Source organism: Dermacentor albipictus, chromosome 9 (genome assembly GCF_038994185.2).
Source record: "Dermacentor albipictus isolate Rhodes 1998 colony chromosome 9, USDA_Dalb.pri_finalv2, whole genome shotgun sequence".
NCBI lineage: Eukaryota > Metazoa > Arthropoda > Arachnida > Ixodida > Ixodidae > Dermacentor > Dermacentor albipictus.
This window is the reverse complement of record NC_091829.1, coordinates 16920998-17164790: the sequence shown is the minus strand read 5'-3', so window position 1 is coordinate 17164790 and position 243793 is coordinate 16920998. Positions and strand designations below refer to the sequence as shown.

The window sequence follows — 243793 nt, the reverse complement described above, 5'->3', positions numbered from 1 at the left end:
CAAGCAAAACATTTTCAATCCTCACATACCTATACAGGAACTCCAGATGTAAAGCTTCCTCAAACAGGTCACATTCTAATGGCTTGATATTTCTTATGTTTCTAAGAAATTGTAATTCTTAAAATGGGAGAAACATTTTAAATAAAACACCAAGTTTACAATGCCATATGTAAGCATCAAGGAATGGCACCACAAATGTGCAAGCTGCAAGTCTTCGAGTTTATAACTAAACCACTTTAAACAATGATGCATTAATTACAACTGAATAATTAGTGCCAGTCAGTGCACAAGCCTTCTAATTTGTTGCACTATACAAAAAGCAGGAGAGAAAGAGAACGAGATAAATGCAACTCGGAGTAACTCTATATTGTATCATATTTGAAACTAAACATGGTCATTGTTACTAGCAGTATCAGATATTCACACAATAACTCCATAATTATTGCAAATTCATAAATTGCATACATTAGAATGTTTGATGCAGATAAATTGATTACAGATTGCTCTGAAATATACCAACACTTTGTGAATGGGACAGTATTTCATGTTAACTGCACAACAATTTATATCAGGCTTCTCCATTCTAGGCTAATACTTGCAGCTCACACAGTTGTGGTATCGGTCTTTGTTTGTTGCACACTTGAGTCATAAGCGTAATGCTTCAATTTTTTTTTTCTGGTTTCCACACTTCTTCAGCAAAAACGGTACAACTCCAAAGCAAATAAAAGTTTTAACTGGTTTACGTTCATTTGCATAGCCTAACAAAATTGCAGAAAAATGCCATAAATTTATTTTTACAGAAACTTGACGGTGCTCCCGAGCTGTATCAAAAGACTGAAAGAAAATTCCCCGACGATTAAGATACTCCCCAATACAGAATTTGAGTGCAGCTCTACACGCGTTTTCATTCTGCGATACATTGTGGCATTGCACTGCACAGACTGGCAGAGCAGCGACACTATATATATTGATCAGCTGCACAGTTGCCGCTTCCTGGCAATTGCAGCTTGTGAAACAGTAATCTTCACAGTGAAAGAAACGGTTGCGGTGAACACTATAAGCAAAGGCGAGCTTTCCGAGTTGTTTCTTTCCCCCGCATGGCCGCTGCTGCGGACGTGAGCGCCATCTACAGGTGTTCCAAGGTGGCTTCATCCGCTTTTCTCCTCATACTTTGGCTGTGCCCTCTTCCTCGCTCTTCCCGTCTTTTATCCGCTGCTGCGTTTCGCGTTCGCTCTCAGCGAACACTTTTTTGAGCTCAAGTTCCTTTAAAACGGCGGCAGCACGCTTCCTTTCCCATTGATTCCTCAATGTGCAGGTCCTTTCTGGTCTTGTCCTCCTTCTACCATTCGTTCGCCCCACGGACAATTTTAACCATCATCTTGGTCAGTTGCACAGACCCCGTCGGATTGTTCGAACTGCCTAGGGGCAAAACGCCCGAAAAATCGGCGAGTTGGAAAAAAATGCATGTCATTTACTGCCCTTAGGTGCTCAAACCACCACAGGCACATTCGAAAACTCTAAGGCCTGTAGGTACCCATATTAGGCATATCGGTGCTCGTACTGCGACAGGAAATGCCGGGTGCATGCGTGTATAATTAAGGAATACATACTGTGTCCCGTGGCAATCGGCCCTTCCCATGCTTGTTATGCTTCACTGCAATACTTTTGTGTATGCTTCACCAAGTAACATTTCTGTATCAAGGCAAAGCTGACTTTCGGGAACCGGCATTATGCAATGCACCGTGCTTTCCAAGCTTCTAAACCCATCGCGAGGACCACAAAGAGTCTGTGCCATTGCTGACAGCAGCGAGTTCTTTCAATAAAAAACACGGCACCCAACGGCAAGAAGCTTCATAGCGAACATCGAAGCAGTTAGGCCTAACGTTGCCACAGTAGTGCGGCTGCCAGCGGATCTGTGTGAGAGAGTGCCGGTTCGAGGCGGCGAGGTAATCAAATGGCAGCGGTGGTGGCTTTGATTAATGCCGTTTCGGATCAGCGATCATGGTAAAACGTCCGGAAAATCAGACGACAGAGTCTGCGTCAGAAAATTTCGGACATTCTGATACATTGACTCTATGGGGTATGTGGTGGCGATGCCGTGAAGCCATCCAAATTATCGGGAATCCGGGAAGTCGGTTGTTGACTGTACACTGGAAACTCCTCCAGCCGACGACAGAGCGTCTAAGACGATTCATTACGATGCCTGTCTGTACTCGAGCCAGCATTACCGCGACTTTCGACTCTTTCAATAAAATTACAGCTAATTTCTCCTGATAGAGGCACAAATTCCCAGAGTTTTCCCCGAGTTTATCCAGACTACTTAAAATCCCTGAGAATTCCCGGTTGGTAGACACCCTGCAACTACTAACAAAAATGTTTTCACTACTAACAAGAATGTTTTCCCTTAACTAACATACAGCTACAGCTTTAAGGCCACGAAGCCAGGTTCAGGAAAGTGGGTGAAGAAATGCTATTGCATGTAAAAATTGTCCACGGTAAATGCATGCAAACAGTTAATTTGAACAATGTATTCCGTGCGACCATTGTTACCGAACAGTCGGGTCTAGGGCTATGCCGGCCCCGAAAAAAAAATTCTTCAAATATAATGTATAGCATATGTATTCACTTTTAATGCCAGATTGGGACTTTCAGCTACTGACACCAAAACAATCTAGGTCAAGGCATACTACTATTGCAACTATTACAAGCAATGCAGTTGTAAAGTGCTCAATAAAATCAGGCTGCCCGAGGTTTGCTGGCCAGAAATGCGAATGTTGTGCTCCGAGGAAATTTATTGACTTTTCCATTGCACATATGCACTGCATTGGAAGGCCATTAAAGGAAAGGAGTAAAAAAAAAGAAAGAACAGACATACAAACACTCAGTGTTTATGAAACTAAACAAAAATAATAAAAACTAAGTGTGGAGAGGTGGGGTGTCGGCTGAACATGGTTTAAAAGTCTAGCTTATGTACAGGGGATTACAAACAAAAATAAGCAGTCAGTACATTAAAACATGTGTACAAATATATTACACACAACATAGTTGTGGTCTATCAAGTGGTCAGCAAAAAAAAAAAAAGTACAGCACCAAGCCATGCCTGCCCATTCACTATGTACAGGGTTGAGGGCAGCACTGGTCTTCACAGATGTGGGTGAAATGGCTATTAAAAAAAAAAAAGCTGGCGAGGGAAGTTGGCGGGGCGAGAAAGAAGCAAATAACATTGGTCAGTGCTGTGCGCATTTGGATTCACTTTACAGGCCGCTTGATGTTCATGCTCATTTTTTCCTCCTCGGCCAAGTGCTGTTGGAATCCAGTCACCTTTTCTGTAGGAGAGATGATCGGAACAGTAAGTGATCAGACAAGGCATCGACAAGGAACAGTTCCTGCGCACTACTGTGCCTTAAAGCGATTGTTCCGAGATTCTAGATACTGAGGAAAAAAAGCAATATTTCTCTACAAGAAGTGTTCATCGCTAGATAGAGGATGAATAAAGGAGTACAGTATGCTAATTGATGCGGCATTAATTAAAGAATTCGATGCAGAGAAAATTCTAAACTTTCGTGTCAGTAAATTTTGAGCAGTATGGCTAGTTTTCCAACACAAATGTGGCATCAAGCCATCCGCACAGTTACACGGTATCAGCCAAGCTATGGCTCAAGTTTCATCTATAAAGTGAAAAGGGTTTTAATTAATTTTCCTTAGTTTCTTGACACCAGAAAAATAGGCACCAGTTGCTTTAGATGGAGGAGATGCGACAGGCTTTGAATCTGTAGGGGAACAATTCCAACTGATCCAGCATCAGACTAAGACGCGTGCAGTCCAAACATCAGGCCCCCAACTAAGACAACTCTGCTTGTCATAACATCTACCTCTACTGTCGACAATGTGATGCCCTACCACAATGTTTTCACAGGTTGCCTGCACCCACTACAGACAGCCGTCGGTCCTCACAATGTTATGCATACATTTTTTTGTTCTAGTACAATTTTGCATTGCATCAAATTAAATTATTGGGTTTTACGTGCCAGAGTCACAATTTGATTATGAGGCAACTCTTAGTGGCGGACTCTGGAAATTTGGCCCACCTGGGGTTTTTTAATGTGAACCTAAACCAAAGCACACGGGTGCTTTCGCATTTCGCCTCAATCAAAACGTGGCCGCCGTGGCCGGGATTCTATCCTGTGACCTCGTGCTTAGCAGCCCAACACCATAGCCACTAAGCAACCACGGCGGGTTTTTTCACTGCATCATTGTTATCAAGTTATCGCTAGTTGCAAGATCAAGATAAGCCTACTATATCTATAAGTTCTTGTTGTCAATTCTATAGTGAAAGAAACTTGCCTAATGAGATTGCACATGCAACACAAACATTGTTGCAAGTTCTTGGATGTACACAAGCACCAGTTATTGCTATGGGATGTGCAGCGACGCATGTATAAGTGATGGACATACTTGACAGGAGAGTTTAGAAGCGACGACCAACGGCTGTGCTGGCCGCTATTGCAATACCAAGTGTTGCTCACCTTTCCGAGCACACAAACTCGCCCGATAATAGTTGCAATCTTGACTCACCATTGGCAGAGTCAATTCTTCAACACTACAATGTGACAACATAAGTAGACTGTGCGCCAACCATGCAGCTACAAGGGCCAAAATATTAACAGGCTGCTTTCTGGTGGTGCTGCAACAGTAGTGCAATGGACAGCAGGAAAAGTAGGAACTAACCATTGAACTTTGAGAGGACCTCCATTTTCTCAGCAAGCAAATCCTTCAGCTTCTGCACGTACACTGCATGAAAGGCCGAGAATACATAGCAAGTGATATCAAAGGGTTACCAAAGAACAGACACTGACAGAATTCTTCCCTAGTTAATTTACAAACACCAAGTTATGATCAGATGTGGCTGAAGGTTTCTTTATTTTTTGGTCCTTGAACGTTCTCAACTTCCCGATTCCAAAAAACAATGTGCCTGGAGCATCTATATAATAGTTATCACAACAAAACAAAGGCCAGGAACAAAAGGTTTTCACTGTGCCCGACTGGGCCACTGACCTCATGCACTCTATACATGAAGACAACAGCAACAAGCAGCATATACGAAACATTTTAGCCAATGCATTTGACAGGAACTCAATTCATTTAGTAGCAATAAGATACAAAGTAAAGAATTAATCAAGAACTGATGCTTAACAAGACAAAAGCCATTAGGGCTTAATTTCCGATCACATATCTTAGACAAATTTGCAACACAAATTTACAGTACCTACAACACTTAGCAAACGCCAACACAAAAGAATATTGATCATAGCTTAATTGTGAATCATTAAAGTGCACCAATTTTGGCAATGCAAATGGATTATTTTTGTCGGCACATTAGGATGATTGCCTGATCTGCTGTCATTGACGTCACAATAAGGACAAATAAGGGCAACATTAGATTATGACAAGAGCCAAGGCTCATACAGGCAGTATAAGTTACACAGAAAAATTTGCTCACTAACTGAAAACACTTGGTTTCACATGCCCAAAGAGGAACAGAATACACTCTACCACAAGCACTACTGGTCAGAAAGCTGGCACGACGAGGGACAGCGGCAGCAAGGAATTGTGCTTGTCCCAAAGCGGACATTCTGTTTGGCCTCTTAACAATTTCACTATGCTGTGCCCCCGAAACTCGGCAGGTTACACGATCCGGGCATGCATCACAGCAGACCAAACCACTAACACACACCCCACTTGTAGAAGGCTGATTGCTATCACAGTAATATGCTTTCATACAAAATCTCTTGCAAGAACCCTGCACCACGTTTCTCAACTGCGATGTGCTCATTTTTTCAACACTACCTACTTACTCTGTGCTACTTGCCTATGTAGACATTCAAGCCTGGTGCTTCAACACAAAGCTGGCTTTCAGTTGTGGCATTAAGTTTTATTTAGGGATATACAGCATATAGAGCAGGTAGCTATCGAGAAAACCCCAGAATCATGGCATGCTTACAGTCAAGGTCATAGTCCACTTCATTGGTCATGGTGAGGAGGTCCATGTCCTGGTGCACCCATGCTTGGCTGGCCTGAGAATGGGTAGAAATGCAGCACATTGTTTCAATGCAGAAGAAGCCTTTAAAGGGGGGAGGGGAAGCTGCACTTAAAGGCTGTAAATTGGCCCAAAAATGTTATTTCCAGCTTTGTCATTTCCATAAGGTCAATTTCATAAGATTTCAAGACCCCTCATTTCCATAAAGATGCTTTGAAATGCATAAACAAAGTGAGAAGTATGTCATGTGACAAGCTACATCCGCAGCAGTCGTCGATGTACTATCAAGCCTCTTAGATACATTTTGCATACCACGAAGAGTGCTCTCCGACAATGGAAAATCCTGTATTTCTAGCGAGATAAAGTAGTTCTATGCATCAAATGGCATACAGGCCATAACATCAACAGCGTACCATCCTGCAACAAACTGACAAGGAGAATGCTATGTAGCAGAACTGAGGAGATAACTCATAATGGATACTACTTGGATCATATAGCGAAGACTTGCGACAGTAAAAAAAAAGTTCTTAATTTGGAAAATCTGGTAATTCAATCTTGTCCTCTGGCCCCGGCAGGCATATGCATTATTCAGTGCTATCAAATTCATAAATGCGGATGTATTTGGCGGCACATGAATTATTTTGTACAACTCTCAAAGCTCGGCGAGTGCGGAGTACCACAAAAGAGCAAAAATGACGCTAGTGTCGAATTGAAATGAAGCGGAGTGTGCATCACCATAGTCAGTGGAGATCGTACATGAATGACAGCAACGTCGAAACGCTTCGCACCTATTTGCTCCTTTAAAACCTTTGCATTTACTGCCATGCTAACACCGTATCGGTTGCGTGCCTTCAGAACCGCAAAGTCTGTTCACAATTGCGTCAATAGCAGCTGCGGTTTCCTCCACAGCAGTTGTGGCAAACAGTTTCGTTTTGACTCTGTTCAAATCTGTCGAAGATGAAGAGCACCGGGTACATGATAGACGATTTGTTGATCAGCTCACTGGTGAAAAAATAAAGCATGTTTCACATCAAAGTGCATCACGGCCGTGCTGCAAAAGAAGTTGCGCAGCCTTTGATGCCACGAGAATCAATCAGTCACGAGATGACTGGAATTGCAGCTTCCGCACTGCTTTACTGTACTGTATCGGAATACTTCCGACTTAGTGTACTGTATTTTTCGACAGGGACAGTTATCCAGCAGTTCTTAACAAAGCCAGACTGGATCGAAAGAGAAATATTCCACCACATCGGACCACAATCCCGATTTGTATGCGCCAATGGAAATGCTTGGCATACCCGGAATCACATTAAGAAAAGCCAGGCCAGACAAGCAACACAGGTGCGGACACAGCAGACGACTTCTCAGATACAATGCCCCAAGACGTGCCGACGAGTTCTGCTGTTCCTGTGGTTTCAGATTCATGCGATACGCAAGGCACGACCTCTCAACGGTCAACCTTCACGTTTCAAGCAGAAACCATCGAGCAACTGCTACCACCAGAGGCTACTGTAGTAGGTAGCCTTGAGACCGCTATGGAGACTGTCTAACAAAGGAAGAATTGATGTGCCGTCTTGGAAAACGACAACGAGGAAGTGCACACGCTTATAATGGCGCTTGCACACAAGCCTCGTGCAGCGAACACTAGATAGTGCTCGTTCCAACGCCTGAGCAACTGCCTGCAAATAAGTTCCTTATTCATTGGGTTGAATCAATTGTCGGAAGCCAACGCACAGAGTGTGCTTGAAGCCCAACTTTAGTACAATATCTTTTAAGTAGTCATGTTTCATACATCAAGATGGCATTTCTTTTTCAGGCAATATTGATTGGCTATAACTAGTTCAAACTGACCAAGGCCATTGGTTTGCACCTTAGTGCGCACCTTGGACATTCCAGATTACACCCCGACCACTGTGCACTGTCTTTATCTAAATGCCAATTTTTCTCCAAGCAATAGAATCCATTGTCTCATATCACATAAAGTACTGCTTGTCTTAGGACAGAAATTATTACATATTTTGTATTCGTCAACCCAAATTGCACAAGGCATGCAACCGTGGTCAAGGGCTACTCATAAAGTGGGTCACTTTGGTTTCAGCGTATACTGTACCTTGATTCAAATTTCTTTTTGTGCTGAATGGGTGCACCCTACGGCATAATTTTCAGTGTATTTTTCACCATAGCACCTCTAATAGTCTACTTATTTACCATATTTTAGAGTTTCAGATTTCAATGTACCTTCTCTTTAATCACAGGAATTCAATTTAAATTTTAACAGGCAACAGCAGGAGCCAGCATCATTGTTATCACAAGACGGCAACAGGACTGGTAATGTTGTCCATGTACATGGCTTTCGTTGTGAAAGGTAAATCGAAAAACATTTTACATGCTAAGCTAGTAGCAACAGCATGCAACTTTTCTAGCATTCCATTAACCCTTTGAGGGTCAATGACGTAAATATACGGCGCCGCGAACGACTCCAAAAATGGTCGATGCCGTATATTTACAGGCGCCATATGTACGCTTTAAAAGCGGGCCAATTTCCTAACTTTTTCTTCTCTGTCACGTGCTGCCAATATGTGGGAATACAGGAAATATACTAAATTAATACAGGAATCACGCGCCTCCCTCTCGGTTTTTGTTGCACGGTTTATTTTAGCGCTAGTCTGCTCCCGCGTGTCTATATACTGGAGCGCGCGTGCGGGTGGGCGGTGGCGGTTCGGCTTTTGTTCCGCAGGCGGTTTCGGCTTCTTGCGCTTTTGCAAAACTGATGGCCACCTGGTTACTAATAGCTCAAAGGGCTACCACCTCTTTCTCGCTCGTTTAGTGCTCACAGGGGTGGCACATAGGAAGGATGCCGCCGTGCATGCGTTTCCGTTGCTTTTTTTGTTTTGACACTCCCAAAAACTAATTGCCTCTGGTTGGCGATAAGGTGAAGATTAGCAGAAGTTTGTCACGTGCTTTTTTGACGGGCACACAACCACACAGTTTTCTTGAGTGCACGCACCTACGCAGTTCGATTACGCTATGGATGTACAGGCACCGACAAAAGTGGTATACTCCACGCAGCGGGAGCCGGAGCAACAGCAAACTGCATCGCAACGCCATCTACAGGCAGCATCTGGGATCAAGATAGCCAATGAGTGCCCTTTATCATCTGCAAGCATGTCGCTTGAATCGTGTCAATGTTTCGTGCTTCAGCTCGCCAAAATGCTAAGCGACGCCGCTGCAGTAGCAATCTGCGTGGAGTACACCACTTTTGTCGGCGCCTGTACATAGATACTAGTGTAAGAGCAGGAACATTCGAGTCTTGCGAATTTTTTTCACATGCGCATTTTCAAGGCCTTGAACTACGTGTAAGAATGCATAAATTTTTTAATTCTTTAAGTTTATTTCCTTTTTTTTTTAGTGGTGTTATTCATGAACGAAAAGTACAGAAATATAAAATGCAAAATGTTTTTTCTCACTTTACGGTCACCCTACAAAAATTGCAGTAATTTTTTTCCGAATTAAGTCCCTAAGAAGAATTGAAATCTGCAATAATAATAATAATAAAAAAAATCGACCCTAGGCGGTCGCGTATCGACCGCCCAGGGTCGATACGCGAATCGACCCTCAGAGGGTTAACTGCATTTTAGCGTTGACCAGTGCTGCCTAGCTGAATTTCATTAGGTGCCTTAGCATGATCATATGCGTAGAAGGGCAGCAATTGGCACACACCTCAACAACAGTCTTATGCAGATCCAGAATTTCCTCTTCCATCTCTTGTAGGTGGGAGATGGCCTCGTGGAATGTGTACATGTCTCCAGACATCTCCACGTCCTGCACACAGATAGTGCCAGCTGTTAAAGTGAGGCTAAGAGAGTCGGGTTTATCTGAACAGGTCAATTCTGGTGCCACAAATTATTACGAGTGGCAAAGGCACGACGCTCACATCAGAAGCTCTCAGCAGAGCCAGGTTGTCGTCCTCTTCACTTTCTGGAGCCATCTCTTCATCCTCGTTTGAGGCAGGCTTCAGCTCTGGGCTGTCCTCAACACCGAGCTCCTTCACCCTGAAAGAGCCAGTAAGAAGCGCTGGATTAAGAAACTGACAGAAATAAAAGAGTAACATGCAAATTGCAAGATTTGAAGTGCAAAAGAGGACTAGCGCTAACTTTTAATCAAGACAAGCAATTGTGGAGAACAGTTAACTTCCATTAATTTGATCCTGATGGGACTGAAAAAAATTGTGGCAGAACCCATGTCGTGATGACTGCAGACGGTAATATGTCTGCGTTGTGGCTATATTGATTCAATGCTGTGCCGTCATCGACATGAGATATGTACAAGGCATGTACTGTAGCGCGACTCTTTTGTGCTTCCTTAAGAACACTAGGCGCCGTACAGTGCTGCCACCAATCCAAAGCCTACATGTGGCCTACAAAATGTATGGCACTTGAGAAACAAGCCATGTGGCAATGTCTGTTGTGCTTCTTTATGGACAAGCTGCACCATCTAGTGGCAATGCCACGAAAGCCACGTGCGGCCTCCGAGACAAGAAGCCTGGTGCACCAGTGCCTGTGAATGCCGAGAATTGTTCCCTCGCCTGCTGCACACCGAATGGCACATACTCAGTAACCCAAATAAGCGAGAGGTGCATTCGTGGCGCAGCTTGCTAAAGTGCTGGCACGAAAGGCGTTCATTGAAAAGTGACATGTCCAGTGCATTTGTGCCGCAGCGTGCTAATGCGTCGAGTTGCTGTCCTTAAGGAAGCCTTGCGACAGTTCGATTCAACTCGGCATCAGAGTCTAAGTTCAATGGATTTGTGTTGCCATTGTATAGCGGCCCATTCCCAGTGGCATATACCTAATTACCCAAATAGGCATCAAGGATGTGCATTGAAGAGCAGCACACACATACAGGCCCATGCCCAGTAACAAAAGTTTGCATCAAATACGTTTATTGGAGACTAGCACAAACCGAGTGGTACATGCCCCCGTATTCTAAGTCTGTGTCGGAGTTTCTTCGAGCAGTGGTATCTACCCAGTCCCACATATACAGGGACCCATGTCGGCGTGAAAGGTTTGGTCGCCGAGTATATGGTCGTTTCCCAACAAAGTTGGTCCGATAATGGTTAGATACAAACATAGAACAGATAGAGAGACGGCTCCCCGGAAAGTGTGTGAAGTACCCTAAGAATTCTAACGCATTAAAACTAGTCGCATTATAAGGTGGGTCAAATTGAACAAAATGAAGAAAATCTTCGAAACATGCTGCTGATTCATTTGGCAGTCCAGTGAAATCTTGATATACCGAATTTCAGGGGACCACGAAAAATTTTTATTCTGAAAGCATGTAACATCAACATGAAATGCATGTAACATCAACTATGCACATAACATGAACTAGCCGGTCACATCAACTAGCCCAACTATGAGCTATTCCCGAAAATGTTGCGACTGCCTCTTGACAAACACTTGCTATATTCTAGATTCTAGACAAGGAAAATGAATAATGATTGGTGTTCTGAAGTTTGTAGTACAGAAATATTTGTATAGTGAAACTATAAGCAGCCAGGGGACTTATGAAAAGTTAGTTCATCTGAAAAGTTTGCTAAAGTGCTGGTTGTAGCAATGTTTCACTGTACTGCTTTGAAGGGCTTTGCCGCAATACACCTCTTTTGTGTTGAAGCATACTCGGCAGGGAAAGGTGCCACTGTTATGGACATAGCACATGCTCCTTAATTTACGCACGCACATCCACTGTCTCTGGTCACAGTACGATCACAGAAAAAAAATTATGGGGTCTTACGTGCCAAAACCACTTTCTGATTATGAGGCACACTGTAGTGGAGGGCTCCTGAAATTTCGACTGCCTGGGGTTCTTTAACACGATCACAGAGATGCCTACTAATATGTTTACTAGCAGGTCTTCAGAGTTATATAGATAGATTCAGATTTCTATATAGACATTTTACCACTTACTTTTCCAAAACTTGTGGTCTTTCTTCACTTTACGGTGCACGGCGCATGTGCGCGCACATAATTAAGAAAAGCGTACTAGGCGCCGTTAACGATCTCATATACGAAACCCGTATTGCGGCCGAAACAAAGGCTCAGATCTCCACAGTAACGTCAGAAACAGCTCTGAATGGCTGATGGAATGCTTATTAAGCGTCTAGTTACTCATGCTGCAATTCGAGACAGCTCATAGGTGCTTGTGTAACATGGCTGTATTGCAGCAAAGCTGACCAGTCTACTTTGAATTATCCCACGAAGGCCAATTTTGAGATGAAGATAACGGAAGTCTGGACCCTTCGAAATATATGGGTGGCAGCCGGGCCCTTCGGTCAGGATTGAAATAACCAAAAAACCTAACTTAAGTGTAATCAACGGAGGGCTGCTGTACTAACTAGCCGGATGCACACCTTGCTTAACTACGTTGGGCTGGCTATTAAAATTGCTAAAAATCTGGTGCAGTTGTAGTATAGTCGAACCTCGGTACAATGCACATAAACACAAGTTTTGGGATATAACCAAGATATCTGCATGTAAAAACAAAGTTGAACTGTACAATAAAATTCCAAAGAGTTTTGGCCCAATCAGAGTTACCACCATTGACCAAATTGCTGTACCTTTTTGCATGTGTAGCACACAACGAAAATGGGCTAAGGTAAGACAATGCTATTCCTTTTCGTGCTTCAATGGTCTGAGCGGTGCCCCAACTACATTACCAGGATTGGCCGGTCACAAATGGTGGTTGATAAGGAAGTAACAGAATCAACCCATATTACCCTTGTTACTACCCTTGCTACTACTGCTATGCACGCATTTTCCGCAAAAGGTAAATGTTTTGATGGGTTAAAGGCCGTACCTGTCTGCATAGCGCAACGTGTTGAGGGAATGCTCGCAAGAACTCAGGCCTGGAGAGATCATGGCAATCTGAAAATCAAACTCAAACTCAAACCGCTTGCCTGCAACAATCAAACTTTCTTCCGAGACTACACATAAATGGTAACCATGCATTACAATACAAAAAAAACTGCCTAAAATATTTCCACTGAGAGGTAGCCCATAGAATGAATCTCAATTTAGAGCACTACACTGCACGAGCTGCTTGGATGTGAAACAAGCTGCCAGCCGTTACAAACGGATACAACATATGCAGCTATTACTATTTGCTTCTGCAATACTGAAAGTTGGGAACCTTATGAGAAATACTAGTCACAAAAAACTAACCGACACATGACAATTTATAAACACAAGACTGAACTCAAACAGATGTGCCCACCATGCAGGTCCGAGAGTTCTCGCCGATGAACGAATCCCTGAGGACCTGTGTCAGCTTGCTGGCCCGGAACGGAAGGTGAGCACCACGACGACCCAATGCCCTGATGCATTCCTGCAAGGTAAATAAAGATGAATGAAGCCCCAGTGAAAAAAAATGTTAGGAAAGAAGCAGATGACCACATATTCAGAATGGCGAGAAAAATAAAGGTGAAGGCCAGAAGGGAAAAACCACTCTGAGCATGAACACTTCCTTATGACTGGCACTATCAAAACAATAGCACGAGTTAAAAGAAATTGTAACGCAAGTCCCTTAGTTACAGTCATTCTTCTAGCTCAAACAAGTAAAGGTATGCTTAGACTACATACGTAATGTACACATATTTCACAAGAAGCGCAAGTGCAAACGCTAAAAGTGCAACTAAATTGTTCAGACTGCAGTTGTATGAAGCATTAAAGGGACCCTGAAACGATTTTGGCGATTTTCTACAAACGTATTGAGTCGTTAGAGTAGGTTCTTCTGATCATTAATTGATGCATCTAAGTGCTCTGCGTAAAGCGTGTAATTTATTATAAGGTTTTAAAAATACCCATCGCTGCCGATCGCAGCGCACTGCTCGGCGGAATTTTAAGCCGCCCCTACCCATATGATGCAAATAACCCATATTACGTCACATGGGCGAGCTATCTAATTGGCTGACCAGGGCGCGTGGTCGATAATTTTTCCAACTTTATGGTGAACAAATGATGCTCGTAATAGTTGTAATGTTAGTTACTTTGTTTTTGTAAAAAGAAAATAACTTAAAGAGAATACACAAGAATAGTTTTTTAGTACACTTCAGCACTTCCGGCACACAGCAAGTGTCGTCTGCTTGTGTTACAACGTACTCCATTTTGAAGAGAGCTCCGCGGTCAGAGTCGGTCTCAGTCTTTTCGCGAGCACTATGATTCGACTTTGTTGCCTTGTGGACTGCAAACCTAGCGACCTGCAAACCGCGAGTCCAGTATTAGGGCAAACGCAAGCGCAAGGGGACAGGGTCTGGCCGCTTGACTGTGCCGGGATGGCTACGAGATGAGCAGAAGGGCAAATGTGAACGGTCTGTACGGTGCAGCCACCTGGTGGCACAGAGCTCAACCATACACAGCAGCAGCAACGAAGTGTATTCTTTGCTGCTGGTGTGTATTTTTCGCAGGAGTGTAATCATCAACACGTTGATTTATAAATGTTTAAAATGCTTTACACTTGGTTAGAGCAATATTAGCGCTTTGTTTGACTGGTTAAGCGCTGCGCCAGCAAGTGTCTGGACCGTGCAGACCGATCAGGCTGCTCACGTACGTCTACGCTAAAGTTCCTTCATCAGCTTGAGTTTATGCCTCCAGTCATTTGCCGAAATGATCAGCTTGCCTGTTTTTAGCGGAGTACCGGACACGTTCGGCGCTACGACAGAATGCTCGCAACGCACGCTGCTTCGATAGCTCTCGGTTGACGGCCAAGCGGCTAGCAGAGAGGTCTCGCGCGATGTGACGTCGCATCGTGACGCTGAACCAGTGAAGGCGGAGCTTAGCGCCGCTCGCTCGGCGAGCGATTTGAGGAGGAAAAGCATAGCTAGGGAGGAGGGTAACTTCTAATCGCTTGCAGCTCCATTAATACGTAACGCTTCACTTAAATTGTGGTGCGAATGTTCTACTTAAGCTGTACCCTACGCGCCTACAAAATTTGTCCGAACCGTTTCAGGGGCCCTTTAAGAGCACAACAGTCATCCCACACGCGAGTGCACTTGTTCGTATAGATACGACAGTTACGACGAGGCCAACAAGCCCAGTAGTTTCGGGTGTAAATTTCTGGTGATGCAACTTCCAACAACCCCAGTTACAGCAAGGGAGCAAGAGCCATGACTGCATATCCACTGAGACGCAAGTGGCCAGCTCACGCTTCGATTGGCCGACCTTAAGAAGCGTAACACAGGAAACCGACATTTGAATGACCAGCATTGTTAACCACCTTAAACTGCGATACAGGCTTTACGACAGACGCGCGCTTTGCTAACGTTATGATCGCAGTCTGAACATGCCTTTACACAGATCAACTGTCAGTTCTTAAAGACCAACTGCATGTCGCAAGACTATGCCCCCTAAAATGCTAGACTGCTTTTATAAATTCATTATAGAGTGGCAGACAGGCAGCACCACTTATACTTTGTGGAACTACTACTATTCCTAAAATAGCCTGCTTTGTGGACCTACTCAATGTACAGAAAAACAGCGAGGAAAAACCAACCTACAGAAATTTTGCCAGAAAAAGAATTGCATGCCAATTTAGCTACCAAATTTCTCAAATCGATGATAAAACTAGCAGATTTTGCCAAAAGCACAACTGTCTTCCCCAAAATACAAAGCAATCAAGAAATCACTAATAACTGCTTAGTATGAATTTACTTATTGACAAGGCCAAAAAGAAAGAAACCTACCTAAGTAATGTAGTCAATGGTTAAGGGGGACATGGGTTGTTGAGAAAACTTATTTCTTGATCAAATCTGATCGAACTGCATCTGCTCATTCAGTGTTGTGTTTATTTTAAATATGCAATTATATTGTGCATATACATAGCAGTTGCTGAGATAATTAGGTACCTTTTACTTTCTATAATTTGCTGAAACAATTTAAATTTACCTGCTGAAAGGAAAGTTGCAAACATAGTTGGATACTACAATGCATAAGGATAGCAACACTGGAAGCGGATTCGAAATTGCACAAGTATTTGTCATTTTACAGCCCACTGAAGTTCTGTATTCACAGCATAAGAGCAAATGTGTATTAAATGAAAATTTGAAGCTGCAAATAATATCTGCTCTCAGCGTTGCTTTCTCAATACATTCAGCTTTATGCTGAAAAAAATATTGCTCTAGCTGTTCTAGATCCAAAGATATTGATACAGCAAACAAGCAAGGTGACCAAAAAACATGTTTTGAAAAAAAAAAAATATGAAAGCAAAAAACCTTACTCAGTGGTTGGTATACAGAAAAAGCTATTTGCACATGTACAATCAAAATTGACTAGTAAGCCCTGTAGTAATCTGCTTGCAGCACTTCAAGCTTAATGCATTTGGCTTCATATAAATATATAAAAAAAGAAATTACAGCTGTAGCTGCCCTATTGTTGCCACAAACAAGCAGGCTGAGCAAAAATTTGTTGTGGGAAAAACAACCTGATTTATTCAGGAATACGCCGTATTTACTCGCACAATGATCGCACTTTTTTGTCAAAAAAAAAAATAATAAATTGACGCAAATTTAGGGGTGCAGTCATTACGCGGGTTAACTGTCCAGAGAAAAGAAAACACTTTTTGCCCATCCCGCGTTTGCAGCAGGATGACAACGGGTTAATAGGCGGCTGCCGCTGTAACAGTGCGGGACATCAAAACAAAAATGGCGACCAGCGGAGCAACCAGAATGCGCTGAACGCGACTTTTTTTTTTTTCTTCTCACGAGTACATTACGCGCATTGAAGCAGTTTATTCTGTATAAGTAATGAATAATATTGTTACTATCGGCAAGTTTGTGGCAATAACACAGCCATAACCACTTTGAGGCGACAGAAACAGAGAGGCGCGCTTAGCTGCCAGTGACAGAAACCAATGGCAGACACATTGCAGAAACTGCAGCATTTGTCTGCAGATTGTTTACGAGATGACTATCTCTATGGCGAGACCACAGGAACGTTCACCTTTGCTCGCTGCCGCACCGCAACTTGCTTTTTACACAAGGCGGCAAAGCTTTTATAGAATCGCGGCTTACGATAACGAAGTGCGTCTACATTGCATCCGAGCCAGCCACAGCTGCATCAGCGCGAGGGAGAAAATCAGATTTGCGCTTGTTAGTCGGTCTTGAAGCAAAGTCTTGCAGTTTTTCTTGAGCCTTCTTCGCTTTCTCGGAATGACTGGGCTGCAGTACTTGTGCTGGAAAGCCGCATCTGGAATGCTGCATTTGGAATGCCGCTCGAATGCCAGAACCACTTTTATCTGCCAAGCCTATAAGTCACGGTGCGAAGTTCTGGCGGCGCTCGGCACGGGTAGCAAACTGTTGCCGGCATTTTCCAAAGCTACTGGGCACTATCAAAAGCTGACAATTCCTCATTTCTTCTGTTCATGGAATTTATGGCATGCAGTAAACTGAATTTGACAACCAAAACATTGTCAAATTCAGTTTGCTGCAAGCCATAAATGTTGGTCCAAGATGCAGTTATCTTTCTACAACTTGCCCGTCTCTGAAGACCTGTCCCCCCTTAAAGAATGTTATGGCATTAACAGCGGTGAATAAAGCTTCCATGTGGAAGTCGCAAAATTGCGTTTCTTCATTAAATGAATAGGTGCAAACTAATGATGACACTAGGCCTCAATTCCACAAATATACAACCAATTAAAAATTTTCCTACATGGGCAGAATTTGTAACATGCACCAAATTAAGCGATGCTACAGGCTCTCGTTTTGGCGATAAATTTCAATGAAGAAAGGCATAAAGCTGCGTGCAGGAACTAGAAACCTGCCCGATTTTTTAGCACTAACCAAAAGTGCATGCAGTGAACTGTAGTCACCTTGAGGGCAAGCAGGCTCTTGTTGATCTCTGCACCTTCCATTCTTGTCTGCCGATTGGCGCTCGACGTGTCGGCACCCCGCTCATTCCCAGCCAGATCAATGAGTGAGAACTTCCCGTGGAGGCGGCTGGATTTCCTGCAAGGACAAACCACGGGGGTTAAGACTTGGACACCTCGTCTAACTAGACATCTGCAAGTTGACAGACATATAGTGGGAGTGCAAAGTGCACACTTCACCAATTTAAGTACACGTACAGTGAGCACACAAGTACAGAGCGCGGGAAATTTCCCATCTTGGAAGCATACAATTGCAGGTCTTTGTAGAAGACCTTTGCACACCCGTTGTGTAGTGCACTCACACGGCTTGCATTTGAAGCTGGAGCAGAGAGGACTTGCGTCGAGAGCCACATGTCGGAGTGTCCCCCTTCAACAGTAGACCAAACTGTCATCCTAGCATTTCATCATCATGTTTGATCGTTCAACCATTCTTCAACGAAGCGCTCAGTCTGCCTCAATCTATATATTGATATTTGTAACTGCTGAATAGCTATGCAGTTCTGGACGACTTCATCAATTGTTATTATGAATGCTTGTTGCTCAGAGTCATCAACCAGCTTCAAGTGGCCCTACTCCATGCTCTATGTCTGCACCAACGAGAGCAGTGGTTAAGCAAGTGAAGTGCTAGACTGACTGTTGAAGAAACCCGTGATCGTGCAGTGGGTGGATATTTGGTGCTTGTGTGGACGGTCGTAGTATATTACCTTCTCTCAGTGACAGGAACGCTCGGTGTCGAGCCACGTGAAACGGAGCGATGGTGATCGGTCGAGACTACTACCCCAGGGGCAGCCAAGTGTACGCACGCACTAAGTGTTGACAAGCCACGTGTGACATGAAGTTAGGCATACTTTTAGCAAACCTGATATTTCCGACTCCTCAATATTTGGACTTCTTGGCAGTTTCTGTCACATCCAAATTAGTTGGAGGCTATTTCTACTTTCTGCAATTGCTCTACCTTGCATCGCTATTTTGTAACCATCGCAACCTTTGTTTAGAAATGGTGCATATAGAAACACATGAAACTTCTTTCGCAAAGAGGTACACAGCTGTTTTTCCTACCTTTGCCTCAGGATGATCTGGAATACTGCATGCGACCGCGAAGAGTTCTGGTTGGCTGATGTCTGCCCAGATGTTCTGCAATGTAGAATGGAATAAGACCAGCCAAGTCAACTTTGAGTGAAGGGAGGAAGGGGAAGCATACAAGTATGTATTTAGTAATGTAATACACATATTTATTATGGGTAAAAAAAGGACAGCTTTCTTTGACCTTGCCACACCTAACCTTGGGGATTTATGCATTTGGTTTCTCGTGGCGAGGCACAACCTGTAGCTAAATAACAATCTTGGCAGATGTGTGCCAGTCTGAGCAACTAATACATCAAAGATGGCAAAGCTGCATTAGGAAGTTCTCACCCTTCGTAGCACATACAGTCAAACCTCGTTTTATCACCAAGTTCGTTACATGCAAGGTTTTGAAGCTTCAGCAGTAGAAATCATTTTACAAATTCCCAGAACATTCCTGGTGTACATCATATGGTCAGTAATAAACAAATTACAAGAAAGTCGAGCCTTCATAGCGTGCTTATGAGTGCCAGCGCACATGGTGCAGATAGCAACGTGAGCAATGCATCTTGGGATGCCATGACTGACCTCGCTTAGAGCCCACAACTGTTATCAGAGGGCACCCTCAAATTAAAAAACAAACATTAAGTTTTGCCAGTTTTATTGGTGTCTCGCCCATTGAGGGAAAGATCACTCAACAACTAAAAACACTAACTGTCGCGACATGCTCGCTTTGCACCATGCCTCGGAAACTTGAGATCAAGTGACCGTCAACACTATGTACGCGGGAACAAAATGCACATGATGGCACGAACCATCGCAGCTCCGCCTTTGCCGAAAATTGCCTGAAAGATACAGTGCGTGCCCTATATTTGGACAGCCATGCAGGTAGTGGGACAGAGGGGGAGGGCAGATAGGCACCTGCCCCCTCCTACTTCTAGCAAGTGCTTGTGATCACATTATCTTGTTTAATGGCTTGTGATGACATTGAAATAAATAGTGCATCAATCGTTACATTATATATTGCATTAACTTTGTTCACGCACCTGACACTGTTGCCGTGTTGAATAAGCTTTAGGACTTCTTCAACGGAGTCTACTTCCCTCTCCACGAGGCCAACAACCTGCACCTGCTGCCTGCCATCTTCCAGTACACGGAGTTTCGCCTTGGCGTTGAGCAAGTCGAACACCTGGAAAAAGGGCCACAAGTACTTGCTGCGAGTGAACGCTGCAAGTCCGACAGCAGCTGTGCTAGTAGCAGTGAAGATACTTTTTTTAGGACATCGTAAGAAGCCAACAAACAATGACACCAAGGACAACAGAAGGAAAATTACATGTACTTACTAATTGAAGTAAAATTATAATGGAATTTAAAGTTGATGAAAAAACAACTTGCTGCAGGTGGGGAACGATCCCACGTCTTCGCACTACGCATTCAAGCTCAATTGGTAGAGTAATCTGAAGACATGGGATCGTTCTCCACCTGCGGCAGTTTCTTTTTCATCCACTTTCAATTCCATTATATTCATAATTCCTTTATTTCAATAAGTCAGGACAAGTAATTTCCCATGTTGTCTTGGTGTCTTTGTTGGGTTCTCACGATTCATGCGAGGAATGACTGGTGTAAGGTCATTACAATATTGTCATGCGGCGACATTTCATTCTCTTCAGCAAACTTGTGCCTAGAAAGGCAGGCAAGTCAAACTGTAATTATAGCGGTAGATACTGTCACCAGTTGTCAGATCTGTTCTTATGAATCAAGTGCACCCACTATTTGTTGTCTCACTGCACATTCTAGATGGTGCTTGCTTATATATGGAAATGGAGAACACTCTTTTGTGATGTGCACACATTTTGATAAGACCTTTTTACTGTAAAGTTGGAGACGGTGTTTACTGTAGGCAGGTCTTGTGCCGAGCGACAACTTGATTAGAGCGATAACACTGGCAAAAAAATGGACGCATGGCAATATTTTGCGCGACGTCATAACGAAAATGCAGCCACAAGTTGCATAATATTCGTAGCAGCAGCAGATGAACCTTTCGTAGTGCTATTGAGATTGCTCCCATATTGTCGCACCCCCTTATCACAGCAATATTACAGAAATTGCTTCACCTACAGTAAAAACACGATGAAACGTAGTTTTAACCTGTAATATTAGTTGTAAATTGAAACAGCAAATCCTCTCCAAGACATTTTTCATGGCATAACATGAAAAGTTGCTGTAAATCAGGAAATGCATTTGGCAGACACCAAGATCACTTTAGCTGCATTATGACTGCAAAGATGTCGGCAGAGAAAGTAACAAAAAGGTTTAGTGTTTGTCATGCACGTGCACTTACCTTCCCACTGTAGATTTCGAAAAAACTTGAAGAGACCACTAAATCTTCATTCTTATATTTAAGAGACTTCAGCAGCTTAAACACATCCTTGGCTGAAAAGAAATAATCCAACAGTTGAAGACATTCGAAAACATTCAAACATTTAACAACCAAGCCAAAGGAAAACTGAAGGAAGATGCATACTTGCTAGGGCATAGATGCCTTTCGAACAGTCTTGTGTCTTCCCGGAGAAATCTCCACCCATAGTCTGTGAAAGAATGTCACATCAGCTGCTGTGCACGATAGGCCTAACCACGAGAAATGAAGGCAAAAACATTAAGCTAACAGGAAATGCCTTATTTCTGCGACACTTTCACCTAGCAAATATAGAGCTCACTAGCTACTGCTCCCACTCAAACCTACAATTCCTGCAGCTCAAGCAATCCTGCCGAAGGACGAAACTAAGCTAAATTGCCTAGCAAGATCAATCAGGTAAGAGACCTTCATTTAGTTCTTGCAGCACACCTGATTTGGAGCTGTCCCGAGAGCTCGGGCAATTTACCAAGCTCAGATGCTCAATGGTCATGCACTGACGTATGCACAAGTGAACAGAAGACGAAGCTGTCTGCGCCTGCTGCGAATAACATCCCTTGTCAATAGCAGTGTTGATCACCAGATGGCACTGCTGGCCAAATACTTCTATGTCTATTTACGGTGTCTAAGAAACCTTCAGAGAAGCATCAGGCCTGTGTTTCCCCCATCATAGTGCCCTGAACAATCGAGGTCAAAGTTAAGCTGTCTGCACACACGCAATCAGCGAAGGTTTGGTTAAAATGTTTGTCACTCACATGCGTTTTGCCGCTGCCCGTCTGTCCATAAGCGAAGCATGTCGCCATGCCCCCATCAAATATTGTCTGCACTAGTGGTCGTGCCGTGTACCTAGAACAAGCACAAGGTTGTAGTACAGCAGTCACATAAGGTATCTTTGTACTTTCAGACTTCCAGATGAGAAAAAACATGCACTCTTTATTTAAAGGTGCCTATGCAGAAATAACAGTAAAATCTACTACCCTAAAAGCTTGTTCATTCACCACTCGTTAATTTGAAATTTTTGATAATTCGAAATGGCCACCACAGTCCATTCAACAATAACACTGAAAGCCGTATGTAACACATCCCGCTAATTCATACTGAAATCTGCACCGCCTCCGATAATTTTAACTTCAGGCCATCGTGGATGGGGCAAGTATTAGCGCACAGGAGCACGCTGGCGCCGGTGTGCGGGCAGCACAGCCATGCCAACTGTTGGAGAAGTTGGAGTGTTGTTGGAGAATTGGAGTGTAGACAGAGCGAAGACTTTCTGCACAATGGTCACAACATTCACCAGCGCAGTTATTGGTAGAATAATAATGAATTTAGCACCAAAAACGATCACAGAGGGGAGGAGATGAAGACAGGACGAACACTCTCCTCCTCTATTTACGAGCATGCTTTTGAGACTAAATTCATTACCTGTCATGCACCAACTAGCCAAGCACCAAAGCAACACGTTTTCCCACAATCAACATGCAACCGTGAGGTGTCGGCACAGCAATGACAAGACTGCACGGGACTTACTTGTAGACAAGCTCGTTGTTGGCCGTCTCATCAAAGGCATAGTCAAAGCGAAATGTTGAATTTTCTAGGAACTTTGTGAGGTCCACCTTAAGCTTTGGCTCATGGACCACCATGAGGTCTCTGTTGGGGACAGTGATGACGTCCACTTCCTTGCGATTTACCTCTGCAAACAAATTATTACAAATTTACTTCAACATTACATCAGCAAGCTCCACCTTAACTATGAGAAAAACCACAATGGAAATCTTCAGACAGTACTTTGTGGAACCCCCGGTGCTCAACTTGATTGCAGCCTCCATTTATGGAACCTCTGAATTTGATTCTACCAGAAGAGTTCTTGCTTATAAACTGCACATTGTGCGCTAAGATTTCACGATCGATTTGTCTTGCACACCAAGTAGATACCACATAAAATTCTCAGCAGGCACAATATTGCACATGTTTGGAGGGTAAAGAAAAAAAGCTTAGGAATTTATTTCCAGGCTTGTCTACCTTTGACGATGAACAGAAGACTTGAAACCACTGCTCATGTTGTATATTGACACGTGTACTTGTTTGTCTTTATCTGGCGACATGTTTCACCGCCTAACAAATGTTATCGCACAGCGCAGGTCGCGCCTGCATGTATCTGAAGTTTCTGGAATGTTATCGATTCTTCCATCCGCTGTCTGTGACCGAACCTTGTGTAATCCGATTGCATGTGTGCACGACGCGAATAATGCAGAACTTTGTGGAAGGCGCACGGGTCCTAGCGATTGTTCTGGAACATTAGACGATTGATGTATAAAAGCCAATGCGCTTGACCCACTGATCAGATTTTCGACGATCGCCGACCGTGTTCGCCGCTATCGTTGTGCTACAAGTGTAGCCCGTTTTTGTTGGGCACAGGTTCGCCCAATGAAAGTTAGTTTTGTTTTTCACAGTATTGCTACTGTGTTCTTCAACGTCACCACCACGTGACAATATGCACAGAACACTTTTTTAGAAAAGATTTTATTTCTGAACGAGCTTCAGTATGAGCATACAGATAGCAATACTTCTTAGCAGACTGAAGGGCAACTATGGCAAGAAGCTTGCGTTTGTACCATGTAAAACCTACTCAGCACTCAAATCAAAAGACGAGAATAGATTCCACAACTACCTTTGTAGCTTCATGCTACACATGGGTGGATGTAAATTGTAGGACGCAGCTCTTAATGGCCTGTCCCTACAGCGAGCAGCAGTGTAACCGAGCGAACAAGTACAACAGCGAAATATGAAAGAATGAATGCGGAGTGGCAGATAATAGACGCGAGCCGAGAACGGTGGGGACCGATGAGAGAGGCCCCTTCAGAGACGTGCACACAGAAAACTGGTTTCATGCAGACCCGCTGGACCGCTCTATGTGTACTCGTATCTGCTCTCAGCCAGATCGTTTCGAACTATCATCATCTCACGTCGGCTCTTACTCGCTTGTTTGGTTTGCTCAGTTTGGACTCGTTCGCGCTTGTTTCGATGGCCATGGTTTTGCATTTGTTTTGTAACCCGATTGTCTGCACGACGCGAATTGTGTATAGCAATTTCTGGAAGCTAAGTGGCACCAGCGATTACACTGGAACCTTTGACGAGTCATGGTGAACCTGAAGCAGGTGTTAAGCACTCCAAATACGATGGCCGATCCCGAAGATAGTGCAATTCCAGGCCAACTAGCGGTGGAGGTGCAGTTCGCTATTAAGGTGCCCACATGCAAAGCTTCGCTGGTCATACTTCACAAAGTGGAAGGGCATAGAGTTTTTCAATTTCTAAAACTTTTCTTGCAGAATACCACGCATGTTTCAAATGAGCAAATTGCAAACAAATTCAGCAAGTTTCATCGAAATTTACCCAGAAATATATTTTTGAAGCACAGGGTCTCCCCTTAAGGGAAGCCCTGCTTTTTGGAACCGAAAATTGGCTCAAATATCTAAGCATCCCACTGCTCCAGATTGATGTAGAGTATTTATTCTTATCCCTATATAATCCTTGATTGATTTAGCTTCTCTATAATCAAACAATCATAATCATCATTGTTTTCTCGAAACAGCATTTCTGGCGGTGTCACTGTTTTGGAGTGATGAATTACAGTAGGCATGCAATATAGACCAATATACAGAAATATTAAAGAAAGTAATTTGTCCTGGGTGTAATGTATTGGCCCATAATTTAAACAGTGTGCCATGCTGTAACTTTGGTTCACATCAGTCTAGAGCATTCATTCTTGTACTACTGCGCACTCCGATGAGTTACTCAAGATCTTTTATAGGCCGATATATAGTATAACACCATATATAGTTTAGTAACTAGCCCAGCTCCAAGCAAGTTATGAATTTATTTAATTTCTAGAATGATTCATATTATGCAAGAAGGCTGAATGTATATCTTAAATTAGAACATTGCAATACATAAACCACGCAAACTTCATCGAAATCTACTAAGAAATGAAAGTTTGTAGAGGCAGGGTTTCCCCTTAAGGAACTGCAAAAGCAAGAAAAGCATAGCCGACACATTCCCGGTAGCATTAGCAAATCTCCCACCTTTTTTATTTAGTGGCCTCTTGCGTACAGCCACACAAATCTGGTGCACTTCTGACGGATCATTCATGGAGAGAGGCCTGAAGTCGAGTGTCGACCTGTACTCTCTGCAAGAGAAGAACATAGGTACGGCGTGCGTCTTTAGTGCGACTAACAAAAATTTATGGGGCAATATTTTGACCAATGCTATTGGCTTTCCATTTGCCATTCAACCTACATGCAAACACATGAGCATTCTGGCATTGCTCCCCTGTTGAAATGCTGCCACGGCAGTCGGAATCAGACCTGCAACCTTGAGCTCAGTAGTCACTGGGCTACAGCCAATGGACACTGAGCTACAGTGGCAGCCGATCCGAGACCCCCCATACTTTTTGAAGCTTTTCTTTCTTCTACAGAAGTGCCAGACTACCACAGAACTCGCCTAAATCTTCAAGCAAGCATATTTTTACAAATGCATGAATGTAGTTAGACTCTGCACACATGTGCAATCACAGCAAGCTGTTGCACTTGTAGCGCAATAATTTCCTGAATATTGTCAGGTTGAGTGGCGGTGAAGAAGGAGCAATAAGTGTTAGTCGCAAAACTTTATTGGGCAAACTTGTGCCCAAAAAAACAAGAGACACTCCAAGCACAGTAAGCGGTGAGCATAGTTGGCACTCGTTGAAAACGTCATCTATGACTCTTACACTTCGGCTATTTATCCACGACCCTGCGCAATCGCTGGTGATCACATGCCTTCAGCGTGCCTATCTGCCTTCTAGCACGCTTCCATACGTGGCCGTATCTTGGAGGAAATCTCTCCACGGCAAGTGCAAAGGCCGAGCAAAGACTTGGTGCCTTGATGTGTGCTGGGTTCTCACATGTCTAGCTTTGGCAACTGCATGATCTCAAGTTTGAGAAACGGTACAAAGCGTTCGTTCAGGTTGAGACTGAGTTTGTGGTCATCAAGCGAGATTTGTTATTGCCTGTCTGAGCGTGTGCGACACCGATAAAACTATGAACCTTACTTTGTGTAGTCTCTTTCCTATCGCCAACAATACTCTGCTGTCTGGCAAAACTGACTTTTTTGCTCAGTATAGATATCCATATATTCTTACATTTCTTTCTTTATTTGAGGGCGCCGGTTGCAGGCACTAAGCATGGTGAGCCATGGCATCCAAGATTTACAGTGCCGCGCGATGCAATGCATGCAAATCTCGTATGCCATGAGCCACGTCAATGCATTGCTTTCGGAGCGATCTGCAGCATACATGCTGGCGCTCATAACTGTGCATAATATTATGGCCAGACCTACACGCGATTTGTTTATGAATGCTTAATAACAAAATACTATCTACTAAAGATGCTCTCGAAGCTTTTATGTCTTAACGTTAGAACTTTGAATTAACGAAATTCCCGATTTAACAAAGTTTTTCGCTGCAAGTACGACTTCGTTATATCAAAGTTTGACTGCACTGGGAATCCCCATAGCATGCGCGACAGTTTCGCATTTGGCCAAATGCGGGAGGCGAGAACTGAAACATAATCGAACTTTACCATTAAGTGGTGTATTTTGTGTTACTTTGCCATTATAAATAAGATGTTCACGTCTCTTTTTTCCCCAGCTTAAGCTAACACGGATGAGCTCCCCCGTGTGCGCAGTTCACCTTCAGAGATTTTTTTTTCATTGCCACGGAAAGTGGCAAAGTGTAGAAAACTCAGCTGCATTCAGAATGCTTACCTTATCATGGAAAGGAACTCCCAGTTGGGGTTGCCTGGGTCAACGTTCATTCGCTCCCTCTTCTCCTCAATCTGACTGAGCTGCCTTGCCCTCCGCTCCTCCCGCTGCTTCTTGATGCGGTCCACCTCCTTGACCACATTGGTGCGTCGCCGATTGGCTGCACTCAGGTCGGATGCGCTGCCGCTGGGGGCAACCAGCGCCCGCGGAGGCTGCTGTTGAGACTGCCGCGTTACGACGGAGTTCATTGGCACGTCCTTTTCAGCCACTGCAGTGAGTCCAGGTGCACAAATGTGCAGAGATTGTTTTAGCTTAATGTACATTGCATTTGCAATCAAGAACACAAATATTGAACCTGTAAAAAAATGAGTAACTCTAATGGGCCATAAGTTTCCACAAAACAATTTTCTGGCACCAATGTTCAGTAGGTCTCCAAACTGCGATCGTATGATACGCTTTCAGGCTGCTACATCCCATGTTAACAAGAAAATGAGCAAGGCGCGTAGTGTATAGCTGCCTGCCATGGCAGCTTCACCGCAATACTTGCCTGCCCGTCTCACGTGAAAACGCCAATGCACACTCAGTTAATAATTTCGGTACCAGAAAATCTCTGGGGTCGTCACATGCAGCATTCACAGCTATCACCGCCTATCTGTTTCACAGTGCATGGTGCCATCGGAAGCATAGCGCAAGTTTTCAATAGGCAGTAACCGAAACACGCCGCCGTTCTCTGCTGCAGACTGCGATCGTATATGTTTTCCAGCCGCTAGATCCCATGTGAACAATAAAAGGTGCGAAGCGTGCGTGATAACGATGGCATGCACAGTTTCTTATTCTGGTACCAGCAAGTCTCCGCCCAGTTCATCGCATGCCGTACTCACAGCTATCGCTGCCGCACCTGTTGTGATAAGCATCTTCACCTATCTGTTTTACAGCCTGCAGTGCAACTAGTAGTCTCCTGCATGCATTTAGTAGGCAATAATCCCTACCCACCGCCATTCATTGCCGCAGGTGGCACGATGTGGGCATCACGTTTCGCTTCGGCGGCAACCGGCGTCGCCCACCAGCTCAATTTAGTCTGTTTCCCATCGCCCTCTTAATACACCATGCAACAGGAAAACAACGCACCTTGAGCCGCCAGAGCACTACCAGCTCGACGCGCGTCAGCACCGAGTGCCACGACGATCCATGCAACATTTCGCATTACGTAGATCGCACGTTTCCCCGGTTATTACATTTTACGACTTTTTCTAAAATGTTTGAACAAGGTTATACTTAATGCCATAGGCAAATTACAGCCTACCAATAAACACACATTTTACTAACAATAGGAGAGGGAACTAGCGAGACTTCCACAGGAGTCACCATCAGCCTGCGAGTAAACCATAGAGGTTGCCAAACTCTATATGAATTTATGTGGTTTAATCCAGGTATGGTTACCAGAAGAGGATACAATTGTGCTGTCATTACATAGAATGTCTAAATGGGCGCATCACAAGTTTACATTGTTTACACTTAGAACTACAAACATTACACAAGAAATAAAGGCAAAAGATATCCATTGAAGTCTTTAAATTACTCATAAAAAGAAGGGCATGTAGCTGGACCACAAGAAAAAGAATATACTAGAGTCCTAGGGTATTGACGATGAAAGAAAACTAAGCCATAGAAAAAGCACACCTCAGAAAATTTATCTTCCGAAAACAGAAAAGAAACCATTGTGTTCATTAATAATAATAATAAACAGGTGTTTAATAATAGATAGGTTAATAAACAGATGAAGATGGGTAATAAACAGATGGGTTAATACACAGATGTTTAAACAGATTAATAAACAGGGTTAATAAACATGTTTCAGCAGTGGGCTTGGCATTTTGAGTTTCACTCAATCTAGTCCATTTTTTTCATTTGTGCTGGTGCACAAGTATTTTTCCCATAGTTTCCGGATCTAGAGGCAACTTGTCTTCGAATACAGTAAAACCTCGTTAATATGTAGTTGGTGGGGAACATAGAGCAAGTACGCATTAAGTGATGTACTAATTAACCGACAATGGCAGATGTGCAACTATGGAATTACCGACCAACAACCCGTGTTAATTCTCACTCAGACACACACGCAGGCAAGCTTTATTTATGAGCAGGTATCAAATAATCTGCGATTTTCACTTGCCACCATGGTGGCCTTGCAGTGACGACGCCATTCTCAAACCTCAGCAAGGCCACAAGTAAGTTTCACCATTAGGCCCCACTTTCCTGCGAACGCCCTCATGCCGGTCAACAAAGCACTAGCCACATTGCATACGGAAGGGCCATCATCCTCATCCACGTTGCCATCCATGACAACAAGGTGGAAGTGCTATAGAAGCTATGGGAGCAGGAAACAAGTCATGGCTATCTTGGTTTGACATCACTATAGGTGGCAACTTCAGTCTGGGAAAGGTCCTAGCACCACTATTTCACTATGGTTTAAGTGGATGACCTCTCGCCGATTCCACGCTTGTATGCACAGACAAATGAATGCTACTAAGAACTAACTATTCGGCATGCATTAGGCTACTATGGCTGAAGTGCTTAGCAAATACATTAGGGTCAACGGCAACAGGGCGGGGAGTCATTGCAAAGATATTTAAACCAAGATTATTAATTAAGCTGGTACATATTAATCAGAACTTGCTGTTTGTGCATGTGCGTGCACATGTAATATATATGCTGGAAACTTATGGGACAGTTAAAACAGTGCTAACTCATCTTAATACAAAGGGGTACTGACTGGAGGAGATTATGTTGCTGGACTTGGTCGTAGGAAGTGGTGCGGGTGGGGGCCCCATGGCGCGGTCGTGACCATTCTGCTGGTGCAGCGCTGGCCTTGCGAGGCTACGCCGGTCCTGGATGGTGCCCGACTTGGCTGACGCCAGGGGCACCTGCGTATGCCTCGGGAGCTGCGCAGTTGGAAGCCCAAGACGACGAAATGAGCAGCCGTTCAGACTCGCAGGTTCAATGCACTGATAAAACCAGACACTGAACTACTACACCCGAAATCACCTCAACAAGAAACATGCCAAGGTGATGGCTTGGGAGAGTTGGTGTTTCATGATCGACGTACAGTACACAAAAGACTAGACAGGTGCGAGACAAAATATTTTCTTTAAACACTTGTATGCGCAAGTATTTATATGAAATGCAATGCCAATAAATCAGTTTTGAGACAGCAATGTGGCCAGCCACACATTCTTTCTTTATGTCGCTACATTTGGGTACTGTACATGAAAGAGTCATGCATTAAACATTTAACAAGCCCTGGCAAGCAAATTTTGCATTCCAGCATCACAAGCACTTCTTTTTCCTGTGCTTTTGGCATTACATTCCGAATTGTAAATAAATGTCACTTTCACAAACATGTAGAAATATTTTAAATATACAAGCAAGAAATCGCCCCCAGAACGCATTTTCTGCCCTCTTACGCTCCTATTCAAGCTCTTGACGATTACAAGCTGATAATTACAATGCTACATCACTGGCCTATGAGGTAATGAGCACACCCTGGTAGCAAACCACATTTGACACATGCATACGTTGAAGGCAAATAGCAGCCAAGACAAGACTAACTCTTTCCTCTGGCATGAAACACTGTAGAGCCCTATGTGTCAAAGCAGGACAGGGTGACCAAATTGCAGACATGGGTGAGTATAATGTAAGGATCCTTTTATGAATCGTGACCAGCCAATTGTGGCAATAACATAGGCGTAGTGCCACTCGGAAAACTTATGATGCATGAATGGGAAGACAAGTGGACAAAATCGTTACACTATCCCACCCTTGTTATAGTATGCAGCAACAATTCAATTGCAAAAACGGCAACTATGACAGAATAACACTATGTAATTGATCACACAAGTGACAAAAACATAGAACAGAATAGAAATGAATTCTCAAAATATATAAGAAGGAAGAATAAAATTTCGGTGATTTTGGCGAGTTGGGTGATAGAAAGGGAGATGTTTTTGTTAACTGACCTGAATCCAAGACCGTTCGTGATAACAAGCCTAAAAGCCAATACGCATGAAAAGGGACTCAATACTGTGCCTGTGAAGGAATGCTGTGGTGTCCTTTTCGAAGCGATTGTCAAGTAGACATTTAGCATATGTAGAATGGCACACTTTCAGCTTGGTTGTTTTTCTTTCCACTGAATGTCCACGATTACCTACTTTCAGCCAGGCAGATGAGCAAGTTGCAGCTTTTGTAGCAATTGTACACATAACATATGCGTATTCTGAAATTAGTTTTGTCCTTGTGTGCGTGCAGTTTTATGTTCACCGACACTGAGCCGTGCTCCCTCAAGGGTTGCAGAACATAGCAACAACCTTTGCTCTTCCCCCACAAACCATTTTGATGTGTACGGATGTGATGTGCATCGATTGCTGTAGAACTTCACACAGTTCTTGTACGAGGACAACCCCTGACTGCAGCTTGCATTCTCAAATTGTGCAGCACATTGCATTGCTTTACAACTCTCTTTCTGTGCAGAGAGTTCACCTGAATATGAGAGACGAGACTGATGCTGAATAGGTGCTCCCATGGACGTCGGAGTGAAACCAAAATTTACTTCGGCAAGTACGAAGCGTTTTTTTTTTTCCCATGACGAAGCTGGAGGAACAGCGAGAGCAACACCGCCTGTCAAGCTTACACCCTGCGACACACACACCAACTTGCACCTTATACAGTGTGCAAAAGGTAAAAATTAAAAATTACGGAAGCAAGGAAAATACAATTCACGTCCAGGCAGGACTCTCCTTTGGTCAAATGCAGTACCTCTACCACAGTTGTAGCAAAACACACTCACTTTTAATTTTGTCATCAATATGATGCCTAGTTAAGCACTTCTTTTCCATCAGGATGCAATTGTGCATACTGAAGAACGTAAATCTGCTTCAAACAATATGCTCCCTCCCTTTTACCCATCTCATAAACTGCCAAAGAAGCATTCAGCACTCAATCTGATTTCTAAAGGCAAGCAGTTTCCTAAACTTCCTAAAACTCTAAGCATAACAGTGACTTGAAGTACAAGGACCAGCTTCACGATGACACCAGTCCTTGGCGCTCTACCACCGCACCAGTAATTTTAGCTGAGAGTTGGAGTGGTGCACCTGCTCAACCCTACACCTATTGCAGAATGTTATTCTCACCTAACGACTTTTTGATGCTGAGGGGTAACTGGGTTTGTCATGGCACAAGCCCAACATGCTTCTTACCTTAGCTTCCCTCAGCTCACTAAAAACTGCTACTACTGGCATGCTTTGCAGCAGGAGTGCTGTAGTAAAACTTGCAAAATTTGTCTATTAAGGTAAATGTTCCATGGGCGAATTATGGTTGACTTCCTTGCATACACTGCAGACAAGATCCACAGGCATAGTTGATAACTTAACTTTGAAGTAGTAGTTTGCAATGAGCAAGTTTAATCAGTGGACCTGCTCAGAGACAAGGTACACTGCTAAAAACACAACATAAGAACGGTGCAATATTCCAGAAATCAGATGCTATTGCAGCTGTATGTTTGCAAAAAAAAAAAAAAAAAGTTGTTTGCTTACACGGCTTGGAAGTTCGCGTGGATCACGCATATGCACCTGCTCAGAGACAAGGTGCACTGTAGAGTCGCAATATAAAAATGGCGCAATATTCCAAAAATCAGATTCTATTGCAGTTTTATATTTGCAGAAAAAAGTTTTGTTTGCTTACACGGCTTGGAATTTCGCGTGGATCACGCATACGCACCTGCTCAGAGACAAGGTGCACTGTAGAGTCGCAATATAAATATGGCGCAATATTCCAAAAATCAGATGCTATTGCAGTTTTATATTTGCAAAAAAAAGTTTTGTTTGCTTACACGGCTTGGAATTTCGCGTGGATCACGCATTAGCTGTAATAGAAAGGTAACCCACAAGTTAGGAGCAAAAGATGAACACCATTATAAAACGGTGAAACATTCCAGAAATCAGATGCTATTGCAGTTGTAGATTTGAAAAAAAAAAAAAAGTTGTTTGCTTACACGGCTTGGAAGTTCGTGTGGATCACATATATGCACCTGCTCAGAGACAAGGTGCACTGTAGAGTCGCAATATTCCAAAAATCAAATGCTATTGCAGTTTTATATTTGAATAAAAATAAAAAAAAGGCTAAAATAATTTGTTGCATCTCTGGCAGCTATTTCTTGTTGCGGAAGTGGCAAAAATGTTGCATTGAAACTGACAACGGACAAAAGTTCCAGACAACAACAGAAACTTTTTCCATAGTTTTTCAAGGCGATCGTTTTGTGATGGTACATTGCATTTACACTGGCAAGAAAAGATGCCAAATTAATTTTTTGTAATACAATTTTGTACTTTCTACAAGGTCACTTCCGAGCCACCTTTGAGTTGGGTAGAAAGCAAATGACTGGTGTAGATATTATGCGACTTGGAATAAAACTATACAAGAATGCAAAAAATGGGATAGTTTCGAAAAACTATGCATAGAAAGTTTACAGTTTGTGTAACTGGAGTTCCGCAACTGAAAGTCCTTTCTCTACATTTCACTGCAAATTAAGCATAAAGGAATTCAGGAATGCAACAATGTATTACTTGTAGGGTTCCTTTTAATTAGCGCAATTCACATGTCAATATTTTAATATGTGCCGAGACCACGTATGCACTTCTCTGCAGTAGGCCAAAGGGGCGGTCATTATCAATGTCTCTTGCAACGTGCTTACACTGCAACTCGTGCAGCAATACGTCCAAAGGCCCAGCCTGGCTATGAGGGATGCGATGGTGAGGGAGATCCCCCGATTGAATTGAGAAAATGTGCAACTCTTCAATGGGTAGAGAAATCTATACACATTAGCTTCCCCTGTTGAGCCCCAATGCAATGCTGCCACTGCACCCACAAGTCAAGCCCAGACCCACGTACACATCAGCAGCATGCCGTAGTAACTGAACATCTGTGGCAGCTCCACACCTGTTGTAAAAAGCAGACAGCTCAGCACAGTCTGCCAACATGGCTAGCAGTCGCCTTCTCGACACAGACTTGTGCCTTCCTCGTGCACATTACAAGGTACAATAGAAACACACATCCTCTTTACTTTATATTGTTGTAACTGCCAGAATATGGACCTAAATAAGTTTAGTTTCTTGCTACACTGCTCGCAGAATCTATGCTACCACTAAGCACAGCATCTTTTTACTTGCAGTAACAAGTCGGTGCTTGCACATGCTGGGCGTATGTGCCATCATGCAAAAAAGAGGTTAAAGGTGTGCACCGAAATTTTGGAGGAGGCAGCAGCCATCATTTCCTAAGTGAAGGCCACATGGTACCTGTGCCTTCCTACTGCAAGTTCGTCAACACATACTTGAAGCAGCAGTTAAGCAAGAGCGTGTACATCACAGCACAGTGCGTAAGGACATCAATTTGGTACTTCGAGTTTGATTGTAATTACATGCGAGACGCTCTTTTTTTTTTGTTTTGCACTCAGTGTTGATAAACATCATCAGCCTGGTTACACCCACTGCAGGGCAAAGGCCTCTCCCATACTTCAACAACGCCGGTCATGTACTAATTGTGGCCATGTCATCCCTATAAACTTGCAAACTTCTTAATCTCATGACATAACATAAACATAACAGTTCAAATTCACTCTTATGCGAATCTGAAGGACTTGCCTTTTTAACGGAATTCCGGTTCACGTCCTGGAGACCCGGGTTCAGCGCAAAAACTGTGCTGAACTCGAGCTGAAAGGCAAAAGTGAAAATGCAAATCTGTTGCAAGAAAGAGCAAGACTATTGACACAGGCACCCATGAAAAAAAGATAATGCATTTCTCAACAAGAGTGTCACTATCACTTGCACACTTTTGCAGAGATATAAATTAACAAGCACAAATATGCTGGTATGTAGGCATTTCTTTGTCGCAATCACAGTACGGTTGTGACAGCAGAAAATGAAACATGAATGCTCCAGCAAGATATAACTATACTACAACTATTTCTCTTCACAAACAGGGACCCTGGCAAGCCTGCAGTTTTGATTACAGAAATAGAGCAGGAAAGAGACAATGGCGAGCCACAGTATGATGTGGCGAAAGTGGAGCACAGATTTTCAACACTATGTCAAACAATCGCAACATACAAACCGATTTTGTCATAGGATAAAAAAGTTGTAAATTAGGTTTTTACAGCATACAGACTTATGGAACACAGGATCAAAAGCTTCTTGAGGACCCCAAGCTTACTGCTGCCAAATGCAAAATCATCTATAGAACTTCGGCCATGACAGCAATGTCACGTGAAAGAAGACTTTGTAGCTGTTTGGATACGATATATGCTGAATTAGATTCCCCATATGCAGAGAAGAGGTTGTCAGACAAAGACAGGAATGAAGGAAGTCGCCGATCACTGTCTAAAGAAAAAGGTTTAGAGATCCGCATGGATCTTGAAATTGTATTGCTTCGACTATGGTCAGTGACCAGCTCCATTTCCGACAATGTTACCCTATCGTAGGTCACATACCATCGAACTCTAAGTACTCGAGAGTCATGCAATAGAGTATCCTTGCTGTTGCGACTGTGTTGGTTAAGTTTTTCACTCACCTCCTTGCCCTTGGTCTCCCCCTTCTCGTACCACTCCGCCACTATGACCTGCTTGTCCTGATCCATGCTGACAACTGTGGCCGAGTGAATGCGCCCTGCAAGCACACAAATCAAGGAACCATTAGATTAAGGTTCGGAGCCTAAAAGTGCTCCATAGCTACATGCAGTCGATTCAGACTGCATTGAAGCCTACAGGTTCACCCTTAGAAACATCAACATACAACTTTTGCTACACCAAGTTTGATACCTCTTAAAATTTTTGATTTCAGAGAAGGAAACAATGCAAAGTCTATAGCATCCTTTTTTTTAAATATTGGAGGGAGTGTGCAAATTTTTGTCCCAACATGTTTTTATACAAATGTACTCTGCACAAAGGTGAACAAGTTACTCCAATTTTAAAAACTGCAAGTGAGCAACTGCATTCTTTAGTAAACTATTAAACCGCGGTAGTGGCACAGTTCCCTACTACGGCCATTGTTTATAGATAATTTTCAGGTATACTTTCATGTCTGCACAATGCCCACCTGGCCATGGCCAGTCCAGGCAAGCAACGTGCCCTAGCATATCTCCAGAAGTGGAAAATGAAGATATGGTACATCCCCACTATGAGCCCTCGTGCTCCAGTGTACAGCTGCACAGTGTACCCTGTAGAAATGGTTCGGCTCGTGCAGTCAACTACAAAATTAAATGCTAGTTAAGAGTTTTCAGTGCGACAGTGAAGAGCCTCTGCAAGTTGCAGCACGCGGGAAAACGCGAGATGCCTCCACTACTGGCAGAACAAAGTTGGAGCAAAAAAAGGCACTTGTCCGGCCACCTCGTTATATGTTAAGGAAACGCAAAACTGCCAGCAGGTAGGAGGCGGGTAGGTCATTGAAAACTGGTTCCCGCGTAATGCCAACCACCGCCCCGAACCCGCCCCTCAAACAACCGCCTGCAAGATTCCTTTTCCAAAGAGCCAACTTATGACAGTTGACGAAAAGGGCCTCCCCCGCCTTGAAGGACAACTTTCTATTGTGCGTCCGCCGCCGGAGAACACGCGCTGCTGCGTCACGTCACGCAAACACGGTGGCGTGGGAGGCAAATATACCTGCGCCAAAACGAAAAAGAAAAATAGGAACGAAAAACCACGATAAGAAACTTTGCTCCTGGCGCAACGCCGTCTCGGCGCGTGTCAGACACGCCGCGGTGGACAACGCGTACTCCACCGAGTTGGCGCACCCTCCGCTAATAGAATTTTGCTCCGCATGCGGCGCTGCTGCGCCGGCGTTGAGAGCGCCGCATGCGGAGCAAAATTCTATTAGCCGGTGGTACCCCTCTCCCATCTCTCGTTCGCACCGCCTTGATTGCCTCCTGCACTGCGCGTGTTTGGGCACGTTTCGCGCCGCGCGCGGTGTGTGCGCGTGGACATTTCTTTCGAAGGGCGGTGTACAGTCTCTCTCACATTTAGGGGAAAACTCGAAGCGCATTGCATCGCGATGCGGCGAGCGCTTGAGACAAGCGGCGGCAGCAGCTCGCGCAGATGCTCGAGGGGCGGGATCTTGAACGGCGTCGTCTGCTACGGCGACGCACGCTGGCCGCATTGTCGAGAAACGTTCTACTGTCAGGTGCAGGGCGCTGATCACATGGTTACTGCGTGAAAGGAGCCGGTATTCTTTGCTAAGCGTTGCGCGACGCCCACTGATACGCCTCGAATGTAAGTTCATCGCTGCATGGCAGTCACAGACGACGTACTGATTCCATACATCCTTGACGGCCCGTTTCTGGAAGGCGGCTATATATTCTAACGCGATAGGACGCCGATCCACACTGCTCGTGCTGTGCAAGAACTGCTAGAAGAGCGCGCAGTCACTCTCTTGGAGCGGCCGCCTCAATCCCCGGGCGCCAACATCATTTAAAATGTCTGGGGCTCGTTGAAAGTATCGCTGGCGCAACATCCCCTCTATCAGTCGCCCGAGGATAGGCTTCGATCCACCATCGTCAGTGACTGAGACGTGCAGCGAATGAACACATCCCTGATCAAGTCATTCTACACTTCACTGCCTTCCAGGATGAGCGCTGTCATCGCTGCCGCTGGGGACATGACGAGATACTAACTGAAGTTCCGAGCGTGACGTGTCCAATTCCCCACCGGCGGGCAGGGTCTGTCTGGTGTAGCGAAAGATTATCGAGAAAAATCACTTCCAGCTCATTGTCTGAACCTAAAACGTTCATTTAATCGTGTCCGTTTGTTTCACCGTGTTCGACTCCCATTGTTGAGTGCTTTGTTTTCCTTTCGAGTCAAACAGACTGAGCACGTTGCGCGCACATCTTGGTGCGTTTTGTCGCTGCTCATTACGGTAGCACACACAGTGAAGAAATATACGTGCACACGCTCAGTACTCCGGCCTTTCGAAAGAACAAATGAACCATGTTGTCAAAAGAAGTTTGTGGAACTCCATTATCGCCAATGAAGGATCAGAGTGTGGCGACGCACAACGTTTAGTAAAGAATATCAGCTCAGTTCCCGCAGTACCGATGAAATCGGTGCATTGCCCCTGACAGTACCACGCTTCCCGAAAATGCGGCCAGCGCGCGCCGCCGTAGCAGACGACGCAGATCACGACACTGCCCCTCAAGCGTGTGCGCCTGCTCGAGCTGCTGCCGCCGCACGACTCCATTGCTTGCCGCATCGCGACGCAATACGTTCCGAGTTTTCCCCTTAGTGTGAAACAAACTGCACACGCTATATTTGCCTTTAAGAAGATCGGTACGCTTGACGATTATTTTTATGGCTGCAATGCGGCGAAACGGCAGCGTCTGCTTAACCATGTAATGGACGCTGAGCAGGTAATTGGAAATGACATCGTATGTGCCGCCGGAAAAATCGTCAGCACATACGATGCGGCACATACATACGGCACCTACGAGCTAAAGTCATTTTTGCAGTTTCTCACATTATGTTTGCTACAAATCCGTGTTGTCTCTGATGGCGACAACGGACTTCTATCGACACTGTGCGGAAATAAACAAGATATATCGCTGCATAGCACAAGTACGACATGCGCACACAACTTTAACTAGTACGTCCCCTACAATATGGAATAGAGGCAGCAATGTAGACAGCTTGGTCATTTTTTAACAGTACTCAAGAGACGGAAGTTGAAAGTATTATTAATCATTCCTGCTTCAGCAATGCCGGCGCGACCAAGACGCGGGTGTGTATCGTCCAGTAACCCGATCGATCGGTGCGGTGGTGAAGCGGGAATGAACTCCGGTCATGTTCAATGCATCATGCACATATTCAATTTCTCGGCACGCGTGAACTTCGGCCACTGCTAGCGCATACAACAGACGTGGTTTCCATTCTTAGACAGCGCACACACAAACGAAACACGAGAAAGAAGACAGGACAAGCGCTCGTTTAACTTAAAGTTTTTATATGAATAAAATGATTATGTACCGAGTAATTATTAATTTCACGTGGGTTACATATAGAAACCGTCATACACTCAGGAGTGATCAATAAACGAGCTCGCTTCGTTTGCCAGATGTTTACTTCGCTCGGCGCATAATCATGTCTGTCGTCTGCTTCTTTCGTACCATTTTCTTGTGAATCGGCAGAATTTCACTGGTGGCATCAACCTTTTCATGTTTACATTGCTGTCGTGACAGTTAACAACACAATAATAATTTCCGGTCATCCGAAGAGGCGCCGTCGCAAACATGAGACGTTTCGCGCGCGGCGCGAACTGAACGCGGGCGCGACCGCGAAGGGAAGCGGCGACGGAAACCACCGTTGGAGATGAAATCGTGCCGCCAGGGGAGAAACGAGCGCTGGCGTCTAGGATGAAACTTGGCGTGCGGTCGTCTATTGCCGGGCGGACGCTGCATAGTACGCGCGCGAGAACCGTGCTCACGAGAACCAACGCGCAGCGTAGTGCGACAGCTACGAGGCGGGAACACACAGTCGCCATTGCGCGCGTGGAATTAGTGCACGGTTGCGACGGTGCTCAGCTATTTTTTTACTAGGTTCCACCTGATGGTCCCCGAGTGGGCCTAGCCAGGTGGCGTGGAGTTTGCTTACGTCTATAGTGGACAAAATAAAGTTGTTTCACTCACTCACTCATAAACAGAGACCTCAATACGTGAGGTATGCTGCTTTCTCAGTATAAACAGCGGCAAAAAAGCGTTTCCCTCTGCTCTCACGGCGTCAGTGACATCATAGAGCAGAAGACAACCCTGCGCTTACAACCGTTATTCGGCGCTGTTCGAACCATCGCCGCGTATTTCAAAAGCGAAGCGTTTTTCTTTGCGAACCTCGCCGGGTTTTCGTGACGGTGGGTGCTGCGTGGCTGTTGTCTGGCCGAGCCGAATAGGCCAACCAATCACGGCGGAGGACGCGCCCGACATACCCGCCGCCGAGTTCCTTGGACCAGCATCAGATGGCGCTCGGCTCTGCGCATCCGCGGCATTGTAATAGCCTCTACAATGCCTGAGTAAAACCTTCAGTGTGACTGTGTGGACGTCCAATAAAGACAAACTCGCGCTTCGCGAAGCTTTATGCGAGTTGACGATCTGCTGCCTTTTATTTTTCAATGCCGGTCCATTAACGCCAAAACAGGGGGTCACTCGGAGGGCACCGCTTTCCCAGTAGTTGGTCAGAGTTTATGGGGGCATGGTTTGGGTCATGCCAACACAATTTCTGCTGGCACGCGATCTCCTATCATGCAGAAAAAAGATCGGGCCAATCGGGCACGGAGCGGTAGCAGCGCCCAACTAAAGTTGACCATGCCCTATTAACAAAATTGAATTCTGGGATTTTACGCGCTAAAACGTACACCCAATGCACGGTACACGGGCGTTCTTGCACTTCGCCCGATAAAAACTGGGCCGCCACTGCCGGGATTCGATACCGCGACCTCGTGCTTAGCAGCGTAACAGTTCAAACGGGGATTAAATGAGTGGGGATGCGGTGTCTCCCCTACTCCATTTTATTAGCCTGGTATCACCCGCTCCGTTTAGGTCACACTGTTGAGCACAATTAAAAGGACACTAAATGCAAATGCTAAGTCGGCGTGCACTGTTTAAATACCATTCTAGAAACCTTGCAACGCTTGTTTCGTGCCATGACATAGTTTACGAGAAAATTGCATCTGAAGGGTCCAAATACCTTTCTCGAAATTCAAATCTCCCGCCACCAACCGGGGGAGTGGTGACGTGTACGCCATTACGATCCTTTGCTGCCGTCGGTAAGCAAAACGACGCCCGATAGACAGCGGTACTGCTGCTTTTCGGTCATGTGCCGTAGACTGTTCGGGCATCCCACGACATCACATGGAAGTTTGTCTGCTACTTGCAGTTTCTGCGAGTTTCGCGAGCCAGCAAGACCAGCGCCGCACGAACTGATAACGAAACCGTTCGACCACCCGTGTCATTGTCACGGGTGATTTCAATGAGTTCTTTTTTCATAATAGAATAGAGCTGGACAAGTAGCATTTTATATCATCCTACAACAGAATACGATGATGTGTTTTGCAACGAGTGGTTCTCTACTAGAGACAGAATTTAACCGGGGAGTGCTTTCGTCATTGGGCAAGTACTTGAATGCCCCGGGTAATCGTGTCCTGCAAAAAACTTCAGATTTCTCTATTATTAAGGCTCTGATTGCGATAATAATGACACCGTTGAGGTTCTAGAACACTCCTCCATCAGCTCGACCAACAGCGTCAACCAGCCAGCTTGCGAAACCGCTACAAATGAATCACTGCGAGTAGGCGGTTTACGCTTAAGCAAGACCCCCAAGAAAAAAAAGAAAAGAAACGAAAATCGGCGCCTAATGAACAAGACCCTTACCGCGTCATTCACACGTCATCTACTGGCTATCAACGGGCCCAGGCGCGAACACATTTGCGTGTGACGAAGCAAGCTACAGCTTTCAGAGTACTGCACAGTCTTACTTGGACGCCGTACGTGGGGGGACAGATAGAAGGAATGAATAGAAGGGAGAGTGAGAAGAAAGGGTATTCAGCCGAGTTGCGCTACCCACGTGTACCTCCGCCTCGACGGGACCAGCCAGGTACGCGCTGTCCGTTCCGCCAGACACCGCCGCCATCTCGCTAATGAGCTGGACGCTGCGAGAGGCATTGTTAATGGCGACAGCGCTAATAAGTTACGACTTCCGCCTTCATCCCCTCTGCCGGCGGCATTACGTCCCGAGGGAGGCGACGAAGTCGGTGTTATGGGGCACAAGTGTCGGCGGGGTCAGAAAAACACGAACCCGATTGCAAGGTCGAACGCAGTGCGCTACAGACATTGCAGGAACACGGCCGTGCGACTTTCGACATCCAGCGCCAAGCGTAACAGTAAAGCTTAGAAACGACAGAAAGCTGAGCTAGTTGGTAAGGATTCATTATGTATTACGAGTAGATAGCAGGCGTTCGTGTTGTCTACTTCTCTTGTGACCTGTCTGCACACCTCACCTATTTTTTTCTTTTTTTTTTGCACAGCGTAACAATAAACCTTTGGCTGGCCGCGTTATGTATCCCGTGCACCATATCCCATTAAGTAACGAAGTAGGGAAATGCAAGTTGTCCAGTTGCCAATGAAGCTCACCATGGTGGAGGCCACAAGCCCCGTTTTAGCATGAAGGCTCCCTAAATTTCACCTACTGCACACGCATACCTGCCAACACTCCCGAAACTTTTTTTTTTTTTTCGAAGTATACAAATTCTAGCCGGTGCTACGATTTCACGAATGCTGGATCGAGTTTTACGAAAAAATAGATTCTGTTAGCGAAAAATGCAGAACGGCGCATATTTTGAACAAAACGCATATATTAAATAAGTTCCGCTAGCAATTGTGATGCTCTCTTGTAAGCGCAAGACGGCGTATACGAGAAGAGTTCGTGCATCGGGTAAGCTTATTCAGACAAGTTCCCGAAGCAGTCAAAATCGGCACCAACGGAGTCGCCTACAAAGCGACTGATCTGGAAACAATGTCAGTCCCTGCTGTTCGAAGTTCGCTGCCGCTTTTGTGCTTCGTCTAGAAGTTAATTGCGAATAAATCCAACAGAAAGTGTTCGCTGAGAAACTTACATGCGACAAGTTATCTTTTAGCGCACTTTCATTGGAGTTGATTTTCCCCTACGCTTTCTCCAGCTTCATTGTTTCTTCATATTGTTGAGACAAAAAAAAGTAGAAAAGAAAGCAAGAACCACTAGGTCTCCCCCCCCCCCCCCCTTATTCTTCTCGCTTAAGGCTGTATTTTCGAACTCGTTTCTATGCAAAAAAGTAAGTTCTTACTGGCGGCAGCGAGTGTACTGGATGGAAACGGGGCTGTACCGCTACCCATGTTCTTTAGCGCGGATGGCTCTGGGCCTCGGAACAGGCAATGCGCGTTCGGAGGTGGCGGAACAATTCATCCTCCGTCGCAAGCCCGCGGACGATGACTGACAAGCTGGCGCTGGACCAACGAGAACAAGGCGAGGTGCGCGCGATCGGCGCAGACGAAATCCACCGGCAGGACCTCCCGCACGAGAAGGCCGCATCGGGCAAGGACGTCCGGATCCCGGCGCCGGCTTCGAACCGCGTACGTAATGTGAGCCCTCCGTCAGCTGTCCCACGGCCTCGGGGGGAAAATTCGGGCGCAGGGCAACGCACACCCGCTGCCAGGCACACAATCGGAAGTGCTGGGTCCTGCACTCACGCAGGCATCGCGGACACAATGGACCGCGCCGGTCACGCGTAAATACGGCGAGCGGGTCGGAGAAAGCCATCACGCCGACGGGGCGTGGCGCCGAACGAGTCACGGGGGCCGAGTGCAGCTAGGGGTTGGGCGATACCCCCCGAAAGGGTCCGTCCCACTCACGCGCGGTTCCTTGACCGTCTGATTAGCACGGTTCGAAGAAACACCTGGAGGGGCAGCCGACTTGAGCAGTGACCGCGTGGCCTGGAGGCGAAAGCCCCCGGCGCATTTGAAGCTCCGCGGTTAGTAGCGCGCACGTTGGTAGCACGCATTCATGTGTGCAGTTGGAAACAACGGATCCTTCCAACCTGCCATCTATGCGCTACCTTGTAAATGCAGTGTTAAAAAAAAAAAATTAAACGTGGCGTCCGTGACGCGTTTCCGGCTCCAGCATTCGCTCCGGGCGCACGCAGCCAACAAAAGCATGGCATTCGAGATCCGTTCCTTCAACCCAAAGGGAGCCGTCGCTGGAGTGGATTTGGACACCCCGCAATAGTAAAATACTCTGGTAAGCCAGGAAAAACACGAAAAACAAAATTGAAAGACGAACGGCGACGCCCCTCTGAACTTGGCGCACCGGCTCGACGTGACGTCATGTGTAGTGACGGCGTCCGATAGGGCCTGGCTAAATTGCTAGTAGCAAAGGTAGGGACTACATTGCGTTTTAAAAGAGGGGAAGAGTGAACCTGGAAAGCTTCTGGAACATTAACTGCGCCGCAGAGAGCGACATACGAGAAAAATGAATGACGTCGCAGTGCCGTAACGGCGCTAAAGCTTGAGCGGGAAGTTGCACTTTCGCTGCGCTACGACGACCGAAATACGAGAAACATATACCAGTGCCGGCGCTTGGGCACGAAATTAAACGGGAACTTTTGGTTTGGTTTGTAGAAGAAGAAAAAAAATTAAGCAAGACGTAATGAACGGAAACTGCAGTTTCCCCCCAAAATAAAGGAAACCAGTGAATCAGTTAAGTATGATTGTGTTTCTTGAAGAGACCGCCGCACAACAGGGCCCCATTGCCAATGTGCTGCAATTTCAACGAAGCGAAACGTGGCAACACAAGCGGCTATTCACACTCGCACGCAGGCGATGCGAAGCGAGCCACGCATTAACCACACGCCCAATACGTAGAAAGAAAAAAAGGAAACAAAAAAAAGAGCATACAAGGAATTATGACGCCGAGTTGCACGGTCCTATACAACACTGCGAGGGGACGAGGTCGTCGTACAAAACAAAGGAAAAGAAATTATAGGGTTTTACGTGCCAAAACCACTTTCTCATTATGAGGCACGCCGTAGTGGAGGACTCCGGAAATTTCGACCACCTGGGGTTCTTTAACGTGCACCTAAATCTAAGTACACGGGTGTTTTCGCATTTCGCCCCCATCGAAATGCGGCCGCCGTGGCCGGGATTCGACCCCGCGACCTTGTGCTCAGCAGCCCAACACCATAGCCACTGAGCAACCACGGCGGGTACAAAACAAAGGAAGGTTGCGCCGTCAAGGCCGGCAATTGCGATCGTACAATGCAACGCGCAAAGACGATGAAACAAAAACAAAACAAACCCGTGTTTGGACCCGAACGCAGGAAAAGAGAACTAGAACAGTCCATCTCGCTGAGATGACGGGGGTGGCCCGCGCACAGTGGGAACTCGCGGGTATCCAACAACGGCGCGTTCGCCGACGCGAATTTACGCGTGCAGTCGGGCGTAGCGCGGAGGCTGGCGCTGCGAGAGAGGCGTGGGAAAAAAAAAAAAAAAAGAACGGGAACGGGCGTGCCGAACACGCGAGCATGTGCGCGGCGCACATGTATAGACAAGCAGCGGGCGACCACGGGTACACAAAAGTCCGTTTACTTTGAAAAAACACCAGAATTCAATGGAAGCTACGCCCGCCCGTAAGACGCCACTTTCCACTGCGGTTCGGTGCATTCGCTCTGCACGCATTTTAACACCCTTGTGCGCACAAAAAGGTGCTGGGTTTGTCACGTGATGAACACCCTTAAGGGACAGGACTGAACCCTTGTTTTCCTTTGGGGAGGGGGGGGGGGAAGGGAGGGGAAGGGGCGATCTTTGGGGGCGACCTCGTGTGGATCGGTGACACTTGATATGAAATTCTATATAATCACCTCATGCAGAGACTACCGACTACCGAAAGTATGGAGAAATTGTATGATGCACCAGGTAAATTACGTTCGCTCCTTTCCATGACGTGGCGAAGGATGCGAACATCATTGATCCGAGGTATCGACACACATTCGACGAGTAATACCCGTGTCACACGGGCACATTTGGAAGGCCTTCCAGTCGACGGCCTTCGAAACGCCAGAACTCTATCGACTCAAAGGAGTTGTCGCGCTGCTACACGGCACTTTTGAAAGGCCGTTGAGTGGTTCCCGCGTTTCTCGCCAAATTGCGTGGCGTTGCGTATCTTTATTTTCGTTTTCATGTCACAAAAAGTTAAACGACATTAAAACCACTTAAAAGCACTATAATTTCTTTTATGTTTGTTTATACATTAAAACAATTGTTTATACATTGCCTTACATATATGTTTAGTTTTTAAGTTGCTCAGTAGCGAAACTGCGGCAACGTTTGCGTCGCTGCACGTCGCTGTTGTCGAGAGTGTGTGTAGTTCGCGCATATCAAGTGGCAAAAATACTTTATTGAATAATTGATAACACTCATATATAGTATTTTTAGAGCATTTTGGTTTGATTTGTTCTTTCTAACCGTGAGTTGGAGCACACTGAACGAGAGGGCATGTTCGCGCTGTTTCAGTTTCCGTTGCTCAAAGGCCATCGAGATTTCGATAGAGTTGTAAGGTGCTCCGTTGACTCGATAGACTATTGGCTCGACGGCCGTCGAAACCACCCGTGTAGCAGCTCGAACTTGACCTTTGAGTCAACTGACTATCGGTTGGAAGGCCTTCCAAACGCCCGTGTGACACGGGTATAAGTATTGCGATGTACCCGCCATTCAGGCGCGTATCCAGGATTTTTTTTCGGGGGGGGGGGGGGGGGGCACCACCTCCGCCACCACCACCACCATCATGTTTTATGTCCACTGCAGGACGAAGGCCTCTCCCTACGATCTCCAAATACCCCTGTCCTGCCGCCAACCGATTCCAACTAGCACCCGCGAATTTCCTAATTTCATCGCACCATCTATAGTTTTCTGCCGTCTTCTACTGCGCTACCCTTCTCTTGGTACCCATTCTGTAACCCTAATGGTCCAACGGTTATCTAACCGGCGCATTGCATGACCTGCCCAACTACATTTTTTCCTCTTGATGTCAATTAGAATATTGTCTATACCCGTTCGCTCTCTGATCCAAGCCGCTCTCTCTCTCGTAACATTATGCCTAGCAATCTTCGTTCGATCGCTCTTTGCGCGGTTCTTAACTTGATCTCAAGTCTCTGCCCCATATGTCAGCACTGGCAAAATGCAGTGAGTGCACACCTTACTTTTCAATAATAATAGTAAGCTTCCATTCAGAAGCTGGCAATGTCTGCCGTATGCGATCCAACCTATTTTTATTCTTCTGTGAATTTCCTTCTCATGATCAGGGTCACCTGTGATTAATTGACCTATGCAAACGAACTGCTTCACAGTCGCTAGTGGCCGATTGACGATCCTGATGTCTTGTTCCTTTGCCCGACTATTTATCATTATCTTCACCTTCTGCATATTAATATTCAACCCCACTCTGACACTCCCTCAGTTAAGGTCTTCAATTATTTGTTGTACCTCGTCATCGAGGTACAACAATGTCATCGGCAAACCGAAAGTTGCTGAGATATTTGCCGTCGATCTTTACTCCTAAGCCTTTCCAGTTTAATAGCTTGAATTCTAAGCACGCAGTGAACAGCTTTGGAGAAATTGTGTCTCCCTGTATGACCCCTTTCTCTATAGGTATCTCCCTACTTTTCTTATGTAGAATTAAGGTAGCTGTAGAACCTCTGTAGATATTCTTACGCGAAGGAAAAGTCCGTAAGACGAGAAACTACTTACAGATTATATTTACAACGGTTGCAGCGCGCTGACCGGTTAGATCCACAGCGCGAGCCCAGTTCGTTCTTTCTCCTCTTTTCTGGAGTGATGGCGCCCACGCGCCTCGTTAAAACAAACAAATACCACACGCATGCAGCAATATTTTCCAAGCTTTTTACGTGAGCGTTCTGTACTCCTTGATTACGCAGTGCCTCTATGAGTGCTGGTATCTCTACTGAATCAAATGCCTTTTCGTAATCTATATAAGCCACGTAGAGAGGCTTATTGTACTCTGCGGATTTCAAGATAACCTGAGCGATGATATGGATGTGATCCATTGTAAAGTATCTCTTCCTGAAGCCAGCCTGTTACCTTAGTTGACAAATTCAGCGCTTATTCTATTGGAGTTTATTTTGGTAAATATTTTACATAATACTGGGAGCAAGCTAATGGTCCTATAATTTTTCAATTCTTTAACATCTCCTTTTTTTGGATTAGTATAATGCCTGCATTCTTCCAGTTTTCTGGGACCCTTTCAGTCGATAGACACTTCGTATAAAGAGCCGCCAGTTTTCCAAGCATATATGTCTCCTCCATCTTTGATTAAATCGACTGTTATTCCACCTTCTCCTCCCGCTCTTCATTGTTTCATTTCTTGCAGGGCCCTTCTGACCTCATCGCTAGTTATAGGAGAGCTTCTGTATCCTGTTCATTACTGTTTCTAAGATGTACTGCGCTCACCGCGAAAGGCTAGAAAAAACACCCACATAAGCACAGCAGAGAAGTGGCTACGTGAGGCGGTTCGACCGATAACTGTAGAAGCGTCATTCAAAGCAAGTAATTGTTCTCCACTTCCGGCAGCGTTTTCTCTACTTCCTTTTTAAATAAAAAGATGTTGATCCATAAATATTCTCATAAACAACGGTAAACTTTTTTTTATTATTCGCTTTTCCTTGCAGTTTGGTTGTTGCCTTGGCTCTCTCCCTTAGTAGATCGCTTCATTTCTCAACTCCTTGCAATTTTTGTTTCCAGTTGCCAATTTTGCGCGAAAAGTGTTATACAATTAGGAAAAAACAGACGAGGTGACGGGCGACAGTCACCTCGCTTATGGTTTTAAGGGTTATTGCAGGGTATCATGATGGACGCACTTTCACATTATTTTATTTCCCACCTTATCTAACCCATATCACGTGTATGTGGTTGCGGGCATCTGACAGCCTCACGGCGAGCCGTAACTCAAGGAAATAATGAAGCAAAGGGAAAAGTTAAACGCAATTGGCGTTTTCTCCGGCCGCAACTCGTTCCAAGAGAGTACAGACAGCTCGGTAAAAGCCGCATCCCTTTCCTGGTCCCAGGATCAGCCTAAACAAAGAAGGTTGAACTAACAAAAGCAACAGCTATGCGCGTGACGGTTGAATAGATGGTGACGACTGAACGCATCTCGAGTTAATCGCACGGGTGCGGAATCTATGAGAAAACTGTTCTTCACATTACAAGAGATGCCGATAACTACCGCCATCTAAAAGGAGTGAAAAAGGCAGCATAATGCTGACCGATTAATAGCTACCAAGTCTCAACATTGATCTGGCGGCGCTTTAGGAATGTGTGAGGAGTGGTGGCGTGGGTGGGGGGTATGCCACGTGATTTCGGGGAGGGAGGGGGGCGCCCCCCCCCCTGGGTACGTGCCTGCCGCCATTGCATTCTATGGTTTTAGTCGACTAAAATTTTCAGACCCTGCAAACAGCCACGACGAATCAGGGCGGACGGGAATCAAGCGAAGAGCAAACTGTTAGAGGAAGAGACTCGGCAGCGCGAGGACGCGGGTGCGATGCCCTACTACGATGGCCGCAGCACGGTACTGGCGGAACATTAAAACGCTATGCAGCTAGCGTGGCCTCCGAGATCACACCGGCGCGATCTCGGAGGCCACGCAAGTGGTCGTAGTAATCCAGAACCTCCCGCTACACGGCGTCCCTAGCAGAGCCAGTGCTGATCTGCGGAGTTAAACACCGACCAGGAAAACCGATTATGTAGTGATTTTTTTTTTAACCTTTGTTGAACCACGGGCCATAGAAGGTTGTTTTCTGGAAATTGGGCATAAATGGTACTGGGTTGTTAAGGGGCAGCATCGAATCATTTGAAGGGACAAACTTTTTTTTGCTTTTTCGGGGCGATGTATTGTGGATCAGAGGCACTTGATACGCAATGACATGTAACCACCTAGTCCGTATCCTCTCCCTTCACGTTTCTTTCGAAGGGAAGCTGGATTACGGCACCGAAAGCTGTGCTCCGTAACAAAAAACATAATTAAGAACTCGTCACATCCCAGTAACAAAAAAAAAGAAAGATTATGAAAATGGAAAGGGACAGCTTCGCGAAAGCGAAAGACGGCGTCGAGAACAGAAGCCGCTACTGCAGACGACGAGAGAACAGGTTTTAACGCAGCGAGACGGCAAGAGCAAAAACACACGAGGAAATTCTCCCTGCCACGAAAACAAAGAAAATCGAGACGGAAGCGGGGGAAGGAGACAGCGTTGGGTTAAGTTATGCAAGCGAGACGGAACTGGCCGCCAAGCCACCGGCTGCAACCACCCACACCTACCGCTCCGCCATCGCACACACCCTCACTCTCCACACATTGCGGCATAATGTCCAAGTATACAGCGCCGGTCGGAAGCGAAGGACAGACGACCCAACCCGGTCGACGACTTGCGCGGCAGAAACTGGGCGAGCAGAAAAACCGAGACTGCGGAACACCAAGGTCGCAAACGCAACTATTATCGAATCGCGCAAAGCGAAACTCGTAAGCAAGGCTCGCGCAGCCAACAATAAACGGCAGATTGATTACAACATCCCTGCAGAGCAATGACCACTGAGCGATGTAGCTTGGCACCTGGTTTCTGTGCTGTTACGTACTACGTTATTTGGAAGCTAGTCCGTTGTACGCGCTTTGGCCCTAGTTGCGCTATAATAATTTACCCAATGTTTATATTATTACGATATCATCGAGCGATGCTCAAGAGACGAGCCGCCGCGAGAACGATGACGAAGTTGCTCGGTGCCCTTGGCACGAGCGAGTGTCAGCCTGGCTGCCTGGCTCCAGTGTATATAGAGTGTAAATAGCATCTTTCGCCTGTGCCTTTCCACACGTAACACTCTGGTGGAGGTGCTGGAATTTTTATTTTCTTAATGCATTCATGGTTTTCGCTCTTGTGCATAACAGGTGTGCTACCTCGCAATGTTACAACAGCGCGCCCGAGTATTTTCGCGTACTCGAAGCCCCCTCCCCCACGCTCCGCTTGCGTTACGCAGCACTCGTTTTGCGTTATTAGGCGAGTTCGAGGTGCCTTCCCAAAGTTTGACGGAAGAGTGACGGTTTGACGCACACTTTGACGGAAAAGGCAACTGATAGCGAAGGAGCCAAAAGTACCCACTTTATGTTGACGAGAGGCGTTCGGAAGGAGCCATAAACATTCGCAATGCACCGCGTTTGCAGCACATATGCGGAACGCGGATACGTTGCTTTTAGCATGTAACAGAATGGGTCTTTCACATTCACAGTTGTCCGTGGGGGACGCAACTTTTGATGCCCTTCTGCTAACTATAGTTTGCACTACCTGATGTTACAGCAGTGTTTAGGTTTCAAAGTTACCCTGCATAGCGCTATGTTACACATGGTCACAGCGTACTCAATATATTTTTTTTTTTACCACTATACGCTATACTTTAGTGTGTGTCCTTTCTGCTATAACCACAGGCGAGATCGGCAGCATTGAAGTAGATAAACGTACCAGGAGGTATATTAGGGGAAAATACGCTGTACGCGGATCTCGATAAAACGTTACACGAGTGTTAGTAGAAAGGCCCGAATAGACGGACGAAGAATATGTTGCCGTGCGCAAAAAACAAAACAAAAAAAAAACACCATCGGGCCCCACGTGAACCCGAAAGTCAAGCACCGCAACAGCGAACCGCAACTGCGGCAGTAAACGCGCCTAACCGAAACTATAAACAGGCGGGGAAGGCACGCCGTCCACTTTCTGCTCACAGCGCAAGCCTCGGTGCCGTTTAAGGGAACAAGCCACTTCCCACTCCGCGAAGCCTCGTCAAGAAGGAAGGCACGCCGGGGAGGTGACGAGCAGTCAAGCCAAGAGCGTACACGAAAAAACCGATAAAGCGAGGACGGGAACGAGACGAGAAGCGGGCGCCGATGAGGAAGAGCTCGCGCCTCGGCAAATCGGTGCACCGTTACGGAAGCCGGCGCGCAGAACCGAGCGCAAGCCAGGGGTTGGCGGGCGCTGCGGTATCGCAGAGGGTAGCCGCTGAAGTTGCTCAACGGCATTTCGTCGGTATAGAAAAGCGCGGTGTATATCAAGAGAATAGAACAGCAGATGCACTTGTATTGGAGCAAACGGTTCGAGAGAGGCCCTTTGGGGTTAATTACTCAAGTTTTCAGGCGTTTGATTAGTCATATCATAAGAAGCCAACAAACACCGACACCAGCGACAACGTAGGGGAAATTACTTGTGCTTAATAAATGAAATAAAGAAACGATAAATTAATGGAAATTAAAGTGGATGAAAAAACTTGCCGCAGGTGGGGACCGAACCCTAAACCTTCGCATTTCGCGTGCGTTTGAGTTATTCGTTTCACGGCTGCGATTCCACTTCTTCCACATTTACTAAACATTGTAATTTCCAGCGATTGCGCCTTCTGCTCATGGCTGCTACAACGCTTACCAAGCCAATACTAAAAACATGCACGTAGCAATGAAACAAGTCAGTAGATATAGCGTGCTTTGTTCATCGCTATTAGAATGCGGCGTGCCTACGGGAAGGTGTCTTCCGTTCGCTGAAACAGTGACGCTTGAGGAGTCGATAAGCAATAAAACCGCTGGAGTCCTCGTTTCTCCATTCCGCTGCAAGGTTAATAAGGTGCCTGACAGTCTGGACAACCTTGGGCGGAGGAGCTACATAGAGCGCGCTATTCATAAAACTGTTCGGGAAACAACAAAACAAAACAAAAAACGAGCCAATCTAATATGAAGGTGGATGACCAGCTTAGTGCACGACACAAAGGTGACACAGAATTTCGAACAAAGGTACGAACATATTGTCCTCATTTGTCGTCATCGTAACGATATAGGTACGCACACACATTCGCTTATCACCTCTTATTAAATGCGTCCGTCACCTAAGACAATGAACAGCTGATACCCTCTGTGGCTCATACCCCCTAAACGCGGCCTCCTCATTAAGACGACAGAAAAGTGCAATTCTACGCTAGAATGATGAGCGGCAACGGAGCCAGCGGTGGGAAGACAAGACGACGACGAACGCGCGAGCAGTGACACGAGCGCGTTCGCGCGGTTGGCGCCGAAAAATTTTAACAGTCCTTTTTGAAAAGTTGTATAAAACATTAACAGAAACATCTGGTGTTACCCTTGTGCTTGGGCCCTCTTTGGGTCCCCACGCATGACAAGGGTAGTTAAAGAGCGCGCTACATTTCCCGAGCCAGAGTGGTATGTGCCATTAAGCTTGGACCTTTCCTGCACTGTCACCAGGATCGGCCCACATGACAGTTTCTGCACACAGACGCCATGAAACTTAGGATCTGAGTCATACACAGCTTCGCTGGTTAAAAAAAAAAACGAAAGAAAAAAATTAAAGCCTGCGTATTTGCCGCTGATCCCTATAGGGTCAGTGCTTGCTCCTCACCTCGCAGCTGCTATAAAGTAGTGCACCGTATTGGCGACCGAGGACAGTTACGAGGCCTCAAGAACAAGGCGCAGTGACCGGGCGGTGCCAGGCAGGGAGAAGACGGACGGACCCCCCCCCCCTCCCCCCTCCTTCTGTTCGAAGGGCGCACACAAACCGTGGCGGCGGCGGAGAGCGACGTCTCCAAATAAGGAGACAAGGCGCGCGCTAACGGCGACGACGTGTGGGACGCGCGCTAGCACCCGTGCATTCTATTCTGCAAGGAGCGGGGAGGCAACCCGCGAAACCCTCCTCTCTCCGGCGCAGGCCAGAGTCTGCCCACACGGTGCGCGGCCACCATTGGGCCAACGCTGGGCCAGCCGCTGAGGACAGCTCATGCAGAGAGACAGAGCACCCTTGCGCGCCTTTTGGCTGCCAAACGGAAACACGCGGTCTGTGCATCTGCATCTCCGTCCCCCCGAGACTCGACTCCGAGCCACACTTGTCGAAAGGGGACGCGGGTAAAGTAGCTCCTCGATAGGCATGACGGAAAAAGCAACTCCTTGTGGGGGAGCCAAAATTACCTACTTTATGTCGACGAGAAGCGTCCGGGAGGAGCAGCGACTCGAACGTTCGGAACGGCCGTCCCCCGCCCGCCCCCCCTTCAGAGTAGTCAGAAAATGGAAAGGCAAAAAAGTGGTGACGGCTGACTAACGGTGACGGAACTGAAACTAAGTGCTTCGGTTCCTGGCGGCCGTGGCGCCGTCGCTTCGGGCTCGAAAGCCTCGAAGGCTTCCTCACTCGCGGTCGTGCCACACAGAGGACGACTGCAGCGATTCTTAAAACGGACGACTGCGAACACCACCGTTAGAACTCACCCCAGTCCACACCATAGCGCCAAGCGTAAAGGCGCCCAAACACTTGTAGGTAACCGACGTATTATTCATGCTTTGGTTATTCCGATAGGTAACACCGACCAGACTTCCTGTGCGATTCGCCGGTGGAAATTTAAAAAAAAAAAATTTGCGAAATCATAAAAATCAGCCCGACTGTTGTATATAAATGTGAGCTAATGGTTTATAACGGTGCTCGCGTAGTCGTTTCTGTACACGTGTTCGCGCCTACCGTCGCTTAACGCATAACGGTTAGCGTAGTAAGAGCAGTACGACAAGCCAACGCCGTGTCAATTTGTGCAACAAAATACCTTTGAATGAACATCAAAGTGAGGAGAGCGCTGTAGTCTGCTTAGCAAGGTACCGCATACACATGGCGTCACAAGCCAGTGATACGCCGCAAATAACATCTAGCCGAGCATTATTTGTGCTAAAGCCGCACACTATGTATTAACCTATGGTCTAAGGGGGGCTGCAACCCCCCTCCCCCCCCCCCGACATCCAGGGGGCCCCATGACAAATGTTTCCTTGACGGGCAGTTAATTTTAAAACAGACCCTCAAGCGTCGTCCAGGGCGTTTTCTACCCCGAGAATTCCAGACAAGTACCTCGTAGTAGCCGAAGTAAACGCAAACAATGTGGTGCGACGAGGTGACCGCCTGCGACCTGCCATGACTTTGTTATCGCCTATATAAGAGACGAGGTTACATCTCTTGGTACAAGCACTTTCTTGTATTCGCCCAAATTGTAGGTCACATATGCAGATTAATTTAGACTTTTCATGTATAATTATATATGTTTTCCTTTACAACACTTCTTTTTCCTGAGCGATGGTGCAGTTCGTGGATTTTTTTGTTAACTTCGTTAGATAACGGAAGAACATTTTCTGGAAGCAGAAATGTAAAGATTACACAAAAATGCAAGAAGTCTGCGTACGTTCACAGGCGTGTAACCTCTTATGTGATAAACTTGAAAGCAGCGGGCGAAACTTGGAACAGTAAATATTTCGCATCTTAACCCACCAACGTGATCATGGCCAATGCGGCCCCGAGGAACATTTATCCCTTGGCTACGAAATTTCTTAATCCGGCATTGCCCGCAGTGCGGCTGCATCGAAATGCGGATTATGTAAAACCTAACTAAAGCAGTGGTCGCCTACCATCCACGCACTTTCGAACGGTAAACATTACAGAGCGGGTAAGTTATGAAGAGAGAGAGAGAGAGAGAGAGAGAGAAAGAGAGAGAGAGAGAAAAAAAAGGTAGGTATGTGAAGCACCCGCGTTTAGTATTCATTACTATTCCTGCCGCTCTCGTGACGTCATCCTGGTGATACGCTAGATTCCACACCTTCTGGAGCAGGAACCACGCTGCAAAATGCAATGTGACGGGTTATTACGAGTTGCAGTCAGCAAAAGAAATAAAGCTGACAAATGGTCTGCGAAGTGCGCCGAAATAAGGCACGGAAGTATAATCATGCGCCTGTTTAGATGAGAAAGTCGAAATACTTTTTTCGGGACTCCCGCAGTCGGAGGTGTTTGTCAATATGCGTTATTTACAGAGCCGCGATATCCCAGTCACGTGACGACGTGACGTCACGCGACACAACGCGGGTGATGCCAGGCTAGCTTTTTTTCGTAGCGCAGTGTAATGATACAGTCAACGGGAAGAGCCCCGTTTAACGGGACACGAGATTTGTGAAATGAAGCTTAATTACCGTGGCGAGTGTGCACAGAAACTCGGATTCAGAATTTATGCGCAGTAGCTTTGCGACCTACGCAGTATTTAATTGAATTCAACGGTGACGCCAGGCCTTAACAGGGCAGAGATTCCAATTTGTCGACTGCAGGTATCGTACTACTCGCAGTGTGACGCGAAGTTTTTACAAGGGGCGGCAAAGGAACACGAAACGAGCACAAACTGGCAACCAGTTTTTCTCGTCCCTTAGGTATCGCGCTGGTCATCAGCACGGAATACAAATTCGCCCAACGTTCAGTAATTTAAATTAGTACCTTCGTTACAGCGAACTCCGCTCCCCCCCCCCCCCAACTTATAGTAAGCAACGCTACTAAGGATACTAGATTTGTCCCATTCGCGACCCAAAAATTGTGCGTCACATAAACGACAGATACAGGCATGATTCGTGCAATTCCATGTCACACTAAGCCTCGTACTCCAAACCCATCTCCCCACCGAACGTGCGAAGAAACGAAAGAAGCAAGAATCGAGGTGTCACAGGTGTAACTGGCATGCCACATTCAAACTTTAGAGAGCTTCGGAGATAGAGGTACGCATACGTTTCGACGTCAAAGGGAGGTGGACGACAACTGCTCAACAAAGCCGCGTGGGTCAACTTATCGAATACGAGTCACCGTGTATGCTCTGGTCTGATGACGCCAGCCTTTTATCACAGTGTCGCAACTTCGCACATCGATCCACTTGTGACCGCAAAGTATCATGCAACGGGAGAACGCTTCAGCTCGTGACGGCAGGCGAGCGTGACTTACACGAGACATGGCTGATCAGACGACGTTCAACGAGCCAATTAACGGAGTCCATCGTCGCGCTAGTAGACGATGACGGTGCAATAAGAGTGCCGGCTACTGATGCGCGAAGTCTTTAGCAGCCGGTACAATTAGGAAGCCGTCCTCAGAATGATAGGCAGAGGTGACAGGCCGTTTTGTATTCAGAAACTACCGTGCACTTTTTTTTTTAAGAAATTACCACGCGAAGAAATAATGGTCCTGGCGTCATCGACACGATGACTTAATGACAGCAAAATTTGACGAATTCGCGTAGCAATAAGGCTATAATAGGTACGATAACGCCGCTCATTAAAAGCGCGGTGCGCGATTTTTTGTTATTTTTTTATGCCTCTGTCTTCACTGTATTATTATGCACACTTTACTTTCTGCACTTCGAATCAATCCTATTCGTCAACCACAAGGTAGAGTGTGCACGTAGACCAGCATTGCTAATTGTAGCCACGTGTAACGCGATATTTTGTTGGTCTTGATCTATTCGGAATGTCACATGGCCGTTTGACAGCCAGAAGTTTAGCCAAATCTGTGCACTGACCATCATAGAACCGTCGTGCTTCGCAGCTGCAGTAATTTTTGTGCGCAACTATAAGCCGAACTATGAAGGATGCCACGAGCTCGTTGCTAAGCAAATGCACAGAACGATCGCTAAATGGAAGCTACAATGATGTCCGACGAGAGGGTTACGGATAAAGAGTGCGCTCCTTGCATGCAGTAAAAATATTTGGACAGCAAAAATAAACAGCCTAAGACCGAAAAGGTAAACATTCCCCGTGCTGTGAATAACGAAACTATAGGCTTAAGGCGAAGCGACGACAGCTTCTGAAAAACACTCGGCATCATAAATTCCGTAGACGGGAAACCGGACCAACACGCGTTCCCTTAGCGATGGCATACACTTCTCTTTGCTTCATTGCGCGGTGATGCGCGAAAAGCCGTTGAACTGTGACTAAGCGCGCCAGTGACCTCACCCTCCTTTTTAAAAAGCGGCGCATGCCGCTGTTCCAGCTGCAGCAGAGTTTAAACCGCGCACAGCTTCTCGCAGCTTTATTATTTTATTTTGCCAGCTTTCTATTTTGAACACGCTCAATCTCTTCCGGACGGAGTGCTCTAAACGCCTGTCGCGTCGTCTGCTAGAGGAGATCGCTCGTCTGCCATTAAAACCGCGCAGTGCTGTTAAAGCTGGAGCTGGCGTCAAACTGGGTGGAAACCATTGAAGTTGTTTAACCTAAATTAAGTTTCACAACGTGTAATGAGCCAGCCACGAAGCGAGGACTTCATGGTGGACTTTTTACGTCAGACAGGACGTAAAAACGACATAACGCCATTAGCACGTGACCAGTGGCGTAACCAGGATAGTTTTCGGGGGAGACAACAGGACGAGCGCTGTCGCTGTGTGTTTTCAATTGTTGTCTTCGTCGCGATGCTTCCAAGTTTTACTCAAGATGAATCAACTGGCCCAAATCAAGTTATTGCCACTTTATTCTGTACATAGTCGAATTCCGCCATATTGACAAATTTGTTAATGGCGCTATTTTGAACCGATGTGTACATAGCACCTCGGAAACGGGGGGGGGGGGGGGTCACGTGCCTCGTGTTCAGTTTTCCTGCATAATAAAGCATACACATACGCGGAACATCGCGATGTTCTTTGAACGACGCCAGAGTAACAATACAACGAGTGCCCGCGAACCGCCGTTTGGGTGAGGGGGGGGGAGGGGCACTAAGAACGTGGTGCCATTTGAGCACAGCGTAAAATAAGCACAGAACGGCAACACAGCGAGATACGCGATGCTACAGGGCTGAAGCCTCGACGACGTGTTGCACACGAGACAAGCGTGGTAACCAGGAGACCGAGCGAAGAGACAGCTGAAAATGTCAAGCGGACGAAGGCATTCAGCACTGGAAAGCCGCGACCGAGGTGACAGGCCCTGTCACACAAGCGAACTGGGGAAAGGCTGCGATGAGCGACAAAAAACACAGAAGAAAACGAACGAACAACACGAGCGAGCGAGACGTAGCAACAAACCTGCGGCCCGGCACGACCGCCACCCCGGAAACCGAGTAAACAAAGCGGGACATGCGGATAGCGACCACCGACATCACACACACTCGCAGGTCAGTGGGCGAGCGTAAAACGCAAAAACGCCGGCTAGGAGAGGACTACAAGCGGTTGCGCGCGATGCCCAAATTGCTGTGCGGCCGAGAATCGCGCCTCGCGGAAAACAGACCAACCCGCACCTTTTCTTTTTTTTTTTCAAGTTTTGTTTTCTTTTCTTTTTTTTTGTCAGCGTATTTTCTTTCCCGCGCCAGTTCATTTTATGGCAAGGGGTTAGAAAAGACTCGTTTCTAGTTTCGCACCGGTCCCCGCTAAGTATTTCCTCATGAAGCGGCACCCCTCGTGGCTGGTATACAAGGAGAATATCGCAACGACTCCGGCAGAAGTCGCATCACCTCGACGCAGACACCGACGACGCTGCTCGATGTGACCCAGAGATTAAACACTGAAAAGGAGGCAACCCGGCTTCGCAATACGTGGGCGACAAAACAAAACGCGAGAAAGCAAAAAGAGAACCTGGTCAACAGAAAAAGAAACCAGATCGATGAAACTGGAACTCCTGCAGGGAAGCATTACCAAGCGAAACAGCAGAGAGCGCCGAAACGTAACGTTAAACGGACAGAACTAAACCTCGGTAAAGATAAACGCGCCGCCCCAGAGCAAGCCAGTCAGAGGGACAGCATTTAAACGAGTTAAACGACCGTGAATGTCTATAGGCATGGCATGGCCTTGACGGGTGAGGAGGGGCCGTGGGATCGGAGACGAAGCGGAGAGAGACCACAGCGAAAGCTGACATCCCACACCCCCTAATTGGTTTACGTGCTTGGTCGATTCCCTTTTATTTCTTCCGGTTCTCTGGAACTACGGGATGATGCGACAGCGACGGCGTTCTACGAAAGCAGTGGTGCATGCCTGGGCAGTGGTCGACGGTTGCGCTTTTTGAGGCAGATAACCGCCACGGCATCTTAGCCCGCGCTTTCGACGACACGGTCTTCATTCCGCTACGGTCAGTTACGGTGTCGCTTTCACGGTAGCGCGGACGAAACGACAGCCTGCCTCGTAGCATGCTGCAATGCGCGCGAGCAGTATCTTTTTTTTTTTTTCGTTGTGCAAACAGTCATTGTTTCACCGCATAGCAGCCGACTCATTACGCTTTGAAGCAGTTGCTCGGTGACTTTGCATAGTTGTAGCAAAAACGGTCTCGCGTTAGCTTAGGAATTACGCGAGGCGTGCTGTTTGGTGGTTACTGCCGCTGGCACAAAAACCCGCTCCCTCAAAAAAAGAAAAAAAAATTGGGAGGTCCTGGGCGGCTATCGAGCAAACCGCCAAGCGACAGCCAGCCCTCTCGCATGCAGACGGCGTACACATACACCGCGCCTGCGCTTAATATAACAGTGAAACCCCACGAACTTGCCGAGACCATTCCCCTGTCGTATAAACAGAGTGAGCATCGCTCAGAAAGCGGGTCAGCCTCTTGCGTGTCTTCTTTTTCTTCGCGGCGAGCCCAGTGCTGGCTCGCATCACCTTAGGGTTAGGTTCAATGAAAACGTCCGCCCAAGGCGGAAGCCTCACCGTCGGTGCGTTGAATGTCAACGCTGGCGCCAATCCTTAGCCCTCCCAGTTGTGCAGCCATTTTGGTAGTGGACGCAACAGTCGGGTCGAATCAGGGCACAAATTATTCACGGGCACGCATTGACAGCTATAAAACTAGTATGAACGGACTCCTTCCCGAGACACAGTTTAAATAGGACTTTTACGATTGGCCATTGGTCGTTGGCTGACTTTGCTCGCTCCAGTGTGGCCAGCCGAACCAAGATTGAGCGCTACGTTTAGGAAAGTTCAACCACTGAATAACAACAACAAAACAGCTACACAAACGTTCTTGCTTACTATTGGCCCTGATTTTTTTCTACGCTAATAACTTGTATTTAAAACTAGTAGATGTGGTGTTCACTTTGCCTCAGATCTCCTTGAATCTTTACGGCTGTTTAAAACATGGCTCCTATGACGTATATTTCATCTCTTTATTGTAAAAGCATATCCTCCGAGATCTGTTTTTACTATCTAGCGCGTGGATATGCACGTAGTATCAAGTCTACATAAATGTAGAAAGAATGCTACGTTACACAATAGCTCAAAGGCTGCACTAAATTGATTGTGAAGCTTTTTTTTTCTTGCTTCATAACGCATGAAGCACGCTACGTGCATCAGGACATCCATGGCTTCCGAGGTTTCGGTGTAGCAAGTCGGTCCATTGCCTCCTTTACTAGATGCCTGCGGAACCACCTTCGGCACAACCCTTTGGGTGTGCTTTTTAGAGGTTGGTTGCCTGGCTCTGCAATAGCTGTCGCCTATACTGCATGTAAGCATACGCTGAGCTATGGTTGAGGTAAATGGCCTTCGAGATTGGCGCACATAAATGAAGATCTCGGAAAGTACACGAGGCAATGCTCAGTGGTTACGCCAGCCGCACTGGTTGATGCACTCAGCAGCAGGTATCTTAAAGGTCAGTCGCATCAAAATGTGAAAAGTCGTGTATAAAGAACACTACCATAGCCGCTCCACAGGCGCCGATTCAGAGTACTAGAATATGCTGTAGCGCCGAGAAAGACCAGCGGCGAACATGTTCCAGAAACCAGGCTTTTGTTACTCACATGTCAAATTTACACGTATAAACGTATGCAGCCGATCGCAATTACTGTAAATATTGCTTCGAACAATATTGTGACTGAAAATGGCCACTTCGCGGTTGTGATTATACGATAACGCGCGCCTTATTTGAAATAGTTTCGATATAACGAATCTCGAAGAGGGCGAGAGTGAAGACTGACAGAGAACACTATTCTAAATTCAGATATTACATCGCAGCAATTTAGCCTGAACTATTTGTAGTGATACCAGGAGTGCATTCCTGTCAAACACAAATAAAGGTAGCCAGAACTTTGTGCAGGAATGTTTACAGCCACATCAGTAAGAAAATAAAATGACAAAAGTGAATAGATTTTCCACATCTTTTTGAGAGGATGTGAAAAATCATCCCAAAGACCATTACTAAACGCTTGATGTTAATCTATGTCAGTCCAGCAAGATATCAAACACTGCTAATCCCCCCCCCCCCCCCAAGAAAATATGTTATTTTACTTTTCAAGGTTTCGTCCCTCTCAATTAAAATGTGCAGCAACAAAAACTAACAAGGCATTTTCTAGCATGCAAAGTACAAATATTTGTATTTACACAACTTGTGTTTGACTTTACATTTATTTTTTAATAAATGGCAAAGGTAGCAGAGGTTGAACACCGGTACAATGCCATTAAGCTATTTGTCGTTTCTTTAACACTGCATTTCAATTAATCAGTCAGCGCATATATCAGCGATTTCATAGCTTGAGCCCATTGCTCAGCGTCTTATCATTTCTCAGCTCTCACTCTCCCCAGGCATTGTACAGCCATTTGCAACAAATTTATTTGAGGATGCTGATATGGAAGCATAGAGGAACAGGCTGCTGCAACTGTTTGCTACCACATTCCCAGTATTTGTAGCAGACCTCATAGGAAGCATATTTTATTTAGAAAAGTTTATTTTGAGAAATGCATCTTTCAAGTGCAGCTGCAAGGATCCTTAAGAGCTTCCCAAAATTTAGGGGCCTCATGTACTTGAACATGCTTTTCTATATTCAATGGACGAATGAATTCTAGAGTTTTATGTGCCAAAACCAATTTGATTATGAGGCACGCCGTAATGGGGGACACCGGATTAATTTTGACGACCAGAGGCTCTTTAACGCGGCCCCAATGCACAGGACACGGGCGTTCTCACATTTCGCCCACACCGAAATATGACTGCGGCGCCTGGGATTTGATTCCGTGACCTCGTGCTTGGCAGCGCAACACCACAGCCGCTAAGCCACCACTGTGGGTTCTGATATTTAACAAGCTCGACAAATTGTGCGTGCCTTCTGGCAAGCTACAATTACTCCGACATCAAAGTATTCTCGCGCAAGTCATAAAAGCAAGTGATAATACACAAAAAGTCATGCAGTGCACATCGCTTTATTTAAAAAAAATGAAACAATCTTTTGAATGGGTGTGCGCAATGCACTAGTGAAAATAATATAATCCCACATTATCAGCCATCTTTTCACCACAAGATACAAAGCAGCACAGGTCTAAACTGCCAAAGCTGCTCAGTATACGTTGACTGACATAATATATTATGTGTAAAAAGAGACCGATAGTACATTAAATATGCTCCATCTAGAATAAGAAAAAAGAAAGTAATCACTTATTTCTAACAAACCGTCTCTCACAGTTAAGTACACCATTAACCCCAATAAACAGAAGAAAGTGATAATTCGGTCCAAAGCAAAGGCACACTTTAAATAACCAAATTGACCAAAGAATACAAAAAACAAGAATCAGTATGCAATGGAAGTACATAGCTTATACCTAAACATAATGTACAACATGAAATCATAGCTGCGAGACCATTGGGGAGAAAAAAAAAACGTACTACACCTTTGCATAACACACTGACAAAAATGACATCTGTATGTGTAGAATAAGCAGCTAGGTATAAACAAGGAAAATGGTATCTCAATATAAAAAAGAAGCATTTAGTTAGACGAAAATGTGTGTGTGTGTGCGTGTGTGTATGCATACGCACATACATAGTCATTTAACAAGTGGCAGATGACAGTATTGAACAACAGGAAGAACATGGCGTCTAGCATACCATTTGTGTCTCAAGTTCATCTAAATAACAACGAAACTAAATGTCAGCATTCAATGCTGTCTGAAGCAGATGATACCATGTGGTCACTAAAACTAAAAAACGGGCTCGTATGTTGAAGTCCAATGCTGCAGCTAGCCTGTCATGTGATGAGTCAAGATGTGGAAGAAACTGCAAACACAAGGGCCATGTGTAACAACCCTGTTTAACTCTTCCTTGTTTCTTTCACAAGTTCTCGTAGATGCACTCATGCTAAAAGGCATAGAACTTTCCCTCTCCCCCCCAATGACAACAACTTCCACTATTACTTGAAAAGCATTTTAACGCAAGTAGACACGGACAAGAGGGAGGCACGTCTAACTTCAACGAAACTGAAGTGAACGCCCTATGGTGTCTGCAGACAAGCAAGTGCAGGAGGGTGAAAGCCCCTGCAGTGTGCTAACTTCAATATGGTTGAAGTTAGATATGTACTCATTTTGTCCTTGTCTGCTTGCACTAAAATGCTCTCCAAGTACATTTATCAACATGCTCGACACACAGCCATATTCCCATTAATGTTTTCCAGAGTGTTCAAGGCACATCCACAAGAAGGAACAGAAAACGTGTTGGAACATTGCCCCTACCCCCCACCGGTGAGTTGAAATTTTGATTCTTCTTCCATTCTTTTTCCCTTCACCACTACCGGGAAAGTTAACTTACTTTACTGCCCCCTATATCTCACGCATGAGTAAAAAAAATGTTTTCTTCCTTTGCCTCAGCTTTGTTATTTCGATATAGTTGTCATGTGACTGCAATCAAGCTCCTTGGTTTTTCACATTCATCTTGCTCACTAGTGACTGCAAAAGTATTTCAGCTGTTGCACATGCCACGTTAAGCTTGATCCAGTACTTAGAATAGAGATGAAAGAGACAGCAGCTTCAATGAGAACTTTTACAATGAGCTTTTAAGTTGCAAGAGCAATGTTAAAATGCTCACAAACTTTAGCACAGCACAGCTTTACATAACCCAATTAGCAGACTTGCATTTCTCGTCTGTGCCATTTGAAATCTTTGCCTCAACAGGGGCGGATAATATTCTGGGGTTACTATGTGGCACATAACAAAGCAATCGCACAACCCTAAGAATGCTTGACGATTGACATAAATGAGCTTAGCAGCCTCTACAGCGCTACCTAGGTAAACTTCTTCACCCACAGGTCATTGCAATCTACACAGGTCTAATATTAACACTTCTTAATGCTTAAACATTAGTGCTTAACTTATGAAGGTAGGCTAATGCTGAAAAAAAAAAAGAAGTAAATCTGCTACAGGGCCTAAGCCACGCATTAATCCAGATTGCAAGAGAGCTTTGAATGTCAAGACTAAGCTCAGTAAGTTTGACAGCAATACTTTCCAGTGACCACTGATGCTACCTGTGCAACACCAGTGGTAGGTGAATGAGTAATGAATGAATGAATAAATTCAACAGTAACAACAGGAGAAGTAATGAAACAACAAGGTGTGACAAAACACAGTCACAACGTGAGAAGATAGTCAAAACAAAATCATGTTCGTTGGCAAGCTGCATCATGAAACAGCGCAAGGCTGCAAAGGCCTTAGCATTGAAATGCACGTAACAGCAGTCTCAATATTGAAAAGACTTGGTGAAAACAAGATACATTTACAATGATAGTCATGGCAAAGGCTGGGCGCTTTCAAGTGCAGCACAAGGTGCCACAAGAAGGCACATTCAGTTTACATACCCTTATACATTACACACACATGCATGACACAATCACACTATAAAAACATACTGCTGCCGTCAGACCTAACCCAAACAGTGAAGACATCTATAGCAGCTTAGCTTTAAGAAACACGAGCTGTCAGAGGAAAACATTGAATGCCTTGGAAAGAAGATGCATACACTAGCACATTCAGTGCACCCCACAAGAAATCTCTAGTACCCTCTGTAGGAGAAGCAAAAAGGCCCTTTAAAGCGGGTTAGGGTTACTGGCAACTGTACTTGCTTGCACAAACAACAGGCAATGCAATATACCATAAAGCTGGTCACGGGAACTTCCACAAGAAATAGGCATATTTGGTAGCATACATGCCTCTAGTTGGCTACAAATTAACGGGCTGCACAATGAACACCTTCCCTACTTGGTTGGCTCAACAGTAAACAGCTCAAGCAGCTATAAATGTACAAGGGGTCAATACTACCGGTAATAAAACATCAATACACTGCACGCTATACGGGGCATTAAATATCTCTGCATAAGCTGCACAAGGCACAAACACTATATGCTTAGGTGCTGCGTGGTGAAGCGAACGTGACACCATTGGGAAGCCTGCTGCTTGTAAACAGATCATCAGCACAAACTCTTCTTTAGTCACCATTCTAGTAGCGTGCCACAGAAGGACACTACCAACTTTTGTTCAAAGTGCTCAAGGAACTTACTGGAACCTCTCGATCACATGGCCACATCTAATGCTCGTTAAAGCAACTACTCAGTGAACTTTGCGAATGGCAAACCTCATGGTTTATGAGTACTGCTGAAAAAGGCACTTCTGGCGTTACCTGGCCTCAGGAGGTTTTGCGAAATACACCATAGATTTCATAACTTTTTTTTTATTTGTCTGAAACAGACTGAGGCAAGCTGCAGTAAAGGTCTGCATAATTAATGAGGCCGCCTGATGTTCTTAACTGAACAGTGAGATCTAAGTGCAAACTGCACTTTTGCATTGTCTCCAACAGGATGCAGTTGTTGTAGCTTGGAAGTGAACTGCGATGCATGCTCAGAAGGTATACGGTGTAGCCACCATGGCAAAAGGACAACTATAAATGCAAAGCGAATGAGTAAAACAGCAAAATCTGTACTCATAGTAAGGCTTTGCAATAAACATTTCGCTAAACGCAGATCAGGATTGACTTGCCTATAGAACGGTGTGGGAACACTACAGGTATTCTCGGAACAACTTTAAAGGGACACTAAAGGCAAATAATAAGTCGATGCGGACTGTTTAAATACCATTCTTGAAACCTCGCAATGCTTGTTTAGTGCCAAGAAAGGACTTAGTTTACAAGAAAATTCTAATCTCGCGCCACCTAACTGGGGGCGTGGCGATGCTGCATACGCCATCACCACCCTTTGCTGCCGTCGGTGAGTAAAACGGCGCCCGAGAGACGGCGGCACCAAGTCAAGACAGAGCAGTGGATTCGCCACTGCAGCTGCTTTTTGGTCAAGTGACAGACCGTTGGGGCATCCCGCAACATAACATGGAAGTTGAATTCTCTGCTACTGGCAGTTTGTGAGAGTTTCGCGAGCCAGAAAAACCAGCACAGCGCTACGCAATAACAAAACTGCTGAAACGTGAAAGCGTGGGCGGCTCAGAGTCGAGCGAAGATGAAGCCTTTCGCCGTGCCGCGTCATTGTCGAGGGTAATTAAAATGTGTTCCTTTTTCTAAAAATAAAATAGAACTGGACAAGTACTATTTTATTTCATCTTATAGTACAATACAATTACGTATTTTGCAACAAGTGGTTGAGTACTAGTGACAATTTAAGAGAAAGCTTTTGCTCGGCCCCAACTCCGATGCTGCCTATTCAAATACATATAAAACGCAAAAATGTTTTTCTGAGATACCCCCTGGGCCGATTTTGATGAAATTCGTTGCATTTGAGAAAGTTAAATTCTAGCGACTATTGGAAGCGGAATTTCGATTTAGGGCCTCAATTTTGTTGTAAGAATTTTCAAATATCCGAAAGTTTGAAAAAAATAGAATCACCAAGTTTACAAATTAATAGCTCTGCATCAAGAACAGATGTCGCAGTTCTGTAAATGGCAACCATTAGATCATTGAAAGCGGACACATTCGATGTGTCATTTTACATCTTGCGTGAATTTGTTATGTTGGTTACAAGGGTCTTGCAAAAGCTGTATTTTCATATTACTAAATTTTTGTACAGTCATGTGTAACATATCAATTTTGTTCGCTTAAGATGTACTATCAGGTGCGATTCACAGAATTGTATTATCGTTTTTCGTTGTTGAGTTACAGGGTTGTAAACTTGATAGTTTCATTTTTGAAAATTTTTTATTTTTGCAAATGTTTAATAAAAAATTGACGACCTAACTCAAAAATTTGAAACGAACAGTCACTAGATTTTAAGTTTTTCTTTTAAATGCAAAAAACCTCGTCAAATTTGGTGCAGTGGTTGCCGAGAAAAACGAATTCTGCTTTTACAAGTATTTAGATAGGAGCACCCGAGCTAGAGCTTCCTCTTAACTGAGGAGTGCTTCGTCATCGGGCAAGTACTTGAATGTCCCGTGGGAGTCTCTAATCATCTCCTGCATTTACCTCAACATTTCGATTATTAAGGTTCTGTTCGCAATAATGTTGACGCCTTAGAGATTCTGGAGCACTAATCTAAAACTTTAGCATCACTTAATATTTGCCTTTAGTGTCCCTTTAAGAGGTCGACCTCAGTTAGATCATTAAAGGTTTGGCTTAAACCTAAGTCAAACTCATTTGAGATCGGCACTAGTATGAGCGTAGGAAGTACGTACTAAAACCATGTGGGCTCTTTTAAAAACTTTTGTTACAAATTCCAGACATGTGCGTTCTTACATGGTCCGAGAAGAGTCAACATTTGCACGTGAACGATCTGACACAAACCTGTTAGTTGCAAAAGTTGTAGGAAACATGTAAACACTTCATTTGCTAGCAAAATATACACAACTCTGTCACAGGCACTTCACTTGAGAGAAACAAAGGCCAAACACGTGCAAGTATGCAGGAGTAGACACTAATGAAATATGTTAAACTATGCTAGTAGACTACCTTTCCAAGCTGGTTGCCAGTTGCAAAACGGGTTAATCTTACCGTAAGGAAATGCTTGGTGTTCCATAAAAATAACAGATATGAAAGACGAGCGGCGACGACACATTAGAATTCCAGCACCAGTTCCTTATGATGTCACAGACTTTGGCAGCATCTGGTTAAAGCTGGTTGTATGCTCAATTTAGCTTAAACCTTGAAGTAGGAACTTCTGTGAGCTTTCCCTGCAGAAGAAAAGACTCTTGCATGCATAAATGCAGTGAAATTAATAGTGTCCATATGTTGTTGTCATCGGTGCTATAGTTCGAGCGCAATAACAGCATTTTTTTGTTAAACTTTCATATCCTCTGCCAATAATCGATCTTTCTACCCCAGAGAAGTGCAAGTACAGATTCAGAAGAGTAATCTACCAGTGTAAAACTGTTTCAGACGTTCTCATTAACGTCCATTCTAAACAGAAATGCTTGTCACAGTTAAAAGAATTACCAGCTACAACATGCATTGGAAGAAAAACAATGCTTAATAGCAAAGGCTCTGAAAATTTCACAAAAATGACATGTGGAAGCTTTCAATGGACATAGCTTGACAAATCCTCCCCCCCCCCCCCCCCCCCAAAAAAAAAAGAAGCTAAGGGTATGCCACATAATAAAGAAGGCAGCACGTAGTGCAGGGTACCTTTTTAAAGGAAACACTTAGTATGTGGCTGCCAACTATCGCTGGAATAAGGCATGAAGCCATGTAGACTATTTTTGATGCGTAGATGTCGAACTAATGTGTCATGTGAGCTATCTCTTTCCTGTAACAAAGAAGAGGTGTTCACAAGTTACACTGGCTTCATTTCCAGCTACGGATTACCTTTAACAGTGGACTATACTGTACACAACAGGCAAAATACACCATTTCATAGCTGCATACCACAGCAAACATTGCTTAACCACATTAAATGCAGTGCACAACGTTTCATTTCCTTAATAGTCAAGGACAATAACAAATCTATACTACATTCTGTACAAAAGTTATATATAAGGCACAACGATCCCATTCACTCATTTTGATTAAGCTCCAAAAGTTCTGACACTCATTATAAAAAGAGAAGAGGCAAAAGGTAAATAGTACTTGTTGATTAGCGAAATGCAGTTGCACAAATAATAGAGGCCATCAAAAATGTCTCGGCGGGACTTCTGTCAAAAGGCAGTAAATATAATGCACTTGTACAAGGTAGACATGCCACTTTTGATAGTAATGTTGCACTAACAAAAAAGCAATCCTTAATGCATGATGAATCCATAAAAACATAAGAACAGATGCGAAAGTAATGGCAGGTACTAAGTACTGCACTGAATGGAAATGGATTGAACAGTTTCCTTCAAGAACTCATTTATGAAACTGCGAAGAGCAAAAATGCCAGCCAAAATTGTTCTGTACTGGAAGAATTAATGAAAAACATATACCACTATAGCAGCCCATGTTATACAAGCCACATCTACCATGGCCACCAAAGTAAAAGTAAAAGCTGACCCAAAAAACTTAATCAAATAAAACACTTGTTACCTGGTAAACAAAATTGATTTGAAGCAAGGCGCTGAGCATAACATGTTATGTGGCAATAGGCAAAATTTCACAGATGACTTAATGCTCCTGCACAAGTAAGCTTAACCACAAGTGTAACATGAAGCAAAGTGACAAACTGGATTGTCTGCAATTCCATTCAAGATTATTTTACACAACGATAAGCTAATCTTATCGCCAGATACTTCACAACAATTCATGATGACATATCCCTGTCATCTAAAGACAAACAATACATCGCCATTCTGACACAGCTTACTAAAAAACTGAAGTTCATGGAACGTAGATTAAATCAATCCCGAAAAAGAATTCAGCTGCCAACAAAACGATTAGAACAGCAAATGTACGCTTGGACTCCAATGACGTAGTGGCACCCCTTAAAACGAACACTGCAACAAAACACGTAACCGCGGCCACTCCACGGCCGAGAAGCCAACCTCAATCACTTGACACTTTACAAAATCTGTTAGGAACAACTGCAACGTTTTTTTTCTTTTTTTTTTCGGCACTTGACGGCAAAAATATTACATGCACCCCTCACGAAATGGCTATCATAAGAGGTGTCTTACCACATGGTACAACACCCAACACACCATACGGAAAACATCCAGTTTTCCAGTAGCTGCACACAAATTGCTGTCAGCAACAGTTTTGCATGACACACAGCTACTTACAATATAGCCCCTGCTGACAAAAGGTACTTCGAATGATCTCCTTTGTGGCTGTACATAAGCACTAGTCAACATATTCAGTTTCTTTGCCTAACGACATAGTGTAAAAAATAATAAAATGCAATCGCTAAACCACCATTCGAAACCTGAACAATCAATGTACCAGCAAGGCTCTAACTTTTTATATTAAAGGCACACAGTGACTACTGTATTCTCAGATGCACATCAACTTGACACCTTTACTCCTCCAAAAAGAGGGTGGTGCCATGCATCAACTGAAGCAATTGGTGCACATCAAGACCCTGATCAATCTCTGAACTTCTATTTCATGTTTAGGCACTGAGTGCTTCCTTGAAAAGTCACTGGTATCAAAGGATGTCCCTCAAGCTACTCATCATAATTATCTCCAAAGAGTGTAATGCAAGAATAATGACTACTTCACTTGAGAGCTGACCCCACACTCCCCACATTTATAGTTAGCATGAAGCTGGTCAAGGTGCATATGTGAATTTATAGGAGTGAAGCCAGGTGTTGCTGAATGCACCTCACAAGGCAACCCATTACTCTCTGTTCACATGCTCATACAGTGCAGTGATAAGTCTATTCACACACAACTAGGACCCATGAAAAGCACAGGCCAGTTTGAAGGTTGAAAGGGCTTCGTTTACATCCTTTCAAAGTTTTAGCACAGTTTCATGCAATGTTTCTCGTTAGCTGAAGCATGGCTTTCTATCCATTTGAGCAATAGGCTATGATTAATCGACAATTACATTTCTGTGGTTTCGTTAACTTTAGTAAAAGAAAATGACAACAAAAGCTTAGTAAAACAAGTGGGACAGCTTTAGAGAGTTCATATAACATGCAACTCCCCTCATCTACTGACATATTACGCACTCCAGTAATGGCAGTATGTAATGGGAATGTCATTGCCTCTTCTCAAACACAAAAGACCCCCTGAACAACTGAGCAGTGTCATAAAGTCATGGAAATGCACTTGCCATACCAAATAGGTCACAAAAATGGATGCCTAGAAACCTGAAATATAAATAAATATGCATTTGGGCCCATGCAAAATGGGCTTGACAAGAAAAACAAAGATATAACAATTTACTATAACAACGTTAAGGTTTCATTTGCAATGTATACAGAAAGTACAGTAGAACCTCGTTGATATGATCCAGTTTCGTGTGATTTTTCAACGCTAATGTTCGCGACTGAAGACTCAAGACATGATCCAATAAAGTCACGCTTATCTTAGAGTGGAGCACTTGGGCGCCCATTTCTGCGGCGAGCGTCAGTATTGTCCCTTGTAACCGAGCAAGATGAAGGATGAAAGGAAATGCACGCAGCGGGAAATGAAAGACGGCGATAGTGAAGAGAGCACGAGGAGGAAAACGGAGGAGGAGGGTACGGTGAAAGCGTGACACAAGAAGCGTAGCGCCGCGCAAGACGGACTTTGTGGCGACGGTGGCTCTACAAGATGGCACCAGAGTAGCATGCGTTGTCTGTATGAAAACAAAGCACTGCATGAGCGGAGGTCTGTTCATGGCGGCTGCTATGAATTATGCCCATGCGTCACCCACGCACCGCCTCTCTTGATCTCCCGATTAGCGATGCAGTTGTGGCACACTTTGGTTAATTTGCAACATGTCGCATGAGACAGACCGTCTACACCAGCCAATATATTGCGAAATGAATACACGTTTAGAGCTACACGTATAGAGCTACACTCAACTTTCACATTAGGAAATATCGTAATCGTCGATGAATTTTTTTTCTACCTGTATATACATTCCTGAGAAACACTACCTTTCAGCACCAATGCTCAGTATATCACCAAACTGTTACCGTATGATGCATCTTCTGGCTGCTATATCCAATAAAAACAAGAAAAGGCGCGACATCAAGAACAGTAGCTGCCTGCCACAGCAGCTTTCCCATAGTAGTTGCCCGCACATGTCAATTTGAATACGTCAGTGTCCACTCAGTTTCATATTTAGGTACCAACAAATTTTCTAGTCGGTCGCACCCCACATCCACAGCTATCACGGCCAATCCTATTGCAATAAGCACCTTCACCTGTCTGTGTCCCAGCATGCATGGCATAGTGCCATTAGAAGCATACTGCACACTTTTCGAAGGCTACAAACCAAACATGCTGCATGTTCTTTGCTACAGACTGGACGAAGTGAGCATCATACTCTGACGTCGCTCACTGGCTTAATTTTTGTTAATTTTCATTTCGGTTTCTGGTTGCTACCCAATAAGAAAATGACAATGCGTCAGGCCACACACGCCCCACCCGCTTGATGCCATGTCGACATCTCATGCCACAACGATTCGCGCTGAGTGGGCTAATCAGAACTTCCCGCCAAAATGCTCTGTTCAAAGAAGCTGCTAACCTAGGCCAAATTCTAGAAGTGTGAACATAAGCTAGCCGAAGCCACAAATACAGCAATGCGCATCTCGAGGCACCCTGGCACCACCTGCTTAGTACATGTCGGTGTCTCATGGCACAATGATTTGTGCAACGCTTCCCATTATGTGTCGCTTACAATCGAGTCTGACAAATTTTTTATTGACTTTGGATCATATGTTTACCCAATTATGTTCTTTCTCACTTTTTTTTTTTTCAGATCGTATTGACACATGCATATTGTGTGTTTCTCTACTCAACTAAGCACAAGCCGACTATGTCTTACCATCCACAGACTAATGGTCTCACGGAGCGTCTGAATCACAGCCTAACAGACATGCTTGAAAAGTGTCTCGAAAGCATTTCTCGTCCGACCATACTGATTGGGACCTTGCCCTACCCTATGTCACTTTTGCATACAATTCTTCACGTCAAGACACTGCCGGTTATTCCCCGTTCTTTCTGCTGTTCGGTCGAGAACCCACATTGCCACTGGACGCATCCCTTCCATCCACCGCAGCAGAGACCAGCGAGTATGCACTTGACGCCATCACCAGGGCAGCCCAAGCATGCGAAATTGCTCACGCTTGCCTCCTGACCTCCCAAGAGAAGCAACAGCGTTTGTACGATCCCCAACACAGAGACGTCCACTTTTTGCCTGGATCGCTGGTGCTCCTGTGGTCCCCGACTCATCACGTTAGCCTGTCAGAAAAACTCCCATCTTGGTACCCAGGCCCATATCGAGTGCTGCGGGTCGTGACTTCAGTTACCTACGAAATCACCCCAATCAGTACCAGTGCCTCATCTGCCCTGAATTCCACTGACACTGTGCATGTCACACGCCTCAAACGATACTACTCTCCTGATATTTAGACGCACCGGGACGGTGCTTCTGCCACCGGGGATAATGATACATGCATATTATGTTTCTCGTGGACGATGCACGCGGGCGTCCCGATGAAGAGAACAAACGCTCTCTGGCTGAAGAGCTGTCGGCTGAACTGGCCAGCGCTGTAGTTATTCTGTGTAAATATACTTTGTAAATAGCCTCCAGTTCTTAGTCCTTTGTTCGTGTGACAATATCAACAAGGTTCTACTGTATTCCTTGCTTTTCAATCTGATCTGCAGAAATGATAGACAACGGAATATGGTAAGGTCAACACTTATGATGCGACAGCAATGTTGAATGTGACTGCCTGAAATTAAGATCCCTACGCTTGCTTCATCCCACATGCAGTACAGCAACTCGGCATGGTGCTTTTGCAAATAGCACACTTTTGACCCCTGCCAAAACGAACAGTTGACATTGTTATAAGTTCCACGCTAGATCTTGTGTTTTTCGTTGCGTCAGGTAACAGAGACTTCATTAAAGTATAACCATAGAAGCACTTTATATTCAGTCAACTGTACCCAATAATTCATTAAAATGCAGTCTAGTTATAAAATAACTAAGAAAAAGAAACTGTTGATTGTAACAGTGAACTGTGGGACTTGTTTCAGAAACATCTTATACATGATACAGTAAACGAAAGTCTACCATGATAACTGGTACTCATTACAAGTGGTATCATTATATGAAAACTGCAATGCATACATGTTTTATAATAACAAGGTTTGACTGTGCACAACTTTCTCTACATGCTAAATCAGCCTGAAATACGAACAGCACGCAGTTTTGTCATAACTGTTTAAAAATATTACAACTGTACAGAAAAGAAAGAAACAAGGCATTTCAAACTTAAAACGGGGATCTACAAAAAACACTGTGGTCCTCAAGATGCAGTGGTGTGAATTCCCTTTTTAGCAGCTCTGTTTCATCCTGTCCATGACTTGCTGAACCTGATTGACAGTCTCCATGACGTGGTTCTTCACCACCACTGAGTTGTAACCTGTAAACAACACACGTAAGTTTTAGAATAGCCATCTCCAAAAGCTGTTAAATAAGCACAAGGTGTTGCTGTTGTCCACAAGTGAACCACAAGAAATTAGTTGAGATTCAGTAATGCCAGGATGTCTTGAAGGCAGTATTAAAAAAAAAGAAAAATGTTAACAAATGACTGTGGTGTTTTATAAGATACATACAAAGTCATGGCCACTACAACAGGGGCCCGATTCAGAAAGCTTTTTCACTTGAAAGTATGAAAACCTTAAAGGAACCATAAACCACCCCTCGTGCTTGGTGAAAAGAACATGTTTCGTGGATACTGTACATTGCTGTGAACACATTCGACAAATTTTGCACTTGTGCTCGGTTCATGAGGCTCACAAGCCAAGCGCGGTCACCTTTCTCTCAAATACTCTTTTTTAAAAAGAGGCCTTCTCCTTAGCGTTTCTGGGCTACCGGTGGCTGCCCCTTTACATCAGCGGGCCAATTTCCATAAAGCGCTGCCATTGGCCGATAGTTGACAGCAATCAAGAAGCGTGTTTGGATCGGTGCGCTTGTTTCTGTTATTACTGTGTATATTTATTGACACAGTTTACTAAACAGGCTGAAGTAAGTGAAAATCTGCATTTCAATTTTCTACAAGAATTGCGTACTTCCAGAAGCCGACTGTCATCTGTTCAAGCTTGGCCACGACCACCCATGTAGGAATTATGCTTTGGCCGCCCTGCTTATCGGAGTCTTTGCCGACAGGTCTCGTAAATTTAGATTAGTTTTGAACTTTCAGCTAGCCTCAAACCCTGTTGAACCTAAGGTCACACTACGCGTACGACTGCCAGTGCGCGCACACTCCCGGCAGCTCCTCGTTAAACACCTTAGCAGATATCACTTCGCGGTGAGCTAATATGATAACACTTCCAAATTTGCAATTTGGAATTGGCTACTATTCATCGGTGAAGTCTGTGCAGGACAAAGCCAGTCCACACTACGTAGCACAGCCAAACTGGAGCAGATGTGTGCAAGCGCTTACTACAGCCCTAAATATTATGGGGTTTTACGTGCCAAAACCACTTTCTGATTATGAGGCCCGCCATAGTGGAGGACTCCGAAAATTTCGGCCACCTGGGGTTCTTTAACGTGCACCTAAATCTAAGTAAACGGGTGTTTTCGCATTTCGCCTCCATCGAAATGGGGCCACCGTGGCCGGGATTCGATCCCGTGACCTCGTGCTCAGCAGCCTACCTTACTATGGCCCTGTGTTACACAAAGGTAATATTAGATAAACGCACTTCAGTTAGCCACTACAGTTGCATGTAGCCGCATCTGCTGTGTAGCGTAGATACCGCATCCGCTGCGGGGTGCCACAACAAGCCCACTCGCTGTAGCTCACTGAAGACAACCATGTGCTATGATTGGTCTCTGTGGGTGGTGCGGCTCCAAGCGTGCCGAGCTGGCCTGAGTGCCAACATCCGACTGAAACAGGTCATCTGATTCTCGAGTTGCACACTTTCAAGGTGGTGTGTCGACATCACGGTCGAAGCTCGTAATGTTAGGAATCCTTTCAACAAGACTCCTGAGTGTGGCATCCATCGATAAGCCGATGTGTGCACTGCCGCCATTCTCGCACGAGCGAACAATAAGACGACATTTCGTTTGACCCTCGAAAACTGTGTGATTGTCGTAGAGATAAGTGAAAGGAAATGTGCTACTCATGCCACTCGGTGTGAGGAAACATAGCTGCTTGTAGCTATCTAGTACACAGTGGCACAGAAAAGGGACGAGACACCTGTAGAGATAGGTGTCTTGAATCGAGCCATAAACGGCTGCATTTGTTAGTATGCCTTTTGTCACATTTAGGGCTAATGGAAGAAAAGTGAATGTTTGATGAATTACACTCAAGTAACACACTAACATCACTAAAAATCAACATTGTGGAATATCACCGTTAACTGGACTTCCAGCTGCAGCCAATATGCTTTAATACCAGTAATTGCTACCAAGAGAGAGATAACAAGAGAGAAAGCAAAGATTTGCTTACTAGATTTTATGTAAATATAGTAGGTCAAAGTACATATTCTGACCAACCGCATACATTAACAAAAATATGACAGACAGTGAGAAAAAGAAGGATGTAAAATTTCACATTCTCATGCTATGCAAACAGAAAGTAGTACATAGTTATCTCTAAGAGGCTGAAGAGCAGAGCCATGTCAAAGTTAGCTGGGACTATGTTGATCATGCAATGAAATAAAAGCTGTCATGCTGAATGCTTCACGCTTGTTTGTAAACTACCCCAAAGTCAATGAACTTGCTTGCAAGACCAATGCAGACACCCATGCTTGTGTTAGCTGTTGCTCCAAATTTGCCAATGCTTTTGGCAGACATGAAAAGAGAACCAGCTAGCAAAGAGTACATTCATGCACATGCCATATTGTGTTAATGGCTATTTTATGAGAGAAAACCATGCTTCTTATTACATAGGGTGTGCTTCGTCGATAATCATAACCTTTTATGAGAGATTTTAATGGTAATTCCAAATGCATTCCAAACACTAGAAGGTATTTATAAGCTTTCCAAATTGAGAAATTTGAGTCCGAGTAACAGCCAAGTGCTAGGAACATCATGCAATCTGGCTAACCAGAGGAATAAGTTTCATTTAAAACTGCATTAGTGTACAGGAAACTTGTACAGCATGCCAAAGACATCGAGTAAGACTACAATGTGAAGCAACACACACACCCCAAGCACCGGTGTTTACTTACAATGAACCAAGATTTGCACATTGGTCAATGTTTAACTGAGAGACCCAGATCACCGTTCAGCTATAGAAAACAGGGTGAAGGCAAAAAAAGAACAAGACGAAAACCACTTCTGAGAAATTACACGCATCAATGAGTCCTTAAAGTAATAGAATGTCATATTTTTAAATCCTGAGCACTTCCTCGACATTGAATGACCTTGTCCACATAATTCCTGCCGCTTTCCGAGAAAGATCAGCATTACAAATCTAGAATAACAAACATTAATGTGTGCGAGAAACAATGATCTTAGTACATGGAACAGTTTGTGGGTCATGCCGAATGTGCTTAGAGCATTAAACGTAGCACAAAAAGAAGCGCGAAATAACACAGACAGTGCGTGCATCTGTCTGTGCACCGCTTTGAGATGCAAGTACATTTATGAAGGATGATCATCTGTTTTGTAGAGCTGCACACAAGATAAAAATAGTGAAAATACAAAAGTGCTGTACTGTGAAGTAACCACCACAAGAGCTTCCCTGGTTCTTGTAGGAAAGGCTTTTTTTCCCCCCGATATAACCAGAAATGTTTAACCACTTTGAGTTTCTTCCGATGGTTTTGTTGCTTCAACATTCAATTCTGATGTAAAAATGGACGTCTGAGTATGAAAGAGTTAAGGGCAAGATATAGTCCGGCGTAACGCGCGGCGCGGTTAAGCGACGTCGGTGAAAAGCGCGCACTCTACAGTCCGGCGTCACGGCGTAGCCGGCGTGCCCAGGCGCACTTGGCGAGCACAACGCCGCCGGCGCGGACATAGAGCGTGTTCTATTTCACGCGGCTGCCGCTAGACCAGAATGCACTGCGCGCTGCAGCGGCAGCGAGCAGAAGGCAAAATGGCGGCCTGCGGTGCGCGTACTGACAGTGCGGCTGTGGTTTTTTCAACATCCGTGTGGGATGACAGTGCGAGTGAGGGCGCCTGCTTGAAGTGATTTGCAACCTTCCATGTGTATACGATGTGAAACGCATGGTCTACCGCGACACAGAGCGCAAGAACAACGCGTGGGAAGCTATACGAAAGCAGTGTGGTCTCACCACAGGTAAGCTGCATTTCGCAGCTCCTGTACTAGCTGGTGGTAGTCGCCGAGTTGAGGGCGCTTGTCGAATAGCTTTCGCATGTACATACATGGTCCGCTTCCGTTTTTGACGTAGCCGAAGTACTAGCAATATGAGTGCGATGTTCTGGCTGTCAGGCACGGCGGCCGCATTTCGATGGGGGCGAAATGCGAAAAACACCCGTGTGCTTAGATTTAGGTACACGTTAAAGAAGCCCAGGTCAGAAAGAAAGTGGTTTTCGCACGTAAAACCTTGTTTATTTTTTTTCTGGCTGTCAGGACAAGTTAACGCCATCCCGCAAAAGTTTTCATTTTAGCGCACAAACAGCGCGCGGAACGAGAAGCGCGCGCGCTACCCGAACGACGCGCATGCGCCATGTAAACAGCTGTTCGCTGCGGCGAAGTTGCGCTCCCGGACGCACAGATGGCGCCAGCCTCGAGCTGCACGCGCACGCCGAACTCTAGAGGAAGCAAATTCTTGCACCCCTGGCGTCGCTAGCGCAGCGTATCCGACTTCGCCTGCCGCGGCCTGGCGCGCCGAGAACGCCGGACTATATCTTGGCCTTTAGGTACACCTACGTGACCACCTAGGAATTCAGCACACTCTTTGTAAAGAAGAAGAAGAAGAAGAAGAAAAAAAAAAAAAGAAAGAAACCATGCCGCACCGGCACTCTATGCCTCTGAGCTCCAAAACCTAGTTCCTGTGGAAAGCTAAATATTGAAACAAGTTCACCTGCATTGTGACATGACAGAAAAGAGCAAACATACTTAGGTAGCGAGTCCTGTCAAGTCTGAAATGCTCTTGGCAACAAGCCTATAGTATCATCTAGGGTAGCTGAACGCAGGGAGACTCGAGAGTAACGAAGGAAAAAAAACTGAGCGGGGTACTGTGGGAGAATTGATTAGCGACTATTGATTGTCTGGTTAGTTTCACGATTCGATGAAAACTATTCTAAAGACAACACAAAATAAGCAGGAGGAAATAGACATGGCATGTCTGTGTGCTCCTTGTTTCGTCCCGTCCATAGCACTGTTTTCATCTAATGATGCAAGAGAGTTGAGCATTCCAACAATCTATTGGCTATATTATGGAAGAGTTGAAGTGCTGCCATTTTTGGGTTTTAACATTGCTATCCTACAATAGTATCAGCCAAATGCACGGTGCTACAGTCAATCTGCATGCCTAAAGATACAGATGTGATACAAATGATGAGATACAAATTCTATTTAATTTCGAAAGTGGTGTATTCGCCACTGTATTCTTAGGTTGCTGCCGACTATAGAATTTGCCAGCACTTGAGCCAATGAACTAAGAGACGGGAAATGCCAATGGGAAGCGAACCTTGTTTGGGTTCAGACAGCAGGTCATCCAATTGCCGCAGGATGCTCTCCAGCTCTCCGTCAAGGGGCAGCCCGGGTAGCGCGGCAGGACAGCCATTGCCCATCCCTGTGGTGCTGGCAGGGTCTACCATGAAGGTCGACTGCACCGGTGATGTCAGGTCCCCAAAGGTGCACTCCTTTGCAGAGTCCTGCAGGTTTGACGAGAGCACCGAAACCAAAACTTCATTTCTTTACTTTTCTATGAGCATGAGTGACGACAGAAAAGTTTCAAGCAATTTCAGAAGGTGATGCCCTAGTAGCGCCCTTGCAACAGGCACACAGCTACTTGCCATATTCAGTGGTTTGGTTATTCAGTGGCCTAGTTAGTGGCCTCTCATAATCAGTACCCTGGTGGTAGGGTTGCTGCATCTTGGCGAGTGGTTTCACAGCGTGTGCGGCTGTGTAAGGTAGCATGAACTAGGCATTAAGCAACACACCTGGCACTGCCAATAAGTGCCTATGGACAATCTGGGGAGGATGTTGACGTTTATTTACACCCTTGTGCATTTTTCGGGGCACTCCAACAGCACATGCTCATCAGCAAACAAGGGACGCTGTGGAAGATGGCTCCAAATTAATATCAACCATCAGCAATTAGATAATTGATAAGTGCTCTGGGCAAGCGCTTGTTTGTCGGCGGCAGCAGCCTAACTTATGTCCACTGCAGGAAGAAAGTTTGTCCCAGCAATTTGCAATTACCACAGACTCACGTAAGACAAATGCATCCTACACCTGCAAATTTTCCGATTTCATCACAGCGTCTACTCCTCTGTCATCCTCGATTGTGTTTCCCTATACTGGAGACCCCTTCAATTAGTCTAATAGAACACTGGTTTACCCATTCTGCACAATATGTGACCTGCCTAACTCTACACCATCCTCTTATTCTCAACTAGAAAACCAGCTGGTTGTGTTTGCTCTATAATCAAGATTGCCTGTCCCTTAACATTACACCTATCCCTTCTTTCCTAACATTTGTTGCGTGATCATTAGAGCCTTCCCAAGTTTCCTTGTGTATCAGCTCTGTAGGTTAGTACTGGTAGGACTGATTGCTGTATTTAGTAGAAGTGCGCGAATAATCAAATACAGTCGATAACAGATCATTCGGACTCCACAGGGAATGTAAATAAGTCCGAAATATCGAACGTCCGAAAAAACCAATGTATCCAAAAAAAAATACTTTATTTACGTTTTAAGGTCCCTGTGCAAGGAAGAAGAAGAAGAAGTTCATTTCTGCATGCACTTCCGCTTAAGTGCAACTAAGTCCACCGGTATTTCTGCCAATTTTGTGTTGTCTCTGTATGCTGATGCAAGGACTGCAAAGGATTGAGTCAGATCCGCATGTGTAGGCTCCGGAGCACACAGCATGTCATCAACCGAGTTAAAGTAGCTGTTTGACGGTGGGAGAATTTGCTCAATTGTTTCGTCATCATTCACTTCAGCACACGACAACAACGCCCTGTCGACGTCCGCAAAGTCTTCAAACGTAACGGTGGCAGGCATCTGCACACCGCAGCCTAGCAGGTCATTAATGTTGTCCACATTTGAGCTCGTTATGGTAGGCCGCAGTTCAGGCTCTTCAGTTGCAGAGTCGGGCTTATTTCGAGCTAGGCTGCGAAGGCACCGTTGGTGCCATTTGACACTGTCGATAATGTCACGAGAAAGACTTCTTGGAGCCAGCAGAGCGCAAACAAACAAACAGACAGACAAGTGCAGAATGGTGGAATGCTGTTGGGATGGCAAATTCAACAAACAAGAGAGCGGACCATGCGTGGTAGTGCCGGAATCATGGTGGAAGGAAAGCAGACGAGAGGCCCCGGCCAACACGGATGTATTGGAGAAAGTGTGGCAGAAGAGACATGCTGTTTTTCTAATTCATCATGATCTAATTCATCTAATTCATGATGATGATGATGATGATGATGAAAGCAGAGGAGAGGCCTCTCGGCCAACACGGATGCATTGGAGAAAGCGTGGTGGAAGACACATGCTGTTTTTCGCAAAGGACCACTGGGACTGGTAGCCCAAATGTTAACGTTGCCATAGCACCCATAGCTCCTGAAGCTCTCGCTGCGTCTCTAGGCCTCTGAAAAGTGAGGTAGGTTTTTTTTCGGCCTGTGTCTTTCTCGTAGCAGATTCTGTTCACAAGACAACCTGACTTTGGAGCATGAAGTCTGTAAGCTTGAAAGTTGTGTTTTGGGTCCGTGAGTACGAGTTGTCAGTCAGCAACAGACACACTCAAGTAATCATAGCATGGGTCTTCATAGTCGTCTTCAACGCGCCATGGAAAAGCACAGGGGCGCGTCTACTTCACTAAAACTGTTACAGAAGTTTCGTAGGCTTTGTTCTAACGCGCGTGGGCAACACACACTACCGGCGGCTCGTAGCAATGCAAGTTCAAAGCTCCTGTCTATCTGCTCCAGCGAGCTGATTGGAGGTGCAACAGAAAATGGCAATATGGCTGCATTTCCGGCTTCAACAATGTGACGTCAACGCCTCTCCTATTTTGTTTCTTTCCTCCATGGCCAGAATGAATGTGATGATTGTGATGTTGATGTGACCTCACAATTCAAACCCTCCAAGATTAGCATTTGCAGTTGAATCTCCAAGGCACAGAGCTGCGACCAATGCAGGACCTCAGTCAGGGATTACTGTCTAGCGTGTAATCTCTGAGGTCATACTTCACTTCACAACCTCACTTGCAATTTTTTGAGCTTCAGAAGGAAAAAAGCACCTGAGTGTATTCAGCAGAGGTTCTATCGATAAAAAATATTCGAGACCTTCGAGAGCTTCCTTTAATAAAAGCAAACTGTACTATACACATCTCGCTTCCCAGATCTCTGCCATATTTATTTCAATATAACGCGAGGTTTTTACAGTGAAGCTGTACATGGCTAGGGTACCGTAGAATTTTTGTGTCCGCACACAAAAATTTTCGTCATCAATGGCTCATATCCCGATAAGCACTCATACCCCCGTAAGCAAGCAAAAAATGCAATTGCTCATAGCCCTATAAGGCAGAGGCTACAAGCACTCAGCAAAGTGAACAATGCTTACATTCTTTCTAATCACGCATACAGCATACAGAGCAGCACGGTGAAAATTGTCATCATCAATGGCTCATACCCCCATTGTGATGACACTACCCCTGTCGTCGTCGTCGGTGATTTCAATGTGAATGTGTTGGAACTGAAAAGGGAGTGGTCTACATGTTTCGTGTTGCAGACTTATCACTTGCGAAGCCACACTGATCCTGCCCAACTGATAACCCAGTGGCATATGTGCATCAATTTGACATTATCAAAGAATGTGTCTGCCGTTCTGAGGTATACCGATCAGTGTCAGATATCATAGCGACCACAAAGCCATTGTGCCTGTCGTTACTAGGCGACAATGAGTGATGGAATAAATTCTTTACTACAAGTTTTCTTACCACAATGTTTAGAGCTCCACTGGTCATCTACCTTCGCAGGGCGGAATGGCCTTGAATTTTTTTTTCCCGGAATTCGTTACTCTATATCGTTTTATATGAATGTGCATACCGTTTTTTTTTTTGTTCACCCTACTGCACTCTTGCCTTATAATAGTTTTGCCTTATAATCCAATAAATACGGTAAATTGCTGACAGTTGCCAACATTTCTTATTACATAATGTCAGTAGACTACTGAGCATGTGCAGCACCATGTCTTTTTGCACAAAATTTGTAAGTCTGCAACCTTGTGTTAAATTTTCTGATGTTCAATATTGGACTTTAATTCTTGATGCTATTCTATACTCAATTCAAAATCTATACATCACTAACTTACCAGTGTACCCTTGTTTGCGCAGGCGCTGACAATCTCCGAAGGAGGGGCACAGGCAATTGGCGATGGCGGTTCTGGAAGCGTGGATGAACTTGCAGCCACGTCCCGGCGCAGCTCCCAGACGACACTCGGCGTTGGTGGTGGGGGCGGAGGGGTGGGTGCATTCAGGGGGGCCTCCATGGCTATTGGGAAGATTAAATGCGAAGCTATCGTAACGTCGACGGCACACTGTCATTCTAAAGATGTGGAAGACCTTCCTTTATTAACAAATGTGTCTCAGCTCGACACTTCTCAACTTCACTATAAGCAGAGAGCAGCACGGCCCTTCAGATGACGTAGCAACTTGGCTTCAATAACGCTTATCAGCAATTCCTACACTGTAATTTTGCATTATGAAATTTTCAGCATCTGTTAGAAACCTGGGGAGGTACAGGTGTCTCCCACAGCACTCAATGTTGAAAGAATCACAGGTTCCTTGTAGTCGAAAAGCTTTGCTGCCCCTGAATAGCCAAAGTCAAGAAGGAACTCTAGGCCGACGCATGTTTGTAAAAATGAAGCTAGACTATCATTCAGTATTAGTTATAACCAACGAAACATGAATAATAAAGGCTGAAAGCAAAAATGTTCCTTTGTCTGCACTTAAAAGTCATGTGCAGAGTTCATGCCAACAAAACAAGGCTTTAATGTTTTGTCGCACCTTTGAGACCATTGTGAATCTCCATGAACCGATCCATGCTTTTGCATGGCATCCGCCCGCCGTTGGCCGGCGTGCTCTGGAGCCAGGCGAGGTTGTTCCCCGCTGGAGCCAAGCACGGATGACCACCGCCACCAGGCACCCCATTGGGGACGCACATCATGGGATCCGCACCACCCGTCTCCTCTCTCGATAGCACCTTTCAAAGCAATGGTAAAGAGAATTGTGGCTTAGTCGGGCACTTTGCATTCCTTGCAAATGGGCACACACCTTCCAGTCACAGCCAGACTTGTGCGTAACAAATTACATGTAAATAATTACTTGTAATCACTTAAACATTTTCGTAATTTTGTAATATGACGATTACTTTGTTTACTCACTAACATTCACTGTAATTCAATTACCTTTTTTCAGTAACCAATTACATATAACAACTTACTTTAGTGTCGAGACAAGCTGCAACAAACGACACAGCTTAGACAACCAGAATTTGGCAAAAACTACAGAAGAACACCGGAGACTGTGTCGGTTAGCAGCCTCGCAAATGCTCATATTCAGACAGGAAAACCTGGGGGCTCAGTATTTGTTTCATCTTAATGCTCCACCGGATGCAGGTTGATTAATTGACCAGATGCTGCGGTATGTCTTGATAGTGAAGGCCACTTAGGACGTTATAGCCAGGAAATCACAAAAACTTTTCAGCTTTTCTCTGAACTGGGAGCGTGTTCTCAAATTCCCAGCAACAATGAAGCACTGCTGTTCAGAGGACCCAGATGCTGAGCAGAAATATTTTGTGCGCAAGATCCGTATACGTTGCAACACTACCCTACCGTCCTGAATGCACATCGAGCAAACTGACTAACCTCCTTCTCTTTCCCTCTTTTTCCTCCTCGAAAAAGTTTTCGGAGTTGCTGCTGATGTCTTCACACACACAAAAAAGAAACGATGACCAACGAAATTTTTAAAAAGCAATTGTTATTTAATATAAGCAGTGTATGAAGTGCTGCAGAGGGTGCTCTGAAACTTGCCATACCAGCTCGTTCTCTTTACTGTACCTATGCAGTGTAAATAAACATTTTGAGGAAAGTAATGCAAAAGTAATCAATTACTATTGTGTAATTCCTCAATTACTTTCGTGGGAAAGTATTTGATAGCTGTAACTGATTACATATTTGAATGAAGTAATTAAAATCGGTTACTTTTTTCCTGTAACGTGTGCAAATCTGGTCACAGTGCATATACTATGTGGGGATGCTCGAGCCCTCACGCAACCCCAGATGTTTTCCCCACATGGCTCTCACGTATTCTGTAATCCAGCTTCTCCCCATAGCTGAGCACCGGTGGCAGTCAGTGTGGTTGCAACATATTACGAGAGAGGGCATGAGTGTTGTGCTGCTAACACTACCGAACGGTGGGATTAGTCGGGCGCAACAGGGAGTAGGCTCTTCCGTCTTCAGCTTGGGGCCGGTGAGCGGTGTGGACATTTTGCGTGTGCACCGACCCGCTTCGCAGGACTTTCTTGCAGAAGGACTAGGAGTGGGGCAGCATAATGGACAAACACGATCATTCTAATGCGACATCATTCGTGTGACTGTGCATGTGAACGACTAGGCATTCGTGTCCAGCGTAGGAGTAAACATATTCGCTCGCTATCCAGTCGCAGCGAGTCTGATTTCCATGATTTATCATGCGCCCATCGGCATAGTAATTTGGCCAGCAGGCATTAATGTGTGAAAAATGCAAAAAATGCCCTTGTGACTGTTTGCACTACTGTGTTGTTCCCTTGCTCTAAGATCATGTGTGAGACGTCATACCTACCTATTAGAATCAAAAGCTGATCAAGCATAAAATCTGAGAAATTTCAACAAAGCCTAAGTAAGCACAAACACATCCTTGAAGTTGTAATTGCACACCGATGTGAAGCTCTGCAGCATGGTTGTAACAAGACACAACCAAAGAAAATGCAATCATTCACACATATAAGTCCTTTTTTATTTGCACTTTGTTACAATTATGTAATGCTACTTCGCATCCATAATCAAGAACAAATTATTATTGATAGAGTAATTAAATATAGATCAAGAACCAATTAGCCTTCACACAACATCCAAACAGAACCTTCGAAGAGCAATAATAGTGCACCATCATATTTGTCAACCTATGAACTTCAAAATTTGAAAACATAATGCAAATGCAACACCGAGAGGTGAGGAGAGCAAGATTAGTGTGCATTTAAATAAAGAAAAATTTAAATTTTCTGAAAATTAGGTGCGCTGGCAAGTATGCACCATATTTCTCACCTGAAGAAGACTGCGCATGCGTTTCAGCTGCACCTCCACCTGCGCCAGGTGCTGGTGGAGGTAGCGCTGCCGGAGAGGTGACGAAGGAACCGATGTTGGGCTACCCGTGCCGAGTTCTTTTGCCGCTACCTCACGGGCAAGGTTCCTGTGGGGCACATAGGGACCAGTCAGAAGCAGGGACGACATATATCCAAAAGACCTACAATCGCATGTTATATAATGAAGACGCACCAGACAAGAAAATATATTGCTTATATCCAACATTTGTTAAAAGCATACATTTGTCGCATGCTGACCCAATCAGACTCCTATATAATGAACGAGAATATAACGAATTACCAAATACAGTAGATCCTCATTGATACAATCCCATTATGTATGATTTCTCGGCTCCAACATTCGTGATTGAGAACTCAGAAAATGACCCATTATAGTTTCACTTATTTCTTACCGGTTTATATCTTCTTGGAAAACACTAACTTTCGGCGCCAACACTCAGTGCCTTGCCAGACTGCGGTCAGCTGAGACATTTTCACGACGCTAGATCCCACGAAAATAAAGGTGCAAGGCGCGTGCAATCCAAAACAGCAGTTACCCGCCGCAGCAGCTTCCCCGGAATACCCGCCCACCCATCTCGCGTGAAGACGTCAAGTGCGCACTCAGTCTCCTATTCCGGTACCACCAAATCTCCTCACAGGTCATTGCATGCCGCATTCACAGCTATCATGACCAACCCTATTGCGATAAGCATCTTCAGCTATCTGTTTCACAGCGCTTGGGGCATAGTGCAATCGGAAGCATATCGCATGCGTTTAAGAGGCGATAACCCAAATGCGCCGTCGGACCCCACTGCAGGCGGCGTGAAATTAGTGTAATGTATTGCGCGGAAGCACTGTGTTCTGGCGTTGCCCGCCAATTTGATTTCGTTTAGGTTACCCATCACTGCCTCAAAACACTATGCAATGGCAAAATGACAACGTGCGTCTCAGGTCAGGTCGTTTGAGCCCCACTAGATGGATGCATGTCGATTTTTCATGCCAGTGATTCACGTTTAAAACTTCCTACAGGCCAAATTCGAGAAGTGCAAATGTATGTCTGCCAAAGCCACAAAAATGACAATGCCGTCTCAGGCTCCACCAGCTTGGCACACAGATCATGCTGCAGATATTTGCACAATGCTTCGCATCACATAGACGCCAAGCTGGGTCTGCAAATATTTTAGTTACTTCGGATCGTAGATTTTTTTTTATAAGTATGTTTTTTATGTTCTTTTTTTACAGTTGAATGAAGTTCTACTGCATAACAAAGTAAATTTAAATAGTTTCTCACCAATAAGCGCAAGTAACAAATAGTACAAGCTTCTGGATAAATACCATATACATATACAACAAAGCTATTTGTGTGTCTTATGCAATTGCATTATGACATTTGAATAACAGTTCAACTATAACAAAGCAGCATACCTGCCCGCATACTCTCACACTCTCAAGGACACGACAATGAAGGAAGGGAAAACAGGACGTGGTAGGGGGTCAGAATGCATTTCTTTAGAAGTCTGCCCTAAGCACAGACCTTTTGCATGTTACTTATTCATGTGATTAATTGTAACTTATTTTCTCATGCACCACAAAGGCAGAAGCAAACTTGGAACATCAAGCAAAAACTGACAGACAACAGTTTTTAGATCTCACTTGCTTCAGGAGCTTGTCCACATAAACTACATTGAAGCAAATAGCTCTCTGATGTTCTTTAGCCATCAGAAGACTTCAAAGGGTATGATTAGAGACCAATGAGCGCAGGTCTCTTGGAACAAAATTAACTTTTCGTAAAACTAGGCAATCCGTTTGCATGACTGTAGAATGAGCCCAAATTCATAAACTTCACTGAAAATATGAGAGAGTTGGCAGGTATGGAGCAATGTTTTGGTGCACTAAGAAGATGAGCGAAATGAAGTACTAAACCTCATCTCTGGGGTGAGTGAAAGAAGTTTACCTGTTCTCTCGTTCAAGCCGCTCGATGATGCTCTCCAGCTCCTGCTGGTGGAGGGTGTCCAAGCATGGTGCCATAAGCGCATTATTGTGCTGAAGGTTAAATAAAAATAGCAGAAACATGCATTATTAAACATGATGCACACAACTGTACCAAGTGCAAGGAATGCAGATAGCAAGACAAAAGATTTGAACGTACATGTGCCAACTACCAAGTGTCGACTTTATTGAACACTGGCAAAAGGCACATTAGGCAACCTCAGCCGAGCGAACAGTAGCATCAAGTAATCAGGTTCAGCGAGAGATCCACAAGAAACCTACACAGCCAAGATCATGTATCTCACTAATCCAAGATAACAATAAGTTTTTCTTGGGGGCTGCTTGCTGAACATGACGCAGAAAAAAGGCGCGCTACAGCAGCGCTGTCTTTCTTTCTGCTCTGTCTGTCGCTGTTAATTTTTCCTTTCTGGTATCTCTTCACTCCAATATCATGTCGTCGAAATCAATAACTTCTTTAAGGAAATGCATTGAAAACTGGCTTTTGCAGCTGTGAGTGAATTCCTGATAAGGCATGTTTTCAGTATTTCACTCATGTTCCCCTAATGCTACCAATAAAATATCAGTGAGGCTTCAAAGCAGGAGGTACAATGGTGGAACAACCATATTTGACCTTTCGGAGCAGATTTGGCACAGCATTGCACGTGCATGATCTATGCACAAGACCTCAATATTAACTGAAGAAGTAAATAAATATAGTGGAGCCAGCTTTTTGAATATCAATGCAACAATCGGGATAAAAATTATCAGGCTAGTTTTATTCATCTTGAATAGGATGCCTCTCCCTGTGGTGAGCACCATCCAACGACTACGCTAAAGAATCTGCGACTTATCTTTATCTGAAGCTGTTTATGACCCGAAAGTCTCCTTGAGCAAGCTTCGAGTCACAGGGGTACAAGCAATACATGACCACACCTCAAACGGAACAAACATCAAGACTGCACAGTGCCAAAAAATTGGATCCTGAGAAATTCAATAAAAAAGCAAAAACAGCAAGCTGAGGACCAACGGCATTGGCTATATCCATGGCTACGGCAGCTTGGTTCACCTCTATTGTGACATGATAACAGCACAATTTAGGCGATGGTTTCAGTTTTACTAGTCAGGCAGCTCTAATGCCTTTCCGGTAAAGGTTTGGTGTAATTTTCTGCTAAAGTGCTATTTTTGCATCAGGACGGTTCTTGGGAGTGCTATCACAGCTATTCCACCCAGTAATGGTTGCATAACTAAATAGGAACTTATTTTAATTAATTAGGCCATCTCTGTTCCCTAATAAGTGTTTACTAAAGCAGTGTCGTAACCGGCTAATAAAACAAGCCCTCAGGTGAAAGGTATGTCGTAAGTGACACATGCAGCACTACGTTGCAAATTTTCTTTCCTCTCAAACTTTCCGTCTTTTCAACTACTGCTTGAAAAAAAAAGTCGCCTTTTCGCCACAAAGACAAAGCACTGATTGCGATAGCAATTAGTGGACAGCTATATGAAGTAAGGATAGTAGTTTTATTGGCAGTATAAACTTGTAAACAAAGACATACTATTTAAATTAACAAGCACGGCGTCACATGAACACAAGCCAGCATGAACACATCTCACTCGGTGAGCGTGGAGACTCGCTGTCGAAATGCTGCAGTGCGTAACTGTGGCAGCAGCAACAAGCAAATTGACTTTCCTGCTGCTGCTCACATCAACAGGAACTAAGCTGCGAAAACACAGCGACGATTTTATCATCCTTGGACTTTATACGGGACCTCACGGAAACGCCACCGGCAGGAATGCACCTAAGGTGTCCACATAATTGGTATCACAATAGAAGGACAACATAAAAAACAAATAACCTGATAATTTTCAGTTCTTTACCTCTACTAACTACAAAATAAAAAGAGAGAGAGAACAAAAAGAAACATGAGCACTCTATTTCAGCTCTTGAGAATAGCCAGCAAAGGAAGCCACTCACAGCTGCTGACTTCACACAGTCCACTTCATCCGACGGCGGCACTCGATACGCTTTCGGGCTTTGTGCTGGAGGCCTAAGAAAGAGTCAGTCAAAGATGTATACAAGATAGAATGTAGCATGTGTACAATGTTATGATAATAAAGAGTTCTATACTTTTTGTTTACAATCCATTTCACGCAGACTGGTTTATTCTAATGTGCTCACAGTTGCCCAGCAGTAACACTACTGTGTGTGCACACAATGCTCATTCCAGCAGCAGAAAGCGCAACACTGCTCTCGCTCCATGTCGAGCCGACTGAGCAGAGCACAACGGTGTGTCCGCTTGACTGTTTCGTCATTTTGCAGCCAACCGTACTGTGCATAGTTTACGTCTTTGGGAGAGAGACGCTTGTAAATAATGCAAAACCAATGCAGTTCTCTGCAGTGTCCGAGTGCATGAAGCATGAGCAAAGCGAACCATAAGCGACAGTTAGCTAAAACTGCATAACACCATGCAGCTTAGCCCGGACAAACGAAATGGCAAGTATTTTGCATAGGTGTGCAGCTCAATCAACAAGCAGGAGTGGTAACACCCAAATTCATTTTATAGCAATTTTTGAAGCAGGTAAAGCTTCACTGTGGAGCAGATTGGAGCAGACAAATTCTGATGTTGGAGCAGAATATAATTAAATGGGGTACCAGTTACAAAGCCTTGCATTCAGCAGCATTAAAGTGTTGAGAAGCAGCCTAAAGTCGTTTTTCATACTATTCTTGTACTCAGAGCTGGTGAAGTGACTGGAGGTGTTTTTCAACAGAAGATGTGAAGAAGCTAGGGTTATTTAACACCACAGTGGTCTATTCAAAGACATTTCTAAGTAATTTAACAGCACCAACAAGGTTGAACCAAGATTCTGCATGTCACTGACTTTGCTTTGCCATTCAGTAGACTCACTAGAAGCCCCACATCACGTGGAGTTCACATAGAGTGATTCTGTACAAGCCCCGCGAGTAAGCTAGAAGTCACGACAGTCATACATTCGTCCTCTCCTGGCTTCTCCTTCTCATAGTCGCCTCACCGCATGCGCTTTTAATTGCCACTCGTATCCTCACAAAGCTTTTTTCTGACTGCAGCAATATGAGGACTCGCGATCACTGCAACCGCGGAACTGCACACCACGTGAGTAAAAAAAATAAACAACCCAAGATAAAAAAGACACAGCTGGCAGCGCATGAACGCTCAAGCGCTGGTTTTCGCAGAAACGGTTTAAGCACAACCATGTGACTCCGCTCCTCCAACAGGGAGGCGTGGATAAGCTCCGGACTTCCTCACCTGCCGTCACTCATCGGCTCGGGTGGCAATATAAAGAAATGTCACTACCTTTATTTTTATGTAGAGGCCTGTTTGGGTGTAGAAGGGCTTTAATTGTGTGCGGCTGTTGGCACCCACTGGCGGCCAGAATACAAAAACTACTTTTACAATACCTCCGAGATTAACCTCACAATACCTTTCCTCATGCCGGTATAGTGCCCGCTATCTTTTGCTGATGCCTGGCGGAGCCAAAACTGTTTTGTTGTAGCGGGCTGCAATTTCGGTCATTTTTCCGATTTCGGCCCAATACAATTGGTGCAGTATTGCCACCCCTGAACAAGACACATAATGAGGAACTAAAATTACTTGGGTTCAGGGTTGGCTTGCAGGGGAAGGTAGCTGGGCCTAGGTTCGCGCTTCCAGCGCTGGATCTTCAGGCTGATAGTCTTCAGGACGCCTTTGACTTTTTCCCAGGAAGAAGTCTGCGAGTGTTGCAATGCAGTGAATAGAATGTTCGGCCAACACAACAAAACTTAGTTCAATTCTGGGGATTTACATGCCAAAACCATGATATGATTACGAGGCACACTGTAAAGGAGGACCCCGGTTTACTTTTGACTGCCTGAAGTTCTCTACAAATGTTGCAAACACTTGCAAACACTTTACAAACGAAATTGCTTGAATTATCTGGCGGTTCGAATTGAACAAGATGCAGAAAAGAGACCAATACAAACCACTGATTTATTTGGCAGCATTTGCCTGATTCTAACAGGTTTACAAATCAAACGTGTGCCCACTTTCGATGTGTCAAACGTAGAAAGCTAATGTAGAAATGACATTAAAGCTCCTAAACAAAATAGAAATCTAACGTGCCTCCAATTTTTTAGCAAGGAAAGTTGCTGAGCAATGGCAGCCAGTTTCATAGCTATATTAACGTTATTCAAGCCAGACAGTTGTATTAAAGGTCAGCTTTGCCGCAATACATCCTAGAGATGCAGTAAAACCGATGAACATTGCGAAGACAGTTCTTGTTTCGTGTCCAATTGCACCGTTCGTGCAGGCAATTTTTGGCCCAATGTTCTTCAAAAACAAAACAAAAAAGTATGTGTTAGAGTCGGGTAAATACCATAATCAAACATTTGGAGCTACGGTCACTATTTGAAAATCTTCCCAGGGCAGGCCGAAAATAGATGTTTTTAGAAAGAGATGATGTTTGTTCAACGAAAGCAAATTTTAGAATCGAAATAAAGAAAGTTTGGGGCCATAGAAATGCATGGACGCCTGCCAGGACTTTAGGCCTGCATTGAATTAAACGAAAAAGTCGAATAAAATGGAGTCGAATTAACGGGAGTATACTGTAATTGAATTAGAGAACAAGCTACTGAAGAGTGCTGAACAACAGGAAATAAGCCACAATAGAAAATGCTGACATTACTGAGCGACTCCACACAGTTATATTGTATTACAAATACAGTCGAACCCAGATATATCAGACCTACATACAACAAATTATTGTGTATAACAAACAGCAGTAAAATCCCTTTGAAAATTTTTTGTATAGAACTTTTATTTTACATATCGAATTATCTGCATATCAAACTTTTTTGTGATCCCTTCAGATTCTATATATATCTGGGTTCGACTGTATAGCTACAAAAAGAACAAACACTGCAAGTCAAGGTGTTTTTAACGTGCTATGCAGTTGCTGCACGAGGTTATTTGCAAAAACACTACAAATTCTTCTTCTTTCTTTCTCTTGTGAAGGCCAGAGGCAGCAGTGGCTTAAATGCGTGAAAAATCTGCTATGTAGCATCGCCGCAGGCAGACCCACCTGTTGGCAGTGTTCTTGCATTCGGTGCTTGATGGAATGGTTCTTGCTGACGTTGCCGTGCAAAAAGCAGCTTTGGCACAAGTCGTAGTTGAGGCACTGAAGGCACTGGTACCTGTCGAGAGGCCAGGATACATAATTACGAGTACATTCCACACTGACAACTGCTTGTCCTAATTCGCAGCAGCCAAAAGAGTAGTAGCTCACCTTAGACCAACGATGGGGTACGTCTTGCATGCTCCGCATTTCATTGGGTGTGCAACTGCAAGAGACACAACCGAAATTTATAGACAGCAGTGCGAGTGCTAGAACAGAAGGGATGCAATGAAACGGTTTGCAGGGATCTCATACTTACCGTCAATTCACAGCTACCTTCTAACCAAAACATTTGCTCGTCGCATACTTGCCCATTTCAAAAATGAGGTGGCAATGCCATATGGCCTCGAAATTTAAAGGGACACTAAAGAGAAAAAGAATTCTGCCTACGTTAGTAAATAGCGCTTCCGCAATAAAAAAAAAAATAAAGCCGCTCTTACTATGACAGGAGGCTAAGCCAGAAAAGGTGCAAGAATGAAACACAGGTGGTGTCACTGCTTTGAAGTTCCTGCAGCATCTCGCCATGATCTCAAGAAATTTTGCAATGTCTGCATGAGCCTAGTTATGTTTTTTCTGACCAAAATGGGCTACGCTGTATTATAAAGGAGCCAGAAACAGAATTTGGGAAAGTAAGAGCTTATACTGTAGTACAATGGCCAAAATAAGAAAAATAATTTGAAATACATGATGGCGCACCAGTGCACTGACAGAATTTTTTTTAAAGAATAAAACTGACTAATTTTTTCTATTAACAAAAATAGAGTTTTGAAAGAATAGTTAAATCATATAAACTAAGTGTGTTTCTCTTTAGCGTCCCTTTGAAGAACGTCTACAGTTAGGAAAAGTGTACGCTCAGCAAGGTCAAACAATGCACAGTTCCTCACACAGTGGACAGAAACTGCAATTACAAGCGATATGAGAATGGTGACGTGGCTCCTTACCATTTTCAGTGGACCTCATCCTGTAGAAGGTGGAGATCCAAACTAGGTTTTGTGGTTCCCGGAGCAGCCAGTTGAGGAACATGTCATCAGGAATGGCAGGCAGTGCTGGCGCGAGCTGGAAAAAAAAAAAAAAAAGTCTAGCAATAACATATATCGCACAGCAACACAGGCCAGCATTCCACAGTGCAAATGACAATTACATCTACTAAGCCACTGAACACAAAGTTTGTGCAGCCAATGATCTCATCAGCAGCAAAAGGCAGCAGTGACAGACCAATGCATGTCTGCTTCATTTGTAGCCAGTTTTCAAAGAGCAACCCAGACACCATGCAAACACGTTTAGCACTGTAGCAGTATTCTGTCAACTGGAACCATTTGGGAAATACTATTAATAATGGTTGACTGCTTTTGCAATGACAGTGGCTGTTAATTGACAAAGTAGTCTGGTGACAAACTGCCCTTTTGTAAACAAGATTCGCACTGCACTGCGTAGCATAAAGAAGCACCAAGCTAGATGTGTAAGGCTGTAGGCATAAAGTGGTGATGAATACATTCAATCCCAACTTCTTTACTTTGCGTGGCAGGAAACTGCAATACTGAGTTGCACCTTTACTTTACAAAATCTTGTCCCCATGTAGTAATTCTGTCTTTCAAGAATCCTGAAGCCTGCCAAGATTGTCGTAATTGCACGAATTGTGATGACAGTTTTATAAACCCATCACTCATTGGGTACAGCTGTCTCTTATTGCCTAGGCCAAAACGCACTAGGTAACACACTTAATGACAAACTTTGTATTAGTCCTTGTTATGTTCTGCAGGTTGAGGGTAGTTACATGTGTCAACAGGACGTCTTGGTTGAACAAGCAATTCGACTTAACAAGCAGACAGCCACCTCAAAACCATCCCCAGATACACTCTACGGTTTCACCATAAATAGCTACAAATTAGCAGATTACACACAAACAACCTACTCAAACAAATTGCTTGAGTGAAATTAAAAGGGTACCATTACACTTTAAACATTCTACTAATGCATTCGAGAGGAAGGCTAAATTATTCAGAATATTATTAAAATGGTAGAAAAGAAATACCAAGCATTGTTGGCTATGAAATTCCTCGTTCACAGCGACACCTTCTAGGTTCTCTATGCCTTACGTGGTGAGATCGGTAATGTGGAACACTTCATCTGGTTGTGCCTGCAGTTCCAACGGGAAAAGAAAGCTGTTGCTTCACAGCCTATGGAAGAAAGGCCTTCCACACGCGAGCTTTCAAGACTTAGTATTCCCTGAAGCCCGCACAGTAATCAGGATAGAAGTTCTACGACTGCCGATTGCCTTTCTTTGAGACATGGAACTGAGAAATAATGCACCCTTGATAACAACACGCGAGATCCTCAGGCGGTACAATTGCTGGTCAAACATAACAGGCTAACCTCGCCTGCTGCAACACCACCGACATTTAGGTTTACCTTCTGGTTTCCAATGATTTTCCGTCTTAAGATTTTCGGATAGCATGAAAATTTAATCAAGCCAGATGGCTCATAAGGCAGCAACTCTATAGACATTAGCAAAACTGAAATATAGATTGTATGATACTAACAAAACAATTTGCTTATGTTGTAATTCGGTAGGAAACACCTGTAAAGATTTCAGCTGCTATCTTGCCCATATAGAGCACTTCCAGCATGCTTGAAACACTAACACTAAAGAAAAATACTAAATCAGTTTAGACTAATAGGTATCGTTGCAAAACTCCATTTTCATTCATTCTGTGGGAGGTGGTTGATTACTAGAAGAGAAAATGAATGCCAATCTTCCATTTTTAGCGTTTCGTACCAATGCACCAGCATCATTGCGTTGGTGTGATGTAAGGATTTCAAAGCATATCTTGTATTTGAGCCATTGTGGTGCAATTAAAGTTCTCAAAGCCTGCTAAGTTCAGTCTTAAGCTCCTTTAGAATACACTGTTTCCCATCATTAATAATAAACAATTCGCTATGCCAGAGCAGATGGAGTCAAAATTCATGCCTTCACAAACAACTGTTGCAGGAACTTCCGAGGCATCGCTATCACCTGTTATTTGTTCTTGTATCTTTCCTCGCTTGTCAAGCTTCCCACTTGTGGTAACTGCTGCCTTTTTTGGTATTTAAGAAGCCTAATTTGCAAATTCAGCTAAACCTAATTTTCTCTTTACTGTTCCTTTGAAAGTTGTGTTGTATTCAAGCAAGCAAGCAAAAATAACCTCCACCTCGGAAATCTTTCATAATACGCAATCTGGCAGCATTCACTGCATCGCCCCCTTTCTTCCTTGATTTCTTTATTTATTTTGGTGCTAGGAAAGCTAAACAAAGGAAAGCTGTGAACAAAGAACGTCCTGCCCCAATATTATTGACCTTTTCCTCTTATCTCAGAAGTGGCACGGACCATCTGTCAGGCCAAAGAGGTCGAGGGTTGTATTAAAGTGCTATCTCAGCGCAATGCATAAGCACCTAATCTTATCTGAGGCAAAAAGCTCACGCGCTCTCAAGAGTGCCTGCTGTTTTCCTTTCTAGGAAGCACTTCTCAGTCTAACTTGTGTGGTTCGATGTTCCAGAAAGCCATGCTTAGGGTTATGCAACCTGTCACATAAAAAAAGAAAAATGCTCCTTGGTAATTTCACACAGGATGTTGACTTAATCCGTAATCTTGAAGCACACACACACAAAAAAAGAAAGGGAGCGACAAAAGTGCTAGTGAAGGGTTGTGCATATGAGACAATTAAGGTAGAATTTAGTTAAACAGCGCCTCAAGGTACCGGAGAAATATGTTCCAATTAGCAAAAGTTTCATTTACTGAGAAAGCATTATGAGTTTCGTTAACACAGCTTGCAGAAAATTCGTTTTGGAACAACTACGTACTATGTTTGCTAGTGCTTGCCATCGTTATTGAAGAATGTGTTTTTCATAGAAGACAGGTTCTGAAAGAAAAAAGTTCAGATACTGGTTCTTCTCGAAAAAAATCTCAGCATTTTCACTGCCGATTTTGCATGTTGAAGTGTCGCTATGTCTTGTAGGGTTCTGTTTACACAAAAATTATTGGGTTTTATATGCCAAAACCATAATATGACTATAAGTCATACAGTAGCGGGGGACTCGGGAAATTTGAACTACCTGGGGTTCTTTAATAAGCACCTAAATCTAAGCACACGGGGTTTTTTGCATTTAGCTTCTGTTTACACTGAGATATGGAAATTCTGGTTTTGATAAATGAAAGTTTTCTTCTTTTTTCATTGCCCAGATACAGAACCAACCAACTTAGGGGTTGCTGTTTTGTAAGCTGCAATCGTCTTTAGGCTATTTCTATTTGCTAAGAGTCTACTGTACATGGCAGACTTATCTTGAAACACAATACGGTTGTCCAGCTTGCCAGTTGTGCATTACTTATAAACTAAAAGACTACCCACTTAATCTGCTGCTCAGATAATTTGTCGATCACAAGTGCACCATTCAAGGGATCTTGATTATGCTGTGGCTACCCAATTATCATGCAATATTAAATATGTTGAGCGACTGAACAGCTACATCAGACCTATATGCATACTACTACAGTGAAACGTCTCACAGTGAAGGCAATACACAAAGCTATACCACTTCACCATTATCATTTACTGCCCACTACTACTTAAGGGAAGAGAATAGAAACACTGAGCTGAACGTATTACTTATTAGGGCCTTTACCATTACAACAAGTTGCTACAAATATGTCAGTGTGACACTGACCTCTAACCTATCTTGGAATCTTCATATCGATAATGTTTTCTCAAGTTGAGCTAGATGTGCTCATACATAAACTTAAAACTACTCCTACTAATGTTGAACTCCTCTGCTACACTGCTCTTGTGCAACTAAAACTACAATTTGAGTGCATTACATGGGACCCTTATACTAAACGTAGCATTGGTAGTCTTGAAAGTATTCAGAGAAATGCTGTAAGGTTTATATTCAACAAATTTTTCGCATTAGACTCAACCTCTAATTTAATGCCATCTAATAGCATACCACAACTACAGCCATGAAGGCAAAAATTTAGATTAGGATTTCTTTCCAGTCTTTTTAATAATAAACTACAAACTAGCTCTAGATATATCACAATATTTATCACCCTTAACTAGCAGGCCCACCCGACAACACCAACAAAATGCGCCAATGCCATATTTTGCTCACACTGACCTGTTTAAATTTTCTATTTTCCAAGGACCATATATGATTGGAATTGCATTACTGAGACAAGTGATCACACCGTGAATTCACATTTTTGAGGCTGCATCGGTGTTGTTCTTTTGTATTTGTATTGCTAACCCTGCTTGGACGGACAACCACCTTCACCTCTTTTCTCTTCCGAACCCCACCCCCCCCAACATAGCTATACCAGTTGTCAATCTTCATTTATAGAACTTGTAACTGACCATTTTGTTAAATGATTATTTCTCATGATGTCATTGCTGTTTTATAAAAACCCACCCCTTGTGTAATGCCTCTACGGGAGACTTTCAAGATAATAAACTGGACTAAACCCCAAGTTTACAGTATTGAATAAATAAAAACAAAAATTACTGACAATAATGAGAAGAGTACTGCACTAACATCTTTTATATGAAATTTTGGGCAAAAAGGCACATCATTCAGGTCCGTTTCTACGCAGATGTCTAGCCCAAAGCTAACTGTATCTTCTTGACAACAGCAAGGATCTCAGAAGGCCCTAGGCATATAAAGGCTTTCAAGTCATTTAGTCTGTCAACAGCTGGAAAATTGTGGGAAGGATGAGTATGGTCTTTCTTCTCAGTTTAGACTTCAACATTTTTTTATGCATACCTTTCGGCAGCTCTCCACAGCAGCAGGAACAAAATGCGCACCAAACGAAAGCTTTTCGCCAAGGAACTCCGGAATCTGCCGTCAAAGAAGAAAGAAGGAAAAAGAAAGCGTAGAGCTAGCTTCTTGCTGCAAAAGCTACAAATGTGCTACCAATGGTTGATTTAAAGACTACTGCACACAATATTATCAGGATCCCATACCTTTGAGATATTGTGAAGGAAGCTTTCAAGCTCTTCATAGGAAATGCGATGAGTGCCGTCTTGTAGCTCATTGCAAATGTCTGAAGTGAAAAAACTTTTATGAATGTATTGCACAGTGAAATAAAAAGAAACATTTTGACTCTGAATGGACAGCTATGTCAGAACAAAAGACCGCAGAAATCAGCGGCGGACTCACATTTGAGCTTGTCCAGCAGTCGCCCAGCACAGAAAACAAACAATGCTATCTTCATCTGCAAAACTTGTATAGTCCCTTTACGCTTGCTGTGGATGGACAAAGGAGACAATAACAGAATGTACTGCAATGGCCCAACTGCATTTTACACATTGTGCTGTGTATGCGTACAGTCGCAAGCAAAACTCTGGAGACCACAGATGCCGCTTTTTTTTTTCTTTTTTTTTCAGCCTAGGCATGTGAGCTGAAATCAAGTGGTATGGCCTATGCGGGTTTATTCAAGCATTGATTGCAATGCATTTAGACAATTCTACGTTGCACAGCTGAGAAGTTTAAATTTATTTAAAACACCGTGATCTCTAAACTTTTGCTCCCGATTACACACTCCCAAAAGAAAGAGCCTGAGGGACTTGCAACATTATATTACCTAGTCCCGCTGATGGCATTAGACTTTCACAGCTCTGCTGTGAAAAGGCACCAATTCTGCCTAGTAACATTATGTCGAATCTGGACAAGTTGATAAGTGTTCTCATTCTTTTAGGTATTGGGCATTCAAGGTCCGATACCTTAGACACAAAAATACACACGTACACACAAAAAAAAATTGGGGAAAAAAAAAAGAAGGAAATTGCAACAGTGATGTCCTTATCTTTTCACTGCTTTGAGATAACGGCTGCTGTGGCTATTGTGCTTTGTAACATTTGCCAACTTGCGATTATCTTATATCGAACATTGCCGCAAATGATAAAAAGTGGCCACAGCTCTAACATGTGCAACAGTGCAATTGAGGTGGGTCATCGTTTCTTTAACCTCGATATTACTGCTCATGGCAGAACGCACAAATCATAATACAGAAAGTAAAAATCAACAGTAAGACTGGCAAGAATTGAAGAACACTTTGACAACAGCCTGGCAATTTAACACTCTGCACAACTGTCGGCAAGGTGAATAAAACAGTGCTGAGAAGTACAAGACACGGACCAAAGCCCTTGTTTTATGCAAGCCAGGGGAGCCTGCAACCACTACATAGCACACAAACGCAGTGACTGCAAGCTCACGCATCAAAAAGTTTCTAGAGGTGATAGAGAGTCACTAAACAAGCAGTATAGATGATAAGGAAAGTCCAAGTCTGATGCTAAGGCAAACGCTTAACCCCACTACATATGGGCAGCGCTCGTCCGCTGTACTGTTACTGTACTGTCTTTGTCAGCGTTTTTTTTTTTGCACTGTGTTCTCAGTTAACTATGATTCAACTTGCCCAAATAAAGTCCTGCATCATTTTGGGGCGGTGCCAGAATGTTTCTCTTGGGGGAAGGGCAGAGCCCACTTTTACATTTTCTTTTGGGGTACAGGAGTTCCCTTCATGGTGGTAGGAGAGAGACACTGGGGGGTTGGAGGGGACATTGGGGTGTCACTTGGTGCTAGCTGACAGCTTCTGCAATTGTTGATACTGCACAACTTTGGCTACAACACACTTGCATCAGAATGACTCAGGAAAAATACTTTTCAATGAGGGACAATTTTGGCAGAAATGTGCAGAACAAGGGACATGTTTAAATACAGAAGTCAGGGCAGGTACCATACAAACCGATACCAACTTGCCAGCATCAAAACTATTCTCAACAGTTGCTAGACCAGTGGCGTCAAGCGCAAGTCCAAACTGACGTCATCTGATCCTAGCTCAAAGCCTTCGTATACATGCAGAGCTATTTGACTCCAGTGGTGAAGAAACCAACTCACGCGTCAAAAAGGTTCTGAAGCAGATTCAGGGCGAGCGAAGCAAGAAGAGGAACTTTCTGCTGATGGACCCCGGGAGCACGCTTGTAAAGGTCTTCCAAGATGGCCTCCACCTGCGCGCAGCCGAGCAGCAGCTCATGCTGGGACGCGCCTTCTAGGCCATGCGCCCCAAACACGCTGCCCAGCATGGACACGTGCACGTTGCTGACTGCAAGGTATGAAGAAATGAAAGGACACCCTTGTTTTTCGTGAAATTCTTGTGTTTAACATATTTTGGCCCATACTTGTTATGTTGTGTACAATGCTGCTAAGTGAGCACCAACCTACCCTGCAACAAGACCTTTTGCAAGTACTTTGAAAAGATCTTGCATACAGCTTAAACCTTCTAGAAACCAATGTGACAGCTTTCGTATGCACCCATGTGTGTGCACACAGAATGTAACCCCATTCTCACAGTCAATGTTTTATGCGTAGCATCAATTTTTTTTTTTTTTTCCACGAGCATTCTTTCTGCAGCTTTTTCTTGCACTACTGAAATAAAAGTTAAGCACTTGGTCATCAAGTTACGTACAATGTCACTTCTCTTCATACTTTATCCTCTTTTCGGCACTTGGTCTGATCAACCAATCTGCTCAACTATTCCTAATAATAATTATTCTAGTTGTTCAAGCTGTGCTCCACTACTGTGCCGGCAGATATTGCTATTCTCACTGGCGTTCGCCACATCATATGCTTCAGGAAGATGTACATGTATAACATCTTCTTAACAAATGCAGGTCCCTAAAACCCCGAAGTAATAATTTACATACCAGCTTTGAAAGCGACGGGCCCAACATTTGACCCAAGCAAGTCATGACATGCTATAATTATTCGTAAAACCTCTAGGCATTGCCATCGTAACATACTTCACTAGATACGCATGGAAGTCGCATGATCTTGGATTGTAGCGCGAAGTGACACGGACACAGACTACAAGCAGACAGGACGAGTGCTATTTAGTCTGCTTCTAGTCTGTGTCCATGTCACTTCGCGCTACAATCCAAGATCACGTTACCGTACCCACTCGCCCAACTTTCTATCCTTTTGCAACACATGGAAGTATTTCACATGTCAAACAAAGAACTACAGAGGTAAGCTTTCGCTCACAGTAAGACTTGTTGTGGGGAAGCCAGCTTTGAAGGGGTTTGGTACGCAGGTGCAGACACATTTGATGTCATTTTCGCATAAACTGGCTATCTCCCATGACAAACATCTAGCGTCGTTCCATACACAGAACAATGAATCGCTGGAAGTCAGGCACTTAGTGCCACCATTACCTCGGCTACTGCACTATTATAAAGACTGGCAACCTACTGCAAAATTCAGTAATTTGTTTGTTTGTTGAATCTGAGAATTTGTAATGCAGCGTAACCTCAGTGTTTTGAAGGATTATTATTTTTTTTTTAATAGCACACAATGCATGCTACATGATCCGAGTAGGGTGTTTTCAGTGTCTGCTGCAGTCACTGTATAAAAAAAGCTAACCATACGAGCAAGCGAATGTGACAAAACTGAAAGACACACACAATGTGGCAAAAGGACATACAGTTCCATTGAATTAGTTGTGATGCATGGCACAAGTAGTTCACAGGAACAGTTATCTGGAGGTTGTAGGGAGCTCACAAACACTGTAGGAATTCAATTCTGACAAAATCCCTTATCTACAATGAACATCACAAAGCTGTTGGGAGCAATGTCATCCAGCAACAAGCTCCAAGTCATTATTATTCTATTTTGATTCTCAATGAAGAGTACCTGAAGCTGCTTGCTTAAAGGGGAAGCATGTGCGTGTTTCAAGTGAAATGGCTCAACACGGGTGACTTGCACAAAATTCTGTGGAAGATGAAATAAAGTAATCTTTCTATAAGGAAAATTGAAGCATGCTTTCCAGGCTTACTTACTATAAAACATAATCACAAGTCTTTATGTTTAGATTGCCATGTTAACTCTGAACACAAACCATCTAACATGTCAACTTTGGTAGTCCCGATCAAGTGCACTCCAAGTAAAATGAAAATTTTGCGGTACTAGCATTAAAAAATTGTGAACTAGTATCAGTCATTACAAATGACACCTCAGAAGTTGATATGGCCAGCAACAACACTGCTGCCAAGTAAGACAAGTACATTTTTATAACCTTAGGGCAATATTCTGTAAAGCACTGCAGCTTTTAAAATTCACACTCTTAATTTATCCCTGTTATTACTTTAAAGAGCGGTAACCTTATCATATACCTAAAATTAAGGTCTGCAAAAAATGCTGTGACCGCTTTTTTGTCAGAGCATAAAAACTACAGATAATTCTACCAGAGGTATCAATGCAGAAAGGTCATTTAACACAACAGCAAAGCAATTCTTGCACTGATACGGAATGCAACTGCTATGGCACTTGAACGGCACATGAACACAAAGAAATTTAGTACTCCATAAAATAATAACAATTTTCGATCAATCAAGCCTTTAGGACATCTGTGGTGACCCAATTTCATGCTACAACACATGCAGTCCATTGCGCACTGCATTAATGAAATCTGAATGATACAGCAAATTAACATACACAAAAATAATGAGAAGGACCGTTGCTAAAGCACCGACTACAAAAATGTAGGCTATTACTGCTTCACACAGATATTTCACACAAAAAAAAAAGAGAGAGAGAGAACCACACTCAGAGCTATAACGAAGCATTTCCTTTTTCAAACCAACAGGTGCTGCTTCGTAAAAGTAACAATAGAAAAAAAGAACCTGTCACAGGAAATGATGTGGACTCCATATGCCAGACGCGCATGAAATATCACCCAAAACTGTGTCCGTGAAATGCACTACAGCTACTCATCCCATGCCACTTACATAGAAGTTCTTTTTGAAGGTAGATTAGCTTTGCTCCAGTTCTGTATGCAGCGTACTTTATGTCGTTGAACGACGTTAGCTTCTCAATGATGAGGACCATTTCAGGATGATCCCACTGCGTCTTCTCCTTTCGATGGCTGCAAAAATAATCACAAGCACTTGCAGCATTAGGCTGCACTCGGACTGCCGACATAAAATTCTTATCACACACAACAGCCGCAGTGAAGAGCTCCCATTGGGAAACAAAACGTCTAGCAAAGCCGTTTGACCGTAAAGTCGCAATGCAGTGTGGTGCAGTGCTCAAGTAGGTTTTAAATGAGGAGACGTTACAATTTTAGATGATTACATTACAGTGACCAAGCTCAGACTACATGAAACTTAAAACACATGCTGCAGGATTACAAGCTTCCTCCAAAAATGCGACAATATAGCAATTATGGGCCAGAAATTCTACTTCATTCTTGTTAAATATTGTAGAGAAAAGTATGCAGTCAACTTAGAGGGCTGCAACCGCTCCAGCATGCATCAATACGTTTGGAACAATTAACTGAAGACTGCCTGAATGCACTTTGCAGTAAGTATGATACCTTCAAGCGATCTCAAACAGAATGTGTTCTTTGCCAGGACATTGTAAAGGTTTACTCACTTCACGTAATACGGGATTCCGGTTCCCGTCTCCTGTCTTTCCCACTCGTCCATCTCGTTCTCGTGTTCCTGGCACAAAATACGAGAAGCAGCTTTTTCACGCGACAGGCACAACTATACTCAGATGTAACCGACACGGCCACACAGGTCAGAACGCGAAAGTAAACGCACAGCGGCGGCGATCTCCAACCACCACCAGAAACACCGATTATCCGCCACGGACATGCAACAGGCGAAAGCCAGCCTCTAGATTTAGCGTACTACGGGACTTTACGCGCGCCGATGCCCACGCACTAAGACGACCTTTCGATTAAGTATACCAGCGCGTTCTTGTCAGCGCGGCGGAGGTCTTACCCGGTACACGCGCGACATGCAAAGGCAACGACGCACGTCCGCAAACCGCAGCAGCGCCCAGACGAAGGTGACATCAAGAGCACGCTACAGCGACGGGGCGCCCGAACACGATACTCGCAGCCAGCGCGACACCCAAAGCGCGCAGTTGCCGCTGCGCGCGGCCCGCTCAAGGCGCTCGCTTCCGCGAACTCCAACGTTTCTTTTTTGCTGGCGCGCTCTTGTTTGCACGGGCGGGAGACGCCTACACGTTGTCCTCCAAGCCGATCGGCCGACGGCGAACATACGGCAGCGCGAAATGAGAACCACGCAGCGATCGCTGACCGCCGAAGGGGGGGCTTGAGAAAAACGCGACAATCACAAAAGAAGAAAAGAGCGCTGAGGTCAAAAGCGAACGCCGACACAACTTTCAACTCTTTCTAATCTCCGTGACAACGCACGCGCGCGCGCGCGCCCCCATCTTCCAGTTTCGTTCAAACGGGCGAGGGGTTCGTACGTTCGCACTTCGTAGTGCGTACGGTATGCGTACGACCCCGCAGCAAGCCCAACAACTCGTTCCGGGCGGCTCGCTGGCGAGAGCGAGCTACTAAAAGTGGGACGGGAGGGCGCGGGCGACAGGCACGCGCTGGCAAGAAAAACAAACCGCCCTCGCGGACTCCGGTCACGTTGTCACTTCATTCACGCCATTGGAGCGCCACTTACCGTGGACGCGGTCGCCCGTCGCACCTATCGGTTCATGCCCGGCGTCGTGGTTATCGCGCAACGGAACGAGTTTTGCAAATTAAACGCAGTATTTATCGCACACGCACACCACTTAGGGGAGCCATTTTCAAATCGGAACATTGTTGCTTGGCCTTGGCACGCTGACTGCGATCGCCGTGATAGAAGGAACGAGCCGGCGCGCCGACAAGCGATAACATACAAGCTGACGTTCTTCCGATGATAATTAAGGTTTATGCGCTAACTGTAAAAACCCAATAACTCACCTCGCACCATAAATTAACTGCGAATTTTCCTAACTCGTAGCAGACAAGATCGCCGACGAGTCAATCCCTCAGGGGGCGCCTCGGTAGGAAAAAGAGTTCTGCTTCAAAGAAAAAGCCGCAGTGTTGGTTTGCAAAAATCGTTTAACGAAAATGAAGCTCGTCCGACGTGGCCACGTCGACCCTTGGCCTCTCCCAGAGCGGCGGTCTTGAAAATCACCGCTGACGTTCTCGTAACTTGACCACGCCCGGCGATCAACCTTCGAGTTTCGCTTGTAGACTCCGACCCAGCGCCGGCCCTGCTACAGGCTGCGAAACAAGCTGCCTTCTATTATAACTGTAAAAGTTCGCGCCGCCACTGACCTTTTTATAAACGAAAATGGGTTTCGCATGGAGCCAGCCAGCTCATAACACTTTTCAAGAGCAGCTAGAAATGCAGAATTATCAAGTACGTGTTGTCGATCGAGCGTACTATTTCTTTTTTGTCGAGCAGCAAACTAATTGTCGCCTTTTTATTTTTCTATTCGTACAGCTGGAGAGACAGATATACATGAGACACCTGATGCACCAGCGAATGTTGGCCCTCAAGATCGCCCATGCTCGGGAGCTATTTTATTGGCTCACCGCGTTCTACGTTGCCTCCAGTGCGGCTCTTTTCGTTGGGTATGTTGTGCGTGCGCACGCAATTAGGAGCTACAAAGAGGAAGGACCGTGTCCTTGTCGTAATGTGAACCACGAAATTGCTTGAGGGCTTAATTTGACAGAATTCAGTTATGTCCGAGCCACATCCTATGTACGGCTCTAGTTTAATTACATTGTAATGATAAAACAGCAGATGTTATTAGGAATTACGCATTTGGCTCAAATGACCGAACCTTCTTCTTGCGTGTATTTTTAGCTCCCTCAAATTAATATCCGACAAAGAGTTAACATTACTAAAGTTTTCTTATAATTAAGATGTGGAATTGCATTGGTATTTTTAAGTTGGAAGGAAACTGTTGTCCCGTACTGTGTATTTTAGACACTATCAAATTGCACAGTAATTCATTCAGACAGGGTATGACCACCCTCTAAGGCAATCGGAGGAGTCCAGGTGTTGAATTTATACAATAATGGCAGTTTGTAATTGATCTCAAATAACTCGCAGCCGATACTGATGCCCACACGAGTTATTAAAGAAGACATGCAGCAAAATGCCATCTCTTGCAGCCAAGGATATAGTCACGTCTACATATCGCAAGATCTAGTCAAGATGCTTGATTCTAAACTAGGCAGTCACTGCGTTTATGCTTTTATGGTTATTTCTTTATGGTTTTATGTGCAGTTCAGCCTTGATGCATTCATATATTTACTGCAACTTTCTGGCTCCTCAACTTCAATACAAGTAACCACACGCACAGTTGAAAGTAGTGCGAGGTACAAGCCAAAATGATAAGGATAATGCATTATCAGTTGCATCCAACTGTAAGGTGTTGAGGCATTACCTGGGTTCTGCACATAATGCAATAAATTTACGCTATCTCTTCTTTAGCATTTCCTTTTACCTGACTGTGTTGCTGTATTTCCATGTGCCTGAGATGCAGCTCTTCCTTCATCTTTGAGTTACAAGTGACCAAGAAATTTCATTAAGACACTTGCAGAAAGCCTTCATACGGGATATTGAACATGGAGAATGTGTGCAAGAGCAACAAGAAAACTAATAGTTTGCAAGGTTATTTCTACGAGCGTGCATGATTCAGCAAAGTACGCACTACTTTACTGTGTACGGAAAGTATGTGAAAGGCACGACAACTTCTTACAGGTATCGAAGGACCAAGAAGCCATTGATGTTGGCACCTATTTTACCCATGACATTCATACTGGCTTACCAAGGTGACCTGGCCTATGGGAGCAAGCTTGAGAGGATCAAAGGTACAATGACCCTCTGCCATTCCTCTGGCCCAATAAACAGTTTCCTTTTTTCTCGGTTCACATCCTGTATACGCAAGCATTTCAATAAATACTTTAATAAATCGAATGCAGCAAACATTAAGAGAGATAATATTTTTCGGCAGTACACAATTGTACATAATGCAATTTGGCTGGAACGTTAAATTCATATTGCCCTGAAATTTAGATGAATGAAACAGAAAAATTATGATTTACCTCATAGTAGAACAAGGCTACAAAGGAAACTTATATAGGCTTCTCAGAAGAAAAGCTTCTAAGTTGTAGGGAAGTTCGTTGGAGTCTGGGGATGGAACGTAGGGTCAACACGTTTTTTGGGGTGGTCACTCCACCATATGAGTTAACCAGGATGCTAGCAGCACAATTTAGGATGAATTTTCCGTCTGTGAATCTTTTTTTCTGAAAAACCCATGTGGGTTTCCTTTGCAGTTTCGTGCTACGCTCGGGCGGATGACAATGTTTCCTTTCTATGAAACTTCTTTCACCTTGCTGACTTCTGCAAACTCATCTGTCAAAGTTGGATGCAGTATGATTGTATCATCAAAATTTGAATGTATTTAGCTGAGGTGTGGTCTCTGTTTGTTCCTAGGTGAGGCAGAGAACATCATGTCGTTTGAGAAAGAGCTGCTGGAACTCCCTCACAATGTTCCCACCGTCGGCGGCATTGATGAAGCTCGGGAGAAAGCAAAGGACGAAGGGAGTTTCAACAGAGCGCATGACATCTTTCTGTGAACATACCTGCCTCTTAGCAAGACCCATTGGAGTCTGCGTTTCCCTCTTACAGAACGATTCTGGCCCACTGCACTCGTCGTTATACATACCTGACCCGGTGCTACTAGTACCACCGAGAACTTCTCCTCAGTTTGCATTCTGCAAAGGTTCCCTTTTTCCGCTTCAAGTGAATTTTTTTCTCGCAGTTCTGTGGTATTGTATCAGACATAGAGTTCCTTATTGGTGAGAAGCATTTTGTGAGCCTTAGTATGCGATATTATGCAGGGTTTGTTATTATATTTTTGGCCAAAAAATCGCAATACATTGTAAAGTTAACAGAAGTGTACATGCAAGCACTCTGTTTCTTTTATTTTGTTTTTTCTGAGGTGACACAATACAGAGTCTGTTTTATATCTACATGCTAGCAGTGAATGTTTTATCATTTCTTAAGTTAATTATCGTTCCTACTATTTTATGGTATTGTATCAAATGTAGTGTTGTTTATCAGCAAGTGAAGTTCTGTGGGTCTCAGGATGTGATATTAGTAAGGGTTTGTTTGCTTTGTTCTTGGCAGAAAAGTGCATGACAAGCAGAAGTGTATCAGCACTTCATTTTTTGTTTGTTCTTAGGTGAAACAGTACAGCATATGTTCTCATTAATGTACCTATGTTCTAGCGATGAATGCTTTATCATTATCTTTACGGGTTTTTAGGCTATTTGTTGCAGCCACAAGCTTGCTTATACTTAGTCCCCATCACAAGGCTCTGGTATTTTGATGTCCAGTGGTGCCTTTAGCATTCTGGCATTAAGCACATCATGTCCGCTGCCTCCTGACATGTCGCGCAAGGTATGCAGTCTGTCATTTTTGCAAATGTCCTGACTAAAATAATTGGTAGCAGAGGGAAAAAAGAATGCTACCTGGGGCATCTTTTGCAGAATTCACTTTCTGCAAGACTTTTTAGAACCATGCAGTAGTCCGAGATGCCCATAGTCACATCTGTGACCGTTTTCTTTATGGTTCTCTAACGAGCATCATGGCCTAGTATATACCAATGCACTTGTTAACTTAGTCTTGTTAATCTTACGCTGACTAGTCACATTATACAGTCGTTACCATTTGTCGTCCTATTTTTTTAATGTGCAATTCATTAGATCATTTTGACGTAGCTGAACCAGTGAACATGCTTGTTCACGTGTCTTTCACTACATCAAATATTTATGCATAGCTGCTAACTGTTAGTACTTCATAGTCACTAAGTCATTTGCCAGCATTCTGGTCATACGTTTACCTTGAGCACTTTTGCCGATATTAAACATCAGTTCCTCTGCCAGGATTTCAATCAACGAAGAAGTGTTCAGGGTTTCGGATTTATAGGTTGTGTATTCAAGGCAGTGGACTGTGACTTTTCACTCTCTCTAGTCTATTAAAACAGCAGTAAGAACAAATATATACATATATATAGTGAATGTTCAGTGGATTGTTCTATCTTTAAATGTTGTCACACATTATCTTTCCTGTTTCAGTTCTTTCTAGTCATGTTAATGTGCTTTTCTATGGAAAACATTTTTGTTTACGAGAACTTTTTTTTTTTAGCTTGTTTCAATGACCAGTTATTGTCAGTTCCAGTTCCAGCTATTGTCACACACAGCCTAAATCATGGAGTGTGCACAGCAGCAGTCATTAAAATGTCAAACATTTATATCTACGTACTGTGACACTGTATGCAAGAGTCGTGTGTGAGCTTAGTTTTGCTAAACAGACTGTTAACATAAAAAGTGGATGCAGTGCAGGAGTCACAAAAAAAGTGAGACAGAGATGTACACTGCTTTCACCCCGACATTTGATAATGCCATTTCAATCACTTCTAAACAGAGCTTACTGCTGCCTTAATATATGTGGACATTTGATACACTTTGGCAAGAGAAGAGGAGGGGGTCAACCAAGTGAGACATGAACAAGACTTTGTGATGATTAGTCAGCATGCTTTTTTGTTCTCATAACGCGTGGAAACACATAGTGCTAGTGAAATGGCATCCCTGATGCCAAGGCAGGTGTGTTATACTGTCCTCACCGTACGAGCTTGAGCAGTGGGAGATCACTATTGCTACAACTTACACCCATGTTTCATCTGGTTGACCCTCGTAGGATTACATGCCCACATAAAACTGCAAAATATATCAGCCATATACACAAAAAATATAGCAGCTGCTATAAATGCAGCAGTGTGTGTTAGTGCTTATTACCAGAGTTGTTCAGTCATACGAATTGTCAGATCTCTCTTCGGAATCCAGACATGTTGACTGGACAAAAAGCGTCAGGGTCTTCTGAACTACGCAATGCTTGTGAGAAAAAAAAAATTTACATGCCCAAAAAATGGTGCTGCTTTATAAAGCACCAAGACAAGAAAATGTAGAAGTTCTAAGACAACATTTTTCAGCTAGATCTGTTTCAGATATTTTTTTTCAAGCAGAAAATTGGCCATGATGGCTATTACACACACTAAAGCAAGCTTCATTCTGGTAGTCTCTCTGGTGTCATGTCAAACTAGCCTCTTGGATTGGCAGTCGGGGATACTCAGAGTTTACAGCAGATTCTTTGAATTTGTATGATTGTTTCTCTGCTTATTACAATGCTTTTTGGACAACATGTGTTCTTTCAATACAAGTGATTTCTTGGCATTGAGTGAAGCCATGGTTCTAGAAGCACAAGAAACTGTTTGACAAAGCACAAGAGGTACTTAAAATCAAGTGCACGTGACTATTTACTATTAGAAAAAGTGAGCTTTTCCATTCTATCTGCATATCTTAGGCTAGCAAATTGTGTACTATAGTTGATCTTTTCTATAACAAAGTCATAATTTACAGACAATGCCTTGCAGGAGCCAGATTAGCTATGTATACTCTTTACCAATGCACAGAAATGACATGACAGATTAAAATGTAACCAAAGTTTCATGACCCTCAAGAATCCAGTGTGTACTTGGTTACTCACATATCCTCGAGGAAACGGACATATCTCATATTGCCGATGTCTCAGATTTAATAGAGTACATATTAACATCTTTTTGTCAAAAACTGCTAGCAAAGTGAGGAGAACAGACGCACTAAGTTTTCAAAAAAAAAATTGAAGCCGATAACTGTGCAGGGTCCTTCTTATAACATAACTTTAGAATGTCATTCTATGCAGTTATCTGCATGGCCTAGACGTGATGACTTTTTCTTTTTCCAAAGGTCGTACTAATTCATGACATAGGTTAAGTGTAGGTGTAGGTAATAGGCTGAAAATATGATAGTTCTTTGCCATGGCGTTCTTTTTTTCTTGACATCAGTGTGAAAAAAAATTTTAACAGGCTTTTATAACAAGCAATATAGTAATAAGTAGCTCAAGGACAGCCTTCCATTTTTATTGCTGCCATGTCTGCATGTCTGTGACGTGTTTCTCTTTGCACATAGCTCGCACGAAATAAAACAAGTGGACAAGCCATAAATTGTCATAACAAATATGCATCTAGCAGTACTATTAGAATATTTTTAGCAGTATATATCACTTCTGAGTATGAAAAAAACACTATACTGTCACCTAGTTGTGGTATGTTGCTGCGTATGATGCACCATGCCTATATTCTGGGTGTCTTTTAATCTGCAATCAAAGTTTTGTTCGCTCACAGTGTAACATGCGTGCTTGCTAGGACAAGAAAACTTCAGAGTAAAGTGTCATATGCAGAACTCTTGGGATAATTCAAACTCTATTTAAAATTGTAGTTGACTGTAACATATCTAAAAATTTTATTTGACCCAGTTTTATATTCAGTGCATTTTGAAGCCACTAAATTGAAACAAGGTTTTCGGTTTTTCAAGCTTCTTGACATTCTGGGACAAAAACAACAGCGGATCACAGGACATTGATTGGGCATGAATAATCAGCACCTATGCTTCGTATTCACACTGTTGTGATTAGCATCACTACGAAATGGCCCCACCAACCCAGTCACTGCAAACACAATGGTGCAATACAATGGTATAATAAGTATGGCTGTTTATGCATGCCTACTGAGGTACTATATCTGCCCAAAGGCGCCTGCACATGTGTATGCTATATGTGTGTACAATAATCTGCAATTGTGTTCGGGAGAGTGACTTATTTGGGAAATTCTTGCAATAGCCAAGGCCCGTAAAAGTTTGGATTAACGTGATTCAACTGTATTAAAAATTGCTTTGCTATAATGAAAATGTATTAGCGTGGTGTGTATCTTGGTAACGGTGTCTGCTTATTTCTGAACATGCAATAAAGCTTGTTGAGTTTTAGTAGTCCCTTATTGCAATGTGTGCTGCATTGTCAAGTCAAGCTCCATCACTCCACAACTGTTGCAAGAGCTTTGATGGAGACTGCAGCAACTGCAAACTGAATGTGCTGATTCACTTGATTTTGTCCATTACACAATGCTAAATAACCAGAGCCCTTAACTGAGTTCCTTCTTGTTCAGTGCTCTGGGCTTGGCAAAGAATGCCTACCACACTGTTTCTATCGGAAGGAAAATTTCCAGACATTACTAATCAGTTTTTTTTTATTCCAACATTATACCTGCTGCATAAAGCAAAATTTCCTTATTTAAGTTGTTTTCTCACAGCAATACAACTTCATATTATAATTACACAGCGCTCTGTTGTTCTTAGGCTATGCCTGAAGCAGAATAATGGTGCTTTAACACCACTACAGTGCCATTCATTATATAGGCAAATTTCAGTACAGGAAAATGAATATAATAAATAATCTTGTATAATGAAGCAAATCTAAAATGTTTCTCATATCAGCATGTCACAAATACATGCTTATAGGTCATTTCGAACATAGGATATTTGTGACAGATCGGACATCTTTATGATGCCGCTTGACCACAAAACTAGACATCAGAAATACCTGTTCTCGCCATGAGTCACTGCCACTGGTGAGCCTGCAATGTTGGATCTCGCATACTTCAATGTGACAGATGAGAACAGGGCTACCACAGCACAGGACGAGCCTACTTCATGTAGGCACACAGACCTTTACAGTATTTTCGGTTTAAAAAATGTGCTTTTGATTGAGCCGGTCAGTTTCATTTCCCTCAATCTTGCTGTCAGGATGGCTTAGTCTTGGCGGTGGTGGGGTAGTAGGGTGGCGCTTGGGTGGCAGCAGGCGCCCTCTGGCGGCCCATTGCAGCAGCCCCGAATGGAGTAGTCACAGTGGTCAGCGGATTAAGCGCCCTCTGTGTTGTGGGGTCCGCTGTCTGAGGCTGCAGGAATCGCGGGTCGACCAGTGGGGAATCCCTATGGCAAAGGGAGGTAAGATGGTCAGGACCAGTGATGGGCGAACTCAACTGAGACTTTATTTCCCTTGAAAAGAGGAGAGGGGAGAAAGAGCAGCGAAAATGTCTTTGACCGGGGCGTCGCCCTACCTTGTGACCTGGCAGCAAGGATGCAATGTAGCTCTACATTTGGGGATATGTTACATAAAAAAAAAAAACTACAACATAAGAAAAACATTTACCTAGAAGTGCATTTTAATAAAGTCTAAATAACGGTAGCATTTAATAACTGACAACATTAGTGAACAAGCTTACAGATGAAATATATAGCCTACATAGCCATTCAAGAAATGAAAAGAAAAACAGCACATATGAACATTCAACAACTGACATTGACACTGACACTGACATGGGAAAAGCCTACTTACTCAATGGGCTTGGGAAGAACAGGAGATTCTTGTCTCATTCCAGGGGTCAGGTTGGGAAAAGTTGGCTGCAATACAATGTCGAAGCAATGCTGATTCCTTCTCGGGCAACTATAAAGGGGCGGCTCAATGGGAAAAGGGATGCAGGGAGCAAATATTGAGTTCAAGGACTACCGAGTGAACATTTGCACTCTCCCTGTTATCCTCAACACAGATTGCGTCCTCCACCGACTGCATTACCGTGCAACTGAGTCATTTAGTTTTAAGCAATCATTATGAAAAACAGTGCAAATATTGGACACATAACGTAGATGAGGGCACAGTGCTGGGTCCCAGCTGTCTGATTTATTGTCCTGGCCACAATGTACGTGCAAAAAAAAAAACAGAACAAATACACACAAAGAAAAAAACAAAGAAAATAAATAAAAGGAGAAAAGGGGGTAAATATCACATTTGCAGACATTTTGTGCATGTGAATGCGTGAATGGTATTTCTCCTTTGAGGATCTGATCACTCCTGTCTTGTTCTGCTCTGTGTTCTGTTGTTTTCCAGATCAGCGTGTCACGTCAGCACAATATACATGAGAGCTCATAGTCAATGGAGTAAGGACATAATCCTGGCTACCCTGTAGATTACGGTACACAGAGGTGTTGAAAAATTATTACCATGACTCAGGTTTCGCAACCTTACCTGCAAAGATGCAGCAGTGCCACCTGTCCCGGGAAATGCGAAGTTGCGTGCCGTTGGATACGTAGGGCTTTGGTTTGCTGGGCTTATGAACTGAAACAAAAAAGAAAGAAAGAAAATCCTGATATTAGTGCCAGCCTGCTTCACGATCACGACTGAAAGCTGTACTTGGTGTGGATCCATGCTCAACAACAAAACAGTGCGAACAACACAGGGACAAAGAAAAGTAGACAACAGAAGCACTGAATTGTGCTAAATTGTTCTTAAAGCATGGATCCAATAACCAGTGTTAGACATTCGTGCAATGCAGTGAAGTCACCTGTTTGCTTGAAGACAGACCAACAGGACTACCCCGCTTGTCCTGCTGCAGCTGACATGAGTTGAGCTGCTTGTTCAGCCACTGGATCACTGCAGATGACAAGCACTGAGAATTATCACCAACAAAGACAGCTTTGGGATGCAGTTAAATTATGCAATGTCAATGTAAGATAGTTGCAAACAAACAATATTAGGGGTCAAATGGGCAAATTATTGCTTTGAATTCATCCACAACTGAGGCATTCGGTTTTAAATAGAAAAAAAGAGAATCAAATTAAAACATATTTTATTAGTTCAGAATTATAATGATTAATTAGAATTAGTAATATAATAGAAATATGTATATGGATACTGCTTACATGTGAGCACCAGCAATTACGCGGGAATGTACGATCAGTGATGCCTAAATAGCCGATGCATTTGACCTGTAGATTTAATTTGACAATCGACAACTGTACTCGCCGCTATCGTTGTGCTTTACATGTTTCCGAGCAGTAGTAAAAGGGGTTTACCAATACTATTACTGAAAAGGCAACAACATGCCGAACTATAACTTAAGCATGCCCCTCTCTCCCCCACAGCTTATAAAATTTTCCCTAATAATGCATGTTTCTGAAAACAAGCACAGACATTCTGCTTAACTTTCGGAAGACATTTTCAATGCCCACCGAGTCAATGCATTCCACAGAATGAAATTTAGCGTTTTTCATTCAATCGCTCAAGTAAACACATTTTCCTGACATGCACCTATGAGTGTAAAAGTCTTCAGAGCGGGTGATTTCGTGAAAAAGCAAAATCTCGGTACACACAGCATGCATGCCCCAGAACTGAAAGGCGCTGCATATTACTCCTCTGTGGAACTACAACGCTGTAATCCATATTCAAGGCTAACGGTCATGCAAAGGCAAAATTTACCTTCATTATGACTTGTGTGCCCTGAAAAATTTTGTGGTTTGATGTACCATTAATTATACTTAATGACTCTTAAACATAAGTTTTAAGTATGCAATTTCCTTGAATAACTAAAAGGGGAAGAACTTGGAGAAATTTGAAAATAGAAAAGTTATTTACAATTTTAATGAATCAAGCACTACACAAGACAGAAAAAGAGGGAAGGGATAATTTAGTTGAGAAAAATCAGACAGGCTGGCTTGAGGTAATAGTCCTCCAGCCTTTTACTCTGCTCAGAAAGAAGGGGACAAAAGGAGAGATATGAGGAATGATGATGAGGATAGTAGGATGCGACAAAGCATACGTTCACGTACAGAGGGCCCAATTATAGCCTTCAACTTAAGCCTGTGTTACTAAATAATTATCAGAGAGCCTTGATGGCTCGCTTCATTGATATGATGTCCAGCCCAGTAACACTGTTTTTCTCAATGGCTTATTGTCAATTGACGCTAACAAAGAGTCGTTCACTATTACAATTGGGACAAGCAACAAGTACACGCTCCACTTTTCAAGATAAGTTCTTTATCAGGGAATACTTGCAGCTCCTGGAATGAACTGCTTATTCATCACAAGCTAATGCAAAACTTCGAGGGATGGTGACTCACCATTCTCATTTGTTTTGACTTGCTTCTGACACTCGGCGAGCTTCTGCTCAACCTCTTCCAAGCGTTGTCGCGCCTTTGCAACCTGGAAACAATGATATGCCACTCAACATCTTGGGACTATTTCCTCTATTAAAAAATGAAAACGAAAGACATACTGTATCGGTGCGAGCAATTTAAACACCGAATTCCATGGGTGTATACATGCATAATATAAGAAATTTATTTCAGCGTCACCCGTATTCCACAAAAAAACAATTTGCGTGCGCGCCCACACACACACGAGAAAAAAATTTGTCTCGTAGGACAAGCTCCAGAGACCCACTTTTCACGAGAAAAAGAAAATCCCTTTGCAGAGGTTTTTGAGTAACCTTATCCAACATTACAAAATCATTCTTAGACCACTTGCAACCATGTTTTTTTTTTTGTTTGTTACCTTAAGCAATAAATGACAGTATGGCAACAAACAAACAAAGTTGGCATAAGTTATATAGAAGTATTTGCATTGAGGGCATATATAGCATGCCCTCAATGCACTGATGGATGAACTCAGGAGGAGCAAGTGAGCCAGTAGTATGCACACGAAGACATGCTTACGCAGCAGCATTCCTTTAAATGCATGCCAGACAGAAGTGTCATTATAGCTGTACCCCAATGGTAGGAAGTAATAAACATGTAGCAGCTCCAATTTTTCTTCAATGCCAGCTAAATCCAATCTCCAGCATTATACTGTAGTTTCCGTGAAGAACTTAACAGGTCCTTTTGATGTCTTTTTCTTTTTGGTGTTACATTTTTTGTCTAGCTTTTTTTTTTCCGCATGTGTATGCGTGCATAGCGCAATGACTTGTGTGTCACCATGTCATTCCATGTACCTTACGACAACATGCCATTACCCTTCATCCATTTTTCTAGCATTTTTTTTTTATTTTCTGTTTTACGGAAAGTACTCGTTAAGCACCTTCTGATGACAAAGTCCATACAACACAAAAATACCTTCATACCAAACATACTTCGCAAACACTCATACTTTGTAATTTGCAAATACCGCAAGTGTGGCATTAGTTATCACTTTACTAACACAAATGAGCATTCCTATTGTGTGCTAGCTGCCATGAACAAACAGTGGCAACGGTGAGAGTTAATCACAACGCACTATTAGACTCGCTCATGAGCTTCGAAGCACCAGGGAGTGTTTTGATTGTCTCAAAGTGCCGGTTGCCACGAGCAAAGAGGAGCAGTAATTGGGAATCATTCTAATCTCCCATACATTGCGTTTTCCTTTTTTTTTTTTCTTCTGCCAGATTCTGTCACAGAAGTGTCCCCCTGCTATTCCACAGCATACATTGATGAGCTGGAATGATTTACAGAAGTGCTTTTGGATACTTTTCGAAACACTATTACACATTTAAATTGTCTCAAAGACTTAGGTGCCACGAGTGAGGAGTGATACAGTTGAGAATTGGGCATGCATTAGAAGCCCGTGGCGTAATGGTTAGGGCATCGCATTATTATGCCTGGGAACCCTGGTTTAAAGGTCCACCATCAAACAAGCAATTCATTCTATTGAACGGCAGCCTGTGTTAAACCATCACTCAGCCTACTTGGCAGGAAACTGACCTCAGCTTCTTTGTTCTTGTTGGCCAACTCGAGGTCATCAACCTTGCGCACAAGCCTCTGAACTTGCTGCTCTTTTTCGGTCAGCACGTCCTCCTGCTTTGTGATGACCTCTGACCTGCAGGTGACAGAACATGGTGACTCGTCACAGATGAACGCAGAACACGGCAGCATATGCTCTTTGTTTTTTTTCTCTTTTTGCTTATGCAACATTATTGTGAAAAAAAAATGAAATTTTTGGAACGCAAATGCTTAATGAAGGCTGGGAGGCACGGAACATTCTGTGCTCTTGATGTGCTGCACACATCTTGGACATGCGGCATGACATTGGAGTACAGACACTCCCACCGTTCCCCTAAATCAGGCTCAGCCAACCAATTGGCTGACTTGGGCCACATCCTTCAAAGATCAACAGAAGCCGGCCACTTACATTTGATGCTGTTTGCCACATGCATACAGCAAGTGGGAGATGGCCCTTGCCTGTTGTCACACATTTCACAGTGGAACGTTACAGAAAACTTATGAAAGAAAAAAATGTAATTCACTTGAGATTAGTATGAAGCTATAAACGAAGCCCACACAAGTTTCTCACTCTCAGGTGGACAACAATTTTCTAGGAGTGTTTGAAAAGTAAGATTTTCTAATCAAATAAAATATGAATGTTTGAGAAAAATGACCTATTGACATTTTCTCCATTTCTGAACAAAGTAAATTTTTCAATTATTCTGGTGTCCGTTTTGTAAAAAGAAAGTGAGGGTTTATTGACATTATTTGTTATGTGTATGTAACGCTGTTGACAACTGGACACCCGGTCAACTAAGGAGCTTGTAAATAAGAAACAATTGCTTTCGGTTATCTGGTGCACCTACAGCGCATCACCACATTTCCCGTAAAGTGTTGTGCTTCGTTGGAGGAAAGAATCGTGATACTTTGGCACCGTGCGTTGTTTTAAAGAGATGCAAATATGGTCATACTTGTTCAATAGTAAATAGTTTTGTCTCAATTAAGACAACAGCGTCGTGTGCAGGCTGCCTAAAAAGCAACGTATTCTTCTTGAATGGCTAGAAATTACTGGGCAGAAGTTATCTGCCATGCGCACTTGCTCAGCTACTGTTGCCTTGGTGCGACAACGACATCTCTCTTACAGAGCATCAGCGGGAACAATCCCCACCAGTAACTAATAAGTTTTTTTTATTAGAACAAAAAGGAATATCTGACAGTTAAAATAGTAAATTCTTGGAAGTAAATAATTACGAACTAAAGAGCAAGGACTATTAAATTTGTATTCAAAATATCGAATATTCACACATCCCTACAATATTTCCTTTCTGTAGATTTCCATAGAAATAATTTGCAATTGCATAGACTCCCTTAAGACAAACACGAAGAAATCCTGAAAACCTTTGAACCTCAGAAGCCTGCCTCAATATAAGTGACAATTCCTTTGTGCACACCTGAGCCGCAGCTTGGCATGGTTAGTCCTGAGCTCGCCCTGAAGACGCTTGATGATCTCGTTGCCCTTGAGGATGTCATCCGAGAGAGTCTTGACGGCTGCCTCTCGTCGACTGAGCTGGGCCTGTCGCTGCTCCAAGAGTGCCTCCGCCTGTTGCTGCATGGGTTCATCACCGATACAGTCAAATCGCATTATATAATGAACTTGCATTCTACACAAAAGTACCTTCATTAAATCCAATATTTGTTATAAGTACATATTCTTTACGATGCATTCATACAGTGATATTGGCAAAACCATTTTAGATTTACTTCGTTACATCCAATAATTCCCTACATTTGTATTTTTTATATTGAGATTCATCTGTATGCAATCTCTCTGATCAGTTTCAAGTGTCTCATAGCCAAATCTTTGCTTGCCTTCCTGCTATTGTCTAACTGTTGTGTTTTATCTCTGGTGAGGAAAACATCTTATGTAGGTTAAATGAGGTTGCTGTAACATCAATCTGTGCTAACATGCACTAGCTGCAGGGAAAACTTCTAAAAGGAAAAGGCACCCGCCCCCCTCAAAAAAAAAAAAAAAAATCCTCCTGCCTGCCCTATTGCAGCCCTCCCACAACCAGGGCGTGCCCAGTGATTAAATTACTTCCTGCACCCCCAACAAAAAAATCTTGGCACTGCCCCTGGCTAGCTGACATGCTTTCATTGCAAAAATGGGACAGTGACACGTCAAAACTACATTGCCATTCCTCGTCACTGTCCCATCACACAAACCGCTTCTGAGTTCGCTGACACAGACATCTGCAGTGACAAAGAAAGACAACAATTTCAGAACGCATTCATCGGAGGGATAGTCAAGATTGCAGATGTGGTAGCCCAGGTTTGAGAACAAAAACAGATATTTTAGCTTCCCTGACAAGAAGCGATAGGAGATATATCTTTAATAAACTAAAGAAGGCTGAAGCTTCTTTTTTTATTATTATTATTCAAGTTTGGCCTGCGGCATAGAATAAGTGAAGCATCTTATATGTAGATATACAGTTTGTCTGTTTAATTAAGACTGCAGCTAGCGGCAGAGGATATGGGGTCAGGCAAAGATAAGATAAGGCACTGATCTCGGCAAGGTTGTCGGCGACATCATCATTATCATCATATTTAATGTCCACTGCAGGACGAAGGCCTCTCCCTGCGATCTCCAATTATCCCTGTCCTGCACCCACCGATTCTTACTAGCGCCCACGAATTTCCTAATTTAATCGCCCCACCTAGTGTTCTGCCATCCTTGACTGCTACCGTGCACCCATAGACTGTGACCAACACCTGGGAAAGTGGCACCCTCTAAATAGATCTTTCAGATTCAGCACGGCCGGGCAGGCACAGATGACCACACTTGAGAGGGAATACGTGAGTGAACTGGATGTAAGGCAAGCTGAGGGGTCTGTGATGGTCAAGTGTCTTAAAACAAATGCTATAGAGTGTAGGCGGGCAATACAATGCACTGTTAAACTCCAGTACTCACTTTCTTCTGCTCACAGCTCTCAAGCAGCGCCTTCGTCTCGGCCAGAAGCTGAGACTTCTGCAACAGTTCGGCCTCCAATTTATCAAGCTGGGACCGCAAGGTGCTGGCATCCTTTTCGTTCAGCTGCTTGTCAGCCTCAACGGTGTCTTTCTCCCTGTGATGACAAAAAAAGTATTTTGCAGGCACTACAAAAAAAAAAAAAATGCTTCACCCGCTTCCTGCTCACGCCCCCTTATTTTAAACATTCTTAAACCCTCCCTCTAGGCTTGCAAACTCTCCAGAACCACCCGCAAACAGATTTACCTCTGTTCCAACGTTGAAATTATTAAGGAAATTAGTTACCTTTAGCATATACACGGAAACCAGGTAAGCGCAGTCGTAATGCAGCACATGTCATACAATACAATATGGCACACATGTCAAGCACAGCAAAGGCACGGCAGGCAGCCTCAGGTCACTGTATGCACTTTCTGTGTGTGACAGGCCACAAGTCTGCAACATAAGTTAAAAATGTGGTACTGGCAGCAAAGCTCACCACCAAATTCAATCACTTGATGACAGAAGACAGTTCATCAGAAGACAGCCAGCAACATTGCACTTAGCAAAAGCTGCCTGTGATGTAAAGTATGCAGTGAATGCAAAAATCTGCTTTAAGCTCCTGTGGTCAAAAAAGAGGTAGGGAAAAATGTGGCTACACCACTAAGGCTATAAATGAGAATGCACTTTTTAGAATCATTACTGCCTCACTCTTCTGAGTATAACCACATACCTTGAAAGCACTTCGGCCGTTCGCTGGCACTGTCCCACTGCTGATTCCAACGTTGTCACCTTTAATGACAGCTCCCGACAGACTTGCTCGGACTTGGCCAGTTTTTCCTGTAGGTCCTGAAAGATATAAAAGGCAAGGCAGTCACTTCTGTCGATGCAACATAAAGAAAATGTTAAATTACAATCTTTCAGCTTGCTTCATAAGCCATTTACTATATTACACACAATTACTGACTTCCAATAGTCAATCACATTGCCAAAGAAACAGACGGTATGGTTACACTCAATCTGTGACATCACATAAGCTACCCTGCTTTGCCAGCATGTTATAGGACTAGCATCATATTAAGGTACAAGATTCTAGGCCATTTACTGTATTTTGAGACTGTCAATCGCATCACTACAACTGTATCAATGAAATTGGCATCAAATAATGGTACTGCAGCGACTATATCCATATGCCCCAGATTACCAGAGTTTCAGACAAGTTGTTTTGTCAATAATAATCTTTCGTCTTCCTTTGGCTAATCGCATACGCTCACAAGGATGAGTGATGAAAATAGCAAATTCTTGCATGTGAGCAGATAAGCCATTCGCACTTGATGGTAACCAAGAATCAAAAGGGCCCCCACCTTGTTCAATGTCTCCTTGATAGAGACATCAGCCTCTAGCACTTGGATTTGCTTCCTGAGTCGCTGCTCTGTCTCCCTGTGCTCCAGGTCCAACCGAAACTGCTGTTCCGAACTGGCCTGCAGCAAAACAAGCATCACAGCCTTGAATGACATCAGCACCAGCAGGAGAGATGCTAAGAAAACAAAACGAAACTAAGGGCACAGCAGCCGAGAGGTGTTGCATAAATGCAACAGTGGTGTCTGAAGCAGCTCACTGATCAATACTTGAGTAGAGAACCAGACATAAAACATGCAGGCACCAGAGAAGGGACTTCTCTTTAGTGTTCATCACCTCTCTAGTGCACATTCATTTTTGCGCTGTTTCCTACTTCACGGTGACGTTGTTAATTGTTACTGTTTCATGCCAGTGCAGTAAACGCTCATTACAACACATCGTAATCCAATGAGAATGGTCCATTCTATGCAAAATTAAAGCAATGCAGTGATGGTCCAGTCAGTTTAGTATTTGGAGCGATGTTTGAAGCAGAAAAAATATCATTCTGTAGCAGCTTAAGAGCAGCCACACCAGCATTTTGGGGCAGCTTCAGAGCAGAAAAATTTGTCTTCTTGGAACACTTGGAATAGTGCAGCAGTAATCTTTAGCCATTTGGCAAAGCTTGTTATTACTGTGCAATCAGTAAGTGCTCTTCAACAGTAAGCAAGACACAAAGCCAACAGCAACTAATTCCCACGGATAGTATACCATGCACGCTTTGTTGCGAACATTTTTATTTGGGTAGACAAACTTAATTGTGTAAACAATTAAACAAAATTTTGTAGGCTAACGAAAACGAAGATATGCACCTAAAGCTTATCCAAATAGCCCTAAAGGCAGGCCAGTATACTTATTAGCCATATCAATGCTCGTACTGTGATAGGAGATGGCGATGCACACGTGCATAATTAAGGGAAACATGTCGCGTCTCGTGATAATTGCCCCTTCTCACTTTTGGTACGCTTCATTGCAATACTTTGCGTATGCTTCACCTCGTAGCCATGCTGTATCGAGGCGAAGCTGACTTTCGGGAACTGGTATTATACAACGCGGCGTACTTTCAGAGCTTAAAGAAAAAAAAGAGCTATTGGCGAGGATTACAAAGGCGGAGTCAGCACCACTGCTAACAGCGTCGAATTGTTTCAATGAAAAACAAGGCGCCAAACAGCAAGCTTGGTAGCTAACATCAAAGTAGCTAAGCTTAGCGTTGCCGCGGTGGTGGCTATGGCTGCCACCGGATCTGTCTACGAGAGCGCCGGTTCGAGGCGGCGAGATAATTAATATGGCCGCGGTGGTGGCTGCAATTAATGCCATTTCGGACGTGTGGTCATGGTAAAAAGTCCGGAAAATCAGACGGCGAAGGCTTTTTCTGTCCAAAATTTCAGACGGTCATACATAAGCTCTATTGAATACATGGCGGTGCCACGAATGCGTTCGAATTTCAGTACATGTCCGAAAAATTGGGCGTCTGGAAAATCAGTCGTTGACTGTATTTGAATGTTCACAAACCAATTCGCATTGTGTAGTAGTTGCATAACCCAACTGGAAACATTGCATTAGCGTGAAAATGCAAAAATACCGTACCTTTGCGCAGTTGGCGCATATGACACTTGAGTGGGCGCAGCCAGGAGCAAGCAAGTCGAGTTGTATCAAAATGGGACAAATGGCACAGTTAGACCACCACTGGCAAAGGTATGTTGTGAAAAGCCGGAACTTCGCATAAGCCACTGCCAAGCATTTGATTATTGGAACCCCAAGGTGATCATAGTACCATGAAAAGATCAAGAGCTATAAAAAAAAACATTGAATATATGAATTTATAACAATGGTACAAGCACATTAGTGGCACAGCGTTTTTCAGTCTGGAATTTTCTTGTCATATTTCTACCATTGCAGCCAGCTCCCCGCCATGCTGGGCAGCCCAAGTGCACCACCACCGACAACGACAACATAAATGTCGGCTACAATTTCTTTCCAGCACAACATAATGGTCAGCGGACTGAAGTGATGTCTTAATCTTTTTGTGACAAGCAACTACCACTGTTACACGACTAGCACAAACAGGAGCTGCAACATGTGGCACATTTTAAATTTACTTCGTTGCATCCATGTTTGTTATATTTAGGTATGAATGTACCTTATTCATGCCACATGTGGTAGTATAAGTGAAAGTTCAATGAATGAATGAATTGTGGGGTTTACGTGCCAGGACCATGGTTTGGTTTTGCCCGTAGTAGTGGGGGACTCCGGATTAACTTTGACCACCAGGGGACCTTTAATGTGCATGGGACACAGGCGTCTTTGCATTTCACCCCCACCGAATTGCGGCGACCGCAACCAGGATTTGTTCCCGCGACCTCATGCTTAGTAGTGCAACACTATAGACGCTAAAAGCCATGGTGGGTATAAGCGAAAGTCGTGTTTGTGTTTCTTCCAAGGGGCGACCTGCCAATGTAGCGTGACTCAATTTCTGTTGAACAATCCATTCCACACACTCGAACTGCAAATTGGGCATGAAGCCGCCACTTTCTCACGGACACAGCATCTTCACCTTGCGCACATTCTCCTTCTCCGCAGCCAGCTCGCGCTCATGCTGCTCTCGCAGGGACGCCAGCTGGGAGGCATGAAGGGAGCGGACGCGATCCAGCTCACGTGACCGCTCCGTTGCCATCTCCTGGTACTGCTGCAGGCGGGAATGGAAGTCCGTCTCAGAGCTTCGGAATGCTGCCTCCAGCCGCCTGTTTTCATCCTGCAACATGGCGTGAGCCAACACTTCAATCCCACAATATTGACATCTCATCGGCTGCAAAATCGGTGTCAGAAGCACGCCAAGATACAGGCATTCTATTGTAAAACTACAAATTGTGGATGCAGAAAATGACATGAAGCCTGAAATTTGTCCCTTCGCAGTTTTCCTAACACTGAAATCTGCGTACAAGCACCAATGAGTTGGCAAATAAAGCAGTTCTGACTTTTTTTTTCAATCATAAATTTTACGCTAACTCAAATGGTTTCCTAATAAATTTTGAATGAGGTGAAAAAATGCACACTGCAATCTGAAGTGTGGAACCTTCAAACACTAGTATTATTTCATTATTATAAAGTTCACTATACAGTGAAGCATTTGATGACAGCTCATTTGGCTTGAGATAAATCCTATTCAAAAGTAAAAATGGACAGCAAGCATAAACAACTAAAAATGAAATTTTGGCTTCCTTAGCAAACAAGGCTGTAGTATGAGAGTCAAAACGACCAGCCATTTTTACCTTTGATTAAGGTTTAACGCTCCTGATCATATGGTTTAACCATATGACAAAAAGCCAACCACGTAAGCATACAAGAACTGCCACTGACAAGCATTTTCAAATTTCAGCTCCGTTATATTTGAACCCCACTAGAGAAAAGGAACCAAGATTTCCACAGGGTCTAAATGCAGTTCTCCAAAAATGTTTCCCCATGCATGAAATACAGTCCAACAACTCTACAACGAATGCATTTACAGCAAAATTACCTGTGTAATGAAGGAATATGTATGCCCCAGCCGAATTCATCATCATTTATTATTCCCTTAAAAATTGAAAATAAATTGTGGGGTTTTATGTGCCAAAACCACTTTCTGATTATGAGGCACGCCGTTGTAGAGGACTCTGGAAATTTCGACCACCTGGGGTTCTTTAACGTGCACCTAAATCTAAGTACACGGGTGTTTTCGCATTTTGCCCCCATCGAAATGCGGCCGCCGTGGCCGATTTTCGATCCCGCGACCTCGTGCTCAGCAGCCCAACACCATAGCCAGTGAGCAACCACGGCGGGTATATATTATTCTCTTAAGGGCCCCATGTGGGGTATTAAATAATGGGAGGCAAAACAATAATACAAACATCGAAAGACACTAAACAGAACAGGTTTTTGCATAATTAGTTGCAAATATGGGTGGTTAGTAACTCTCGAAATTTCGAAGGGTTTCGCTCTACAACAATGGATTCCGGGAGCGAGTTGCATTGTTCTATTGCAAAGGGAAGGAAGGATTTGTTGAAAGCATTTGTAGAACCATGAAGTCGTTGGATACATAAAGAATTGAATAGACGATGTTATGAGCGAATGAGTGGAAATAAAAGTGAGGAACAAAGGTCAGGAAAGTTATAGTACAATTTATGGAACAGGCAGAGTTGCGAAATTATGCATCTTGATGCTAAAAGGGACAGACCAATAGATAACTTCAAGTTAGTAACGCTGATAGGGTTATCATAATTCGATAAGATAAAGCGGGAGGCACGATTTTGAGTAGCTTCTAAAGTGTCAATCAAGTACTTTTGATGCGGATTCCAAATTGTAGACGCATATTCTTATTTGGTACAGATGAAAATTTCATATGCTAGTTTCCAAATTGATGGAAGAGACAAAGATAGGGATCTTTTAATATAGTTAAGGGATCTTGAGGCATCGGTTGTTATTTGTTGAATGTGGTTCGACCAAATTAGTTTTTTAGTGATGATAACGCCAAGGTAGCGGTAACTGTCGACCTCAGATAAATTCACAGAGCCTAAAGAGTATAGAAATTTGGATGTAGAGCGTTTACGTGATACATGCATTAACTTGCATTTGGAGACATTTAGTTCCATCATCCAGCGTGAGCAGCACTTGTCAATAGAATGTAGGTAATTTAGCAGAATGGATTGGTCAGTGTTAGTAGTGACATGACGGTACATAACACAGTCGTCGGCGAATAGACGTATTGTGGATGACATGTCTGTTGGGAGGTCGTTAATGTATATTAGAAAAAGGAGTGGGCTGAGGACAGATCCCTGTGGTACACCCGATATTACTTTCGTAGTATCTGAACAGCGACCGCCAACACAGGTGCACTGGAGGCGATCTGTCAGGAAGCAAATGATCCATGATAGGATTAGTGGGTCGAGGTGAAGGCATGAAAGTTTGGACGCTAGTAGGTGATGAGGGACGCGATCGAAAGCCTTTGAAAAATCTAAGTAAATTACGTCAGTCTGAAATAAAGAATCTAAGTTTAGGTGGAGATCTGTGGTGAATTAAAAAAGTTTTGTTTCGCATGATAAGCCCAAAATACCTATCTTTGATATGTATTGTGAACGTCACTACAGCAAACACTACTACAACAAAACTACTTGCACAATAAATAATTTGGGCATGCTCGACAGCTGATTGGTTACGTTACAACAAACACACATAGCATCACTGCCCTCCACAACCGTCACTGAGCTGCGGTGCGCATAGGAAGTGCCAGTCAGCACATGCATGCACACACACACTGATGGTACGCTCAAAATAAGCACTCGATGACGTCATCTAAACCATCCTGGACAGTAAGGAGAAGGCAGCTGTAGCCTTCAAACAAACCAAAGACTCAATTCATAAAGATTTTCATTTGTAAGTGCAGGTAGTCATGGGCTAGCTGGCTTCGGTAATAATAGTATGTCGAATTTATCACCATTGGTTGGCACATGCTTTTACAAATGTTTCAGCATAAGAACTTTTTGTGCATACGGGCCCAAGAATTTTGACAACGTGAGGCAATATAGTATGTAGTAGCATTCGACACTCTGCATCTGTACCTTGCATCGCTCCAAGGTCTCACCACAAAGCAAGCCGTGAAGATCGATGCCATAAGGTCGCCTGCAGCCACAGATTCTTTTGGACAAAGTATGCACAAGAAAATGTGCAACTTCTTAACTAAGTATGTCTCAAATAAGAGTTGTATTTTGTTGAAAGCACTTAGGTTACTCTATTGCAAGCCATACAGTGTTCAACCTGTACAACGAAGTGACCTGCATAATGAAGGATTTTGGAGGCACCGAGCACTTCATTATAAAGGTGTTTGACTGTATACACGTGCTGGCATTATCTTTACTGTGACTCTATATAACACAGCATCAGGCATCATGACTAAATAAATACTGTTCCTTCAACATGCCACTGTTTCTTATCTCGCCTACTGTCACAATATGTGAAGTTTAAAATCTTTCTAAAGTCGATATACACACCTTCAAGAGGCGCATGGCAGAGGTCAGGTGCTTGCGGACGGTGGTATCAGGAGCAGGGGCCAGCTTGAGCGACAGGTGAACTAGGTGCTTGAAAGGGTTGGCCTCTATGACATCCAGAATGGCAGGATCCGAGCCTATCCGACCATGCACCGTGAGTGATAGCACAAACCGGGGGCTGTCCTGTGGTAGATAAGGGTTAAAGAATGCTAAAAATCATCTGAGGATGATTGTCAGAGTCAAGCAATAGCTTCCTGGTTTAACTGCGAAGATATGTTGCCGGGGGCACTTATTGGTTAGCTCTATTGGTTAATGCTGTGAGCCATTTGAGCAAAGTGACGTATGGGCATGGCACAATGCACTCGGCAGGTAGTCTTCAGCCTCATTGTGCAATGAGAGAAAAGACTTGCTGATGTATTCGTTTTCCTTGATCCCATGGTTATACCATCAGATTTACTGAGGCCAGCACATCATGAGGCATGGCCCATGCTGCAAAGTGCTTTCTAGGGAGGCTGCATTCATGCGCCATTGCTCCAGCATAGCGCGTTGTGATTAACAGGCACACTATTTGTGACATATATAGAATGCCAGTTCTACTTTCTTTCACTGCCTTAGTAGGCTGCAGGTAAGTGGGACAGCGCACAAGTACGCATGCACATACGTGCGCGCACGCACACACAAAATCTGGGACATAATAGTGGTGCTGCAAGTGCAGATGGAGTGAAGCAAACTGAACCTTGAGTTCATCCTTGGTGCAGAGCTCAAGCAGATCAACAAACTTCTGCGGAAATGCCAGGAAGTCCACAAGGAGACCCTGCTGTGACTTGAGGCTGCGAGATGCAAACCAAATGAGAAATCAATGGAGACATGTAAACCTGGCATATTTCACTTTGCATCAAAATTAAAGTTATTTACTCCTAATGGGCAGCACAGACTGTACATTAAATTCACATACAGTTGAACCTCAATATAGCAAAGTCATGTTCGGGGGAATAAACTGCTTGTTATATTTGATATTCGTTATAAAGGACCAAACAGAAATTGGCACCAGGAAGTGCATAGCCAGGGCCATGCAAAAGAATTATGAATGTGAACACTAAGACATAAGAAAAATACTCAATTGTAGAACTATTATATCAAAAGCAAAAACACTGATGAAAATAATTTACTTGAAACATATCGCATACATCTTGAAATACCTATGTTTGGACCTGTGCTGGAAGTTTGAATGTGTGTGGTATAGTGTATTAGTAAAACAAGTTGGATGGTAGACTGCTGGTTGTTTGCTGTCAGTGTCAGTATGTCTTCGTGTAGTGTTTCACTTCTTTCATTGTTTTTCACAATGTTTTACATCAGGCATTTCTTGAAGTGGCTAGATATACGTGCTTTGAAAGTATGCTAGGCATAAAATAGTCCATGTTCTCATATCTCACATTCTTCTATAGAGAGTTGTTGCATGAAGTCTACATTGTGTGAACTTGGCAAAACTCATTGAATTAAAAATTTTCAATCCAGCAGTATGCTCTTCATAATTCTGATGATTCAGAAAATGTGGTCAAACTAAATTTTCGACGTGTATAGTAATTAACTGGAGCCAGAAGTGAATATAGAAATGCTTATCCTTACTTACCCAGGCTTGGCACAGGAAACATTGAGTGAAAAACAGGCGATTTGAAATCATACAGACCATCTTTCAGGTTCACAACCAATTCATACCCATTTACTTGAAAAACAAAAATTTTTGTCTGGCAGCTGTTCATTGTCTCCGTTTGCTGTTCACTGATGACACCACTGACCAAAATTTGCATTTTTTTTTTCTAATGGCTAAGAGACACTGGGGGGGCACCTTTAAAAATACTTTTGCGACCATTTTGGCTTATTGATGCTGGCTCACATCCTCTGGTGAGCCGCAAATAAAAAAATATTGTTTGCTATATCTGATAATTCATTATATCAAGTTGTGACTGTACAACACAAGCCATGAAAATGCAAAATAACACAGTTAAAGAAAACTCTGAATCCTCAAGGAATACGTAAGAATAAAAGAGAAATGATGAAAACTTGCCTCTGGAAGTCCTCTTCAGTGAGAGTGAGCGTGTAGAAAAAAAATGGGTCTGCATCATCCGTGAGTTGAATTTGAAGCTCCTAACGACACAAAGAGATTTGTTGGGAAATTAACTTTACAGACCATACATTGCAGTTACCTCAAGAATTGTGCATCTGCCCTTAAACGCCCACTTAGTATCAAAGCAAACATAGAATATTGACCTTCTCATCATGTGCTACTGTCAGATGCAAAATAATTGTCATAGTTATTCTTTACTACACTGTGTCACACTGTGAAGACTCCAGGTAACGATAAACATTGTTGTGGCTGCCGTGGTCTTTTCTTTCACACATTATCTCAGCAGGCAATGTCAACAGGTAAGCAACTACTCACTAATGTTTGCAGCACATCTCTGGTGAAATGATGCCCACGTTTGAAACACATACATACAAACATATATTTTTGATAAAAGTTAAATCAGTAACATTCAATTTGAGCCATATGCACTTAGGCAATCACTTTTAATTCTAACTGTATTGTATGTTTTCATTTACCATAGTGGATATTAAAAAGGCAGGAAGGCAAAAAGTCATAGTCTAATGATTATGACTGGCGCTCACCTTTTGGCCGATTATTGATGACTTGCTCCTTCGTATAGCAAGGCACAGTGATGAAACTCTAAAATATATCAAACAAATGGTAAAAATAAAATGATGAAACTCAAATGAAGGGTACTAACACAAATATTCCAACTTAAAATAACTGGCAGATTCCACTGCTGCAAGCTCATAGGTATAATCTGTAAAGTACCAATAGCAAATATAGCTTAGCACGCATTTTAATTTAACCTTGAAGTTCATGCGAGCGATGAATCAGAAAGCGCAGCACCTACAGACGTAGTCCTCAGCATAGGTTCTATTTCTAAACAAGGTTACGTCATGAGTTTTGGCCATTCATTACAGTGAACTGCCACATCATTGGCTTGTCTCGCCATTTGTAAGATGCTTCAGCACTGTTTGCATTCAGTTTATTGCACTAACTGCAGACGAAGCGTACGCATGTGTGCACATGATGCGTACATGCAAATTTCTCACTGTTTACGGATTGCCAGGTTCCCGGTGCCGTGGCTGGCAGTAGCAAAGCTGGTGTCAACATCTTGGGACAATTTGGCCAACTAAAATGTGTTCGAAATTTTTTGTCGCTTCACTGTTAATGTTAAGGGAATTATCATAAAAGTATGACACATTAAAGGGCCCCTGAAATGGTTCGGACAAATTTTGTAGACGCGTAGCATACAGCTTAAGTAGAACATTCGCACCACAATTTAAGTGAAGTGTTATGTATTAATGGAGCTACAGGCGATTGCAAGTTACCCTCCTCCCTAGCCATGCTTTTCCTCCTCAACTCGTTCATTGAGTGATCGGGGCTAAGCTCTGCCTTCACTGTGTCTGCGTCACAATGCGACGTCACATCGTCCACTTCCGGTTGTTTTGGAGCCCACCCCCACCCGTGAGAAACGTTTTTGCTAGCGGCTTAGCCGTCAACCCCAAGCGAGAGCTATTGAAGCAGCGTGCATTGTGAGCATTCTGTCGTAGCACCGAACGTTTCTGGTATTTCGGTAATCACACACTAGCAGAATGTTTCGACAGAACGGTGAAGGCATAAATTCAAGCTGATGAAGGAACTTTAGCGTAGACGTACGTGAGCTGATTGATTGGTCTCCACGGTCCAGCCACCCATTGGCGCAGAGCTTAACTAGCCAAAGAAAGAGCTAATATTGCTCTAACCAAGTGCAAGACATTACAAAAACAATGTGTTAATGATTACACTCCTGCGAAAAATTTCCACCAGCAGCAAAGAAGAATACACTTCGTTAATGCTACTGTGTCTGGTTGAGCTCTGTGCCACCAGGTGGCTGCACCGTGCAGACCATTCACATTTGCCCATGAAACGACATGCAAGGGGACATGGCCAGGCCCTGTCCCCTTGCGCTTGTGTTTACCCTAATACCGGACTCGCGAAACGCTATTGCGTTAGTAATCTTCCGGTGTAAAATGGCGGTCGCAATCGCACAAATCCTGGCGCCGATCGGATAGCGGCACTCCGATGGGCTGCAGCCAGCCCGCTCGTCTACTGGCTTGCAGAGGGACGCGGTGTCACAGCTTGACATATTGCCAGTCACTATGTTTGCAGTCCACAACGCAACATAGTCGAATCATAGCGCTCGCGAAAAGACAGACTGACACTGACGGCGGAGCTCTCGTCAAAGACGGAGCACGTTGTAACACAAGCAGACGACGCTTGCTGTGTGCCGGAAGTGCTTAAGTGTACTGAAAGATTGTTCTTGTGCATTCCCTTTATGTTACTTTATTTTTATAAAAACAAACTAACTAACACTACAACTATTACGAACATCATTTGTTTACCATAAATTTGGAAAAATTATCGATCACGCGCCCTGGTCAGCCAATCTCATAGCTCACCCCACTGACGCCATATGGGTAAGTTGTGTCATATGGGTAGGGGCGGCTTAAAATTCCACCGTGCAGTGTGCTGCGATCGGCAGCGATGTGCATTTTTGAAACCTTATAATAAATTACACGCTTTACGCGGAACACTTAGAAGCGTCAGTTAATGATCAGAAGTACCTACTCTATTGACTCAGTATGTTTGTAGAAAATCGTCAAAATCGTTTCAGAGTCCCTTTAACAACTGTGCCGCCACCGATGCTTTACACCAGCAGTAAAGTAGAGTATGTAAGTTGCAATACTAGTTTTTGCATGCTCTCTGGTTAGGAAATGCATCAACAGATGTCGCTACCAGTGTTGCTCCACTGTAGATCTCTCCGGTTACTCAGCAAAACGGAAATGGTAAAAGTGTGCAGAAACACTAAACCTCTCTAATGCTCGAAACGGAAATGGTAAAAGTGTGCAGAAACACTAAACCTCTCTAATGCTGGGATCAAACTACATAGTGGACTTCTGCCCAATGAAGTATTACGATGGTGTAGCAATGCACAGGTTTCCCACCAAGCTAGCAGACAAAGCTGGAGCACAGATGGTATGGTATACAGTGCATCAACATGCATCACAGGTCTGCACGCTCGCGTGGTCATCGCTGTTTACAAGCATGCTTCTTACTTGACAGGGCACGAAGTGCTCTTCAAAATTAAACTGCAACCGGTCATCACATACAAGCATATAACTTAGCAACAGTTGTACGGTGGAGCAAAGAAGTTTCTTTGCCATGGTTACTGGGTTAATAGCTACCGATCAAGTGAAAAAAAAAAACAAGCCCACGCAGATTTTTGTCAGTATTCCTCTAAGTTAAATACTCGCTCCATATAAAGAGCATCATGAAATGAGGAATCGTAGTTGGTTTGAAAATTAATTCACGCACTTTTCTGCCATTTGGCATGCAAATGGTGACGCATGATGGAGAATATGTGGTCAAATCAAACTGCGAGATTGAAATAAAGGCTGAGCATGAATGCATGAGCGCTCAATAAGTCTTGAACACTGCCGAAATTGTGAGTGGGGTACCTTCATCGAGAAGCTTTTGACAGGCAGCCCAAACACCATGAGAGCGATATTGTACGTGACATCGACGAGCGACGGCTTCGAGCGACGAAACGGGTCGTCGCGTGAACAGATTGCACGTTCTCGTCACTCGATTTTGAAAATCTAGAATTCGTCGCTCGCCGCCCGTCAAGCCAATAGCGCGAAGCCGTAATAGGATGTACAACAGTGTTACTACCAGTTGTCGCACGAAAACGACCAAGTTTTGATACGTGCAAGGATAAGAAAAACTTACTGCAAGACCTTTAGAAATACTTTATGCTGCTCTGGACAGCAAAACAAGTCAACTTAAATTATAAGAGAATGCGCCACGCCAGTTTCGGCGCGTATTTGCTGCCCTCATACCGGCAACGCCGGGGTAACGTCGCCCAAGGTCGTCGCTCACGTTGGGTTCGACTTGTAGGCGACGAGAGGACGCGACAGCCATCTCCATCGCGTCGCTTGTCGCCGCGATCTTGTTTTCCGTGATATGCATACGTGCACTAGGAACCATCACATGTGGAACGCTACCTTCGCTTCGGGAGAACACACCAACGTTACTAGAACACACCGAGCTTACTCCGGCCTTACTTACACAAACACTTCTGGTCTACTAGGCAGTAACAAGTAACATCGCTACAAATAAGCACAGGGGCACTCGCGCTAAACTCACCGGCGCGCACCGCTGCAGAAGTCATCCTTGAGCTGCACACTCTGTGTCCTACAGTACAGGCTCTCATCCTGGCCGAGTTCGCTCGTGCCTGAGCTGTCCGCTCGCCTGTACTGTGAGTCTAGGATCATTGCGATCTGACGAAAGAAGCAAGAAACGAAAGGAAACACGATAAGACGGCGCCAACATATGATCATACACTGAGACCAAGGGCGTCACTGGGCGGGGCACTAAAGAGCGCTGCTCTCCCGAATTTAACAAGCCCAGGCTATGCATCTAACTGTAGCTCGAAGGGCACGTTTGTCCACTTGATTTCGAGGGCAAGTGCTATCAAAATATGTTAGAACCGTTCGCACCTTGTTGACAACGCCATCGAGCACATTGAAAAATGTCACACTTTTATCTGATTGGTCAACTACTTAGATTAATAGTCGTCTTTTAGTCGGCTAGTGATGACTTGTGTGGTTCGAACAGTCAACTTTTTACAAAACTTCTTACGTTGCCAAACAACAAATCTAAAGTAATAAATTGTGTTTATTTCCCTAAATATTAATTTCAGATTTATTTAATAATTTGTCCTTGAATAAAAACTGACGCTTGCGACACTGCGGCTTGCGCTAATCAGAACAGCCCACTCAAGGCGGGAATTTCAAGCAAGTGCACCGACCACTACCAGCGGATATTATGAAGATTACTTGTAACTTGTCCGCAAACATAATTTATCTCACGAGTAACCAGACCTCCAAAAGTGAATTGCAACCTAGTGGCAGAGTCAACAAGAATGGGTCTGCAGTGTCAAACACAAACGCGTAACTTTCCCGATGCTCCATTTTCCACAGATTATGCAGCTTGCTTTTACAACGGAGCGGGAGAAGCTGTTAATGTGTTTTGAAACCAAGTGCGAAGCTTTCCATGGGACAATGTTCTGCAACGGTTTTCTCGCGGCGTTGAAGGCCGGTGTGCTACGGCGTGGACGCGATATATCAAGTGTAAACGCAACACAACCCAACGTGCGTTGGAGCCCTGAATTTGCTTTGAAGCGTCATAATAAATGGTTATAACACAAAAGTTACCTTGTGTATATCTTATGCGAACAGACAAAATTTATATGCGCGCTTTTCTTTTTTAATCCGTTTTTTTTTTTTACGTCGCGTTTTACAGCCTCCAGTATTGACTCGCTTACAACCCACACCTGTGGACACACACCGTGCACTCATCGTGTCAGAATCGGCCCACCCAGTCACCACCTTTGATTCTGTACACGAGGTCAGGGACCAGCCCAGTTTTGATTACACCATCTACGGGTTCAGTCCAGTTTACTGTCACACCGTCTCCGTGATCAGCTCAGTGAGAAACCTACGTCAAACTTAGAAGCATACAAAAAAATATTTGCTTGAAAAAAAAGAGAAAAAAAAAACGCCTGCAGTTGGCACACGCGTGTATCCCTTCAATATTTCAACATTGATTATTCGTGTTCGATTAATTATTACTCCAATCTCTGTTAAAAATCGTTTCTACTGCTCCGATTTCTCCACGTTTCTTCCTTCTCCTATGCCATCAATCCACCGTAGTGGGTAGTTGCCATTAACAGGGAACAAAACATCGGCGGCGGCGGCGGCGGAGCTGAGCCGATCACCAGCGAGTGGCTCGTCGACTGTCGACGGCAGCTCCGGGAGCGGAGGGCCGACCGGTGCAGCGGCGATGCCACGGCTCTGACACGCGTCCGACGTAATACGCGAACAGCTGCGTGTCTTCTGACCGGCCAGCAAACGGACGGGAACCGGCAGGTAACACACGACATTTGCATGCACTGTCATCGATATAGTAATATATTTACTGTTTATTTGTTTCTCCACGCAGCAAGCTTGAGCTTCGCACACGCTCGGGGAGAGTTCACAGAGCTACACAAGGGGAAAACGCAAACAAGAGTTATAGTACGCATAACAAAGCAAATGTCACTTATGCAATATTTTACCAGCACTTCGTTCCTCGGTCAAATAACGTTTGCGTAATTTGTGAAAGGTCGCGCCTCTTGCCAGGAGCTAATTTCATGTGCATACACCCCCCCCCCCTCCCGGTATACAAAATACAGATATACAAGATAACAGGAAGGTGCTACTCTCTACACAAAGCTGCCAGTCCCTGTACGTTACAGTCGCCGGTGTACCCATCAGCAGCAAGACTGGGAACGGAGACATAGCGGCCTACTGGAGCTCGCACGCTTTTAACGTCGCGAGCCATGGCCCCTGAACTTTTGCAACAGACTGCACACGTAGCTTCGCCATGCTACGCGACTCATATTCTTCTGTATATGCTTCTGTAGCTGATAGCGACGATACAGAAGCATATACAGAAGCATATGAGTCGCGTATGAGTCGCGTATGAGTCGCGTGGGCCACTTAGAAGTATACTTCCAACTGGCCCATGGCAGACGCCAGCTTCCTTTCGTGCACGTCGCAAGCATAATTCATGATCAAGGAGGCATATATAACACAGTTAAACATCGATATAACGAATACGGATACAACTAGCTATCGGATATATAAAAATTAAACCGTTTGTGGTGATACCAGCTTTTAACGAATATACGCTTTGAAAGTATATCGGATATAGCGAAGATATTTTTATAGTCGAGTGCAGCACAAAGTTCGACTGTATAAGAGAAGGCACGATTGCAGCTCAGTCTTTTCAATTCTGACCAGACCCAACAAAGATGGCGCCGTCATGTCACTTGCTGAAGCTTCAGCTCCTTCTGACGGTTGCGAGCGTTCTGTGTCAGCTGCCTGGATGTTGCGGGGCTGGAGCGAGCAACGTTCCAGTGAGTATCCTCTGGCTTTTAGACGCGTCCAGTGGTATGTAGGTTAAGACGACGACACCAGAGATAAATAAGGCAGCGCCCAGACTTGACGAAACCGTATGCGTTGGTGCCAATCTGAATGACACTCCGGATTCCATACATGGCCATGAAACACTTGACGAAGTGTTCAAAGAAAGATGGAGACTTGAAGTGGCCAGACGAGAAAATCTTTAGCCTGTAGCCAACGTTTCAACAAGGCGAGTCGGTGACTCATCTTCGTCAGGGTAGCAACTCAGCCGCAGTCGTTACCCTGGCCAAGACGACGTCGGCTGCAGGAGGATTCTCTTAATTGTTCGGCCGCTGTATGGTCACATGGAGTTCTATCTATAAAAGTGAGTAGCTCTCGATCGCATCTCGACCTGTCCCGAAACGTCTGATGCGGGGGCAGTTCGGTGGGCAGTTCCGTTGTCATACGCGCCGTGGTCAAACATATCTGTACGGCTCGCGACACCGATAACACCTAAAATTTCCGGTGCTGCTCTTGAGAGGTACCGTATACACTTTTGCCCCTGAAACAGTAATTTGTACTAAAACGCGTTGCCGTTTCTGAAGCGAAATAACATTTCAACAAGCGTAGCAAATTGCAGGTTTAGTTGGGGCGACATCTTGTGCAAAGGAGAGCGCTAAAGTGGTGCGGGAAAGAAGCAGAGAGGTGAACAGGACAGGTGCTTACTTGCGACCTTATGGAACACACAAAAGATAATGTCATACTACTACTACTACTGCTACTAATATTATAATAATAGTAGTAGTAGTAGTAGTGGTAGTAGTGGTAGTAGTAGTCGTAGTACAACCGCTGTCAGCGCGAGGGTGTGATCTCGGTGGATTGATTTTTTAATAACCCTCAGTTGCAAGTGAATGTCTTTCTCATGTCCCTGCCCCTTTGTGTACCGCTTTGGCGCTCACCTTTGCACAAATTGGCAACCGGTGCAATAAAACAAAAGGATCTCTAAATGATAGCTGTCGTCACGTCATGAATTTTCTCCGCTAGGGCTATAGGTAACTATTTATTGGTAACGATGGGCCACATTGTATTCTACAATAGCCAAAGACTGCAGTTAGAAAGTTTTGACAACTTTAAGTGAGTCACCACGGTCCAAATAAGAAAAAAAGTACTTCGAAATTTGTGGCGTCACACTGCAGATACCGGCACTGGAATTTCGGCGCGAAATTCAAAATATGGAAGACAGTCCTTAATTTTCTCTTGTACCAAACTATCCTATTGCCGCGAAATTAACTAAATTGTGTTTTGAAAGAACTTTCTAGGTATAAACTTACATAACCATTCTCTTAGCGTCCCCTAATTTACCATGTATGTATGTATATTAATATATTATCGACGGTGTCGGTCTTCTTCCTTCTCAAAAAGCACCACATCTCTAAGAAAGACCTGCACATCGACCTGTCCGTGCCGTCGCTAGGCGTGCTGCTGTCGCAGAGGCTCCAGCGCAAGGCCTCGTCGCAGCAGGAGCTGCCGCAGCGCTCGCAGCGGCGAAGTCAGTACGACGGCGCACCGTCTGACGAGAAGCGGGACGGAGGCGACTCGAGCGCCGACCGGGACGAGAGCACAACCGAGGAACGTACCACCGTCCGGAGGCACAGAGGACGTTTCGGCCAGGACATGACCGCCAAAACTAGCGCGGTCACGCTCCCTGCCGAGCACGACCACGAGTCCATCGCGCCGGTAAATATATACACCTCGCCCCCTAGCGGTTCCATTCTGGACATCGTCGAATTCCGCCATATTGTCGAATTTTGTAATGGCGGCGTTTTGAGCCAATCAGAGGCGCCGTAGCAGCCGTGCGGGCCAATCAGAGCTGAGAAGATGGCCCATTCGACAATATTTGACAATGTTCAGAGCACGGCTGCTTCGAGGAGAGAAATAAATTAAAAACAATTAGCGCGAAGCCCATAGTAGCGTTTTTGATCCGCTGGGTTGTTTTCAGTTGTGGAAAGTTCTGCAAGGAGAATATTATTTAATTAATTACTACACTAACTTTCTTATTCAATTTTCACTTCCATGTCTGAATTTTTTGTTTGTAGACACTCAAATATTCTCGAATTATTCATCTTTCTCTAATTAGTTCACAGAGCTGTTACAGCTTCTTCGATTGGCTAAAAATTCCGCCATTACAGATTATTTTTTTTTGTCCGGATGTATGCTCTCCATGACCAGAAATAAACCTGAACAATTTGTTCTAAATTTCCTTGATACGGAATTATCTTCAAGCTTTGTGGGGATATTGTCTTTGTTTATGCAGCGTGCAATGAGCGGCGGATTATTGCGTGCGTGTTAATCGCTGACTATCCATTTAGGTATCTGAAATCCATCAATTAACTGTTAACATCGTAATAGGATGTATTTACTCCACTTGGTTACAAACAAGACGTGCTCCGTCGGAAGAGGGAACGCAGGTAGTAAAGACGTTAAGAACTTTCGAATGTGGAGTCAACTGCGGCGCACGCAATTATACCCTTGCAAGAGGGAGTAATTGCCACTTGTCCCTTTGTGCGTAGAGGAAGGAAAAATTAGCAGGCAGCATCGCGCAACGCCGTTGAAGCCGAAACGTATCGGCCCGACACGTGATCGTCACGTCAGAGCGCGACACAGGTTTTAATGCTCGCGCTCTGCAAGCAGAGCTGCGGCAGCGCAGCTCAACAAGTGCGCACCGATTTAAAACTACCGGGAACCACGTTCTCGGCCAATACGCTGTGCATACGCTGTGTCTCAGAGGTCACGTGATGGGCTGATACTGTGAGGAAAATGCGAGCAGAATGGCTTTCACGGAGAGTTGGTTTGCCGAGGCTGGCTGCGTGACTTGATGCTCTCTCATACAGTTCAGTTCTTTCCTCCACGCCCTCGTGACAATTTTTAAGGGCAACAGAATTGGACAAGCGGCTGTAGCATGAACAGATGTGCATAGTGCTGCAAGTGCTACTGTGCTGTGCGGTGGCAGTATGCGGCGACAGTGACCGACTGTGATTGTATGTCTGTGCCCCTTTCTTCCTTTATCTCTACTTTGTTATCACTTTATAACCTACCCCTCCCCTCTTTCCCAGCGTAGGGTAGCCAACCGGATTTTCCCCTCTGGTTAACCTCCCTGCCTTTCCCCTTTCCTCTATCTCTCTCTCCACGCATTTGTGCATGTTCCTGCGCAGGAGCAATCCATCGTGCGTCGATGGAAGAACCTCATGGAGCCGCGCGAGCCACTTCCAGCTGATCTCGTCCCGGACTCGACGCGAACCCCGCCAAAGCTGAAGCGGAGTGACGTCGACGACGCGATGACGTCCGCTCGAACCGAGAACCGTCCAGAAGGGTCGAAGCGGTCCGCCACTAGCGATTACGCCATCGCGAACGCCACCGAAAGGGCGTGCAACTGCAGCGAACTGCTGAGCAACGAGACCTTCAGCAGGGTCTTCTACCTCGTGCCGCCTCCCGTCGAGACGAGCGGCCAGAATGGGAGCCTGGTCAAAGAAATCATCCGGGCGTCGCTGTCTAAATCCGTGCTCGTGGAGAGGCTCTACGACAAAGGCTGTCGCTGCTGCTGCAACCACACGTCACTAGCTCCAATTACTGAAAGCCCGAGTGCGGAGACGAGGCCAACTACGGCAGAGACAACAAAAGCGACACCCACTAGTGAGCCGTGTGCAGAATCCGCTAGTACCAGGTTAGTTTCTGACAGCGACAACTGATAAATGTTTACAACGACTACAGTGACTCGTGATGTATAGTTTGTATACATAAGCAAGCTAAGTTCGCTAAGCACAAAACTGATTGAAGACCGGAAATGAACGTGCTCAGTTTCTAGTTATTGACAGAAAGCGAACAGTCATCAGGTAAGGGAACGCACCTTGCGAGTCCACTTCAACGATAAGAAACGGACTCTCTATTAAATCTTGCATATATACCGCTCTAGAAGTTGTCTGATATAGTAGTCAACTCTCGACATGGGTCGAGAGTGGACCCCATATACGCGCACCGTTTACCAAAAGCTTGAAAACAAGAAATTTAGGCGACGGTGCTGCTTGCTTACCTATACGGAAGCAAGCAGCACCCGTCTTCTATAGGCTTGAATATGTTTCTTATAAACTTCTTTTAATGTTTCGGTGCTCATTCCATCCACGAAGTCACCGTTTCTGCATGTTTCGTGTCGTGTCACGTCGAGGCAGCATTTAAATATGTCGGCGCTCTTCGCTTGCAGACCTTGCAGACTACTTCAAGCAATAAAAAAAAAAATCTGAATTCGTTCATTTTGTTGCCGTTTGTTGATTTGATCTTTCGGGCGATTAGACAAACTCTTGCAATCGTCTAAATAATTGAAATCAACTGTATAGGCAAGGGTTCTCACGAGTTAGTATAGATGTGCACACAGTTAAAGGGACACTAAAGAAAAAAATTATTTCTTCTGCGTCAGTAAATTACCTTTCTACGACACTAAAAACACCACTCTTACCACGACAAGACGCTTGGTAAGCCAGAAAAAGCGCAAGAGCGAAAGACGGGTGGCGACGCCTCCTTGAAGTTTTCGCACCTGGTCGCTGTGGAGTCATGGATCTTGATGGCATCTTCTAGGGCTTACTTAACTATATAGCGGTACAGATTGACTTCATTGTGTTCTAAAGGAACCAAATATTGAAGATGGCAAGTTTCGGGAACCTATACTCAGGCAACGCGGCCCAAATGCGAAAACATACTTTGGTATCCCTGACGTCACAGTGACGTACCGGCGTCGGGGTTTCAGCGCGAAATTCAAATACTGATGCTTCGACCTTCATTTTCTCATCTAATAATCAAAGTATTATTTCGAAATGACTGCCTGCAGAGTTCTGAAACAGTGCTTTATTAGTCTAAACTGATTTATTGTTTCGCTTCAGTGTCCCTTTTAAGGTTGTGACACCCTATCGCGCTTTCTTTCCCGCGTATGCAGCACGCGCTCGCAGGAAGACCGTCCGCAGACCCTGTGCGCGACCAGAACCACTGCGAGCAGTTCGCGACGAACCAAGTGTCCCACCCGCGTCTTCGTCAAGTTTCCGGGCGAGGAACTTCCGGCTCGTGCCACGGACTGCCGGAAACTGTGGCTACCGGACAGCGTCTACAAGGGCGAGTCCTTCTGGGAGTGCGAGGACAGAGGGTCGGCCGACTGCGGCGGTGGACGCGTGGCGGCGACGGTGAGTAGCACGGAGCGCACTTTCCTGACGCCGCGGGCGTCCCATCCACCACCTTCTTCCCAGGGCCCGCAAAACGCGGTCTACGCAAGGCCATCGGCATGGTACTCCACCAGGCGAAGAACGGCTCGGCCGACGGCGACTACAAACAGAGCTGAAACTGCAGCTAGTACTAAGACAGTGACGTCCACAGCGAAAAGGACCGTGTCCACGACGCCGTCGGAGTGCGGCAATGCCGAGGACGAAGACGCGTCACCTGGCGCGCCCGAAAAGCAGGCGCACAATCAGGCAGCGTACGCCACGGTCACATCACCGAACGAAACCGCCGGCGGCTGGCATCTGAACCTCATCGTGCCGGTCTATCCTTTCGGCGGCAACAAGACGGGGAACGCGACGCTGCCGTCTACGAGAGCGCCGATGCACGAGAACTTGCGGCACCGACATTACATGACAAGCAGAACGACGGCGAAGAAGACAAGCGCGAGAAGGCTTACGCCAACCTCAATCTCGCAGACGTCCGGGACGACGTCTAGTATCCTCCCTTCTAGCGCTCCCACTGATGCCATACAATCTAGCACTGTAACGTCGACGTTACCCTTGCTGGCGTCGAAGAACGAGACACTGCTCTCCGCGGAGTGGCCACAGAGGTGTCCGAAGAGCGGCGACTTTTCGGCGTTCAACAACTCGCTCGCCTTCATGCTCATGTGCGCGCCGGCGGCCTCGCACGAAGGAGACCGCGGCCAGGCGTCTGGCCCGACGGATTACCGAAGGAGCACGCACTACCATCTGCACGACGACGACGACTTCACGTGGACCCGCGCCGCCACGTCCAGGCCAGCGCAGGCCCAGTCGCTGCCCTACAGGACCTCCAGGAACGGAACTGCCTTTCTGTACCCGTTACGAGGCTCCGACGCCTCGGCGGCGCGAAACAGCAACGCCTTCCGTCCTCGCGGTCGAAACGTCACTGCCACCTCGTCCATGAACGGAAGTCAGCCGAATCGTGATGTTCTGGTCGTCCTGGAAGGAACCGCTACTTCCAAGCGGCCGAAGCCCTATTTTGGTGATGAGACGCGGACAACCAAGCCGACCGCGGACAAGAGGTACGCCGACGTCATTCTCGGGGTGATGGCGGAACGGCCGGCATCGTCGCGTCAGAGACAGCGCTGGGCATACAGAGGCTACTACCGAGAGGTCGCCCGTCAGTTTCCACACACCGACGTCGAGCGGTACGACGCGGTGCGGGACCGGGCCGCCGGACAACGCGCAGCGACTCCCGCAGACAACGGCGAAAACAGGCAAAGAAGTCGATTGCCAGACAAGAGAGCGGCGATCAGTAGCGGACACTCTGTCACCGAAGAAAAATACCGTCGTCCCTTGCCTCCCGCAAAGATGGACTTGCTCAAGTCCATCATCAGCATAAAGGCGCTCGTCGACGAGGCTCGGAGCTCCGGGTGCAAGGACGCCCTCCGATGCAACGCGAACAACGCCAGGAACTCCGACACGTCCGAGAAAGTTGTCGTGCGCCGCGACCAGCCTTATGAGGACGACGAGTACGAGTATTACTACGTCGACGATGATGACACCAGCCAGCGTCCTCTAGACCGGCACCTACGCTCCGTCACTACGACGTCATGAGCCGCCGTGAGGCCGGCGCAGAGTGGCAGTTAGCCAGTGAGGATAGTGCGAAAGTTAGCTGCAATCCAGCGATATTGTCCTGCAATAAAACGAATTATGATTCGTTTGAGTCGCGGCATTCGGGATAATTAACAGAGAGATTTAGCGTAACGGACACGTTCAATTGTCGGAAGCACTTGCGAACACCGAAAAAATTCGTTAAAGCTAGCTTCACTGCAAGCAGTATATTGTTGCAAAGAAGTCAACCTCGGGTCGACAAAAAACCCTGTTTTTTTCTATCTTTCTTACTTTCAAGCAACAATTAACACATGATACGCCGTACAGTGGTGTTCCCGTATTGCAAGATTCAACCACGATGGAGAAGACAGGCAGACAAGGTTCGGCTAAAGTTGTAGAGAGATGCGTACGAACTTGTGCGCAGGTGAAGCGCTATCCTAATGATGTTTCTAACCATTATTTTTTTTCGTTCGTACCGTTCTTTGTGCGTGTCAGCTGTAGCGCTTCAGATAAAGGTCAGTTGCGATAAGCAGCTACTAACTAGCAAATCGCCATCTTGCCGAAATTCTGGCGCACTGTAAAGGCAATTTTGAAGGATTAATAAAACAACTGGTAGGGGTACTCGTCTCGCCTGGACATGGTGATTCGTCAGGCAAATGGCGCACGCCTTTTCCTGATATTTACCCGAACAGACCCTAGCGCGCTATTTGTCCCAGGCGATCAAAAGAAAAAGACAAGCAAAAAATTCAAGACAGGCACTTCAATACACACATTGACATTTCTATTCTAACTCCTTGCGAGTAAAAAAAAAAAAAAAAAACTGCCTCACCATCCCGCTACTGCGAAAGTGGATGTTCAGCGAAGCTGCTGAAAACTACCACTACACCTGCTGAGGGGGGTATGCAATGCTTCATTGCTTTAGAGTGAAGGTAGTAATGGGAGTAATGGTAGTTCTGACAGCACGCCGCCATCCACAGCGGTGCTGCAACAACATTGAAATCATGTTGCTAGGCTGGTTATTTTGTGTACGAAAGGCTAGGGGCGTCACTCCCCACGTCGCAAGCTGCCGTCGCCGCGTCAGCTCGCGTAACAGTAATCTTTACCGGGAAACGTATGCGGGGAGCGCTATACGTACTTCGCATTGGTATCAGGAGCACCTTATCATCAATTATGTGGTACGGATGATTGTTTAGCACTTGTTCTTTAATGAAACGTATGCTGTTCCCTATCCTGTATGAATGCCACTAAAGAATGTACGCACTGTTCGCTTCACTTTGCTAAGCCTCTGCCTTACGGGGGTACGAGCCACTGCTCATGGCCCTGGATTGCCGCCGGGATCGGCCCACAATTTTGCTGACGGACGCGGACATGAAAAATGCCGAACTAGATGCTAACAGCTGTGAAAAGTCGCCAAAGTTACAGGTTGGCTTACAACGGGCAGTTCAAGCAGCCGATGTACAGTATGTTCGGCCATAGTCAGGTATTCGAAGAAATAGAAATTCTCGAATCGAATACTTCGACTCGGAACAGAGCTATTCGATTCGTATTCCGAAATTTAGAATATTCGCGTACCCTATATTATATTTTAGGTTCTAACTTGTTCCCAATTTGCAAGCTGTCTACATAAACGCCCCTCCATGTACCATGGATGCCTATATCGTAGGAAATAAACATCTCCCTCTGTCATTTGTTGCCAATTTTTTTCTCCTTGTTTATCTATATATTTAGAGACAGAAATAAAGAGAGGGAGAGAAAGAGTGCGGTTCTCGATTTGATATTCGAAGCAGGTATTTTTCAAATATGCGTATTCATTTCGCAAATTCATCTGTTCGCGGAAACCTTTAGTGAAATATGAAACAGGCCACAAACGAGCCGGCGAAAAACATTGGGTCTTTAAATTTGTACACGCTACATAACCCCCCCACCTCCTACCTTGATATAAAAATTTATAATAATTGAGGTGTATCTGAAAGCTCTTCGCCCATGACGTGCGACTGAGCCGGTCTGCTCTTCCTACAGACAGGTGGTAATCAGTGGCGTAGCTAGGTCGTCTGGCACCCGGGGCCCATAGGTCTTCTGTCACCTCCCCCCCCCCCCCCCCCATTGGCCCCTTGCACCCGGGGCCCACGGCCCCCCGGCCCCCCCTGTTGCTACGCCACTGGTGGTAATTAATATAATAAATCGAGTGAGGATACAGGAGAGGTAAGGCTGGTGGGATCTAAACGGTGACGATACTTTCCAGGATTTAAAAACAAAAGCCTATCTATAGACTTGCATGACCCCGAACGAACAAAACTTCAAAGAAATAGAATGGTACACTTTAGACGAATGAGACCAGTCTCGAGTCACTCAACACACGATTAGTGCGACTGAAATGCGACTGAAGTACGATTGCATGGCTAATTAGTTTAGTTTAAGCATGAACATTTTTTAATAATTCGTTTTAGGGCTTAAATTGTAACGGAGAAGTTGTAAACCGTGCTCAGAAACACCCAATGAAGTTTTTTCTTTGATGTTATCTTTTACGCGGTTCTCTTATATCGGGGTCTAAGGAAAGCCCGCGATGTAGAGAGGGATATATATGTTATTAAAGGAAAGGCAGAGAGGTCGTCCTGAGCTATCGTGTGCTCTAGCCTGCGACTCGGCACAGGGGATATATGAGGAGGAGGAGGGACAGAATAGACGGGATGAATGATGTAGTGACGACAGGTTAGAGGTCATGCGAAAGCACCCGTGTACTTTGATTTAAGTGCATGTTAAAGAACCACAGGTGGTCCAAATTTACGGAATCCCCTACTACGCGGCGTGCCTGATAATCAGATCGTGGTTTTGGCGCGTAAAACCACAGAATTTTTAAGATCTAGTCCAAAGAGTGTTAACCGGCGCCACATTTCCAACGCAAGAAACCGACAACATTGCTTGCATTACCGATTTTGTTTCCGATTACCGATTTTGCCGGGATTCGATCCCGCGACCTTGTGCTTAGCAGTTCAACACCATATAGCCACTAAGCAGCCGCGGCGGGTTGCAACACTCCAATCTCGAACATATATATATATATATATATATATATATATATATATATATATATATATATATATATATATATATATATATATATATATATATATATATATATACATATATATATATATACGGTAACGCGCCGCCATGCATTTTAGGTTTTCGTAAAAACATGCGCGTAGTGCGTGTACGAATACGGTGCATATGTGCGCGTAATGTGCGTCGACGACATGTGAGAACGACAGCGTTGTACATTCAGCTGCACTGTTCATGTACTTCATATATAAACTCTGCATGAAGCAGCATCTGAGGACACGAAGCTGTCCACTCTGCTAGTGCAGCCATATGACACCCATCACGTCCCAGCTAGCGCCCGGCAACAGAACTTCCCAGGTATCGACGCACTACCTGGGAAAAAATAACGAACACCTTCGCCAGACGCGGCAAGCGTAACTCGAGCGTTGCGCGTGGCTCCGCGCACAAGGGACAAAAAAGAAGAAAAATGCGGCATCCGGCAGTGTTACATTGGTGCCGCAACAACCAACAAAAACAGATCTTAAAACGCGTTGACAACGACAGCATCAAGGGCAAACGGCAGGTTGAATGCGACAGAGTGGGCAAATGTTTAAATCTTTTCGGCTGCGACGCGCGGCTAATTGCTCGGAGGAAGTAAGTTTGAACGGTCACGCTGGTACAATCAGTTAACTAGAGCTCCATTTGCAGACACGCAGTGTCCGCTTCTTAAAAGTGCTTTTCTTTCTTTCTTTTTCAACGCCTTGGGACCTTTTTATGGGAGGTGTGCTCGCTAAGGTCCCTGACTTTAGTGCTCGCCAATGGTGCTCGCCCATCATGGCAGGCTGCGTGCTGCCATTTTCCGCTGTATAAAGACAGGTAGATGCAACGCAATCTGGTAACAATGTGCCCGTTGTTGGAACATGGCGGACGCACGACCACCGTGACTACGGGGACTTTATCGCCAAATTGCGAATTCAAGTGCACCGAAATCGCCACCGCCGAAGAGAGCGCTGACCGCAAGCGAACGACCTCCGTAAGGTTCTTCAAGAAAATCTACGCGTCTCATGTCCGGACGCCCATACTTGCGGCCCGTGAAACGTAGCATCCCCAGCGTAGATAATCTGGGCGCCCCATTTTCCGAGAAACGCAGCTGACTGGACGCTGCGCTATGGTGTTCCTGTGCCACACAGCTCTTCAAAAAGGCTGAGTTTGATGCTGTTGTCTGAACGCTCTAGCCGCATTGTATCGCGTTAATCGACGTCGTTTCGCTGACAGATCACAACGTCGCGCCCCTTTGTCGTGACAGCGGAACCTGTTTTTGAGGAAACTCAGTCCCCCCCGCGAGCTCGGCACGAAGGACCCCCGCGCATTATCTCCCATCCACAGTGTCGCAGATAGCTTTGTTTCATTGCGCGAGATTTCTCAACTAGCAGCTGCATTTGGACGCTGCTGTCCGTAAGCCCGGATGTGGCATAAATAAAAAAAAAGTTCGACCTCTGCCAACATTTAGCAAGCATTATTGTTGAGCAGAATATGTCTCTGTATTTTGGTGGGCGGTGACACGGTCAAATTGTTTGCATGTGTGGCGGTGCACAGCTGATGACCAGAGGACGTGTCAGCAAAGGATGAAGATCCACCTGCACTGACTGTCCTGTGCTGCTGTCGTGGTTGGTGGCGCTACGGTAGAGTACCTTGTTTCTATCACGTGCTTGACGCGTACCGCGCGCGCGTCAGCTGTCACTCACGGGTTCACAGTGTTGGCAATCATAAAGTAGGAGCACATTGGAGGCCCCCTGAATACGTGAAGAGCTCAGATCTGTCGACTATCTCTGCTGTGTTGGTCACCACTTGACGCATAGTGCTGTCATTGCCGGAGTTGAACGGCGTTTTCAATCTTTAAAAGTAAAATCAATGCTTGCATTCACGGAACTATATGGTGGGAGTGAATGCCATTTTTTGCGGCTTTACTTCGTTAGCATGGTCTGGTCCAGTTTAGTAGTGCCAGCTTCCTGCACCATCAGATGCCGTAACATTGTTCTGGATTCAGTGTTCTCATTCTCAAATAGAGTGAAAGCCAGTTTCATTAAAAATCAGTTAGAGTAATATTGACTCCGAAAATACTTCCAGCCCACTCCTCAACATGGCAACCATGTCCGAGCGAGAGATGTGCCTCGAGATTGAACGGGACCTGAACCGCCTCCTGCTGGCCTCCACGAATCGAAATCGGCCGCCAGATGTCACGCAGCATGACGACAGACCACCGCCCACGTTGCCGCCCCAGCCTGCATTGCCCACTCAACCTTTAGCACAACTTCATCCTGTACAGGGCTTGCCATCAGTGAACACATCGTCTGTAGTCCCATTTGCATTCACCGCCTGCAACACTGCTCATGACGAAGTTGATTGCCGACAGAAACTGGCACGGCTCCCACAGAAGTCGGGGAAACGCGAACGACGGAAAAATGCCTCCGCTGGAAAGAGGGACTTCAGGCCTGTCGAAAACGACGTGAATGTGCTGCCACCTGTGGAAGGTGCCGAGGAGGTTCCAGTGTTGACAGGCTTTGCAAATTCGAAGGACTGTAACTTTGTCTCCAAAGGAGGTAGCATCGTACAGGGTGAAATTGGTGCTGGTGCAGGCGCTCCTTTGAAGGTAGAAGTGCGCGTGCAGCACAAGGCCAAGCCTGTCGCAACCGGACGCAAGTCACCTGGCCTGAAGAACAACAGCAGGGGTTCACGGAAAGTCTGCGAAGAAGTACCGTTGACTGCTACTGCTTGGCCTTGTGCAACCGACCCAAAGGCCTTTCTGTTTCTGCAGGACCTTGAGAGGCAGCTTCTTGAGAGCCCGCCTAGGTTGCAAGAGAATCGCCGCCTGAATCCACCCCGAAAGGCCTTAGGTGAGACCTTTTATGGGATTCACAAGCAATGGTCTATAATATATGATATTAAAGAAAGCCTTGTACTGCTGTCATAAACTCTGAAATTTTTCACTGTAAAGACCAGTGTATTGTGTCATGGCACGTTCATAAACAGCAAAATATGGTAGACCAGTGATAACTCAAAATTCCATTATTAATGCCAGATATTTCTAACAAATCTCAAAAGCATTGGTTGTCTGTTTATGTTTTACTGCATTTGGAAGTTACTTAATGAAAACAAGAATTTACGTAACTTCCAGCTTTTTGGCTCCCTAGGGGCTGAGCAACTTGGGTAAAACTGCCAATGGAGAACCTTCAAAAGATGGGAATAATCAAAACACACATAATAAATATTCAGGCGCCAATGTGTACCTTGAAACAGTGTTCTAAGAACAGTCAAATATCAGAGTGCGTGGTTGAAGCAAAATGAGACAATGCAAATGCCTGTTGCACCAGTTTACTTCTTAGGAGTGTAACGTAAATCCTGAGAACGACTGTAAATTCATAGTGAGGCAGGAACAAATGTCGTAATGTTCCCACCTTCTCATTCTGCATAAGCATTCTTGAATATTTGTGTTGTTTTGGGTTTTAACCAAAGGCAAACGTGAACGCTAGTACACAGTTTTTCCAAATTTGCCGGAGGTAATGAAGTGAAATAAGGTTTTGTATTATGCTGAAAATGGCAATAAATTACAGGTCATATCAAATAGCCCTTTTGTTTTGTAGCTGTTGCTGCTTAGCTGTGAATTGTTGTCAGCAAATATATCCATGCTTATTTTTCACAATCAGTAGACGTTGCAGAGTCCGAAAAAGCAGTAATGTTTTTGATGAAAGTTTGTATACTTTTGAAGTGCTTAAAGGCTGCACCGTAAGAGCATTGTTGTAATGAAATTTCCGATGCGTTGTGTGGTGGTAATCGCATGTCCAGCAAACATGCCAGCTATCTAAGTTATTATTTGTTGCCAACATTGGTAAAAAAGGTCAGCCTCAGTGCTGTCTTTAGACCTCTATACAGCCATGCTATATCTATACATCTAACATTTGTCATTGATCACATCATCAACTACATTATGCCATTGATTGGTGGTCTTTGGCCGTCATTTGCCCTTGTACCGTAAAACCCTATACACCGTCATCATTGTCACTCAACTTTGCAGGTCCTGCACCATCACACCGGAATGGTGGCCGTCATGATAGCTACAGTATATGTGAGGACAGGCTGGAGATATTCAAGCAGCACAGGGTTCTGCCTTTGAAGAAGGTAACTGTTGTCATTTAATTTCCTCCTTTCTTTTCTTATTATTTTTTGTTGTTCTGTGTGTCCCATCATCGTATACACTTAAAGGGGAAATAATTAGTCACATTGAATTGTCTTGGTTGCTGTAATCTTTCAAACTCATTTGTTACTGGATTTCTTTGGCAGGAAAATGCCGCAATATTAGTACATGGATGAACGGACAAATTTCCTATTTTAAGTTAGACCCTTCTCTTAATCTGCAGACGTACATTCTTAGTAGCATGTGGTTGTGCTCGAGCATATGTTGCATGTAGTTTAACCATAAGAGCCGCATTTCCCATTTCATAAGTTGCACTAGCTCTGCACATACATGTATGCACCACTATGCAAAGCTACGCCACCATAAGCTTGACATACTGGCTTCTGAAAAAAAAAAAAAAAGCCTGCGTTACAAACTATGAAAAGGGTCCGTTGCCACGACTGTGACAATATTCTCGCACCAGGAGTTACATGGGCACATTCACTGAGGAAGTCGTTGTGTGTTGCTGTTTGGGTGCTATGGTGTCGCCTTATTGCCGACATCAGTCTCGTTTACTGCTTGCACTTTCCAGAAATCCAAGCGTTTCCCAAGGGCGCAGTTTTACTGTCACCTTTGTCATCGACACTTCGACGACATGTGGTATGTCGAAAAGCATTTGGACCAGGAGCAGCACGCTACTAAGAAGCTTGTGAGTATTCTTGCTAGAGGGCCCAGGCCTCTCTCTCTCTTCTGTTTTCCTCGGATTGAGTTTTCATTGAGGAAATTTTGGCCCAGGTAAATGACTTGCGGGTGGCAGTGAAGAACCTTCCCTACCCTGTTGACGTCCAATGTGACGCGATTAGTGCTTTGGTCGAGAAGGTTGTGCAGGAGCACAGTTTGACTGTGGAGGAGGTTGAACTGCGGAAGAGAGTAGCCAATGACCTGGAAACATTTGTCAAGGCAGCGTTACCAGGTGAGAGGGAAATTTATTCTCTCTTAAACATGCAGATTTATGTTATGCAAGCCTAATTATAAGATGTTCGAATACAAAAGTTCGTGTTGGTAAAAGTTGGCACAGGAGTTGTTGGTATTTAAGCAAACAATTACTGCTGAGAAAAATTGGTGCGCAAGTTGTTGGTATTTAAGCAAACGATTACAGCCGAGACATGACCTACGACCTCACTTATATGACCTTGCTTATATGTTCCCTGGTAATGTGATAGCATCTTGAAGTCTAGTGCCCATGATGCTAAGTATAAAACCTGTGTAAATGATCTTGCGCATGACAGTGACAAGCGATGCGATGGAGATGGCTGTCGTCAGTCATCTCCAATAAATCAGTTTAAACTGATTTATTGTTTTGCTTTAGTGTCCCTTTAAGTTGATGTATTTTACTGTAGAAAGCAGCATATTTCAGAACGTCTTGCAGTACATTCTTACCCTTGCGCATGTAAAAATTCAATTTTGGGCTCGTTCTGTGCGACAATCGGTAGTATTTAAGTGATGTACATCCAGTTCCGGCTTCGCTCTATTGACTGGTTGCTCATAGCACTTCCGGTCGACGAGTGACGAATTCTAGATTTCTAGAATTGAGCAACCAGAGTGAGCGATCTGTTCAAGCGACGGTCCGTTTCGCTGCTCGAAGCCATCGCTGGTCGCTGTCGTGCACAAAACAGCTCTCGTGGGGTTTGGCCTTTACCTATGTTTTCAGCATTTTTCAAGATACTCTTTCAGTGCATTGCAGTGAAAAATGTATTTAGAGGGGTTCTGGCTGTACCTGCTAAGCAGCTCTCCTCTTAAAAATCACTGGTCAAAGGACACATATGTCCTGGACATTATACCCAACCAAATAATAATGGTATTTTGATCTTATTACCTGGAATAGCTTTTTAGTGAAATAAAGTGAAATATTTTGCTTTACTCTAGTGGCCTAGTATACTTAACCAGTATTCATCTGCTGGAGCAGTTCACAGTGCATAGACTGTTTAAAACTGAGTTGATGCATGTCGAAATGGTTTGGAAAGGAACTAAAATGGCTTTGTAAATTCCATATGCAGATGTCAAGCTCAACCTGCACGGTTCATCAGTAAGTGGGTTTGGCTTGAAGACGAGCAACGTCAACATGGACTTGTCTCCACTTGGGAAAGCGGACTGTGCCCAGCTCTTTGTTGGCACGGGTGACCTCCTTCTGGAGTGCCGTAAGCATATTTTGTCAGCGACTATTTCCATTTGAGTGCAGCTTAACTGTAGGAGGTTTTGGTAACAGCAGACCTTGAATATGGTTTCAAGGTAAAGCATTCGTTGAAATGTACTATGCGTACGCAATATCTCGAGTAGTTAGTTGGAGTTCCCAGTTGTCACGAGGAATGCCTAACAAAAAGCGGGCAGTGATAAGTACAAATATCAGCGGGAGGTAAAATGTTGCGAAGCATTAACATATACACAAATGTTTGAGCAAGAAATAGCAACAGGTACCAAATGACCAAACAAAGGAAGCACGAGATATGAACTATAAAGTTGTCATTAAACTTTAACCACCATAATGTTTACTGCCGATGTCAGCTATCATTCTATGCTCGTGAGGTGTCCAAAGTTCACACTTGTTCTGGTGTCTTCCTGATTGTCCCGCTGAGCACGAGATACATGTGGCTCTACCTCAGTTTGTTACCCAGCCAATCAAGGGGTCTCAGCAAGGCGTTATTGCACAGTCTAGATTTGTTTTCATAGACTGCAAGTTTGATAATTCCTTCTTTGTGCACTGACATTCATCGTTGCACACATTTGTCCCTGTAGCCAAGTATACCCAAGTGACGAAGGACTACTTGTCCAAGGTGCCACGGATACGCTTCAAGGAGGTCGACAGCAAGCTCTCTTGTGAGATCAGCCTCAACAACTCCAACTCGCAGAAGACTTCGAAGCTCCTCGATGACTATGCCTCGCTCGACAGGAGGGTTAAAATTCTGGGAGTCGCTTTTCGGCTATGGGCCAAGGTGATTATGGAGTCTTACCCCCACATTCACAAATGAATCTCGTATCAAAACTCTTGCTCAAATCTGCCTAGTATAGGACAGCATTGCCTTCTCTCATCTGAAGTGGACACGCTGCACTTCAGTTGTTCTCTGCGATTCCTGCCATAAGCAGTTCCAAGGGAAACACATCTCCACTTGCAAGTGCTTTCGCGTAGATGCTGAGGGTAGCTAGGTACGGTAAACTACGGTAAATGGTAGCTGTGGTAACTACGGTAAGCTATGGTAAATGAGGGTAACACTCATTAGTCTGTAGTTGAGGTGGAATGTCAAGACAAAAAATGTTCTAAGAATATGGGGGCTAGTGTAGGTGGAGAACACATTGCACATTCTGTATACTTAATGCTGTGTCCCATGGAACCTTGCAAAAATGGCTTGCTAAACCACTTGCTTGATTCCTTGAGTTTTTTGTATGGAGGTATCACTTTGCAGCAAATTTTCCTTACGACTATAATTGGGGGCAGAGTACAGTACCTTCCTGCTCTTTGCAAAACAGATAAGAAGTGCACATCATCTGCACTTATGTCAGGCATAAGGCAATTTGGTCATAGAAAGGAATGGCACCGCTGCCTGTCACCGAGGGGGCGAAACCACGCTCTGAATTTCCTCATCTTCGTTGCAAGCGTTGCGCCATCCTAGCATAGATGGTGCTACCATTTCCTTCACTGTGAAAATTACTTTTTGTGTCTGGCAGATGATTTGTGCTTCCGATTTATTTATATTGAAAAAGGCGCATTCTATGAACTGTTCTATGAATTCTATAAAATGCCAATTAGTCTAGCTCACTGCTATTCTGATTTATTAAACATGAAATAAGCTACACGCAAGAACTGTGTCCAGACTTGACAGTAAACAAAAGACAATGCAAAGGGTCATTTGTTTTTCAATTTAGATCATTATTTACAGCTTAGTTCTTCTGTCTTTCTGTTCATGGATATCTTGACCAGCCTGATATGTCATTAGCAAAATGATTCTTTGTTAATGTGTCAAGGCTTCAACATGCTTATGGAAGACACTGCAGGGGAGGTTGGCAGATTCCAAACTATTTGTCACCAGGGGGGTATTCTGTAAGTGTCCACCTAGTGGACATGTCCATGTTGTCAGCTGGTGAGGTTCTGATTGGCTGTGCTGGGGTACCTGTGAAAAGGAGAGGGGCGCACCCAGCCAATCAGCATTTCTGCAGCAGACGAAATGGACATGTCCACTAGATGGACCCTTAATAACCTCCCAGGCCTTACTTCTATTTGTATTATGGGCATGATCATGGGCTAGAAGCATAGCATTGTGTTCCTGTGGCCCTATGCCTCCTGCATTCTACTGCTGGTTATGAGATCAAAAGTTCAGTTACCAATCATGCCATTTTCAACTGGATTCTCATGCAAGAACTCTTGCGGACTTACAATTAGCCACAGATGGCCAAATCAGTCTAGAGCAGTCTACTGTTGGCCTTGTAGCCTAGGTATTGCTTTGCAAATTTCAGTTCGTCCAATCAGTCAAGTAATTTTCTGTAATGCTCATTCCTGCGGAAATCCTATATAGCATATTTTTGGGGGCTCATTGTACAAGTTTGGCTCTGTTTGCAGCTCTGTGGCTTGGACCAGCAAGATCGGGGCACGCTGCCGCCGCATGCATTTGCCATCATGACAGTGTTCTTTTTGCAACAGTGCAAGCCTGCTGTGCTGCCTGTTTTGCATGAGGTTGGTACCATCAATATTACATTCCAGCCTGTCTTGTCTCCCCTTGTGTATACCACCTTGACTCAGCCTACAAGCTGCTCTCTACGTTTCAGTTGTGTTATACAGCAGAAGTACAGACTGAAGTGTGGCTTTAATAGTATGACACAGTACCTTGTTTACATACAGTGCAAGAAACAAGAATGAACACTGACGACATGAGACATGCTCATGTGTTGTCCTTCGTCTGTCCTAGCTTTCTGCGCTAAAACCTGGTGAGCTTGTGAGGAAGTCAGCAGATTGCAGGACAAGGCGTTTCGTCTTTACCTTGTGGGATTCCACAGAACTGATTTGCCATGCAGTTAAACCTCATTAAAACGAAGTTGTATGACGTGGAAATACCTTCATCGTATCCGATATTCATTATAAGCATATATTTGTCACCCACTGATATTGGTGAAAAAGTATTTAAATTTACTTTGCTATATCTGTGTTTGGGATATTGAGGTTTGTCTTTATTCAGTGTCCTTGCATTTCAAGTTGTCGATATATTCGGTCTCGTTTTTGGTCTACTTTCCTTCTGGCTAGATGAGGTGGTAGAGCAACTGTCCCGGACAGGCATTGGTGCTGGTTTCAATGCCAACTGAACCAAGACTTTTTCTTTTGCTGTAAAACTTGAAAATGCGTCGGCATTAGAATGCTTGTGTAAACGAAAGCTCGGTGGTGTCTGTCAATTACCTCGTGGCATGGGAGAGTAGGAGGGAAGCATGTGGAGAGGAACAAGAAAAGTAGGTGGGAGAGGGTGTGTGAGGGAGGGAGAGAGGGTGGCGTGACCACATTTTTGGAGCCTGTAGGAATACAGGTGGCGTGTGACATTGCGCTTCGGCGCTCACAGCTGGCAGACCGCCAAGGGAGTGGAGGTAATCACTCTGTGGCTAACTTGGCATATTGCCTGTGGTGTAGGCACGTGTCTTTAAGTGCAATGTGAAGTGACATGCACTAGGTGTCGTTGAGGAGCCTTGTAGTGTTCCTCAGGTGTTTAGTTACTTGAGAGTTACGAAGGAGTAATGCTAACCCATTCCTGTCGGATCAGCTGATTGATCCACCATTCTTTTCTGAGAAACCCACATGGGTTTCCTTTGTTGCTTCGTGCTACTTTCAGGTGTATGAAAATTCTTTCCTTTCATGAAATGAGGAAACTGTCTTTGTCGCACATTTTCAGGTTTGCGAGCCGTGGTATCACATTCTGCTGTTTTGTTGAAACTGTGCAGATGAAAGATGGCAAGGAATCTGAGTCATACCTAAAGCCTAAAGATCTGGTAAGTGGACTAAACATGCCAATGTGGCCATAACAGCATGCCTATAACTGTTCAGTAATTGAAGGACAGAATAAGCGACACGACACAGAGCTCGGTGCATGTGGCCCTGTGTTAACGATCTGCCATAGCCAGCGACATCACATCGACTTGCTCACAATCAGATTTTGGTTACTACCAGCTTTTCCAGGCAATGTCATTTTTCTCAGTTTCTTAAATTTTTTGTACGATAGTACAGGGCAGTCCGCTTATAACGATAAAGAAAAACGAAAAATATGATCGTTATAACCGATAATCACTATATCTTGACTGCAGTTATTAAAAAAAAAAAACGCTGAACGTACCTTTGCAGCTCCGAACTCGAATTCGCCACTTGCTCTAAAGAATAGATGATGTAGAAAGTAGGCTGTGAAAAACAAACTTTATTTCTAGTGCCAATGATCGTGCCAAGCGTTAAACGCGCCGAAATAGTCCGAAATCTGCACTTGCTTTTGCGGCAGCTTCAGCTTCACAACCCCGGTGTGCATGAATTCCAGCTGCTGCGCGAACACTGGCGGCAATCCTTTAGCATGCATAAAATCAATTAAGGAGTCGATCGACGACAGTGCACGTTGCGTAGGTATCGAGGTCGGGGTCAAGGAGCCACTGTCAATCTCGTTGTCACTGTCCTTGCTGCTGTCGCCATCATCGCACAACTTTGTCATCTATTGAGACAGCACATCTTCGGCGATCGCCTCGTCGGTGACCTCAACGCAGAACGAGGCAGCACTGTCTGCAGTCAAAAACTCCTCCATCAACGCACCACCTGTGTCACCAGTAGGAACGAGCTCCCAGAGCTCGGTTATTTCAGCGGCTTCCACCGTGTGGGTTCAGTGGGTTGGGGAACTTGGTCCTGACGCAAAAAGCCCGCCTTTTTGAAGCAGTTGTTTTCAAGATGGTCGATATCATTGACTGGGTGAGCCCATACTACAGTGCCTAGAATACTTTATTCTAGACACTGTACTCATACTTCCTCATGAGGGCGCTCATGTGAAGCCGCGTCGAGAGTCCTGCAAAATATCCATCTTCGTGTCAAGCAACACAGCTTTGTGCTTTGTCGGCGCCATCTTCGAACTGGGTTGCACCGTTGGTTGCATGCTGCTTAGGTGGCTTCAGCCTGCTATCGCGCTTGCTGAGAGAGAGACTGAGTGAGGGACGGGTGCCACCGCGCCGCTTTGCTTGTCGCTTTTTTTTTTGTTTCTCTCTCTTTCGGAGCAACTGTGGCCGACGCGCACGAAGCAGCTAGCGCCATCTTGTGGCACACCGCGCCAACTCAGGTACTCTCCGGTGCGCGAGCGGGGCGGGACGCGCTGCATGGTAATGGCTTGCGGAGGTAAACATCGCCTCATCTCGACATCGTTCGTTTCAAGGAACTAAGCAACACAAGTATTACGATTATTTGGCACGGAAAACGCCATCCAGACGGCAAAATTTTAATAGTTATATCCAATATGCGGTGAATAACTTGTCGTTATAAATGTTTTTTTTTCCCATAGACCTAATGCATAAAATGACACTCTCATGTCGACCCACCATTATAACCAATATATTGTTATATGTGGTATCGTTATAAGTGGACTGCACTGTACTTGCATGAAAATTGGCTTAGTACATCTTGGTTTGCCTGAAGCTAAACTGAGTGTTCCAACACAAACTGGATTTTATTCATAATTATAATGCTTTTCTGCTTAGTTTTGTCTGCTGATGCACGTGTTGCTATATCTTGTTGCAAGTAGTAACACGCTTCAAAGTATCCTGGAGAGAACATGACCGCTAGCATAAGCAAGCACTGTGATAGCATCACTCGCCGGATACCTATACTAATACTGCCTTTATGTGACCTTTTAGCAAAACAAACTAGCCTGCAGCTCGGCCAGTAGAAAAACTTCTGTTCTGTTGGCATTGCTACCATAGCACACGGTAGAGTAGGGTTCACTTCAGCAGCATATCTTATTTTGTTATAGCACAAGCTTGACAAGGACAAAAGAAGGCACATCTGACACACACAGTGCATCTGACACACACAGCAATGTGCCTTCTTTTGTCCTTGTCAAGCTTGCGCTATAACAAAATAAGATATGCCGTACCAACAAGCCCCTATTGCTATCCTCATCGACTTCAGCAGCAGCTAGATTGAAAATATTTTGGCTGCAATTTTGGCACAGCCTCAACACATGCTGCGCGTTTGCAAAGGTGCAGAGCGTAAAACCATTTTATTTTATTTTTTTCTAAACGTGTCTTTCAGTTTGCTCCTATCCTTCTCTTCACCAGGAAGGTCGGTGGAGCTGCAAGAATGACCGCAGCATAGGCCAGCTGTGGGTGGAGCTCCTGCGTTTCTACGCTGCGGAGTTTAAGCTCAACAAACGTGTGGTCTGCATCAGGCGGTCACAGCCTATGCTTATTGTGGAGAAAAAGTGGAACAAGCGCTACATTGCCCTTGAAGGTACGCTCGGTTCTCAGCATGGATGGCATCTGTGCAAAACGACTAATTCGGGCCAGCTGGTAATCCATAACTCTTATTCTGGCTCGTGTTTAATGTGGTTATATACCGTTGTATAACTGATTACATACCACTAGAAAAAAGAAAGTAAGCGTAATCCATGGATAACGCCTGACATTATACATGCGAAACGTAAACTGAATGACAAAATTGCTAAAAACTAACCCATTAAAATTTACGCATGGCAATCTCGATGAAGCTATTCAATGTATGAAATCAAAAATTAAGACAGCTGAACAGTTCTACTTTACTAATACACTGACAAGCATTTTGAAAACTCCCACAAAGTTTTGGAACTACAATAACCAAAAGAATCATAACGACAACGGAGCCTCAAATGAAGATAATAGAAACTCTTCTAACTTGCGTAACGACTACTTCTGCTTCGTTTTCAGAAAACAATGGCACACAACCACCAGCAGGCTTCTCTAGAAATAAGCCACTAGAGCCGCTTACACTAACCGAAACAAGCATACTTCTACCACTTAACTTAGACCAAAAGAAATCACTAGGGCCTGATAGTATACCAAATGCATTACTGAGTACTATTGTTTATTTATGCAAATCGTTTACCTCTTTCCATCTTGTTACCTCGTATTATTAACGCGATAGCGTTAAGGAGCTCGTGTCGCAAAAAAGCTGGTGTTGGCGGCGTTGGCCGTGAGCGAAAAATCCAGGAAGGCAATTCATAAATAAAAAACAACTTGCAATATGGGCTGGGTAGAAATCGAACCAGGGTCTCCGGAGTGTGAGGTGGAGACGCTACCACTCAGCCATGAGTTCGATGGTTCAAATCAGGACAAAAGCGCCTCTAGTGAATGCAGCGTTGCCTTAGAAACGTGCCGTAGAAAGTTATACTGCGGTGTATACAGTGGAATCTCGATGATACGATCACGGCTGATACGAATTTCTGGATGATACGAATTTTTCTGTGGTCCCGGCCGAGCCCCATTACTTTGTAACGTGTTAGAGAATGGTTGTTACGAATCAATTTTCGACCCGCGTCGGTTGATACGAAAATTACCGAAGACATTGGAAATTTGAAAGTGTGCTTGACGAAAGGCAGACGCTGCTGCCGTCTGCGCTCCAATTCATTCGCTTTGGTGTTCGGCGATATCGCCTGTCGCTGCCGCCGCTTTCGTTCTGCTTCCCTGCCTTTGGTACCCGGCGATCTAATCAGTCGCTGTTGGCGTTTCCGTTCTGCCTCCCTTGCTTTCGCATCTGGTGACATGTTCATTCGTGGCATGCGCATTCGCTCCTTGTTCTTCTGGCGTTTGGTGTTGGGGGAATCCGGCGTCCGCTGCCGCTTCCCCGAACCGCATGGCGCGCAACACGGGTCTCTCACTCGACTGCAACGAAACGGCTGACGAAGGAGCGGCGGTGCCACCGCCGACGCGCGCGCGCGCCCGTTCTACCGCTACTGTGTGACGTCACGGTTGCTATGCGCAGCTGCGCCCCTGACCGGCGCGCCGGTTGCTAAAGAGGGGAGGAGATTGCGCCGCTGCGCGGAGGAGAGACCACAGTTGGCACGATTCCAGCGCACGGATGGACGCGACCGCGAGCACGAACCCCTCCGGTGGCAGTGAGAGAGAACAGCGCGCAATTACGCGATTTCTCCCTCTCTCTTTTGGTGCGGAGGCGCGGACGCGGCGCCGGACAGCGCGGAGGCCGCGACTGGGCGCGAAGAGTTTGAAGCGGCAGCACTTTTGTTGCTTTTGTGCTTTTCCTCATTTTCCGCGTGTCATTGGACGGAGTGGCTGCTATGCTTCGGGCGGCGTTCTTTGCGTTAGACGTGGGCGACGGCGAAGGACCCACCACCGGCGGCTGAAACGCTGCATGCGCGCTAAATTCTGAGGCGTGCGCGGACGAAATCAGCGACGACACGTGCACGCGTTTTTATGGATTTGAACAAAGTCTGCTAATTGACCTGACAAAGAAAAAGAAGCAGAGGACATTAGAGACTTTTCTTCAAGAAATAAATCCTTTTTACATACATGTGTCTGAGTGAGTTCACCTCTGACTCTTTAATTTAGCTAGCTTTAATTGTTTCGATGATACGAATTTCGGCTGATACGAATATTTTTCGTGACCCCGTGAGATTCGTATCATCGAGATTCCACTGTATCGGTAATTATGAGCATGTAAATATAGAAGTCGCAGTTAAACGAGTAGCGAAGTATGTTTCCGCTACATTTCTTCTGCGCTTGGCGCACACGCAGAGCCATCTTGCGGCAAACACAGAAGACCCCCTCCTCGCACTGTACGGCGCTGCCCCGACAGGTGGCACGCCACTCGCCCGCTTCTCTCCTTCGCCTCGTTTGAGCGCATTGGGGCCGACTCAAGAGCATGCCAAGCGAATGAGTGGGCGGTGCGAACAGGATTCGATAACACTATCGCGTTCCACTCTTGAAGGCGAAGTTAAGCGTCCTCCATTTTTTTTTTATTATTATTATTACCTACCACCATTGCTACCACCTCTTGTTCATCTGAAATTTACTGCCATGTATTATTGTATAATTAATGCCTACCATTTTGATTACCTTTACTAATCGTTCACCTTCTTGATTACCTCTTGTTTTTTGTGACAATATTACGATGTATTACTTTATTATTTCTGCCTAACATATTGTTTGCCTTTGCTAATTGCCTAAGTATTGTGTGTTATCTGAAAGGGACACTAAAGCGAAACAATAAATCTGTTTAGACTAATGGGGCATTGTTTGAGAACCCTGCAGGCAGTCATTTAAAAAAAATAGTTTGATTATTAGATGAGAAAATGAAGGTCCAAGTATCAGTATTTGAATTTCGCACCGAAACCCCAGCGTCGGTACGTCAGCGTGACGTCAGAGATTCCAAACTATGTTTTCGCATTTGGGCCGCGTTGGCTGAATAAAGGTTCCCGAAACTTGCCATGTGTAATATTTGGTTCCTTTAGAACACAATGTAGTCAATCTGTACCTTTATATATAATTAGTAGGCCCTAGAAGATGCCATCAATATCCAAGACGTCACAGCCCCCAGGTGCGGGAACTTAAGTAGGCGTCGCCACCCGTATTTCGTTTTTGCGCTTTTTCTGGCTTACCAAACGTGTTACCGTTGTAAGAGTGGTGTTTTTGGTGTTGTAGAACGGTAATTTACTGATGCAGAAGAAATCATTTTTCACTTTAGTGTCCCTTTAATATTTTGCTAATTACAATTGTTACATTGTAAGATAACTATGTAAATGCCCTTCCTGGTATAGTCCCTGACGTATAAATAAGTGAGTAAAAATTTTAGTGTGGAATAAGATGACAAAAAACACAGGCAGGCGCTAGTGCCAACGTCAACTTACAGGAGTTTAATACCAGACACATTGAATTTATATTTGCAGCAACAAGGAATACAAAGTTTGGTTCTGTTTTCCATGTTCCTGTGTGTACGAATTCAAATTGTTTCATATGGTATTAGACATAGTTGGAAGTTACTGCTTGTGCCTGTTATAACCCTGGCCTTCTCATGTGAACTGTATATTTAGTTATTAGTCTTAACTTTGTGTGGTCTTATGTGTTCCTTGTGTTGTATTCATCCAGCTTGTGTTTAGCTTGCCTGTTAATTCAGGATCAAGACCAACCAGTTCAGTGCGACGTCCTTTTGAGCATCTATATTGCCTAACATCGCAAGTGGGTTTTGAGGGGTGAATACAATGCCAAGCAGCATCCAAGCTTGTGTTCAGGAAGCCTCAGCCACCCAACATATGTGTTCAAAATAGCAGTTGTCTATTTGGCTGACTGTTTAATGAGAATGGTAATTGTTACTTGAAAACTAACTCAGCATTCCCTTTCAGCTGTTTCATATTTCTCATAGGTGTAAGTCTGTGGGTGCTTGGCATTCAGTGGAGCTGTCCAGGGTATATACGGTTCCATGGAACTCAGTTTGGGAACCAGTGATATAACCAAAGGGCAGACTTTTGTAGATTGTTCATGTATGTCATATTGACAATTATAATTTTACGATTTTTCATTTGTACCCATTTTAGAACAAAGCTTATTTCAAAAGAATTCAAATACAATTGCTGACTGAATTTCTAGGTCCCAATTTTTCCGACTCGCTCGTTTATATGTGCAGCGGTGTCTACTCATGAAACCGATGTATACCTAATGGCAACTAAATTTTCAGCCACTGTTACATCACTTTTTAACGAATTCACCTAAAAAAGAAACAATCTCTTTGTGCACTGGAATGCAATTATGGAGCAGAGTGTCTGTTCACAGCGTCCCTGCAGAACAGTCAGCAAATTTTGAATGAACAGTCACCATCTCGAACAGCCAAAAACTTTTTGTATATTTTTGCCACATTTTAGTATTTTCTGGCTTTCTCTGTAGTGTTCTTCAAATGTTAAGGTTGCCATGCCTGTGATTTTAACAGCCTGACAAGATGACAACAAGAAGTGGAAAACACATGGGTCCATTAGTTGTCAGTTCTTTTTTTTCCTTCTGATCCCGTCCTGCTCTTTTAATCATGGTTTGACTAAGAGGCCCAATTTGTGCCTTGGCTGCATTCATGGCAGCACACCTATGCATGGTATCTGCCGATCTTCACAGCAGTGTCCCTCTTTTGCCTGCCTTGCAGACCCGTACTCGTCCAAGCGGAACCTTGCCCGCTCGATTCCCAGCGAGCGAATGTACCTGTTCCTCAAACGCTGCCTCTGCACCTCGGCCATCTACTTCCTGCAGCCGCAACTGCATGCAGGTCCTATGTTCACCCACCTTCCAGGCCCGCCTATGTACACCGAGAACTCTGAGTCTGACTCTGAGTCTGACCAAGAAGATGCAAATACCAAGGTGTGCTTTATGCAGGGGTTCCCACTTCTTGCCATCCTTTTGGGTGTATAGCGTATTTACTCGCATAATGATCGCACCCCTGAATTTTGTCGTCAAAATTCGAATTTTATTTCCCATGTAATGATCGCACCCTGAACTTGCCACAGCGATATGTCGTGTGGCAAGTCTATCTAAGCAGTCTGCACCAAGCGGTCTGCACGCACCAAACATTCTTAAGCGGATGCCTCATTTCATTACTTTCATCACTTTCCGCACTTCCATGACTAAAAAAAAGCTGCAACCAAACTTGCCTTTATTATGTGTAGGCTTTTTAATGGTTGTGGTCAACAACAACAAAAAAGGCGCCTTTCGATTTTTCTCGTCTGCACTTGTGGGCACGCAACAAATCGCGAGCGGCAACGATAGCAGCCACGTTTACACTGATACGTTGGAAGTGTACCCCATTCATACGCCTACGCTTGTAACACAGCTAAGATATTCGCCCACCCTCAGCAGAAACCTGCCGAATTAGGATAGTAGTGAAGACAAATGCTACAGCTTCCGCAGCATGCCCACCATGTATTCCTATGTCACTGGCATCTAAGCGTGCCCATCTGTTTGTGTCCCCTCAAAGGGGACATGGCTACATTATTGCCACAGACTTGCCGATATTAACGATATTATTCATTACTGATACAGGAAGAATTGTTTCAATGCATGTAACGTACTCACGAAAAGAAAAAAAAATCGCGTTTGGCTTGCTCCGCCGGCCGCCATTTTTGTTTTGGTGTCCCGCGCTACATACAGCGGCAGCCACCTATTTGTTGACCTGTTATCCCACAGCGAATGCGGGATGAAAAAAATTTTTGTTTCTATTTTGCAGAATATTTAACCCACATAATGATCACACCCCTGAATTTGCGACAATTTTTTACTTTTTACAAACAAGTGCGATCATTATGCAAGTAAATACAGTATTCATGAACGGGCCATGGCTCGACACCACTTCTCAATTTGGCCAAGTGGACTGCAGCTCTGCCCCTCAAGGAAGTTGTCAATTACTGAGCTATAATTTTGTATCCATGCAAATGAGTTTTTGTAAAGCAGCTCCTTGGCAATTCCTGTGCCGATATTTTTCCATGAGCCGGGAAAACATAACCCCATTCGGCCATTGGTACTTTCAACAGCACTACCATACCAAGTGTTCCTGTGAAGATATTAAGGGAAATCGCCTGTGACAGATAGCACAATTCTAGTCCTTCAGCTGGTCCTCAAAGAGCGCGGACATTACGCGCATGAGAAAACGAAATGTGCAATAGACTGATTAAGAAAAGATCACTAATTAAATAGATAAATAGATTTCCTAATTACCTTACGGCACACACTGCACTTTACAAATTGTAATCTGTGAGGCTGCAAGGTATATCCAGTTAAAGAGAACTCTGTGGATGACACCATTTTCGAGATATGCACCGTAAACCTGTGGTAAAAATGCACCTTCGTTCCACTTACTTGTCCAACAAAATGCTGTTTATGCATTAAAGCACAAAAATAACTAGACCACTAATGTATTTCTTCACTATGTTTGGGAATTAACCTTTTATTGACGAGTGTTGCCTACAAGCAGCGTACCAGAAAAAAAGAATTATATGGCATGATTTCACGTGGCTCAACACTGGATGTGTTGCTTTATGCGACCAACAACATTTCTGCCACTGTAACAAGCCTGCTGTCTGCACACTGCAAAGAACGCTGTCCGTTATATACTTCGACACACCATGCAAAATCTTGCAAAAGTGATAGTATTTCCGAAAGTGATTGCCGCCCAAGAATGGCACCCCTTAATTTCTGCCACATAGTCACAACATTTTTGCTTGAAAATGCTTGAATAATTTTTACATGAAATACCTGGATAGTGCATGGTTCTTGAACTGTGCAGGTGGACCGTGGCGAAGTGAGTGGTTGTAGCTCTAGGCATCGGCTTCACAGTGCATCAGCACCTTCCACGGTGGCGCGCAGAAAAAATGGGTCGGCGTCTTTCATAAGTGCACGATCCACGTGCATGGCTCTTTCACTCGACGCATGGTTGACAACGCAGCAATTCGATACTAGATATTGCCTGCTAAAAGCGTGCGCTATGCTTCTGACGACACCACATGCTGTGAAACAGATCGGTGAATATGCCTATCGCAATAGGATTGGCGGTGATAGCTGTCAATGCCACCTGCAATGAACCCGGATATTTGCTGGCACCAAAATGAGAAATTGAGTGTGCGCTGGCATTTTCACGTGAGAAGGGTGGGCGAGTATTGCGGTGAAGCTGCCATGGCGGGCAGCCATATACTGTTCTAAATCGTGCACACTCCACGCATTTTCTTGTTTACATAGAATCTAGCAGCCGTCAAACGTATGAAACGATCACATTTGGCGGTGTACTGAACATTTGAGCCGAAAAATTGTGTTTTCCGAGAACGTGTGAACTGGTAAAAGTGTGAACTGGTGTGAACTGGTCATTTTTTTGTGCTCTTGTTTGCGAATGTTGGTGCGGAGAAAACATACATAACGGGAACGTATCAATGAGGTTCTACTATATTAAACATTTAGCATAATTGGTCTTAGTTAACCAACCAATTAAGTGGAATGTAAGAAATACTCTAAGGAGCGCCACATGACGGCTAACTTTGTCATTAGTTTCATTCAGCTGTAGTTAACCACCTTTTTAATATCCTTGCTTCAGGTTACGTGAAACACCTGTATGTACACATACATGTTGGTTATGCATAGCTCCTATCACCAACCAGTAATTGTCTTAGCCCCCTGCTCACTCTCTCATTTCTTAAATCTATGATTTCTCTTTCTTTCTTTCTTTCTTTCTTTCTTTTGTAACTACATATAGAAAACTGTGTCGCGAGAATTGGCTGCAGCTGTTGAAGAAGGTTGGTCCGCCAAGCGAAACTGTTGGGCAGATAAATCAATGATGACTGCAAAGTTGTGCTTCTCATCCTTCTAAATAGGTTTGGCCCATTGAAAAACCCACTCACTATATTTTGTTATTCTTTAATGCAGTTTAATTGGCTTTTAATTATGAACATTTAGACTCGGTCAAACGCTACCACTGATAGAGGCAACTGATTTGATGACTTGAGGGACTTGAAGGTGGCATTATGTCTTGTTCCACTTGTGTTGATTTCTGACATGGCAAGCCGATACTTTTGATAAAGGTGACTCCATTTGCTTATCGGTGAATGTAATCGTGAAAGAAAGCTTCCACTAATCCTCTCATTTGATGTGCCCCTTAGTTCTCGGACTGTTGTGACAATTGAGCTGACAGTTGTTGCTTTTTCTCGTGCATTTTTCACACGCAGCGAAAGCAACGGCATGACTCGACAGATGAGTTGGCCGGAGCCAAAGCATCTGACGATGAAGATGAGGAAGAGGACGACGATGATGCCAGCAGCTGCTCTTCGGGTCCAGCCCACGACACAGATGAGCACGACCCGGATCTTTCGTTCACCGAGGTCTCAAAGGTCATCACCAACCTAGACCTTGGGGCAGACCCTGCTAAGTCAAAGAGTCACAAGAAGAAAGAAGCACCACAGCAGGCTGCTGTGCCACCGCCGCCACCTGTGCAACTGTTTGTGAAGCCGGGGCCGCCGATACCTCAGCGGATTCTGGATGACCTTGACATGTGCACTGCTGAGGACTTCAGCTACAGCTTCTCCCGGAAGACACTGGCCAATGGACGGGTATGGCAAAACTTCTTGGCTCGCTTATATTCTCAGTTATCACTAATTTATAGAATGTGCTCATTTTCGGTGCTCTTACGTTTTAACATTTTATTTCGAGATGTAGTAGTTGCAATACATACTGTGATACATAAGTTTATAGCCTGATCGCAAGTGTTTTGCATGGATGTAAAGCAGTAATAATTGCTCAGATAATCTTTATCAATTCTTGTGTGAAACTTCAATAAGGCACCTCAAGGAACACTAATGAAAGCAACAATTTGCTATTTTTAGTGTAAGTACTGAGAGTAAAAAACAAAGATGAGAAGTAAAAATGAGGTTTTTGGGTCTCTTTCCACCCTTTCTGGTGCGTCCCTCCGTAACTTTGTTGGGTATTCGTGTTAAGCTCTGTATGGCTTGCTTTAAGTTGCTATTGTCCAATTCAGATTATTTTCTTCTTAGATTCTTCCTTTTAGCTACACATATATCAATGCCTATTATGTTGCTACCAGTCTGTGTAACCGATGCCTTTGCTCTCTTTCAGTTGCCTCCTGTTATCTGCTCCTTTTGCCAGAAGAGTGGGCATTTGCATGAGGTTCGTATATCTTTCATCTTTTTTTCTTTTTCTTTTTCTTTTTTTTTTCTGGAAGCACCTGTGCTCCTCATTCTGCGTGAGCTAGACAACCTCCCCTTTTGTCTTATCTATGAACATTCAAAATTTTCCAAATGCTAAGTGAAGTGCCTTTACTGCAGGACTGTCCTGATCATCGGCTTCCTGAGCTGAAGCGGCTGCCAGACATGACCAGAAATTACACCAAGATACTCAACGATGTCTGCCAAGATGTGATCAGTGAGTGTATCTGCTAGATATATCCTTTCAATTTCCATGCAACAACCATCTGCAGTTATTCTGAATAGAGACTTTTAGCGTGTCCGGTATTCCGGCAAGCGCGGGCGGTTTGCCGGTTAAGCGGGGGCGTAAACGTGAGGGGCCAGATTGGTGGTGCCAGCTGGTGGCGCAAAGCTCAACCACACTAACACAAAGCTAATTACTATATTCTGCTTAGCTGCTGGTGTAAATTTTCGACAGTGGCATAAATGTGTTCACAATTACGCTGCTGCCAAAAATTTGCATCAGTAGCGAAGCAGGATATAGTGGGTTACTGCAGTTTTAGCTCTGTGTTTGTCTGGTTGAACTGAGCGGCTGGAGCGGTGCAGCCGCCACCAGGCGGCTGCACCGCTCCAGCCGCTCTCGTTTGCGCCCCTGCAAATCCCGCAATCCGCCCGAACCGCTCCCGTTTATCGGAATAGCGGATAGGCTAAAAGTCTCTAATATGATAGTCTAGGGAATATCACATTTCTTGTCGGTCAAGTTATGCAATAGTGGCGGACAAATAAATTCTATGATGATTGCCGACAAGCTCTTTGATGAAATTACTATAATTGCCTTTTTAAATCATTCTAATTCGCATGTTGCAATAACATAATCAAAGCAGGTCACTGTTTAAAGCATCCCCACTTAATATGGATACTGAAACTAACATTGATTTCGAGATGCAGTGACCAAATACATTGTTGTTTCGCATTTTAAGAAAATTGAATTTTTGTAACCGCGCAATGAGAACAAAGCACAGTTTTGTAGAGTACATCTATTAGAACATGCAAAGCAGGTAAGTGTAATCTTAGTTTATTTAAAATTGTTAGCTTGCAGAAATGCAAAACTTGGGTGAGTTGATATGATAGTGTAATGTGACTTGGCACTGAAAACACCTTTGTGTTTTCTCTTCCAAGTTGCAGGTTATTATCTTGTTTGAGGAAGTTTTGCAAAGCTTCAACTCTCAATTTATGGTTATGTTTTGTAACAATGTCAACACAGTAAAAAATCTTACTTGTGCTTTTTATGGTTTGGTCTTTTCCCTCAGATGCGTGTTCTCCTGACTCAGAGGAGGAGACGTGTCGTCAGCAGGTTCTCCACGAACTTGAGTCATTCATCCGTGAGCTGTACAAAGGTAGGAGAATTAGGCTGTTCATGGGCTTTGCTCAGAAGCCGAATTCATTCTTTTTTACCGAAGTACCGCAACATCTCTAGACATTGTAAAGCCTCTCGTAAGGCAGGTCTCACAGGTGTGTCTAATCGAAGCGCATAAGCTTGTACATCATAACGTAGCCAGAAGCAAACAGTTGACTCTTTTCCCGAACTCTCGGTTGTTTTAATGTGCCTTGTTGACTTTTCATTTTATGTGGCATATGCACTCTTATACATGTCTATCCGTCTCCAATGCAGATGCCAAGCTCACGCTCTATGGCTCTTCATGCAATGGGTTTGGCCTGGTACGGAGTGATCTTGACATTTGTCTTACTTTTGAGAGTAGCAAGGATGGCAAGGTGAGTCACTGTTGGACTCTTGCATATGAACCGCATGCACGAGAAGAAAATGCTACCATTATAGTGTGTGTGCGTGTGTGTGTGTGTGTGTGTTTGTTTGTGTGCGCGTGTGTCACCATGAATCAGTGAGAATATATGTATTCCCTCAATTCTTTCTTGTACCGTTATCTCCTTCTCTCCTCTTCTTAAAGGGCCTACTCACCAGGCTTTATGATAAATAGGTTCTAGACAGGAAGTTATAAAGCACTGTCTAGGGAGTGCTCTACCCCAATAATTTTTGCCTCAACAAGCATCTACTGACTATTCTTGTCCATCTCTTGTGTCCATCGCTTTGAAATTTCAGCTGTCTTTGAAATTTCACCACATGTCTTTTATGGCAATGGCCAAACAAACTTGGTGAGGGGTGCTTTAAGGTTTAGTAATCAAAGATGAGAATCTCTTGCTCTGTTGTTCATAGGACCTTTGCCATGCAAAGATGATTAAGGATCTTGCGAAAAAGCTCCACACACACAAGGACTTGGACAAGATCATTCCCATCACTACGGCCAAAGTGCCCATCGTCAAGTTCTACCACAAACCAAGTCGTCTTGAGGGCGACATTAGCCTCTACAACACATTGGTATGTACCCAACATCCTGCTGCATGAGTGTAATATTCTTTTTGCAGTGCTTCTGTACAGCATAATTCATTGTGTTTTTCTAAGCACATCAACTATGTGTAAATTGTTTGTGGCAAACCAATTTGTTTGCATTGCGTGCAAAATATTTGTTAGACATTCTCATGCACACACCTGTCAGACTAGGAAGAAAGGAATGTCTTACTTGCACTAAAGATGCAAGTAAGACAGTTGTGGTGACCAGGAATCTAAGACAAATGATGTGCACATGGTTTTTGACTTGCCCCCAAATTGGGCTCAATTTTGTGATGTGGTTGCATAAAAAATTGTTCAGCTAAACTCAGATGTAGTATATCTATTTTTGTTGTTGCTTTCTCCCTTGTTTCTAGGCGCAACACAACACGAGGCTCCTGAAGGTGTACAGCAAGATTGATGAGCGGGTCCGAATACTTGGTTACACTTTTAAGCACTTTGCAAAGGTAAGCGGTCGTCTATTGTTTCTTACTGCTGCGAGAGTTGGTTTTAAGGCAGCTGTGTATATATAACCCTGGATTAGGTCCAGTAACTGTTTCTTTGATAGAGGACAGGAACATCTGCTCACCGTTTGGTCATTAAGGGAAGGCTAAGGGAAACATTGTTTTATCAATACCTGTGTTTCTAATAAAGATAACTGAGATATCAAATTTATGGTTATTATAAGAGTGGACACTATTTCATTTGTGCACTGATGTCATAGGTTATGATGGCACATAGTCTAGTTTGCTATTTAAACATGATTACATTCCGATCAGAAGTGAGCTAAAAATTAATGCTGTCATTTGTAAACCTTAACTATTGATAAAAAATTGTACCACTGAATCCATGTCATACAGACGTTATCGATGCAGCAATCTTTTATAAGTCAAATTCAAAATGGGAGCAACTGAAATTGACGCCACATTGTGGGAGTCGATTTCAGAGGGGATGTCACATTTGCATAATTGACGTCGCAGTTCGAAAGCCATTCAAAAGGATTCTTGAGCGTGGGATCGAGCGAGTAAATTCCAAAGAATCAAACTGCTGCCATTGACATTCCAAGGTTGAGTCCAGTTCAGAAGGGGACTTTTGTCGCAGTGATTGTCAATAAGCCACTGCTCATTTACTGAATGAATGCACAGAACATTGCATCAGAGGAACACTCTTGAAAAGCAAAACCTTGCTGCGCTTGTGCGAACCTGTGTTGCCACGTGCCATCCAGGCTGGCATTCAAATCTAAGATGGCAAGAGTTCAGCAATTTCAGGGAATAACTGTGTAGCACTCAAATGGCATCTGATGTAGAGCTGCCGTTAATATATGTTGTCTGATGCCTAACAAGGAGTGGACCTACTTGCAGATCTGTGACATTGGTGATGCGTCTCGGGGAAGCCTGTCCTCGTATGCGTACATCCTCCTGACAATCTATTACCTGCAGCAGTGCAGCCCACCGGTTATTCCTGTGCTCCAGGAGGTAAGGTCGTTGCGTACGCAGTCTCTGCAACACCTGTTCGGCAGCGCAATTTCGGTGCTCAATTATGGTTCTTTGAGGGGCTCAATGTTTAACATGTGGCAGTCACAAGGAAAACATAGGGAAACAAACTACTGTTTTTATTGAAATTGAAAAGACTACTCAAGTTGTCTATTTCTCCATTTTTGTTTGCCTTCGTGCTTTATTTCTACATTTCAATTAAAGGACATACTTACCCCTACGCATTCCATTTCTCATTGTCAATATTAGAGAGATTTAGTATTGTGTAAAATGTTTGCGTTAGTATTAGCAAGTGACGCACCACTAGTGCTATCGTACATTTCAGAGTGCTGCACAACCTAGTCTTTAAGAATAGCGAAATGGCATGCTAATGCGAACAGTTGCATTGCCACCTAGGTGTAAAAGTTAACAAAGTAAACCCAACATACACAAGATGACAATCTAATCTGATAATGTATTCGTATCATGAACACAGAAACAACTATGGTAGCACTTCGCTTTTTTGCAAATTATGATGATTCAGTTTGTGGCATAATCTGTACTACAAACTAACATTTATAATCTGTTGCCTTTGAAATTGGGCCATGTGCGCGACTTGTTGCTTGAGCTGCCAAATCTCAGAGGCTGTGTACAGACACTCTTGTTAAGCCTAAAGTGCCGAGAAATTGAGGACAGATTTCGGAAACAGCGGCCTGTTGTCTCTAATACCTTGATGACGAAGCATCATGACACAAATCTCAAGCACCAGCATCTGCTGGGAACGAATGGACCAAACAGCACGGGATGTCTTGATAAGTCCAAAGTGGGTGGCTCTCGCCTCGAAGAGACTGCCATGTTTTCCATGCTAAACTGCCTTTGCGAGCATTCGAGCATTAGTACCTTGCACTAAATTCCAAAAATGGTAGAGGCACGCAAAGCTGCTATAGCACCTGGCCCATGCGAAGTTTGTCCTCGCTGTTTCGTTGCGTATAGTTCATTTTTCCTATGCTTGTCTTGATTTCATTATCTGTTGGCTTCAAGTTGTCAATAAAAGTTTTAGCAATCTAGATTACACTGGCAGATGTTATAGAGCTAACAGCACTTATTTGCTTCACTGCAAGACTTCTGATTGAACTGCTTGAAAACTTCCAGTATTCGTGAAGTATTCTAGCCGCCTCCTGTGCATCGTGATTACACAAAGTTCATTAAAGTGAAGGGTGGTAGCCACAGCCTTAGCTACTGCTTTTGTTAGTTTTTATGGTTGTAAGAAGGCCCCAAATATCATGTTTAAAATGCTATAGGCCTATCATACACGAGCTGCCTCTTGAATTTTCTAGTGCAGGCACAAAGAATGCGAATGTGTTGGCAGCTGGTCTGGTAATAGTTGTTTTTCCTTCCTCGCTTCGTTAAGCCTAGCACTATTAGATTCTTCATTATTTTACTTAGACTACATGATGCACACTACATGGTGCAGAAGAATGAACTGCGACAAGGCAGGTTCACAAGAAAGTGGAATGTGATTAATGCTGGTCGAAGAAGATATGTCTTAGCAGCCAACATTCTGACAAGCAGACTTGTCCAGACAAGTCCCCTTGTTGAAATGTTGGCTCCAGCCTGACACATCCCTTGTTCAACCATGGTTGATATAACAAGAAATTGCACTTTCACCCCCGAGTCCAGTGAAGTAAGGCAATGATAGCACAATGTTGCATGCAGTAAGTGTGTAATGTGTACTGCAGTGTTATTAGCATTTAATTACTGTTTCTTTTATTTAGCGGGTTAATATGCGTGGTGGTCTGCTTTTCTGAAACCAAAGAAAGCATCGCTGACAGGTTGTAACTTTGCAGTGGTGTGCTCTCTTGCCTTGCAGTTGTACCCAGAAAAGGACCGGAAACCTGAAGTCATGGTTGAAGGATGGAATGCGTGGTTTTTTGATGACCTTGAACGTCTGGTAAGTGTGCTGCTCGAGAGTCGAGTACTGAACGGTCCAGGAAAGGAAAGAAAGGAAATACAGTTAAGCCTTGATGTAATGAAGTTGCTAAAATCGGCCTATTTGCTTCGTTATATCAAAATTTTGTTGTATTGAAAGTCAACAATTTATGTAAAGAAGTACAGCTGCCGGTCAATTTTCTTACCAGGAAAGAGGCTGCTGATTTTTCCGAATTATTGGGCAATCAAAAGAAGCAAACTTGTATGAGAAAAAAAGTAATTTTGATGAATTTGGGAGTTGGTGGCGAACGGTACGGTTCCATGCCACATCGACGATATCTTCACATAGGCAGTACGAATTAAGCGAAGCCAGCCATGCTTTCTGGTGCACTACGCCCCGTGGCTGATAGCGTCCTCCCACACTAAGACAACGCTATCATGAAATACGCTGGCAGCGGGGAGTGAATGCTTTGTCTGCCTCTCGCTCCAACAAGTCACCGAAACTCGAGATTGCGCAAACTTTAATACGAAACGCACGGGAAGACAGCTTACATGATGCCACGCTGTCTGGGCACGCCCACATGGCGGACTACCTCTAAATTAGGGTGCGCGGCTGCGTATGCGCTCAGCTGCGCTTACAGCCACACGCAGCCACGGCCAAGCTATCTTACCCCGCACCCACCCCCTTGCGTGCGCTTTATCGTGTTACCTCAAGCTCGCTCCCCTCCCCTTCTTTCCCTTTGCTTGTGTGGGAACGTGGCACTTGTGAAGCCACCGTCTTTCTTGTCCCGCCCTCGCAAACTTTCACTTGCACCTAAAACGCACAGTGCACGGGGCGCGATAAAATCGTATCACATTTGGACTTTCTTCAGAACATGATGCGGCTCCACTTCGGCAGTTGCTCTTCTTACGCGGCCAGCGTGTGATTTGAGAGGTGCATTTGCAAGTGGCCGCTTGTAATTCAATCATTTGACCATCTGCGTATGTAGAAGTTTTAATTTATTGTCTCAGCATTCCTTTGCAGTGGCAGTGAAATTTCGTTACATTCGTTACATTAAAATCGCACGCACACATATTTTGTTATATTGAGGTTCTAAATACGTGGTGTTTTGTGGACAATAGATAATGAAAAGTAAAATACTTTTTTATATCGAGAGTTCTGTTATATTAAAGTTCACTATATCATAGTTTAACTGTAAAAGCTTTAACCGTTAAACCTTTTAACTTATGACATGAAAGGGAGATATTAAGTTCAGCTAAGTCGGTATATTACACAATTATTTCCACATACGTCGGATTCTCTGTGATCGGACGTCTGGTAAGCCAGAAAGGACTGAAGAAATAGCAAGGGATGCCACCTTTATATTCCCGGTCAGCTCCACCATGCATTGAGGTTTTCTTGGGCCTTTTGCCATTTGGCTTACTTAGTAAATCAGTCTATTTATATTTTTATTGCTGAGCTTGTACTCTATTGTAGTTAGGCACAGAACCAGGGTTGTCTTTATCCTGTTAGAGGCAGCCATTGCTTGCTGGTTTACTTGGGACATTCTGTGATCTGATCAAGCTGCTTGGTGAATCATTCAGTTAGTAAAATGCTTTTCTCTTGCAGCAATCTGTCTGGAGTGAGTTTGGGCGCAACAACGAGGACGTTGGTGAGCTGTGGCTAGGCATGCTCAGGTTCTACACAGAAGAGTTCAACTTCCAAGAGCATGTTGTGAGCATTCGACAGAGGGCACCTCTGACCAGGCTTCAGAAGATGTGGACATCCAAGTGCATAGCCATCGAAGGTAAGTCTCACTTAAAGGGCCACAAAAGAGAACCATGGCATCAATTCAGACTGATGAAGTGCCTTTCAAAAATCTATCATGGTTAATTTTGCGGTAATATATTGATAATGAGAACAGAAAATGAAGCTCTAATATCCATTTAAGAACAATGTAGTCTAACATCCGCAGTGTCAGCACATCTGTGTGGTGTCGCGAATTTCAAATACTAATTTTCTCGTATTTAAGCCATTGTGGTGCAGTAATAGATTCGTTTATTACACACTGTTACATCTTTGCCTGTACTTTGCAAGTCTTTACAGTACTTTACCCTCTGCCTGTCTTTAGTTTTTGAACCATTTCTAGGTTGTCATGCCTGCTCTCAGTCTTATTTGGTAAGGCTTGGTATTTCTTGCTAATACAGTTAAACCTCTGTATAACAGTGTTGGTAAAATCGGCAGTTTTCATCGTTATATCAAAATTTTGTTGTATTGGAATTCGACCATTTATGCAATTAAGCACAGTCGCCAATCTATTTTTCTTGCATAGATTGGTGCCACAGAATTTTCCTAATTATCAGGCAATTGAAAAAAGCTAATTTAAATGAGAAAATTCATTTTGGTGAATTTGGGAGTCGGTGACGAATGGAATGGTTTCATACCACGTCGATGAGTACGAATTAAGCGCAGCAAGCCACGCTTGTGTGTGCACTGCACCCCCGCAGCAAATAGTGCCGCCTGAACTGGAATGACATTGTCACGAAAACCGCGGGCAGCAGTGAGCGAATGCTTTGTCTGCCTCTTGCTCCAATGAGTCACCGAAACTCTGTATTAAGCAAACTCCAATACTAAACGCACGAAAAGACAACTTGCATGTTGCCAGGCTGTCTTGGCACGCCCGCTTTTTGCACACGTGACAGATTGCCTCTAAATTAGGGTGTGCCGCCGCTGTGTATGCGCTCAGCTGCGCTTACAGCCATGTGCAGCCAGGGATGAGATGCGTGCCAGAAATCGCGACCGCACCAACATATCTCCCCTCGCCCCTCGTGCGTGCTTCATCGAAAAGTTAAATACTTTGTTATATTGAGTATTTTGTTTCAATGAAGTTCGTTGCATCGAGGTTTAACTGTACAACTCGTCTTTCTCCTTATTATATGTCTAAAGATTGAGGGGGCCATAAACCATTTGTTAGAAGTAACACATGGTAACTTATAATTGTTTAAGTAACTGATAATTCTTCAACAAAAACTTATGGCTTATTCTTTGTTGTAATAAGTGCTGCTAACTCATTTATGCCTTTAACATGGTGTGGTGCATGACAATGACACGCAGATGAGCTAGTGGATACAAAGGAAATATACAATCAACTTAATGGTTAGATTGTTGGTGCTATTAGTATAGTACAATTATTAAAGGACCTGTGGCCATGATGGTGAAATTGTTAAGCCAGGATATCGCACAGGTGAGTAGATTAAGCAAAGGAAGCAACACAGCAACGTGGAACGTCATATATATTGATGAAACACTGAGGTGCTAATTTAAGTAATTATCATAGTCCTACAAATCCTGCCAACAGTGATTTGAACACACAGAGACCAGTTGATGCGAGTAAAGCAACAAAGATTTTTCAACAAAGAATGTGCATTTATAGCATTTAGAAGTGACAAAAACGCTGTTAAATGTTGTACAGTTTTGTGTTAGAATGCTCGGAGAGATTCACTTACGTTCAACCTTGTAATTATTTTGGTCTCCAAATATATTCTGTCAGAATTTCTTGAAGATTAGTCACACTGAATCGCAGCATGTGGTACGTGCTTTTAAGTAAAACCCTGTGACTGGTTTCGTTTGCAGATCCTTTCGACCTGGACCACAACCTTGGTAGCGGAGTGTCTCGGAAGAGTAGGTTTTCCTGTTTCTTTTGGTGAAATTGTATGTTGCTTTGTAAATCCTAGTTTCAGCTACCTTTCTAAAAGAAATCTCCTTCAGCTGCATTATTTCTTCCACCTTTCATAATGTAGTTGGGAACAGTGTGATATTGCCATGTCACGCATCTTGTCGTAAGCCCTTTGAACCTTTTGCTATATGTATTTTCATTTGCAGAATACTTGCAGTAAAGAAATAAATATTACTTACCTCTTGAAAGTAATTTTCCTAAGCCAAACAAAATTGTAATTAAGAATCCATGTTGTAAGGGTCTGCTCTCTCAATGTTGTGAGTCTTATCAGGATCTAAAGGAGTACTGAAGCAATGTTTTACTTGGTTTTCTTTATATAAATATATATTGACGTAGTAGTTCTGCGGAAACCCGCAAGGTGGAGAGAAGTAATGAATAAAGGGAAAAATAAAGGGTGGATGTCTGTTTTTCCCTTTATTCATAAATATATATTGTAGCGAAGAAGGGGGATGCTATAGTGGGCAATCCTCTAGAGAGACATTTTTTTGCGGTAAGTTCATGCCCTCTTAACCTTGGAAAGTATACTTGCAAATGCCAAATAATTTGCTATGCTATACAGTACTTGTTTCTATAAAGCAGTTTTAGTTTGATTTAGGTGGTTGTTAACAAGCCAGAGACACCACACCAATTATGGCTTATCCATAGCGATGCAGTGGTTTTTGGACGTAAAAACCCATTTGTTATTTCAATTACAGTCATCGACCGATTTAGCGGACACCCAATTTTTCAGCCATGCCAAATAGTTCGGACACCTTCATGCCACTGCCACATAACCCAATAGCGGGGAGAAGTTGGAGTGGCACCCTCTCGCGAGTGATTTCACGGCCACAATGCTGCTCGCTCCAGCTTTGCATGCTGCCCTGCACGTGCTGGTTCGCTTCATTTGTAGTCGGCGTTTTGGTCATGTCAGCCATACTTCCTGAATGATGTTTCGGCTGCTTTCTGTCGTCACATTGAAACTGCAGCCTCTTTGTACAAGCTGTGCGAATCGTTCCGCATTTTTTATTTAAGGAATTCGCCGCTGTCAGCAATGGCACCGACTCTCCCTTTGTAATTATCGCCAATGGCCTCCCCCTTTACAGCCACGTCACATCAACTTCGTAGAACTCATAACTACGCTGCGAATTCATCACCACAGACCTGGCGCTCTTTGGCTATACCTGGCCCTTCTATCAATAAAAACCACACATTCATTCATTCACCAATGGCCTCGAAGCTCGGAAAGCACAGCACAGTTGCATAATGTGGGTTACCGAAAGTCGGCTTCGCCTCTTTACAGCAGTGTTACTCTGTAAAACATACGCTAAGTATTGCGGTGAAGAACATCAAGAGGGGGAAAGGGCAATTGTCACAGGACACAGTTAGTATTCCTTAATTATACACGTGTGCACCCGCCGTCTCCTGTCAAAGCACAAGCACCCATAAGTCTAATAAGTGTACTAGCAGACCTTCAGAGCTATTTCGTATGTGCATGTTGTATTTGAGCCTTTGGGGGCAGTAAAAGGCATGCATGCATCTTTTTTGACGTTGCTGCGGCTCCTAGGGAGTCCGAAAAATCGGACGTTGAATTAATTTGTTTCGCAGCGTGCACAAGCTGTTTCTGCTGGTTGTAAGTTTATGGTTAAGCTGAACTAAGTGTGCATGTGGATATCGTTCCGCTTAAATATGCATAACTTTTCCACAATGCTTGTTTGCTTCTTGTGCACCTCATTTGCAGTGAACACGTATATCATGAAGGCCTTCATCAAAGGACGGTCCCACTTTGGAACACCCATACGCAAGCTTCCTGCAGCCTATACTACGTTCCTGGTAAGTTGTTGAGCTCGTAACTGCTGGTGAGATCGGGAGTGGCCATGTTGGGGTAAGGATGTTGCATCAGCCGTAAGTGCTTGATTTTATGAGACAATTGACTCATTGCAGGGGCAGGGGTGGAGGGGGAGTGTAAGTTATGCTGAGAGCATGACTTCTTACGATAGTACAAGGTTGTTTACCTGCTGTGATGGCATAGTGGCTTGGCATTGCACTACTAAGCCTGTGGGCATGAGATATGGGTGAAATGCGAAAATGCCCCTGTGCCATGCATTGGGTGCACGTTAATGAACCCCGGGTAGTCAAAAGTCATCCGGAGTCCTCTCACTACGGCGTATTTCATAATAATATTGTGGTTTTGGCACATAAAACCCAAAAAGCTTTTTGGACAAGGTTATTTCATGTTTTGTGCAAAATTAGGGGTGAGAGAAAAGGCTGCAGTAGAGTGACTTGACTGGGCTCCCACTCCCTTCTGCATGACCAGCAGTGAGTCACATTGTTCTTAACGAAAATAAAAGGATCATTCAATGTAGACATATGTGGGGTTACTGCATGTCATTGCACAACATTGGCATAACCAATGGTTACCTATGTCTGATGTTGAAAATTAGCTATAAACCACAGTGTAACCTGATTACTTCAGCTCCTTGTGTAGCAAGTCGTTTGTTACAATAATCAATGGTGCCTGTGTCAGGTAAATTCTGACAATTCCTATGGCGAAAAAAAAATAACTGTTATTAAGCTACAATACCAAGGAAGTTTGCAAACTTTAGCAGCCTGAGCAACTCTCTTTATTGCTGATACATGCCATCTTGGAGTGAACAGAGTTCAAATCCTAGCTTACATATAAGCTCCATTGTGCACCAGTAAGTTTATTGCTAATATCCAAATAATATTTGCAGCTCCTGCAATACCAATTTATTGTTTGTGATTAGCAATGTTGCTGTTTCTGCTGAAGCACTGGTATGGATTATAAGTGCAAAAAGCTTAACTTATGATTTCCTGTGTGATTTTGCATTGGCTTTGAATTCTGGCGACTTGGAATGGGTGTACAATGCCAAGCCTATGTTGAGCTGCTAAGCACGAGGTCGCGGAACGAATTCCGGCCACGGCGACTCCATTTCAATGGGAGCAAAACGCAAAAGCACCCGTGTACTTAGATTTAGGTGCACGTTAAAGAACCCCAGGTGGTTCAAGTTTCCAGAATCCCCCACTACGGCATGCCTCATAATAAGGAAGTAATTTTGGCACATTAAGCCCCCATAATCTTTCTTTTTTAATGACAAGCCTTGAAAATAAAGTAGCAAAAGCACACTGTGGACAGGAACACAAGCAAAGGAACAAGTAAAACAGACATGGCAACTTTGCTTGTCCTTTGCCCGTATCATGTTCATGGCATGCATTCGCAATTTTGATGTGAATTACCAGCTCGTCCAACTTTGTGTTAAGCCTTGAAAACTGGTACATACTAATTGTGAAGTCATAGGTCACTGGTGTTTAAAGCATTGACCAAAGCAGGTGCAACTGCTGCAAGCATGGCTTGCAGCACATTAAACGACCCACTTTTTCTTTTTTCTTTTTTTTCCAGGCATACTTCTTTGACCACCGGCAGCTTGTTGATGGACCACCACCCAATGATCGCGGTTGTCGCGTGTGTGGCAAGATTGGCCACCGCATGAAAGAGTGTCCGAAACGTCAAAGGAACAATGGGGGCAAGGAGAAAGACGCAACTGCTGGTGGCAATCGTCCCATGTGGGCGCCACAGGACCCAAGGCAAGTATGCCAAGAGCTTGTTGTATGAAACTGCAATTGCACACGGACTAGGGCTACAGTGAATTGGAATTTGTGCCAGAGCTGTTGAGCTCTGACACCCAGCACGAATGAACAATGTTAATGGCAATAAAGGAATACTAGAGAGAAACACTCATTTAGTTCAGACTGACAAAGGGTCCATTGAAAGCTCTGTATCAGTTAATTTTGTGATAAATTGATTACTTGATGGAAAATACAAATTCTTAATATTTCTTACTAAAACGGCAGTCTTGGCACATAAATGTGACGTAGATTTCGGAGTATTCTTTCATATTTCGGCCACTGAGGTGCAATAGAACTTCTCGAAATTTGTCATGTTCACATTTGCACAAAAGAAACTCGTGCCTTTTCGGCAGTTTTACGCTCAAGCCTCCGCTTAGTGAAGAAACAAAGCAAGCATTACAAAAGGGACAACAGGCTTTTTCTGGCTTTACTGTATTCATGTGCTAGTGGTACACCCCTGTCACACGGGTACCTGTGAACTCCTGTTAACTCTGTCATCTTTATCTCAAACGAGATGCACTCGGTGTCACATAGTCGCCCTTCCACTAAGGGAGTTTAGTTGAACTTTTAGTCAAGGGAAATCACTGATCTCCCTTGGTGGCTGAAGGACGTACTCTCGTGCCCATACTTGTGGCTGTAAAACAGACAATTTAATTATAGGTTGCATTAAAAGTAATGTTGCATGTGTTTAGAACATTTCTATTGAATTAACTAGTTATGTATAGCAACAGTTATGCTTGCTTCTGCACAATACTCTCGATGTAGGCCGCTTGGCGCCGTGTTTTTCTTGTCTTTCAAGGCATTTACACAAACCCAACAGGAACAGGTCGAGCTGGCTTGTTGGACTGAAATATGCATGTCGAGATTGTGCAAACGCTAACCAATTTGGCTGAACAAGCGTGAACAAGCATCGAGTCGGGCTCAGTCAACCGCTCCAAATTGTAGTCGAGCACAAATTGAATACAGAGCAACCATCACGAACACACTACCTCCGACGATTAGCTGTTGCCAACAGCGTGAACACAGTCTTGCTTTGGTATCTAATTGCAATGGTGCAGGCAATTTTTAGACCCATTTTCTCAGCAGGCAACACTACATATGTTAGAGAGTGACTTCTCTGTTTTCACCAAAAAATGGTGCATTACATATGAAAGATATAGGTGGCTTGTATTTTGATGTAAAGTTATATTTCATGCTTCTATGCTGCAAAACATGGTGTACGTATTCCATGGAAAATATCGCAGATGTGAACCTATTTACCATCAAACAAGCAAAGTGAAACATTTCTGAGACCAGCAGCTACTCTGCACTGCTTGTACTTGCCACCAAAACATAGTATGTTGCATACAGGAAGCACAGAAGTGCACTAGTAACCCGCGATTTGACGTGACATTACATCCACAAGTTGTAGTTGTAGTATATGAAGTAACTGGTGCTATTTGTTGAAATGCGGTGCCCACCATGTGCTGCCCTTGAACTAAGAAGTGGTGGCAATGTCTGCAAGAAGATGCCCTTTTAGACTGGTGCCCACGGTTCCTGCACTAGGCCACCTGACAGTATTCCGGTACTGTTGTGGGGGCACGTGCAGGTGACATTCTTAGAATGAAGTGTATGCTTTTACTTAATGATTTGGGACATATTCTGGATTCTGCATCGTGATTTAATTCCAATTGGCTTTCTTTTCATCCCAAATGACTTAGAATGCTTCAAAAATTTAAAGCTTGTATGACCCTCTTGTCCCAGCTGGAATAGCTAATTTTGCTTCACTGCTGAAGCACGAAGAATTGCAAAGCATGTGCAGCCTTTTGGCTAGTAATGTGGCTAAGACATCGCTGTGACCATCTGACAGTGTAAACAGGCCGCAGTTGTGGTTAGCAGTTGTTAGTGCCATTGTGGTCCTTGCCTGTTCTATTGAGCGGCCGAAAGTGCCTCGAAGGTGAGCGAGCTGATCGCTGCCCTTTACAGTGGTGGGCCCAGGAACTTCAAGTTCCGGCCGCGGCCGAATCCACAGAATCTGGACCCAGAAGAGATGGATGCGGAGCAGCTGAACCTGGAGCATCTGAATCCACAGAGGCCGAATCAGCCGCAGCTGGGCCCCATGTTGCACCGGAGGCCACGAAACGGACCAGGAGCACCACCGCGTCAGGCGAGAAATCGTGCGCAGGATGACCAGCGGCATTCTTCGCATCACCAGCAACAGGCACAGCACCAGCAGCAGCAGCAGGGTGCTCCAGGCGAGGGTAAGCTTGCTGGCTGTAGGCCATCTCAGCTTCTGTCTACAAAGGCTGGGACCTTGAAAATGTTGAGGTCATAAAGGAGTGCTAACATGCCATTCTGTGAGGAATGAAGCACTGTCCAGAGGCTGTCCAAACAAGACCAGAGGCTCGCAGTAAAATGGAGACTTGATGTGATCAACATTATTGGAACAGGAACGTCGCTGTAGCCGTCATACCAACATGGGTCTTCATAGGCAGGATGAAGACGGCTTCTCTTGTTGAAATGTTTGCTCCAGAGACATCTCTTGTTCATTCGTTTTACACATACTAGTTGAATGCTCTGCCTATTGTGACCAGATTTAGTCAGTAAAATCTAGTTTAACGGCGCAAAAGCAACTTCTGCCATGCTGCACCACCCAAAAGGTGTTAGAAATCAATAAATATTCATAAATTAGCATTCCTCTAAAGTCTACTCTAAGCGCCAGTGTCATCTAAAAAAGCTGAGACCCTTTCTCCACCTTGTGTGCTTCTGCAGAAATGATTTAGCATATTCGTCTGTCAGGCGCATAAGTGGGTTATCTACTAAAGCTAAAGTAAGGTGTAAAGGTATTTGTAATATGTACAATTGGCAACGGTATTTTTCTCTGTGTTGTGATGTAAAAGGGTATGTAAATAAAGTGTGTATCGCTGTTAACTCTCTGTGGCCTTTGTTGCATATTTTTTTCCCCTCTTTAATCAATAAAAAATTGTGTTTGAGATACATGCCCTTGTCGAAGAAGATGCAGTACAATGTCTTGCATTCGCCTTGGAATGGTTCAGTAAGGTCAAGCTTACATGGCGTCGTATACCCTGCTCTTCAAAACAGCAGCAGGGTTTGGATTCTTTGTTCATCACATACCTTCCAGAAATTGGTCTTCACAAAAACCTTTAGCCGACGTTTGCTTCGTGATATTGAATGCTCTGAACTTTTTGCAATTGTCTCACCTGTAAATACAGTCAGAATTTTTTGCACATTAAAAACTCCTTTATTTTTTTCCACTCCTCTCTGAAATATTTTATTCCATTTTCACTTCCCTGTGCAGGGTAGATTGTGGGCAATCATATCCACATCTGCCAGTACCTCTGCCTTCCAATGAAGACCTTTCCTCTTTCTGTGTGAATCACTAACCACTGCCTGTGAACCTGCAGTCTTGTTTAGAAAATTGTGTTTAAGTTGTACAATGACAATGAGGACGAAAACAAAGACAAGAATGATGACAATGACGAAGGGACAAAACATACCCTTAGGCTTTCCCTTGGGTGGACGTCCTACCATTCTTTCAGCTCTAAAAAAAAAATATGTATGGGCACCTCCGCAGGTCACACAGGTCATTCTGGTCTTGCTCCCGAAGTGCCGCACGGGGGCGTTGCACCGCCAGGGGTTGCCCAGGCACAGCTCCAGAGGACGCTGCAGAACATGGCAACGGCAGGTCTCCAGATGGGAGCTGCCCCCCGCTGCTTTGTTCCGCACATGGGCACGCCACCGGCTTTCATTTCGGCACCGCCCCTTCGCCCACAAGGGTTCCCGGGTGCCAATGGCCAGACACCGCCCCACCCCGACGTGCAGGCCCTGCTGCTGAGGCTGCAGCAACAGCAGCCACCGCAACAGCTGCCGCAGGACATGGGACCCCAGCGATATGGCCAGTGGGTGAGTGTGAAGCATCGTAATGATTGTAATGTGGCAGATCGTAATGTGGCACAGTGTATACTACAGAAATTACCAGAAAGAATTCTAATGAACGACAAGGGGAGCCAGGGGCCCGATTCTTTTTTAGTCACAATCATGTGAAGCCAACAGACTATGGCACCAAGATAAGTATAGGGTAAATTACATGTTTTTAATTGAAATGAAATAATAAATAAGGGGAAATGAAAACGGAATAAAAAGACTGGCTGCAAGTGGAATACGAACACATCTTCGCATTATGCATGCAATGCTTTTACCAATCAGGTTATCACCGCACCATTTTCCCATCCGCTTTCTGGAGTATTATGTGTGCACTAGATCTAGGCCTGGGAGTGTTAGCTAGCGCCGTCAAAGAAGGAACTAGAAGGAATTCTGCCACTAGCCTCTATGGCAGCTGCAAGTGTGGCATCCGCGTTAGAAATGTTGGTAGTACTACATGGATTTGTGGCTTAACAAATGGACCATTTTCAGCAAAATATTGTCATGTTGTGGAGATCAGAGTGTCAGAACTTCGAGTCACGAATCTAACATCAAGGCACATCTTGAGCAGAGCGATACCTTTGTAATAATGGTTAGCTGGTGAAAAAAGAAGATTAGCAGTGATTGTTGATGCCTGCAGGCACTTATTACTTTCACGCATTTAGAAATATAGAATTACTTTGAAGTTTAGGAAGGCAAGGCATAATAATGTTACAGAAATATCTAAAGCACAAAGCCCAAATATGAGGCAAATTTATGTACTAGTTGTACTCATGGTTTTCTGGTAGCTGAACGAAGTGGTGGTTGTTAACACATCGCGTCCATTCTGTGACTGCATCTTTGTTGCTCTTGGGTGCCCTTGTTGGGCATCTAGGTTGAAGGGCTATCAGAAGCACATTAATGAAAATGGCGCTGAAGCGTTTCAGCAGCTCTGTTGGATAGAAAAATTCTACATTGTGAATTTAAGAGTGGCTGTTTCAAGCAAATCTGTGGGATCATGGAAGTTTGACTCTCGCAAGGTGAGAACAGCTCATAAAAAAAGTCAAAGGTAAGTCTGTGTTGGCCTCCATTACCATTTTTGAAGTAGTAAAGGCAAGGCGCAGAAGACCAGGACTCAAGAAGAAGAACACAAATGACAGGACCGGCACCTGTCCGCCGGTCCTGTTGTTTGTGCGCCGGTCCTGTCGTTTGTGTTCTTCTCGAGTCCTGGTCTTCTGCGCCTTGCCTTTACTACAAGCATGAACCAACTAGCCCAAGCAAGAGTTTTACTTGAGCAAATTACCATTTTGTAAGCAAACTTTGCTGGTTTGTCTTGTGTCACTGGGATGGCATCGAGGTTAACAGGACACCCAAAGGGTAATATTGAGTGAGGCTAAAATTATAGGCTAGTGCCTCAAGGTGTCGAAGAAGTCGCTTTTAAGAAGATGGACTCGTGAGAAAACAACGCAACTGGAGGAGAAATTCGATGCCGCCACTGTAAATGTATGGCACGAGTGTCTAGTATGATGCAATGTCTTTTATGCTTGGTACATCATAGTCAACCAATTATACATAGATATGCCAACTAGATCACGTTTGAAGATGAAACGATATGCACTATGAGAGTGTGGTGCCCACTCTGTGTGAACTGTAAGAGAATATTGCAGTTTCCTCAGTCACTATTTCTTTTGCAATTGAGTCATCTCCTAGCCTGAAACAATTGTTGTAAGATTTCTAGAAAGGCAAGCCAGTAATAGAAAGCTCTTACAGGTAGAAGTAAGCTTTCCATTGCTTTTGCATTCAACCACAGGTGTCTGGAACGTGGAAGCTGTGACAAACAAGAAATTCTTTGTAGCCTATGCATGCAGTCACAAATTGAGGGATAGGCTCTGTGCAGTTTTGCGTGTGTAAGTGAAACCACTGTGAACGGTCAAAGATGGGACTGTCAAAACTATTTGCTCTCGCCATCAAACTGGCCAAACTTCCATCTTGAATGATCTAGTTTTTTCTGCCTCTACTATTTGCCACCCCACTTGGCCGCAGCCGATGGGTCCGCCGTCAAGGCACAACATGCCGCCATCGTGGCCTCCGAACCTACCTCCTCACAGCCAGGAAGCTCCGCACCATTTCAGTGGCTTTCTCGGACCGAGGGGGCCCCACAACCTGCCGCCACACCCGGCAGCAATGCCCCCGCCACCGAATCAGCAGCAGCCCTTTCTCTGCGGGCCCCCTTCGAAGCCGCCGTTTGGTGCGATGCCAAGCCAGCCGGTCTTCCCCGGAGCACTGTGCAGTGACCATGCATCACAGCAATGGGACCCCTCATCACATGGGAGCCACGATGTGAAGTCTGTGCCGTCCCAAGATTAGAGAATCTCTGAAAGAGCTTTTTTCCCCACCCGATGTTTACTTGTGACAAATTTCTTCCTTCTACACCTTTCCTGTGGTGATGCTTGTTCCCAAAGACTGATGCCTCAGGCATCCATTGACAAGCCCCCCCTGACTCGTACATTCTTCTCGTTTTAAGTTCTTGGATTAGTACCCTGGACAAAAAGACTGTGTCAATTTGATTGATGGTACAATGCTGTGTAAACTGCCTGTTTATGTTTCTTACAATTGCTTAGGATTGGGTTGTCAGGGTGAGGGCGGTTAGAGAACGAGTTAACACTTTTCAAGCAAGAGTTGGCTGCCTTTCTTTTTTTTTATTGTGCCACTCGTTGAGCAAAGCTCAATTTTTGTGACAGTGTATACCATTGTCAAAAGCGAGATTCATTTCAGGTTTTTGCATGCTTCCAGGATATGTCGGGGCACCTGATGGACATGCATGTAAGGAATGGCTTTCTTTTTTTTTTCATTTTCGCATTCATTGTTTTAGCTTAGCTACTGACGATCATGGGGACTGACTGGCGATGGTACTAGAATGTTATCACTTGGTGCCTTCCCAAAGTTAGCTTTTTTTCCTCGCTTAACGGATATCATTGTTCCTCATGCAAAATCTTGTCAGGTCATCAAGACATGGCAAAACATAGTTTTAGCATTCTTATTTACATTCTTTTGTCACACTTTCAATTTGGGATTTTTAGGTCAAAGCGTAGCTTCCCCTTTGACTTGCCCGGTTTCTCATCCCTCACAGTGATGCTCTCGAGTAGGAAGTTGTTTCAATGTGATCACGTGCTGATGTGGTAACAAGAAGCTGTCACATTTGATTTGGCTTGTGAACGGAGCTCTCCAAGTAGTGTCATTACTAGCACTGTGACAGTAATTGCAGATAAGTGTTGTAGTCAGCGCTGCGCAAGGAATCTTTCATTCTGGGCAGTATTCTGAAAACAAAAAGGTGTTTCTTCAGCCAGCATTTGGTGGTGGTAATTGTGGTTGAGAAAATCCGTTTCCTTGTAATGATATTATAACAATAGCAATTGTAAAAGGAAGTGTGTTCAGAATGTATCGGGGCGGGCAGTTCTTGTTGAGTGCTCCACTTGTCTTAACCGTGGGCTGGGGTTGTCCAGCCTCCCTCGGCATTGTGCGTCTTTTGTAATTATACAACCCAATCATTTTCATCAGATGCATTCGATCTCAAGGCCACTGTGTTGTTGACATCTTGTGTCATGTACCAAGTACAAGTCTTTGGAAAACATAACTCATGAGTGAGCAGTTTGACATACCATGCCGACACAAATTTTGACGCAGTGCATGGTGCCACACGTCATGGTGGTGCTGGATGGGGTTTATTGATTTTAATAAAATTCATCATCAGGATTTTATGGTGGACATTTGTGTGAGCCATGTCATGTACATGGTGCCATGAAGGCAAGAAAAGTGTGTAATTGTCATTTCTTGTAAATATGTGAAGAACTTCAAAAGCACATAAGTGGCCTAAACAATGTTCCCCCCTGTCAATAACTCTGAACGATTGTAGTAAAATATGTAAGTAAAGAGAAATTCAAGCATTATTTGTGTCCTGCCTCTTTTATTTGTGTTTGGAAATATTATTTGGATGCATTTTCATGTTACTTTAAAGAGACACTAAGGCTAAACACGCTATCAGTTTAGATGGATGGAGCATTCTTTGACTGCCTGGTGTCGTTTGAGTTATTGAATTTCGCGCCGAGTGCCTAAGGTCGGTAAGTCACTGTGACATCATGGATTTCAAAGTAGATATTAATGCAAAAGCATTATATGCCTCATTATGCCAAAATGCGGCATTGGTGGTGGCAGCATGACTGATTGACGGTACCAAAATGGCTGACGGCACAGGGTAAAAACACCTAAAAATGGGGAGGTTCCTATAAACAAAGTAAATTTTGGTCTGGGTGGGATGCGACCCGGACATGGGGGCGTGAGATGAGCATGCTTCCTCAATGCCACGGTGGCTCCATGGTACTGGCTGACTAAAGGTGTGCCTAGTGCATCATTGTGAATGTGACAGTGTAGCCAATGGGGGGGAAGTGGCACCATGTCCTTAGTGTATAAAATGAGCGTGTTGCCCCTGCAGGTCCCTTGATCTTTGGATCTCATCGGTGCTGTGTCTACTGCGATGGACTCTTGATGCCATATCATGAGTGTATAAAATGAGCCAGTCTGTGGCCAACGTATAGGCAAACACACCACCGAATCAGCAGAAAAAACTTTTAATGCATGTCGAAAACATCAATAGAAAATATTTCACCAAAGGGGCTCTAATGCTTTTGCATTGCCGCACGTAAGCAGTCTTCGGTGTGTCTGCCGAATTTTTCATAATTAGGCCACGTTGACATAGCAAAAGTTCCTGAAACTGGCCATGTTCAAACTTCGGCTCACAATGTAGTCATCTTTACCACAAAGGAATTAACTATGCTCCAGAAGGTGCTGTCAAAATCCATGACAGTGCAGCAAGCTGGTGCAGGACCTTCAGAGACATCGCCATCGCTTTTGTTATTTTACTTTTTCTGGCTTACCAAACACGTTATCATGGCAGAAGTGGTGATTTACTGATGCAAAATAAATCATTCTTCTCTGTGTTCCTTTAAAGGCTATATTGCTGCTAAGGAGCACCAACAGTATTCCGTTGTCAGGATTATCACTCTCTGATACAGCAGAACTCGTGCTGTCACAATTCTATGTGTGATGCATCACACAATGTGCAGCGCCATTAGAGAGAACTACTGTTGCTTGGGAAAGGCTAAAACTTGCGCACACATTTATGCAAATCATGTAAGGTTTCTTGCTGCATCGTTATAGAGGACAGCACAAGACAAATTGACTATCAGTACCACTAAGATATGCACAAGTTAGCTGCTAGATCCTACCGACAGCGGGATTTTGAACCATAGTTTCCCACAGAGCCTGCATGGGAGGGACAGGCGGTACATGGATTTGCCTAAATTTAGCCCTTGTGGCTTCAAATGTCTTTACGAATCTGCTAAATGATCATTTGCATTAGGTGGTGCCACCAGGTGGCTGGACCTTGCAGACTGATCAGGCTGCTCATGTAAAGGGTGGTCTTTTATGAAAGGGAACATGCAAGCACATGGCCTGTGCTCTGCAGAGGCTGCTTAAGAGCGCCAGCAACTGGCAACAAGGGGAAGCACACCCGCTTGTAGTGTCATCTATTGCCGGCCAGAATAACCAGACACGGCTGACAGGCAAGCGGCTGCTGGGCTGCCTCCAACGCCAGCTGGATGCGCAACAGGTGGGGCCTGCAACACAGTGTCTGCTCCTAGCAAACCGCACTCCATACTCTGGCACACTGGAAATGTAGAAGTATCAACATATGCCAGCTGATTACCAGGCATTGTCAGCGTATTTTAATGTGCAAGCATTCTTTGGTGCGCTTCGCAGCAAGATCTATCCACCACGCGAAAGGTGCAATGCCTTCTATCTGCACAAAAATGCGCAATGTGTGAAGTTACGACATAACTGTGGTAATGAGGAGACTCTTCAGCACCTTCTCTGTGACTGTCCTTGCTATAATTTACAGAGACGATCGCTAGCAAACGCAATAGGGTGCTTTGACCGATGACCTCTAATAGGAAGTTATACTAAAGTGCCACCATTGCAAGCCATCGCAGCAGAGGGCAACTAGGGCACTGTTGCAGTTTTTAAAGGCTACAGAATTGGACAAGCGGCTGTAGCATGAACAGATGTTCATAGTGCTGCAAGTACTACTGTGCTGTGCAGTGACAGTGTGCGGCGACAGTGACCAACTGTGATTGTATGCCTGTGCTCCTTTCTTTATCTCTACTTTGTTATCACTTTACCTCCCCCTCCCCTCTTTCCCCAGCGTAGCGTAGCAAACCGGATCTTCTCCTCTGGTTAACCTCCCTGCCTTTCCCCTTTCCCCTCTCTCTCTCTCTACGTGTAATTATAACAGTGTAAATGTAGTTGATTGGTAGCTTTATAAGCGATCAGGAACAAGCGCAAAAAAAATTGATTAGAGAATAACCATAGAGATACATGGGGTCTACAGAAAATTCATGGGGAAGCCTATCGTAGGGTCGGGCCAACTTAAATTTTGGGGTGGGCCAACATCAAATTTGGCTGTAGGCTTACACAAAATTGCGGGTGGGCCAACTTAAATTTCGGGGTGGGCCAACTTGAAATTTGAGGGTGGGCCAACTTAAGTTTGGTAGTGGAGCTCTTTGACAGCCCCAGGAGAGTTTCTGGGTACTCTTTTTCAGTACTTCCCCCATGGCGTGATTAAGCCTGACCTGATTCGGAGAGGTTTAGGAGAGAAGTGCACTGATGTGAAACTATAGCTTAGGTAACTAAACAATTATTTTGTTAATTAGTTATTCAAGCTTAGTTATTGATATAATGATGTTATTTGATTACTTAGGTAATTAGCCTTAGTGAAGTTATGACGGACATTTGTATCTGTAATGAATAATTAAGAATACTTAATGATGCCTCACTAATTTCAAGGTACCGTTAATTATAATTTTTAGGCTCTGCTGATTTAACCTTAGTAACTCTTGATTAGTCTAATAATTTAAATGCATATTTAGCCTCACTATTCCTAATTACCGTCAATTAATCATGCTTAACTTATTTTATTGTAACTAACTTGTTAGTTTTTATTAACCTTAATTACACCTATACCTCTCAGTATTCATTATATATAGTCATAATCATAAATATCACTACTCATATGTAGTCGTAAGGCATTCATATATACATACCTCCATAGGACCTCGCGTATACCTATGCATGCAGTGCATTGTGTCACTTTTTACAGACATAAAAATGGACGGACAGAGTTCTAAGGAAAGTAGCCCTAGAATGTTTACGCATTAGTACAGTTATGCCAGCAGTACCTAATAGCTTCCGGGCATATGTTAGCGCTTCCACGTTTCCAGTGCGCTTGCATACTCAACGTAGTGTGCTAGCAGCGGACGTTGCGCTGCAGGCACCGCTCCTTGCGCAACAGTCATGAAAGGGGGGTGGGGGGGTTCAAATTAATTCTAGCAGGCACCTGCATATTGACCACGCCTGGTTATTCTAGCCACCTACAGATGACGACACAAGCGGACGTGCTTCTCCTTGCTGGCGCTCTAAGCAGCCTCTGCAGAGCACGAGCCACGCGCTCGCGAGTTCCCTTTCCTAAAGGACCACCCTGTACCTCTACATTAAAGCTTATTCATCAGCTCGAGTTTATGCCTCCACCCATCCGTCGAAACGCCCAGCTCACCTGTGGTTAGCGGAATACCGGACACTCGGCGCTGTGACAGAATGCTCACAATGCATGCTGCTTCGATAGCTATTGCTTGGGGTCCACTGCTAAGCGGCTGGCGGAGAGGTTTGGAGATGCTTCATGCGCTCACACTTAGACAACCTGAAATAGACGACGCGACGTGCCATCATGACACTCGTCAGTGAAGGCGGAGCTTAGCCCGATCACTCGGCGAACGAGTTGAGGAAATGCATGGCTATGGAGGAGCGTTACTAGTAATTGTCCGTAGCTCTCCTAATATGAGACATTTCAAATTGTAGCGCAAATGATTAACTTTTGCTTTACTCTACGCGTCTACAAAATTTGTCCGAACCATTTCAAGGGCCCTTTAAATTGAGAAAGTTAAAATCACCACCGAAGCACTCCGTACAGATGGTTAACTAGCGAAGCTGAAACATGTGGCCCCAGTGTTTATCACTGGGTTAATCACGACAGTTCGTTAGACGACGGCTTGGTAGGCTGCCGGATCATAGGTGCACAGTTGCTTCTTACGCTCGGCTGCACGAGCCTGTTCTTATGTCGGGCTGCAGCAACGGCACGGCGTAGACGAGCTCGTTCCCGGTTCTGCTCGCGGCATTGCTGATCGAAAGCTGCCTGCTCCTTAGGAGTACGTATGATGCCTACCCACTTCGGAGCCGGAGAGAAACTGCTGCGCACGCGCGCTCGGCTGCGTCGGAGGGCAACGACGTCACTACTGGCGCAGCCAATCGCGCGCCTCTCTTCTTTTTTTTCGCGCATGCGCATGGGTTTGCACCGGAGTTTTCGGCGTACACGCGACGGACGGACGAATCGGCTAGTCATATGCAGCTTCGCTTTAAAAAATGAAATGAAGATAAAGAAAGGCATTAATTCCTAAGGCATAAGTACAGTCATGCCGCGCAGTTAATGAACCTAGCTTATTTCACTATATAATGTTTTATTTGATCGTTGTCCCTGATCAATAATCCGCCAACAAGAAACGCGCGTCAAATGACGCGACATCAATAACGTTTTCTTACGTAGCTTCATATGTTGCAGATAGGCGGCCTCTGTAGCAAAAATTACGTGTTACATTTAGATAACAATGTTAAAAACGGCAGTTCACCTGGCTAAAACTACAATTGGTACCGGCTGACAAGAGTAGCGGGCGCACCAATGCAAGTAAAACCATAAAAAAAGTTTACTGCACTGACTTTTTTGCAAGAAAAACTGGGCGTCCGCGCAAGGAACGCGCGCTCGCTAGCAGACGGCGCACTAGACAACGACAGCGAAAATTGAAGACTTCGTGTTGTATAACACATGCCTCAAATATATATACGCTGGGAAAATGTGTTAACCAAAATTTGCAGTGGAAATAAAGCACTGTTATAAGAGCGTACGCGCGCAACCGGTCTCGGCGCCCGCAGCAAAATTACGTTGAATGTGCCGCGAAGCGCATCTCCACCCCTATGCAGTTCGCTCGCAGCGCCCTCACAAAATCTTTCCACGCGCGGCACCTCGGCGAGAGAGCGCCGTTCGGTCCACTCGACGTACACCTTTCTAGCCTCTACACTACAGTGAACTAGAATATATTCTAGTACACTATCCCAGCAAAACGCAAGATTCGCGCGTTTCCAATGGCAACGGCAAGGAGACCAATCGTCGTGCAGAAAAATGGGTGCAAAACTTCCCGCGGAAAGGAGGAGCAGGAGGCGAGGAGGTCGCGCGGTACTTTCAAATTATCAAGGGATTGTACCGCAAACAAGCCGTTTCTGACACGTGTGTACAGAACTAGGAAATTCTAAAGATTCTGCCATACAGTAATACAGGTAAATGGCGCGAGGCAACACGGTGTTTCGTAATGAAACAGGCTGCCAGCGAATAAGAAGGATATCAATCTGCACCCCCCCCTCCCCCCCAAAAAAAGATTGTTGCGTTTTGTGTTGAGCTTTACACAGAACAAACAAAACCGTGTGCTTTACACAGGATAGCAGACAACACCAACTAAAAAGAATCAACTAAAGAAACAGCCAGTTTGCACGGTGTCTTTCTTCGCTCAGCCTGCAAGGTGAGCGAAGAAAACAAAGACAAAAGGCAAGCGCACGTGGTGCCATACCTACACAAGTTGTCTCGCAATCTGAAGAAAGTTTCCAAGAGACATAATATTAATTTGGTTTTCAGTGCCTCGAGTAAGTTGTCCTCGATATGCAATCGCATGAACAAGCGCGAAAGGCACCTGTGCACCACTAATCATAAAACTCGTTTCACTGAGTGCAGGCGCAATGTCATCTACCAAATACCGCTCAGCTGTGGGAAATCTTATATAGGTCGAACGGGACAGTGCTTCAATGAAAGAGCTCGTCAGCACAGCACTAACCTAAAGAATGGATATGAGAGTCATTTAGCTGGACACTGTAACAAGTGTCAATGCACCCCCATATTTGAAAAGACGAAATTCATAGGGAAAGGAAAGAGTAAAAAGGAAAGGAAAATAGTAGAGGCCTTTCATATAAGAAAGGAAGGCGATAAATGTGTAAGCACTCCCTCTCTTGCCTTGTCGGGAAAAGAAATCACATTTTTGGAAGAAAGATTAAAATATTGATTTGCAGATGTTTTTTGCGACTGATGTGCGCATGCCTATGCTGAAGAAAGTATACATGTCCGGTGAATTTCAAATAAACTTCCAGTTGGCAGTCAGCGCTTGTCTGTGGTATTTGTTTCCTTGTGTCCTCGTCTTTTTCGCGCTGCTTCACCTCAGTTCTAAGATGTTTCTTCCGTGCTTCCTCGTAGTTACGTGCGCCTTTAAATCTTGCGCGTGTGCGCGCAGATCATATGCAAGGAGCTCAGCGGGCAATTTCGCCTGACTGAGACGGTGTCAGCCAGTGTGTAACAGAAAAAACAAACAAAGGAAAAACGACCGCAGCAACATTACCTAAGGAATTATAAAGAAGGCTTGAAATCGTTCTTACATTTAAATAAGGGGTCGTTTTCCCGCTCCTTTCTGTGCGTCCGAGTGTATCTTGCCCGCTTGCCCATAGGGATGACGGGATTCCTCGACCCGGGATGTACGTGCTGACGGTCTCCGATATTTGTACCTTTCTAGCCGGAAGCTTTCTGTAAGCATGCTGCTGCAAAAGCGCGATTTATTTGATTAACCTTAGCCTGGGAAGTTTGAGATGGGCGGAACGGCTGCAAAGAAAGGTAAAGAGGGGGCTGGCGGTATATGTGGCCGATGGTCCTTACTTGACGAGCGAAACACAACAGGATAGAACTACTGCTCGCTGGGTCAATTGGTTCATACTGATATTTGAGAAAACCAACGAAAAAAAAAGAAAGAAGAGACGCAAACACGAAGGAAGGAAACAAAAGAGAACACAGACATGCTTCTGACAACAAATTATCCTATTTCCTTTGAGTTCGCGTCTCATTTTTTCCCGTTGCTTCTCTCGAGTAACAATATGATAATTGGTCACGCCTCTTAATTATTTCCTTCGTGTTTGCGTCTCAAACAGGCACGCTGCTCATGATGCTGGCCGATTTATGTATGTCGATGATTATATAGTATTTTAACGATGTGACATTGAATGCTTGGCTTCTGCCGCGTCTGCAGTTTGTGCAGTTTTTCACGAGTACCTCCAAATCCTTACTTTGTCATGTGAAGAGACTGCGAATAGATCCATTAGGTTTTTAGATCTTTCGCTTGTTTTTTCAAACAGTCCTGTGTGCTGGTGCTACGAGCCCAGAGGGAAGAAAGCCATTCTGCCATTTTCATCAGCGCATTCCAAACTAGTTAAGCGGGGCATCATTAATCTTTGTTTTAAAAGCACTCTTCCAAAATCCTCTCATCACCTGGTACGCACAAGCTTCGAAAACCAAGTTTCTCGCCTAAGCACAGGCGGCTACCACTTGCAAATGCTGATAGCACACGTGATCACCTGGATTCCGCTATATACCCTACAGAGCAAAATCAGAAAAGTGGTTAATAATAATATTTGGGGTTTTACGTGCCAAAACCACTTTCTGATTATGAGGCACGCCGTAGTGGAGGACTCCAGAAATTTTGATCACCTGGGGTTCTTTAACGTGTTCCTAAACCTAAGCACACGGGCGTTTTCGCATTTCGCCCCCATCGAAATGCGGCCGCCGTGGCCGGGATTCGATCCCGCGACCTCGTGCTCAGCAGCCCAACACCATAGCCACTGAGCAACCACGGCGGGTAAGAAAAGTGGTTGTCATGCCGTACTTGCCGCAAGCTAGGCATTATATGAAGAAAATTGGGAATCTTGCTGGCGTTGACGTCATCTTTTCATCCGCTTTAAAATTGCGTGGTTTGTGTGCGAAAGTAAACAACACTGCAAAGAGGCGCCGTGACTGCAATGAAAAACAACGAGAAGCGTTTGTTTCGTGCATGGAAGGAGTGGTGTATCGCATTCATTTAGACTGCGGGAAGGAATACAATGGTCAGACGGGAAGGTGCTTCAATGATCGCTCACGGGAACATTCGAACAATGTTAAGAATCTGGTAAAGACTAGTCATCTAGCCGCACACCGCTCGCGTCGTGGCTGTAAAGCCTTGTTTGATAAATCACCAGCGATATCTATAGAAACCCAGATCAAGTCACTAGGGAGATAGATCATCGAGGCACTTAAAATGATTAGAACTGATAAATTTGTAAGTAGCCCATCTATATCGCTGTAAAAATTTTTTTTTCTAGCGAAGGAGCATCTTGAAGGGGATGATTGTGCCGGAAAGAAATCTATGTTGCGATATTGGCCTGTTGTACGATGGTACATATGTGGTAACCATGTGCAATAAAAATTCAGTCAGTAGAGCTGTGTCTTCCTTTCCTTCTCTTGTCCTCTTGTTTCTCCTTTTTTTTGCGCTTTGCCTCAAGTTGTGCAGTACCAACTAGCCCACCAATCTGTTCTCTTGATGCCCGACAAGCGGAGGGGGCGATTAGCGTCAGCTACTTGTGACGCGTGCCTGAGCCCATTACACTCTAAGAACAGTTTACACCCTTTGGCTTGCCCCTTCTGCCACACAAAAATAATCGTCATCTGCCTTCATGCGTTTCCTTTCTTTATCGCTGCAAGCCCGGAACGTTTCAGTGACGAACGGCACGCGCGTTATCAGAAGGGGCACTCCAAAGGGTGTAAACTGTTCTATGCTGATAACGCGCGTGCCGTTCGTTACACTCTTAGAAAAATTTACACCCTTTGGGGCTTATCTTGTCCCACAACAATAATCGTCATCCGTCTTGCCCGCGTTTCCTTTCTCTAACGCGGCGAGCCCGGTACTTCCCAGTCACGAACAGCATGCGCGTTATCAGTGTGACGCAGCATTCTCGACAGGAAAGTAGCGAGCGCCGAGTTTTCAGGAAAGGAAACGCAAGCAAGGCAGATGACTATTATTGTGGGACAAATTTACACCCCAAAGGGTGCAACAGTTTTAAGAGTGTACTGGAAAGTTCAGGGCTCGCAGCGATAAAGAAAGGAAACGCATCAAGGCAGATGACGATTATTTTTGTGTGGCAGAAGGGGCGAGCCAAAGGGTGTAAACTGTTCTTAGAGTGTAGTGCACAACATCAAGCTAACCTCAAGAGTGACAGTCGGCGCTTCGCTGTATACCGTGCGGTCGTTTTGACAGCAAAAGCTAAGAGGCCAGTGACAAACCTCTGGCTCCTGATGTGCGCGGGCCAGGCGCGTCTGACCGGCACAGAACGCGTCAACGCCGTAGCCATTATTCACCACGCGCACTGTGCCCATATTGTGACAGTTGTGAGAACCCGTTTCCAAGACCGCGGCTAATTGACCGTCACGGCAACCCCTTCCTGAGCAAATGTTTACTCCCGCTTTTGGACAAGTGTATGCCCAAGTCTGAAGTGCGCGCGGCATTGACAACTTTAGTTGACGTGTGGCCCGCAATTATTACGCTATCGATTTCGCTGAAGATATTGCAGTAGAACACGTTGTGGGTCTAGTTGGTTCATAGCTTTCAAAAGGTGAAGCGCCAACAGAGACAGCACACTAAGAAAGAACAAAGACAGGACAAGGCGCTTGTCCTGTCTTTGTTCTTTATTGGTGTGTTGGCGCTTCATCTTTTGATCGTTGAAGATCGCACGCAGGTAAGAGCGTGGCACGTGGCGGCACATCATATGCCAAGCACTCTGCCGTCTTAGTTCGCAGGTGCTTCCTGCTTATTACTATTTAAAAGCGAAGCTTTCTTTGCCTCTGACTTTCCCACAGCTGCTGCTGCTGTGGGCTGCTGTCGCGCACACCGCCTCGGGGGGTGGCTCAGAGCGATGACAAGCGCGAGTAAGAGGGGAAAAGCGACGGGAGAAACTCGTTTTCACCCCACCGCGTCGAATGTGCACAATGCCCTCTGCAGCTCCGTGGCCGTCGCCACATTAGCCGCTTGACAGGTTCCCCTCAGAAGCATAGCAGAAACTGCAGCGCTTGCCCTTCTACTAACGTGCGAGGCCAGAGAGGACGCAGATACAACCGTAGAGAGAAGAGGCAGTTCCCATATAAGAGAGGGGGTGGGGGGGGGCGACGTGAGAAGGCAAGGAAATCCCACTATTATATGACAGCGGTTGCGAGGAAACAGGATAAGCTTAAGTTCAAGTATACGGAACAGTACGTCGCTGCTATTTCTGAAAAATAAACACCACGCAAGTATGTCAAGCGGGCAACTTACGCAGGGCGTGCAGAAGCAGAGCCGCATTAATTAAAGCGCACCGCAGGGTCCAGGAGGCAATACAGCAGTCGACCGTCAAATCAACACTTTCGGTGCCCGCCGCGTTAGCTTTACGGCTATCGATTTGATCCCTATGGCGGCAGCCGCATTTTGACGGCGGCGAAATAAACGCACGTGCACTTGGATTTTGAGACACGTTAAAGAACATCACGGTGTCAACATTAATCCGGAGTCCGCCACTACGGCTTGCCTCACAATCTTAGTGTGGTTTTGGCACGCACAGGCCCATAATCCAATTCCAGTTTAATACTTCTGCCACAATGCGACGTGCCATGTGAGGAAATGACAACGCTCAACCTTTTCAGAGGTTATGAAATATGGCGCACAACCACGCCTCAAGCAAATACCCTGTGTGTTCTGTGTACTAAGCAGACAAACAGCAGTGGTGCACGGAATGTAACGTTTAACTAACATCAACTCACCACTCTCGTGTTAACCTAAACGTCGAAGAAATTAAGCTTTAGCCGTCAACGTCACCGCTAATTATCGTCAGTCAAAGCATCCAGCACGGAAAGCTTCGCTTACATCGATTCCCACAGTGCGTGAGACCTGCATATATAATTTTACTGCATCCTTTGTATTCGGCTCTGTTGCTTTGCGTTTGTGTCACTCGCCCTTGTTGCGCTTTCTTTGTATACGTTGCATTTGGGATGGAAGCAAACATCTGAGTTGCTGGTAAAAGAAAGTCGGCGTAGACGAGTCTGAAAGCATGAATAGCCAGCGGACCACTCACACCAAGATCCTCGGACAAGACTTGCGCCGGCGGACCATCCATAAAACCACTCGGTCGCGAGTGGTCTCTAAATGTTTGGGACGCGGCACCGAGAGATAGAAATGGTGGCCCCGTTGCCCCGACCAAGGGTTCTGGACTCAACCTCAGGTGCTTTGCACCACCGGCTCTGCCGATATAGCGTTGCCCTAAATAGCCCAAAAGTAGCCAAATAGACAATGATGAAAAAATCACGCCATGGCAGTACGCATTTTGACCGTGGCTTCGTTGTGGAGTAATTGGGTTCATTTGGCGTTATGCGACGACTGCTTTGCAATTGAAAACCATATATGGAATGCCTGACCATGCAAACAACGTATTTTTCTCGCAGATCGAGGCAAACCTGGGTCCCCATGCCTCCCCTGGGCCCAGGGAGACTTCGTGCGCGACTGTGTTCACGTTGCAAAAATGTTTTGACCTCTAGCACCAGTGATCTGTATTTTTCTGGAATAAAAAACTGTTGAATATGAACCCATTTGAGTGAAACTGTAAACTATATGAACAACAGCACGTAGCAGATGTAGTGTTCAATAGAGCGGGGAGATTAACGTCACCTGGGCGTTTTCAGCCAGTGTATATATACTGTTCTCCGTGTGGCTGAGGATGACGATGCTGCAGGTGAGCAAACATCCCGTGTCCCAGCGATGGCGAGCATCTTGACATTGCTCATACTTGCTAGGACTTGCGGACACACGACACGCTCTGCAGAGCGTGTGTCCCGAACACTTGACGTGATTGCGAACCGCGTCAATGTCGGTGTACTGCGCATCACGCTATAGACCCACGAGCGAACTACTAGCACTACCGATGCCGCGTCGCCATTTTGAATCATCTCTAATCACGATGGAAGGTCAGCGAGGGGCACGAAGATGCCGTAGAAACGTGATTCGCATTGAACGGCGTGTTATCATATCGCTAGGCCGCATGCGAACCGGGTCATCGTTGATTAAGTAACATCTAAATGACGCCAATACATGGTGACACAGAATTTCTGACGCTGCTGATGATTCACTGAGTCACTGCTAAGACTCGACTATCGCAAAGATATTTTATCTGTTTTGTCTGCCTTGTACATATATTATCAGTTAAAATGTTCGTCCTGCATTGGAGCTGGGTTAGGACAATTGCTAACTCGCTTCCGACTTTTCGAGGGGCCATAAATACGATTACTCTCGATAAACGCGAAACCGTGGTTGACTCATTCCTTGGCACTGGCAACTAATTTTCTTTTCGAGGCTGACTCTAGCTGACATTGTACAGTGTCAACTAGCATGCACTGTGCAAGTTTTGATTGATTAACTTTCAATTGAAAACTCAATCTTTGTTAATTTCGCGATAATAGGTTGACTGATAGAAGAAACATATGCGGATTCCACGCACTTGTGGGAATCGATGTAAGCGAAACTTTCTGTTCCTTTTGCTTTGATAGACGTTAATCAGCGGTGATATTAACGGCGAATGTTAAATTTCGTCAGCGCCAATGCCAGAGTAGAGAGCTAATGCTAAACGTTACCTTGCGTGCACCCCTGCTGTTTGTCTGCGTAGTACACATAACACAAAGGGAGGCTTCTTTGCTTGAGGCGTTGTTGTGCGCCATTGTTCATAATCTCTTGAGAGGGTTGATCATCATCATTGGCTCACATGGCCAGTGGCGTATAGCAACAGGGGGGGTCATGGGCCCCGGGTGCAAGGGGCCACTGAGGGGGGGAGGGGGTGTCATATACGTCTGAAGACACGCCTCTTTCCGCCGGCTACACCCGGGAAGGGGGGTGACAGAAGAACTATGGGCCCCGGGTGCCAGACGACCTAGCTACGCCACTGCACATGGCACATCACATCGTGGCAGAAGTGTCAAGCTTCAATTGAATTACGGGGCTGTACGTGCCAAAACCCCGATCGGATTACGAGGTACTCCGCAGTGCCGGAATCGGGCCTGGTGTTCTTTAACGTGCACCTCAATCTATAGCTGCACGTTTTTTTTTTTTTTTGTATTCCGCTTCTGTCGAAATGTAGATGCCGTGGTCAGGATTGAACTTGCGGCCGCGAGCAATGCCGTAGCCACAAAGCTACCGCGGCTGGCACAGAAGTGCTGATTTGACGTGTGGTCGCTTCAGCAGTGTCGCCTAAGCCTTACGGTGCGCATTAATGCGGCTGTGCTTCAACAAAGCTTCGACTGGAGCATAGTTGGTTTGGCATCGTTCTGCTTACTGCGCTATACTGCCTATACGAAGGACAACAAAAGAGGCAAACACACATGCGTGCTGGCTCTGCACGCCCATGCGTAAGATGTCCGGTTGACAAATCTGCATGGTTTATTGTTCAGAAATAGCTGAAGCGTACCACCCCGTAATTTGAACTTAAATTAATTCTGTTTGCCCAGAACCGCTTTCCTTGCCTTCTCAGATTACTTTCTCCCATACCACCCCCCACCCTCTTATGGGAACTCTGAGCAAAAACTGGGAAGGCTGTTAGTTGTTCTCTGCCTACTTTCACCCCTACTCTCTAAAATTATATCTAGCTTCCCTCTGGAGAAGGGTTGAAATCCGGGCCAGTCGGTACATAGCTGAAGGAAAAAACCAGTCACAAAACACAAAGGACAAGAAGAGAGGTTCGCACCACAACGGCCGGTGTTCACACCATAACGACAGTCGTTGTGGTGTGAGCCTCTCTTCTTGTCCTTTGTGTTTTGTGACTGAATTTTTTCCTTCTCTCTGGACTTGCACCTTAAAAAGGTAAGTGCTGCAATTTCTGCAGTGTTTATGCGGTGGGTCACGGGTGATTACAGCTGTCAAGAGGCTAAGATGGCGACGCGTAGGGAGCTCCACAGGGCGTTTTGTGCACTCGACGCGGTGCAAAGGTTCAAAGAAGTCTCGCCCCACACCAGGACGAATTTTTCTTCAACTGCGAAGCTTTTCTTTCGAGGAATCCGTATGGGGTTCCTTTGTAGCACTTAGCCACGTTTGGGTGGATGTCTCATTTTGCCTTTATTAAGAAGTTTCTCTCGCTGTCGTTCCTCTCTGTCTAGCTCATGTGACGTATACACACGCTCTGAACCACACACCTACTCGGTGTGTCATACAGCAGCAGCAGCAGCGGAAAAGTCGAAGAAAGAGGCAAAGAAAGCTTCGCTTTAAAAATTAGCCGCGTCCGGCAAAGTTCCTTATTATTTAAGTTTTTCACTACGACTCCAGCGTTTGTACCTTAGTGCGGAGTCGCGAATTTAAGAGTCTCGCGCATTTGGGCCACGTTGGCTTAGTAAATGTTAGCCAAACTTGCCATTTTCACTTCCTGGCTTGAACACAATGTACTCCATTTTTACTTTTAATGAATTAACTATGGGCGTCTTGCGCTGGAGTTTGAGGTATAGTAGCGGCGCCTTGTGGCGGCGCGGGAAACGACATCTGGGTCGTACCAGCTTGGGTCGTATTGAGCCCTGGCTGTGGCGAAGCACGTTTCTAGGCCGAGTTTTGCGTCGATTCGCACTTTTTTCTGCCCTGTTGCGAGTGCGCAAAGGCTCGTCACTTCTCGCAGACCATGCCGACCACGCTGCGAGCTCGCCGCAGCTTATAGTTTAACGAAAACGGGCTCTCCGTGTGCCGTGGGACGCAATGCTGGGAGCAGACGGAATCGGGGGCGCCGATCCGGAGAGACCTAGCCCAGCCTTGAGAAGGCGTCACTGTCATTACTTCTGCGTCGTGGGCTGCCATGAACAAGAAGGCCTGAATCCCAACATCATATTCTGCCGTTTTCCTTCAAGGCCTCACGAAGTGGAGCGTCGGGCGCGCTGCATAGCTGCAGTTCGTCGCGCAGAGTAAGCGAAACTTCGCGCCATGCTGACTGTTTCGCCTGTCTTGAAGCTTGCTTGATTATCTGCGTTCTAATCTTCGGTCTTTTGCACCTACAGTCCCGACAGCAGACCGACATAGCAGCAGGCATGGCTGGTAATTCACGATTCGAGACCCGGCCACAGCGACAATTAACAATTCGACCTATGCGAAGTGGTGAAGTGACCAGGTGTGTGCAAATGACCACAAATGGCCGGGCTCATTCGATGACAGTTCACTACTCCACTACGAGCAGCACAGGTTAAGAGAGTTAAATGCGCTCATCCTTGATCTCAAGCCAGCACGTTGAGGCAACGCAGCAAGGCGGTATTGATTGCAGCACATCGATGTTCGAGCGCTGTCATTAAAACCTACATCAAGCGAGCGGCGTACGAGCTCGCGCTGCAGCGCGATTCGCACGTACGTGCGAGCTCATGCATTGCATCAGTTATTACCAGTTACTAAAAAGGACAGATGGCCGCTACTACAACGCAGGCATAACTACCTGTTTAGCGGCATGCAGTCAACAAAGATTGCAGGAGGCCCGCGCCGTTTCGCGGCATGTCGAAAGACCGCTGCCGTCGCGGCGCGTACGATCGTGCGCTCGAGCAGTTCGTACAGCGCGGCGCGTACCGTCGTGTGCTCAAGCAGTTCCGTACACATGATGTCTGCTTATCGCCGCTGTGGATTCATTTATAGCAAGCATTTCCTCGCGTTTGTGCGCCTGAATCTAGCAGCTAGCGTGCAAACCTTACCTGAAGTTCCACTTCGTACGCGACTCGCTTCACTTGCGATTGACACGGTGCTAAAACTTCGCCGCCCAATTATTGAACGGCGTACACGTATTCGGCACTGCATAATTTCTTGCCTTTACGCAGCGTGCCACCCCTGAAAAAAATCTTCGGCGCCCGATATTCGCTGCAGGCCGTGAAACAACACAACCGAAAGTGGCGGGTCCATAGTGTAAACGTGCTTTCCGAAGCAGACGACCGAGCTTGGTACGACCCATTTTAGCGCAGAGGGCGCTTTTTAGCACCTTTTTCGCAGCGCCCCCTGGGCAATGCAAGAGCCCCATAGGCCTTAGCAGTCGCGACGCCATAATTGTTTTCTTCAAGCGCCATTTTTTTTTGCCTTACCAAGCCTGTAATTGTGGTAATAGTGGCGTTTTTGGTATCGCATAATTGTAATTTTCTAACACAGGCGCGATCATTTTGCCATTTAATGTGGCTTCAAACTGTTCGCTGTCGTGGAAACGCAATGTTAAGCTGGAGGCAATGAGCTGTCCATTCTTTAACATTTCTTTCTTTCTCCTGAGCTTTTTCTCCTGTGCGTCCAACCGCAAGTCCAGCTTCCCTCCCTCTCGGCAACCACCCACTTGCGTTTGTCGCGTCAACTGGCACGACCAGCTCGGGCCACACCAATTAATCGAGCGCACATTGTTCGTTATTCTGGTCCCACATAATCCTGGGCTATGTATTATAGAAACGGACACAGACGGTGGCGCCGCGGAGTGGCCAGTGAGAAAAAATGCTTCAAGGATTATCCGCACAGTGCCTCCGCATATGGCTCCGTTTGTGCGGACGCGTTTCTGATGCGTCGACAGCTTGCATTTACGCCATGAAAATTAGACCATTTAGAAGTGACAGGATACATCGCGTGCCTCAGTTCACAAATCAAGCGGCGCAGGGGGATATGTCTTCATTCCTTTCCGACGGAGGCGTGTACAAAAATTAGTGGCCGGTGAAGCTCCCGATCGGGAAGCATGTGATGGCGCCAATGAAGGCGTGTATCTTAAGCTTTTACGACGTTGTGTATGTAGCTTACGGGAGCGGGACGTTCAAGGCGGCACGAAACGACAAGCTAACGAGTCCGCGCCTAGGACCTACACGACGTTATAAGGCTGTCAGAAGGCCACCGCAACAGGTGATTACTTGCAGACCCGTTAGACAGCTCTGTCTGGTTTTCGAGTACCAGCGGATAATGAACGGCGCGTTAAAGTTTTAATAGGCCATATGCGACGCACTGCCGTGCGTTTGCGGGTACTATGTTTTCAACCATTCCTCCGGTCTTTGTTTTTAGCGCGGGGTAGTTTTCTGACGGGGTCTTAACGTTCTAATCCACTGCTCTTGAAGAACTATGCCGTACCGCTCATTGTTATAGCAAAAGATTCACAATTCGCCACCAACGTACAAACGTTGGACCGAACGACCCCATCAGCGCTCCACTTAGCCGTTGTGCTTAGGGCGGTGCTTGAGAGAGCGACGGATTCCTCAGTTTTTAACCTGGTAACCGTCAACCACGAAGAAAAGCTCGTTGACAGGACGTCATTTGTTACTGACGATGCGCTTTCAATAGCTTTTTTTTTTGTCGTAGATGGACGAAGCCTTGCTTCGACCGCGTATGTCACACCAAAAAGAACGGTCAGACCTGGTAGACTTCCCTACTGATAGGAACTAATGCGCACGCATCAACAACACATGCCTCCGAAGACGACACGCTCCGTCTTGCAATGAGCGCCGATTTTGTCAGCATCTCCATAGCCACGTTGGCTCGCTCAGTAAAATGTCGTTTGACGTCTATACCACGATGACCCCGACGTTTAGGCACCGATCACGGCCGGGTCTAGGATTGATAATACCGAATAATCGAATAGTAGATAATCGATCCGCGAAACGTCGTATTCGAGTCGTACCCGACGTGGTGGATATGGTATCGTGCCACTAAGCCCGAGGCAGCGGGATCGAATCCCGACTGTGGCGGCCGCACTGTGGTAACCATAACCACCGCCACGTGGGCGAAACGGAAGAAAAAAAAAAAGAAGAAAGAAAGATGTATGTGCACCGTTCATTGAGCGCACGTTAAATAAACCCCAGCTGGTCGAAATTAATCCGCAGTTCGTCACTATATGGCGTCCCTCACAATCATATCGTGGTTTCGGCTTTGCCAAAAAACCCGATAAATGTAATTTTTTCTTATCGGAGTCGCGAGCACAACGAGCACGTGCCCTTCATCCTCCTCTCCCTCAAAATTATCTGCGTTGATATGGGGCCCGTCAATCCCTTCCTCTCTCCTCACTCTCTCCTGCCAGGGTCAAGATGGTGCCTGTGTGTGAGTGACTTATTGGGAGGGTGAAGAGAGAAGTGCAGCGCCGTAACCTTGAACAGGGCTGCTCAGAGGAAGGGTGAGGGAAATAGAGAGAAAGAGAGAGATATAGAAAGGCCCAGTGGTAAGGCGTGAAGCGAGGGCGGAGAATCACAGTCGCGCGTCACAGTGTCCTGGAGAAAATTTGTCTACGCCATTGGTCGCGAGTACAATGCCTATTCAGAATGGCGACAGGCGTTTTTAAGTGACCAATAGAATCACGCGCTGCGCGCCGATTTCGCTGCCCCCTAGTGGCGGTCAGGGTCGGTTACCGCAAAACGAGAAAGCTGGACGCGCAGAACGCGCACCGGATTTCAAACAAACTGCATCGACGGAGCGCGGATTCTGCAAGTAGCCGCCGGTTCAAAACAGGGTGAGTTCGCGAGTTTAGACCTCAATTTATAAAGGTACGCGCGTGTTGCTGTTGTCGATTGCTATAATGAGCGAAATAAGCGGAATTGCGATGCCAAAATTTGTAGATTGGTGCAGGGTATCGGGAACGCGAAAATGACAAAAATAAATATTCGCTTTTTGGGCCCATCTCCAGCCTTTGTGCCGCGGGCCCCCTTAACTTTGTCGGGTATTCGTGTTGAGCACTGTATGGCTTGCTTTAAGTTTGCTGTCATTCGATTCAGATAGTTTTCTTTTTAATTTTCTTTAGCTACATACCCATCAGTGCCCATTATGTTGGTACGAGTCTGTCTAGCCGATGCCTTTGCTGTCTTTCAGTTGCCTCCTATTATCTGGTCCTTTTCCCAGAAGTGTGTGCATTTGCGTAAGGTTCGTATATCTTTCATATTTTTTTTTTCTGGAAGCGCCTATGCTCCTCTTTCTGCATATGAATTAAACTCCCTGTTTGTCTTATCTATGAATATTAAAAATTTTCGAAATGCTAAGTGCAGTGCCTTTACGGAAGGACTGTCCTGATCATCGGCTTTCTGAGCTCAAGCAGCATGGAGACAGATCACATCAAGCTACTCAACAAAGTCTGTCAAGATGTGATGAGTGAGTGTATCTGCTAGATATGCCCTTTTCATTTCCATGCAACAACCATCTGCAGTTATTGTGAATACAATATTCAAGGCAATATCGCATATTTTGTTGGTCAAGCTATGTAATAGAGGCGGACGAATAAATTCTGGGATGATTGCGACAAGCTCTTTGATGAAACTACTCGAATTGCCTTTTTAAATAACTTTAATGCGCATGTTGCAGTAACAGGTCAGGGTTTAAGGCATACCCACTTAGTATGGATAAAGAAACTAACACTGATTTTGAGATACAGTGACCAAATGCATTGTTTCGTGTTTTCAGAAAATTTAGGTTTTGCATCTGTGCGATGACAACATATCACAGTTTTGTAGAGTACATCTATCAGAGCATGCAAAGCAGGCCAAATGTAACGTACAAGATTTCGTAAAATTGTTCGCTTGTAGAAATGCAAAACTTTGGCGAGTTGATATGATAGTGTAATGTGACTTGGCACTGAAAACATTTCTGTGTTTTCTGTGCCAAGTCGCATGTTATCATCCTGTTTGAGGAAGTTTTGCAAAGCTTGAACTCTCAAATAATGACTATATTTTAGAGCAGTGTCAACATAGTGCGAAAAAAACTTATTTACGTTTTTCGACGGTTTGGTCTCTCTTTCTTTTTAACCTTCAGATGAGTTTTCTCCCGATTCGGAGGAGGAGACGCGTCGTCAAAGGCTTTTCCACGAACTTCAGTCATTCATCCGTGGGCAGTTCGCAGGTAGGAGGATTAGGCTTTCCATTGGCTTTGCTCAAAAGCAGAATTCATTCTTTTTTACAGAAGTATCGCGACATTTCTTAGACATCACAAAGCAGGTTTCGCGTGTGTGCGTCAACTCGTAGTGCAGTACAATGTAGCCGGAAGGAAACAGTTTTGTTCGCGATTTTCCCGAACTGTCACTCGCTTTAATGTGCCTTGTCGAGTTACACACTTTTGTACATGCCTATATCCATCTCCAATGCAGGTGCCCAGCTCACGCTCTATGGCTCATCGTGCAATGGGTTTTGTCGTGTACAGAGTGATCTAGACATTTGTCTTACTATTGACAGTAACAAAGATGGCAAGGTGAGTCACTGCTAGACTCATGCATCTGCGCATACGCCTGAACAGCATGTACGAGAAGAAAATGCTGCATTATAGTTCTGTTTTCTGTGTGCGTTTATTTTTACAGTATGAATCAGTGCGAATGTATGTATTCTCTGAATTCTCTCTTGTGCCTGTATCTCCCTCTCTCGTCTCTTTAAAGGGCCTCCTCGCCAGGCTTCATGATAAATTTCGGTTCTAGACTGGAAGTTATGGGGTACCGCCTAGAGACTGTTTTACCACAGTAATGTTAAGAATTGCCCGAAGGCAAGTTCACTGGCATTGTACACACTCTCTCCCTTTGACTAGAAGAGCGTTCGCAAGCGAGGTTCAATCCCACCTTCTTTCATACAGAGGAAGGACGCGTACGCGTCTCTTCAGCATTTCAGCCGTTCTCGCGGCGCGCTTGTCTTTTTGCAATGGCCAAACGTGGTGAGCGGACACTTAAGGTTTGAATAATAAGAGACGAGAAATCTGTTGCTCTGTTGCTCACAGGACCGTCAAGGCGCAGATATTATCCAGCAGGTGGCGAGAAAGCTACGCAAACGCAAGGGCCTGCGCCAGATCCTCGTCCTCACCAAAGCCAAAGTGCCCATCGCGAAGTTCTACCACGAACCAACTGGTCTTGAGTGCGACATTAGCCTAAATAACACATTGGTATGTACCTGACAGCCTGCTGCATGAGTGTGTAATATATCTTACAGTGCATCTGTACACCAGAACCTCACTGATGTGTTTAGAAAAACCGTAAGCACGCTACTGTCTGTAAATTTGAACACACTGGTTTGTGGCAAACCAATTCGTTTGCATTGCGCACGAAATATTTGTTAAATGCTCTCACCCACACACACACACCTGTCAGAGTAAAAAGAAAGGAATTGCTGCCCTCTTTTCGTACACGTCACAAATGTAGCACCCATTAACTCTGTTGCAAGTGATCTGATGCAGCACTTTCATACCGCACCGCTGAGACATTGAACTATAGCACTAAACTTGCAAATGAGACAGTTGTCGTGAGCAGGAATTTAAGACAAATGATGTGCACATGGTTTTTGACTTGTCCCCAAATTGGGCTCAATCGTCAGTAATGTGGTTGCATAAGAAAGTATTGAACTAAACTTTGCTGTAGTACTATATATATTTTTGTTGTTGCTTTCTCCCTTGTTTCTAGGCGCAACACAACACGAGGCTCCTGAAGGCGTACAGCAAGATTGATGAGCGGGTCCGAATACTTGGTTACACTTTTAAGCACTTTGCAAAGGTAAGCGGTCGTCTATTGTTTCTTACTGCTGCGAGAGTTGGTTTTAAAGCAGATGTGTATATATAACCCTGGATTAGGTGCAGTAACTGTTTCTTTGATAGAGGACAGAAATATCTGCTCACCGTTTGGTCATTAAGGGAAGGCTAACGGAAACATTGTTTTATCAATACCTATGTTTCTAATAAAGATAACTGAGATATCAAATTTATGGTTATTATAAGAGTGGATACTATTTCATTTGTGCACTGATGTCATAGGTTATGATGGCACATAGTCTAGTTTGCTATTTAAACATGTTTACATTCCGATCAGAAGTGAGCTAAAAATTAATGCTGTCATTTGTAAATCTTAAATACTGATAAAAAATTGTACCACTGAATCCATGTCACACAGACGTCATCGATGCAGCAATCTTTTATAAGTCAAATTCAAAAAGGGAGCAACTGAAATTGACGCCACATTGTGGGAGTCGATTTCAGAGGGGTTGTCACATTTGCATAATTGACGTCGAAGTTCGAAAGCCATTCAAAAGGATTCTTGAGCGTAGGATCGAGTCAAATCCAAAGAATCAAACTGCTGCCATTGACATTCCATTGACATGCCATTGATATTCAGAAGGGGACTGTTGTCGCAGTGATTGTCAATAAGCCACTGCTCATTCACTGAATGAATGCACAGAACATTGCGTCAGAGGATCACTCTTGAAAAGCAAAACCTTGCTGAGCTTGAGCGAACCTGTGTTGCCACGTGCCATCCAGGCTGGCATTCAAATCTAAGATGGCAAGAGTTCAGCAATTTCAGGGAACAACTGTGTAGCACTCAAATGGCGTCTGATGTAGTGCTGCCGTTAATATATGTTGTCTGATGCCTAACAAGGAGTGGACTTACTTGCAGATCTGTGACATTGGTGATGCGTCTCGGGGAAGCCTGTCATCGTATGCGTACATCCTCCTGACAATCTATTACCTGCAGCAGTGCAGCCCACCGGTTATTCCTGTGCTCCAGGAAGTAAGCTCGTTGCGTACGCAGTCTCTGCAGCACCTGTTAGGCAGTGCAATTTCGGTGCTCAATTATGGTTCTTTGAGGGGCTCAATTTTTAACATGTGGCAGTCACATAAGGAAAACATAGGGAAACAAACTGCTGTTTTTATTGAAATTGAAAAGACTACTCAAGTTGTCTATTTCTCCATTTTTGTTTGCCTTCGTGCTTTATTTCTACATTTCAATTAAAGGACATGCCCCTACGCATTCCATTTGTTATTGTCAATATTAGATAGATTTAGTATAGCGTAAAATGTTTGCGTTAGCATTAGCAAGTGACGCACCACTAGTGCTATCGTACGTTTCAGAGTGCTGCACAACCTAGTTTTTAAGAACAGCGAAATGGCATGCTAATGCAAACAGCTGCATTGCCACCTAGGTGTAAAAGTTAACAAAGTAAACCCAACATACACTAGATGTCAATCTAATCTGATATTGTATTCGTATCATGCACACAGAAACAACTACGGTAGCACTTCGCTTTTTTTGCAAATTATGATGATCCACTTTGTGGCATCATCTGTACTACAAACTAACATTTATAATGTCTTGCCTTCAAAATTGGGCTATGCGCATGACTTTTTGCTTGAGCTGCCAAATCTCAGAGGCTGTGTACAGCCACTCTTGTTAAGCCTAAAGTGCCGAGAAATTGAGGACACATTTCGGAAACAGCGGCCTGTTGTCTCTAATACCTTGATGTCGAAGCATCATGACACAAATCTAAAGCACCAGCATCTGCTAGGAACGAATGGACCAAACAGCACAGGATGTCTTGATACGTCCAAAGTGGGTGGCTCTGGCCTCGAAGAGATTGCCATGTTTTCCATGCTAAACTACCTTTGCGAGCATTCGAGCATTAGTACCTTGCACTAAATTCCAAAAATGGTAGAGGCACGCAAAGCTGCTATAGCATCTGGCCCATGCGAAGTTTGTCCTCGCTATTTCATTGCATAGAGTTAATTTTACCTATGCTTTTCTTGATTTCATTATCTGTTGGCTTCAAGTGGTCACTAAAAGTTATAGCAATCTAGATTACATTGGCAGATGTTATAGAGCTAACAGCACTTATTTGCTTCACTGCAAGACTTCTGATGGAAGTGCTTGAAAACTTCTAGTATTCGTGAAGTATTCTAGCTGCCTCCAATGCATCGTGATTACACAAAGTTCATTATAGTGAAGGGTGGTAGCCACAGCCCTAGCTACTGCTTTTGTTCGTTTTTATGGTTGTAAGAAGGCCCCAAATGTAATGTTTAAAATGCTACAGGCCTATCATATACGAGCTGCCTCTTGAATTTTCTAGTGCAGGCACAAAGAATGCGAATGTGTTGGCACCTGGGCTGGTAATAGATGTTTTTCCTTTCTTGCTTCATTAAGCTTAGCACTGTCAGGTTCTTCATTAGCTTACCTAGACTAGGTGATGCACACTACATGGTGCAGAAGAAGGAACTGCAGAAGTTCACAAGAACATGGATATGATTAACAATGGTCGAACAAGATGTGTCTTAGCAGTCAACGTTCCGCCAGGGAGACTTGTCCACAAGTCCTCTTGTTGAAATGTTGGCTCCGGCCTGACACATTCCTTGTTCAACCATGGTTGATAATAACAAGAAATTGCACTTTCACCCCCGAGTGCAGTGAAGTAAGGCATTAACAGTAATAGCACAATGTCGCATGGAGTAAATGTGTAACGTGTACTGCAGTGTCATTAGCATTTAGTTATTGCTTTTCTTGTTTAGCGTACGTGTTATTACGCATGGTGGTCCGCTTTCTGAAACCAAAGAAAGCATCGCCGACATGTAACTTTGCAGTGGCGTGCTCCCTTGCATTGCAGTTCTACCCAGAAGGGGACCAGAAACCTGAAGTCATGGTTGAAGGATGGAATGTATGGTTTTTTGATGACATTGAAGTTGTGGTAAGTTTTAGGAGTGAAGTACTGGGCTGCCCAGGGAACGAAAAAACGGAAATAAAGGCTTATACTTGCGCAGCTTTAAAGGAGCATGAAAGGGAAATATAATTTCAGCTAGGTCAATATATTACACATTTAGTCCTTGGCACACTCTCTGTGAGCAGACATCTGGTAAGCCAGAAAGGACTCAAAAAGATAGCATCGGATGTCACCTTGAAATTTCCATGTCAGCTCCACAATGCGTCGAGGTTTTCTTGGGCCTTTTGCCATTTTATTTGCTTAGCTAATCAGCTCACTTAGATATTAATTGCCTAGTTTGTACTCGGTTCCAGTAAGGCACAGAAGCAGGGGTTTCTTCATTCTGCTAGAGGCAGCCATTGCATGCTGGTTTACTTGGGACTTCCTTTGATCTGATCAAACAGCTTGAGGAATTACTCAGTCAGTAAAATGCTTTTCTCTTGCAGAAATCTGTCTGGAATGAATTTGGGCACAACAACGAGGACGTTGGTAAGCTGTGGCTAGGCATGCTCAGGTTCTACACAGAGTTCAACTTCCAAGAACATGTTGTGAGCATTCGACAGAGGGCGCCTCTAACGAAGCATCAGAAGGCTTGGACATCAAAGTATATAGCCATCGAAGGTAAGTCTCACTTAAAGGGACCCTGAAACAATTTTGACGATTTTGTACAAACGTACTAGTCATTAGAGTAGGTCCTTGTGATCGTTAATTGACGCATCTAAGTGCTCCGCGTAAAGCGTGTAATTTATTATAAGGCTTTAGAAATGCACACCGCTACCGATCGCAGCACACTGTTCAGCGAAATTTTCAGCCGTCCCTACCCATATGACGTAAATCACCCCATTGACGTCAGTAGGGCGAGCTATCCGATTGGCTGCCCAGGGGACGTCATGGATAATGTTTCCACCTTTATGGTGAACAAATGATGTTCGTAATAGTTGAAATGTTAGTCAATTTGTTTCTATAAAAAGAAAGTAACTGAAACAGAGTGCACAAGAACAATGTTTCACTACAATTAAAGGTGCACTAAACGTTATTATTATGTCAACGTGAACTGTTGAGATACCATCCCAGAAACCTCGAAACGCTTGTTTCATGCGAAGAAGAGACTTATTTTAAGAGAAAATGCGTTCTGAAGCGTTCCCGTACCTCTAGCGCAGTTCAAATCGCCCGCCCTCCGATCGAGGAGTGGTGACGTCATGGTCTCATAGTGACGTTGCGCCGTTGGTGAGTAAAACAGCGCCCGCAGACGGCGCTACAGCTTTTCTGTGCAAAATGCAAACGCGCGGCCAGAAACAGAGCCAAGACAGAGCCGACAGCAGCGCGAAAGCGGAACTATGGTGGCTAGCGGAAGGGAAAGTGCGCGACGATCAGCTGGTTCTTTATTTTATGACGCCAACTTTGATGCTCGTTGCAATGGATGACCCTGACAACGACACATTGGCTCGCGATGCTGGGCTCGACTTCAGCGATTTAAGCACTGATGAACGTGACCTGCTGCTGAGGGCTCGCGCTGCCGGTGTCGTTGCGTACTACTACTACGACGGCAACTGTATATGTCATGGCTGTGCATATTCGCACATTTGTAGCTTTTCCTTCATGAAAACCAAATGCCGCACTCACCGCCCCGCCCCGTCTTCGACCTGCAGTTATTCTTGCGCTTCGGAGAATGCAGTCAAGACCGACGGAACAGCGCTACGGGAAAGCATTGCTTTGAAAGGCACTCCACACGACTTCAGTAAGTCGGCGTTGAACTCGTAATCCTCTGGAAGAAAGTGCAGCGAGCACACTATGCGATTTTTCGGCTCTTTGCCAACGCGCTGTGGCAGAGGTACGGCACTTGACCACTTCGAACGGAGAGGTTCACAGTGTGATAAGTAACGTTTGATTCGCCGCTGCAACTGCCCTTGGCCAAGTTCCGCAGACCGTTCGTGCATCCCACGACATCACATGGACATGGTATTCTCGCTGCTTGTTCCAAATGCAACTTTCGCGAGCTAGCAGAACCAGCGCAGCACGACGCGATAACGAAACAACTGAAACTCCAAAGCACGCGCGGTACACTCTTAGGCAAAGTTAAACCCTTTGAAGTGCCCCTTCTGCCACACAACGATAATCGTCATCTGCCTTGATGCGTTTCCTTTCTTGAAAACGCCGCGCCCGAATTTTTCCTGTCGGGAATGCTATCATGCTGATAACGCGCGTGCCGTTCGTTAAGGGAAAGTACCGGGCTCGCAGCGTTAAAGAAAGGAAACGCATCAAGGCAGATGATGCTTATCGTTGTGTGGCAGAAGGGGCACTCCAAAGGGTGTAACTTTGCCTACACTCTTAGAAATATTTACACCCTTTGGGGCTTATCTTGTCCCACAACGATAATCGTCATCTGACTTGCCCGAGTTTCCTTTCTTGAAAGCTCGGCGCTCGCTACTTTCCTTTCGAGAAGCTGCGTCACACTGATAACGCGCATGCCGTTTGTGACTGGGAAGTACCGGGCTCGCAGCGTTAAAGAAAGGAAACGCGGGCAAGACAGATGACGATTATTGTTGCGGGACAAGACACGCCCCAAATGGTGTGAATATTTCTAAGAGCGTAGACAAAAGTACACCCTTCGTGGTTTGTGTGCTGTTATCGCCTGCATGTGTGCGGCATGTGACGTCACGACAGATAGTTGGGCGGCAACTGCGAGCGCCAAGCAACTTGTAACACGTGACGCCCCCCGAGTGTATATTATCGGCCAGCACACTTAACAAGTGGCTCTTTCCTTTCGTCCCCTGGAGCGCGGCTCGTCGAATGTTCCTTCCGACACGCATGCGCGTCGCGCTCGTATGCAGTGCCCCTACACGGTGTCAGAAGTGGGCGGTGGTCAACGTATCTCGCTGAGGCCATGGACGGTAGCATTTCCAGAAAATGGCAAACCAACCCGCAACGGTAATCCCGGGGCTCCAGCAGCCACCACCGCTGGACTTGGACAAAACGTCAGAGTGGCCGGCGTGGATCGACCACTTCGATGATTACCGCTTCGCCACAGCTCTCAACGAGCGTTCGGGAGAGGTCCAGGTGCGCACGCTACTTTACACAAACGCCAAGCCCGCGAAGTCTTTGCTACATTTGAGCTGACCGACGATGAAGCAAAAAGTTATGATGTCGCCAAGCATAAGTTTGACAGTCATATCGTCAAAGAGCGGAACATTGTTAAAGTGCCTGCTTTCACAGACGCCAGCAATGGCCAGAAGAATCGATGGATTAGTTCGCAACCGCACTTCACGTTCTGGCAGACCGCTGCGACTTTGGGGATATGACGAAGAGACTCATCCGGGACAGGTTTGTCGTCGGGCTCCAAGGCGTGCAACTATCCGAGGCCTTGCAGATGGATCCGCAGCTGACATTGGCTACGGCGCTGGATAAGGCGCGCCTCAAGGAAACCGTGCGTCAGCAGCGGCAGAGCCTTCGACCGAAGGTTGTCCACATCGGGAGCCCGCCAGAACTTCAGGACCAAGGCGTCATCGTGGACACCGTGGGCCACAAGAAACGACCGCAGCACAAAGAGTGACGGTGCCCCTACTGCGTCGGCGACGCGCACCCGAGGTCGACGTGCCCAGCCAAGGCTTCCAAGTGCCACTACTGTGGTAACAAAGGGCATTTTGCGAAACCCTGCTTCAAGAAAGTTGGGTCAGCGCAAAGAAAGGTACGCGTCTCGGCTGTCGAACATGGTACCGGAGAAAATTGGCGCGATTGACGCGGCCGGGAAAGCGCGCTATCTGTAGGTTCCGTTAAACTCTGTGCCTATCCTTGCTAAAGTTGATTCGGGTGCAGAAGTGTCAGTCTACCTTCCACATTTCCAGGATTGCCCACCCATTTGGATAATGCAGACGAGGTACTACAGGGGGCTGGCGGCAATAAGCTCAATGTTCTAGGCAAATTTGTCGCAGAGATTGCGTGGAAACAGAGGACTGCCCGACAAACGTGCTATGTCGTTAGCCCTCTTCGCGACGTACTTCTCGGGCTGCCAGCCTTAGAGGCTTTGGGTATCGTTAAATTTGCCGACTCACTCACTGTAGACAAGCAACGGTATGAGACACTTTTTTTCCGCGCATAGGTCGTAGTCTAGGCACTATCCCAGGAGAATACACTATCAGGCTACAACTGGACGCAATTCCACATGCCATAACTGTTCCGCGGCAAGTGCCGATTCCGCTCATGGAAAGGCTAAAGCACGAAATCGAGAGACTCGTGCGCATGGGAATAATTAGAAAAGCAGACGGCCCCACGGATTGGTGCGCAGGAATAGTCCTGTTAACGAAACGGTCCGGGGGAACTGAGAGTATGCGTCGACCTCACAAAGTTAAATAAAAAATAAGTGTATCGTTCGTGAGCGCTTCACGCTACCTACGGTCGATCAAGCATTAGGCTCTCTGGCGGGTGCGAAATGGCTTTCGAAGCTTGACGCCTTCGCGGGGTTCCATCAAGTCCGACTAAGTAGGGACTCTGAAGAACTAACTACGTTCTTGACTCCATTCGGGAGGTACTGTTTTACCAGACTACCTTTCGGAATTACATCCGCTCCGGAGTATTTCCAGTTTCACGGAAGGCAAACGTTTCAGAATATGGGCCCAGTTGATGCGAGTTAAGCAACAAGTATTTTCAACAAAGAGTGTGCATTTGTAGCGTTTAGAAGTGACAAAAATGCTGTTAAATGTACATTTTTGTGTTAGGATGTTTCGATACATTTAATCAAGTTTAAACGTTGTGATTATTGCGATCTCAAAATACCATATTTACTCGCATAATGATGGAACTTTTTTGTAAAACAAATTAACGCAAATTCAGGGCTGCCATCATTACGCGGGTTAAATTTCCCGCAAAAAGAAACGTTTTCATCCCGTATTTGCTGCGGGATGACAACAGGTCAACAAATAGGCGGCTGCCGCTGTATGTAGTGCGGGACACTAAAACAAACATGGCGGCCGGCGGAGCAAGCCGAACGCGATTTTTTTCTTCTCGTGAGTGCATTACGTGCATTGAAACAGTTTCTTCCGTATCAGTAATGAATGATATCGTTAATATCGGCAAGTTTGCGGCTATAATGTAGCCATGACCACTTTGAGGGGACAGAAACAGATGGGCGCGCTTAGCTGCGGAAGCTGTCGCATTTGTCTTCACTACTGTCCTAATACGGCAGGTTTCCGCTGAGAGTGCGCGAATATCTTAGCTGTGTTACAAGCCTCGGTGTATGAATGGGGTGCACTTCTAATGTAGCAATGTAAACGTGGCTGCTATCGTGGCCGCTCGCGATTTGTTGCGTGCGCACGAGTGCAGACGAGAAGAATCGAAAGGCGCCTTTTTTGTTGTTGTTGACCACAACCATTATAAAGCCTACACATAATAAAGGCAAGTTCGGTTGTAGCAGATGGTATGTGCGATCATTATTAGCTAGACTTGACACACGACATATCGCTTCGGCAAGTTCGGGGTGCGATCATTACACGGGAAATAAAACAAAACATCGAATTTTGGTGCGATCATTACGCGAGCGCGATCATTATGCGAGTACATACGGTATGTTCCTGTCAATTTCTTGAAGATTAGTAACACTGCATTGCAGCATATGGCTCGTGTTTTTAAACGAAACCCTGTGACTGGTTTTGTTTGCAGACCCTTTCCACCTGGACCGCAACCTTGGTAGCGGTGTGTATGAGAAGAGTAGGTCTTGTTTTCATTTGACGAAATTGTATGTCGCTTTGTAAATTCAGCTACCTTTATAAAACAAGTCTCCTTCAGCGGTATCATTTCTTCCACCTTGTGTACTGTAGTTGGAAACATTGTGAAATTAATGCCATGTCGCACATTTTGTTCAGAGCTCTTCAAATATTTTTGCAATATGCATTTTTATTTGCAGATGACTTGCAGTAATGTGTCCTTTGAATTTAAATGAAGTGACAATTGTTAGACATTATTTATTTCGTAAAAGAATTTCATTTTTAAGCCAATAAAACACGGCTTCGGAATCCATGTTGTGAAGTGTACGCTGCCTCAATGTTGCGAGTCTTATGATGACCTAAAGGAGCACTGACACAATTTATTACTAGTTTTTCTTATTTTATATATATATATATATATATATATATATATATATATATATATATATATATATATATATATATATATATATATATATATATATATATATATATATATATATATATATATAAATTTTGCAGTACGTTCAAGCCGTTCATACCATGGAAAGTATACTGGCAAATGTGAAGTCACACTAAATAATAGACACTGATATTGCACTTGTTTCTATGAACCAGTTTTAGATTGGTTTTAGACTGGTTTAAGTGGTTGTTAGCCAGCCGAAGACACCACACCAATTACGGCTTATTCATAATGACTCAGTAGTTTTCGGAAGTACAGGACTGGTCAAAAGTTCAGGCCACAGCATGTTCGAAAACATTCACTCTCAAGCAAGTGGTGGGGCTCCTGGAGTAATTTTGGCAATACAAAGCTCTGGGTAGTGAGAAACAGTGTCCTTTACCCTGTTCGCAAAAAACCTTCGGGCTCTTATAAACCGATAAATGACACACCACATGGGCACGAAGTCAACATGCTCATGCAAGCTGTGGCCTAGAAACTTTTGACCACCCCTGTACGAGCCCACAGATTATTCTTGCTAAATCAACAAAAAAATTTTCGGACACCCGATTTTTCGCACATACCCAATAATTTGGATGCCTTCATGGCACTGCCATGTACTCCATAGAGTATAGGAACGTCTGAAATTTAGGAGGCAAAAGCCTTCTGCCGTCCGATTTTCCGGACTCTCTGTTGCGACTGCAGATCCAAAATGGCATTAATCCAAGTAAGCACCGACACCATCTTATTTCACTGCCTCGAAATGGCGCTCTCGCGTGCAGAGCTACAAATGCTGGCTACGTTCGCTGCAAAGCTTTTTGCTGTACACAGTTGCGTTTTTCATTGAAAGTATCCACCAATGACAGCAATGGTGCCTACTTTGCCTTTGCAATTCTCACTGATGGCTTCGAAGCTCGGAAGGCCAAAGCATTACACAATGCCCGTTCCCGAAAGTCGGCTTTGCCGAAATACAGCACTATTAGAGGACACGCACATAATGAGGGGGAATGGGCAACTGTCACGGGATACGCTAGTATTCCTTAATTATGCATGTGTGCACCCACCGTCTCTTGCCAAAGTATGAGCACTTGAGGTTCTGGGGCAGTCACAAAAGGCATGCATTCATTTTTACGGACGTCGCAGCCCCTAGGGATTCGGAAAAATCGAACGTTGAATTTATTTGTTTTGCAACGTGCGCCGGCTGCTTCCGCTGGTTGCAATTTCATGCTGATGATGAACTAAGTGTGCGTGTGGATATCCTTCTGCTTAAATATGTGTGGCTTTTCCACAATGCTGCTTGTGCACCTCATTTGCAGTGGACATGCATATCAAGAATGCCTTCATCAAAGCACTGTCTCACTTTGAAACACCCATAGACAGTGTTCCTGAAGGCTACTGTTCATTCCTGGTAAGATGCCAAGTTCGTAGCTACGCCTGATGTTGCATTGGGCATAAAAGTACGTTTTTATTAGACAATTGACTATAATTGGGTAAGGGTGGGTAAGCAATGCCGAGAACATGACTTTTTACGATAGTATACAAGGTTATTTATTTGCCGTGATGGCGTATAGGCTTCACCGTTTTATTTCCGAGACCGTGGGTCTGGGATCAAATTCCAGCCACTGTGGCTGCATATCGATGGAGGTGAAATGTGAAAACCCCCTCTACCGTGCACTGGGTTCATGTTAAAAGAATACCAGGTGGTCAAAAGTAATCCGGAGTCCTCCCACTACAGCATATCTCATAATAATACTTTGGTGTTGGCACACAAAATCCTGGAATTTTTTTAAGGTTATTTCATGGTTGATGCAATATTAAGGGTGAGAGAAAAGGCTGCAGTGGAGTGATTTGACTGGGCTCCCAATCCCTTTTGCATGGCTAACAGGGGGCCACGTCGTTTAAAAAACATAATAAGAGGATCACGTAATGTAGACCTATGTGGGATTACTGCACATCACTGCACAACATTGGCATAACCAGTGGTTACCTATGTCTGATGTTGAAAACCAGCTTTATAAACCAGTGTAACCTCATTGCTGTAGCTTTTTATGTAGTAAGTTGTTTGTTATAATAATCAGTGGTCCCAGTCTCAGTCAAATTGTGAGAATTCCTATTGCAAGAAGGAACCATATTTAAGCTACAATACCAAGGAAATTTGCAAACTTTAGCACCCTGAGCATCTCTCGTTATCGCTTATGACAGGTCTTGACAAACGACAAAAGCAAGCTGTCGAGAGGAATATATGCAAAGGCACAGGTAAAGCAGACCTGCAACACTGCTTGTCCTTTGCCTGTATCATGTTCATAGCGTGTGTTTGTTCTGTATCATGTTCATTACCAGCTCATGCAAGTTTGTGGTAAGCTTGACATACTCAGGGCCATATCATTTTTCACTTTGCTGTTTAAGGCAGGGACAAATGCAGCAAGCATACGGCTTGCAGTACATTTAAGGACTCAAGTTTTTTGCAGGAGTATTACTTTGACCGCCGGCATCTAGCTGACAAATTCCTACGGAAGAGTCAGGGATGCCATCCGCGTGTCAAGAATGGCGACTCCAGGAAGGAGCAGACCAAAAATGGGGGCAAGGAAAATGATGCAACTGCTGGTGGCAATTGTCCCATGGAAGTGCTGCAGCACCCGAGGTATGTATGACAAAAACTTGTACGAAACTGTATCTGCACATAGCACCATTTGCACAACTGCATAATTTATGGCCATGCTGTTGATCTGTGACATCCAGCGCACATGAACAATGGTAATGGCAGTAAAGTGACACTAGAGCAAAACACTCATTGAGATAAGACTGACAAATTGTCCATTGAAAGGTCTGTATCAATTAATTTTGTAGTGAGAAATTGATTAATTGATGAAAAGAACGAAGGCTTCACTGCAAGTTTTTAAATTTTGCACTGAAACCACAGCATTGGCATGTTAATGTGATGCAGATTTCTGAGTATTTTGTCTCATTTGCCTTGTTCAAATTTGCTCAAGAGAAACCTGTCCATTTTCAGCAATTTCATGCTCAAGCCTATGCATAGTGAAAAGTGAAAGCAAACATTACAAAAAGGACAAGAGGCCTTTTCTGGCTTTACTGTATTCGTCTACAAGTGCTAGTTAACCAGTGAGGAGCTACAGTGCATGAATTATGGCATAAAATAAGAAAGTAATTTGGCTAACTTAATATATGTACCTGAACCTAACGTGCCAACGAATCTAATGTGCACCCAACTGTTGTGGGTTTTAAATGTGAAAATAAAAGTGCATCTAAAGGCGATGCACAGCTGGTTTGTACAAGAAAGTATAGCATGTCACCACATTCGCTATCAGAAGCTAAGACATGGAGAGTTTAACTTCACTGAAGAGAAATTGTTCTAGAATGAGGTTTCAATATAAAAACCGTGCATTGTTGCTATTTTCGCTTCATTTCCCACCGATAACAAGCACTGTGGGATGGTTTATCTTGACTGATCACCTTTAGAAATATGGTGCAATCATGTTAATTTAAATCCACTTAATTTGAATGTCTGTCAGTCCGAATAAACCAAAGTGGGCCTGTCAAAATGATGTGCATTTCCATGTGCAAAAATCCCCAGCAGTTTGTAAACGTAAGCATTTGTGGCTGTTAATCTTGACATACCACATTCCGCCAACTCACATGGTCGCGCTTGTGACCTGGCAGTGCCACTGCTTCTTTCTTATGGATTGTATTTTGACGTGCGTAATCTGCACCAAAAATCCATAAAAGTTAGCCATCAAGTCAGAATGTGGGTTATTTGTATATTTTTTATGTAAGTGAATTGTGCCTTGAGGTGCAGCTTCACTGCAGCATAGCTGTGTGGCTTCACGGCAGCAGGAACCGCTCTGCCGTGAAACCAGGCTTGGAGAACTCGTCACTCATGTGTTAGTTTGTGCACAGCTAACACAGGGCTGCATGTAAGTCCTACATTCAATGAGCTTTCTCTAATTTGAACACTTCTGAATTCAAACAAATTTTTGGGCCCCTTCAAGTTCGAATTATCGATATCTGTAGTCCTATCACTTTCACAAGATTTTACGTAACTCTGCACCGAACTTAGCGAAATATGCAGCTGACAGCATTCCTGGCACTGTGGGCAGATATTGCTATCAATGCTTGGCACAGCGCCAGAAAAGCTTGGGGTCATATACAATGACGCATCGGGTGCTGAGTTGTGTGAAATTTTTCAAAATTCATTGATCCAGAACACTGCTCCAGATGTAGTAGAGCACAAAATGAATATACAGCAACCACCACGAACATGCAGCCTCCGACGATAATTCAGCACAATGCATTGGCGGGCTAGCTGGTGCGAATCCATAATTACTTTGTTTAGCGCAAAACAACAGACCAGTTGAGAGTAGTTTATACAGCAGTTGAGAATAGCACCTTGTGTTGGGGGGTCGTCTTTTTTGTGTTCGTTGTTTTGTGCTAAACAAAGTAATTATGACTCCGACGATATGCTGTTGCCAATGGCACGAGCACGTATTTAACTGTAATGGCACAGGCAATCTTCGAATGCATTTTCTCAGCAGCAACGCTAAGTCTGTTAGAGTGTGACTTTTCTCAGTGTCGACCAAGATATGGTGCATTATATATGAAAGATATAGGTGGCTTGTAAAAACTTATATTTCGTGCTTCAATGCAGCAAAATATGCCGTACGTATTACACGGAAAGTATCGCAGACCTGAACCTATCTGCCACCAAACATGCAAAATGGCACATTTCCGAGACCAGCAGCTACTTTGCACCACTTTTGTTTGCCACCAAAACATATCTTGCATACAGGAAGCACACAAGTGCACTAGTAAGCCAGGATTTGTAGTGACATTACATCCACAAGTTGTAGTTGTAGTATATTAAGTAATTAACCCATAGAAAGCGTTTCAGGCCAAAAGCAACTGCCCTTCAAGACACGCTGAATGTGTCTGCTATCAATGCGCATCTTGCTTATCTTCCTTAGTGCTGCCTGCTAAGTACGAAGCGGAGCACTATACTTCTGTGCTCTACTCTATTGGCTCTATTTGTTGAAATATGGGGCCCACTATGTGCTGCCCTTGAACCAAGAAGTGGTGGCAATGTTTGCAAGAAGATGCCTTTTTAGACTGGTGCCCATGGTTCCTGCACTAGGCCACCTGACAGAATTCCAGTACTGTTGTGGGGGCACTTGTAGATGACATTCTTGGAATAAAATGTATGCTTTTACTTAATGATTTGGGATATATTCTGGATTCTGCATTGTGACTTAATTCCAGTTATCTTTATTTTCATCCGAAATGACTCAAAATGCATCAAAAATTTAGAGCTTGTGTGACCCCCTTGCCCCAACTGGAATATCCAATTTTGCTTCGCTGCTGAAGCATGTAGATTTGTAAAGCATGTGCAGCCTTCTGGCTAGTAGCATGGTTAGACATTGCTGTGACCCACTGACAGTGTAAAGAGGCTGCAAATGTTGTACGGCCCATTGTACAGTTGTTAGTTCCATTGTGGTCCTTTCCTGTTCTCTTGACCGGTCGAAGATGCCTCGAAGGTGAGCTAGCTGACCGCTGCCCTTTGCAGTGGCGGGCTTCGGCACTTCAAGTTTCGGCCGCAGCAGAATATACAGAATCTGGACCCAGAAAACATGGATTCGGAGATGCTGAAGCCTCTAAACCCACAGAGGCCGAATCCGTCGCAGCTGGGCCCCATGTTGCACCAGAGGCAACAGGCTGCACAGGGAGCGCGATCGCGCCAGGCCAGAAACAAGTGGCATTCTTCGCGTCACCAGCAACAACAGGGTGCTCAAGCAGAGGGTAAGCTTGCTGGATGAGACCATCTTGGCTTTGGTCTACAAAGGCCGGCGTCTTGAAAATGCTGAGCTCATAAAGGAGTGCTAACATGCCATTACGAGAGGAATAAATGTCTGTTTTTCCTGCAGTGATATCTTTCAAGCAGCCTTTTGTATCTCTGCTTTCTCATTTTGAGTAAGGCGCTGGGCACTACAAACAGTACTAATGCCAGCCACTGACACACCACCCCGGATGAGTCGTAATGGTGTGTTCTGCAGCAGGTGTTTTGGTGAGCTCTTGCCCCACAAAACATGATGCTGGTCTAGCTAGTGAGCACTGCTGGTATTATCATCTTTTTGTCTTGGCGTAAGAAGTATCGGTGCACACAGCAGGATCTACTGCTCTCTTGGATATTTTATTCCACTTTCTTCTACCTATGCAGAGTAGATTGTGAGCAATCATATTGTTAAGTGGTACTGACGGTTTAGGACGCAGCAACAAAACTGCGAATAGCTACAATCCCTGCCTTCGATGGAGACTTATCAAGACTTTTCCGTTTTCTGTGTTAATTACTAACCACTGCCTGTGAATCTTTGGCCTTGTTTAGAAACTTGCCTTTATGTTATATACAATGACAATAAGGATGAAAACCCGCCGCGGTTGCTCAGTGGCTATGGTGTTGGGCTGCTGAGCACGAGGTCGCGGGATCGAATCCCGGCCAGGGCGGCCGCATTTCGATGGGGGCGAAATGCGAAAACACCCGTGTGCTTAGATTTAGGTGCACGTTAAAGAACCCCAGGTGGTCAAAATTTCCGGAGTCCTCCACTACGGCGTGCCTCATAATCAGAAAGTGGTTTTGGCACGTAAAACCCCAAATATTATTAAGGATGAAACCAAGGACAAGAATGATGACAATGACCAACATGCGAAACATGCTCCTAGTAGGCTTTCCCTTGTGTGGGCGCCCTACCATTTTTCTTTCAGCAAACAAAAAAAATTGGCTTGCCATCCCGCCCCAGCGAATGTGGATGTCCATCAAAGCTGTTGAAAACCACCAATATGATTGCTGAGGGGAGTATGCAATGCTTTATTATTTTAAGGAATTGTTAGCAATGGTAACGTAGAGTAATGGGAGAAAAGGTCATTTTTGACAGCACCCAGCCACCCACAGTGGTGCTGCAAGATTGAAATTGGTTACTAGGCTGCTTTGTTTGTATACAAAAGGCTAAGAATGTCACTCCCCATGTTGCCAAGCTGCTATTAGTACGGCAGCTTGCACAACAGTAATCTTCACCAGAAAATGTATATGGCGAGCGCTATATGCTTCGCATTGTTAGCCTTATCATCAACTATGTGGTTCAAATTATTGTATTGTTACAGGGAGAAAATATACATATTTACAATATATACAGTAACAAGGTTCTAGCTCGGTAGTCAGGCTAACACCAGCTACTGATCGTCGAGACACTTCAACCTCCTCTTCACCTCCCGATGTCCTTTTGTCCACAGCAGCACAAACTCGTACATGACATTAACCACCGGCAGCAGAAGCATCCTTTTGATGCTTCCTGGGGTGTCGAATCGGTGTGAGAGTTGTGGGGCTTTAGTCGCGAAACGTGCATGATATCAGTTCCTGATGGGGTAGAAGACGGTGAAGTCAAAGGTTATATCTTATATGCGAGGCTGGTGACTTGGGGGAAAATTCGGTGTGGCCCGACGTATCGCGGCAGCAGTTTTTTGCAAAGGCCGATGCGACGGGAGGGTAACCAAAGCAGTACAAGTGACCCAGGGCTGAAATGACTGCGCCGACGACGACTGTCGTAACGGTGCTTTTGGATAGTTTGAGACGCCAGAAGACGGTCACGGGCAATGCGATGTGCTGTGGCCGCACGAACAATGGCGTCGTGAGCACAGAACATGGTAGTGGTGGCATTGGAAGGCAGCAGCAAGTCAAGACGCAGGAGTGGGTCACTGTGATATAGCAGATAGAACGGAGAATAACCAGTTATATCGTGACGCAACGACTTGTATGCAAACGTCGCGAAGGCTGAGGTGCAGTCCCAATCCCGGCGATCAGGAAACATGTACATGGAGAGCATGTTCTTGAGTGTACAGTTGAGATGCTTGGTCGTTTGTCTGTGGGTGGTAAGAAATGTGAACTTGTGGGACGTGGAGCAAGAGCGAATAAGGTCGTCGACAACCTTAGAAAGAAAACAGCGGCCTCTATCAGTGAGTAGCTGACGTGGGGCACCATGATGTAGGATCACCTCATGAAGGAGAAAATCGGCCAGATCAGTTATGCAGCTCGTAGGAAGGGCCCGCGTTATACTAAACGCGTGGTATAGTCCGTCGCAATGGCCACCCACTTGTTGCCTGAGGATGAAGTTGGAAACGGGCCAAGGAGGCCCAGGCCGACGCGGTAAAATGGCTCACTGGGGATATCTATAGGCCGAAGGTGCCCAACAGGAGACAATGAAAGCTTCTTGCAGCATTGGCAAAGTTCGCAGGCAGCGACATAACTTCGAACAAAGCAATATAGCCCAGGCCAGAAAAATCGCCTGCGCACATGGTCATACGTACCGGAGACACCCAAATGACCAGCAGTGGGCACATTGTTTAACTGCGAGAGAAATGTCGAGCGCAGATGCTGGGGAACGAGAAGCAGTTCAGCACCACGTGGATTCATATGGCGTCAGTATAAGGTCCTGTGCAAGTGAACAAACATCCGGTTGCTCTGAGGGAAGGCATTCGATGATGGATCGCAAATATGGGTCACGACGCTGCTTGTCGGCAATGCGTGAGAAGTTGGAGATGACAAAACACAGGTGTCTGTATCGGTTTCGGAGCCATCGGGAGGGTCGACAGGATAGCGGGAGAGGCACTCGGAGGCCTTATGTAGCCGCCCAGATTTGCAGGACACAGGAAAGGTGCACTCTTGCAGGCGAAAAGTGCAGCGGCCAATACGGCCTGTCAGGTCTCTGAGTGAAGATAGCCAACATAAGGCATGATGATCTGTCACGGCGGTGAAATGCCAACCAAACAGGTAAGGGTGCAACTTAGCAATGGACGAAACAAGGGCCAAGCATTCACATTGCTGCATTCTGCGTTCTGGTACCGAAAGAAGACGGTTAGCATACACGATCTCGCAAGTGGTGTCCCGCTGTCGTTGGGACAAGATAGCGCCAATGCCATGGCAACTGACATTAGTGCAAACATCTGTGTAGGCATGAGGATCAAAATGACCCAACACGGGTGGATTGATAAGGCGACTGATAAGCACTGAAAATGCTGCAGACTGGCCGGGTCCCCAATGAAAAGTGTTCTTTTTGAGGTCTGTGAGAGGACGAGCGATTTCGACAAAGTTCTGGATAAATCGCCAAAATTGGGAACACAGCTCTAGGAAACTTCGGACATCAGTAGAAGAACGCAGAACTGTTAACTCGCCAACTGCCAGCAGAATCGACCAAGTACTTTTATTTGGTGGTGGCCAAAATGGCATTTTTCAGAATTGATTTGTAGGCCAGCTCATTGAAAAACAGCAAGGATAGCTGAGAGTCGGTGGAGGTGGCTCTCAAACGTCGGTGAAAAAACAATCACGTAATCAATGTAGCAGAGGCATGTGGTCCATTTGAATCCGCGCAGAAGAGTCAATCATGAGCTCGAAGGTAGCAGGGACATTGCACATTCCGAATGGCATCACTTTAAATTGGTAGAGGCCATCTGGGGTGACGAAGGCAGTCTTTTCGCGATCTCGTTCATCCACTGTGATTTGCCAGTAGCCAGAACACAAATCAATCGACAAAAAATAACTGGCACCGTGTAAGCAGTACAGCGCGTCATCAATACGCGGAAGCGCATACACGTCCGTTTTGGTAATCCTATTGAGGTGACGATAATTGATACAAAATCTCCAGGTATTGTCTTTCTTTTTAACCAAAACGACAGGCGACACTCATGGACTTCAGGAAGGCTCGATAATGTTTCTGGAGAGCATTTTGTACACTTCTGTTTGGATGACTTGGCGATTAGCCGCAGACACACAGTAGGGCCACCGGTGTATAGGAGGAGCATCACCAGTGTGGATTGGATGGGTGACGACACAGGTTCGACCTAGTGGGCGATTTCCAAAGTCAAAAATGTCTTCATAAGACATGAGAATGCGGCCAAGGGCGTTGGCATAAGCAGGTCGTAAATAAGTAGCTATCGTTGGTGTAAACTTGTTGTTGCATGAAGTACGAGAGGCAGAAGCTGCAGCAGTGTCAAATCGTGTTTCGGGCGTAAGAGCTGCTACTCCAGTCTTCCAAAGGGGACAGCACAGCGAGAGATATCCTCGGGAAGCACTTGCAGACACGAACCAAAGTTCAGAAAAAGCCACACTTGATTGTTGACAAGAGTAGTTTACAAGAGGGCTTGGTAGTGCTAGTTGACGGGCCAGGAGGCCGTCGCAAAGTGGGGACACCACGTAAAGACCATCTCGATGTGGTGAAGAAGGCGACATGAGGACGTAAGTCGCAGCATCAGGTTGCAGTCAAACAAATTCAGTAGAACGAAGTTTGGACTTGTGGTCGTTGGTCGGGTCAGCAAAGTAATGGGGCAGTTCAAGGCGAAGGGTGCCGGTTGCAGTCAATAAGTGCTGAATGGGCAGTTGGAAAGTAGATTCCAAGAATCACTTTGTGGGGACACTCGGCCAGTACAGTGAACAGGACTAACACTGGATGGCCGGCAATGGTAACACGGGCGGTGCACATTCCCATCATGGCTGTTGTGCTGCCATTAGCTACTCTGATGGCAGGCGACTAGGCAGGTGTCAGGACTTTATGGAGATGGCTACGAAGATCTGATCGCACAACCGACACCTGAGCGCCAGTATTAATGAGGGCTTGACCCGGTACATCAACAAACATTTCAACAAGGTTCGGTTGAGCAGCAGGGGTCAGCAGAGGTTTTGAAGCTTCACCTCTGGGGCTGCATTGCTTAGTTTCCAGAAAAGCGGCCCGCGTAGGACGGGGACGAGGGACGTCGAGGTGTAAGCGAACGGGACTGACGGCATTGCGGCGAGGGCGAGCAGCTAGTGGTGTGTCCCCGAGAGGGAAGGCAGTTATGATATGGCTCAGAGAGAGGCGACAGAGGCAAAGGGTCTCGGTCAAAGCGGCGATCAGCATATGGCCGAGGCGAGGAGTACCAGTGGCTACTACAGCAATAGTGGGAGATGTGACCGACCCAGGAGCAAGAAAAGCAAATTGTCATGTCATCCGGTGTTTGCCACTCAGAGGGGTTCTGTTATTGATTCGGGAACGACTGTCAAGGTGCAGCAGAGGCAATGACAGGAGCGGTAGGGGTGGTATGTGGGCGGACAGCAGATTGGATGTCCATGTTTGCAATTTCTTGGCAGAAAACAGCTTGAATGAGCGAGATGGTCATGTTGTCATGTGTATGGATCAGGCAGTGAGAACTTGAAGCCATAGCCTCAAGTTTGTGACGGATGACCTGTGTCAAGCTTGGCGTTGTAGGCGGATGTGATATCGGAAGGTCATGCATTATGTGACGCCTGAGGGTTGTTGCAGGAGGAAAAGTCAGTCGTATTCAGAAGTTAGTCGAAGCGTTGCATGATGCGTTTGCTCTTTGTTTTCAGAAAATTCTGGCAATCCGTAATGATGGACTCGCTTCTTGATCAGTTCCTGCAAAGCAGGGGGTTGAACGCATCGTCTGCGATGCCTCCAGCATGTCCGTGTCCACTTTACAGCAGAGAGCCAGAACTTGAATATATGCGACGTACGATTCGGTTGATGTCTGAGCACGAGATGTTAGCTTTTGCTTGGCCTCCATTTGATGTCCACAGCTCTTCTGAAAAGATAGCATAGCTTTTCCTTGCAGAAATCCCAGCTTCTGATGTCTGCTTCATGCGTCTCGAACCACACATTCGTGGTTCCTCTCAAGTAAAACATCACGTTGGCCAGCAAAAGTGTAGCATCCCATTTGTTGTGCTTACTGACGCGTTCATAGGACGTCATCCAGTCTTCGATGTCGACCTTGCCAGTGCCGATGAAGATTCCGAGGTGGCGTAGCTGGGTTAGCACTACTTCCGCTGGTGTCTGAGCCGCGAAGGCAGCGTCAGTAGCCGTAAAAGCGGAACCGATGTGACGCCCGCTGCGAAGGTTCAAGGCCGGCTTGTGGCGAGAGTACCCCGCACATCCACCAAAATGTTACGCGGAGAAAATATGTGTATTTACAATATATACAGTTACAAGGTTGTAGTTCAGTACAGTCAGGGTAACACCATCTGCCGATCGTTGATACGCTTCAACCTCCTCCCAATGTCCTTTTGTCCACAGCGGCACAAACTCGTACGTGGCAGTATTGTGCTTGTTCTTTATTGAAATGTGTGATGTTCTGTATGTTGTATGCGTGATTTTAAAGAATATATGCACTGCTCACTTCACTTTGCTGACTGCTTGAAGCCTTACAGGACTTATGCCTAACGGAGGTACGAGCCACTTATCCTGGCAGTGCATTGCCGCCGGGACTAGACTAGACTGACTAGAGGCTAACAGCTTCGCTATAAAGCATATGGACACTTCCCCATGTTCTGCATGTCAAACAGGCCATCCCGGGCTTGCTCCCAATGTGCCATATGAGGGGACTGCACCACCGGGGATCACCCAGACACAGTTCCAGAGGGTGCCACAGAACATGGGAACGGCAGGTCTCCAGATGGGAGCTGCCCCCAGCTCCTTTGTACCACCTCCGCGTTTTGTGGTAGCACCGCCCTTTCGCCCCCCGGGGTCCCTGGGAGCCAACAGCCAGACTGCACCACACCCTGATGTTCAGGCCTGCATGCTGGGGCTGCATCTACAGCAGCCAGCGCAACAGCTGTCGGAAGACATGGGACACCAGCGATATGGCCAGAGGGTGAGTGTGAATCAACGTCATCATTGAAAGTCTACTAAAATTAGCTCCTTTGCAGCACAAAGCTTACTACAGAAATTAATATACTGAACTCTAATGAACAAGGCGAGCCAAGTTGCCTGATTTTTGCTAGTCATAATCATATAAAGCCAACAGACAATGACACCAATGAAAACATAGGATAAATTACTTGTTTTCAAGCGAAATTAAGGAATTGTTAAAGAAAGGAAATGAAAGGGGGATTAAAAAGCAAACTGGTGGGAGGTGGGATACAAACACGTTTTCGCATTACACGCGCAATGCTCTGACCAACCCAGCTACTGTGGCAGTACTTTACCATCCACTTCCTCAGGTATTATATGTGTATTAGGTGCAGGCCTGGGGATCCACCTAGTGGTTTGTCGATTTTGGCCGCTGCTGATTGGCTACGGCTGCTCGTCTCCTCTTCTCTCGTACAGCTGCATCCAATCAGCAGCGGCCGAAATGGACAGTCCACTAGGTGGACTCTTGCAGAATAGCCCCTTGCACTGTCATTTTGTAAGCAATCTTTGCTCGCTTGTCGTGTGTCAATGGTGTTGCATCAAGGTTAGCAAGACACCCAAAGGCTAATATTTAGAGAGGCTAAGGTTATAGGTTAGTGCCTCAAGGTGCCGAAGAAGTCGCTTTTAAGAAGGCAGAGTCGTGAGAAAATGATGCAAAGGTAGGAGAAAATTGATGTCACCACTGCAAGCATATGGCATGATTGTCTAGTATGATGTAATGTCTCTTTTATGCTTGGTACATCATAGTCAGCCAATTATAATACATAGATATTGTATGCTAACTAAATCGCGTTTGAAGATGAAACAATATGCACTACGAGAGTGTGGTGCCCACACTGTATGCAGTGCAAGAGAATATTGCAGTTACCTCAGTCAGTGTTTGTTTTGCAATTGAGCCATCTCCTAGCATGAAACAATTGTAAGATTTTTAGATAGGTAAGCTAGAAACAGAACACCCTTACAGATAGAAGTAAGCTTTCCTTTGCTTTTGCATTCAACCACAGTTGTCTGCAATGGGGAAGTTGCGAGACGAACAAGAATTTCTTTGTAGCCTATACATTCAGTCACAAACTTAGGCATAGGCTCCGTGCACTTTTGTGTGTGTACCTGTGATGTTGCAATGAAAATAATTTGTCCTAACCTCTTCGTTTAACAAGATTCTGGTACTAGCAGTAACCCAATCTACTCGGCAACTTGAAAACAGATGCCGCAGTAGTCTTTATTAAAGCAGTGTCATGCTACCGGAATTATAGCCTAACTGGATGTGATGAAGTGCCATAACCTGAACATGCAGCCCTGGCTGCAGTGGTATTCTGGGAGAGTGCTGGACTCGGATTATCACATTTCACTCATTTTCTATTTTCATAGTCGATGAGTAATGAAAGTGGTTCAAGAGATGCTGTCAAGAGATGCTGTTATGCAAGCATCACAACACTTGCCTTTGCTTTCATTGCCAGCATCTCTCATATGTAGTACAGTTAAACCTCAATATAATGTAGTCGGTAAAGCAGGCAATTTGCTTAGTTATATCAAAATTTAGTCATATTAAAATTTGATCTCTTAATCAAATAGGTACAATCGCCTGTGGATTTTTCATATGTGGAAGGTGTTGCAGAATTTTACCAATTATTGGGCTATCGGAATAGGGCAACTTCAACGAGAAAAAAAATAATCTCGTTGAATTTGAGAGGCGGTGACGAAAGATATGGTTTTATGCCGCATCAACAATGTTTTCGAATTGGTGGTACGAAGTAAAGCATCCACTCTGCGCCCCCCACTCCCGCCTCCCCCCACAGCCCGGGCTGATAGTTTCACTCGCAGTGTGACGCTATCGTGAAATGCACCGAAAGTTGGGAGCGAACACTTCGTTTGACTCTTGCATCAACACTTTTTCGAAACTCAAGGTTACGCAACCTCCAGAACTAAAATGCAAGAAGACAACGCACATGATGCACCCCATCTCGGCACATTGACTCTTTGCATACGCGGCAAACAACCTCTAAAACAGGACAACCGGGCTGCAAATGCACTCAGCCATTTTGCAACCATGCACAGCCATGCCCGTACTAGAAGCAACCTCCCCCACCCTCACGCGCACATGTTACTGCAAGCCCACCTTTCCCCTTACTCGCAGCCCTCATCAGGCCACCATCCTCCTCCCTTTCAATCGCACCCAAAGGGAACAGCAGATGGGGCAGGGTGGAATGTTATCGCACTTGAACTTTATATGGAACATGACGCTGCTCCGCTTCGGCGGTTGCTCTTGGCTGCGTGATTGGTCGGGTTGGTGAACAGTTGCGACGTGCAATTTGAGAGGTGCGTTTGCGGGTTATGCCTGTAATTCAATCACTTAACCATCTGCGTCGGTAGAAGTTTTCATTTATTGTCCCGGTATTACTTCGAGGTCGCAGGGAAACTTCATTACAATGAAATCATATTATATTGAAGTTCTAAAACCACGGTGTTCTATGGACAGAAACTTGTAAAGAGTAATACTTTATCTCACTTTCATTATATTGAGGTTTGATATATCAAGGTTTAACTGCATGCACCATATCATTTTGCAATCTAAGAGTGCACCCTCCATTACCCACAAGTTCACACATTTACACATGCTCTATTTGCATAATTATAAGTACTGGATGGATACACAATCGAAGCTTGATATAATGACTATGCATATAATATAAAGAATTATTGATTATAACAAAGTAAATTTAAGATGTTTCTCATCTATATCATCGTGTAACAAATATTGCTTATAACAAATACTATCAGAATAACAACGGTATTTTCATCTTAAGTCCAACATTGTTGTAATGAGCTTCTTTCATAGTCTATGAGCAAAACATGAACAATGTAAAAGCGGGAGCCAAGGTTTCAACAAGTGGACTTGTCGAGACGTTGGCTCCCGCTTTTACCTTGTTCTCGTTTTGCTCATAGTCTTCAATTTCCATCTACCGTCTTCCCCGTATCTTCCCTTGATTTCACGATCTGTGTATGGTTGTACTTTCACACCACTTAAGCAAGTGACATCATTCATTTCAATGGTCAAAGGTGGGACCGTCAAAATTATTGGCTCTCGCCCCCAAACTGGCCAAACTTCAAGCTTGAATGATTATTTTTTTTTCTGGCCCCGCCGCAGCCCATGGGTCCACTGTCATGGCACCATTTCAGTGGCTTTCTTGGACCAAGGGGGCCCCACAACCTTCCCCCACACTTCGTAGCAATGCCCCCTCCACCAAATCAGCAGCAGCCCTTCCTCTGCTGGCCTCCTACGATGCCGCCGTTCGTTACGATGCAAAGCCAGCCAGTCTTCCCCAGAGCACTGTGCAGTGACCATCCATCACAGCAATGGGACCCCTCACCACATGGGAGCCACGAGGTTAAGTCTGTGCCACCGCAAGATTAGAAAATCTCTGAAAAAGCTTTTCTTGCACCCAACATTTACTTGTGAGAAAATGAGATTGAGGGACCCTGGCTGCTGCTTCACATGCGCTCCGTAGTTTCAGGATTTTTGACCCGTCTAACCCAATTGGACCGTCCAAATTTTGGTTGGAACCGACGCCGGAAGCGGACAGACCACGAGGACACCATTTTCAAGCCGGTGGGTCCACTATTTTTGGATTTACTCGAGCTTGAAGATTTCCCACGTGGCCTGCAGAAGCTAGGCCTATTAGACCTAACATGGTAGCGGGACTCCGCGGCCCTCCCAGCCTCGGCCAGCGGCAGAGGAGCCTGCAGCGATGTCCCGAGTCATCAATCCCAACCTAGCACACCTACCACCCCAAGTTTCGACAAGTTTCATGGCAGAAACCCACGAAATTATGAAGATTTCAGCGATGCCGCCGGGGAGACCCTCGCCCACAGAGCAGCGGTAACTACTCAAGCCCTGAAAGGCCGCACCTCAGCGACACCAATGTTACAAGCAAATCAAGGCAAGGACACAGACGTGGATTGGGAGATCGCCTTATCCAAGCGACAAAGAAAACGACAACGTAGCGGACAAGCAGAACTTTTGGCGGGAAAGAAGCTAAGGAATGAAAATTCCCTAGACTTGACGAAGAGCACAGATGGCGCACCAGCTGTGGCCAAGCAAGGAGAGCGAGAGAGAGTGCGGAGGAGGAGACTGCCTCCGCTCCCCAGAGATGATTTAACGATAGTCCTCCGGCCGAAGGGACTGGAAGTGAAAAACCTGCAGACACACCAAGTGGCGCGAGCGGTGGTTGCGGCCACCGGACACGGATGCAGGGCTGAAGACCTCGTCATCCGGCTCCACAGGGGCTCAAACATTATCATAATTAGTACAGACAACGAAAGTGCTGCTCAGCAAGTCAGGCGCATCACGCAGCTGAAGATTGGTGAGCACAGCTACGAAGTCAATGCACACGTGGCGGCGCGGGAGGGAACGCTGCGCGGGGTCATTCACGGGGTGGACCCAAGGACCCCCGCCAAAGAACTCAAGACAAACTTACGAACGCGCACGCAAGGGGTGAAGATTTTAGCGGCGAGAATGTTAGGCCGATCTAGCACAGCTGTTATCACCTTTGATGGCCCCATCCTCCCCAAGCAAGTTTTGTACTGCGGGGGAGAGATGTGGTGTTATCCATACAGACCAACGCGGCAAGTTTGCTATATTTGCTGCCAGCAAGGTCACCGGTCCGACCCCCGGGATCAGAGCTTGCAAGCATTGTGGCCAGAAAGATCCGGAAGAACATCATCAGTGTACACCCAAGTGTCTGCTGTGTGGGGGCTCCCACGCGGAGGGCACAAAGGACTGCAAACAACGCCTGAAGTCGACAAATGAACTACGATGGGGACCCCAGGGCCAGCAGCGGCGGGGACGCAGCAGGAACAGAAGCGGAGCAAGGCGACCGCGCTGGTTCCAGAATGAAGCTCAAGAGCAACGGAGCGACTACCGGAGTGAATCCAGGAGCCGCAGCCGAGGGCGCAGCCACAGTCAAGGCCAGGGCCAAAGCCGGGAGAGGGACAAGTCCCAGCAGACCTGGGCGAAGCGAAAACAGCAGAAGAAAAGCACCGGAGTTAAGGTGAGCTGGGGAGCCGGCCCTCCCAAAACGCTTTTTGCTCCGCACAACAATATAACCAATAAACACAAGCATGCAGACAGAAAACGAGAAGAGGCTTTGTGCCGAAAACAGTAATCTTCAAAAGGAGCTAGAGCTCTGCCGCGAAGAAACCCGGCAGCTCAGGAAAAGAATAGACGACCTAATCCAGGAAATGCAAGAGATGAGAAAGGCAGGTTTCTCACCAGTTAGGGTGCCATCACCGCCGCAGCAAAATATAGAGAGCACGCAAACTAGCGAGGGGAACACCTCAATTGAAGACCTCGAAGCTTTCATGCAGCAAATGCAGCAGCTAAATCAAAAGATAGCCCTGCAAGACCAGAGCTTCCACAACTACGTAATGTTCACTTGGCAGCGGCGGCAGCAGCGGGACAGCACGGCTTACGCTGTGTCTCTTCTTCTATGCCTCGCAGATTGCCTATCGTCAGCCAGCCCCATCGATGTATCGGCCGCCCATGATCATCCCGTGACAAGCCACGAGCCCGCTTTTACGTCACGGTCTACGTCGTCACCATACCGCAGTGCCAGCTCTACATAAACCCGACGCAAGCACTGGGACGCTTCACTTGGCAGCGGCGGCAGCAGCGGGACAGCACGGCTTACGCTGTGTCTCTTCTTCTATGCCTCACAGGTTAGGCACTATGTGCGACTGAATTATTTACATTGCTTTTTTACTGCTGTTGCTACTGCCAAAGTCATTTTTTCTGTGTCTGTTTTTGCTGCAATGTTCCCTGAGGAACAAAAAATGCTGAAAGATTTGAAACAAGAAATTCGTGATATGCGCGCATCTCTGGAGAGAGAATTTAGGAAGGAAAATAGAGAGATTAAGAATAGCCTGGATAATATGAACAAATGTTTTGAGGAAATGTGTACCACCATGAAAGACATTCAGAAGGAAAACGCTGAAATCAAGGCTGAGAACGCTTGCCTCACTTCTGAGTGCACACTACTGAAGAAGCGCGTACTGGAAGCTGAGCTCAGAATCGTACAACTAGACCAATATTCCAGAAATAAGAATCTGGAAATCAAAGGTGTTCCAACTTCACAATGCGAGAACCTTTCTGCCATTCTGAAAAAAATCGGAGATGTTGCAAGTGAGCCTATTAGTGAAAATGATGTTGAGATCTGTCACAGAGTTCCAACGAGGGATTCTGGGCAGTCTAACATTGTGGTACAGTTCCGCAGCCGATCAAAACGCGACACTGTCCTCAACAAAACTCGAAAGAAGCGACTATCAGCCACTGATCTTGGCTACACACAGTCTTGTGCTGTGTTTGTCAATGAACACCTGTGCTCTGAATGGTAAAAACTTTTGGGCATGACGATCGCGCGAAAAAGGGAAAAGAATTGGCGTTTCGCTTGGACACGGGACGGCAAGATTTTCGCTAGGAAAAGTGAATCCTCCCGGTCACTGCAAATAATGCATGTCTCTGATCTAGAAAAAATTGACTAACCAAGGTTTCATGGCTACTAATGATGACGTCATGTCTGGAAGCACTACGCACGCATATTTTGCGCCGCATGAAGTTGGCAGCCTGTATGCTGAAAATAAGAACTGCCTATCTTTTATCCATCTTAATGCGCAGTCTGCCCGAAATAAAGAGGAACAGATTCTTGCACTTATCGCTACGTTTGGCTTTGCTCCTGATATATTAATGGTGACAGAAACATGGTATCAATGTGAATCGGAAGTTCTTAAGTTACCCGGCTACACAACATTTTTTATGAATCGATCATGTTGAAGAGGAGGTGGCGTTCTGTCAATGGCAAAAAGCACACTCCGTTGCAACATTGTTGCATCTTTTTCTCTTGTTACGTTGTATTATGAAGTGCTTACTGTTCAGTGCAATGATAATGTTTTCTGCGTCCTATATCGACCACCAGGATCGAGCACGCAGAACTTTCTGTATTTTATGGAAAAATGCTTCTGCTGGGTGACTGATAATGGTTACAAGTTAATTCTGGCAGGGGACCTAAACATTGATTTCTTAAAGGCTTCTACTTCTCGAGAACTTAGCAAGACAATCGAATCTAATGGTTTTGAAAATGTTATAAATAGTCCGACTCGTATTTCAACAGATGCATCGACATTAATTGACGTCTTCATAACCAACATCCACCATTCTAACATTTTATCTGGTATTGTGAGTGCTCATATAAGTGATCACCTTCCAATATTTTTTTTGATGACCCAGTGTTCACCTTCAACATCCAAACACCGTTTACCACAAATGGTTCGTGATGTCAATATGCAAAGCCTGAAGTATTTTCGTGAGGCAATATCGCTAATAGATTGGTCAGTGTCATACGTAAGTGCCGCGCGTCGCCCCCAGAAGATCGAAGCGGCCACCAAGCGCCGAGCACGAGGGCGGGCTCGCGGTGTTCGATCCAGGCGGGCAGCAGCTCCGAGCTCCTGGGCGGAACGAGGCGAGGGTTCCTGCCAGGCGAGACGTCCGTGGCAAGGCGCGGAGGACCGCGGAGCTGAGCGTGAACGTCCCAGGGCCCCTGCTGCCAGTGCCCTCGACTCTGGCTGACCCGAGGGCCGCCGGTCCCTGAGCTGCCGCACCTGAGCGTGCCGAGCAGCGTTTGAGTCTGGCACAGATGTTGCTGTGCTAGTCGAGGTCCTCACGTGTGACCGCCGCACGTGGATTGCGAGCGGCGCACGAGCTGGGCACCGAGGTCGTGCTGGACGTGCGACTGTAGCACGTCGGTCGCGAGCGGCGTCAGAGTCGGACATCGAGGATGTGTGGAGCAAGGCGTCCCCTGGCTGCTGCCGCTTCGGCGTCCAAGCGTGCCGAGTTCGGGAACCGTGCTGAACGGGGCCCGAGCGTGTGGTCGTCGTGGCCAGCTCCAACACGGGAGACTGCACGGTGCCGTGACCAGCGAACTGTGAGCCGCGCAACCCGGGACTGTCTCAGCCTGTGGACACACTGACTGCAGTTTCTGTATATATTCTGACGGCAACTCTCTGTATATATCTGTTTTAAAGGTTGCTTTGAGTTTTATAAACGCATATAAATGACTCTGTCTTTCTTCCGCCTCACTGCGCACTAGCGAAAGTGCCGAACAGTCCTAATCACCACAGTCAGAACTGATGCGTGCCAGTGATCCAGAAACTGCTTATGAATATTTTTGCGCTAGGTTTAAGGATACTTATGATAAATGCTTCAAATGCAAAGTAGTTAAACCACCACGTAAAGCCAAAAAACCATGGATAAATAAAAACTGTATCCGTGAAATTCGTGCCAAAAACCGCCTCTATACGACTTTTATTGACACCAGGACTGAAAAAGCTTTGCATGAATTTAAGGTGCAAAGGAACAAAGCAAATAGTCTTTTAGGTAGAGAGAAGAGACGGTATTTGAATAATTTGTTCAATAATGACGTAATAAAGAAATCTGATGTTATCTGGAAGCGTATTAATGGTTTTCTTGGGCGAGGAGATAAGAACACGACTATAACAGAAATTACACTAGGTGATAAAGTTTTATCAAATGAGACGCTTGCAAATACAGTTAAAAACTATTTCACAACTTTAGTAAACAGTACTCATGATCCTAATTCTTTGAGTTATCTTCGCTGCAGGACAAAACAATCTGCATTTTTAGCGCCTACTACGGAAAATGAGGTATTTACTACTTTTATGTTTATCAAAAACAGCCGATGTTGTGACGTCGAAGGAT

The 243793-nt window shown here is 44.8% G+C and overlaps 7 protein-coding genes and 1 long non-coding RNA gene across 26 annotated transcripts; 5 read left to right on the top strand and 3 right to left on the bottom strand.

Moving 5' to 3' along the window:
• Positions 1-2774: 2774 nt before the first annotated feature.
• On the bottom strand, positions 2775-60514 carry LOC135903711 (kinesin-like protein KIF2A). 10 transcript variants are annotated; one of them, XM_065434068.1, is made up of 24 exons: positions 60297-60514; positions 35829-35923; positions 34904-34972; positions 33259-33294; positions 33097-33129; positions 32949-32984; positions 32801-32836; positions 29986-30154; positions 27219-27483; positions 25502-25605; positions 22950-23112; positions 22181-22271; positions 21537-21600; positions 21354-21445; positions 20059-20201; positions 19010-19084; positions 17894-18029; positions 13307-13417; positions 12890-12957; positions 9972-10089; positions 9758-9859; positions 6002-6074; positions 4729-4791; positions 2775-3326 (listed from the first exon to the last, which is right to left on the bottom strand). In XM_065434068.1, exons 1-24 carry the CDS (start codon positions 60355-60357, stop codon positions 3250-3252), a joined length of 2280 nt encoding a protein of 759 aa, XP_065290140.1. In that variant the 5' UTR covers positions 60358-60514; the 3' UTR covers positions 2775-3249. The 10 variants fall into 10 exon arrangements, with proteins under 10 accessions (XP_065290140.1, XP_065290145.1, XP_065290141.1 ...); XM_065434073.1 differs by lacking the exon at positions 60297-60514 and adding an exon at positions 47562-47630; XM_065434069.1 differs by lacking the exon at positions 32801-32836.
• An 8704-nt stretch (positions 60515-69218) lies between these two features.
• LOC135903708 (dystrophin-like) lies at positions 69219-106741 on the bottom strand. Of its 3 annotated transcripts, XM_065434065.1 has the most exons (19): positions 105859-106482; positions 105506-105573; positions 104860-104996; positions 101975-102179; positions 100238-100323; positions 100042-100121; positions 99842-99916; positions 94993-95107; positions 94163-94217; positions 93959-94070; positions 92494-92609; positions 90840-90912; positions 88833-88921; positions 86841-86985; positions 84544-84739; positions 83850-84028; positions 80005-80191; positions 77575-77634; positions 69219-74819 (listed from the first exon to the last, which is right to left on the bottom strand). In XM_065434065.1, the coding sequence occupies exons 1-18, from the start codon at positions 105874-105876 to the stop codon at positions 77624-77626; spliced, it is 1947 nt and encodes a 648-aa protein (XP_065290137.1). In that variant the 5' UTR covers positions 105877-106482; the 3' UTR covers positions 69219-74819; positions 77575-77623. The 3 variants fall into 3 exon arrangements, with proteins under 3 accessions (XP_065290137.1, XP_065290135.1, XP_065290133.1); XM_065434063.1 differs by lacking the exons at positions 77575-77634; positions 105859-106482 and adding an exon at positions 106558-106741; XM_065434061.1 differs by lacking the exon at positions 77575-77634 and having other exon boundaries at positions 105859-106481.
• A 162-nt stretch (positions 106742-106903) lies between these two features.
• LOC135903710 (plasminogen receptor (KT)) lies at positions 106904-113801 on the top strand. Its single transcript, XM_065434067.2, has 4 exons — positions 106904-107286; positions 107371-107501; positions 108640-108749; positions 109375-113801. Exons 1-4 carry the CDS (start codon positions 107218-107220, stop codon positions 109515-109517), a joined length of 453 nt encoding a protein of 150 aa, XP_065290139.1. The 5' UTR covers positions 106904-107217; the 3' UTR covers positions 109518-113801.
• On the bottom strand, positions 113259-136518 carry LOC135903709 (spindle assembly abnormal protein 6 homolog). Its single transcript, XM_065434066.1, has 17 exons — positions 136428-136518; positions 136075-136208; positions 132465-132522; positions 131863-131942; positions 130534-130627; positions 129801-129980; positions 126335-126532; positions 123750-123866; positions 123119-123234; positions 122350-122503; positions 120833-120987; positions 119382-119496; positions 117768-117849; positions 116213-116301; positions 115897-115986; positions 115210-115274; positions 113259-114803 (listed from the first exon to the last, which is right to left on the bottom strand). The coding sequence occupies exons 2-17, from the start codon at positions 136200-136202 to the stop codon at positions 114614-114616; spliced, it is 1911 nt and encodes a 636-aa protein (XP_065290138.1). The 5' UTR covers positions 136203-136208; positions 136428-136518; the 3' UTR covers positions 113259-114613.
• Positions 136519-137662: 1144 nt separating this feature from the next.
• Positions 137663-145831, top strand: LOC135903707 (uncharacterized). Its single transcript, XM_065434060.1, has 6 exons — positions 137663-137858; positions 138774-138889; positions 140298-140612; positions 142088-142596; positions 143857-144097; positions 144161-145831. The coding sequence occupies exons 2-6, from the start codon at positions 138785-138787 to the stop codon at positions 145727-145729; spliced, it is 2739 nt and encodes a 912-aa protein (XP_065290132.1). The 5' UTR covers positions 137663-137858; positions 138774-138784; the 3' UTR covers positions 145730-145831.
• A 3457-nt stretch (positions 145832-149288) lies between these two features.
• On the top strand, positions 149289-191615 carry LOC135903705 (terminal uridylyltransferase 7-like). 3 transcript variants are annotated; one of them, XM_065434058.1, is made up of 28 exons: positions 149289-149419; positions 150362-150447; positions 150893-151659; positions 152838-152941; positions 153529-153645; positions 153732-153909; positions 154994-155134; positions 155730-155926; positions 157546-157659; positions 158907-158954; positions 161262-161433; positions 166099-166310; positions 169655-170035; positions 170559-170609; positions 170768-170864; positions 171937-172023; positions 172299-172399; positions 172857-173018; positions 173405-173494; positions 174389-174502; positions 176370-176450; positions 178038-178215; positions 180042-180089; positions 181862-181953; positions 183542-183726; positions 185734-186008; positions 187343-187671; positions 189712-191615. In XM_065434058.1, exons 3-28 carry the CDS (start codon positions 150906-150908, stop codon positions 190033-190035), a joined length of 4632 nt encoding a protein of 1543 aa, XP_065290130.1. In that variant the 5' UTR covers positions 149289-149419; positions 150362-150447; positions 150893-150905; the 3' UTR covers positions 190036-191615. The 3 variants fall into 3 exon arrangements, with proteins under 3 accessions (XP_065290130.1, XP_065290131.1, XP_065290129.1); XM_065434057.2 differs by lacking the exon at positions 149289-149419 and adding an exon at positions 149476-149798; XM_065434059.1 differs by lacking the exons at positions 149289-149419; positions 150362-150447 and adding an exon at positions 149474-149798.
• A 20952-nt stretch (positions 191616-212567) lies between these two features.
• LOC135903753 (uncharacterized) lies at positions 212568-214204 on the top strand. The gene is made up of 3 exons (XR_011508472.1): positions 212568-212591; positions 213106-213195; positions 214090-214204. It is a non-coding gene; the product is annotated as an uncharacterized lncRNA (long non-coding RNA).
• A 4508-nt stretch (positions 214205-218712) lies between these two features.
• Positions 218713-243133, top strand: LOC135903698 (uncharacterized). 6 transcript variants are annotated; one of them, XR_011508469.1, is made up of 9 exons: positions 218713-221160; positions 221813-221860; positions 223612-223703; positions 224764-224936; positions 227871-228103; positions 234681-234988; positions 238172-240074; positions 240524-240741; positions 242447-242581. XR_011508469.1 is itself a non-coding variant. In XM_065434044.1 (7 exons), the coding sequence occupies exons 1-7, from the start codon at positions 221118-221120 to the stop codon at positions 242642-242644; spliced, it is 1098 nt and encodes a 365-aa protein (XP_065290116.1). In that variant the 5' UTR covers positions 218713-221117; the 3' UTR covers positions 242645-243133. The 6 variants fall into 6 exon arrangements, 2 of the variants coding, with proteins under 2 accessions (XP_065290116.1, XP_065290115.1); XR_011508468.1 differs by having other exon boundaries at positions 242444-242579; XR_011508470.1 differs by having other exon boundaries at positions 218727-219845; positions 242444-242579.
• The last annotated feature ends 660 nt before the right edge of the window (positions 243134-243793 follow it).

What these genes read in the sequence shown, in the direction of transcription:
- LOC135903711 (XM_065434068.1), bottom strand. Translation starts at nt 60,357, where the DNA reads ATGGCTGCACAACTGGGAGGGCTAAGGATTGGCGCCAGCGTTGACATT. An exon ending in TGCATAAGACTGTTGTTGAG is followed by an intron (nt 6,075 to 9,757) that starts GTGTGTGCCAAT and finishes ACCCATTCTCAG; the next exon opens with GCCAGCCAAGCATGGGTGCA. An exon ending in AGTGGACTATGACCTTGACT is followed by an intron (nt 4,792 to 6,001) that starts GTAAGCATGCCA and finishes CCTTTCATGCAG; the next exon opens with TGTACGTGCAGAAGCTGAAG.
- LOC135903707 (XM_065434060.1), top strand. Translation starts at nt 138,785, where the DNA reads ATGGCGCCGTCATGTCACTTGCTGAAGCTTCAGCTCCTTCTGACGGTT. An exon ending in CTGGAGCGAGCAACGTTCCA is followed by an intron (nt 138,890 to 140,297) that starts GTGAGTATCCTC and finishes CTTCTCAAAAAG; the next exon opens with CACCACATCTCTAAGAAAGA. An exon ending in GTGGACGCGTGGCGGCGACG is followed by an intron (nt 144,098 to 144,160) that starts GTGAGTAGCACG and finishes CCTTCTTCCCAG; the next exon opens with GGCCCGCAAAACGCGGTCTA.
- LOC135903698 (XM_065434043.2), top strand. Translation starts at nt 221,118, where the DNA reads ATGGCGGCCGGCGGAGCAAGCCGAACGCGATTTTTTTCTTCTC. An exon ending in AACGCGATTTTTTTCTTCTC is followed by an intron (nt 221,161 to 221,812) that starts GTGAGTGCATTA and finishes TTTTGTTTGCAG; the next exon opens with ACCCTTTCCACCTGGACCGC. An exon ending in AAGGCTACTGTTCATTCCTG is followed by an intron (nt 223,704 to 224,763) that starts GTAAGATGCCAA and finishes AGTTTTTTGCAG; the next exon opens with GAGTATTACTTTGACCGCCG.
- LOC135903708 (XM_065434061.1), bottom strand. An exon ending in ACTGCTGGACAAGCTCAAAT is followed by an intron (nt 100,122 to 100,237) that starts GTGAGTCCGCCG and finishes TTTTCACTTCAG; the next exon opens with ACATTTGCAATGAGCTACAA. An exon ending in GCTGTCTGAACCCAAACAAG is followed by an intron (nt 74,820 to 80,004) that starts GTTCGCTTCCCA and finishes TGTTGTTTACAG; the next exon opens with GTTACAACTCAGTGGTGGTG.
- LOC135903709 (XM_065434066.1), bottom strand. Translation starts at nt 136,202, where the DNA reads ATGATCCTAGACTCACAGTACAGGCGAGCGGACAGCTCAGGCACGAGC. An exon ending in ACTGAAGAGGACTTCCAGAG is followed by an intron (nt 130,628 to 131,862) that starts GCAAGTTTTCAT and finishes TGCATCTCGCAG; the next exon opens with CCTCAAGTCACAGCAGGGTC. An exon ending in GTCTGTCTTCAAGCAAACAG is followed by an intron (nt 115,987 to 116,212) that starts GTGACTTCACTG and finishes TTTTTGTTTCAG; the next exon opens with TTCATAAGCCCAGCAAACCA.
- LOC135903705 (XM_065434058.1), top strand. Translation starts at nt 150,906, where the DNA reads ATGGCAACCATGTCCGAGCGAGAGATGTGCCTCGAGATTGAACGGGAC. An exon ending in TGCTGCCTGTTTTGCATGAG is followed by an intron (nt 157,660 to 158,906) that starts GTTGGTACCATC and finishes GAAACTGTGCAG; the next exon opens with ATGAAAGATGGCAAGGAATC. An exon ending in TGTCTGCCAAGATGTGATCA is followed by an intron (nt 170,865 to 171,936) that starts GTGAGTGTATCT and finishes CTTTTCCCTCAG; the next exon opens with ATGCGTGTTCTCCTGACTCA.
- LOC135903710 (XM_065434067.2), top strand. Translation starts at nt 107,218, where the DNA reads ATGGGTTTCGCATGGAGCCAGCCAGCTCATAACACTTTTCAAGAGCAG. An exon ending in TAGAAATGCAGAATTATCAA is followed by an intron (nt 107,287 to 107,370) that starts GTACGTGTTGTC and finishes CTATTCGTACAG; the next exon opens with CTGGAGAGACAGATATACAT. An exon ending in CAAGCTTGAGAGGATCAAAG is followed by an intron (nt 108,750 to 109,374) that starts GTACAATGACCC and finishes GTTTGTTCCTAG; the next exon opens with GTGAGGCAGAGAACATCATG.